The sequence below is a fragment of the Brachyhypopomus gauderio genome, chromosome 1 (assembly GCF_052324685.1).
Source record: "Brachyhypopomus gauderio isolate BG-103 chromosome 1, BGAUD_0.2, whole genome shotgun sequence".
NCBI classification, from domain to species: domain Eukaryota; kingdom Metazoa; phylum Chordata; class Actinopteri; order Gymnotiformes; family Hypopomidae; genus Brachyhypopomus; species Brachyhypopomus gauderio.
Window position 1 is genome coordinate 47450281 of NC_135211.1, and position 220000 is coordinate 47670280.

At 42.4% G+C, this 220000-nt stretch overlaps 6 protein-coding genes and 2 long non-coding RNA genes across 29 annotated transcripts; 6 read left to right on the forward strand and 2 right to left on the reverse strand.

Moving 5' to 3' along the window:
• The first annotated feature begins 572 nt into the window (after nucleotides 1-572).
• LOC143522866 (uncharacterized) lies at nucleotides 573-61848 on the forward strand. Its single transcript, XM_077016776.1, has 13 exons — nucleotides 573-907; nucleotides 1077-2745; nucleotides 2898-3167; nucleotides 48221-48649; nucleotides 49626-50075; nucleotides 50550-50957; nucleotides 54194-54634; nucleotides 55839-56276; nucleotides 56729-57154; nucleotides 57739-58176; nucleotides 58597-59046; nucleotides 61048-61503; nucleotides 61720-61848. Exons 1-12 carry the CDS (start codon nucleotides 577-579, stop codon nucleotides 61418-61420), a joined length of 6123 nt encoding a protein of 2040 aa, XP_076872891.1. The 5' UTR covers nucleotides 573-576; the 3' UTR covers nucleotides 61421-61503; nucleotides 61720-61848.
• On the forward strand, nucleotides 41631-44169 carry LOC143522855 (uncharacterized). The gene is made up of 2 exons (XR_013133153.1): nucleotides 41631-42056; nucleotides 42649-44169. It is a non-coding gene; the product is annotated as an uncharacterized LOC143522855 (long non-coding RNA).
• On the forward strand, nucleotides 61600-66207 carry LOC143508472 (uncharacterized). Its single transcript, XM_076997036.1, has 9 exons — nucleotides 61600-61619; nucleotides 61720-61977; nucleotides 62118-62372; nucleotides 62455-62694; nucleotides 62871-63128; nucleotides 63738-64040; nucleotides 64270-64539; nucleotides 65097-65180; nucleotides 65867-66207. The coding sequence occupies exons 1-9, from the start codon at nucleotides 61600-61602 to the stop codon at nucleotides 65928-65930; spliced, it is 1752 nt and encodes a 583-aa protein (XP_076853151.1). The 3' UTR covers nucleotides 65931-66207.
• A 7471-nt stretch (nucleotides 66208-73678) lies between these two features.
• LOC143522860 (uncharacterized) lies at nucleotides 73679-142725 on the forward strand. The gene is made up of 19 exons (XM_077016762.1): nucleotides 73679-73783; nucleotides 81580-81931; nucleotides 84063-85725; nucleotides 85878-86147; nucleotides 89639-90067; nucleotides 98068-98517; nucleotides 98843-99250; nucleotides 117884-118336; nucleotides 118797-119222; nucleotides 132978-133445; nucleotides 135546-136016; nucleotides 136209-136466; nucleotides 136607-136861; nucleotides 136943-137182; nucleotides 137358-137615; nucleotides 140289-140591; nucleotides 141248-141517; nucleotides 142046-142129; nucleotides 142366-142725. The coding sequence occupies exons 2-19, from the start codon at nucleotides 81601-81603 to the stop codon at nucleotides 142430-142432; spliced, it is 7104 nt and encodes a 2367-aa protein (XP_076872877.1). The 5' UTR covers nucleotides 73679-73783; nucleotides 81580-81600; the 3' UTR covers nucleotides 142433-142725.
• LOC143526007 (E3 SUMO-protein ligase ZBED1-like) lies at nucleotides 114376-116299 on the forward strand. Its single transcript, XM_077020562.1, has 2 exons — nucleotides 114376-114999; nucleotides 115424-116299. The coding sequence occupies exons 1-2, from the start codon at nucleotides 114376-114378 to the stop codon at nucleotides 116297-116299; spliced, it is 1500 nt and encodes a 499-aa protein (XP_076876677.1).
• Nucleotides 142726-145344: 2619 nt separating the features above from the next.
• On the reverse strand, nucleotides 145345-160751 carry LOC143522943 (uncharacterized). 3 transcript variants are annotated; one of them, XM_077016960.1, is made up of 10 exons: nucleotides 160619-160751; nucleotides 149436-149901; nucleotides 149076-149214; nucleotides 148855-148974; nucleotides 148711-148762; nucleotides 148400-148525; nucleotides 148193-148299; nucleotides 147937-148076; nucleotides 146558-146774; nucleotides 145345-146441 (listed from the first exon to the last, which is right to left on the reverse strand). In XM_077016960.1, the coding sequence occupies exons 2-9, from the start codon at nucleotides 149507-149509 to the stop codon at nucleotides 146645-146647; spliced, it is 888 nt and encodes a 295-aa protein (XP_076873075.1). In that variant the 5' UTR covers nucleotides 149510-149901; nucleotides 160619-160751; the 3' UTR covers nucleotides 145345-146441; nucleotides 146558-146644. The 3 variants fall into 3 exon arrangements, with proteins under 3 accessions (XP_076873075.1, XP_076873082.1, XP_076873092.1); XM_077016967.1 differs by having other exon boundaries at nucleotides 149389-149901; XM_077016977.1 differs by lacking the exons at nucleotides 145345-146441; nucleotides 146558-146774 and adding an exon at nucleotides 146782-147019.
• On the forward strand, nucleotides 154578-189208 carry LOC143522869 (uncharacterized). 19 transcript variants are annotated; one of them, XM_077016791.1, is made up of 24 exons: nucleotides 154578-155132; nucleotides 161031-161155; nucleotides 163089-163295; nucleotides 163375-163483; nucleotides 163637-163744; nucleotides 164487-164594; nucleotides 165291-165398; nucleotides 165647-165751; nucleotides 165896-166000; nucleotides 166128-166716; nucleotides 166853-166972; nucleotides 167086-167152; nucleotides 167236-167316; nucleotides 167792-169750; nucleotides 169949-170105; nucleotides 176796-177245; nucleotides 177438-177695; nucleotides 177836-178090; nucleotides 184390-184629; nucleotides 184866-185123; nucleotides 185687-185989; nucleotides 186400-186669; nucleotides 187229-187312; nucleotides 187939-189208. In XM_077016791.1, exons 4-24 carry the CDS (start codon nucleotides 163410-163412, stop codon nucleotides 188003-188005), a joined length of 5766 nt encoding a protein of 1921 aa, XP_076872906.1. In that variant the 5' UTR covers nucleotides 154578-155132; nucleotides 161031-161155; nucleotides 163089-163295; nucleotides 163375-163409; the 3' UTR covers nucleotides 188006-189208. The 19 variants fall into 19 exon arrangements, with proteins under 19 accessions (XP_076872906.1, XP_076872915.1, XP_076872940.1 ...); XM_077016800.1 differs by having other exon boundaries at nucleotides 161094-161155; XM_077016825.1 differs by having other exon boundaries at nucleotides 161094-161155; nucleotides 163149-163295.
• Nucleotides 189209-195146: 5938 nt separating this feature from the next.
• Nucleotides 195147-196972, reverse strand: LOC143527701 (uncharacterized). Of its 2 annotated transcripts, XR_013134246.1 has the most exons (4): nucleotides 196358-196972; nucleotides 195993-196111; nucleotides 195294-195416; nucleotides 195147-195215 (listed from the first exon to the last, which is right to left on the reverse strand). It is a non-coding gene; the product is annotated as an uncharacterized LOC143527701 (long non-coding RNA). The 2 variants fall into 2 exon arrangements; XR_013134240.1 differs by lacking the exon at nucleotides 196358-196972 and having other exon boundaries at nucleotides 195993-196123.
• Between the last annotated feature and the right edge of the window lie 23028 nt (nucleotides 196973-220000).

Sequence of the window (220000 nt, forward strand, 5' to 3'; positions counted from 1 at the left end):
TACCCTTAGACACAACCTGTTGTGTAGGGTCAGTCATGGCCTGGTGGTAGGGAACTGGTCTTGTGACCGGAGGGTCGTGGGTTCGATTCCCAGACCTGAGGCCATGACTGAGGTGCCCTTGAGCAAGGCACCTAACCCCAACTGCTCCCCAGGCTAGGGCTGCCCACCGCTCTGGGCACGTGTGATCCACAGCCCCCTAGTAATCACTGGTGTGTGTGTGTGTGTTAACTGCACAGATGGGTTAAAAGCGGAGGACAATTTTCGATTGTGGTGAAAAATATCACAACTGACAAAATATTACACATTTACAACCTGATTTCTGGAATACCCCACAGAACTGTCTAATATTTTAGCTGTCAAGACAAAAATAAATAAATAGCACATGTGGGAAGAAGCAAGATGACAAAGTGAGAGCATGATCCGTTTTTACATTTTTTTGCCTTTATTGGCGTTCATAGATCAACAACATGCACATGCAACATGCAACACAAATGGGACTATGGTCATGTGGGAAAAATTAACTGAATTAATTTAGCTGTTTTGTGTCTTTTGTGATGGCTGATGCAGAACTGCGGTATGGCTTGTACACAACAATCTGCTACTGAGTACCTTAAACACAAGCGGACAGATCTGGTAACACATCTCCAGAACTTTACCCTTATTGTTGAAAAGCTTTACAAGTGCAAAGTTTTCAACAATCATGAAGTTGATGCTCTTAAAGCAGAGAAAAGAGACTTTAACAAAGCGAGATTTATACTGGACTGTGTTACTAAAAAAGGGGAACGTGCCTGCTATGAGTTACTCAGGATCCTCGACATGACCAGAAAAAGGACATTAAATCCTAAATCACACATATGGATCACCTGTTTCCCTTTCAGGGAAGACATTGAGACTGATTATAATGTGGGTGAGTAATGTTCTTATGGAGACTGAAGCACAAATGATGGACAGAGTCACTGTATTAACGCTCTGCAATAAATTAGTTAATGATTATATCTGTGAATTAATCTTTAACATTGTTTTCCATAAAAACTGAAGTAATATTAGATTGTTTTTGCCTTTGTAATGATATTCAGGAACGAAGCCCTGTCACGACTACCAGAAAAAGCTTAAAGAAAAAGCTGCAAACATCTCGAGTAGAAAGTGGGAACAGTGCTGTAAACACCTGAAGGACAAAACAAGAGCAAACTTCACTTTTATACCTCTAGTCCTAGACTTGGATGCAGATTTCAATTCTGCAACAAATAAAATTAAAATAAAAAACAAAAAGTGCAAGAAACTGCGTCCAAATAAGCTAAAGAATTACATCCCTATGCAGAGACAGAAACCCTCACCTGAAGACCTTTTGTGTAGTCAAGAGAAGTCGATGCTGCTTATAGGAAAACCTGGGATAGGAAAAACAGCAGTAGTTCAGGAAATGCTCTCTCTCTGGAGCAAAAAAGACAACAGATCACTGGACTACATGTTTTACTTTGATGAAAGTACATTTACTAACATATCCAGCCCCACGAGTTTGGAATGTCTTCTGTTTGATATGTACCTAAAACCCCTGGAGAAAGAGAGAAAGGAAGTGTTACAGGATATTGAGGAGATCTCTGAGAACGTCACCATTGTGTTCGATGGTATCAGTACTTTTCAGCACAACCCCATTATAAAGAAGATTATCGAACGAGACCTTCTGCCTGAGGCGAAGATTGTGATCACATGCAGATCAGAGGAGGAGGATGATCTACTGTTTGCAGTTCATGCTTCAACATGCAAAGTATATGTGCATGGGTTCAGTAAGGAGTCTATCCAGATGTACTTTAGAGAGATATTGCATCCTGAATCAGACCGTTTGTGTATTTTTCTGAACAGTCAAGAACTGTTCAGTCTGTGCCATGTCCCCATGTATGCCTTCGTCGTGGCAGCCTGTGTTTCATTCAGTAGTTGTACAGCTCCTGTATCTTCAAACACTGTCACAGAAATCTACGTTCATATCTTCCGTCAAAACTTGATGAAAGCTGGAAACAAATCCTGTGGCCAAGTAGATAATTATATAAAACACAAGAGAGACCAACTTTATCACCTAATGGAATGTGCCTTTAATGCGACAAAGCAGAAAACTGTAAACCTTTCAAATGCTGAGTGTGAGGAGAATAAAATCAGTGACGTTTTTCTGAAAAAAATCACAATAAAGGAAAGTGTCACTTCTGTAGAAACATTCTGTGCATTTCTACATAACACAATACAGGAATTCTTCTCTGCACTGTGGCTACTTGGGAATCCAGGAGAAATTGATGAGGTTCTTCAGAACTGTCTGTCGAAGAAGCAAAAACACATGAAACATGTGATTCCTTTCCTCTGTGGACTCCTCTCAGAACAGAACCTCAAACTGCTGAAGAATCTTTTTACAGAGGATCAAATCAAAAGAGCCTCTAATGGGATCTTCACAAAAGTCCTGAACACATTTCTACAGCCTCAGCCAAATGGGCAGCTTGGGGGTGATGATGATGAAGTCAGTGTTCTTCTCTTTGTGTGTCAGTGCTTGTATGAGTCTCAGTCCCCTGAAGCTTGCTTGCTCTTCCTGGAGAAAATGAACTATGATCTAGACTTGAGTGGAGAAGACCTTGATCCACATCAGTGCTGTGCAGTGTCTTATGTGATCAGCCAGTCCAGAGAAAAGCAGGTTCATCTGAGCTTGGAAGACTGCAGTGTATCTGACACTGGGATTCAGATGATTCTCAGATTCAAATCTCATTTTAGGTATTATTTTTGATTGTGCTCTTCATTTTTACTTGTAACCAAGTATAGATTTACAACAACATCAACAATAATAAGAAATAGTAGTAGTAACTATGATTACTATAGTAAAGTATAGTATAGTATAGTAGTATAACTATGTTTTCCTTTTATAGAGATAAGCCTTCTACTCTCTGCCATGTCTGGAGGTCAGTGCTGTGCTGTGAGAAACCCAGAGATTTCACAGCTTTACTGGATATTTGTGGGAAAGAGATGCACCTTCCTGTCCCTGGTGAAGCATTCATGTTCAGGAAGGCTATAGAGGTCATGAGTCAAGGGTCAGAGAAGATCAGCCTCCATCTCCACTATACAGAAAATACACAGAGGTTCAGTGATGATCTCTGTAACGTGGTGCTCAAGGCTCTTCCATATGTGAAGTCCCTTAGGTGAGTAGTCAAGTCACCCCTAAATATCACTTACATTATATAATAGCAATGATCCAAGAATGAATGAACTGATGACATTAGGTGAGTAGTACAGTCCTCCCTAAATATCACTTACATTATATAATAGCAATGATCCAAGAATGAATGAACTGGTGTCATTAGGTGAGTAGTGCAGCCCTCCCTAAATATCACTTACATTATATAATAACAATGACCTGAGAATGAATGAACTGGTCTCATTAGGTGAGTAGTACAGTCCTCCCTAAATATCACTTACATTATATAATAACAATGACCTGAAAATGAATGAACTGGTGTCATTAGGTGAGTAGTGCAGCCCTCCCTACATGGCACTTATGTTTGTTTTCATGCAGTATGGTTGTCTCTGAGAATCCCAGCTTTGCCAGCTACAGGGTTGTTGTCTAGTGGCTGACCAGAGGCGGACGAAGTACTCAATTTCATTACTTGAGTCAAAGTACAGATACCACTGGTCAAATGCTACTCCGCTACAAGTGAAAGTTGCATGTTCAAAATCTTACTTAAGTGAAAGTACTGAAGTACTTGCTTTTAAAAATACTTAAGTATTAAAGTACACCTTCCGTCACATTTGTAAAAAAGTTATAGTTTAAAAGTATTATACATCCTACCAAATCCTCTTTGGGCATAATATTCATACAGTCTTTGATAATAATACATAAGGCATATTCCAATGATGTACATCATTCAGGTAGTGGTAGCAGAAAAGTTTAACCTACACTTTAGTTTAAGGAACAAAAACATTTTCTAAAACCACAATTCACTGATTAGCCTAGCCTAACCTGTTTAAGCAAATTATGTTACCATATTAAAAGTCAATAATAAAATAACGGTTTTCTCTCTTTGCTAGTTAGGTATTCAGTCATCCAATACAACATTATGCTACAGTCAATATAAACAAAGACAAAGTCAAAATATAGCCGCAAGCGGCGATTGGCGGGTTCACACACAAATAGGCATATTTTGGCCTCAATAGGCAAAAGGAAGCCCAAAAGGTCCTTTAGACCTAAAAGTGAAAAGAAGCTGTTTGGGTTTGGCCAGTGTGTGCTCTACAGATAGTGTGTGATGACATCTGCGTGTGTCAGAAAGGGAGACACAGAAATAGCACATCTGGCTAGGGCTGCATCTATGTGAACAATATAGGAAGGCCTGCATGTGTCTATACATGATTGGGCCTGTATATTACAGACAGAGAGAGATTGAGGGTGCCAGAGACTATGCTTTGTTAATTCACTCCTTGCACACCTTGCACGCCTAACATGACTGCCCGTGTATTCAAAGTATGAATGTAGTCTGCAAAGCCTGGCATTACATGACTGACATGACTGGCATGACTGACATAACTGATATGACTGGCATGACTGAAATGACATCACTGGCATGATGAACAAAAGTAATATGACTGATATGACTGACATAACTGGAATGAGTGACATGACTGGCATGACTGTAATGACATGACTGATATGACTGACATGACTTATGTCTGACATGACTGGACTGACATGACTGATATGACTGGACTGAAATGACTGACATGACTGGACTGACATGACTGTTATGACTGGACAGATATGCATACAAACTATACATACATTTAGGTAGAAGTGTGTGTGTGTGTGTGTGTGTGGTAGTGTATGTACTGAAACTATGACAACATATACTAATACATACATACATAAGTATACATAGGAACTATACATACATATAGGTATAAAGGTGTGTGTGTCTGTGTGTTTGTGTGAGAGAGAGACAAAAAAGAAGCCAAATATCAGTTTGTATAAGCATGTGTTAGTCACTGAGATATGGGTGGGTATGGCTAGGGAAGTGTCATTGTGAATGCTATAGGAAGGCCTGCTTGCGCCTGTATGTGTGTGTGCCTGGTTAATAGACACAGAGAGATCTAGGTAGCCAGAGCAATGTTTACTTAGGGCACAGAGATGGGAGGGGGAATGTGGGTGAGAGTGTGAGAGAGACTGTGAGTGTGAGTTTCAGCTTGCGTGCGTGTGAGAAGGAGAAGGTGACAGAGGGACTTTACATGCATTTTTATGCATTGTATATAATACTGCACTGTAGAGCCATACGATAACCGATTTAGATGAAACTTGACAAATTTGTTCAGGATGGGATTCTGAATGGGCTTGTGCATTTTTGTCAGAATTGGGTAAAATATGAAAGAGCTTTAAGAATATGAATATTATATGTATCGATGCTGTCCATTAAAAAAATATTTAGCAGGTATAAGTGTCCTCAAATCCAAAATCTTTGGATTGTTTTTTGATTTTACACTCTGTAGAGTATTATAAGACTTTGCTTGACATGATAGTATGAAAATCCTAGGAGGAGTATGAAAAGTGATGATTTCAAACTATTATTAACTGTAAATAAACTGTGCATTTTTTAATAGGACATGTAATGGGAAAGTTGCTCGCACTACTGCAAGGAATCAAAAGAGTCCAATTGCATGTTCCCAAGTGGAATTACGTAGCGGATACACTTGCTTTTTTTGCAATAGCGCCCCCCAGTGGCCAATCGACACCCGGCTGGATTATGTCATAGGGGGCGTGCACTTGTCCACACCCAAGAAGTTTCGTGCAGATCGACCAATTGTAAGCCTGTCAAACGCGTGCCGATCACTGATTGGCCGATTACGTCAGCCATTTTGGAAGTATGGCATGTCTGCTTTAGGACCTGGTTTCCAGAGGCCCATAGATGATGTCTGCCAAGTTTCATGTGGATCGGCCAATCTGAGTGCATGGGGCAAATTTTTGCATGTTATAGCGCCCCCTAGCAGGTGAGGTATGGCAACCTCTGCGAGCTGCCCCAGACCCTCACAGGGAAGCTGTCTGTGAAGTGCCATCTCATTACATGCAAGTTTTCTTAAGTTAGAGCTCCATATGCGCAAAATTTACTATTGAATTTACGCCCCCTCATTTGATTGGCTTATACTGACTAGGTAGTGAAGAAATTAGCATTTTTGTTGGATACGTTTTAAAGTTCAGACTCTTCTGAACGTTTTGATACCACATATGTGCATGTATGTGAAAAATCCAGGGACTAGTTCGCACTCAAAGATGTGTGTGATTTTGCACATTATGCAAATTAACTCGAAATCTAAGTGGGCGGAGCTTAATGGTTGTATATTATTTGTCCTATTGAATTTAGTCAAGGAATGTATAGGAACTGGAATTTTGGTTCTAGGACCTACGGTGTAGGAGATATGGACAAAAAGTCAATATGGTCCGCTATAGCGCCACCATCAGGCCAATTTGGCTCCCTGTATGGGAATCTGGTCCTTGGAGGTAACTGAACCTTTTTGCCAAGTTTGGGGTTTCTAGGCATTACGGTCTAGGCTGCACAATACGTTTTAGGTCAAAAAATGGGACAAAGAATAATAATAAGAAAGAAATATAGCCGCAAGCGGCGATTGGCGGGTTCACACACAAATAGGCATATTTTGGCCTCAATAGGCAAAAGGAAGCCCAAAAGGTCCTTTAGACCTAAAAGTGAAAAGAAGCTGTTTGGGTTTGGCCAGTGTGTGCTCTACAGATAGTGTTTGATGACATCTGCGTGTGTCAGAAAGGGAGACACAGAAATAGCACATCTGGCTAGGGCTGCATCTATGTGAACAATATAGGAAGGCCTGCATGTGTCTATACATGATTGGGCCTGTATATTACAGACAGAGAGAGATTGAGGGTGCCAGAGACTATGCTTTGTTAATTCACTCCTTGCACACCTTGCACGCCTAACATGACTGCCCGTGTATTCAAAGTATGAATGTAGTCTGCAAAGCCTGGCATTACATGACTGACATGACTGGCATGACTGACATAACTGATATGACTGGCATGACTGAAATGACATCACTGGCATGATGAACAAAAGTAATATGACTGATATGACTGACATAACTGGAATGAGTGACATGACTGGCATGACTGTAATGACATGACTGATATGACTGACATGACTTATGTCTGACATGACTGGACTGACATGACTGATATGACTGACATGACTGGACTGACATGACTGTTATGACTGGACAGATATGCATACAAACTATACATACATTTAGGTAGAAGTGTGTGTGTGTGTGTGTGTGGTAGTGTATGTACTCAAACTATGACAACATATACTAATACATACATACATAAGTATACATAGAAACTATACATACATATAGGTATAAAGGTGTGTGTGTCTGTGTGTTTGTGTGAGAGAGAGACAAAAAAGAAGCCAAATATCAGTTTGTATGAGCATGTGTTAGTCACTGGGATATGGGTGTGTATGGCTAGGGAAGTGTCATTGTGAATGCTATAGGAAGGCCTGCTTGCGCCTTTATGTGTGTGTGCCTGGTTAATAGACACAGAGAGATCTAGGTAGCCAGAGCAATGTTTACTTAGGGCACAGAGATGGGAGGGGGAATGTGGGTGAGAGTGTGAGAGAGACTGAGAGTGTGAGTTTCAGCTTGCGTGCGTGTGAGAAGGAGAAGGTGACAGAGGGACTTTACATGCATTCTTATGCATTGTATATAATACTGCACTGTAGAGCCATACGATAACCGATTTAGATGAAACTTGACAAATTTGTTCAGGATGGGATTCTGAATGGGCTTGTGCATTTTGGTCAGAATTGGGTAAAATATGAAAGAGCTTTAAGAATATGAATATTATATGTATCGATGCTGTCCATTAAAAAAATATTTAGCAGGTATAAGTGTCCTCAAATCCAAAATCTTTGGATTGTTTTTTGATTTCACACTCTGTAGAGTATTATAAGACTTTGCTTGACATGATAGTATGAAAATCCTAGGAGGAGTATGAAAAGTGATGATTTCAAACTATTATTAACTGTAAATAAACTGTGCATTTATTAATAGGACATGTAATGGGAAAGTTGTTCGCACTACTGCAAGGAATCAAAAGAGTCCAATTGCATGTTCCCAAGTGGAATTATGTAGGGGATACACTTGCTTTTTTTGCAATAGCGCCCCCCAGTGGCCAATCGACACCCGGCTGGATTATGTCATAGGGGGCGTGCACTTGTCCACACCCAAGAGGCTTCGTGCAGATCGACCAATGGTAAGCCTGTCAAACGCGTGCCGATCACTGATTGGCCGATTACGTCAGCCATTTTGGAAGTATGGCATGTCTGCTTTAGGACCTGGTTTCCAGAGGCCCATAGATGATGTCTGTCAAGTTTCATGTGGATCTGCCAATCTGAGTGCATGGGGCAAATTTTTGCATGTTATAGCGCCCCCTAGCAGGTGAGGTATGGCAACCTCTGCGAGCTGCCCCAGACCCTCACACGGAAGCTGTCTGTGAAGTGCCATCTCATTACATGCAAGTTTTCTTAAGTTAGAGCTCCATATGTGCAAAATTTACTATTGAATTTACGCCCCCTCATTTGATTGGCTTATATTGACTAGGTAGTGAAGAAATTAGCATTTTGGTTGGATACATTTTAAAGTTCAGACTCTTCTGAACGTTTTGATACCACATATGTGCATGTCTGTGAAAAATCCAGGGACTAGTTCGCGCTCAAAGATGTGTGTGATTTTGCACATTATGCAAATTAACTCGAAATCTAAGTGGGCGGAGCTTAATGGTTGTATATTAATTGTCCTATTGAATTTAGTCAAGGAATGTATAGGAACTGGAATTTTGGTTCTAGGACCTACGGTGTAGGAGATATGGACAAAAAGTCAATATGGTCTGCTATAGCGCCACCATCAGGCCAATTTGGGTCCCTGTATGGGAATCTGGTCCTTGGAGGTAACTGAACCTTTTTGCCAAGTTTGGGGTTTCTAGGCATTACGGTCTAGGCTGCACAATACGTTTTAGGTCAAAAAATGGGACAAAGAATAATAAAGAAATATAGCCGCAAGCGGCGATTGGCGGGTTCACACACCAATAGGCATTTTGGCCTCAATAGGCAAAAGGAAGCCCAAAAGGTCCTTTAGACCTAAAAGTGAAAAAAAAGCTGTTTGGGTTTGGCCAGTGTGTGCTCTACAGATGTAGAGTGTGATGACATCTGTGTGTGTCAGAAAGGGAGACACAAAAATAGCACATCTGGCTATGGCTGCATCTATGTGAACAGTATAGGAAGGCCTGCACTTGTCTATACATGATTGGGCCTGTATATTACTGACAGAGAGAGATTGAGGGAGCCAGAGACTATGCTTAGTTAATTCACTCCTTGTACACGTAGCACGCCTAACATGACTGCCTGTGTATTCAAAGTATGAATGTAGTCTGCAAAGCCTGGCATGACTGACATGACTGGCATTACTGACATAACTGATATGACTGGCATGACTGGAATGACATCACTGGCATGACGAACAAAATTAACATGACTGATATGACTGACATAACTGGCATGACTGTAATGATTTGAAGATTTGACTGACATGACTGGACTGACATGACTGATATGACTGACATGACTTACATGACTGGCAGAACATGACTGGCATCACTGACATGACTGATATAACTGACATGACTGGACTGGCATGTCTGATATGACTGACATCACTGGTATGACTGACATATACTATACATATACTATAGATATGCATACAAACTATACATACATTTAGGTAGAAGTGTGTGTGTGTGTGTGTGTGTGTGTGTGTGTGTGTGTGTGTGTGTGTGTGTGTGGTAGTATATGTATTCAAACTATGACAACATATACTAATACATACATACATAAGTATACATAGAAACTATACATACATATAGGTATAAAGGTGTGTGTGTCTGTGTTTGTGTGAGAGAGAGACAAAAAAGAAGCCAAATATCAGTTTGTATAAGCATGTGTTAGTCACTGAGATATGGGTGGGTATGGCTAGGGAAGTGTCAATTGTGAATGCTATAGGAAGGCCTGCTTGTGCCTGTATGTGTGTGTGCCTGGTTAATAGACACAGAGAGATCTAGGTAGCCAGAGCAATGTTTACTTAGGGCACAGAGATGGGAGGGGGAATGTGGGTGAGAGTGTGAGAGAGACTGAGAGTGTGAGTTTCAGCTTGCGTGCGTGTGAGAAGGAGAAGGTGACAGAGGGACTTTACATGCATTCTTATGCATTGTATATAATACTGCACTGTAGAGCCATACGATAACCGATTTAGATGAAACTTGACAAATTTGTTCAGGATGGGATTCTGAATGGGCTTGTGCATTTTGGTCAGAATTGGGTAAAATATGAAAGAGCTTTAAGAATATGAATATTATATGTATCGATGCTGTCCATTAAAAAAATATTTAGCAGGTATAAGTGTCCTCAAATCCAAAATCTTTGGATTGTTTTTTGATTTCACACTCTGTAGAGTATTATAAGACTTTGCTTGACATGATAGTATGAAAATCCTAGGAGGAGTATGAAAAGTGATGATTTCAAACTATTATTAACTGTAAATAAACTGTGCATTTTTTAATAGGACATGTAATGGGAAAGTTGTTCGCACTACTGCAAGGAATCAAAAGAGTCCAATTGCATGTTCCCAAGTGGAATTATGTAGGGGATACACTTGCTTTTTTTGCAATAGCGCCCCCCAGTGGCCAATCGACACCCGGCTGGATTATGTCATAGGGGGCGTGCACTTGTCCACACCCAAGAGGTTTCGTGCAGATCGACCAATGGTAAGCCTGTCAAACGCGTGCCGATCACTGATTGGCCGATTACGTCAGCCATTTTGGAAGTATGGCATGTCTGCTTTAGGACCTGGTTTCCAGAGGCCCATAGATGATGTCTGTCAAGTTTCATGTGGATCGGCCAATCTGAGTGCATGGGGCAAATTTTTGCATGTTATAGCGCCCCCTAGCAGGTGAGGTATGGCAACCACTGCGAGCTGCCCCAGACCCTCACACGGAAGCTGTCTGTGAAGTGCCATCTCATTACATGCAAGTTTTCTTAAGTTAGAGTTCCATTTGTGCAAAATTTACTATTGAATTTACGCCCCCTGATTTGATTGGCTTATACTGACTAGGTAGTGAAGAAATTAGCATTTTTGTTGGATACATTTTAAAGTTCAGACTCTTCTGAACGTTTTGATACCACATATGTGCACGTATGTGAAAAATCCAGGGACTAGTTCGCGCTCAAAGATGTGTGTGATTTTGCACATTATGCAAATTAACTCGAAATCTAAGTGGGCGGAGCTTAATGGTTGTATATTAATTGTCCTATTGAATTTAGTCAAGGAATGCATAGGAACTGGAATTTTGGTTCTAGGACCTACGGTGTAGGAGATATGGACAAAAAGTCAATATGGTCTGCTATAGCGCCACCATCAGGCCAATTTGGGGTCCCTGTATGGGAATCTGGTCCTTGGAGGTAACTGAACCTTTTTGCCAAGATTGGGTTTTCTAGGCATTACGGTCTAGGCTGCACGATGCATTTTATGTCAAAAAATGGGCAAAAGAATAAGAAAAATAAGAAAAATACCAGCAATTACAATAGGGTTCCCACACTATGTGTGTGTGAACCCTAAATATAGCCGCAAGCGGCGATTGGCGGGTTCACACACAAATAGGCATATTTTGGCCTCAATAGGCAAAAGGAAGGCCAAAAGGTCCTTTAGACCTAAAAGTGAAAAGAAGCTGTTTGGGTTTGGCCAGTGTGTGCTCTACAGATAGTGTGTGATGACATCTGCGTGTCTCAGAAAGGGAGACACAGAAATAGCACATCTGGCTAGGGCTGCATCTATGTGAACAATATAGGAAGGCCTGCATGTGTCCATACATGATTGGGCCTGTATATCACCAACAGAGAGAGATTGAGGGAGCCAGAGACTATGCTTTGTTAATTCACTCCTTGCACACCTTGCACGCCTAACATGACTGCCCGTGTATTCAAAGTATGAATGTAGTCTGCAAAGCCTGCCATAACATGACTGACATGACTGGCATGACTGACATAACTGATATGACTGAAATGACATGACTGGCATGATGAACAAAAGTAACATGACTGATATGACTGACATAACTGGAATGAGTGACATGACATGACTGATATGACTGACTTGACTTATGTCTGACATGACTGGACTGACATGACTGATATGACTGGACTGACATGACTGACATGACTGGACTGACATGACTGTTATGACTGGACAGATATGCATACAAACTATACATACATTTAGGTAGAAGTGTGTGTGTGTGTGTGTGTGTGTGGTAGTGTATGTACTCAAACTATGACAACATATACTAATACATACATACATAAGTATACATAGAAACTATACATACATATAGGTATAAAGGTGTGTGTGTCTGTGTGTTTGTGTGAGAGAGAGACAAAAAAGAAGCCAAATATCAGTTTGTATGAGCATGTGTTAGTCACTAAGATATGGGTGGGTATGGCTAGGGAAGTGTCATTGTGAATGCTATAGGAAGGCCTGCTTGCGCCTGTATGTGTGTGTGCCTGGTTAATAGACACAGAGAGATCTAGGTAGCCAGAGCAATGTTTACTTAGGGCACAGAGATGGGAGGGGGAATGTGGGTGAGAGTGTGAGAGAGACTGAGAGTGTGAGTTTCAGGCTGCGTGCGTGTGAGAAGGAGAAGGTGACAGAGGGACTTTACATGCATTTTTATGCATTGTATATAATACTGCACTGTAGAGCCATACGATAACCGATTTAGATGAAACTTGACAAATTTGTTCAGGATGGGATTCTTAATGGGCTTGTGCATTTTGGTCAGAATTGGATAAAATATGAAAGAGCTTTAAGAATATGAATATTATATGTATCGATGCTGTCCATTAAAAAAATATTTAGCAGGTATAAGTGTCCTCAAATCCAAAATCTTTGGATTGTTTTTTGATTTCACACTCTGTAGAGTATTATAAGACTTTGCTTGACATGATAGTATGAAAATCCTAGGAGCAGTATGAAAAGTGATGATTTCAAACTGTTATTAACTGTAAATAAACTGTGCATTTTTTAATAGGACTTGTAATGGGAAAGTTGTTCGCACTACTGCAAGGAATCAAAAGAGTCCAATTGCATGTTCCCAAGTGGAATTATGTAGGGGATACACTTGCTTTTTTTGCAATAGCGCCCCCCAGTGGCCAATCGACACCCGGCTGGATTATGTCATAGGGGGCGTGCACTTGTCCACACCCAAGAGGTTTCGTGCAGATCGACCAATGGAAAGCCTGTCAAACGCGTGCCGATCACTGATTGGCCGATTACGTCAGCCATTTTGGAAGTATGGCATGTCTGCTTTAGGACCTGGTTCCCAGAGGCCCATAGATGATGTCTGTCAAGTTTCATGTGGATCGGCCAATCTGAGTGCATGGGGCAAATTTTTGCATGTTATAGCGCCCCCTAGCAGGTGAGGTATGGCAACCTCTGCGAGCTGCCCCAGACCCTCACACGGAAGCTGTCTGTGAAGTGCCATCTCATTACATGCAAGTTTTCTTAAGTTAGAGCTCCATATGCGCAAAATTTACTATTGAATTTACGCCCCCTCATTTGATTGGCTTATACTGACTAGGTAGTGAAGAAATTAGCATTTTTGTTGGATACATTTTAAAGTTCAGACTCTTCTGAACGTTTTGATACCACATATGTGCATGTCTGTGAAAAATCCAGGGACTAGTTCGCGCTCAAAGATGTGTGTGATTTTGCACATTATGCAAATTAACTCGAAATCTAAGTGGGCGGAGCTTAATGGTTGTATATTAATTGTCCTATTGAATTTAGTCAAGGAATGCATAGGAACTGGAATTTTGGTTCTAGGACCTACGGTGTAGGAGATATGGACAAAAAGTCAATATGGTCTGCTATAGCGCCACCATCAGGCCAATTTGGGTCCCTGTATGGGAATCTGGTCCTTGGAGTTAACTGAACCTTTTTGCCAAGATTGGGTTTTCTAGGCATTACGGTCTAGGCTGCACGATGCATTTTATGTCAAAAAATGGGCAAAAGAATAAGAAGAAAAATAAGAAAAATACCAGCAATTACAATAGGGTTCCCACACTGTGTGTGTGAACCCTAAATATAGCCGCAAGCGGCGATTGGCGGGTTCACACACAAATAGGCATATTTTGGCCTCAATAGGCAAAAGGAAGCCCAAAAGGTCCTTTAGACCTAAAAGTGAAAAGAAGCTGTTTGGGTTTGGCCAGTGTGTGCTCTACAGATAGTGTGTGATGACATCTGCGTGTGTCAGAAAGGGAGACACAGAAATAGCACATCTGGCTAGGGCTGCATCTATGTGAACAATATAGGAAGGCCTGCATGTGTCTATACATGATTGGGCCTGTATATTACAGACAGAAAGACATTGAGGGTGCCAGAGACTATGCTTTGTTAATTCACTCCTTGCACACCTTGCACGCCTAACATGACTGCCCGTGTATTCAAAGGATGAATGTAGTCTGCAAAGCCTGGCATTACATGACTGACATGACTGGCATGACTGACATAACTGATATGACTGGCATGACTGAAATGACATCACTGGCATGATGAACAAAAGTAATAAGACTGATATGATTGACATAACTGGAATGAGTGACATGACTGGCATGACTGTAATGACATGACTGATATGACTGACATGACTTATGTCTGGCATGACTGTAATGACATGACTGATATGACTGACATGACTTATGTCTGACATGACTGGACTGACATGACTGATATGACTGGACTGAAATGACTGACATGACTGGACTGACATGACTGTTATGACTGGACAGATATGCATACAAACTATACATACATTTAGGTAGAAGTGTGTGTGTGTGTGTGGTAGTGTATGTACTCAAACTATGACAACATATACTAATACATACAAACATAAGTATACATAGAAACTATACATACATATAGGTATAAAGGTGTGTGTGTGTCTGTGTGTTTGTGTGAGAGAGAGACAAAAAAGAAGCCAAATATCAGTTTGTATGAGCATGTGTTAGTCACTGAGATATGGGTGGGTATGGCTAGGGAAGTGTCATTGTGAATGCTATAGGAAGGCCTGCTTGCGCCTGTATGTGTGTGTGCCTGGTTAATAGACACAGAGAGATCTAGGTAGCCAGAGCAATGTTTACTTAGGGCACAGAGATGGGAGGGGGAATTGTGGGTGAGAGTGTGAGAGAGACTGAGAGTGTGAGTTTCAGCTTGCGTGCGTGTGAGAAGGAGAAGGTGACAGAGGGACTTTACATGCATTTTTATGCATTGTATATAATACTGCACTGTAGAGCCATACGATAACCGATTTAGATGAAACTTGACAAATTTGTTCAGGATGGGATTCTGAATGGGCTTGTGCATTTTGGTCAGAATTGGGTAAAATATGAAAGAGCTTTAAGAATATGAATATTATATGTATCGATGCTGTCCATTAAAAAAATATTTAGCAGGTATAAGTGTCCTCAAATCCAAAATCTTTGGATTGTTTTTTGATTTCACACTCTGTAGAGTATTATAAGACTTTGCTTGACATGATAGTATGAAAATCCTAGGAGGAGTATGAAAAGTGATGATTTCAAACTATTATTAACTGTAAATAAACTGTGCATTTTTTAATAGGACATGTAATGGGAAAGTTGTTCGCACTACTGCAAGGAATCAAAAGAGTCCAATTGCATGTTCCCAAGTGGAATTATGTAGGGGATACACTTGCTTTTTTTGCAATAGCGCCCCCCAGTGGCCAATCGACACCCGGCTGGATTATGTCATAGGGGGCGTGCACTTGTCCACACCCAAGAGGTTTCGTGCAGATCGACCAATTGTAAGCCTGTCAAACGCGTGCCGATCACTGATTGGCCAATTACGTCAGCCATTTTGGAAGTATGGCATGTCTGCTTTAGGACCTGGTTTCCAGAGGCCCATAGATGATGTCTGTCAAGTTTCATGTGGATCGGCCAATCTGAGTGCATGGGGCAAATTTTTGCATGTTATAGCGCCCCCTAGCAGGTGAGGTATGGCAACCTCTGCGAGCTGCCCCAGACCCTCACAGGGAAGCTGTCTGTGAAGTGCCATCTCATTACATGCAAGTTTTCTTAAGTTAGAGCTCCATATGCGCAAAATTTACTATTGAATTTACGCCCCCTCATTTGATTGGCTTATACTGACTAGGTAGTGAAGAAATTAGCATTTTTGTTGGATACGTTTTAAAGTTCAGACTCTTCTGAACGTTTTGATACCACATATGTGCATGTATGTGAAAAATCCAGGGACTAGTTCGCGCTCAAAGATGTGTGTGATTTTGCACATTATGCAAATTAACTCGAAATCTAAGTGGGCGGAGCTTAATGGTTGTATATTAATTGTCCTATTGAATTTAGTCAAGGAATGTATAGGAACTGGAATTTTGGTTCTAGGACCTACGGTGTAGGAGATATGGACAAAAAGTCAATATGGTCTGCTATAGCGCCACCATCAGGCCAATTTGGGTCCCTGTATGGGAATCTGGTCCTTGGAGGTAACTGAACCTTTTTGCCAAGATTGGGTTTTCTAGGCATTACGGTCTAGGCTGCACGATGCATTTTATGTCAAAAAATGGGCAAAAGAATAAGAAAAATAAGAAAAATACCAGCAATTACAATAGGGTTCCCACACTATGTGTGTGTGAACCCTAAAAATATAGCCGCAAGCGGCGATTGGCGGGTTCACACACAAATAGGCATATTTTGGCCTCAATAGGCAAAAGGAAGCCCAAACGGTCCTTTAGACCTAAAAGTGAAAAGAAGCTGTTTGGGTTTGGCCAGTGTGTGCTCTACAGATAGTGTGTGATGACATCTGCGTGTGTCAGAAAGGGAGACACAGAAATAGCACATCTGGCTAGGGCTGCATCTATGTGAACAATATAGGAAGGCCTATATTGTGTCTATACATGATTGGGCCTGTATATTACAGACAGAGAGAGATTGAGGGTGCCAGAGACTATGCTTTGTTAATTCACTCCTTGCACACCTTGCACGCCTAACATGACTGCCCGTGTATTCAAAGTATGAATGTAGTCTGCAAAGCCTGGCATTACATGACTGACATGACTGGCATGACTGACATAACTGATATGACTGAAATGACATCACTGGCATGATGAACAAAAGTAATATTACTGATATGACTGACATAACTGGAATGAGTGACATGACTGGCATGACTGTAATGACATGACTGATATGACTGACATGACTTATGTCTGACATGACTGGACTGACATGACTGATATGACTGGACTGAAATGACTGACATGACTGGACTGACATGACTGTTATGACTGGACAGATATGCATACAAACTATACATACATTTAGGTAGAAGTGTGTGTGTGTGTGTGTGTGTGTGTGTGTGTGTGTGTGGTAGTGTATGTACTGAAACTATGACAACATATACTAATACATACATACATAAGTATACATAGAAACTATACATACATATAGGTATAAAGGTGTGTGTGTCTGTGTGTTTGTGTGAGAGAGAGAGACAAAAAAGAAGCCAAATATCAGTTTGTATGAGCATGTGTTAGTCACTGAGATATGGGTGGGTATGGCTAGGGAAGTGTCATTGTGAATGCTATAGGAAGGCCTGCTTGTGCCTGTATGTGTGTGTGCCTGGTTAATAGACACAGAGAGATCTAGGTAGCCAGAGCAATGTTTACTTAGGGCACAGAGATGGGAGGGGGAATGTGGGTGAGAGTGTGAGAGAGACTGAGAGTGTGAGTTTCAGCTTGCGTGCGTGTGAGAAGGAGAAGGTGACAGAGGGACTTTACATGCATTCTTATGCATTGTATATAATACTGCACTGTAGAGCCATACGATAACCGATTTAGATGAAACTTGACAAATTTGTTCAGGATGGGATTCTGAATGGGCTTGTGCATTTTGGTCAGAATTGGGTAAAATATGAAAGAGCTTTAAGAATATGAATATTATATGTATCGATGCTGTCCATAAAAAAAATATTTAGTAGGTATAAGTGTCCTCAAATTCAAAATCTTTGGATTGTTTTTTGATTTCACACTCTGTAGAGTATTATAAGACTTTGCTTGACATGATAGTATGAAAATCCTAGGAGGAGTATGAAAAATGATGATTTCAAACTATTATTAACTGTAAATAAACTGTGCATTTTTTAATAGGACATGTAATGGGAAAGTTGTTCGCACTACTGCAAGGAATCAAAAGAGTCCAATTGCATGTTCCCAAGTGGAATTATGTAGGGGATACACTTGCTTTTTTTGCAATAGCGCCCCCCAGTGGCCAATCGACACCCGGCTGGATTATGTCATAGGGGGCGTGCACTTGTCCACACCCAAGAGGTTTCGTGCAGATCGACCAATGGTAAGCCTGTCAAACGCGTGCCGATCACTGATTGGCCGATTACGTCAGCCATTTTGGAAGTATGGCATGTCTGCTTTAGGACCTGGTTTCCAGAGGCCCATAGATGATGTCTGTCAAGTTTCATGTGGATCGGCCAATCTGAGTGCATGGGGCAAATTTTTGCATGTTATAGCGCCCCCTAGCAGGTGAGGTATGGCAACCACTGCGAGCTGCCCCAGACCCTCACACGGAAGCTGTCTGTGAAGTGCCATCTCATTACATGCAAGTTTTCTTAAGTTAGAGTTCCATATGTGCAAAATTTACTATTGAATTTACGCCCCCTCATTTGATTGGCTTATACTGACTAGGTAGTGAAGAAATTAGCATTTTTGTTGGATACATTTTAAAGTTCAGACTCTTCTGAACGTTTTGATACCACATATGTGCACGTATGTGAAAAATCCAGGGACTAGTTCGCGCTCAAAGATGTGTGTGATTTTGCACATTATGCAAATTAACTCGAAATCTAAGTGGGCGGAGCTTAATGGTTGTATATTAATTGTCCTATTGAATTTAGTCAAGGAATGCATAGGAACTGGAATTTTGGTTCTAGGACCTACGGTGTAGGAGATATGGACAAAAAGTCAATATGGTCTGCTATAGCGCCACCATCAGGCCAATTTGGGGTCCCTGTATGGGAATCTGGTCCTTGGAGGTAACTGAACCTTTTTGCCAAGATTGGGTTTTCTAGGCATTACGGTCCAGGCTGCACAATGCATTTTATGTCAAAAAATGGGCAAAAGAATAAGAAAAATAAGAACAAGCGGCGATAGGCGGGTTCACACACACAATAAGCAAAAGGAAGCCCAAAAGGTCCTTTAGACCTAAAAGTGAAAAGAAGCTGTTTGGGGTTGGCCAGTGTGTGCTCTACAGATAGTGTGTAATGACATCTGCATGTGTCAGAAAGGGAGACACAGAAACAGCACATCTGGCTAGGGCTGCATCTATGTGAACAATATAGGAAGGCCTGCATGTGTCTATACATGATTGGGCCTGTATATCACCGACAGAGATAGATTGAGGGAGCCAGAGACTATGCTTTGTTAATTCACTCTTTACACACCTAGCATGCCTAACATGACTGCCCATGTATTCAAAGTATGAATGTAGTCTGCAAAGCCTGGCATTACATGACTGACATGACTGGCATGACTGGAATGACATCACTGCCATGACGAACAAAATTAACATGACTGATATGACTGACATAACTGGCATGACTGTAATGATTTGATGATTTGACTGACATGACTGATATGACTGGACTGAAATGATTGGCATGACATGACTTACATGACTGGCAGAACATGACTGGCATGTCTGATATGACTGACATCACTGGCATGACTTACATATACTATACATATACTATAGATATGCATACAAACTACATACATTTAGGTAGAAGTGTGTGTGTGTGTGTGTGGTAGTGTATGTACTCAAACTATGACAACATATACTAATACATACATACATAAGTATACATAGAAACTATACATACATATAGGTATAAAGGTGTGTGTGTCTGTGTTTGTGTGAGAGAGAGACAAAAAAGAAGCCAAATATCAGTTTGTATGAGCATGTGTTAGTCACTGAGATATGGGTGGGTATGGCTAGGGAAGTGTCATTGTGAATGCTATAGGAAGGCCTGCTTGCGCCTGTATGTGTGTGTGCCTGGTTAATAGACACAGAGAGATCTAGGTAGCCAGAGCAATGTTTACTTAGGGCACAGAGATGGGAGGGGGAATGTGGGTGAGAGTGTGAGAGAGACTGAGAGTGTGAGTTTCAGCTTGCGTGCGTGTGAGAAGGAGAAGGTGACAGAGGGACTTTACATGCATTCTTATGCATTGTATATAATACTGCACTGTAGAGCCATACGATAACCGATTTAGATGAAACTTGACAAATTTGTTCAGGATGGGATTCTGAATGGGCTTGTGCATTTTGGTCAGAATTGGGTAAAATATGAAAGAGCTTTAAGAATATGAATATTATATGTATCGATGCTGTCCATTAAAAAAATATTTAGCAGGTATAAGTGTCCTCAAATCCAAAATCTTTAGATTGTTTTTTGATTTCACACTCTGTAGAGTATTATAAGACTTTGCTTGACATGATAGTATGAAAATCCTAGGAGGAGTATGAAAAGTGATGATTTCAAACTATTATTAACTGTAAATAAACTGCATTTTTTAATAGGACATGTAATGGGAAAGTTGTTCGCACTACTGCAAGGAATCAAAAGAGTCCAATTGCATGTTCCCAAGTGGAATTATGTAGGGGATACACTTGCTTTTTTTGCAATAGCGCCCCCCAGTGGCCAATCGACACCTGGCTGGATTATGTCATAGGGGGCGTGCACTTGTCCACACCCAAGAGGTTTCGTGCAGATCGACCAATGGTAAGCCTGTCAAACGCGTGCCGATCACTGATTGGCCGATTACGTCAGCCATTTTGGAAGTATGGAGTGTCTGCTTTAGGACCTGGTTCCCAGAGGCCCATAGATGATGTCTGCCAAGTTTCATGTGGATCGGCCAATCTGAGTGCATGGGGCAAATTTTTGCATGTTATAGCGCCCCCTAGCAGGTGAGGTATGGCAACCTCTGCGAGCTGCCCCAGACCCTCACAGGGAAGCTGTCTGTGAAGTGCCATCTCATTACATGCAAGTTTTCTTAAGTTAGAGCTCCATATGCGCAAAATTTACTATTGAATTTACGCCTCCTCATTTGATTGGCTTATACTGACTAGGTAGTGAAGAAATTAGCATTTTTGTTGGATAGATTTTAAAGTTCAGACTCTTCTGAACGTTTTGATACCACATATGTGCATGTATGTGAAAAATCCAGGGACTAGTTTGCGCTCAAATATGTGTGTGATTTTGCACATTATGCAAATTAACTCGAAATCTAAGTGGGCGGAGCTTAATGGTTGTATATTAATTGTCCTATTGAATTTAGTCAAGGAATGTATAGGAACTGGAATTTTGGTTCTAGGACTTACGGTGTAGGAGATATGGACAAAAAGTCAATATGGTCTGCTATAGCGCCACCATCAGGCCAATTTGGGTCCCTGTATGGGAATCTGGTCCTTGGAGTTAACTGAACCTTTTTGCCAAGTTTGGGGTTTCTAGGCATTACGGTCTAGGCTGCACAATACGTTTTAGGTCAAAAAATGGGACAAAGAATAATAATAAGAAAGAAAAAAATATAGCCGCAAGCGGCGATAGGCGGGTTCACACACACAATAAGCAAAAGGAAGCCCAAAAGGTCCTTTAGACCTAAAAGTGAAAAGAAGCTGTTTGGGGTTGGCCAGTGTGTGCTCTACAGATAGTGTGTAATGACATCTGCATGTGTCAGAAAGGGAGACACAGAAACAGCACATCTGGCTAGGGCTGCATCTATGTGAACAATATAGGAAGGCCTGCATGTGTCTATACATGATTGGGCCTGTATATCACCGACAGAGATAGATTGAGGGAGCCAGAGACTATGCTTTGTTAATTCACTCTTTACACACCTAGCATGCCTAACATGACTGCCCATGTATTCAAAGTATGAATGTAGTCTGCAAAGCCTGGCATTACATGACTGACATGACTGGCATGACTGGAATGACATCACTGCCATGACGAACAAAATTAACATGACTGATATGACTGACATAACTGGCATGACTGTAATGATTTGATGATTTGACTGACATGACTGATATGACTGGACTGAAATGATTGGCATGACATGACTTACATGACTGGCAGAACATGACTGGCATGTCTGATATGACTGACATCACTGGCATGACTTACATATACTATACATATACTATAGATATGCATACAAACTACATACATTTAGGTAGAAGTGTGTGTGTGTGTGTGTGGTAGTGTATGTACTCAAACTATGACAACATATACTAATACATACATACATAAGTATACATAGAAACTATACATACATATAGGTATAAAGGTGTGTGTGTCTGTGTTTGTGTGAGAGAGAGACAAAAAAGAAGCCAAATATCAGTTTGTATGAGCATGTGTTAGTCACTGAGATATGGGTGGGTATGGCTAGGGAAGTGTCATTGTGAATGCTATAGGAAGGCCTGCTTGCGCCTGTATGTGTGTGTGCCTGGTTAATAGACACAGAGAGATCTAGGTAGCCAGAGCAATGTTTACTTAGGGCACAGAGATGGGAGGGGGAATGTGGGTGAGAGTGTGAGAGAGACTGAGTGTGTGTGAGTTTCAGCTTGCGTGCGTGTGAGAAGGAGAAGGTGACAGAGGGACTTTACATGCATTCTTATGCATTGTATATAATACTGCACTGTAGAGCCATACGATAACCGATTTAGATGAAACTTGACAAATTTGTTCAGGATGGGATTCTGAATGGGCTTGTGCATTTTGGTCAGAATTGGGTAAAATATGAAAGAGCTTTAAGAATATGAATATTATATGTATCGATGCTGTCCATTAAAAAAATATTTAGCAGGTATAAGTGTCCTCAAATCCAAAATCTTTAGATTGTTTTTTGATTTCACACTCTGTAGAGTATTATAAGACTTTGCTTGACATGATAGTATGAAAATCCTAGGAGGAGTATGAAAAGTGATGATTTCAAACTATTATTAACTGTAAATAAACTGCATTTTTTAATAGGACATGTAATGGGAAAGTTGTTCGCACTACTGCAAGGAATCAAAAGAGTCCAATTGCATGTTCCCAAGTGGAATTATGTAGGGGATACACTTGCTTTTTTTGCAATAGCGCCCCCCAGTGGCCAATCGACACCTGGCTGGATTATGTCATAGGGGGCGTGCACTTGTCCACACCCAAGAGGTTTCGTGCAGATCGACCAATGGTAAGCCTGTCAAACGCGTGCCGATCACTGATTGGCCGATTACGTCAGCCATTTTGGAAGTATGGAGTGTCTGCTTTAGGACCTGGTTCCCAGAGGCCCATAGATGATGTCTGCCAAGTTTCATGTGGATCGGCCAATCTGAGTGCATGGGGCAAATTTTTGCATGTTATAGCGCCCCCTAGCAGGTGAGGTATGGCAACCTCTGCGAGCTGCCCCAGACCCTCACAGGGAAGCTGTCTGTGAAGTGCCATCTCATTACATGCAAGTTTTCTTAAGTTAGAGCTCCATATGCGCAAAATTTACTATTGAATTTACGCCTCCTCATTTGATTGGCTTATACTGACTAGGTAGTGAAGAAATTAGCATTTTTGTTGGATAGATTTTAAAGTTCAGACTCTTCTGAACGTTTTGATACCACATATGTGCATGTATGTGAAAAATCCAGGGACTAGTTTGCGCTCAAATATGTGTGTGATTTTGCACATTATGCAAATTAACTCGAAATCTAAGTGGGCGGAGCTTAATGGTTGTATATTAATTGTCCTATTGAATTTAGTCAAGGAATGTATAGGAACTGGAATTTTGGTTCTAGGACTTACGGTGTAGGAGATATGGACAAAAAGTCAATATGGTCTGCTATAGCGCCACCATCAGGCCAATTTGGGTCCCTGTATGGGAATCTGGTCCTTGGAGTTAACTGAACCTTTTTGCCAAGTTTGGGGTTTCTAGGCATTACGGTCTAGGCTGCACAATACGTTTTAGGTCAAAAAATGGGACAAAGAATAATAATAAGAAAGAATATAGCCGCAAGCGGCGATTGGCGGGTTCACACACCAATAGGCATTTTGGCCTTAATAGGCAAAAGGAAGCCCAAAAGGTCCTTTAGACCTAAAAGTGAAAAGAAGCTGTTTGGGTTTGGCCAGTGTGTGCTCTACAGATAGAGTGTGATGACATCTGCGTGTGTCAGAAAGGGAGACACAAAAATAGCACATCTGGCTAGAGCTGCATCTATGTGAACAGTAAAGGAAGGCCTGCACTTGTCTATACATGATTGTGCCTGTATATTACTGACAGAGAGAGATTGAGGGAGCCAGAGACTATGCTTTGTTATTTCACTCCTTGTACACCTAGCACGCCTAACATGACTGTCCGTGTATTCAAAGTATGAATGTGGACTGCAAAGCCTGGCATTACATGACTGGCATGACTGACATAACTGATATGACTGGCATGACTGGAATGACATCACTGCCATGACGAACAAAAGTAACATGACTGATATGACTGACATAACTGGAATGAGTGACATGACTGGCATGACTGTAATGACATGACTGATATGACTGACATGACTTATGTCTGACATGACTGGACTGACATGACTGATATGACTGGACTGACATGACTGACATGACTGGACTGACATGACTGGACTGACATGACTGTTATGACTGGACAGATATGCATACAAACTATACATACATTTAGGTAGAAGTGTGTGTGTGTGTGTGTGTGTGTGTGGTAGTGTATGTACTCAAACTATGACAACATATACTAATACATACATACATAAGTATACATAGAAACTATACATACATATAGGTATAAAGGTGTGTGTGTCTGTGTGTTTGTGTGAGAGAGAGACAAAAAAGAAGCCAAATATCAGTTTGTATGAGCATGTGTTAGTCACTGAGATATGGGTGGGTATGGCTAGGGAAGTGTCATTGTGAATGCTATAGGAAGGCCTGCTTGCGCCTGTATATGTGTGTGGCTGGTTAATAGACACAGAGAGATCTAGGTAGCCAGAGCAATGTTTACTTAGGGCACAGAGATGGGAGGGGGAATGTGGGTGAGAGTGTGAGAGAGACTGAGAGTGTGAGTTTCAGCTTGCGTGCGTGTGAGAAGGAGAAGGTGACAGAGGGACTTTACATGCATTTTTATGCATTGTATATAATACTGCACTGTAGAGCCATACGATAACAGATTTAGATGAAACTTAACAAATTTGTTCAGGATGGGATTCTGAATGGGCTTGTGCATTTTGGTCAGAATTGGGTAAAATATGAAAGAGCTTTAAGAATATGAATATTATATGTATCGATGCTGTCCATTAAAAAAAATATTTAGCAGGTATAAGTGTCCTCAAATCCAAAATCTTTGGATTGTTTTTTGATTTCACACTCTGTAGAGTATTATAAGACTTTGCTTGACATGATAGTATGAAAATCCTAGGAGGAGTATGAAAAGTGATGATTTCAAACTATTATTAACTGTAAATAAACTGTGCATTTTTTAATAGGACATGTAATGGGAAAGTTGTTCGCACTACTGCAAGGAATCAAAAGAGTCCAACTGCATGTTCCCAAGTGGAATTATGTAGGGGATACACTTGCTTTTTTTGCAATAGCGCCCCCCAGTGGCCAATCGACACCCGGCTGGATTATGTCATAGGGGGCGTGCACTTGTCCACACCCAAGAGGTTTCGTGCAGATCGACCAATGGTAAGCCTGTCAAACGCGTGCCGATCACTGATTGGCCGATTACGTCAGCCATTTTGGAAGTATGGCATGTCTGCTTTAGGACCTGGTTTCCAGAGGCCCGTAGATGATGTCTGTCAAGTTTCATGTGGATCGGCCAATCTGAGTGCATGGGGCAAATTTTTGCATGTTATAGCGCCCCCTAGCAGGTGAGGTATGGCAAGCTCTGCGAGCTGCCCCAGACCCTCACACGGAAGCTGTCTGTGAAGTGCCATCTCATTACATGCAAGTTTTCTTAAGTTAGAGCTCCATATGTGCAAAATTTACTATTGAATTTACGCCCCCTCATTTGATTGGCTTATACTGACTAGGTAGTGAAGAAATTAGCATTTTTGTTGGATACATTTTAAAGTTCAGACTCTTCTGAACGTTTTGATACCACATATGTGCATGTCTGTGAAAAATCCAGGGACTAGTTCGCGCTCAAAGATGTGTGTGATTTTGCACATTATGCAAATTAACTCGAAATCTAAGTGGGCGGAGCTTAATGGTTGTATATTAATTGTCCTATTGAATTTAGTCAGGGAATGCATAGGAACTGGAATTTTGGTTCTAGGACCTACGGTGTAGGAGATATGGACAAAAAGTCAATATGCTCTGCTATAGCGCCACCATCAGGCCAATTTGGGTCCCTGTATGGGAATCTGGTCCTTGGAGTTAACTGAACCTTTTTGCCAAGATTGGGTTTTCTAGGCATTACGGTCTAGGCTGCACGATGCATTTTATGTCAAAAAATGGGCAAAAGAATAAGAAGAAAAATAAGAAAAATACCAGCAATTACAATAGGGTTCCCACACTGTGTGTGTGAACCCTAAATATAGCCGCAAGCGGCGATTGGCGGGTTCACACACAAATAGGCATATTTTGGCCTCAATAGGCAAAAGGAAGCCCAAAAGGTCCTTTAGACCGAAAAGTGAAAAGAAGCTGTTTGGGTTTGGCCAGTGTGTGCTCTACAGATAGTGTGTGATGACATCTGCGTGTGTCAGAAAGGGAGACACAGAAATAGCACATCTGGCTAGGGCTGCATCTATGTGAACAATATAGGAAGGCCTGCATGTGTCCATACATGATTGGGCCTTTATATCACCGACAGAGAGAGATTGAGGGAGCCAGAGACTATGCTTTGTTAATTTACTCCTTGTATACCTTGCACGCCTAACATGACTGCCCGTGTATTCAAAGTATGAATGTAGTCTGCAAAGCCTGGCATTACATGACTGACATGACTGGCATGACTGACATAACTGATATGACTGGCATGACTGAAATGACATCACTGGCATGATGAACAAAAGTAATATGACTGATATGACTGACATAACTGGAATGAGTGACATGACTGGCATCACTGTAATGACATGACTGATATGACTGACATGACTTATGTCTGACATGACTGGACTGACATGACTGATATGACTGGACTGAAATGACTGACATGACTGTTATGACTGGACAGATATGCATACAAACTATACATACATTTAGGTAGAAGTGTGTGTGTGTGTGTGTGTGTGTGTGTGGTAGTGTATGTACTCAAACTATGACAACATATACTAATACATACATACATAAGTATACATAGAAACTATACATACATATAGGTATAAAGGTGTGTGTGTCTGTGTGTTTGTGTAAGAGAGAGACAAAAAAGAAGCCGAATATCAGTTTGTATGAGCATGTGTTAGTCACTGAGATGTGGGTGGGTATGGCTAGGGAAGTGTCATTGTGAATGCTATAGGAAGGCCTGCTTGCGCCTGTATGTGTGTGTGCCTGGTTAATAGACACAGAGAGATCTAGGTAGCCAGAGCAATGTTTACTTAGGGCACAGAGATGGGAGGGGGAATGTGGGTGAGAGTGTGAGAGAGACTGATAGTGTGAGTTTCAGCTTGCGTGCGTGTGAGAAGGAGAAGGTGACAGAGGGACTTTACATGCATTTTTATGCATTGTATATAATACTGCACTGTAGAGCCATACGATAACCGATTTAGATTAAACTTGACAAATTTGTTGAGGATGGGATTCTGAATGGGCTTGTGCATTTTGGTCAGAATTGGATAAAATATGAAAGAGCTTTAAGAATATGAATATTATATGTATCGATGCTGTCCATTAAAAAAATATTTAGCAGGTATAAGTGTCCTCAAATCCAAAATCTTTGGATTGTTTTTTGATTTCACACTCTGTAGAGTATTATAAGACTTTGCTTGACATGATAGTATGAAAATCCTAGGAGGAGTATGAAAAGTGATGATTTCAAACTATTATTAACTGTAAATAAACTGTGCATTTTTTAATAGGACATGTAATGGGAAAGTTGTTCGCACTACTGCAAGGAATCAAAAGAGTCCAATTGCATGTTCCCAAGTGGAATTATGTAGGGGATACACTTGCTTTTTTTGCAATAGCGCCCCCCAGTGGCCAATTGACACCCGGCTGGATTATGTCATAGGGGGCGTGCACTTGTCCACACCCAAGAGGTTTCGTGCAGATCGACCAATGGTAAGCCTGTCAAACGCGTGCCGATCACTGATTGGCCGATTACGTCAGCCATTTTGGAAGTATGGCATGTCTGCTTTAGGACCTGGTTCCCAGAGGCCCATAGATGATGTCTGCCAAGTTTCATGTGGATCGGCCAATCTGAGTGCATGGGGCAAATTTTTGCATGTTATAGCGCCCCCTAGCAGGTGAGGTATGGCAACCTCTGCAAGCTGCCCCAGACCCTCACAGGGAAGCTGTCTGTGAAGTGCCATCTCATTACATGCAAGTTTTCTTAAGTTAGAGCTCCATATGCGCAAAATTTACTATTGAATTTACGCCCCCTCATTTGATTGGCTTATACTGACTAGGTAGTGAAGAAATTAGCATTTTTGTTGGATACATTTTAAAGTTCAGACTCTTCTGAACGTTTTGATACCACATATGTGCATGTATGTGAAAAATCCAGGGACTAGTTCGCGCTCAAAGATGTGTGCGATTTTGCACATTATGCAAATTAACTCGAAATCTAAGTGGGCGGAGCTAAAGGGTCCTAGAGGCTTTTTTGTTTGGTTTGAGCCAAGGAATCCATCAGAAGTGGAATTTCGTTTCTATGACCTACAATGTAGGAGATATGGACCAAAACGCAAAATGCTGCGCTATAGCGCCACCATCAGGCCAATGTGGGTCATTGTCTGGGTTTCCCTCATTGCACCTCTGGTGCACCTGTCTGACAAGTTTGGTGTTTCTGGGCCTTACGGTCTAGGCTGCAGTATGCGTTTTACAGCCTGAAAAATAATAATAATAAGAAGAAATATAGCCGCAAGCGGCAATGAGCGGGCTCCTCGCAAGTGGCATAGGTACCGACTTGCATGCCTGGGGCGAAGGCATAGTAGATATGGCTAGGCCAGTGTGTATGTGAAACCTATTGGTAGGCCAGTGCATGTGTGTGCATGTGTAATAGAGAGAGAGAGGTTTGGTGTGATAATGTATGTGTTCATGAGTTAGAGCTGTGTATGTGTGTGAGTGATTGCGTATAATGGGCAGTCTTAGTTGTCACAGTGAACTCACATGTCTGACATGACAGTGTATGTGCTCAATTTGTGATGCATACACATAAGTAGGTGTATGTGTGTGTGTGTGTGTGTGAATTAGGTGTTTGTATGTGTTACTCTCTAATGTATGGGTAGGCATGGCTAAGGCAGTGTGTATGTGAAGCTTATAGGGAGGCCTGCTTTTTTTGTGAGTGCATGTGAAATAGAGAGAGGGAGGGGGAGACAGAGACCATGGGTTGTTAAGTGTTAGAAGGTTGGGGGAGTGTGGGGGAGTGGAAGAGAGGGGCACTCTGCGTGTGTGAGAAGTGAGTGCATGTGAAATAGAGAGAGGGAGGGGGAGACAGAGACATGGGTTGTTAAGTGTTAGAAGGTTGGGGGAGTGGGGGGTGGGGAGTGGATGAGAGGGGCACTCTGCGTCTGCGAGAATGAGAGCGTGCGTGGCTTCAAAGGCTCTCTACCGCTCCTTGCACTGCTGAGTATGGAAAATGAAAATATTCACTGTAGAGTCATTTGTGCACGGATTTAGCTCAAACTTGGCACATATCACCACAATGGTCATGTGAATGTGCATGTCAATTTTCATAAATATCGGACATACTATGGCGGAGTTATTAAAATATGAATTTGATGTGTTATGATGGTACCATTGTGATGCATATGAAAAATATAAATTTGTGGAAATCTTAGGATTTTTTGCACAACATTTGCATTGCATAGTCTGCTGAGTATATCAAGGTGTGATTTGAGGTGATGGAGTGAAAATCCTAGGAGTAGTGTGGAAAATGGAAATTATACATATTTGATAATATGTCAAAATCCGTACATTTTTGTAAAGCACTTGCAATTACAAAGTTGTTAAGGATTCTACGTAGAATCATATGAGTCCAAGTTTGTTGTTTTATGTCATACTATGTGGGCGTAATTCAGGAGTTTCTAGTATAGCGCCACCTAGTGGTGCAATTGCCATCATACCCCAGTATGTCTTAGAGGGTGTGCACCTGAACATGCCATGTGAGTTTCAGGTCAATTGACATATGTAAAGCTTGTAAAGCTTGTGAAATTGTATACTGACAGCTAATTGGTCGATGGTGGCGGCCATATTGGACATATGATGGTGCAGATCTAGGACCTGTCTCAGAGGTGCATGTAGATGATGCATACCAAGTTTCGTGTTATTTGGCCAATCGGTGTGTGCAGGAGAGTTTTTTGGCAGTTATAGCGCCCCCTAGGTGTGAATGTGTGCCAAAATGTATGGGCAGGTGTAGACGCCCAACAGGTACATGTATATGAAATTTGGTGTGAATATGTAAAAGTATGCATGAGATACAGCAGAAAATGTGCATTTTTGGCTGTGAAATTTTTGCCCCTTGACTTGTGTGGCATGTGGCCACGCCCATGTGCAGAAATGTGCACTTTTTGTTAAAGATTATTAAAGTTCAGACTCTTCTGAACGTTTTGATACCACATATGTGCATGTATGTGAAAAATCCAGGGACTAGTTAGCTCTCAAAAATGTGTGCGATTTTGCATATTATGCAAATTAGCTCGAAAACGAAGTAGGCGGAGCTTATGGGTTCTTGAGGCTTTTTGGTAGGTTTGGAGACAAGGAACATGTATATGAAAGAATTTTAAATTTAGGACATACGTGGTACTGGCAATTTACTTGAATGCGTTTGCGTGCGCTGTAGCGCCACCTATGGGCGGATTTGGCTGGCGTCTTGCGCCTGAGTAGCGGGAGGGACTACTACCTATTGACCAAGTTTCAAGTCTGTAGGCCTTACGGTTTAGGCTGTGTGAATCGTTTTAAGGCAGAAAAAGAATAATAATAATAATAATAATAATAAGGAGAAAAATCCTAACAATTACAATAGGCCTCCAGCACCTTTGGTGCTCGGAGCCCTAAATATAGCCGCAAGCGGCGATTGGCGGGTTCACACACCAATAGGCATTTTGGCCTCAATAGGCAAAAGGAAGCCCAAAAGGTCCTTTAGACCTAAAAGTGAAAAGAAGCTGTTTGGGTTTGGCCAGTGTGTGCTCTACAGAGTGTGATGACATCTGCGTGTGTCAGAAAGGGAGACACAGAAATAGCACATCTGGCTAGGGCTGCATCTATGTGAACAGTATGGGAAGGCCTGCACTTGTCTATACATGATTGGGCCTGTATATTACTGACAGAGAGAGATTGAGGGAGCCAGAGACTATGTTTTGTTATTTCACTCCTCGTACACCTAGCACGCCTAACATGACTGCCCGTGTATTCAAAGTATGAATGTAGTCTGCAAAGCCTGGCATTACATGACTGACATGACTGGCATGACTGACATAACTGGCATGACTGTAATGATTTGATGATTTGACTGACATGACTGATATGACTGGACTGAAATGATTGGCATGACATGACTTACATGACTGGCATGACTGACATGACTAATGTAACTGACATCACTGGCATGACTGACATATACTATACATATACTATAGATATGCATACAAACTTTACATACATTTAGGTAGAAGTGTGTGTGTGTGTGCGGTAGTGTATGTACTCAAACTATGACAACATATACTAATACATACATACATAAGTATACATAGAAACTATACATACATATAGGTATAAAGGTGTGTGTGTCTGTGTGTTTGTGTGAGAGAGAGACAAAAAAGAAGCCAAATATCAGTTTGTATGAGCATGTGTTAGTCACTGGGATATGGGTGGGTATGGCTAGGGAAGTGTTATTGTGAATGCTATAGGAAGGCCTGCTTGCGCTTGTATGTGTGTGTGCCTGGTTAATAGACACAGAGAGATCTAGGTAGCCAGAGCAATGTTTACTTAGGGCACAGAGATGGGAGGGGGAATGTGGGTGAGAGTGTGAGAGAGACTGAGTGTGTGAGTTTCAGCTTGCGTGCGTGTGAGAAGGAGAAGGTGACAGAGGGACTTTACATGCATTTTTATGCATTGTATATAATACTGCACTGTAGAGCCATACGATAACCGATTTAGATGAAACTTGACAAATTTGTTCAGGATGGGATTCTGAATGGGCTTGTGCATTTTGGTCAGAATTGGATAAGATATGAAAGAGCTTTAAGAATATGAATATTGTATGTATCGATGCTGTCCATTAAAAAAATATTTAGCAGGTATAAGTGTCCTCAAATCCAAAATCTTTGGATTGTTTTTTGATTTCACACTCTGTAGAGTATTATAAGACTTTGCTTGACATGATAGTATGAAAATCCTAGGAGCAGTATGAAAAGTGATGATTTCAAACTATTATTAACTGTAAATAAACTGTGCATTTTTTAATAGGACATGTAATGGGAAAGTTGTTCGCATTACTGCAAGGAATCAAAAGAGTCCAATTGCATGTTCCCAAGTGGAATTATGTAGGGGATATACTTGCTTTTTTTGCAATAGCGCCCCCCAGTGGCCAATCGACACCCGGCTGGATTATGTCATAGGGGGTGTGCACTTGTCCACACCCAAGATGTTTCGTGCAAATCGACCAATGGTAAGCCTGTCAAACGCGTGCCGATCACTGATTGGCCGATTACGTCAGCCATTTTGGAAGTATGGCATGTCTGCTTTAGGACCTGGTTCCCAGAGGCCCATAGATGATGTCTGCCAAGTTTCATGTGGATCAGCCAATCTGAGTGCATGGGGCAAATTTTTGCATGTTATAGCGCCCCCTAGCAGGTGAGGTATGGCAACCTCTGCGAGCTGCCCCAGACCCTCACAGGGAAGCTGTCTGTGAAGTGCCATCTCATTACATGCAAGTTTTCTTAAGTTAGAGCTTCATATGTGCAAAATTTACTATTGAATTTACGCCCCCTCATTTGATTGGCTTATACTGACTAGGTAGTGAAGAAATTAGCATTTTTGTTGGATACATTTTAAAGTTCAGACTCTTCTGAACGTTTTGATACCACATATGTGCATGTATGTGAAAAATCCAGGGACTAGTTTGCTCTCAAAGATGTGTGTGATTTTGCACATTATGCAAATTAACTCGAAATCTAAGTGGGCGGAGCTAAAGGGTCCTAGAGGCTTTTTTGTTTGGTTTGAGCCAAGGAATCCATCAGAAGTGGAATTTCGTTTCTATGACCTACGGTGTAGGAGATATGGACCAAAACGCAAAATGCTGCGCTATAGCGCCACCATCAGGCCAATGTGGGTCATTGTCTGGGTTTCCCTCATTGCACCTCTGGTGCACCTGTCTGACAAGTTTGGTGTTTCTGGGCCTTACGGTCTAGGCTGCAGTATGCGTTTTACAGCCTGAAAAATAATAATAATAAGAAGAAAAACTCGAGCAATTACAATAGGGTTCCCACACTATGTGTGTGAACCCTAAATATAGCCGCAAGCGGCAATTACGGGGTCCAAGCTGAGGTTTGGCAAGATTTTGCACCCACTGGCACAACATTATGTAAAGCTTTATGAAATGTACATGATAGTATATGAAGCACGTTCGTGAATGAAGTACCTGCTCAAAAAACAGAATCTAAATGGCAGCTTTTTAAACTTATGGTGGAATACTGCCCAACATGGGATTCGAACCCCCGTTGTCCACGTGCATTGTGGCAGGGAGCACATTGCTCTACCCATTGAGCTAATGGGTCTGACTGGAATAGGCTCAACTCTAACTCTTTTGAGGAAAAGAATGACCTTTGATCTGCATGCATGTTCTGCATAGAAAATGAAAATATTCACAGTACAACCATTTGTGGATGGATTTGGCACAAACTTGGCAGATATCACCTCAGTGGTCTTCTGAATGTGTCTGTCCATTTTCATAACAATCAGACATTATATAGGGGAGTTTTTGAAATATGCAGTTCATATGTCATGACGGTACCATTGTGATGCATATGAAAAATATTAAATTGCAAGAATCTTAGAATTTGTTCCACCAGTTTTGTATTTCACATGCTGCTGGATATTATAATATGTGATTTGAGGTGATGGAGTGAAAATCCTAGGACTAGTATGAAAAGTGTAAATTATATGTATTGGATTATACACAAAAATCTGTACTTTTTTGCAAAGCACTTGCAATTACAAAGTTGTTAGTGATTTTGCATAGAATCATATGAGATCATGATTGTCCTTCTACATGAAAGCATGGAGGGCAGGAGAGTTTTTTGGCCGTTATAGCGCCACCTAGGTGTGCATGTCTGCCAAAATGTATGTGCAGGTCTAGACACCCAATAGGTACATGTATGTGAAATTTGGTATGAATACGTGAAAGAATGCCTGAGATATAGCAGAATATGTGGATTTTTGGCGAAGGAATTTTCTACGCTTGACTTGTGATGCATGTGGCCACGCCCATGTGCAGAAATGTGCACTTTGGCTCCATAACAATTAAAGTTCAGACTCTTCTGAGCGCCTGGATATCACATATGTGCATGTATGTGAAAAATCCAGGGACTAGTACGCGCTCAAAAATGTGTGTGTATTTGCATATTATGCAAATTAGCTCGAAATCTAAGGGGCGGAGCATATGGCCACAATTTTATTTTTTGTAGAATGGAACATGGCCGATCAGATGCAATTGGAATTTTTTGTTTACGACATACGGTGTAGGCGTGAAAATTTTTTGCGCGTTTGTGTGCGCTATAGCGCCACCTATAGGCGTATATGGCTGGCGTTGGGTGCCTGAGTAGCGGAGGTGTCCTTGACCAGTTGGCCAAAGGAGAAGTCTGTACGACTTACGGTTTAGGCTGCACGATGCGTTTTAGGGCAGAAAAAGAAGAATAATAATAATCGGAACAAATACAATAGGGTTCCAGCACCGCTGGTGCTTGGACCCCTAAATATAGCCGCAAGCGGCGATTGGCGGGTTCACACACAAATAGGCATATTTTGGCCTCAATAGGCAAAAGGAAGCCCAAAAGGTCCTTTAGACCTAAAAGTGAAAAGAAGCTGTTTGGGTTTGGCCAGTGTGTGCTCTACAGATAGTGTGTGATGACATCTGCGTGTGTCAGAAAGGGAGACACAGAAATAGCACATCTGGCTAGGGCTGCATCTATGTGAACAATATAGGAAGGCCTATATTGTGTCTATACATGATTGGGCCTGTATATTACAGACAGAGAGAGATTGAGGGTGCCAGAGACTATGCTTTGTTAATTCACTCCTTGCACACCTTGCACGCCTAACATGACTGCCCGTGTATTCAAAGTATGAATGTAGTCTGCAAAGCCTGGCATTACATGACTGACATGACTGGCATGACTGACATAACTGATATGACTGAAATGACATCACTGGCATGATGAACAAAAGTAATATGACTGATATGACTGACATAACTGGAATGAGTGACATGACTGGCATGACTGTAATGACATGACTGATATGACTGACATGACTTATGTCTGACATGACTGGACTGACATGACTGATATGACTGGACTGAAATGACTGACATGACTGGACTGACATGACTGTTATGACTGGACAGATATGCATACAAACTATACATACATTTAGGTAGAAGTGTGTGTGTGTGTGTGTGTGTGTGTGTGTGTGTGGTAGTGTATGTACTGAAACTATGACAACATATACTAATACATACATACATAAGTATACATAGAAACTATACATACATATAGGTATAAAGGTGTGTGTGTCTGTGTGTTTGTGTGAGAGAGAGAGACAAAAAAGAAGCCAAATATCAGTTTGTATGAGCATGTGTTAGTCACTGAGATATGGGTGGGTATGGCTAGGGAAGTGTCATTGTGAATGCTATAGGAAGGCCTGCTTGTGCCTGTATGTGTGTGTGCCTGGTTAATAGACACAGAGAGATCTAGGTAGCCAGAGCAATGTTTACTTAGGGCACAGAGATGGGAGGGGGAATGTGGGTGAGAGTGTGAGAGAGACTGAGAGTGTGAGTTTCAGCTTGCGTGCGTGTGAGAAGGAGAAGGTGACAGAGGGACTTTACATGCATTCTTATGCATTGTATATAATACTGCACTGTAGAGCCATACGATAACCGATTTAGATGAAACTTGACAAATTTGTTCAGGATGGGATTCTGAATGGGCTTGTGCATTTTGGTCAGAATTGGGTAAAATATGAAAGAGCTTTAAGAATATGAATATTATATGTATCGATGCTGTCCATTAAAAAAATATTTAGCAGGTATAAGTGTCCTCAAATTCAAAATCTTTGGATTGTTTTTTGATTTCACACTCTGTAGAGTATTATAAGACTTTGCTTGACATGATAGTATGAAAATCCTAGGAGGAGTATGAAAAATGATGATTTCAAACTATTATTAACTTTAAATAAACTGTGCATTTTTTAATAGGACATGTAATGGGAAAGTTGTTCGCACTACTGCAAGGAATCAAAAGAGTCCAATTGCATGTTCCCAAGTGGAATTATGTAGGGGATACACTTGCTTTTTTTGCAATAGCGCCCCCCAGTGGCCAATCGACACCCGGCTGGATTATGTCATAGGGGGCGTGCACTTGTCCACACCCAAGAGGTTTCGTGCAGATCGACCAATGGTAAGCCTGTCAAACGCGTGCCGATCACTGATTGGCCGATTACGTCAGCCATTTTGGAAGTATGGCATGTCTGCTTTAGGACCTGGTTTCCAGAGGCCCATAGATGATGTCTGTCAAGTTTCATGTGGATCGGCCAATCTGAGTGCATGGGGCAAATTTTTGCATGTTATAGTGCCCCCTAGCAGGTGAGGTATGGCAACCTCTGCAAGCTGCCCCAGACCCTCACACGGAAGCTGTCTGTGAAGTGCCATCTCATTACATGCAAGTTTTCTTAAGTTAGAGTTCCATATGTGCAAAATTTACTATTGAATTTACGCCCCCTCATTTGATTGGCTTATACTGACTAGGTAGTGAAGAAATTAGCATTTTTGTTGGATACATTTTAAAGTTCATACTCTTCTGAACGTTTTGATACCACATATGTGCACGTATGTGAAAAATCCAGGGACTAGTTCGCGCTCAAAGATGTGTGTGATTTTGCACATTATGCAAATTAACTCGAAATCTAAGTGGGCGGAGCTTAATGGTTGTATATTAATTGTCCTATTGAATTTAGTCAAGGAATGCATAGGAACTGGAATTTTGGTTCTAGGACCTACGGTGTAGGAGATATGGACAAAAAGTCAATATGGTCTGCTATAGCGCCACCATCAGGCCAATTTGGGGTCCCTGTATGGGAATCTGGTCCTTGGAGGTAACTGAACCTTTTTGCCAAGATTGGGTTTTCTAGGCATTACGGTCTAGGCTGCACGATGCATTTTATGTCAAAAAATGGGCAAAAGAATAAGAAAAATAAGAATATAGCCGCAAGCGGCGATTGGCGGGTTCACACACCAATAGGCATTTTGGCCTCAATAGGCAAAAGGAAGCCCAAAAGGTCCTTTAGACCTAAAAGTGAAAAGAAGCTGTTTGAGTTTGGCCAGTGTGTGCTCTACAGATAGAGTGTGATGACATCTGCGTGTGTCAGAAAGGGAGACACAAAAATAGCACATCTGGCTAGAGCTGCATCTATGTGAACAGTATAGGAAGGCCTGCACTTGTCTATACATGATTGGGCCTCTATATTACTGACAGAGAGAGATTGAGGGAGCCAGAGACTATGCTTTGTTATTTCACTCCTTGTACACCTAGCACGCCTAACATGACTGCCCGTGTATTCAAAGTATGAATGTAGTCTGTAAAAGCCTGGCATTACATGACTGACATGACTGGCATGACTGACATAACTGATATGACTGGCATGACTGAAATGACATCACTGGCATGATGAACAAAAGTAATATGACTGATATGACTGACATAACTGGAATGAGTGGCATGACTGGCATGACTGTAATGACATGACTGATATGACTGACATGATTTATGTCTGACATGACTGGACTGACATGACTGATATGACTGGAATGAAATGATAGACATGACTGGACTGACATGACTTTTATGACTGGACAGATATGCATACAAAAACTATACATACATTTAGGTAGAAGTGTGTGTGTGTGGTAGTGTATGTACTCAAACTATGACAACATACTAATACATACATACATAAGCATACATAGAAACTATACATACATGTAGGTATAAAGGTGTGTGTGTGTGTGTGTTTGTGTGAGAGAGAGACAAAAAACAAGCCAAATATCAGTTTGTATGAGCATGTGTTAGTCACTGAGATATGGGTGGGTATGGCTAGGGAAGTGTCATTGTGAATGCTATAGGAAGGCCTGCTTGCGCCTGTATGTGTGTGTGCCTGGTTAATAGACACAGAGAGATCTAGGTAGCCAGAGCAATGTTTACTTAGGGCACAGAGATGGGAGGGGGAATGTGGGTGAGAGTGTGAGAGAGACTGAGTGTGTGAGTTTCAGCTTGCGTGCGTGTGAGAAGGAGAAGGTGACAGAGGGACTTTACATGCATTCTTATGCATTGTATATAATACTGCACTGTAGAGCCATACGATAACCGATTTAGATGAAACTTGACAAATTTGTTCAGGATGGGATTCTGAATGGGCTTGTGCATTTTGGTCAGAATTGGGTAAAATATGAAAGAGCTTTAAGAATATGAATATTATATGTATCGATGCTGTCCATTAAAAAAATATTTAGCAGGTATAAGTGTCCTCAAATCCAAAATCTTTGGATTGTTTTTTGATTTCACACTCTGTAGAGTATTATAAGACTTTGCTTGACATAATAGTATGAAAATCCTAGGAGGAGTATGAAAAGTGATGATTTCAAACTATTATTAACTTTAAATAAACTGTGCATTTTTTAATAGGACATGTAATGGGAAAGTTGTTCGCACTACTGCAAGGAATCAAAAGAGTCCAATTGCATGTTCCCAAGTGGAATTATGTAGGGGATACACTTGCTTTTTTTGCAATAGCGCCCCCCAGTGGCCAATCGACACCCGGCTGGATTATGTCATAGGGGGCGTGCACTTGTCCACACCCAAGAGGTTTCGTGCAGATCGACCAATGGTAAGCCTGTCAAACGCGTGCCGATCACTGATTGGCCGATTACGTCAGCCATTTTGGAAGTATGGCATGTCTGCTTTAGGACCTGGTTTCCAGAGGCCCATAGATGATGTCTGTCAAGTTTCATGTGGATCGGCCAATCTGAGTGCCTGGGGCAAATTTTTGCATGTTATAGCGCCCCCTAGCAGGTGAGGTATGGCAACCACTGCGAGCTGCCCCAGACCCTCACACGGAAGCTGTCTGTGAAGTGCCATCTCATTACATGCAAGTTTTCTTAAGTTAGAGTTCCATATGTGCAAAATTTACTATTGAATTTACGCCCCCTCATTTGATTGGCTTATACTGACTAGGTAGTGAAGAAATTAGCATTTTTGTTGGATACATTTTAAAGTTCAGTCTCTTCTGAACGTTTTGATACCACATATGTGCACGTATGTGAAAAATCCAGGGACTAGTTCGCGCTCAAAGATGTGTGTGATTTTGCACATTATGCAAATTAACTCGAAATCTAAGTGGGCGGAGCTTAATGGTTGTATATTAATTGTCCTATTGAATTTAGTCAAGGAATGCATAGGAACTGGAATTTTGGTTCTAGGACCTACGGTGTAGGAGATATGGACAAAAAGTCAATATGGTCTGCTATAGCGCCACCATCAGGCCAATTTGGGGTCCCTGTATGGGAATCTGGTCCTTGGAGGTAACTGAACCTTTTTGCCAAGATTGGGTTTTCTAGGCATTACGGTCTAGGCTGCACGATGCATTTTATGTCAAAAAATGGGCAAAAGAATAAGAAAAATAAGAAAAATACCAGCAATTACAATAGGGTTCCCACACTATGTGTGTGTGAACCCTAAATATAGCCGCAAGCGGCGATTGGCGGGTTCACACACAAATAGGCATATTTTGGCCTCAATAGGCAAAAGGAAGCCCAAAAGGTCCTTTAGACCTAAAAGTGAAAAGAAGCTGTTTGGGTTTGGCCAGTGTGTGCTCTACAGATAGTGTGTGATGACATCTGCGTGTGTCAGAAAGGGAGACACAGAAATACCACATCTGGCTAGGGCTGCATCTATGTGAACAATATAGGAAGGCCTATATTGTGTCTATACATGATTGGGCCTGTATATTACAGACAGAGAGAGATTGAGGGTGCCAGAGACTATGCTTTGTTAATTCACTCCTTGCACGCCTTGCACGCCTAACATGACTGCCCGTGTATTCAAAGTATGAATGTAGTCTGCAAAGCCTGGCATTACATGACTGACATGACTGGCATGACTGACATAACTGATATGACTGAAATGACATCACTGGCATGATGAACAAAAGTAATATGACTGATATGACTGACATAACTGGAATGAGTGACATGACTGGCATGACTGTAATGACATGACTGATATGACTGACATGACTTATGTCTGACATGACTGGACTGACATGACTGATATGACTGGACTGACATGACTGACATGACTGGACTGACATGACTGTTATGACTGGACAGATATGCATACAAACTATACATACATTTAGGTAGAAGTGTGTGTGTGTGTGTGTGTGTGTGTGTGTGTGTGTGTGTGTGTGTGTGGTAGTGTATGTACTGAAACTATGACAACATATACTAATACATACATACATAAGTATACATAGAAACTATACATACATATAGGTATAAAGGTGTGTGTGTCTGTGTGTTTGTGTGAGAGAGAGAGACAAAAAAAGAAGCCAAATATCAGTTTGTATGAGCATGTGTTAGTCACTGAGATATGGGTGGGTATGGCTAGGGAAGTGTCATTGTGAATGCTATAGGAAGGCCTGCTTGTGCCTGTATGTGTGTGTGCCTGGTTAATAGACACAGAGAGATCTAGGTAGCCAGAGCAATGTTTACTTAGGGCACAGAGATGGGAGGGGGAATGTGGGTGAGAGTGTGAGAGAGACTGAGAGTGTGAGTTTCAGCTTGCGTGCGTGTGAGAAGGAGAAGGTGACAGAGGGACTTTACATGCATTCTTATGCATTGTATATAATACTGCACTGTAGAGCCATACGATAACCGATTTAGATGAAACTTGACAAATTTGTTCAGGATGGGATTCTGAATGGGCTTGTGCATTTTGGTCAGAATTGGGTAAAATATGAAAGAGCTTTAGGAATATGAATATTATATGTATCGATGCTGTCCATTAAAAAAATATTTAGCAGGTATAAGTGTCCTCAAATTCAAAATCTTTGGATTGTTTTTTGATTTCACACTCTGTAGAGTATTATAAGACTTTGCTTGACATGATAGTATGAAAATCCTAGGAGGAGTATGAAAAATGATGATTTCAAACTATTATTAACTGTAAATAAACTGTGCATTTTTTAATAGGACATGTAATGGGAAAGTTGTTCGCACTACTGCAAGGAATCAAAAGAGTCCAATTGCATGTTCCCAAGTGGAATTATGTAGGGGATACACTTGCTTTTTTTGCAATAGCGCCCCCCAGTGGCCAATCGACACCCGGCTGGATTATGTCATAGGGGGCGTGCACTTGTCCACACCCAAGAGGTTTCGTGCAGATCGACCAATGGTAAGCCTGTCAAACGCGTGCCGATCACTGATTGGCCGATTACGTCAGCCATTTTGGAAGTATGGCATGTCTGCTTTAGGACCTGGTTTCCAGAGGCCCATAGATGATGTCTGTCAAGTTTCATGTGGATCGGTCAATCTGAGTGCATGGGGCAAATTTTTGCATGTTATAGCGCCCCCTAGCAGGTGAGGTATGGCAACCACTGCGAGCTGCCCCAGACCCTCACACGGAAGCTGTCTGTGAAGTGCCATCTCATTACATGCAAGTTTTCTTAAGTTAGAGTTCCATTTGTGCAAAATTTACTATTGAATTTACGCCCCCTCATTTGATTGGCTTATACTGACTAGGTAGTGAAGAAATTAGCATTTTTGTTGGATACATTTTAAAGTTCAGACTCTTCTGAACATTTTGATACCACATATGTGCACGTATGTGAAAAATCCAGGGACTAGTTCGCGCTCAAAGATGTGTGTGATTTTGCACATTATGCAAATTAACTCGAAATCTAAGTGGGCGGAGCTTAATGGTTGTATATTAATTGTCCTATTGAATTTAGTCAAGGAATGCATAGGAACTGGAATTTTGGTTCTAGGACCTACGGTGTAGGAGATATGGACAAAAAGTCAATATGGTCTGCTATAGCGCCACCATCAGGCCAATTTGGGGTCCCTGTATGGGAATCTGGTCCTTGGAGGTAACTGAACCTTTTTGCCAAGATTGGGTTTTCTAGGCATTACGGTCTAGGCTGCACGATGCATTTTATGTCAAAAAATGGGCAAAAGAATAAGAAAAATAAGAATATAGCCGCAAGCGGCGATTGGCGGGTTCACACACAAATAGGCATATTTTGGCCTCAATAGGCAAAAGGAAGCCCAAAAGGTCCTTTAGACCTAAAAGTGAAAAGAAGCTGTTTGGGTTTGGCCAGTGTGTGCTCTACAGATAGTGTGTGATGACATCTGCGTGTGTCAGAAAGGGAGACACAGAAATAGCACATCTGGCTAGGGCTGCATCTATGTGAACAATATAGGAAGGCCTATATTGTGTCTATACATGATTGGGCCTGTATATTACAGACAGAGAGAGATTGAGGGTGCCAGAGACTATGCTTTGTTAATTCACTCCTTGCACACCTTGCACGCCTAACATGACTGCCCGTGTATTCAAAGTATGAATGTAGTCTGCAAAGCCTGGCATTACATGACTGACATGACTGGCATGACTGACATAACTGATATGACTGAAATGACATCACTGGCATGATGAACAAAAGTAATATGACTGATATGACTGACATAACTGGAATGAGTGACATGACTGGCATGACTGTAATGACATGACTGATATGACTGACATGACTTATGTCTGACATGACTGGACTGACATGACTGATATGACTGGACTGAAATGACTGACATGACTGGACTGACATGACTGTTATGACTGGACAGATATGCATACAAACTATACATACATTTAGGTAGAAGTGTGTGTGTGTGTGTGTGTGGTAGTGTATGTACTGAAACTATGACAACATATACTAATACATACATACATAAGTATACATAGAAACTATACATACATATAGGTATAAAGGTGTGTGTGTCTGTGTGTTTGTGTGAGAGAGAGAGACAAAAAAGAAGCCAAATATCAGTTTGTATGAGCATGTGTTAGTCACTGAGATATGGGTGGGTATGGCTAGGGAAGTGTCATTGTGAATGCTATAGGAAGGCCTGCTTGTGCCTGTATGTGTGTGTGCCTGGTTAATAGACACAGAGAGATCTAGGTAGCCAGAGCAATGTTTACTTAGGGCACAGAGATGGGAGGGGGAATGTGGGTGAGAGTGTGAGAGAGACTGAGTGTGTGTGTTTCAGCTTGCGTGCGTGTGAGAAGGAGAAGGTGACAGAGGGACTTTACATGCATTCTTATGCATTGTATATAATACTGCACTGTAGAGCCATACGATAACCGATTTAGATGAAACTTGACAAATTTGTTCAGGATGGGATTCTGAATGGGCTTGTGCATTTTGGTCAGAATTGGGTAAAATATGAAAGAGCTTTAAGAATATGAATATTATATGTATCGATGCTGTCCATTAAAAAAATATTTAGCAGGTATAAGTGTCCTCAAATTCAAAATCTTTGGATTGTTTTTTGATTTCACACTCTGTAGAGTATTATAAGACTTTGCTTGACATGATAGTATGAAAATCCTAGGAGGAGTATGAAAAATGATGATTTCAAACTATTATTAACTGTAAATAAACTGTGCATTTTTTAATAGGACATGTAATGGGAAAGTTGTTCGCACTACTGCAAGGAATCAAAAGAGTCCAATTGCATGTTCCCAAGTGGAATTATGTAGGGGATACACTTGCTTTTTTTGCAATAGCGCCCCCCAGTGTCCAATTGACACCCGGCTGGATTATGTCATAGGGGGCGTGCACTTGTCCACACCCAAGAGGTTTCGTGCAGATCGACCAATGGTAAGCCTGTCAAACGCGTGCCGATCACTGATTGGCCGATTACGTCAGCCATTTTGGAAGTATGGCATGTCTGCTTTAGGACCTGGTTTCCAGAGGCCCATAGATGATGTCTGTCAAGTTTCATGTGGATCGGCCAATCTGAGTGCATGGGGCAAATTTTTGCATGTTATAGCGCCCCCTAGCAGGTGAGGTATGGCAACCACTGCGAGCTGCCCCAGACCCTCACACGGAAGCTGTCTGTGAAGTGCCATCTCATTACATGCAAGTTTTCTTAAGTTAGAGTTCCATATGTGCAAAATTTACTATTGAATTTACGCCCCCTCATTTGATTGGCTTATACTGACTAGGTAGTGAAGAAATTAGCATTTTTATTGGATACATTTTAAAGTTCAGACTCTTCTGAACGTTTTGATACCACATATGTGCACGTATGTGAAAAATCCAGGGACTAGTTCGCGCTCAAAGATGTGTGTGATTTTGCACATTATGCAAATTAACTCGAAATCTAAGTGGGCGGAGCTTAATGGTTGTATATTAATTGTCCTATTGAATTTAGTCAAGGAATGCATAGGAACTGGAATTTTGGTTCTAGGACCTACGGTGTAGGAGATATGGACAAAAAGTCAATATGGTCTGCTATAGCGCCACCATCAGGCCAATTTGGGGTCCCTGTATGGGAATCTGGTCCTTGGAGGTAACTGAACCTTTTTGCCAAGATTGGGTTTTCTAGGCATTACGGTCTAGGCTGCACGATGCATTTTATGTCAAAAAATGGGCAAAAGAATAAGAAAAATAAGAAAAATACCAGCAATTACAATAGGGTTCCCACACTATGTGTGTGTGAACCCTAAAAAATACCAGCAATTACAATAGGGTTCCCACACTATGTGTGTGTGAACCCTAAAAAAACCCTAACAATTACAATAGGGTTCCCACACTATGTGTGTGTGAACCCTAAAAAACCCTAACAATTACAATAGGGTTCCCACACTATGTGTGTGTGAACCCTAATTAGCAGTGTGGCATCTTGGTAGTCTAACCTTGCTACCTTTTGCAGTATGGCTAAAGCCCACCAACTCCATGCCACCCAACATGCTTACAAACTCTTTTCAAACTAGAAATCACAGCCACATTAGAATTATTGACATTAATTCTACACTGACAATTAGAATGGAAACATTATTTGACAAGATTCGATTAACCCACACGGTTTCCCTTATTGATGTTTCCGTAGTTTGAATTACTTGCCAATATAATGTTAACATTATTTATAGTGATCCTAGCAGTGGAGTGAGCAGGCAAAGTCATTTCACTAGCCTTACTGCAAAGCTCCTCTAACTACATAGTCACTTAACAAAACATTTAGGCTGCATACCGTAATATACTTCCTCAGGTGGGACGGTGATTTTTGGTATGCAGTGATATAGTTTGTTTTTGGCAAACAAAGCATGCATTTAAAACGATGGGAATGATTCATCCGTTCAGAAAACTGGAACATTTTGTCGCGATACGGCCATGGGTGCAAAAGAGCATGCCAGGGTTGCCAGCTCTCACGCATTGAGCGTGAGACACACGCATTTGACCGTTTTCACACGCTCTCACGCCACAGTTCCGATATCTCACGCCGAAAAAAAATCTAGTTTATTTACCTCTGATCTATATCTATCAACCACCGGCGATCGCGATATAATACTTAATTTGTGTTCATTTTTCACCGCCCCGGTAACGTTCGCCACCCCCCGATCAACAATTTACAATCGCCACCAAGTCCAGGTTCAAATCTCCCTCCAAGCGATCTTGAAAAGTTGGCAACCCTGGCATGCTCCATCACCGCCGTCTCCGCTCATGTTGCTGTTATTTAGGAAAAGAACGACTAGCGACACCGAACTTGATTTTACACCTCACAGACACATCCTTGATTGCTGATAGGCTGTCACCTGTGAAAATACTATCGGGGGAGGGGAGGAGAGTTGTGTGTGGAAGTAACGAGTAACGAGAGCTGGACAGAAATGTAGTGGAGTGATAAGTACTGTATTTGTTATTCAACTGTAGTGAAGTGAAAGTCATAAGTATTTTAAAAAAATCAACTTAAGTAAAGTACAAATACTCAAGAACTGTACTTAAGTACAGTACTTAAGTAAATGTACTTCGTTACTGCCCACCTCTGTGGCTGACCCTGCGCTCTGATCATAGCTTCTAAAAAATATGTGATATGAGAACACTGCATTATGTTGCTTGTACTGACATTGAGCAATGAAAATAAAAATTTTATATTGAATCTTAAAAATAATTAATAGATTGTCTAGAATAATTGTAATTATTTCCATAACCCTAGTTTCATAACTTCCATAACCCTGTTCAATAGACACACTTTCCCTTGAGTGTAATGTCAGGACAAACCGGCAGCGTTATTCCACAGTAACCTGAAGGTCAAAGAGGTGGGCAGTCATGATCGTCATGGTACAGCCCCTGACCCCTCCCTTTGGGCGTGTGTATGTGTAGTTTGCATCTATTTTTGTCTATATATGTATATATTTGTGAGTGTTCTTTTCTATAAGCACTACCTCACTATTTAAATCAACTTGTGCGTGTTAAAGAAACTGATACATCTCTGTGAGGACATTCTTCCCTGAACCCCTCATTACAGCCTCATCTGTTTCCTCTGCTATCATGCTGTTGGGTGATTGTAATATTCATGTTGACTCTGGCTGCGAACTTTCTGCTGAACTCATGAATATTCATTCATTCATATAGACTATTCATATATGCTGTGGATTCACTCAACATGTTAATTTCCCTTCTCATACTCATGGTCACATTCTTGACCTGTTTTGGTCTTTTTGGTTTTTTGGTTCAGACTCTTCTTCCTCTTACATTAAGCAGTTTTCACACAAAGATTTCATCACACATTACAAAAGTACTGTCTCTGTAAAGTACTGTCTCTTGATAATTGATAATTATGCTCCTCTCAAAACTACATTAATCCCTGGTACTCATACTAACCTTGATTCACCTCAGAGCTTAAATGCAGACCCTTACAGCTTCTGTACAAGGAAATTGGTTTCACTGTTAATTTCTCACTCTTTGCTGAGTATGTTTCTAATTATAGGGACACACTGCCTGCTGTCTCTTCTCTTATAAATACTGACAGACATAGGACTAAATTTCTCTTCATTACCATAAATACATATTCAATGGCTCTCATCACCCACCTGTTACAGCCATGCCCAGTGGTATTATTATTAGTATTATTTTCAGGAGAAAAATAAATAAATAAAAATAATACAATTGTAATATTCATAAGCAGTTCCCCATGTTAACTCAATCCTGTCTTTCACAGGTCCCTGAGTCTTTAACACCTGCGTCTTTATATCTGTCAGTTCTTACACTGTCTGAGATTCTTTCTAAATCTTCATGTTCATCTCAGCTTGACCAACTCCAGCTTCTATTCTCAGATCTTCTGCTCCTGTTATTTGTGCTTCTGTTACAGATCCGATTAACCTGTGTTTCTTATTAGGTACTGTCCCACCTTCTCTTAAAATAGCAGCCGTCACTCCCACACTAAAGTAGCCTGGGTTAGATCCAGCCTCATTGGATAATTACAGACCAGTCTCCAGCCTACACTTCCTTGAAGTTCCTAATTGAAATCATCTCTGACCATGTTTGTGTTTATCTGCAGTTTCTCAGCACCATCAAATATGGAAGTAAGTTCATCCAGGCTTAAGATGAAGTCATTACTGAACATTTGTGTGCATGCAGCTCTCTACAAGAAGGAAAACATACAGGTTGTTGTTCCAGAAGTAGCTGTCCTGTCTGAACATGACTCAAAGGACTTTCTAATGGATCTGTACTCATATGTGAAGGACTATGAGGCTCAAACAGGCAGCAGTGTCTTTCCTGTACTGCAACCGCTTTACAGGTCTCTTCCTGTCTGGTACACCATGTCTAATGTGTGGTCCATCAATATCACGGAGAGAAAGGCCTCACATTTTCTAGAAGCTCTAAAAGTTCAAACAGCAAAGAAACCAGTAAACTTGTGGGGCTGGTCAGATGAAGAGAGTGAAGTGAGGAGTTTCCTTCAGTGTCTGCCCTACATCTCCCAGCTCAGGTGAGTCTTTAGAAGATGAAATACTGTTGTACATTTTTTTGATAAACCGGCAAAATATGGAGAAGTGGAATCATCTAGTAATGGCAGAGGAGAGGGAGTAGAGTGAAAAAATCAACAGCAAAAGCATGCCTACAGAGGATCAGATACGATAAAATTCCCAGCACTGAACCTGCCTCAAAAACACACTTTACCTGCAGTACAAGTCATTAACAACCTTTACCAGAGCTTTTTCCTGCTATGTGTAACTCAGAAGCCAGATTGTTAGTACGGAACTTGTTAGAGTTGATCTACCGTTTCATTCTAGGACACTGGCCATCAATAGACTGGAAATGGATATATAATGGTGTAAATCCAAATGATGAAGGTGGGAGGAAGATGATGATTCAGGGCACAGCTATAAGTTTCAGTTGTTTAAAATGTTTTTTCTTAGTTTAGTATGGAAGAGATATTTTTAAGCAAAATGTGTCATGCTAATTTCTGAAAATAAGTTCATATCATAATAATACAGTTATATATCGTAGCAATATATAACAGTAATTGTAGTTGGACAAGAGTGAATCGTAAACTTAGAAATAGTTAATACCTAGAAGTTTGTTAAATAAGTGTAAAATTAAATAAGTTTGTTAATTGTGATTTTTTTTGGTGCAAGGAGAACTGAACCCTTGTATATCTTAGAATATAAATATTCTATCACCTCTGTATCTTCAAATGCAAACATAAGTTCCTATATTAAATGTAAATGTGCATGTTTGTACATGTTGTATATTCATAGTTTGCCCTTTTGGATATGGGTGTGTTAATGTGTATTTATGCTGTGTTTATTGTATATATGTTGTGTATTTACTGTGAGGGACTATACACAAGTTTTTTTCTCACCCGTACACCTATGTTAAAGTGATGGTAACATTAAAAGTAATTTCATGTGATATTTATTTGATTCAATCTAATTCAGTTCATTTCCATCCTCTTGCAACAGAGTTTTGTGGACTGGATTTTATGAAGAAGCAAATAAAATGTCTGCCATCCAGTTTCTGCTGAAGCTGATTGTTACAGCAGCAGAGTGTGATGCAGCTACAGGAGAGAGTTTCACTAAGCTGCTGACATCTGTGTGCAGCTACACAAACTTCCCTTTTGGAGATGACGTGTCCATTAAATCTTCTCAGTGTGATTTCCTGCTGGATCTGTACTCACGTGTGAAGGACTATGAGACTCAAACAGGCAGGAATGTCCTTCCAGCATTACAGCCAGTTTACCAGTCAGCTCCTGCAGTCTGGAACATAGACCTCTCAGAGAGAAAGACCTCCCTCTTCCTAGAAGTGCTGAAACTCCAAACAGTGAAGAAACCAGTAGAGCTGAGAGGCTGGTCAGATGAAGAGAGTGAAGTGAGGAGTTTCCTTCAGTGTCTGCCCTACATCTCCCAGCTCAGGTGAGTGAGATGTTTTTGTAACTACCACATATGTTCTCATATTATCTGAACTTCTGTTGGTTTGCACATTTTCACTCTTACACTATTTACATTTCTGTTAACTGTATATCTTTGTAATTAAAGTGAGTCTGTTATAACCTCACAGTCTATTATATCTGTTTTTAGTTATTTAATGATTTATTTTAAATTGTGATTTATTCTAATCCTTTTTAGTTTATTTAAACTCTTGTTGCCTATTCCCTTGTAAAGTGTCCTTGTGTGTCTTGAAAGGCGCTTATAAATAAAATTCTATTATTATTATTATTATATCATGTGTTCTGATGAATGCCATTTTCACAACATCTATGCTGTTTGTCAGTCTTCAAACTTTAATGCCTTTTAATGCTTGAAGAACATTATAGAGGATACTCAAGTCTATAAGCCATCTTGAAATGTACTGAACAGAAATAAATGGATTAATTGTTGTTTTTGTAGGTTTCTTTCACTACATAATCAAACAGAATCCTATAAGAATAAAAAAAGATTATTTCTACTGAACCTGAGTCTGCAAGCAGCTGTTCATCAGAGAGACACTGTTAAGAGAACTATAGAGGAACTGATGTCACATACAGAAGATGAAGAAGATTTCCTGCTGGATCTGTACTCACATGTGAAGGACTATGAGACTCAAACAGGCAGGAGTGTCCTTCCAGTATTACAGCCAGTTTACCAGTCAGCTCCTGCAGTCTGGAACATAGACCTCTCAAAGAGAAAGACCTCCCTCTTCCTAGAAGTGCTGAAACTCCAAACAGTGAAGAAACCAGTAGAGCTGAGAGGCTGGTCAGATGAAGAGAGTGAAGTGAGGAGTTTCCTTCAGTGTCTGCCCTACATCTCCCAGCTCAGGTGAGTGAGAAGCTTTTATACGTACTACATGTATAATGTTTAAAATGAGGTTTTTTCCTTCAAGGTTTGGCCGTTGTATTTGTTTTTGTGAGCTCATGTCTCACTGAGTATGCTCACAGCTCAGGTGAGTGAGAAGTCTTTTCACTACAGGGTTGTGTTTGATGTTCTCTGGTGGTTTTTGTGAGTTGTTCTCTCACTATAAATTAGTGAATGTTGTGGACCAGACGTGTGAATGAAATGTTGCCTTCTAATTTGTTATGAATGTGAGCTCTGCTTGTGATGAGCAGGGAGTGCGAAATAAAATGGAAGCGATCACGCCAAGTCTAAAGGGAGGTTTTAATGAATAAAGTGCGTAAACCAAAAACTTGTGACAAGATCCAAATAAAGGATACAATGACCAGCAGTCCACTGGTACAAAGACAAGACATATATAGACAGACAAACAACCGTCAGGTGAGGCGGATCATAGGCCCCGCCCACCTGAGGGATGAACACAACGCAACAACACAACTGCCGCTGTATACGGGGGCGACCAGTAAGGGGCCCTCCGTATCGTGACACTGCTCATGTCTGTAAAGTGTGTGTAACTGATGACTGGACGCTGAGATTAATCAGTGTGAAAGACTCACATGCTTTTATTCTACCGTAATAATATCGCTAGAGCACTAATGAACAACAACGTGCACACAGATAAGTCAGGACAACGACTGACAAACACAATGATGAAAAGCATAAACACTTAAATACACAAACAGTAACATGTAACAAGTGTTAGGAGACAAGAGACAGATGAGACCACTAACTAGACTAGCAGAGTTGTGTTTACTAGCAGGTTTTGTTCAATCTGCACTACTCTAAACTCACACAAAGAAAAACATACAAACCAATAAGATAATTTACTGAATATCTGCAATATCTAAAAATGCATTAACTAGATAACTTTAAACATTGGGATTTAATAGTTATGGTTAACATGACTTAACATGGATATTAACTCAGTTTTGTCATGTGATGATCTGATATATAAATGCAACATCCTTACCATTCTATTTTTAGGTGCCTAGAATTTGAGTGAGTTTGTCTTTTATGTACCTCTAGTTTTAACTGTAGAGCCCTAATGCCGTACGTGTAGGTCCCTAATGCAGTAAGTGTAGGTCATTTATGCCGTAAGTGTCGGTCCCTAATGCTTTAACTTGATTTGCGGTTGGTATGGGTTTGAGCAATGATCACGTTTACACATTCTTATGTAATATAAATAAAGTAATAAAGTAATATAAATGTAAAGCCAATGAAGTGGCTGGAAATAAGCAGGAAAATAATGAGGTCCTTCAACATCTGAAGGATCCCAAAACCTCAAAGTCTTCTGATGACCGTGTGTGAGATCTCTTGAGACTTCATGAACACAGACAGGGATCATGCAACACTGGCAAATGTGATTGGGCTGCAATAAAAATTAATGTGGAAGTAACACGTTACTGGATTGGTTAAAATAATGAGTAGCACACAATATTCACTTTTTAATTTGACTTCAAAACGTATGTGACACTGTGGAGTGTCGAGGGTGAGAGACAGAACTTGTGTGTGTATTATTAGTTATAATAATAAAGTGTCATTAGTTTATCTGCTGTGTCTGGTGGTGTGGACTCATGGTGTCTCACCACCAGTGTGTTGTAGATTGGGTGGTAGATATTCTCCATAATGTCCTGCAGGTTAGACAGCACTGTTAGTGAGTCCAGCTTCACACCCACAATGTCACCGGCCTTGTTGATCAGTTTGTTGAATCTGTTGACATCTGTCACCCTCAGCCTGCTGCCCCAGCATGCAACTGGATAGAGGATAGAACTCACCACCTCAGACTCATAGAAGATCCTGAACATAGAGGATAGAACTCACTACCACAGACTCATAGAAGATCCTGAACATAGAGGATAGAACTCACCACCTCAGACTCATAGAAGATCCTGAACATAGAAGATAGAGTGAGTGGAGTGGTCTATCAGTAGTGGGGGGTGAGTAGTCTATCAGTAGTGGGGGGGTGAGTGGTCTATCAGTAGTGAGGGGGCGAGTGGTCTATCAGTAGTGGGGGGTGAGTGGAGTGGGCTATCAGTAGTGGGGGGTGAGTGGAGTGTGTTATCAGTAGTGAAGGGGGGTGAGTGGAGTGATCTATCAGTAGTGAGGGGGGTGAGTGGAGTGGGCTATCAGTAGTGGGGGGTGAGTGGAGTGGGCTATCAGTAGTGAAGGGGGGTGAGTGGAGTGGGCTAGCAGGAGGTAGATGAGTCTGGGGAGGACACAGCTTCACTAAACAGATCAGGACTGTGGACTAGCCTGTCTGGAGAGGACACAGCTTAACTAAACAGATCAGGACTGTGGACTAGCCTGTCTGGAGAGGACACAGCTTCACTAAACAGATCAGGACTGTGGACTAGCCTGTCTGGAGAGGACACAGCTTCACTAAACAGATCAGGACTGTGGACTAGCCTGTCTGGAGAGGACACAGCTTCACTAAACAGATCAGGACTGTGGACTAGCCTGTCTGGAGAGGACACAGCTTCACTAAACAGATCAGGACTGTGGACTAGCCTGTCTGGAGAGGACACAGCTTCACTAAACAGATCAGGACTGTGGACTAGCCTGTCTGGAGAGGACACAGCTTAACTAAACAGATCAGGACTGTGGACTAGCCTGTCTGGAGAGGACACAGCTTCACTAAACAGATCAGGACTGTGGACTAGCCTGTCTGGAGAGAACACAGCTTCACTAAGTTCATTGTCAGAATTTCTATAATGAAATGTTAAAAGATAAATAAAGTGAAACAAGAAAAGTGAAGACACTAACGTGATTAAGTGTACCAGGCTGCACACACAGGACCACACACACACACACACACTGAGGCATCCTTACTAGTGTGTGTGTGAAAGAGGAGATAGTGAAACATGTTATATGATAGGGGTCATAATCATGTGAAATTCTATATGGTTGTGGTGAATTTCTTGTGTTACACTCAAGGTTTCTTTGGTCTGTTTTGCTGTGTCTCTCATTACCCACAAACACATGCAGGCAGGTCTGTGTGTTTAGAGGAGACATGAACCAGCGTTCAGACTAGTGGTGGTGTTACTGTACTGGAAATGGTCTGTTTACAGCAAACTGTACAAATTAATTTGTTATGTATGATGATTTATACTAACTGTATCTACTCATTCTGTGTTTCTGTGAACTCTCTATTACAATTACAACAGGTTTGAGTATGATGTTCTTGATGATGAAGAACAGAGAAGATCTGCAGTGGAGTTTCTGCTGAAGCTGATTGTTACAGCAGCAGAGTGTGATGCAGCTACAGGAGAGAGTTTCACTAAGCTGCTGACATCTGTGTGCAGCTACACAACCTTCCCTGTAGATTGGACACACTATCATCAGTGTGATTTCCTGCTGGATCTGTGCTCACGTGTGAAGGACTATGAGACTCAAACAGGCAGGAGTGTCCTTCCAGCATTACAGCCAGTTTACCAGTCAGCTCCTGCAGTCTGGTACATAGACCTCTCAGAGAGAAAGACCTCCGTCTTCCTAGAAGTGCTGAAACTCCAAACAGTGAAGAAACCAGTAAAGCTGAGAGGCTGGTCAGATGAAGAGAGTGAAGTGAGGAGTTTCCTTCAGTGTCTGCCCTACATCTCCCACCTCAGGTGAGTGAGAAGCAGGTTTAATGTTTATATTGAGTTTTTCATTAAAGGTTGTGAGTTGGGTCGTCTTTATTTAGTGTAGAGTTTAGCGTAGTGGTTGATTCCCCCTTGACACCTCACACTACACTCACTGTAAATTGTTATTGTAAGTTATTCAGACACGGAATGAAAACCTGGCGCTCATCACAAGACATTTACATTGACAATATTGTAGCGACTACTACTCCTCGCACCAAAATCCCTAACAGACAGGCACTTGGCCACTCAGGGAGTTTTAGCCCTTTAAGTGACACTGGGGGAGCGGCGCCTGCGCACGCCAGGGGAGGGGGAGAAAACAGTGCTGTTGTTTGAGTTGCGTGGAAAATAAAGTTTCCCTCTTCAGGATTTTCTGGAATAAGCAGTTTCTGCCTCGTTTCCCGAACCCGCTTCAATATCAACACCCAGAACTTTCATTCTAGTTACCTTATACTTAGCCTGATTATGTGCTTTGTTTGTGATTTGTGTGTTCGTCTGTATAATTTTTGTTTTTGTGTAATTTGTGTGTTAACGGGCCGCCCAATGGAGGATGGGTTCCCTTTTGAGTCTTGGTCCTCCCAAGGTTTCTTCCTATTCCCCACCATCATAGGGAGTTTTTCCTTGCCACTGTCGCCTTTGGCTTGCTCATTAGGGATCTGGACCCATAGTATTGTTAAAACTTGTAAATCCTGTAAAGCGCTTTGTGACAACATGTGTTGTGAAAGGCGCTATAGAAATAAATTTGATTTGATTTGATATTCGGATGAGAGAGTTTGCTGACTGTAAATTAATGAAATGCTGCTTTGACATCTGTTCTGAATGTGATCAGTGCTCAGACCTGTATAACATGATGACAATGTGGTGTGTTCACTTTGTAGGAGTTTTTGTTCTGTCTGTCCTAGTCCACAAACACATAGAGAAAAACAACACAGAAGAAAAGAAAAGTAATAGAGGGTGTGGACACTGTAATAGACATCAACTATCTGATCAAATTATGTCATTTCAGTGTCTCTGTTATTACTTTGTATTTCTGCTGATTTCATTTTGTGTGACTCTATTCCAACAGGTTTCAATATGATAAATAACAGATGGTCTGTTTACAGCAAATTGTACAAATTAATCTGTTATATCTGTTGATTTTTACTAATTGTATCTACTAATTCTGTGTTTTTTGAACTCTCTATTCCAACAGGTTTGAAGATGATGTTCTTCATAATAAAGAACAGAGAAGATCTGCAGTGGAGTTTCTGCTGAAGCTGATTGTTACAGCAGCAGAGTGTGATGCAGCTACAGGAGAGAGTTTCACTAAGCTGCTGACATCTGTGTGCAGCTACACAACCTTCCCTGTAGATGGGATTAATTATCAGTGTGATTTCCTGCTGGATCTGTACTCACGTGTGAAGGACTATGAGACTCAAACAGGCAGGAGTGTCCTTCCAGCATTACAGCCAGTTTACCAGTCAGCTCCTGCAGTCTGGTACATAGACCTCTCAGAGAGAAAGACCTCCCTCTTCCTCGAAGTGCTGAAACTCCACACAGTGAAGAAACCAGTAAAGCTGTTGGACTGGTCAGTTGAAGAGAGTGAAGTGAGGAGTTTCCTTCAGTGTCTGCCCTACATCTCACAGCTCAGGTGAGTGAGAAGCAGGTGTAATGTTTATTTTGAGTTTTTCATTAAAGGTTGTGAGTTGGGTCGTCTTTATTTAGTGTAGAGTTTAGCGTAGTGGTTGACCCCCTTGACTCCTCACACTACACTCACTGTAAATTGTTATTATAAGTTATTCAGATGAGAGAGTTTGCTGACTGTAAATTAATGAAATGTTGCTTTGTCATCTGTTCTGAATGTGATCAGTGCTCAGACCTGTATAACATGATGACAATGTGGTGTGTTTACTTTGTAGGAGTTTTTGTTCTGTCTGTCCTAGTCCACAAACACATAGAGAAAAACAACACGGAAGAAAAGTAATAGAGCGTGTGAACACTGTAATAGACATCACCTATCTGACCAATTTATGTCATTTCAGTGTCCTGTTATTACTTTGTATTTCTGCTTATTTTATTTTGTGTGACTATGTATTCCAACAGGTTTCATTATAATAAAGAACAGAGAAGATCTGCAGTGGAGTTTCTGCTGAAGCTGATTGTTACAGCAGCAGAGTGTGATGCAGCTACAGGAGAGAGTTTCACTAAGCTGCTGACATCTGTGTGCAGCTACACATCCTTCCCTGTGTATTGGAATGATTATCAGTGTGATTTCCTGCTTGATCTGTACTCACATGTGAAGGACTATGAGACTCAAACAGGCAGGAGTGTCCTTCCAGCATTACAGCCAGTTTACCAGTCAGCTCCTGCAGTCTGGAACATAGACCTCTCAGAGAGAAAGACCTCCCTCTTCCTAGAAGTGCTGAAACTCCACACAGTGAAGAAACCAGTAGAGCTGTGGGGCTGGTCAGATGAAGAGAGTGAAGTGAGGAGTTTCCTTCAGTGTCTGCCCTACATCTCCCAGCTCAGGTGAGTGAGAAGCAGGTATAATGTTTATACTGAGTTTTTCATTAAAGGTTATGAGTTGGGTCGTCTTTATTTAGTGTAGAGTTTAGCGTAGTGGTTGACCCCCTTGACTCCTCACACTACACTCACTGTAAATTGTTATTGTAAGTTATTCAGATGAGAGTTTGCTGACTGTAAATTAATGAAATGTTGCTTTGTCATCTGTTCTGAATGTGATCAGTGCTCAGACCTGTAAATCATGATGACATTGTGGTGTGTTTACTTTGTAGGAGTTTTTGTTCTGTCTGTCCTAGTCCACAAACACATAGAGAAAAACAACACAGAAGCAAAGAAAAGTAATAGAGGGTGTGGACACTGTAATAGACATCAACTATCTGACCAAATTATGTCATTTCAGTGTCCCTGTTATTACTTTTTATTTCTGCTCATTTTATTTTGTGTGACTATGTATTCCAACAGGCTTCATTATAATAAAGAACAGATGGTCTGTTTACAGCAAACTAAACAAATTAATCTGTTATGTCTGTTGATTTATACTAATTGTATCTACTAATTCTGTGTTTTCTGTGAACTCTCTTTTCCAACAGGTTTGAGGGTGATGTTCTTAAGAATAAAGAACAGAGAAGATCTGCAGTGGAGTTTCTGCTGAAGCTGATTGTTACAGCAGCAGAGTGTGATGCAGCTACAGGAGAGAGTTTCACTAAGCTGCTGACATCTGTGTGCAGCTACATAGACTTCCCTGTAGATGGGATTAATCATCAGAGTGATTTCCTGCTGGATCTGTACTCACATTTGAAGGACTATAAGACTCAAACAGGCAGGAGTGTTCTTCCAGAATTACAGCCAGTTTACCAGTCAGTTCCTGCAGTCTGGAACATAGACCTTTCAGAGAGAAAGACCTCCCTCTTCCTAGAAGTGCTGAAACTCCAAACAGTGAAGAAACCAGTAGAGCTGAGAGGCTGGTCAGATGAAGAGAGTGAAGTGAGGAGTTTCCTTCAGTGTCTGCCCTACATCTCCCACCTCAGGTGAGTGAGATGTTTTTATAAGAAACACAGGAGTCACATGTAACTTTAGAACAGTGCTCAGACCTGTATAACATGATGACAATGTGGTGTGTTCACTTCGTTGGAGTTTTTGTTCTGTCTGTCCTAGTCCACAAACACATAGAGAAAAACAACACAGAAGAAAAGAAAAGTAATAGAGGGTGTGGACACTGTAATAGACATCAACTATCTGACCAAATTATGTAATTTCAGTGTCCCTGTTATTACTTTGTATTTCTGCTGATTGTATTTTGTGTGACTCTGTATTCCACAGGTTTCATTATGATAAAGAACAGATGGTCTGTTTACAGTAAACTGTACAAATTAATCTGTTATGTCTACTGATTGCTACTAATTGTATCTACCAATTCTGTGTTATCTGTGAACTCTCTATTCCAACAGGTTTGAGTATCATGTTCTTTATAATAAAGAACAGAGAAGATCTGCAGTGGAGTTTCTGCTGAAGCTGATTGTTACAGCAGCAGAGTGTGATGCAGCTACAGGAGAGAGTTTCACTAAGCTGCTGACATCTGTGTACGACTACACAACCTTCCCTTTTGGAGATGACGTGTCCATTAAATCTTCTCAGTGTGATTTCCTGCTGGATCTGTACTCACATGTGAAGGACTATGAGACTCAAACAGGCAGGAGTGTCCTTCCAGCATTACAGCCAGTTTACCAGTCAGCTCCTGCAGTCTGGAACATAGACCTCTCAGAGAGAAAGACCTCCCTCTTCCTAGAAGTGCTGAAACTCCAAACAGTGAAGAAACCAGTAGAGCTGAGAGGCTGGTCAGATGAAGAGAGTGAAGTGAGGAGTTTCCTTCAGTGTCTGCCCTACATCTCACAGCTCAGGTGAGTGAGAAGATTTTATGCATACTACAGACATAATGTTTAAAATGAGGGTTTTTCCTTCAAGGTTTGGCCATTGTCTTTGTTTTTGTAAGTTCATGTCTCACTGCGTGTGCTCAGTATATTCTACAGTTGCGTGAATGAAATCTTGATTTGTAGTTGATATAAGTTTGCACAGTGATCAGGCTTATACATTCTTAAAGGATTTAACAAAGACAGCTTGTGATGGTTATTGGTGACCTTTTGTAGGTCTGTACCATTTAAACTCACCTTAAAAAATAATTACAGTATTCAACTGTGCAGAATTACAAAACTTTTCTACATACTTCATATGCTTAACTGTTTGGTAGCCCTCAGTGAAGTTTATGGTTTGACTTTGAGATCAGCTGTGATACACTATTTTTCTTCATATTGTAGTGAGAGGATGCAAAAGCTTCTGGTGATTGTATTAGCCAATCAGAATTATTCTTCATATGGAAATATGAGCTTTATGATGCAATTGACAAACTATTATGTTATAGACTCAGAGTGAGGATCCATTAGCAGGTATAAAGGGTTTAATAAAGTACAAAAGGCAAACAACTACAAACCAGTCCAGGGTCTAAACCAGAAGAGCTACAGAAATAACAGACAGAGATACAGATGAGACAGAAGGCAAAAACAGGAGGTAACAGGTCAAAACACAGAACAATAATGAGAGAAGTAGATAAACACCTTGGTACACTTTCACAAAAGAGTCAGCAACATTTCACAAGGAGCTGCTGTGGCCATCTGGCTTATGTAGGCAAAGTAATCAGTGGAATTCACAACAGCTGAAACAGGAGTCTTCAGTATTCTGGAGATGGAGCCCTCTGGTGGTGAGAGGAGTAGTGGGGGGTGAGTGGAGTGATCTATCAGTAGTGGGGGGTGAGTGGTCTATCAGTAGTGGGGGGGTGAGTGGAGTGATCTATCAGTAGTGGGGGGTGAGTAGAGTGTTCTATCAGTAGTGGGGGGTGAGTGGTCTATCAGTAGTGAGGGGGTGAGTGGAGTGATCTATCAGTAGTGGGGGGTGAGTGGTCTATCAGTAGTGGGGGGGGGGGGGGTGAGTGGAGTGATCTATCAGTAGTGGGGGGTGAGTGGTCTATCAGTAGTGAGGGGGGTGAGTGGAGTGATCTATCAGTAGTGGGGGGTGAGTGGTCTATCAGTAGTGGGGGGTGAGTGGTCTATCAGTAGTGGGGGTTGAGTGGAGTGATCTATCAGTAGTGGGGGGTGAGTGGTCTATCAGTAGTGGGGGGTGAGTGGAGTGTGTTATCAGTAGTGAAGGGGGGTGAGTGGAGTGGGCTAGCAGGAGGTAAATTAGTCTGGGGAGGACACAGCTTCACTAAACAGATCAGGACTGTGGACTAGCCTGTCTGGAGAGGACACAGCTTCACTAAACAGATCAGGACTCTGGACTAGCCTGTCTGGAGAGGACACAGCTTCACTAAGTTCATTGTCAGAATTTCTATAATGAAATGTTAAAAGATAAATAAAGTGAAACAAGAAAAGTGAAGACACTAACAGGATTAAGTGTACCAGGCTGCACACGCAGGTCCACACACACACACACACACACACACACACACACACACACACACACACACACACACACACACACACACACACACACACACACAGAGAGAGACACCATTACTAGTGTGTGTGTGAAAGAGGAGATACAGTGAAACATGTTATATGATATGGGTCATAATCATGTGAAATTCTATATGGTTGTGGTGAATTTCTTGTGTTACACTCAAAGTTTCTTTGGGCTGTTTTGCTGTATTTCTCATTACCCACAAACACATGCAGGCAGGTCTGTGTGTTTTAGAGGAGACCTGAACCAGCGTTCAGTCTAGTGGTGGTGTTACTATACTGGAAATGGTCTGTTTACAGCAAACTGTACAAATTAATCTGTTATGTCTGTTGATTTCTACTAATTGTATCTACTAATTCTGTGTTTCTGTGAACTCTCTATTCCAACAGGTTTGAGGATGATGATCTTAATGATGAAGAACAGAGAAGATCTGCAGTGGAGTTTCTGCTGAAGCTGATTGTTACAGCAGCAGAGTGTGATGCAGCTACAGGAGAGAGTTTCACTAAGCTGCTGACATCTGTGTGCAGCTACACAAACTTCCCTGTAGAAGAAAGTGGTTATCATGGTTTGAAGGCTAACATTTGTGATTTCCTGCTGGATCTGTACTCACGTGTGAAGGACTATGAGACTCAAACAGGCAGGAGTTTCCTTCCAGCATTACAGCCAGTTTACCAGTCAGCTCCTGCAGTCTGGAACATAGACCTCTCAAAGAGAAAGACCTCCCTCTTCCTAGAAGTGATGAAACTCCACACAGTGAAGTAACCAGTAGAGCTGAGAGGCAGGTCAGATGAAGAGAGTGAAGTGAGGAGTTTCCTTCAGTGTCTGCCCTACATCTCCCAGCTCAGGTTTGTAGCTGAAATTGTAGGCCATATTTCACAGTTGTGTAATGTTTTCAATGTTTTATCTTATTTATTTGTAAATATAGCCTGTGATGCTAAAGAATGAAACAAGGATTAAAATGGTTTGTCCTGTTCCTTTGCTTTTTAACACTGACTGATATGAATACAGAATATAAATGTTACATGTGTTTCCTTATTTAACTGTGTTGTTTTCTGTTGCAGTGGTGCTGATCCGTACATCCCGTCTCTGTGTAAAGAGCTCCAGTCCAGAGATCAGGCAGGACAGGTGTCTCCTCTGCTCCAGGCCCTGGACTTCACCCTCTCTCTGGGAGGACAGTTGTCCACTCCCAGCTGCAGGGCTGTGGGGAGAGTGCTGGGTCTCTCAGCCTCCACACTCAACCTCACTCTAAACCCACGAGCCATCTCTCTCAGAGGAGTCAGGCTTCTGTTCACACACATCACACACCTGCGCACACTCAGGCATGTGGCATTATATTATATTATTGTATTATTATATTCTAAGTAATTTAGTTTACTCTGAGGCAGATTAAATTTATTATTGCAGGACTTTGTTAAATGACTATGAGTAAACGGTGTAAATGGTGTTTGTTGTTGTGCAGTGTGAGTGGTGCTGTGGTGGTGAAGATGGTACGAACACTGAGGACAGTGAGATCTCCTGCTCCAGTCACTGTTGAGGAACTTTCACTCATCCACACCAGCACACAGCAGCCAGAGGGGGCGCTGTCCAGGGTCCTGAGCAGCTTGGCTTCTCTCCTGAGACTCTGGAGGGTCCAGTGTCTGAACCTGACTGACTACAAGATGGAGGCCCAGTCTCTCACTGTCCTGCTGTGTCACCAGGGCCCTCTGACCATCAGGTCTATTGTGGTTGGTTTGTCAGTTATTTTTAATAGATAAAAGTACCAGTTTATGATGCCATTTTGTGATGTGTATGTGCAGGTTGTGTGAGGAGACTCTCCAGCAGCTGACTGTAGTGGTGTATGAAGCTCAGGAGGAGGAGCTTACTCACTGCTTCCTGCAGAAAGTGGGCGGAGATCTGACTTCCTGCACTCTGACCTGGGAAGTGATTCACTATTTCCTGCAGTATCAAAGCGTTACTGTGAACTTTAGGAAGAGTGACATTGGACAGCAAAACCCCAGAGAACTTCTGTCTGTACTGGACAGACTTCAGATCAGACGGTGAGAGACAACAGTGATGTGTGGCTCAGATTTAAAGATCTTCACACAGTCGACACGTACAATGAAAAATGAAAATGAAAATGTTAATGTGCTTTAGTTATACTGCACAGCATTAGACTTTGTGTGTGTGTGTGTGTGTGTGTGTGTGTGTGTGTGTGTGTGTATCTTCTCCCCAGTCTGAGTCCCAGATGTGTACTGTCCATCATCACAGAGATCTATCAGACTGGCTCTGCTCACTGTGTGTCCAGTCTGTTGAGTTCAACAGAGAACTGCATCACCCTGAACAGCAGAGAGCTGGACTCTGTCCACTGTGCTGCCCTGTGCTTCATCCTCCAGCACTGCACAGCAGTCTCTCTCAGCCTGCTGTTCACCTCCATACCAGAGGGGGAGCTGGAGAGCATCGTGCCTCTGCTCAAACACGTCTCCCACCTCAGGTTTATTAAATCAAACATTTAATAATACAGAACTGTGTGTATGTGTGTGTTTTTCTGTGTTCTCAGTGTGGACATGAATGTCTTGAATGTCTTACTGTAATAGTCTCTCTTCTCTCAGTGTGGACATGAATGTCTTGAATGTCTTACTGTAATAGTCTCTCTTCTCTCAGTGTGGACATGAATGTCTTGAATGTCTTACTGTAATAGTCTCTCTTCTCTCAGTGTGGACATGAATGTTTTACTGTAATAGTCTCTCTTCTCTCAGTGTGGACATGAATGTCTTGAATGTCTTACTGTAATAGTCTCTCTTCTCTCAGTGTGGACATGAATGTCTTGAATGTCTTACTGTAAGTCTCTCTCCTCTCAGTGTGGACATGAATGTCTTGATTGTCTTACTGTAATAGTCTCTCTTCTCTCAGTGTGGACATGAATGTCTTACTGTAATAGTCTCTCTTCTCTCAGTGTGGACATGAATGTCTTGAATGTCTTACTGTAATAGTCTCTCTTCTCTCAGTGTGGACATGAATGTCTTGAATGTCTTACTGTAATAGTCTCTCTTCTCTCAGTGTGGACATGAATGTCTTACTGTAATAGTCTCTCTTCTCTCAGTGTGGACAGGCTGCTGTTGCTGAGGCTGCTCCACTGCTGCAGTGTCTCTGAGCTCCAGCAGGGGGCAGCAGCAGTTCTGCTCTCTGCTCTGCAGCACAGGCTGGACTTCTCCTGCAGCTCTGCTCTGGACCTGACAGAAGACTCACACACACACACACTGACTCTGAGCACTGAGGACTGCAGAGTCGTCTCCGTGGCCGTCCAGAGAGCTCACACACACACACAGCTCACTCTACACGACTGTGAGATAGAGGAGGCAGGAGTGGAGCAACTCTTCCCCATTATACACACAGTCACCCTGCAGTAAGACTCCCACTCACAACACACACACTAACCTTCCTGCAGAGGAGGAGGAGTTATATCATATTAATGTGTGAAAATAGCATTAATGTTAGTAGTTATGTGAGTGTATTAATATTAATAGAACTGTCCATGTTAGTGAATGTGTGTGTGTGTGTGTGTGTGTGTGTGTGTGTGTGTGTGTGTGTGTGTGTGTGTGTGTGTGTGTGTGTGTGTGTGTGTGTGTGTGCAGGTGCAGTAAAGCCTTGCTGCTCCAGTTTCTGTCTCTGGTCCGTGTCGGGTCTGAGTCGGAGTGTGTGAGACGTGCTGTGTCTCTCTCCCGGGCCCTGGGTGGGGAGGTGGACCTCAGTCACACCCGGCTGGACCAGCAGGCCTGTGGGTCCCTGGCGCTGGTTCTGGAACATTCTGAAGGGCTGTCAGAACTGGACCTCAGCCACTGCCAGCTCACTGACCACTGCCTGCAGCTGCTGTGTCCACAGCTCCACAAAGCCCACGTCCTGGAGTGAGTGGAGACGGAGGGTGGAGAGAGTCTGGTGTTGAGGACACACTCAACACCCACATGGGTGTAACTAGTGGTTTTACAACACTATGCTGTTTCAAGGACACTGTTTGTAAACCTAATGTTCTGGGTGTTCCATATGCTAATGATCACCTCTCTTATTGGCTGCTTGAAGGGGGGCGGGATCATCATTGTATAGTGGTCTGTGAATTGAAACAATGATCACAGAGTGGGGAGTGATGTCACATTAAGCAGCAAATCAGTAATCTTGTAGAATCACACGTTCTCTGTAAAAACAGAAATATGACCAGAAACTTCATGTTTCAGCTTCTTACCTGATGCATAAAACATGTTGAACTTGAGAAATAACATCATGTACTTGAGAAATTAAGGAAAATGCAGCATTGAAATGTCTGACAATTAGTGTCTTGGGTCCACTGTCACAAATATATTTATTCATTCACTCTAAATCACAATGTAGTATTACAAGAATGTGTTGATTTACATTGTTGTGTTGGGATTCCTGTACAATGTGGTAATTATAATCCATCTAATTTCAGCCTCAGTCACAATAACATCACTGATGTGTCAGCAAAGAGGATCTATGATACTGTCTCCACCAACACCAATATTCACACTGTGAGGTAAGAGTGTGTGTGTGTGTGTGTGTGTGTGTGTGTGGGACACAACCTTCCACTGCAGGTCTGTCACTAGTGAACAGGACAGTTTCTCCCTAATATCTGTTCATCTCCTAAACCCCCCTCACTTCACCAACTCCTGAGCAGAGACTCAGATTCCGACACAGAAGGAATTACAAACACAAGAACACCGTTAACTTCTCCAACCACAAGTTACAATCCACCTGATACTGGTTCACAACAGGCTAAGGAAGCTCAAAAGAAATACCACTGTACTCATGAGACTGACAGCAGCAGTTTCAGGCCATTGAGTTAGAGAGAAAAATAAACATATATAAACATACATCTGGCAGCCAAGTAACTGAGAATCACCAGTCGTATGTAGTCACTGTGTGCAAATGAACGTACACCAGACATAGCCATAGTCACTAGCACTAGCTTACCATAAAGGAGCATCTGCTAGTCGCACCCAAGACGTCTTGTCTGTGCCTGTCTTACTTGGCGTTGCCACCAGGACTCACACTCAGGACCCCAAGGTGTCTGTATAAATGTCCTGCACTGCTCTCAGGACCCCAGCTGGCTCTATTAATGCCTGCTCCCGTTAATTTGAATTAATTAATGTGTAACTCCTATGAAGGAGAACAAAGGAAGACATTTATTTGAGTCTAAAAATTGTGTGTTTGTTTCTACAGGCTCTTCAACAACAGAATTACAGACAGACTCTTCCTCTCAGACAAGCGCTTTGAGATCTGGTGATGTTAATGTGTCATGGGCTCAGCAGTGATGAGATGTACTAGACTAGATTTGCCTAGATTATAACTGTCCAAATTCAACAAATATGACTGTATGAGATCTGAATATGATGACTGTATGATGTATAATGGGTTTGCATTTAGTCTTCCAGCCTTTTCTTACCATGTTGATGACAAATCCAGGAACTCGATGTGATCTGTAATTGTTTTACAATATTTTGGTAACCAATGTTCTAAAGGCATGATTTGAATTAAAATGATTTTTTTAATCAACTTTAAAATTGTCTCATCTTTTTTCCATAAATATCACATTCAACCAAAAGCTGTGTGAAACAGACAACAAAAAGGATCGTGAAACATTTATGTTCTTTGTTTATGTCCTAATTTCTATAACTTCATGGTCTTCATGTTGGTATGTAGCGTCCCTGCCCGAGGATGGTTTAGTTGCCATGCCAACAATGGCCACCAGAGGCAAACAGCTGGTCTCTAGTAGTCGAGGCATACTGTAACTACTTGCTAGTCTGAAGTCCCGTTCACAAGGTAGAGTGGTTTCTGTAAAAATCCGCATAAACCGCAAGAAATCTGGCTGTGATACCTTTTAGCAGAGCAAAGTCCTGAGCATGAAGTTAGTATTTATTAACTCACAGTTCATGAATTACTACTATCGCAATTGTAGTGAGAAAATGCGAATTGTATAAGTCTGAAGCGGGTTCGGGAACCGAGGCAGAAAGTGCTTAATCCATAAATCCCGAGGAGGGAAACTTTATTTTCCACGCAACTCAAACAATAGCACTGTTTTCTCCCCCTCCCCTCGCGCGCGCAGGCGCCACTCCCCCAGTGTCACTTAAAGGGCTAAAACTCCCTGAGTGGCCAAGTGCCTGTCTGTTAGGGAATTCGCTATGAGGAGTAGTAGTTGCTACACACGCCCGCCCAGAATTCACAAAAACAGACATGTCCATCTGGCGAGGGGGACGAATCAACCGCCCAGACCGGCTCACACCGCCCGCCGGCGGGGCAGTTGAACCGGCCGGTTGACCAGCAGGACGAGCAGGACCAACGACCGGGGGCCGCCCACGGCTCGCTGGACGTGCCGTCACCACAGCACCATCCAAGTCCAAGTGGGCCGGCTTCAGACGGTCCACCGAAACGCTCTCGGGGACGCCCCCGATGTCCACCTTGAAAAACTTGTCCCCCGGCTCCAGCACTCGGAAAGGGCCATCATAGACCGGGCGGAGGGGACTGCGGTGCGCATCATGCCGTATGAAAACAAACTTAGCAGCACGCAAAGAAGGTGGAAAACGGGACCGCTGTAGGCCATGCTGAGAGGTGGGCACGGGGACAAAAGCACCCGAGAACTCACGAAGGGCCTGCCGCTGGTGGCCGGTGGATCACGGAGCAGTAGGACAAGGGAGAAAATCTCCGGGGACTCGCAAGGGCTGGCCATAGAGTTCGGCCGAAGAAGCCTGGAGATCCTCTTTGGGGGTCGACCTGAGGCCCAGCATGACCCAGGGGAGCCTATCCACCCAGTCGCCGTCCCGGAGGCTGGCCCGGAGCGCAGCTTTCATAGAGCGATGGAAACGCTCACAAAGCCCATTGGCCTGGGGGTAGTAGGCCATCGTGCGGTGCAAGTGTACTCCGAGGCCCGCAGCCACGCCGTTCTAGAGGGCAGAAGTGAACTGAGGCCCGCGGTCCGAGGACATATCCGACAGGACGCCAAACCGTGCAACCCACACGCCAATAAACGCCCGGGCCACTTCCGAGGCCGTAGTGGAGGACAACGGTATGGCTTCCGGCCACCTCGTGGTCCTGTCGACGACGGTGAGGAGGTGAGAGAAACCACGGGATGGTGGCAGGGGCCCCACTAAATCCACATGTACGTGGTCGATACGCCGCTCCGGCACAGGAAATGAATCCAGCGGGGCCTTAACGTGTATGTGCACCTTGGCCTCCGGGTCCGACGCCTGGTCTGCTGCCATACGGGAGTAGTCGATGCCGAGGTGCACGGCGCCGATGACCACACGAGAGAGGCAGTCGGCCACGTCTTTCCCCGCAACGTGCTGGATGTTCGTGGTGAACTCTGAGATGAAGACCAGCTGACGCTGCTGACGAGCAGACCACGGTTCAGAAACCTTAGCCATCGCGAATGCCAATGGCTTGTGGTCCACGAACGCAGTAAACGGGCGGCCTTCCAGAAGAAAGCGAAAATGCCGCACAGCCAGGTACAGGGCGAGTAGCTCGCGGTCAAACGTGCTGTACTTGCACTCAGCGGGGCAGAGCTGGCGACTAAAGAATGCCAAGGGGTGCCAAGCCCCATCGAACCACTGCTCATGCACCGCCCACCGAAGCACAGTGGCACTGACCGCGTACGTGGGAATAGAACTCCCGTTGGCGGCCTCAAGGGCGGGGCCAACATGGCCTGACTTCATGTCCATCTCGGAGGCGGGCAGAATGCTCAACTGAGCGCCTGTGTCGCAGTGGAAACGACGCCCCGAGACCACGTCTGTCAGGAAAAGCAGGCTACTGGAACGGCCGACGCCTGTAGCCGCTAGCAGGCATCGGCCCTCACTTTTCCCGGCTTCCTGAAACCGCATGGCGGGCGGCAGCTTCTGGCCTTGGCTCTGAAACGAGCGTGGTAAAAACATAGAGCCGGGGAGGGCGGAGGCATGGACGCACAGACGGCAGCGCCAGAGGTGAGCGGAGGTGTACAGACATGTGTGGCTGCAAAACACTGCTTGGCCAAGAAAATCTTGTCGGCCTCCCTAGCTAACACGCGATAATCCCTGAGAGTAGAACCCGCTAAGGTTGCGCGAATGTCGCTGGGTAACTGCTGAAGGAATATCTCCCTGAACAGAAAACACAGCGGGTGGTCGCCCAGTAGGGACCAGTGTTGTATAAAGTATTATAGACCCATACTTGAGTAAAAGTACACATACTCTATCAAAAAATTGACTTGAGTAGAAGTTGAAGTGTTCTTTAAAAATTTTACTAAAGTAGAAGTACAGAAGTATTCGGCATTTTTTGTACTTCAGTATTGCAAGTAGTTTATTCTAAAATTTATTACTCAAGTACTGAAAGTAAAAAGTACAAGTATTGTGTTTTGAATTAATTAAAGAAAGCCATCAAAGTTTGATTATCAATTGTTTTATATATTATTTACAAATCAAAGATGTCAAAGACGTCTGTATGTATAAACAAGTAGCAACTTTAAAAACTGGGCTTAACACTTCGTACACAAAAAACATGACCTATGTCCCGCTACGTCATATGTTTGACGTTAATTTAGCTAAGAAAACGAGGTGTATTTTGGACGTAAAATTTGTCCATCGGATTCTAAGGGTGAGCCTACTGCCCTGCGTTTACCCTCAATAAATGCCCTTACCCTATAAAAACACTACACTATAAAAATGGGCACATGATTAGTCAGCATGAATAGAGACACGGCTTAAGGCCCATTCACACCCTACGGTAATTACGGATACGGACCCTTTCGTCCGGTTCCGGAGGTCGTTTCATCCGTCAGTGGGTCCGTTGCCAGAGCGCTTACGAATCCGTAGCAACGGAGCAATATAAACAGGAAATCAGGGGGCAGTAGAGAGTCAGAAGCATCGGACGTATACCAATTCGGGAAAATCAATGAAGAAGAGTACTGGACTTTAAAAAATGACGCTCGAGTTAGAAGAGAAACTTTGCGAGTTGGTTAGAGGCTACATTCTGCTACGGTGCCAGGTCATCGCGATAAACAGCGATGCAAAAACAGCTGGGAGGAGATTGCTGGTGCGCCGGTGCCGGAAATTTGACTATACTGCCCTCTAGAGGATGTATTTAAAAAAATCATAACAACGTTGGAACCGGAAAGAGGTATAGTGGCCCCCTACGGAGGCTACGTTTGGTACGGACGGACGAAATTCGTCCGTGTCCGGAGGTATAAAGCAGGCTTTACTGTTGCTAAAAACACATCGGCTTTATGATTGCCAGCTAATGTTAAGTGAACACTGCAGCACGTCATGAACATAATTAGGTTAGTTAGCTAATTATGTTAGCTCAAGCTGGCGTGTCACCTGTACATTATATTTATAACTTACATTATTGTGTTTCTTCAAGTTCGAAGGTGAATTTTTGAAGGCCAATATTTCACCCTCTTTAGGGAGGCAGAGATGGCACTTCATCCTATAGGAATTTTCTTTCATTCCAGCAAACGCAAACACTGTCTCTAGGTAGGGCCAGGGTGGTATCCTTCCTCACCCTCACCACCACGATCACTCGATGTTGAAGGTGTGGAAGGTGCCAATATATGGACATTAAAACGCCAACAAGCTTATTATGCAGCACTTATGCAGCTATTCTGCTGTTACCAAACACAATACCATCTCTTTTAATGAGATGAAAAGCGAATTATTTGGAATAATTTCGAGTATATGTGCATTTGTATAAATATGTAAATTAAGCTGAAGGTGCTGGAAAATACTGAAAATGGACCCTCAAAGTTCCGTACAAGTGCATGAATTCCACCTTGTAACTTCGCACGGACAAAAATCGAGAGGTGCACGACCTCGCGATGCGACCGTATGGAACGCCGTTTGGCTCAATACGTCTAGAATGACGTCCGTGTTAACACGTCAAATTTGGACGTCTTAAGGGAGGACCAAACCCGGCTTTTGAAAAAGTCCCCCACAAATTACGTCCGTGAGGTTAAATGTACTAAATGTTGGCTTACATTTCAAATATTATGTTTAGCTGACTAAATATGTTATCAACCCCTTTTAATGTACAGTAGGCTATAGGCTTACAAATTCATGTTTAATTGAATAAACCGTTGAACACGAGTAGCCTACATTTTATTGAGCATGTTTTTTTTTCTTCAAGTATCAAAGTAGAACAGCTTTCTCAAGCAGTCATTGATGCATTTTGGAAACAGGAGATGAGCCCCTGGTCTAATGCACCCTCTGTATTAAGAAACCCTATCTCAAAAACTGAATTTTAGTCATTACTTGGGTAGCACGCATATGAGCCATTTTAATCTAGATTAATCTAGATTAATTTCAAGATTTCATTGAGATCCATTATAGATATATATCTATATATACCCAAATATATAACTGTATAACCAACATATGAAATTCCAAAGCAAATCATTTTACTTGGGCTCATTGGTTTTTCTATTTCAAATCTGAAGATGATTAGTTTTTTCCATTTTCTATTATTTTTATTAATTCACACTACTTTCTCTTATACTATAGCTTTTCCTGGTTTCATTTACATTTATGGCATTTGGCAGACGCCCTTATCCAGAGCGACTTACATTTTTATCTAACTTTTTTATACAAGTGAGCAATTGAGGGTTAAGGGCCTTGCTCAGGGGCACCTCAGTCATGGCCTCAGGTCTGGGAATCAAACCCACGACCCTCCAGTCACAAGACCAGTTCCCTAACCGCCAGGCCACAACTGCCCGGTTTCACTGTACCACGAAGTGCAGGGCACGTGGGGAGATCAGTGTGTCAAGTAACACAACAACAGTTGATGTTATCATTTAACTTTTCTGGTAAACAGATTGCAAATATATTAGGTGTATCAAGAAGCACAGTGAAGCGCCAGTTAAGGTATGTGTTGATAGGTCTTTTTTTTATATATAAAGCACTTATATGAAACATTTGTGAATTGTTCTGTCTACAAATTTAATAATTTTGGAACTGCAAATCTAATTGCACACCAGGGGGATGTAGAATAACACATGCTATATGTGAAGACAGTCACTGTCTTGAACTAGCACTGATGCAGCATCACAAGGAAGCTAACATGTTCGCAGTAGAACACTGCTTAGCTCTGATCCATTAGCTAACAGACACCTGTGCTAATTAGTTCTTATCTGGAGTAGAGTTCCTGATGGAGCATAATGAAGCATGAACTGTGATTCAAAGTGGTGGCCCCCTCCATCCAAATTTTTGTGTATTTTGGACATTTAAATAGGAAATTCTAAGTGGAAACACATAAAATGTATATATCAAGTAAGGGGTGGAGTAACTACTTCAAGATACGGTATAGTGCAGCTTGGATTGGTTTTAATTATTTGCATAAAATCACAGTTTTGAAAAAAACCTACATACATTATTTGTGTGCCGATCTCCCGCGAGACCTCTCTTTGTTCTATTTACCTATTGTGTTAATCTTGATTGCATCTATCATGGTGCGCTCCTTTGATGTAACAACCACCGGCTGGGGTTATCTTACAGCCTGCCATATGGGATTCTCCCTTGACAATGTATGTCTGTATGTAAATTCTTTAAAACCTCAAAAGGTGTGGTTTTTCTGTATATAACCTATATGTTGGTAGACTGTCAGATTACTTTGGAATAAGAAGCACACACAAATAAACTCCTTTCTTGGAAATCTCCACTCCTGTGTTTCTTGAAGAAACGAACGATTCTCGCTAAACAGAAGACAATACCCATGGTTGTGATTAAACTACTACTAGCTCACATCTTGATGAAGTATAACTTTTACCAAATATTTTCTAAACTGTTAATGGTGTAAGTTATTTCAAGGTGCCAGGGTAGTGAGACAGATTTAATATCAATTTGTTCTATGATTGTCATGTTAATTCTTTGTATATGGCTATAGGAAGTTCATGTAAAAATATCGGTTGTGACAGTGAGGTAATACATACATACAACTTTGAATTAAGGTAATTACACTAAGTTTTAGAATAAGCAAGCAGTCTCAGCCACTCTTGACATTTATGACAAATGGTCACAAAACAGATGTAGATGTAGTATGCAGGTGTATCAAATGGTATTGTGCAGTAGCAAAAATCCCAATCCGCTGGGAATTCTAGTCAAGACCAAAATTGCTTTACTTCCAGGTAATAATTGCCTCTAGAAGTAAATGCAGGTCCTTCACAACCATTTTCTAAAATAACATTCTGCAGAGAAATGCATAACATGTAGCAAGGCTTATAACTGTCCAATGGTCCCTGCCAGTCAGTTTCATGTTTCGGCTGTAGTTCTGACAGGGATTTCCAGTAGACTGGAATTTTTGCCACTGCTGGGAGACACATATGATTGATTCAAACAAGACATTCACTGCACTGTACCACCCCTTCTCAATGTACAAATCCTGATATACACTCCGCAGCATTTATAGCCTGATCATTCTAGTACAATGCCTTCTGCAACGGCCTGAAATTACGATCACCTTAAATAAGCAAAATCATTTTTAAAAATGTGTTGCAGGGTTGACGTGCAGGAATGGTGTGTATTAAAAATTAAATGAAGCTGACAACAGCATGAAGGTTGGTTAGGTTGGTTCTGTCTGCACTTAAACAAAAATCAAAGTAAGCATAGTATTGTAGACTGCATGTTTTATTCAATTATAAAATGTAGAACAGTATAGTCTAATTATAAAACACTTGAAATGCCCTGGAATTTGACTCAAGTGACAGTAGCATACCATTACTCTGATGTAAATGGCTGATCTTCTTAGCACAGAACAGGCTTTTATAGCTGATAATTTTTTTTATTTTTCATAGCCACATCTTACAAGTAAACAAGCAACCAGAGATCATCTCTGTAATCTTTATTAAAGAGAAGGTGTTTTGTGTCCTCTTTGCTCTTTTTGCTGCTTTCACAAAAGAGGTTGATGAAGTGGTAGCACCCAATTTTAATCGTCGTGTCCAAATTTGACGTGTTAACACGGACGTCATTCTAGGCGTTTTGACCCAAATGGCGTTCCATACATAAACGACTTCCTGGATTTCTCGACACAAGCTCCGAAGCTTCGGTATCACTTTGCCCATCACTATTTTTTTTTGGGATTATTGATCGTACAGAGGGCAAAATTGTCGTACACCTTGGCAACACTGGTGTAAGTAGACACTTTACAGACTTTTATATACGGTTCGTTTCACTTTCTGTTTGTTTCCGGAGTACATTTGAACTCACGTAGCCTACTGCAGTTGTTTTCACGTTCGCATATACGGATTTGTTTCTTCAATAATTTTAAGACAGTTACAGGAATATTGTAACGGACAATACCCACCCCGGCAACCACCTTTTCAACCTGCTGCCTTCTGGCAGACGTTACAGGTCCATACCGGCCAAAACGAACAGACTCAGGGATAGTTTCTTTCCAAAATGGGAATCTGCACAAACTGTGATTGTCTGTGGGCCGTGTGCCTTATCTGTTGTCTGAGTGTTTGTATGTTTGAAAACCCTTTTGCACAACAGCGCTTGTATGTTTGGAAACCCTTTTGCACAATAGCTCCTTTTCTTCTTTGCACACTAATTTTATTTAGGTTTTTGTCAATCATATGTTTACATATTGCACCTTGTTCTTGTCATTATATGTTTTACATACTGCACTGTGTGCACTTTTAGGAGCAACTTTCCAATCTCGTTATACTATGTATACTGTGTAAGCTGTGTATAATGACAATAAAGGCTTTCTATTCTATTCTATTCTATATCATAAATTCAGCAGATGTGTTTCCTGGATTACCACAGCAGTAGAAACATCAAGGGGGTTTTAGAGCAGGATCAGCACAACTCAAAATCAAAGTCAAATTTATTCATATAGTGCTTTTTACAACATGTTTACAACACAAAGCAGCTTTACAATCGTATAGGTACAGATCCCTAATGAGCTAGCCAAAGGCGATAGTGGCAAGGAAAAACTCCTTATGATGTTGGGGATTAGGAAGAAACCTCGGGAGGACCAAGACTCAAAAGGGAACCCATCCTCCATTGGGCGGCCCATTAGCACAAGTCCGTATTTGTGGACAAAAGGTGGTTCTACCTTTATAGAGAATCACCTGGCGAGAGTTATGGGCATTGGTTGCAAGCCGTATAACATTTCTTGTGGGAGCTACTTATGATGTGCTTCCAACTCCACAAAACCTTGGGCAGTGGTTAGGTGAGGATCCAACTTGTAAGCTATGTGCAGGAAGTGGTACATTGAAGCACATCCTGTCGGCATGCAAGGTGATTTTGTCACAGGGACGTTACACTTGGAGGCATAATCAGGTAGTCAAATCATTGGCAGGTGCACTTGATAAGAAGCGTTTTGAAGTTAATGGCATGCCAGTTGCTAGTTCCAATAGAGTAATTAGGTTTGTGTGTGTGGGGCAGCATAGCAAGGAGCCAGCACAGTTTTCAAATGTTTGTGGTAAGTGGGCTGATGCAAGAGATTGGAAGCTGTTGGTTGATGTAGGCTGTAAATTGCAGGTCCCAGAGTGTATTGTAGTCACAAACTTGAGGCCAGATGTGTTGTATTCTGAATAGCGGATAGTGTATTTCATAGAGCTAACTGTTCCATTTGAACACGAAGTTGATGGAGCATATGAAAAGAAAAGGTTGAAGTATGCAGATTTGGTGGCTGAGGTAAGAGAGCGGGGCTGGCAAGCACATATTAGACCTATAGAGGTAGAGGCTAGGGGTTTCGTGGCGAAGTCTGCCACAAGACTGCTGGCTGAGTTTGGATTTAGAGGCTGTGTGATGAGAGCAGTGGTAAAGGAGTTGTCGGCGGTAGCTGAGAGATCTAGACAGTGGGTGTGGCTAAGAAGGGATGAGGTTAGGTGAGGTAAGGACAGTACTTGAGATAAATTGTTTGGTGTGTGTAATGTTGGGATATGGGTAGGATTGTCACTTGGCTTTTCCGATAGTCATCGGGTAGCAGGGTTGTCGGTAACATTTTGTGATGGGCTACAATGTGAGCTTGGAGGGGGGTGGGTCTGGGACGCCAGACTGATGAGCCTTCTGGAGGTGTTGGGGGCTCAATTCATCGAAACACCAACAAAGGAAGGTACCTTCCTGATGACCCCAAGGAAAAGCTTGCAAGGTATTGTGTGTCCTTGTCACTTTGTTTTGAAGGTCAGTCCAGGTTTGTTTGGTTGTCTGAGTACTTGGCAGTTGAGGCAATGGACCATGAACATAGTGCACTGTGCTTCTGGATCCTTGTCGAGCCAGTATCAGATTGTAGCTGCTGCTGTGTTCTGTTCAAGCAACTAGTGTGTGCATAGGGTGTGTGAATCTATCTTGTCTTCTTAGTAGTACTGGGTAGTTGAGACGATGGGTCATGGGTATAGTAGTAGGTATTATTAGATCATAGTCGTTGGTTAGTTAATACATCCTAGCCAAGCCTGTTGCATGACTCCAGATGTTAGGTGCAGGATTTTATCATCTTCCTGTATTATGTTACCATGGTTCTAGGTAGGAGCTATCATAAGCATGTCCTCTTGCGGCAATGGCACATCCAACCCCGGCATCAGTACATCCACCGGCAAGACAGACCATCTCCCAGGTGCTTGTAGGTGCTTGCATGCATTTGTCTTAGGTAGAAGCATGCAAAAAGATAGACAATACAGGTTGAGTGTGTGGACATCAATTTAAACAGCCATTGATTTAAACGTATATAGCTCACGTGATTAGCATGTGGCTCCAGCAGGCTAATCTATAGCAGCATAACTAATGGGAGGGGTTGGGAGGTGACCACATTCATGAGGGCTCACTGAGACATTGCTTTCCAGCCAAGTCATTGTCACAACTCACACAACAGATGTTTTGTAACTCCTTGTCTTAGTGAATCTTACGCTATGTGTGACTCCAGTGAAGTTTGATTAACACCAGGTATCCCCTGGGAACCTCTATTCTCTCATGTCTGTGTGACATTAGAAATGAACCTGTGTGGTCTTATGGTGAACCTTTCAAAAGCCTCGTGTCAGTTTTAAGGTAATTTGTAGACAGTGGTACATGTAAAACAACATGTTGTGTACAATTAAAAATGCATGTATTCCTGACATAAACAAAGTTGTAGGTGTTTGTTTTGGTTGCCAGCAATAAGAATTATTTATTCTTAAGTGCATATTTTGGCACTTTTGCTGATACCGTCTTAAAATTATTGAAGAAAGAATTCTGAATATGCAAATACACACATAATAGTACTTTACCGCAGTACTAAGAATTTGTGCTTAATGTTAATGACTAGGTGTGACGCCGGGGGCGTCGGGACAGAGGCAACCGGAGACGTGGGTTGAACAGAAGGATGTTTATTCTCCATGGCAACCAAACCAGTAAAGCTCGTAACGCACACACTGCAAGTGATGCAAAGGAAAGCTCGTAGCGCACACAAGTAAAGCTCTTAGCGCGCACACAGGTAGGGAACGCAGTGACGGACTCGCTGGATCCAGAGACGCTCATGTAGCGGCAATGTGCAGCACTGGACCAGACGACCTGCGGGCTTAAGAAAGAGCAACGTAACAAGAAACAGGTGTTCAGTATACTGGTGATTGTGACTGTGGGAGTGGTTGCGTGCGTGGGGGTGTGTGCTGGGATCGGCTGCTGGACGGGATGCGCGCCCTCTGGTGGCGACCCGGCCCCCTCACCGTGACAGAGCCCTCCCCCAAGGACCCCTCCCGTCGACTCCCACGTGGTCTTCCCCGTCGCCGCGGAGCTGGCCAGTCTGGATGTTCCCTGTGGAAGTCGGCGATAAGGGAGGGGCATACCACTTGAGAGGCCGGTATCCAGGAACGCTCCTCTGGTCCGTATCCGACCCAGTCCACCAGGTACTGCAAACCACCTCTTCTGCGCCGTGAGTCCAATAACCTCTCCACGAGGTACGCGGGTCCGTCCGATAACTGCAGTGGCGAGGGTGGCCGTGACGTCGAGGCCTCCTCCAATGCACCCTCTCTGTATGGCTTGAGAGCGGACACATGAAACGCACGTGACACACGTCTGTCTTCGGGCAGACTGATGCGATAGGTGACTGGGTTTAAGCACCTCAAGATGACGTACAGGCCAGCATATCTCTCCCCCAGTTTACCTCTCCTGCCCAGGCGTCCGTCTTCGGTGGAGACTCACACCTTATTTCCTACCTGATAAAATGGGGCCTCTCCCCTCCGACGGTCGGCTTTCCTCTTGAATCGCCGGATCGCCTCCTTCAGCCACTGATAGGTGTCCTCCCACACCTGCTCGCTCCTCTTACACCACTCCTCGACGATGGGCTGGTCTGAGGACGCGGCGTTCCAAGGATAGAGCGGCGGCTGGCGACCGAGCACGCACTCGAACGGATGCCATCCCCGTGCTGGAATGTGTGAGGGAGTTCTGTGCGTACTCGGCCCAGGGCAGAAAGGCGCACCATGTGTCCGCTTGCTCGCTGCAGTAAGCGTGCAGGAACTTTCCCACCTCCTGGTTCGCGCGCTCCACCTGTCTGTTAGCCTGCGGATGGTAACCAGAGGTTAGGCTAACCGTGATGTTGTGCTTGGACAGGAACACCCGCCACACACGCGAGGTGATCGATCTTCCACTCCAAAGCTCCCACGACGCACTCGGGTGTAAGCACCGGCTCCTCGCTCGTAGACTCCGTGCTGCCAGGAAAGGACCTAGATAGCGCATCCGCACGCTGGTTCTTCTCTCCTGGCCGGTATGACACCTGGAACTTGACACAAGAGAAATACAGAGACCACCTGGCTTGACGGGCGTTCATCCGTTTTGTGGTCCTGATATATTCCAGGTTCTTGTGGTCTGTAAGCACAGTGAATGGATGCTTAGCCCCCTCAGGCCAATGCCGCCACTCACCGAATGCCTTGCGCATCGCCAACAACTCACGGTCTCCCACCCCATAGTTGCGTTCGGCAGCGGTGAGCTTCTTAGAGTAGAAGGCTATGGGACGGAGGGAGCTATGCTTCTTCGGCCGCTGGGAAAGCACTGCGCCTACTCCCACGTTCGACGCGTCCACCTCCACTATAAAGGGACGGTTGGGATCCGGTTGGTGCAGAACCGGCGCGTCGACAAACGCTTGCTTCAGCTGGTTGAACGCTCTCGTAGACCTCTCTGTCCAGCGAAGCTTAATACCTCCTCGTCTCAGCATGTCAGTAAGGGGCTCTGCGATCTGGCTATATGCGCGTATGAACCGCCTATAGAAATTTGCGAAGCCCAGAAATCTCTGAAGCTCGCGCCGTGTGTGAGGCTGCGTCCATTTCACGACCGCCTCCACCTTCCTGTGCTGCATGTGCACGAAGCCTGGCCTAATGGTGTAACCTAGGAAGTTCACCTCACTGAGATGGAACTCACACTTCTCGAGCTTGCAATACAAACGATTGCGCAAGAGCGTGCCCAGAACTGCCCGTACATCACGCACATGTTGGTCGAAGGAGGGTGAATAGATCAGGATGTCGTCGATGTAAGCGACAACGCATCTATTCAGATACTCCCTTAAGACCTCGTTAATGAACGCCTGGAAGAACTCATAGTGACTCGTAGAGGTACTAAACGCCGTCTTCCATTCATCACCCTTGCGTACGCGAATAAGGTTGTAGGCGCTGCGTAGATCCAGTTTAGTGAATACTTTAGCCTTCCTTAACTGCTCCAGTGCCGACGGCACTAGAGGCAGCGGGTAGGCAAAGTTCACTAAGAGGGAATTGAGCCCTCGATAATCTACACATGACCTCAGACCACCGTCTTTCTTCTTTACGAAGAAGACGCTGGCTGAGGCGGGAGAGGTGGAGGGAGTTATATAGCCCTGAGCGAGAGCCTCCTTAACATACTGAGCCATAACCCGCTCCTCTTCCTGAGAAAGTGGATAGACTCGACCGCGCGGTGGCGTAGTACCTGCCTTGAGGGTGATGTGACAGTCCCAAGGTCGGTGGGGTGGTAACTGGGTGGCCTTGGCAGCGCTGAATACATCCACTAGATCACGGTACAGAGCGGGAATGACCGGGGTGGAGCTGACACCCGGGAGGGAGACAGAGTGCCCTGGAGGGGCGCTACCCACTTCAGCAGCCTACCCGTGGACCAGTCGATAACGGGGTTGTGAAGCTTGAACCATGGGAGACCTAACGTGATGGAATAGTGTGTGGAAGGGAGTACATAAAAACTAATAAGTTCCCTTCGGCCCTGAACGTGTATGGTGACTGGTGCAGTGCGGTGAGAAATAAATCCCCCGCCCACAGGCCGCCCGTCCAGTGCTTGCATGTGTCTCGGCTCCTCCAGTTGAATCAGGGGCACCCTCAGCTGCTCCGCGACGCTCCTCCGTATCAGGTTCCCCGAGGCTCCAGAATCCACTAGGGCAAACACAGATAGAGACATCGCCCCGTAAGACACCGATGCCTCCCACGTTAAAAGGTTACCCATCAGAGAGTTACTTACCCTTACCCTGGGGGAGGGGGGCGACAGCACCCATCTCCATGGGCTCGGCTGTCATGGTCTCACGGGGCGGTGTGTGTGTGGGAGCCTGCAGGGCCGCAGGAGACGCCGTTCCTCGTCTTCGCTCCTGCAGCAACCTGTCTGTAGAGATCGCCAGGTGAACCACCTGGTTGAACTCTTGCCCCTCTGGCCGACAGGTCAGTTCCGCCCTCAGGTCAGGCTTGAGTCCCGCCAGGAAGACGTCGGTGAGAGCTGCGTCACCCCATCCAGTCCTGGTGGCCAGGGTCCGGAATTCCAGGGCGTAATCAGCGGCGCTACGAGCTCCCTGTCTCGACTGTAACAGGCTCTGCCCGCAGAATCTCCCGCGACTAGGGTGACTGAAGACCACCCGCAGTTCGCGAACGAACAGGTCATATCCTCGGGTGCACGGGGTCCCCCGCTGACCTGGGCTGCTCCCCAGTCCAGTGCCCTGCCTTGCAGAAGGATATCTTCTCCTTTTCCTCGATATGCGGCAGGCTGTTAAAATACAACTGGCACTGGACCAGGAAGCCCTCGCAGCGCTCCGGGTCTCCTCCGTAGGGTTCAGGGGGAGAAATCGGCGTCTGCGGTAGCAGAGGGCGTGTTGACGCCTGCACTGTTAAAGCCTGTATGCAGGTCGTCAGAGTGGACACCAGCGAGCGGAGTTCCTGGAGCTCCTGCTGTTGCTTACCCAGGACGATGCCTTGGTGGGCCAGCACCTCTAGAGGTGAGGTGCCCTCATCTCCGGCTGCTCCAGGCTGCACATTCTGTGACGCCGGGGGCATCGGGACAGAGGCAACCGGAGACGTGGGTTGAACAGAAGGATGTTTATTCTCCATGGCAACCAAACCAGTAAAGCTCGTAACACACACACTGCAAGTGATGCAAAGGAAAGCTTGTAGCGCACACAAGTAAAGCTCTTAGCGCGCACACAGGTAGGGAACGCAGTGACGGACTCGCGGTGACACTAAGGACCTTGCAGACCTCGCGGTGACACTAAGGTGTACCAGTGTTGGTACAACCAGTGTTGTTTTTAATTTCATATTTCTTTTTCAGAGGTTTATCACAAGCTGAAATATCTGTGGAATGATGATACAAACTCGTGTGGCTTTGTCAAGTCAATAAGTTGTTATTCAGGAGGAATTATTCTTAATTCCAGTCCTGGGGACCCCACAGTCTGGCAGTTTCAGGATCTCTCTGCCTCAACACACCTGATCCAACACACAAGGGGTTTGATCTTCAGCTCACTGATGAGCTACATCAGGTGTGCTGGGACGAGGAAGAACCTGAAGGACCTCAAGCAGATGAGCAAATGTATGGGTACCGAATGTGTGTTCAGAGGTAGTACTTTTGAATCTTGGTGGTGCATGAAGTGTAGGATATTTTTAAATCCTGTAAACACACTGAATGTGAGTGGAATGACATATATAATATGTTACGAGCATAATATGTTAATAATTCACAAGAAATTAATTTATTAATCTTGATTTCTGTTTTATATCTCAGGTGCTGGTACAGAACAGTGTCATGGCTTGTACGCAACAGTGTGCTACTGATTACCTCAGAAATGCACGGCAGGTTCTGATACGAAATCTGCAGAACTTTCCACTTATTACTGAGAATCTTTACCAGCGCAAGGTTTTCAATGAGCATGAAGTTGATGCACTTCAGGCAGAGAAAACAGACTTTAACAGAGCGAGATTTATACTGGACTATGTTACTAACAAAGGGGAACTTGCCTGCTATGAGTTACTGAAAATCCTCGACATAACCAGAGAAAGGACATTACATCCTGATTCACACCATTGGATCAGCTGTTTCCCCTTCAGAGAAGATGCTGACATTGACTACACTGTAGGTGAGTAATGTTCTCATGAAGACTGAAACAAAAATTATGGATAGCAAGTTGTCATTAATGTCTTTCATTTCGCATAACAACAACCAACATGGCATACCATTTAAAACGCGTAAGGTGTAAAAAAAACGTTCAGCCATTTGTCGTTTCGGTCGCGTCGTCGCGGTACGTCTCGGCAAGTAGGCCTATAAACATTTTTTGTTGTTTGTGTGACGCCGGGGGCGTCAGGACAGAGGCAGCTGGAGGCGCAGGTTGAATTGAAGGGAGTTTATTCTCCATGATAACGAAAACCAAAACGGACAACGAAAACTGGCATTAAGCGAAACAATGCACGTAGCTTGTAGTGATGAGCTAGAGAGGTCCAGTGTGGCTTCTAGAGGCAATAGGGGTGGGAATTGTTTACTATCTCACGATTCGATTCGATTCCGATTTTGGGGGCCACAATTCAATTCAAAATCGATTTTCGATTCAAAACGATTTTCGGTTCAAAAAACGATTTGATTTATAAAAATTTCTGCTTAAGTCTATAAAATCTGCATGATCTACTACAGTCTGCTTTGCAAGACAGAATGACAAATACAGAAAATAAAGTGTCTTTCACATTTAATTAACAAAAATAATGTGCTTTGGTAAAACAAAATGCTTTTTGTTGTTACCAAAATTCTTGAGCTTCATTTTACAAGCTGTCAGGGCTGGCTCGGATGCTGTTCCCCCAGCTGTGGCTAGGGGCACCAGAGTCAGTCCCAGACTATACTGGCGTAACCGTACGTTCTCAGCCAGTCTCTGCTTTCTCTGTGATTGCTTTTCGTTTGAAGGTGTCTCGCCACCTCTCTTTCTCTTTACTTATTCGAGTATCTATCTCCTGCGTCGCTTCCTGACTCATCTCAAGTTTTCCCAATCCTGCATTTCTTCCTATCCGTTTTGCCTTTATTTTTGGGAAGGGTTTTATTTTACTGCGGCGTTTTTTGCCAATTACTTCTTCTTGAGTCCTTGGTTTCGTTTTCGCGTTGCATTTATCCGCGTTTTTTTTTAGTTACTGTTGTTGTTTTGTTTCTTTCTCCCGTCTCACTACGGTTAACTGTTATTTTTCCCGCGGTGTATTTTGCGCGTTGTTTTTTGTTTCTATTTGCTCCATGCCCTCACGGTTTTGGTTTCTATTCTCTTGCGCATCGAGTCTCCCGTGTTGTTTTGTTTGTTAGTTCTGGGTCGCTGTGCGCGTTTTCTTCTCACTAATACATGTGACAAGTGTCAAATATATTGCTTTTGCGAGCCGGCACTCGTGTCCACCCTTCTCTATATTATTTCACGCTGTGTATACGTTCCCGTGCTCACCGCGTTACACACGCCTTGCACAAGAGCTACATTGTGTCAAGTTCGGTCTTCCCTGGCATTTGTAAATACCAAAATAAACCCATATTTTTGCCTTAAATGAAGACCAGACAGGTTGAATATCTCTTTCCTCCATCTGTTTTGAAATCTTTCCGCACATGAGTGTGTCCCAGAACCTGCTGCGTAAAGTCTGCGTAATTTTGTAATTACGTAACGCGACTTAGAATCGATTTTGGGACATTTAAAATCGATTCTGAATCGTAGTAAATGAGAATCGATTTTTGATATATGAATCGATTTTTTGGCACACCTCTACTCGAAGTGGTCCCGTCCTCCACCGAATTTGCGGTTTTCCTACTTGTGGTAGCAACTCCCCTTTCCATCTTAACATATATTCACTGGTATTAGCACAAAAGTAAATTTAGGGGGGTATTTTAAAACACCGTCGGGAGCGCGCTAATTAGGCTGTCATCCTCTCGCTAGCGGAACCGGAAACCCCCATTCATACATTTTATTCTGTAGAACAAACTCGGATCAAAAACATGATGCAATAATAAGGTCATTCCAAAGTACAACTTGTTAGCTTTCAGAAATACTAAAAGAAATTTAAAAAACATTGTGGAAAAAAAGTAAATGTTACTTTTATTGAGCAAGGGGTTGTAGAATATCTCGGATGACGTATGCATTTTGTATGCATCATTAAATATTTATGCCACTTTATATGTATTAAGTGGCCATAGAATATTAGAAACAATGTTGTCTATCAAAAGTGTAGTAATTGTTTTACCTTTGTAATGATATTCAGGTACGAAGCCTTGTCTCAGCTACCAAAAACAACTTGAAGCCAAAGCTAAAAGCATCTCAGGGAGACGGTGGGATCAGTGCTGTAAACACCTACAGGATAAAACAAGAGCTCACGTCACTTTTATACCTCTGGTCCTAGACACTGATGCAGACCTAAACTCTGCACAAAATAAAATTAAAATAAAAAACAGAAAATGCAAGAAATGTCGGCCCAAGAAGCTAAAGAGTTTCATTCCTGTGCAGACACACAAACTCTCACCTGAAGACCTTTTGCATAGTTATGAGAAAGAAATACTTGTTATAGGAAAACCTGGAATAGGAAAAACAGCAGTTGTTCTTCAAATGCTCTCCCTCTGGTCCAGTAAAGACAGCAGGAAGTTAGACTACATGTTCTACTTTGATGAGAGTGCATTTACCACTATCTCTAATCTCATCAGCTTGGAATCTCTTCTGTTTGATCTGTACCTAAAACCCCCAGAGAAAGACAGAAAGGAAGTGTTACAGGATATTGAAGAAAACTCTGAGAACGTCATCATTGTGTTCGATGGCATCAGTACTTTGGAGCACAACCCCATTATAAAGAAGATTATCGAACGAGACCTTCTGCCTGAGGCGAAGATTGTGATCACATGCAGATCAGAAGAGGAAGATGAATTTCTTTTTGCAGACAGACACCCTTGCAGAGTTTATGTAAAAGGGTTCAGTGAGGAATCTATCAGGACTTACCTTACACAGATAATTGGTTCTACTCCTGAACTTCTGAATATTGTTTTGAACAATCAGGATCTTATCAGTCTTTGCCACGTCCCAATGTATGCCTTCATGGTGGTGTATTGCATTTCTTTCAATGTTGCAGCTCACAAGCATCCGATAACTGTGACAGAAATGTATGTCCATATCCTCCGTCAAGACTTGAAAAAGGCTGGGAAAAAAAATGCAGAACAAGTGGACAAATACATAATTGATGTCAAAGGTCAGCTTCATCTCTTGATGAAAACTGCCTTTACTGCAACTGTGCAGAAAATTGTAAACATCAAAGATGCAGTCAGCAATGAGATTGAAATTACTCAATGTTTTCTACGAAAAATCACAATCCAGAACACTCCCACTTCTGTGAACAGTTTCTATGCATTTCTGCACAGTACAGTGCAGGAATTCTTCTCTGCATTGTGGCTGCTAGGAAATCCAGGTAAAATTGATGAGGTTCTTCAGAACTGTTTGACAAAGGAGCAAAAACACATGAAACATGTGATTCCTTTCCTCTGTGGACTCCTCTCAGAACAGAACCTCAAACTGCTGAAGAATCTTTTCACAGAGGATCAAATCAAAAGAGCCTCTAATGGGATGTTCACAAAAGTCCTGAACACATTTCTACAGCCTCAGCCAAATGGGCAGCTTGGGGGCGATGATGATGAAGTCAGTGTTCTTCTCTTTGTGTGTCAGTGCTTGTATGAGTCTCAGTCCCCTGAAGCTTGCTTGCTCTTCCTGGAGAAAATGAACTATGATCTAGACTTGAGTGCAGAAGACCTTGATCCACATCAGTGCTGTGCAGTGTCTTATGTGATCAGCCAGTCCAGAGAAAAGCAGGTTCATCTGAGCTTGGAAGACTGCAGTGTATCTGACAATGGGATTCAGATGATTCTCAGATTCAAATCTCATTTTAGGTATTATTTTTGATTGTGCTCTTCATTTTTACTTGTAACCAAGTATAGATTTACAACAACATCAACAATAATAAGAAATAGTAGTAGTAACTATGATTACTATAGTAAAGTATAGTATAGTATAGTAGTATAACTATGTTTTCCTTTTATAGAGATAAGCCTTCTACTCTCTGCCATGTCTGGAGGTCAGTGCTGTGCTGTGAGAAACCCAGAGATTTCACAGCTTTACTGGATATTTGTGGGAAAGAGATGCACCTTCCTGTCCCTGGTGAAGCATCTATGTTCAGGAAGGCTATAGAGGTCATGAGTCAAGGGTCAGAGAAGATCAGCCTCCATCTCCACTGTACAGAAGATACACAGAGGTTCAGTGATGATCTCTGTAACGTGGTGCTCAAGACTCTTCCATATGTGAAGTCCCTTAGGTGAGTAGTGAAGTCCTCCCTAAATATCCCTTACATTATATATTAACAATGACCTGAGAATGAATGAACTGGTGTCATTAGGTGAGTAGTACAGTCCTCCCTAAATATCACTTACATTATATAATAACAATGACCTGAGAATGAATGAACTGGTGTCATTAGGTGAGTAGTACAGTCCTCCCTAAATATCACTTACATTATATAATAACAGTGACCCTAGAATGAATGAACTGGTGTCATTAGGTGAGTAGTGAAGTCCTCCTTAAATATCACTTACATTATACAATAACAATGATCCAAGAATGAATGAACTGGTGTCATTAGGTGAGTAGTGAAGTCCTTCCTAAATATCACTTACATTATATAATAACAATGACCCTAGAATGAATGAACTGCTGTCATTAGGTGAGTAGTGAAGTCCTCCCTAAATATCACTTACATTATATAATAGCAATGATCCAAGAATGAATGAACTGCTGTCATTAGGTGAGTAGTGAATTCCTCCCTAAATATCACTTACATTATATAATAGCAATGATCCAAGAATGAATGAACTGGTGTCATTAGGTGAGTAGTGCAGCCCTCCCTAAATATCACGTATGTTTGTTTTCATGCAGTATGGTTGCCTTTTAGAATCCCAGCTCTGCCAGCTACAGGGTTGTTGTCTAGTGTCTGACCCTGCGCTCTGATCCTAGCTTCTAAAAAAGATGTGATATGAGAACACTGTATTATGTTGCTTGTACTGACATTGAGCAATGAAAATAAAAATTTTATATTGAATCTTAAAAATAATGAATAGATTGTCTAGAATAGTAATTGTAATTACTTCCATAACCCTAGTTTCATAACTTCCATAACCCTGTTCAATAGCAGGAGAAAGGCATCTTGGTATCTGACTACAGAAGCTCCAGTAGCACAATGTATATTAGTTGAGAAACGTATACCTGCTGTGACACACTTTCCCTTGAGTGTAATGTCAGGACAAACTGGCAGTGGTATTCCACAGTAACCTGAAGGTCAAAGAGGAGGGCAGTCATGATAGTCATGGTACAGCCCTTGACCCCTCCCTTTGGGCGTGTCTATGTGTAGACTGCATCTATTTTTGTCTATATATGTACTTCCTGTGGGTGTGGTTACATGTGCGTTTGTGTTCATTCGTTGCACCCGTCTTGTTATTGTGATGTGTTGTACTTGGTTCTGGTTTACGTCTAGGTATTTAATGTAGAGGTGAAACGATTCTTCGAGTAACTCGAGTAATTCGATTACAAAAAATATTCGAGGCAAATTCTTTGCCTCGAGGCTTCGTTTAATTTGTCACCATCTATTTTAAATGTTTAAAATCCCGCTTTGTACTACTGCGCAGCTCCGGTATCATTGTTTTACACTGACTGTTATAACTGACGCACAGGTTTAAGGCAGCGTGATTTGTTTTGATGGAAATGGCGGAAAATGAAGATAGCGGTGTCCATAAAAGGGCAAAAATGTCAAAAGTGTGGGACCATTTTTCGCTGCGCAAGGTGGACAACGTAGTGCAGTGTATTTACTGTAAAACGGATCTGGCCTACCCAGGGCATAATTTGAGCCGGATCCTGGCGGAACAAATAGTTATTGAACAAATAATTCTATAAAAGACATTTTTTAAACACAAGATCCATATTCAGGCTTCCTAAATCACATAAGAGCTCTCCCTTTTAGCGATGCCTTTCTGCGTCTCCATAAAGCTAAAAGCTAGTTATACTTTCACGAGTGACCGTAGCAACTCCGCGAACGGCGGAAGCGTTCATACTTGACGTGTCACAATTCTGTGCAGTGTTGTCCGTAACGATATGTGGTAGTATAAAGAAACACCCCTCAAAAACAGGGGAAGGAACATTTACCTGACCAATTTTAATGTTGCCTTGTGTTTCAGGTTTGAAAAGTGCTGGAATTTAGGCATAAAATGCACTTCTGCACTTAAAACACTTATAAAACACACGTAAATCATTTAAAAGTAATTTATATAAACAGATTGGCTTGTTATTTTGACATTTGTGCACCTAAGCGTTGGGTTTTGTGTGCGAACCGGTGACATTGTTGGCCTCAGTGACCCCTTGTCTCGTGCCGGCATCGTTTGATTTACAAATTAAGCACTGGGCCTACCATAACAGTACTTCCTCAATGCTTCAGCACCTAAACTTATTAAAGCCAATTGCTTCGATTAATCGATGAAAAAATCGACAGAATACTCAATTTAAAAAATATTCGATAGTTGCAGCCCTAATTTAATGTGTTGATGTTGTGCTTGTCGCTTGTCTTTGTTTGAGTCAAAGTCCCTGTTGCGTTTGTCTGTGAGTGTTCTTGTCTATAAGCACTACCTCGCTATTTAAATCAACTTGTGTGTGTTAAAGAAACGGTTACGTCTCTGTGTCAACATTCTTCCCTGGACCCCTCATTACAGCCTCATCTATTTCCTTTGCTATCATGCTGTTGGGTGACTGTAATATTCATAATGACTCTGGCTGCGAACTTTCTCCTGAACTCATGAATATTCATTAATTCATATAGACTATTCATATATGCTGTGGATTCACTCAGCATGTTGATTTCCCTTCTCATACTCATGGTCACATTCTTGACCTGTTTTGGTCTTTTTGGTTTTTTGGTTCAGACTCTTCTTCCTCTTAAATTAAGCAGTTTTCACACAAAGATTTAGTCACACATTATAAAAGTATTGTCTCTGTAAAGTACTGCCTCTTGATAATTGATAATTATGCTCCTCTCAAAACTAAATTAATCCCTGGTACTCATACTAACCTTGATTCACCTCAGAGCTTAAATGCAGACACTTACAGCTTCTGTACAAGGAAATTGGTTTCACTGTTAATTTCTCACTCTTTGCTGAGTATGTTTCTGATTATAGGGACACACTGCCTGCTGTCTCTTCTTCTAAATACTGGCAGACATAGGACAAAAGTTCTCTTCATTACCATAAATACATATTCAATGGCTCTCATCACCCACCTGTTACAGCCATGCCCAGTGGCAAATCGTTTAGTATTATTTTCAGGAGAAAAATAAAAAAATAAAAATAATACAATTATAAGCAGTTCCCCATGTTAACTCAATCCTGTATTTCACAGGTCCCTGAGTCTTTAACGCCTGATAACTGTCCCTGAGTCTTTAACACCTGCGTCTTTATATCTGTCAGTTCTTACACTGTCTGAGATTCTTTCTAAATCTTCATGTTCATCTCAGCTTGACCAACTCCAGCTTCTATTCTCAGATCTTCTGCTCCTGTTATTTGTGCTTCTGTTGCAGATCTGATTAACCTGTATTTCTTATTAGGTACTGTCCCACCTTCTCTTAAAATAGCAGCCGTCACTCCCACACTAAAGAAGCCTGGGTTAGATCCATCCTCATTGGATAATTACAGACCAGTCTCCAGCCTACACTTCCTGAATTTGAAGTTCCTAGTTGAAATAATTTCTGACCTTGTTTGTGTTTATCTGCAGTTTCTCAGCACCATCACATATGGAAGTAAGTTCATCCAGGCTTAAGATGAAGTCATTACTGAAGATGTGTGTGCATGAAGCTCTCTACAAGAAGGAAAACATACAGGTTGTTGTTCCAGAAGTAGCCGTCCTGTCTGAACATGACTCAAAGGACTTTCTAATGGATCTGTACTCATATGTGAAGGACTATGAGGCTCAAACAGGCAGCAGTGTCTTTCCTGTACTGCAACCGCTTTACAGGTCTTTTCCTGTCTGGTACACCATGTCTAATGTGTGGTCCATCAATCTCACGGAGAGAAAGGCCTCACAGTTTCTAGAAGCTCTGAAAGTTCAAACAGCAAAGAAACCAGTAAACGTGTGGGGCTGGTCAGATGAAGAGAGTGAAGTGAGGAGTTTCCTTCAGTGTCTGCCCTACATCTCCCAGCTCAGGTGAGTCTTTAGAAGATGAAATACTGTTGTACATTTTTTTGATAAACCGGAAAAATATGGAGAAGTGGAATCATCTAGTAATGGCAGAGGAGTGGGAGTAGAGTGAAAAAATCAACAGCAAAAGCATGCCTACAGAGGATCAGATAAGATAAAATTCCCAGCACTGAACCTGCCTCAAAAACACACTACCTGCAGTACATTAACAACCTTTACCAGAGCTTATCTAGTAATGGCACACTGTAAAAAAATGGTAACATGTCCGGCAGCAAAAGTTGCCAGTTACCATAAAATTACAGTAAAATACCACACATAATTAAACAATGAATTACTGTTAAATTACAGATTTTCCCTGTATTTATTCTTTGTAATTTCACAGCCAAATTTGAGTAAAATTAGAAATTTTCGTTGTAAGAAAACACAGCTAGAATGTTAAAATAACAGCATAATTAGGTTACTTCATGGTATTATTTAAACAATCTACAAATGAACTTGTCAAAGTACAGAGGTAATCTGTAAATATATGTTCATATCCTTTAAACTTACAGTGGATAACTGTTAAATGTTGGTTGATCAACGCACAAACTCTTACAATGTACTGTTTATCAATGAGATTTCAACATTAAAATAATTGGATTCTGCTTTTTAAATACACAAAAATAATGTAAAATTATATATTTTTAACCCTATATAAAAGTAGTTTCAAAAGTTGTGTGTTTAATTTAACATCCAATGGTCCAATAAATGTTACTCTTTCCTATTAATTTACGGTGCTTGGGATGTATTAACATCTTAAGTTTCTGTTAAAACTACCAATATTACAATACATTTCTGTAAACAAAAATATTTTTGTGGTTATTTTGGTCTTTAAATTCCAGCTTACATGAACATTTTACAGTTACCTTTTATTTCAGCAGATAAAAGAATGGTGTACTTACATAAATTAACAAACAGCATTTAAAACAATGTAAAAACATTAACCAAAACAATAAAAGCAATAATAAAAGCTCAGCCATAATACATACTTTCAATCTCTTTATTTTGACAGTTGAACTTCAACAATCATGACAACTGAACTGACTCTAAAAAAAATATCAAAAACACAAAAAGATGGTTACTATGGATTTTTACAATGTTCTCGAAGTTGAAAAGATTTATATTAAATGGGATTCTAAAATATAAACAATAATGTGAATTAACAGCACTAGTTATCTTATATCATTCTCAGTTTATTGTGTAGTATGGACTGTAGCAGCACGTGCCAATTAAAAGATTCAGATTAGGATTGCTTGGGAAAAATGTTTCTTTGTTTCATTTACACACCCGGGTAGAAAATCAACAACTTGAAAAATTTAGCTACACTGAATATGCTTCTACAACGAGAACTTTTAATTGGCTAATACAAAGCACAAGGGCCAATCACAGAATCTAATACTTCAATAATCGTTACAGATCATAAAAGGGCTTACACACAGTTGTTTAAGGCATTTTCAACAGTAACAGTAAGATGGTAAAGGTGCTGAAATTATTTATGAAACGATCACATCAAATATCTCATAGAACAACATCACTTCATTATCACTGTGCACTTGTGTTCAGTCCCAGTTCACTCACTGTTAGCTCTCACTGCATAACAGTTTATCATTAACTTTATCAAAAAAGATATCGTATTAGGACACATCCAGAAGGAAGAAAATTCCATAACTCCAGGTTTTGAACATTATGGCAGTTTCTCTCAATGATCTTGTTAGGCATCTGTCACATAGGGCTACGCCCCCTCTCCTAGCTGTCACTCCAGTTTCCCTGTTCCTCGTGTCTGTGTAGTTCCTTGCCCGTTAGTCCCGCCCAGCTTGTCTGTTTCTATGGTTTCCCATTGTCTTCCACACCCTTGTCATCAGTGTTGTCACCTGGTCCTAGTCTAGTCCTGTGTATTTATAGTCCTTGTATTTCCCATGTCTGGTTATCGGTTGTTTTGTGCATTCATGTTCCTTGTGATCTCTAACGTTCGTAGTTTTCCGTTTCATGTCTCGTTGTTTTCCCCATGATCTCCGTGTGTTCCTGCCTGGTCCGTGAGTCCTCCTAGTTGTGTTTGTAATTCATGTCCGGATTGCCTGCCCGTTTTGACCCGCACCTGTTACCTTGACCACGTCTTTGGAATTCCTTAGAATAAATCTCGCTCTCCTCAGCGTTTGTGTCCGCCTCCCTGTTCTGCCTTGCGCAGATCGTTACAGCATCATTAAACCAGGGCCCACTGCCGCATCTGTGAAAAGAGAAAATCAAATGTTTCTGTTTTAACCTGCAACCTGTAGGCTATATAGTAATTCTGGGACATCGTGTGCACTTTTTAATCAATTTAGAATGCATAACATTGTAACGTAAAATGCAAAACAATTATGAAATCACAATAACCCCAAATATCAGACAGTTTTGTTTGACATCCAGGAAGATATGAGGCATGTTGGTCAGAATTGGGCCTGATTTTGGCAGCTGTGTATGGTTTTGACTTTTTGACATTTTTACAGGGCTTGCAGCTGTAGAGTTCTTGCCCCATTATTCAGTTTCTAAAGTAAACCCATCCATTTCTGACCAGGCTTTTATTGGAGTTTGTGATTGCTTAAAGTGGAACAACTTTCAAAAGTGACTGCACATAAGCTCATCATGGGACCATTTAAAAGTCATACAAATGTTTGTATACATAACCAGAAAACATAGCTGTTTATCAAGTTAAGTAGTGAAATAGTATTACTCATACTGGTGCCTTGATTTGTGTGCACATACTAGTCTTGAAAGAGGAGTTAGCAAAGAACATAGTAGAGGTGAAACAAGTGTAGATAGGGTGATGTGTCTGAAGATAGAAGTAGAAGGTCTGATGTTGAATGTTGCCAGTGGTTATGCTCCACAGGTTGGATGTGAGGAAGAGGAAAAAGAGAAGTTTTGGAAGGATCTAGATGAAGTGAAAGTATTCCCAGTGAGGAGAGAGTGGTGATTGTAACAGACCTATATGGACATGGTGAAGGAAACAGATGATGAGGAAGCAATGGGTAGGTTTGGTGTCAAGGAAAGGAACCAGGAAGGACAGATAGTGGTGGATTCTGCCAAGAGGATGGAAATGGCTGTAGTCAACACTTATTTCCAAAAAGGAACATAGGGTGACCTATGAGAGTGGAGGGAGGAGTACACAAGTAGACTACATTCTGTGTAGAAGACAAAACACGACAGAGATTGGAGACTAAGATTGTGACAGGAGAGAGTGTGGCCAAACAGCATCGTATGGTGGTGTGTAGAATGATGTCAAAAAAAAAACGTCAAACCAGAGAAGACCAAATGGTGGAAACTGAAGAAGGAAGGAATGTGGTAAAGAGTTAATAGAGGAGCTGTTAAAGGCACTGGGTTAGACTTGTTAAGGATAGGAATGGTAATGTTTTAACAAGCGAGGAGAGTGTGATGAGAAGATGGAAGGAGTACTTTGAGGAGCTAATGAATGAAGAGAATGAAATGGAACAAAGAGTAGAGTTTGGAAAGTTTTGGAGGGGATGAAGAAGGGAAGGCAGATGGACCTGATGGCATACCAGTGGAGGTATGGAAATCTCTAGGAAAGATAGCAGTGAGGTCTTTGACTCAACTATTCAATGGTATGGTTGACAGTGAGAAAATGCCAGAGGAATGGAGGAGAGGTGTGCTGGTACCCATTTTTAAGAACAAGGGTGATGTACAGAGTTGTAACAACTACAATGGAATTAAGTTGATGAGCCACACATTGAAGATCTGGGAGAAAGTTGTAGAAGCTAGACTTAGACAAGAGGGAACTATTTGTGAGCAGCAGGGTGTCATGCCAAGAAAGAGCACCACAGATGCCAACTTTGCTTTGAGGATGGACAAGTACCGGTAGGGTCAGAAAGAACTCTGAATGCTGTCTGCTTTTAGAGCTTGTCAAAGCAAGCTATGAACAAAAGGGAAAGATCTGACTTATTTTTATATTCCCTCATTCCGTACATGGAAAAAACACTAAAACACTGGCAAAGGATACTGGTTTGCGTTATTTTTAAGGAGGCTGCCGGTCTAATTAATTTACATTTCAACACTTTAACATTGTTGGATATCGATGTGAAACACAATAAATTAAGATTCAAATACAGAAATGTAATGTCTCTCTGAACAGCATGTTAATTTGTTTTGTTTTTTACTGTGTAATGAATCCAGAATAATTCCAAATATTTTGCAGGTTTATTCAACAATAGATGAAATCTAAAATTAGATAACACGTGTACAAGTAATAATAGTGCAAACATTTTGTGCAAGGCTGTGTTCTCTCAACATTTAGTAATAATAAATAATAATAAAACATAAGTAAATAATAGAAAAATAAGGTTAAAAATAAAATAAAAAAGACGTCGCAAAAACTTTCATTCTGGCTTTTCAGTGGACGTCTTTTGAACGTCTGACGAAGTGCCTTTGCTCGTGCTGGGAAATATTGAAATGGACCTTGAAAGTGACATACAAGTGTTTGAATTCCACAAGGTGTATGAACCCTGCAAACATGACTTTGTTCATCGCGCTGAAGCGCGGCGCACGCGAGGTCGTGCACCTCTCGAATTTTGTAACTTCGCGCGCGCTGCGCCTCAGCGCAATGAACAAAGTCATGTTTGCAGGGTTCATACACCTTTATAAGGTGGATGTGACATGCAAGAACTAGGAGAAGGACACAGATGCTGCTGAGAGTCAGATTTATTGGTAGGAGTTTCCTCCCGTCTCCTAACCTGATCGGCTCGAATCGCTCTTGAATGGCGAGGCATTTCATTTACATTAACACTCGGAGCTTCAGACAACGAAATACTGCGAATGCAATGGTAAAACTCCTTGAGTGAACAATAGTACACAGACTAGTTACCCAACACCTCTCAGACACGACAAGGAATACAAAAATATGAACGAGTTATTACACAAACAGTAAACAAACAAACGCATTCAAAAAGGACAATACAATAAACCGGACTAATGCAAAACAGACCTGGCGAAATCAACTAACTTCACTAACGAACCATCAGGAAACAATAACGCGTTGACTCAATAAAGAGTACAAAACCAAACATAGGATGATCTGCGAAACAACTCGAAACAAATCTAATCGAAAGGACCAAACGCTGAACATACAATGATCAAAGTTAAACACCAAGGGCAGATCCGATAACAAACACGGGGAACAGAACATACAACTCTCGCAACAATGAATACCAGAAATTGACTTACAAGGAAAGACTGGGCACACGGGAATATAAACCAAACACATCAAGGAGTTAAACATAAACAGCTGATCAAGACTAACAATGGGCGGCGAGATCAAGGGGCGTGACAGGAGAACGCTACGGAGATTCAACTAAAAAACATAACAGGGAAACACGAAGATCTCACATAGGTTGGGGCGGAGTAGACGTTACAGTGGAATTCAAGCGCTTGTACCAATATTTCCGAGCACGTTAAACTTAATTAAGTTAAATATTTATACATATACTCGAAATGATTCGAAATATTGCGCTTTTACCACATTATTTAATGGTTGTTTATTTTCAAAACGCCCAATCTTAACGTCTTCACGTTCTCTCATGTTTCATCCTGGAATTACAAGAGGCTCGTATTTGTTAACGTAATGCAAGTGAACTGTTCAGTCAGATAGATATTTGTTGTGAAACGAAGTAGTTACAATTTCAAGCATTTTAAAGTACTTTAGCCTACATTCCAGCACCTTCAAACCTGAAACACAAAACAGCATTAAAATTCGTCAGGTAAGTGTTCATTCCCCTTTTGTTGAGGGGTGTCTCTTTTATACTACCACATATAGTTTCGGACAACACTGCAAAGCGGAAAGTATAAACGCCTCCACCGCTCGCAGAGGTTCGCGCGAGGTGGCCGGAGTCGAGCGCTATGGTCACTCAACCAGGCTTTAGCGCCCTTCGTTGAAATGTTCCAAAAGCACCGCTTGCAAACTGGCTTGTTCGTGTCCTTCGGTTTTCCATCTGTATCTGCTTCGAATCCAACAGCACTGTGTTTGCTTTAGCTGCCATTTTAGCATTACAAACTGTCCTGTGCATTACGGCAGCTTGGGTGGCTCAAACGAAAGCGCATTTTATGTAAAAAGAATCGATACTTAAGAGAAACGAGTATTGTACCGTTTCAGAATGTTCAGTATCGATACATATCGATATATCGATTTTTTTGACAACAATAATCACCACACAGAACTGTTTGCTGATCTGTTTCCTGATGGATGAATGTATGGATGGGTCGATCTCTTCTCTCTCTCTCTCTCTCTCTCTCTCTCTCTCTCTCTCTCTCTCTCTCTCTCTCTCTCTCTCTCTATTTCTCTGACCCCCCTCCACAAATTTATTGCTATATATTGCAAAGTTTTAACAGGTTATCTTATGGGCCTTTCTGAAAAAAATCTCCTAATGCCTTATATCTTTGCGCCTTCTCACGAAAAGCCCTTGATTGCCCGGGATTGAGGATTGAGGGACCAAATATTTTATATTATTCACTTGCTTGAGCAGAGTGGAGCAGTATTGTGTTCTAAACTTGTTGCTTTAAATGTCATTTCAAATAAAAGGCTGTTGTTCAGTACTTAGTGTATGTGATTCAATTTACAGCTGGTTTGGTAGCAGAGTTATTAATGTATATTTAGAGAATTGGAAATGGGAAATTTAACATAATATTTTACTTCAAATCTTAATTCACTATAATTCCAGCAAATGTAGATATATAAATTAAATAATTTAATTAAATTTAATGTAAATATAATTTCTTTGATAACATGCAATTTTAATATGCCATGAATTTACTGTTTGAAAATGGAAAATTACTGTGAAGTTACAAAAGGCATTGTTCTGTGTTTTTACACTGAAAACTGCATTTTTACACTGATAACTACTAAATTAAAACTCAAGACCCTTAAAAAATATATACAATCCTGTTATAAAACAAGAAATTCTTGTAATTTAAATTTACAGACTTTGACTGTATATTTAAAGTTTTCTTTAAAAAAGTCATTTTCCTGTATTTTACAGGTATATTCTCTTATTATGAAAAGACAGAAAAATACTGTATTTATTTACAGTAAATATCTGTTAAAAAATGTTTTTTTTACAGTGCAGAGGAGTGGGATTAGAGTGAAAAAATCAACAGCAAAAGCATGCCTACAGAAGATCAGATAAGATAAAATTCCCAGCATTGAACCTGCCTCAAAAACACACTTTACCTGCAGTACAAGTCATTAACAATCTTTACCAGAGCTTTTTCCTGCTATGTGTAACTCAGAAGCCAGATTGTTAGTACAGAACTTGTTAGAGTTGATCTACCGTTTCATTCTAGGACACTGGCCATCAATAGACTGGAAATGGATATATAATGGTGTAAATCCAAATGATGAAGGTGTGAGGAAGATGATGATTCAGGGCACAGCTATAAGTTTTAGTTGTTTAAGATGTTTTTTCTTAGTTTAGTATGGAAGAGATATTTATAAGCAAAATGTGTGAAATGCTAATTTCTGAAAATAAGTTCATATCATAATACAGCTATATATCGTAGCAATATATAACAGTAATTGTAGTTGGACAAGAGTGAATCGTAAACTTAGAAATAGTTAATACCTGGAAGTTTGTTAATTGTGATTTTTTTTGGTGCAAGGAGAACTGAACCCTTGTATATCTTAGAATATAAATATTCTATCACCTCTGTATCTTCAAATGCAAACATAAGTTCCTATATTAAATGTAAATGTGCATGTTTGTACATGTTGTATATTCATAGCTTGCCCTTTTGGATATGGGTGTGTGTTAATGTGTATTTATGCTGTGTTTATTGTGTATATGTTGTGTTTGCTGTGAGGGACTATACACCAACGTTTTTCCCTCACCTGTACACCTATGTTAAAGTGGTGTTAATATTAAAAGTAATTCCATGTGATATTTATTTGATTCAATTTAATTCAGTTCATTTCCATCCTCTTGCAACAGAGTTTTGTGGACTGGATTTTATGAAGAAGAAAATAAAATGTCCGCCCTCCAGTTTCTGCTGAAGCTGATTGTTACAGCAGCAGAGTGTGATGCAGCTACAGGAGAGAGTTTCACTAAGCTGCTGACATCTGTGTGCAGCTACACAAACTTCCCCTTTGGAGATGACGTGTCCATTAAATCTTCTCAGTGTGGTTTCCTGCTGGATCTGTACTCACATGTGAAGGACTATGAGATTCAAACAGGCAGGAGTGTCCTTCCAGTATTACAGCCAGTTTACCAGTCAGCTCCTGCAGTCTGGAACATAGACCTCTCAGAGAAAAAAACCTCCCTCTTCCTAGAAGTGCTGAAACTCCAAACAGTGAAGAAACCAGTAAAGCTGAGAGGCTGGTCAGATGAAGAGAGTGAAGTGAGGAGTTTCCTTCAGTGTCTGCCCTACATCTCCCACCTCAGGTGAGTGAGAAGGTTTCATACTAAATATGTTGTGTAGTTCTTATATTAACTGAACTTCTGTTGGTTTGCACATTTTTCACTCTTACACTAGTTACATTTCTGTGAACTGCATATCTTTGTAATTAAAGTGATTCTGTTGTAACATCACAGTTTATTATATCCTGTGTTCTGATGAATGACATTTTCATGATATCTTTGCTGTGTGTCAGTCTTTAAACTTTAATGCCTTTTAATGCTTGAAGAATATTATACAGGACACTCAATCTTTGAAGCTATCTTGAAATATATTGAACATAAATAAATGGGTTAATTGTTGTGTTTGTAGGTTTCTTTCACTACATAATCAAACAGAATCCTATAAGAATAAAAAAAGATTATTTCTACTGAACCTGAGTCTGCAAGCAGCTGTTCATCAGAGAGACACTGTTAAGAGAACTATAGAGGAACTGATGTCACATACAGAAGATGAAGAAGATTTCCTGCTGGATCTGTGCTCACATGTGAAGGACTATGAGACTCAAACAGGCAGGAGTGTCCTTCCATCATTACAGACAGTTTACCAGTCAGCTCCTGCAGTCTGGAACATAGACCTCTCAGAGAGAAAGACCTCCCTCTTCCTAGAAGTGCTGAAACTCCAAACAGTGAAGAAACCAGTAGAGCTGAGAGGCTGGTCAGATGAAGAGAGTGAAGTGAGGAGTTTCCTTCAGTGTCTGCCCTACATCTCCCAGCTCAGGTGAGTGAGAGGTCTTTACGCTACAGGGGTGTGTTTGATGTTCTCTGATGGTGTTTGTGAGTTGTTCTCTCAATATAAAGAATTAGTGAATGTTGTGGAACAGATGTGTGAAAGAAATGATATATAAATGCAACATCCTAATCATTATGTTATGTGCCTTGAATTTTTTGCGAATTTGTCTTTTTTGTACCTCTAGTTTTAACTGTAGGTCCCTAATACTGTAACTTGATTTGGTCAGGTTTACACATTCTTGCAGTATTTGATAGATAGCTTGTGTTGGTTATAAGTGTCCTTTTGTAGCTCTGTACTATTTAAACCCACCTTAAAAACGATAATTACACAATTCAGTTGTCCAGAACAATGTATTTTTTTGACATATGTAAATTGAATCAGAACACAATTGTGTACATACTTTGCATGATTAACTATTTGGTAGCGTAACCTTCAGTGAAGCTTATGGTTTGAACTTGAGATCAGCTCTGTGTTACATCATAAAACTCATCTTTCCATATGAAGAAAAATGTTATCAATTGACAGTGTCGTGGACTCCGAGTGAGGATCCATTATCAGGTATAAAGGGTTTAATAAAGGACAAAAGGCAAATAACTACAACCCAGTCCAGGGTCTAAACCAGAAGAGCTACAGAAATAACAGACAGAGGTACAAACGGATGAGACAGGAGGCAAAATTAGGAGGTAACAGGTCAAAACACAGAACAATAATGAGAGAAGTAGATTAACAATAGGGGTGGGAATCGTTTACTATCTCACGATTCGATTCGATTCCGATTTTGGGGGCCACAATTCAATTCAAAAATCGATTTATAAAAATGTCTGCTTCAGTCTATAAAATCTGCATGATCTACTACAGTCTGCAAGACAGAACGACAAATACAGAAAATTAAGTGTCTTTCACATTTAATTAACAAAAATTAAGTGCTTTGGTAAAATAAAATGGTTTTTGTTGTTACCAAAATTCTTGAGGTTCATTTTGCGAGCTGTCAGGGCTGGCTCGGGTGCAGTTCCCCCAGCCGTCGCTAGGGGCACCAGAGTCAGTCCCAGACTAAACCGACGTAACCGTACGTTCTTAGCCAGTCTCTGCTTTCTCTGTGATTGCTTATCGTCTAATGGTGTCTCGCCACCTCTCTCTGTTATGCTTTCTCTATACTTATTCGAGTATCTCATGCGTCACTTCCTGACCCATCTCAAGTTTTCCCAATCCTGTATGTCTTCCTATCCATTTTGCCTTTATTTTTGGGAAGGGTTTATTTTGCTGCAGCGTTTTTTGCCAGTTACTTCTGCTGGTGTCCTTGGTTTCGTTTTCGAGTTGCATTTATCCGCGCTGTTTTTTAGTTACTGTTGTTGTTTTGTTTCTTCCTCCCGTCTCACTACGGTTGAGTGTTATTTTTCACGCATTGTATTTTCCCCATTGGTTTTTTGTTTGTATTTACTCCATGCCCTCACGGTTTTGCTTTCTATTCTCTTGCGTGTTGAGTCTTCCGTGTTGTTTTGTTTGTTAGTTCTGGGTCGCTGTGCGCGTTTCCCTCTCGCTAATACATTTGACGAGTGTCAAACGTCTTGCTCTTGCGAGCCGGCACTTGGGTCCATCCTTCTCTATATTATTTCTCACCCTTCTCTATATTAACGCTCCCGTGCTCACCGCGTTACACAAGCCTTGCACACGAGCTACATTGTGTCCAGTTCGGTCTTCCCCGGCATTCGGTAAAAACCAAAATGAACCCATATTTTTGCCTTAAATGAAGACCGGACAGGTTGAATATCTCTTTCCTCCATGTGTTTTGAACCTTTTCCGTGTCCCAGAACATGCTGCGTAAAGTCTCGCGTAATTTTGTAATTACGTAACGTGAGACTTCACCACGACTTAGAATCGATTTTGGGACATTTAAAATCGATTCTGAATCGTAGTAAATGAGAATCGATTTTTGATATATGAATCGATTTTTTGGCACACCTCTAATAAACAACTTGGTACACTTTCACAAAAGAGTCAGCAACACTTCACAAGTAGCTGCTGTGTCCGTCTGGCTTATGTAGGCAAAGTAATCAGTGGAATTCCAGCTGAAACAGGAGTCTTCAGTATTCTTATGCTGTAAGTGTAGGTCCCTAATGCTGTAAGTGTAGGTCCCTAATGCTGTAAGTGTAGGTCCCTAATGCTGTAAGTGTAGGTCCCCAATGGTATAAGTGTAGGTCCCCAATGGTATAAGTGTAGGTCCCCAATGGTATAAGTGTAGGCCCCTAATGGTATAAGCGTAGGCCACTAATGCTGTAATGGCGCATTTCCACTAGGGCCTGCTTGGCGCGGTACGGTTCGATATGGGTCGATTCGCAACGGAACGGTACAGTCGCGTTGTGTTTCCATTACAATGGTGGACCAACACAATGTGGGTGGAGTCGCTGTTGGCGCACGGGTTGTAGTGTCGTGACATCATTTGTATACGACCACAACACCGGTCGATGCCCCATAACACATAGCATTATTGTATCTTATTTATCTTTATCTTCATTATTGTATGTGGTTGCTCTAATTATTGATAATATTTTGGTATTACTCAAACAGGCTGAACACACCCTGCATAAAAAGCATCAGTCATACAATCAAATGAAATCAAACTTTATTATGAAATAGATATTTAAAGTACAACATATGTAAATAATATAGTTATAGTAAAAAAAAAGTGCAAAAAGCAAATATATACGTATAGCTTCATATGAAATAAATATTTATAGTACTACAAGCAACATTTTGTGTGCTTTTACTGGCGTCTGTCTCGCATTGTGTTCACAAGTTCGCCAAGCACCCCGAGGAAAGCCCGGTTGAAGGAAACATTTTCCGCCAACTCCGCTCGCCTCGTCAGTGGAAGGGGAATCTTGAACGTAAAAAATAACAAATATTAAACACAAGTATTCCCGTGAAAGCAACAACGATATAGCGTAACTGCACAAAATGTGTAGCACGTCATCGCTGCTGATGCTTTGTTTATGGCTACAGCTAACTAGCAACTAGCAAGGCTAAGAGCTAGCTATTGTACAGTAGTGACTGTGGTGGTAACATTAACTACAAACACAGCTCTAAATTCCTGCGTTTACAATAGATGCGTTCATATTACGTTCATATTACATCTTTTACGAGCCTAGTAGTAAAACTGAAATCACAATACACTCACCATTCTCCGTGGCCTCTAGCACCGACATTGCCGTGTCTGTCCAGCTCTTTCTCTTCCGTTACTGGCTGGCCGGTGACCGTATATGACATCCATTTGCTGGAACCATATCCAGTCTTTGCGGTTTGCTCCGCTGCGTCCGTTATGGTCCTTCACCGCCCGGTAATCGCGTTAAGCTTTTTTTGCTTGGACCGACCGGCACTGCTGAACGGACCGCTGGTAGCCATGAGTGGCCATTAGCACGTAAACCTCGCTAAAAACCTTTACATTTCTAGTGGCCCCGTCCAGTTCGCCCTGGATTTTTTAATCGCTGTCAAAACACAGAACAATACCGAGAGAAGTAGATAAACACCTTGGTACACTTTCACAAAAGAGTCAGCAACAATTCACAAGGAGCTGCTGTGTCCGTCTGGCTTATGTAGGCAAAGTAATCAGTGGAATTCCAGCTGAAACAGGAGTCTTCAGTATTCTTGAGATGGAGCCCTCTGGTGGTGAGAGGGAGAAGAATGTTTCATGTGCCCCCCCCCCCCGGCTTACGTCATTTTTTAAATAAAATAAGACAGTAAGACAATTAATTGTAGGGTGAATGCCTTATTCAACAAGACAAAAAAACTAGAACAAGACAAAGGAAACCATGTGCAACAACATACAACAATAGCTATAAGTGCAAACAACAACCTAAATGCAATTAACAACAAATTAAAGGCACTAAAATGCCATGCACCTAACTTTTTTAATGGCAAAGTTGTTAATGAGTGCACTGAAGTCTAGTCCTTGGGCCAGCTCATGTTCAATGGAAAGCATGGCCAAACCATTCAGCCTGTCCTGAGACATTGTGGAGCGCAGGTAGTTTTTTATTAGCTTCATTTTGCTAAATGCACGTTCTCCTCCAGCTACAGTTACAGGTAAGCACAAAAAAATGCGTAGCCAAACACACAAGTTAACATACATGCTTCGCAGCCCCATTCTATAAATTGCATTAAGCAGGTCAAGAGGTCCAAGGTCATTTTTAAATGTTGTATTTTCTTTAAATGACAAACTTGGTCTGCAAGAGAATCTGAGAAGTCTTTTTTGTATTTTTGTGAGTTTTGCACATAATGCATTGATGCAATCGTTGGTCATTTCTTGAAAATTCCACAGAACAGAAAACTCATCACAAATGTACATAGTAGTTTTCTGGGTACTCCTTCCTTTTCTCTTCCTCCATGTCATCACAAAACGTTTCTTCTTTCTCTGTTTTGTTTTAAGCTTTGGCTCAATGCCTATAGCAGTTGCAACAACAGTGGCCTCTCTCAACAAACTGTCCCAGGATGCACGTATACAAGCCATCTCTTTTTCAAGTTCTTTTATATTGGCAACTTGTGTATCGAGGGTAATGGAAGAAGACTGACTGGCAAGATTTCTGTCCTCCAAGTACCCTAAAACCTTTATTCAAAATGTTAGGAGCACCACTGCGTTAAAAGACTCAAAGTAGGTCTTTACACCCTGTGCCTGAGCTTTTGTTTCACTAGTTAGGTTGTCTTGTGTGATAAGTGCTTCCAATGCTTTAAGGACATCAGGTAAATGCTTTGCCACAGGGCGTACTGCCTCTATGCGTGCACTACAGCGTGTATCTGATAAACTGTGCAAAGAACAATGTAAAACTTTCATCAAAATTGCCCATCACTGAGGGCTGCCACTAAAAAGTTTATACAGTTCATTCACAAATGCAAAGAACATATTTATTTCTGGACATGCCTGGGCTGCATGGACTCCTACCAGATTTAGTGTGTGAGATGCACAGGGTAAGAATGTGGCCAGAGGGTTTTTCTTTTTTATGTGGGCTTGTACACCCTTCACTTTTCTTGCCATATTGACCCCATTGTCATAACACTGACCTCTACAGTCAGCTAAATCTATTCTGTATTCCCTGAGTGTGTCTTCAATCATTTTTGCAACTTCGTCCCCTTTCTTATTTGAAAAGTCTCTAAATTTTAGAAAACGTTCATTTATTTCCCATCCTTCTCCTGAAGCAGTTGAACTAACATACCTAAGAAGTAGCACATTTTGCTTCAAATTGGAGACATCAGGTGTGGCATCACATATTAAAGAAAAGTAAGCTGCATTCTGTCTTTCTGTTAGAATAGTGTTTAGAACACACTGAGCACAGACCTCAATAAATTCATGTTGTCTTTCAGGTAAAAGGTAGTGAGTCTGAACCCTTTTTCCCTGTTCCCTGTACTCTCTGATATTCTGTAAATGATTGTTCAGAATGGTGTCATATCGTGACAACAGCTCAATCAAGCCTAAAAAATGCCCATTATCGGGTTTGTCAAGTACAGTTGTACTCCCTCTAAATGGTAAATGTCTAGAGGCTAAATAAAGAGTTACATCTAACAGATGTTTTAGTAAGGCTTTGTTATTTTCTATTTCAGTCTCCACAAGTTGTTGTTGTTTATTGTCAATGCCCGAGGCCTTCAGGACAGAGTGTTGTAGGTTCTTCCATTTCCAATAACAAAATTTGTGGCCACTGTTTTTTTTTGTGTTCTGGGAATCTTTCATACAGCTTCCTATATTAAGTGCACATTTTCATCCCATCAGTGGAATTTAGTGCACTTGTTGACTTGCCTATAACTTGTTCAAAAGAAAATAATAAACATGGCAGACAAAACTGAGCTTTTTTGAGTTGCTGTATATGACCCAGTCCCTTTCAATTTTTTCCCCTGCCATTAGGGGACATTGCATAACACTAGGGATGCAAATTATCGATTAATTCATTAATCATTAGTTGATTGATCTTATCGATCGACTTTCGATTAATTGATAAGCGGCGTTTTTCACCTGAATTTCAGTGTTTCAATAGGGCCTTTTAAAATATCAGCTAAATAGTTAAAACACTTTATACAAAAAGTATATATATAGTGAACACATGCTGTAACGCGACCGGAGAGTGCCCAAGTCTCCACAACATCATTGAGCTTGTCAGTTAAATTGTCAGCGGTGTGTCTATCCGACATGTTCCTCGTAATCAGCACTGCAGATTTTAGCTGCCAGTTCTCGTCAGTGTAGTGGCGCGTCACGGTAATGTAACTTTCTGTTGTTAGAGCCGTCCAACAATCTGCAGTAGCTAGCTTTGTTTTTAGCTCACTCTTCTTTTTTCGTAGCGAGCTTCGAAAACGCTCGACTTCCCAGTGTAGCTGTGATTGTAGGTTGACCAGGTGCACTGGTGATATGCAGGACAGCTGCATGGTGTTCAAATGATAATTGAGTGAGCTAGTGGAACTGTTGTACTTCAATACCGCATTACACAGAGAACATCTGACTTCTTAGCCTAAATTAACAATGTTGAAATGGTCCCACACCGCACGTCTTTTCGCCCGCTTCATTTTGTTTTCCACTCTGGTCTTTCGCGACACGTGTTCACCTCTCGTTCTTACGCTCTGTTCATCTGAAGTTACTACAGGAGCGCTCTCTAACGATTAATCGCGATTGATACATTTTGTTCGAGTAACAACTTGATCGACAATTAATCTAAAGTCGATTAATCATTTGCATCCCTACATAACACAAATAGTTAGGGAAACTCTTACACTCCACATTTATCTTTTGCCACCTGTGATAGATACTCGTGTTGCTAGAACACGCACTGCAGTTACCCTGTCAGAGTCAGACATTACAGCTGGCCATAAGCCAGGATCTTTAAAGTCTATGACAACTTGTGATGCACTCTCCCTTCCTCCTGTTGTTGCTCCATCATCATCATCGCTCCCACTTTTTTCCTTAGTCTCTCTCACTCTCGTCTGCTCTACGTGTTCAGTGGCTGTAATCTCACTCTCCCTGGTCTCTTCTTTGCCTTTTCTCCCTACATTGCTCGCTATGAATTTCCTCTGTAGCAGACAATCCTTGTGTTAGGTCATATAGTATATAATATAGCCACACATCAAAGCTGTTTCTGACAGCTGACTGAAGCTGTTACGGTAACCTACCGCGCTGCCCTGAGTCAGGACTGGGAGCCTCCCCCTCCTCCGACATCGCTCTGGGCTGGCTACACTCTCTCTCCCTGTCATCTTTCCCTGCCTCTTCTGTAGCTTTCTCGGCTGTGCTGCTGGTCTGGGCTATTTCAGACAGTCAGGGATTATTCATGAGTATCTTCACAACAAACTTATTCATCTTAAACTTTACCGCGCTACAACATCAGCGCTTATTATTTACTTACCGTCATCTTGAACACACTGTCAAACCCTGCTGTCCCTTCATGCCCTCTGTTTAAAAATCTCTTCATGTGATCTCTTTCACCTCTGTAATCCTCATCCCTTTTCCTTTTTTCCTTTCTTTTCTGTGCTCCAGGTTTCTGTTTACTCGCCATTTTTAACTATACACCACTGTATTTCCTGCTGTGGGCGGGTACCAGCCGGCTACAGTCAGTGCTGGATCAATCCATTTTTCAGTGGGAGGCGGGGATGAATGCACTTAATGGAAAATATTCAGATAGGTAAAAAACATATATATTTTAGCCATTGAGCTTAATTTGAGTACAGAATTTTATATTAATTAAAGATTTCAAGATTATATTTAAAATTATAGACTTTAAATAAAAAATAAATTGTTAGGCTCTTGATGGGCCCCCCCCGGCCCCGGGGCCCGGGACAACAGACCCGGTGGTCCCCCCTTGTCGACGGGGCTGCCCACAATGTTACCAGCCTTGCAGATCAGTTTGTTGAATCTGTTGTATGTCACCTTCAGCCTGCTGCCCCAGGATGCAACAGGATAGAGAATAGAACTCACCACCACAGACTCACAGAAGATCCTGAACATAGAGGATAGAACTCACCACCACAGACTCACAGAAGATCCTGAACATAGAGGATAGAACTCACCACCACAGACTCACAGAAGATCCTGAACATAGTGGATAGAACTCACCACCACAGACTCACAGAAGATCCTGAACATAGAGGATAGAACTCACCACCACAGACTCACAGAAGATCCTGAACATAGAGGATAGAACTCACCCAGAGGTGAGGGGGGGGGCTGAGAGGAGTGGTCCATCAGTAGTAAGGGGGTGAGGGGTTTATCAGTAGTGCGGGCGGTGAGTGGTCTATCAGGAGTGGGGGGGGTGAGTGGTCTCTCAGTAGTGAGGGGGTGAGTGGAGTGATCTATCAATAGTGGGGGGTGAGTGCAGTGTGTTATCAGTAGTGAAGGGGGGTGAGTGGAGTGGGCTAGCAGGAGGTAGATGAGTCTGGGGAGGACACAGCTTCACTAAACAGATCAGGACTGTGGACTAGTCTGTCTGAAGAGGACACAGCTTCACTAAACAGATCAGGACTGTGGACTAGCCTGTCTGGAGAGGACACAGCTTCACTAAACAGATCAGGACTGTGGACTAGCCTGTCTGGAGAGGACACAGCTTCACCAAACAGATCAGGACTGTGGACTAGCCTGTCTGGAGAGGACAGCTTCACTAAATTCATTGTCAGAATTTCTATAATGAAATTGTTACGACCCTCGGCTAGGTCTAGGAAGGTGAGAGTCATAACATAGGTGTTTAAGGAGCTGGTGCAGTGTGACCAGGAGAGAAAACAACCAAAACACCAGAGCTCCGATGCTGATATATGTATTTTAATGGCAACAATACAGCAGTCTGTATTTCAACAATAGGGAAAACCCACTGGACGGCACCAAAGAAAAGAAAACCATCAAAAGAAAACAATACCACAACAAAGTAAAAGATAACCCCTAAACTTAACCAATAAAAATACATACAGGGTGCCCGCCCTCTTACCTGGGGTGTATAATCAACAGGCTCCTACGTGATGCATACATGTATAGTCATGCCTCTAGCCTGCAGGTTTTCCCATATGTTAAGCTAAAACAGCACATACACAAGTAGAACAACCACCTGTAAGACACACAGCACAATAGCACACTAGCACAATAGCACACTAGCACAATAGCACAATAGCACACTAGCACAATAGCATACTAGCACACTAGCTGCAGCTTCCATACCAGCAGCAGTAACCACAATTCAAATCAACGCACCATCACACATGGCCTCCTTGCCTCTCCTTTCTTCAGCCATCTTGGATTTCACAGTTTTTTTCACAGTTTTTATACCGGAGGCTCCTCCCCTTCAGCAACTAGAAGTCCCCCGGATTGGTCCAGGGATGGGAAAGAGTTCACCAATAACTGAACACCTCATTTCTCATTGGAGACACAAACAGACTTTATGCCCCAATAGAGAAAATACCTGTGGAACAGCATCTAAAAAGAAAAACATCAGAGGCACAACAAAGGACAAGTGCCACGGCACCTAACAGAAATGTTAAAAGATAAATAAAGTGAAACAAGAAAAGTGAAGACACTAACGTGATTAAGTGTACCAGGCTGCACAAGCAGGTCCACACACACACACACTCACACAGGTGAGTGAGAAGATTTTATAAATACTACATGTGTAATGTTTAAAATGAGGGTTTTTCCTTCAAGGTTTGGCCTTTGTTTTTGTAAGTTCATATCTTCCTGAGTGTGTTCAGCATATTCTGCAGGTTAGTTGTGTGAATTAAATCTTGATTTGTAGTTGATATAAGTTTGCACAGTGATCAGGCTTATACATTTTTACAGGATTTAACAAAGACAGCTTGTGATGGTTATTGGTGACCTTTTGTAGGTCTGTACCATTTAAACTCACCTTAAAAAATAATTACAGTATTCAACTGTGCAGAATTACAAAACTTTTCTACATACTTCATATGCTTAACTGTTTGGTAGCCCTCAGTGAAGTTTATGGTTTGACTTTGAGATCAGCTGTGATACACTATTTTTCTTCATATTGTAGCGAGAGGATGCAAAAGCTTCTGGTGATTGTGTTAGCCAATCAGAATTATTTTTCATATGGAAATATGAGCTTTATGATGCAATTCACAAACTATTATGTTATAGACTCAGAGTATGGATCCATTAGCAGGTATAAAGGGTTTAATAAAGGACAAAAGACAAACAACTACAAACCAGTCCAGGGTCTAAACCAGAAGAGCTACAGAAATAACAGACAAAGGTACAAACGGATGAGACAGGAGACAAAAACAGGAGGTAACAGGTCAAAACACAGAACAATAACGAGAGAAGTAGATAAACAGCGTGGTACACTTTCACAAAAAAGTCAGCTACACTTCACAAGGAGCTGCTGTGGCTGTCTGGCTTATGTAGGCAAAGTAATCAGTGGAATTCAAAACAGCTGGAACAGCTGGTGGTGGCTCCAGCGTACCACACAGTGATGGAGGAGGTGAAAACGGACTCGATGATGGCAGTAAAGAACTGCATCAAGGTCTTTTCTGGCAAGCTGAATTTTTTTGCTGGGCCTTTTTAGTGACAGAGGTGATGGTGGGCTCCCACTTGAGGTCCTGGGTGATGATAGTCCCCAGGAAGCAAAAAGACTCCACTGTGGTGATGGGGTTGTCGGACACCATGATGGAGTAGAGAGGAGCTGTGTGCTTCCTAAAGTCCACAATAATCTCTACTGTCTTCTGGGCATTCAGCACCAGGTTATTGTGGCTGCACCAGGCCACCAGACATTCAACCTCCCTCCTGTAGGCAGACTCGGCCCCGTCTGAGATGAGTCCGATGAGAGTGGTGTCATCCGCAAACTTAATAAGCTTGACAGACTGGTGGTCAGATGTGCAGCAGTTTGTGTACAGGGAGAAGAGGAGAAAGAACACAGCCCTGGGGAGTGCCGGTGCTGATGGTTTGGAAGTACAAGACATTCTTCCCCAGTCGTACGTGCTGCCTCCTGTCCGTCAGGAAGTCAGTAATCCACTTGCATAGGGGATCAGGCACGTTCATCTGAGACAGCTGGTCTTGGAGAAGATCTGGGAGGATGGTGTTAAAGGCGGAACTGAAGTCCACAAACAGGATCCTGGCGTAGGTTCCCGGGGAGTCCAGATGCTGCAGGATGAAGTGCAGCGCCAGGTTGATAGCATCCTCCACAGACCTGTTGGCTCTATAGGCAAACTGCAGGGGATCCAAGAGGGGATCTGTGAGGGTCTTGAGGTGGGACAGAACCAGACGTTCAAAAGACTTCATGACCACAGAAGTCAGTGCCACAGGTCTGTAGTCATTAAGTCCATTGATCCTTGGCTTCTTGAGGACAGGAATGATTGTTGAGGATTTAAAACAGTCAGGCACATGGCATGTCTCCAGTGAGCAGTTAGATGTCTGTGAACACTGGGGCTAACTCATTAGCACAGTGTTTCAGTGTGGCAGGTGAGACACCGTCCGGCCCTGGAGCCTTGCGAGCTTTGACACTCCTGAACTGCTTTAACACCTGGTCTTCTTGAATACAAAAGACTGTTGGGGTGGAGGAGGATGGAGGCTCTGGGGTAGGAGACCTTGATGTGTACTCCTGTGTGGTGTGATAGGTGGGGGAGCGAGTATCCATGCTGGCTGTATTGTAGTCAGGACAACTGGGGCAGGTGGAGGTGTGAATGGCTGCTGAACTGACCATCAAAACGACAATAGAACTTGTTCAGTCTATTTGCAGTTTGTAGGTCATCTGTGGAGTGGGGGGTTTTAGGCTTGTAGCTGGTAATCTGCCTAAAACTTTTCCACACAGAGGCTGCGTCGTTCTCTGAGATGTTGTTACGACTACTCTAGGCTATAGCCCTAACAGAGAATGAGTATGATATGGAAAAGAGGGAGTGAGATAGATGTGAATGAAATGACGAATTTATTCAAAGTATGGCCAAGGGATGTAACTCCAGGACACGACACAATGCTCAAAATAACAAACAAAAACGTCTCTAACCAAAATAATATCAACTACCTAACCTGATGCGATTTAAAGAAACGAAAGTAAATAACAATAACCTACCCTAACTACCTATGACAAAACAAAGAGAACAGTATAACCAAAAGAGCGTCGTGTCCATTCTTCCCGTCTGGGCCGAACCAACAAGCAGGATTTTTTTATACTTACACACTATTTACATATATATACACATAAATTATATACATAAACACATACAATATATACACCAGCTACCAAGACCAAAAGGGGCAAATCCAGACTCAAGTTCAGGGACGAAATAATACAAAGTCAAATACCAGAAAACCAACTTAACAATCGAACGCTACCAAATCACACCAAACACCAATATGGAGAAAGATCTCCTCGTCCTGCTAATTCTTCGGACTTTTAAAGGTGGGACTTCGGGTCTTGGGCGGTGAACAGCCAATCCACAACAACCAGGAAGAGGAAGAGTGACATGGTTGGAGGAGACACGCGTCTGGACCTGTAGCGTCAGATACCAGCAACGCCGCGACCAGCAGTGGTCGTAACAGATGTGCTGCTGCATATTCTCAGAGTGGTGTAATCTAGCAGAGGCCACTTCCCTGGTAAACCTGTACTTGGCCTCTTTATAGCAGTCTTTGTCCCCACTTTTAAAAGCCTTCCTCTTCTCTAACCACAGCTGCTTCAGGTTGGGAGTAAACCAGGGTTTGTCACTGTTATAACTCACCCTGGTGCGTGATGGTCAGAGGCGGACGAAGTACTCAATTTCATTACTTGAGTCAAAGTACAGATACCACTGGTCAAATGCTACTCCGATACAAGTGAAAGTTGCATGTTCAAAATCTTACTTAAGTGAAAGTACTGAAGTACTTGCTTTTAAAAATACTTAAGTATTAAAGTACACCTTCCGTCACATTTGTAAAAAAGTTATAGTTTAAAAGTATTATACATCCTACCAAATCCTCTTTGGGCATAATATTCATACAGTCTTTGATAATAATCCATAAGGCATATTCCAATGATGTACATCATTCAGGTAGTGGTAGCAGAAAAGTTTAACCTACACTTTAGTTTAAGGAACAAAAACATTTTCTAAAACCACAATTCACTGATTAGCCTAGCCTAACCTGTTTAAGCAAATTATGTTACCATATTAAAAGTCAATAATAAAATGACGGTTTTCTCTCTTTGCTAGTTAGGTATTCAGTCATCCAATACAACATTATGCTACAGTCAATATAAACAAAGACAAAGTAAAATTAGCAGTGTGGCATCTTGGTAGTCTAACCTTGCTACAACCTTTTGCAGTATGGCTAAAGCCCACCAACTCCATGCCACCCAACATGCTAACAAACTCTTTTCAAACTAGAAATCATAGCCACATTAGAATTATTGACATTAATTCTACACTGACATTAGAATGGAAACATTATTTGACAAGATTCGATTAACCCACACGGTTTCCCTTATTGATGTTTCCGTAGTTTGAATTACTTGCCAATATAATGTTAACATTATTTATAGTGATCCTAGCAGTGGAGTGAGCAAGCAAAGTCATTTCACTAGCCTTACTGCAAAGCTCCTCTAACTACATAGTCACTTAACAAAACATTTAGGCTGCATACCGTAATATACTTCCTCAGGTGGGACGGTGAATTTTGGTATGCAGTGATATAGTTTGTTTTTGGCAAACAAAGCATGCATTTAAAACGATGGGAATGATTCATCCGTTCAGAAAACTGGAACATTTTGTCGCGATACGGCCATGGGTGCAAAAGAGCATGCCAGGGTTGCCAGCTAGGGCTGTGACGATAATTTTATTACCGCAATACCGCGGTTATGGGACGTCTACCGCGGTGATGAGCTCATTACTGTCATTACCGCATTTTTTAATTGTTGTAAAATCTGATTGAGTTTTGAGCCATAGTGAAATGCTCAATAAAAGCACAGCCATAACGAATTCAGTATTAATATGCCACTTTTAAGTCCTATACTATCCATTTCACTCCACAAACAAATAACTATGATGTGTAAAATTTGTTCACCGCGCAATGATTTTTGAACGATCTCACGCAGCACCCTGGATCCGAGTCTCTCCAGCACAGCAGAGAGAGTAGTTTATCCAGTGCTTAGTTTTGCGTACGATTTCATACGAATGAGACCGGGTTGGTGATTCTATTTAGGAATTCTATTTAGGTCTTGTTATATCAGTGGAAATGTTCCGATTAATTTAAACTGTCTTACTTTTAGCTGAATAATGTTATAGCCGTTATTTTGCCAAGCAGCTAAAGATTAAACTGAGCACTTAGCAACAAACGAACTGCACTGCACGTGCCACGGAGAAATTTACAATAAATAAAAAATAAATAAATACATTTTTAATTGAACGTTGGTGTATTTGGTTGTTGTCGCCATTTTAATAAAAACATATTGAGTGTTGATAGTCTCCCGCTTGATTTAACGCATTGCCTTTTCTATTACAAGTTACATGGCTGCACATTAACTGTGATCTGTAATATAAACTCTGTAAATATTTAGTTATCATCCATCACGTGTTCAAGAACGCGCTCGACAGAAAGGAAAAGTCCATAAACAAATGGACCGAGGGGGGGTTCTTTTGGATTTTTCTGATTATTAATAATTATTTTACGGTTTGAATACTTGATGCTTGCTACAAATAACAGTCACACTCAAATATTTTCCACACTCACACACACCAGAAATAAAACGAATTTTATTTTAATTGCACATGTCGAAAATGCTCCTCTTATGGTAATGTCCATACGGATGACAATTAAGCCGACATTATTCAATTCAGCAATGGCCACGAATCTTGTTTCAAAGGCAAATACTTCGTCACCAATTTGGGCCCATTTTGGATTTGAGTCAGATGACAATGGACAGCCAGCAAATGTAGAGGAGGCAATATGCCGCATTTGCAGAAAAAAAATCGCAGTCTCAAGAGGAAATACCAGTAATTTAAGAGCACATCTTAAAATTAATCACCCTTTGGTGTTTGCCCAACTTGGGAGCAGCACATCTGCGTCAGGAGCAGGTCCAGGTCAGCAGCAACTGGCCATCTCTGAAGCTTTTGCAAGAGGAGCGAAATACCAACGTGACAGTAAACAGTGGCGAACGCTAACTGACAGTGTGACCCGCTATTTAGTTGAGGAAATGGTTCCCTTTCGTACCGTTGAGAAGTCAGCTTTCAAGGCAATGCTACAGGCCTTTGATAAGCAATATGTACTTCCCAATCGAAAGTACTTCTCGCAGAAAGCAGTTCCTGCATTATACCAGACAGTGAAGGAGGGTATAATACGGGACCTGAAAGAAGTTTATCATTTCTCGATGACAACGGATATATGGTCAAGTGTGAACATGATGCCATACATGAGCCTGACCATACACTACCTCAATGCAAACTGGGAACTACAATCAAAATGCCTGGAGACCTTATTCATTCCAGAAAGTCACACGGGTGACAACCTGGCAGAAGCGCTCAGATCTTCCCTCCAAGAGTGGTCTCTGGATGAAGGGAAATTGGCATGCATTACAACAGACAATGGGGCCAACATTGTGGCTGCCGTACGTAAACTTGGCTGGCAATGGCTAAATTGTTTTGGCCATAATCTGCATTTAGCTGTAACCAACGCACTGAAGTCAGAGAAAGACCGCACAGCCCGCGCTATTGGTTTGTGCAGAACTTTGGTGACAACGTTCTCACAAAGCTGGCAAAAGAAGAGAAAGCTTATCAAAGAACAAGCAGAGCTCAACTTGCCCCAGCATTGCCTAGTCGTGGTAAGTTGTCCGCATATATTACACAATAAACAGTTACGAAAGCCTTCAGGGTAGCGGGACACACAAAGAAAAAGTAAAATAATTCACGGATGTCCAACAATTATCCCAAGGAAACGAAAAATAAAAGCACTTAACGATTTTTTTTATTAACTCCCGTAAAAGCTTGTTGAAGTTGAATTTGTGCGTGCCGAGCAGTACTTTAATCCAGCCAAATTAAGTGAAACTAGATCATTATATTTTTAGAATACACACACACATTATATATATATATATATATATATATATATATATATATATATATATATATATATATATATATATATAGTGTTTGTCGCTTAAGTTAATAACTGGGTAATAAGTTTAGAACTGGCTGATCACTGATCGTAATTTATTTTAAGTGAATCCTGTTTTAATGTATTCACAGGATTGTTCGACTAGGTGGGGTTCTACGCAGAAGATGGTTGAACGTGTTCTTGAGCAGTGCCCAGCTATTAAAAGGGTGCTGGATGATCGGCGTAGTCAGCATTTGATTCCGACGTGGCAGGATGTCGAAGTCCTAGAATCCGTTAATGCGGCGCTGAAAAAAGTTGCAGATTTTACTGATGCGCTGTCTTCAGAGACGATGGTTACAGCGTCCTCCTTGAAACCGGTACTACAGTTACTTCGAGAGGATCTTTTGCTTCCAACTGAAGAAGACACAGAGTTGGCGCGCAACCTGAAAAAAAAAATGACCGGAGTCTTGGAAGAAAAATACAGTGCACCTGCAACACAGGTACTGTTGGCAAAGGCCTCATTTGTTGACCCAAGACACAAGGACAGCAACTCCGATGACATAAAAGACAAGCTGCTGGAGGAGATGCTGGCAGTTCCCGAAGAGGGCCGCGATGACAGAGTTGTCATGCAAATCTCGATGACTGAGGATGGAGAAGGGGCAAGCAGACTAGCTCCTCCTTCTAAAAAAAAGAAAAGTCTTGCAGATCTGCTTGGAAAAAGACAGGAACAGACACGCCCATTGATTCCCAAGAGAATTCGTGCAGACACGGAACTTGCGAGGTATTTACAGGAGGAAACCCTTGATGCGCACTCGGACCCACTTGCTTGGTGGAGGGACAATCAAGCTCGATTCCCTCTTCTGTCGAATGTCGCCAGAAAATATATGACAGTATGCGCTACGAGCACACCCTCCGAGCGTGTATTTAGTGCGGCTGGCAACATAGTCACTCCATTTAGATCCTCCCTTAAACCCGACAAAGTAAACATGTTGGTTTGCCTGGCAAAAAACATTAAGATGGATAAATAAGCCAGAACGTGCGGATTTACGTTAGTTGCGCAGTAGCTGTACAAGGAAGAATTATACAGACAGCATATGTTCCCTTTTTATGCTGTATTTATGTTTTTTTTTTTACGTTTATGTAGGCTATGATGCATTGTTTGATACATCAGGGCTAATACAGTTTCTGGTTTGAAGAATAAAACTTTGTACATTAATTAATCATAGTACCATTACTTTTTGGGGGTGAGTGTGGGGGGCGGGGCAGGGGGCGGGGCTGGGTCTCACGGTTAACCGCAATACCGCGGTGATGCGTTAGTTTCTTACCGCGGTAATAAAAAATCCATACCGTCACAGCCCTATTGCCAGCTCTCACGCATTGAGCGTGAGACACACGCATTTGACCGTTTTCACACGCTCTCACGCCACAGTTCCGATATCTCACGCCGAAAAAAAATCTAGTTTATTTACCTCTGATCTATATCTATCAACCACCGGCGATCGCGATATAATACTTAATTTGTGTTCATTTTTCACCGCCCCGGTAACGTTCGCCACCCCCCGATCAACAATTTACACTCGCCACCAAGTCCAGGTTCAAATCTCCCTCCAAGCGATCTTGAAAAGTTGGCAACCCTGGCATGCTCCATCACCGCCGTCTCCGTTCATGTTGCTGTTATTTAGGAAAAGAACGACTAGCGACACCGAACTTGATTTTACACCTCACAGACACATCCTTGATTGCTGATAGGCTGTCACCTGTGAAAATACTATCTGGGGAGGGGAGGAGAGTTGTGTGTGGAAGTAACGAGTAACGAGAGCTGGACAGAAATGTAGTGGAGTGATAAGTACTGTATTTGTTATTCAACTGTAGTGAAGTGAAAGTCATAAGTATTTTAAAAAAAATCAACTTAAGTAAAGTACAAATACTCAAGAACTGTACTTAAGTACAGTACTTAAGTAAATGTACTTCGTTACTGCCCACCTCTGGTGATGGTACAATGCTGTCCTCGCATAAGTGAATATACGAGGTTACAGTGTCCGTATAATCATCCAAGCTGTCACAGGCAGTTTTCATTGAGTCCAAAGATAAGTTGCTTTGTCAGATTTTCTATAATGAAATGTTAAAAGATAAATTAAGTGAAACAAGAAAAGTGAAGACACTAACGTGATTAAGTGTACCAAGCTGCACACACAGGTCCACACACACACACACACACACACACACACACACACACACACACACACACACACACACACTGAGACATCCTTACTAGTGTGTGTGTGTGAAAGAGGAGATACAGTTAAACATGTTAAATTATAGGGGTGTGAAATGTGAAATTCATGTGAAATTCTATATGGTTGTGGTGAATTTCTTGTGTTACACTCAATGTTTCTTTGGTCTGTTATGCTGCGTCTCTCATTACCCACAAACACATGCAGGCAGGTCTGTGTGTTTTAGAGGAGACATGAACCAGCGTTCAGACTAGTGGTGGTGTTACTGTACTGGAAATGGTCTGTTTACAGCAAAATATACAAATTAATCTGTTTTGTTTGCTGATTTCTACTAAATGTACTAATTCTGTGTTTTCTGTGAACTCTCTATTCCAACAGGTTTGATTATGATGTTCTTGATGGTGAAGAACAGAGAAGATCTGCAGTGGAGTTTCTGCTGAAGCTGATTGTTACAGCAGCAGAGTGTGATGCAGCTACAGAAGAGAGTTTCACTAAGCTGCTGACATCTGTGTGCAGCTACACAAACTTCCCTGTAGATGATGATGATGATGATGTCAAGTTTGATATTTGCAATTTCCTGCTGGATCTGTGCTCACGTGTGAAGGACTATGAGACTCAAACAGGCAGGAGTGTCCTTCCAGCATTACAGCCAGTTTACCAGTCAGCTCCTGCAGTCTGGATCATAGACCTCTCAGAGAGAAAGACCTCCCTCTTCCTAGAAGTGCTGAAACTCCACACAGTGAAGAAACCAGTAAAGCTGAGAGGCTGGTCAGATGAAGAGAGTGAAGTGAGGAGTTTCCTTCAGTGTCTGCCCTACATCTCCCAGCTCAGGTGAGTGAGAAGCAGGTTTAATGTTTATGCTGAGTTTTTCATTAAAGGTTGTGAGTTGGGTCGTCTTTATTTAGTGTAGAGTTTAGCGTAGTGGTTGATTCCCCCTTGACTCCTCACACTACACTCACTGTAAATTGTTATTGTAAGTTATTCGGATGAGAGAGTTTGCTGACAGTAAATGAATGAAATGCTGCTTTGTCATCTGTTCTGAATGTGATCAGTGCTCAGACCTGTAAATCATGATGACAATGTGGTGTGTTTACTTTGTAGGAGTTTTTGTTTTGTCTGTCCTAGTCCACAAACACATAGAGAAAAACAACACAGAAGCAAAGAAAAGTAATAGAGGGTGTGGACACTGTAATAGACATCGACTATCTGACCAAATTATGTAATTTCAGTGCCCCTATTATTACTTTGTATTTCTGCTCATTTTATTTTGTGTGACTCTGTATTCCAACAGGTTTGATTATGATGAAGAACAGAGAAGATCTGCAGTGGAGTTTCTGCTGAAGATGATTGTTACAGCAGCAGAGTGTGATGCAGCTACAGGAGAGAGTTTCACTAAGCTGCTGACATCTGTGTGCAGCTACACAACCTTCCCTGTAGATAGGATTAATCATCAGTGTGATTTCCTGCTGGATCTGTACTCACGTGTGAAGGACTATGAGACTCAAACAGGCAGGAGTGTCCTTCCAGCATTACAGCCAGTTTACCAGTCAGCTCCTGCAGTCTGGAACATAGACCTCTCAGAGAGAAAGACCTCCCTCTTCCTAGAAGTGCTGAAACTCCACACAGTGAAGAAACCAGTAAAGCTGAGAGGCTGGTCAGATGAAGAGAGTGAAGTGAGGAGTTTCCTTCAGTGTCTGCCCTACATCTCACAGCTCAGGTGAGTGAGAAGTCTTTACACTACAGAGTTGTGTTTGATGTTCTCTGCTGGTGTTTGCGAGTTGTTCTTTCACTATAATGAATTAGTGAATGTTGTGGAACAGATGTGTGAATGAAATGTTGTTTTCTAATTTGTTATGAATGTGAGCTCTGCTCATGTCTGTAAAGTGTGTGTAACTGTCAGACAGGATGCTGAGACTAAATCAGTGTGAAAGACTCACATGCTTTTATTTTATTGTAATAATATCGCTAAAGCACTAATGAACAACAACGTGCACACAGATAATTCAGGACAACGACTGACAAACACAATGATGAAAAGCATAAAAACACTTAAATACACAAACAGTAACATGTAACAGGTGTTACAAGACAAGAGACAGATGAGACGACTAACTAGACTTGCAGAGTTGTGTTTACTAGGAGGTTTTGTTCAATCTGCACTACTCCAAACTCACACAAAGAAAAACATACAAACCAAAAAATAATTTACTGAATATCTGCAATATCTAAAAATGCATTAACTAGATAATTTTAAACATTGGGATTTAATAGTTATTGTTAAATTAAGAAACTAGGAGAGGTAAAATGACTTAACATGGATATTATTCACTCAATTTTGTCATGTGATGATCTGATATATAAATGCAACATCCTAACCATTCTGCTTTTAGGTACCTAGGATTTGAGTGAGTTTGTCTTTTATGTACCGTTAGCTTTAACTGTAGAGCCCTAATGCTGTAAGTGTAGGTACCTAATGCTGTAAATGTAGGTCACTAATGCTGTAAGTGTAGGTCACTAATGATGTAAGTGTAGGTCCCTAATGCTGTAAGTGTAGGTCCCTAATGCTGTAAGTGTAGGTCCCTAATGGTATAAGTGTAGGTCCCTAATGGTATAAGTGTAGGTCCCTAATGGTATAAGTGTAGGTCCCCAATGGTATAAGTGTAGGTCCCCAATGGTATAAGTGTAGGTCCCCAATGGTATAAGTGTAGGTCCCCAATGGTATAAGTGTAGGTCCCCAATGGTATAAGTGTAGGCCCCTAATGGTATAAGCGTAGGCCACTAATGCTGTAAGCGTAGGTCCCTAATGCTGTAATGGCGCATTTCCACTAGGGCCTGCTTGGCGCGGTACGGTTCGATATGGGTCGATTCGCAACGGAACGGTACGGTCGCACCCCGAGGAAAGCTCGGTTGAAGGAAACATTTTCCGCCAACTCCGCTCGCCTCGTCAGTGGAAGGGGAATCTTGAACGTAAAAAATAACTTAAATAACTAAAAATTAAACACAAGTATTCCCGTGAAAGCAACAACGATATAGCGTAACTGCACAAAATGTGTAGCACGTCATCGCTGCTGATGCTTTGTTTATGGCTACAGCTAACTAGCAACTAGCAAGGCTAAGAGCTAGCTATTGTACAGTAGTGACTGTGGTGGTAACATTAACTACAAACACAGCTCTAAATTCCTGCGTTTACAATAGATGCGTTCATATTACGTTCATATTACATCTTTTACGAGCCTAGTAGTAAAACTGAAATCACAATACACTCACCATTCTCCGTGGCCTCCAGCACCGACATTGCCGTGTCTGTCCAGCTCTTTCTCTTCCGTTACTGGCTGGCCGGTGACCGTATATGACATCCATTTGCTGGAACCATATCCAGTCTTTGCGGTTTGCTCCGCTGCGTCCGTTATGGTCTTTCACCGCCCGGTAATCGCGTTAAGCTTTTTTTGCTTGGACCGACCGGCACTGCTGAACGGACCGCTGGTAGCCATGAGTGGCCATTAGCACGTAAACCTCGCTAAAAACCTTTACATTTCTAGTGGCCCCGTCCAGTTCGCCCTGGATTTTTTGATCGCTGATTCTTAACAGAAAGGTTTGTACCTCGGCGTTTGACCAGGGAACAGACTTCGCTCCTTGGGTTTTAAAAATGGCTGAGGAGTCCATAGCATAGCGGAGGAGTCGCTCTCCTGACGCAAACTGTGACGACACTCCCTGGCCAATCGGTGTCATGCTGTTCCTCCACGTCACAGAACTGTACCGCTTCGGAACGGTTAGAACCTCGAGCAAGTCGGTACGAAAAAAGTACCCGAAGGGGCCGGCTCACAGGGAACTGGTACTAATGGAAACACTCACAAACCGTCGCGAATCGAACCGTACCGCGCCAAGCAGGCCCTAGTGGAAATGCGCCATAAGTGTAGGTCACTAATGCTGTGTGTGTCATTAATGCTTTAACTTGATTTGTGGTTGGTATGAATTTGACCAATGGTCAGGTTTACACATTCTTACAGGATTTGACAGATAGCTTGTGTTGGTTATTGGAGGCCTTTTGTAGCTCTGTACTATTTAAATCCACATTAAAAAGATAATTACACAATTCAGCTGTCCAGAACAATATATTTCTTGACTTGTGTAAATTGAATTTTAAAAATTGTGTACATACTTTGCATGTTTAACTGTTTGGTAGTGTAACCCTCAGTGAAGTTTATGGTTTGACCTTGAGATCAGCTCTGTGTTACATCATAAAACTCATCTTTCCATATGAAGAAAAATGTTATAAATTGACCAACTGTAATGTCCTAGACTCAGAGTGTGGCTCCATTATCAGGTATAAAGGGTTTAATAAAGGACAAAAGACAAACAAATACAAACCAGTCCAGGGTCTAAAGAGCTACAGAAATAACAGACAGAGATACAAACAGATGAGGCAGGAGGCAAAAACAGGAAGTAACAGGTCAAAACACAGAACAATACCGAGAGAAGTAGATAAACACCTTGGTACACTTTCACAAAAGAGTCAGCAACAATTCACAAGGAGCTGCTGTGTCCGTCTGGCTTATGTAGGCAAAGTAATCAGTGGAATTCCAGCTGAAACAGGAGTCTTCAGTATTCTTGAGATGGAGCCCTCTGGTAGTGAGAGGGAGAAGAATGTTTCATGTGCCCCCCCCCGGCTTACGTCATTTTTTAAATAAAATAAGACAGTAAGACAATTAATTGTAGGGTGAATGCCTTATTCAACAAGACAAAAAAAATAGAACAAGACAAAGGAAACCATGTGCAACAACATACAACAATAGCTATAAGTGCAAACAACAACCTAAATGCAATTAACAACAAATTAAAGGCACTAAAATGCCATGCACCTAACTTTTTTAATGGCAAAGTTGTTAATGAGTGCACTGAAGTCTAGTCCTTGGGCCAGCTCATGTTCAATGGAAAGCATGGCCAAACCATTCAGCCTGTCCTGAGACATTGTGGAGTGCAGGTAGTTTTTTATTAGCTTCATTTTGCTAAATGCACGTTCTCCTCCAGCTACAGTTACAGGTAAGCACAAAAAAATGCGTAGCCAAACACACAAGTTAACATACATGCTTCGCAGCCCCATTCTATAAATTGCATTAAGCAGGTCAAGAGGTCCAAGGTCATTTTTAAATGTTGTATTTTCTTTAAATGACAAACTTGGTCTGCAAGAGAATCTGAGAAGTCTTTTTTGTATTTTTGTGAGTTTTGCACATAATGCATTGATGCAATCGTTGGTCATTTCTTGAAAATTCCACAGAACAGAAAACTCATCACAAATGTACATAGTAGTTTTCTGGGTACTCCTTCCTTTTCTCTTCCTCCATGTCATCACAAAACGTTTCTTCTTTCTCTGTTTTGTTTTAAGCTTTGGCTCAATGCCTATAGCAGTTGCAACAACAGTGGCCTCTCTCAACAAACTGTCCCAGGATGCACGTATACAAGCCATCTCTTTTTCAAGTTCTTTTATATTGGCAACTTGTGTATCGAGGGTAATGGAAGAAGACTGACTGGCAAGATTTCTCTCCTCCAAGTACCCTAAAACCTTTATTCAAAATGTTAGGAGCACCACTGCGTTAAAAGACTCAAAGTAGGTCTTTACACCCTGTGCCTGAGCTTTTGTTTCACTAGTTAGGTTGTCTTGTGTGATAAGTGCTTCCAATGCTTTAAGGACATCAGGTAAATGCTTTGCCACAGGGCGTACTGCCTCTATGCGTGCACTACAGCGTGTATCTGATAAACTGTGCAAAGAACAATGTAAAACTTTCATCAAAATTGCCCATCACTGAGGGCTGCCACTAAAAAGTTTATACAGTTCATTCACAAATGCAAAGAACATATTTATTTCTGGACATGCCTGGGCTGCATGGACTCCTACCAGATTTAGTGTGTGAGATGCACAGGGTAAGAATGTGGCCAGAGGGTTTTTCTTTTTTATGTGGGCTTGTACACCCTTCACTTTTCTTGCCATATTGACCCCATTGTCATAACACTGACCTCTACAGTCAGCTAAATCTATTCTGTATTCTCTGAGTGTGTCTTCAATCATTTTTGCAACTTCGTCCCCTTTCTTATTTGAAAAGTCTCTAAATTTTAGAAAACGTTCATTTATTTCCCATCCTCCTCCTGAAGCAGTTGAACTAACATACCTAAGAAGTAGCACATTTTGCTTCAAATTGGAGACATCAGGTGTGGCATCACATATTAAAGAAAAGTAAGCTGCATTCTGTCTTTCTGTTAGAATAGTGTTTAGAACACACTGAGCACAGACCTCAATAAATTCATGTTGTCTTTCAGGTGAAAGGTAGTGAGTCTGAACCCTTTTTCCCTGTTCCCTGTACTCTCTGATATTCTGTAAATGATTGTTCAGAATGGTGTCATATCGTGACAACAGCTCAATCAAGCCTAAAAAATGCCCATTATCGGGTTTGTCAAGTACAGTTGTACTCCCTCTAAATGGTAAATGTCTAGAGGCTAAATAAAGAGTTACATCTAACAGATGTTTTAGTAAGGCTTTGTTATTTTCTATTTCAGTCTCCACAAGTTGTTGTTGTTTATTGTCAATGCCCGAGGCCTTCAGGACAGAGTGTTGTAGGTTCTTCCATTTCCAATAACAAAATTTGTGGCCACTGTTTTTTTTTGTGTTCTGGGAATCTTTCATACAGCTTCCTATATTAAGTGCACATTTTCATCCCATCAGTGGAATTTAGTGCACTTGTTGACTTGCCTATAACTTGTTCAAAAGAAAATAATAAACATGGCAGGCAAAACTGAGCTTTTTTTGAGTTGCTGTATATGACCCAGTCCCTTTCAATTTTTTCCCCTGCCATTAGGGGACATTGCATAACACTAGGGATGCAAATTATCGATTAATTCATTAATCATTAGTTGATTGATCTTATCGATCGACTTTCGATTAATTGATAAGCGGCGTTTTTCACCTGAATTTCAGTGTTTCAATAGGGCCTTTTAAAATATCAGCTAAATAGTTAAAACACTTTATTCAAAAAGTATATATTATATTATGATAATTATATTGTATTATATGATATGTTGCTCAAGTATTTATGCATTAGGAAATTTTTATGGTATAACAAAATACATTCTTTCATTTTAAAAAAGGATTCCGAATTCCGGGAGAATTATATGTGACTCGCGGACATCAGGGATCCTCTACCGAAATGCTTTCAGGAGACTTGGAATTTCTGGACATAAAAAAAAAATTTTAAGAAGAAATTAAATAGAGAGCCAAACAGAATATTATTGAGCCTATGCTTGGACAATGTTTCTAGCTTTGTAGTGAACACATGCTGTAACGTGACCGGAGAGTGCCCAAGTCTCCACAACATCATTGAGCTTGTCAGTTAAATTGTCAGCGGTGTGTCTATCCGACATGTTCCTCGTAATCAGCACTGCAGATTTTAGCTGCCAGTTCTCGTCAGTGTAGTGGCGCGTCACGGTAATGTAACTTTCTGTTGTTAGAGCCGTCCAACAATCTGCAGTAGCTAGCTTTGTTTTTAGCTCACTCTTCTTTTTTCGTAGCGAGCTTCGAAAACGCTCGACTTCCCAGTGTAGCTGTGATTGTAGGTTGACCAGGTGCACTGGTGATATGCAGGACAGCTGCATGGTGTTCAAATGATAATTGAGTGAGCTAGTGGAACTGTTGTACTTCAATACCGCATTACACAGAGAACATCTGACTTCTTAGCCTAAATTAACAATGTTGAAATGGTCCCACACCGCACGTCTTTTCGCCCGCTTCATTTTGTTTTCCACTCTGGTCTTTCGCGACACGTGTTCACCTCTCGTTCTTACGCTCTGTTCATCTGAAGTTACTACAGGAGCGCTCTCTAACGATTAATCGCGATTGATACATTTTGTTCGAGTAACAACTTGATCGACAATTAATCTAAAGTCGATTAATCATTTGCATCCCTACATAACACAAATAGTTAGGGAAACTCTTACACTCCACATTTATCTTTTGCCACCTGTGATAGATACTCGTGTTGCTAGAACACGCACTGCAGTTACCCTGTCAGAGTCAGACATTACAGCTGGCCATAAGCCAGGATCTTTAAAGTCTATGACAACTTGTGATGCACTCTCCCTTCCTCCTGTTGTTGCTCCATCATCATCATCGCTCCCACTTTTTTCCTTAGTCTCTCTCACTCTCGTCTGCTCTACGTGTTCAGTGGCTGTAATCTCACTCTCCCTGGTCTCTTCTTTGCCTTTTCTCCCTACATTGCTCGCTATGAATTTCCTCTGTAGCAGACAATCCTTGTGTTAGGTCATATAGTATATAATATAGCCACACATCAAAGCTGTTTCTGACAGCTGACTGAAGCTGTTACGGTAACCTACCGCGCTGCCCTGAGTCAGGACTGGGAGCCTCCCCCTCCTCCGACATCGCTCTGGGCTGGCTACACTCTCTCTCCCTGTCATCTTTCCCTGCCTCTTCTGTAGCTTTCTCGGCTGTGCTGCTGGTCTGGGCTATTTCAGACAGTCAGGGATTATTCATGAGTATCTTCACAACAAACTTATTCATCTTAAACTTTACCGCGCTACAACATCAGCGCTTATTATTTACTTACCGTCATCTTGAACACACTGTCAAACCCTGCTGTCCCTTCATGCCCTCTGTTTAAAAATCTCTTCATGTGATCTCTTTCACCTCTGTAATCCTCATCCCTTTTCCTTTTTTCCTTTCTTTTCTGTGCTCCAGGTTTCTGTTTACTCGCCATTTTTAACTATACACCACTGTATTTCCTGCTGTGGGCGGGTACCAGCCGGCTACAGTCAGTGCTGGATCAATCCATTTTTCAGTGGGAGGCGGGGATGAATGCACTTAATGGAAAATATTCAGATAGGTAAAAAACATATATATATATATATTTTAGCCATTGAGCTTAATTTGAGTACAGAATTTTATATTAATTAAAGATTTCAAGATTATATTTAAAATTATAGACTTTAAATAAAAAATAAATTGTTAGGCTCTTGATGGGCCCCCCCCGGCCCCGGGGCCCGGGACAACAGACCCGGTGGTCCCCCCTTGTCGACGGGGCTGCCCACAATGTTACCAGCCTTGCAGATCAGTTTGTTGAATCTGTTGTATGTCACCCTCAGCCTGCTGCCCCAGGATGCAACAGGATAGAGAATAGAACTCACCACCACAGACTCACAGAAGATCCTGAACATAGAGGATAGAACTCACCACCACAGACTCACAGAAGATCCTGAACATAGTGGATAGAACTCACCACCACAGACTCACAGAAGATCCTGAACATGGAGGACAGAACTCACCACCACAGAATAGAAGATCCTGAACATAGAGGATAGAACTCACCACCACAGACTCACAGAAGATCCTGAACATAGTGGATAGAACTCACCACCACAGACTCACAGAAGATCCTGAACATAGTGGATAGAACTCACCACCACAGACTCACAGAAGATCCTGAACATAGTGGATAGAACTCACCACCACAGACTCACAGAAGATCCTGAACATGGAGGACAGAACTCACCACCACAGAATAGAAGATCCTGAACATAGAGGATAGAACTCACCACCACAGACTCACAGAAGATCCTGAACATAGAGGATAGAACTCACCACCACAGACTCACAGAAGATCCTGAACATAGAGGATAGAACTCACCACTACAGACTCAAAGAAGATCCTGAACATAGAGGATAGAACTCACCACCACAGACTCACAGAAGATCCTGAACATAGAGGATAGAACTCACCCAGAGGTGAGGGGGGGGGGCTGAGAGGAGTGGTCTATCAGTAGTACGGGGGTGAGGGGTTTATCAGTAGTGCGGGCGGTGAGTGGTCTTTAAGTAGTGGGGTGGTGAGTGGTCTATCAGGAGTGGGGGGGGGGTGAGTGGTCTATCAGGAGTGGGGGGGTGAGTGGAGTGATCTATCAATAGTGGGGGGTGAGTGCAGTGTGTTATCAGTAGTGAAGGGGGGTGAGTGGAGTGGGCTAGCAGGAGGTAGATGAGTCTGGGGAGGACACAGCTTCACTAAACAGATCAGGACTGTGGACTAGTCTGTCTGGAGAGGACACAGCTTCACTAAACAGATCAGGACTGTGGACTAGCCTGTCTGGAGAGGACACAGCTTCACTAAACAGATCAGGACTGTGGACTAGTCTGTCTGGAGAGGACACAGCTTCACTAAACAGATCAGGACTGTGGACTAGCCTGTCTGGAGAGGACACAGCTTCACTAAACAGATCAGGACTGTGGACTAGTCTGTCTGGAGAGGACACAGCTTCACTAAACAGATCAGGACTGTGGACTAGTCTGTCTGAAGAGGACAGCTTCACTAAATTCATTGTCAGAATTTCTATAATGAAATTGTTACGATCCTCGGCTAGGTCTAGGAAGGTGAGTCATAACATAGGTGTTTAAGGAGCTGGTGCAGTGTGACCAGGAGAGAAAACAACCAAAACGCCAGTGCTCCGATGCAGATAAATGTATTTAATGACAACAATACAGCAGTCTGTATTTCAACAATAGGGAAAACCCACTGGACGGCACCAAAGAAAAGAAAACCATCAAAAGAAAACAATACCACAACAAAGTAAAAGATAACCCCTAAACTTAACCAATAAAAAAATACATACAGGGTGCTCGCCCTCTTACCTGGGGTGTATAATCAACAGGCTCCTACGTGGTGCATACATGTATAGTCATGCCTCTAGCCTGCAGGTTTTCCCATATGTTAAGCTAAAACAGCACATACACAAGTAGAACAACCACCTGTAAGACACACAGCACAATAGTACAATAGTACACTAGCTGCAGCTTCCATACCAGCAGCAGTAACCACAATTCAAATCAACGCACCATCACACATGGCCTCCTTGCCTCTCCTTTCTTCAGCCATCTTGGATTTCAGTTTTTTTCACAGTTTTTATACCGGAGGCTCCTCCCCTTCAGCAACTAGAAGTCCTCCGGATTGGTCCAGAGATGGGAAAGAGTTCACCAATAACTGAACACCTCATTTCTCATTGGAGACACAAACAGACTTTATGCCCCAATAGAGAAAATACCTGTGGAACAGCATCTAAAAAGAAAAACATCAGAGGCACAACAAAGGACAAGTGCCACGGCACCTAACAGAAATGTTAAAAGATAAATAAAGTGAAACAAGAAAAGTGAAGACACTAACGTGATTAAGTGTACCAGGCTGCACAAGCAGGTCCACACACACACACACTCACACAGGTGAGTGAGAAGATTTTATAAATACTACATGTGTAATGTTTAAAATGAGGGTTTTTCCTTCAAGGTTTGGCCATTGTCTTTGTTTTAGTCAGTTCATATCTTCCTGAGTGTGTTCAGCATATTCTGCAGGTTAGTTGCGTGAATTAAATCTTGATTTGTAGTTTATATAAGTTTGCACAGTGATCAGGCTTATACATTTTTACAGGATTTAACAAAGACAGCTTGTGATGGTTATTGGTGACCTTTTGTAGGTCTGTACCATTTAAACTCACCTTAAAAAATAATTACAGTATTCAACTGTGCAGAATTACAAAACTTTTCTACATACTTCAACAGGAACTGTTTGGTAGCCCTCAGTGAAGTTTATGGTTTGACTTTGAGATCAGCTGTGATACACTATTTTTCTTCATATTGTAGCGAGAGGATGCAAAAGCTTCTGGTGATTGTATTAGCCAATCAGAATGATTCTTCATATGGAAATATGAGCTTTATGATGCAATTCACAAACTATTATGTTATAGACTCAGAGTATGGATCCATTAGCAGGTATAAAGGGTTTAATAAAGGACAAAAGGCAAACAACTACAAACCAGTCCATGGTCTAAACCAGAAGAGCTACAGAAATAACAGACAGAGGTACAAACAGATGAGGCAGGAGGCAAAAACAGGAGGTAACAGGTCAAAACACAGAACAATAACGAGAGAAGTAGATAAACGGCTTTGTCTACTTTCACAAAAGAGTCAGCAACACTTCACAAGGAGCTGCTGTGGCCGTCTGGCTTATGTAGGCAAAGTAATCAGTGGAATTCACAACAACTGAAACAGGAGTCTTCAGTATTCTGTAGATGGAGCCCTCTGGTGGTGAGAGGAGTAGTGGGGGGTGAGTGGAGTGATCTATCAGTAGTGGGGGGTGAGTGGTCTATCAGTAGTGAGGGGGGTGAGTGGTCTATCAGTAGTGAGGGGGTTGAGTGGAGTGATCTATCAGTAGTGGGGGGTGAGTGGTCTATCAGTAGTGAGGGGGTTGAGTGGAGTGATCTATCAGTAGTGGGGGGTGAGTGGTCTATCAGTAGTGAGGGGGGTGAGTGGTCTATCAGTAGTGAGGGGGTTGAGTGGAGTGATCTATCAGTAGTGGGGGGTGAGTGGTCTATCAGTAGTGAGGGGGTTGAGTGGAGTGATCTACCAGTAGTGGGGGGTGAGTAGAGTGTTCTATCAATAGTGGGGGGTGAGTGGTCTATCAGTAGTGAGGGGGGTGAGTGGAGTGATCTATCAGTAGTGGGGGGTGAGTGGTCTATCAGTAGTGGGGGGGTGAGTGGAGTGATCTATCAGTAGTGGGGGGTGAGTGGTCTATCAGTAAGCGAGGGGGGTGAGTGGAGTGATCTATCAGTAGTGGGGGGTGAGTGGTCTATCAGTAGTGGGGGGTGAGTGGAGTGATCTATCAGTAGTGGGGGGTGAGTGGTCTATCAGTAGTGGGTGGGTGAGTAGAGTGTTCTATCAGTAGTGGGGGGTGAGTGGAGTGTGTTATCAGTAGTGAAGGGGGGAGAGTGGAGTGGGCTAGCAGGAGGTAGATGAGTCTGGGGAGGACACAGCTTCACTAAACAGATCAGGACTGTGGACTAGTCTGTCTGGAGAGGACACAGCTTCACTAAACAGATCAGGACTGTGGACTAGTCTGTCTGGAGAGGACACAGCTTCACTAAACAGATCAGGACTCTGGACTAGTCTGTCTGGAGAGGACACAGCTTCACTAAACAGATCAGGACTGTGGACTAGTCTGTCTGGAGAGGACACAGCTTCACTAAACAGATCAGGACTGTGGACTAGCCTGTCTGGAGAGGACACAGCTTCACTAAACAGATCAGGACTGTGGACTAGCCTGTCTGGAGAGGACACAGCTTCACTAAACAGATCAGGACTGTGGACTAGCCTGTCTGGAGAGGACACAGCTTCACTAAACAGATCAGGACTGTGGACTAGCCTGTCTGGAGAGGACACAGCTTCACTAAACAGATCAGGACTGTGGACTAGCCTGTCTGGAGAGGACTATGGAGTGATTTTTGTTTCAATAGTTCCACAAAAGCAAAAGTAAATCCAAGAGCAGAAAGTATATGTTATGAATGCAAAACAGAAAAATATATATCAAAAGTTCACTAAAATTTTAAAAAGCTCGTGCTGGTGAGCATGCTTAATGTAGTTATTATACAGTGTACATTTGCAATATCTACAGACCATTTAGCAATTAATTATAACCTTTGTATAAACATTTATGGTAAAACTTAGTTTACATGCTACTGTGAAACAGAACCACCGCGTTCCGCCATGTTTGAAAACGCTAGGAAGCTGGTGGGGTGGGCGTGGCTTGGTCCCAGAGGCGGTCTCAGAGCTCTGTGTCAGTCCGGAATCAGTGACCAATGGAGATTGCAGAGGAACGCCTTCATCTAAGACCCTCCCACACGTGTAATGTGTTCCAAAAGTCAGAAGCAAAAAACGAACCAGAAGCAAAGAGAGATTCCAGAAGCAAAAGACCTTACTGGGAAAATCCAAAAAAACAAAAACAATGGAACCAAAAACTTGTCAAAATGCAAACGAAAATAAGTTTCAAATAACCAATTATATAAAAAAATACTTTTGATATATTTTTTTCTGTTTTGCATTCATAACATATACTTTCTGCTCTTGGATTTACTTTTGCTTTTGTGGAACTATTGAAACAGAAATCACACCATAGAGGACACAACTTCACTAAACAGATCAGGACTGTGGACTAGCCTGTCTGGAGAGGACACAGCTTCACTAAACAGATCATATATCTGGACTAGCCTGTCTGGAGAGGACACAGCTTCACTAAACAGATCATATCTCTGGACTAGCCTGTCTGGAGAGGACACAGCTTCACTAAACAGATCATATCTCTGGACTAGCCTGTCTGGAGAGGACACAGCTTCACTAAACAGATCAGGACTGTGGACTAGTCTGTCTGGAGAGGACACAGCTTCACTAAACAGATCAGGACTGTGGACTAGCCTGTCTGGAGAGGACACAGCTTCACTAAACAGATCAGGACTGTGGACTAGCCTGTCTGGAGAGGACACAGCTTCACTAAACAGATCAGGACTGTGGACTAGTCTGTCTGGAGAGGACACAGCTTCACTAAACAGATCAGGACTGTGGACTAGCCTGTCTGGAGAGGACACAGCTTCACTAAACAGATCAGGACTGTGGACTAGCCTGTCTGGAGAGGACACAGCTTCACTAAACAGATCAGGACTGTGGACTAGCCTGTCTGGAGAGGACACAACTTCACTAAACAGATCAGGACTGTGGACTAGCCTGTCTGGAGAGGACACAGCTTCACTAAACAGATCATATATCTGGACTAGCCTGTCTGGAGAGGACACAGCTTCACTAAACAGATCATATCTCTGGACTAGCCTGTCTGGAGAGGACACAGCTTCACTAAACAGATCAGGACTGTGGACTAGCCTGTCTGGAGAGGACACAGCTTCACTAAACAGATCAGATCTCTGGACTAGCCTGTCTGGAGAGGACACAGCTTCACTAAACAGATCAGATCTCTGGACCAGCCTGTCTGGAGAGGACACAGCTTCACTAAACAGATCAGGACTGTGGACTAGTCTGTCTGGATGGGACACAGCTTCACTAAGTTCATTGTCAGAATTTCTATAATGAAATGTTAAAAGATAAATAAAGTGAAACAAGAAAAGTGAAGACACTAACGTGATTAAGTGTACCAGTCTGCACAAGCAGGTCCACACACACACTGAGACATCATTATCAATCAATCAATCAAATTTTATTTATATAGCGCTTTTTACAACAGTTGTTGTCACAAAGCAGCTTTACAAGTGCCGAGTCCTAGCCCCCAGTGATCATTACTTGTGTGTGTGAGAAAGAGGAGATAGTGAAACATGTTATATGATAGGGGTCATAATCATGTGAAATTCTATATGGTTGTGGTGAATTTCTTGTGTTACACTCAAAGTTTCTTTGGTCTGTTTTGCGTCTCTCATTATCCACAAACACATGCAGGCAGGTCTGTGTGTTTTAGAGGAGACATGAACCAGCGTTCAGACTAGTGGTGGTGTTACTGTACTGGAAATGGTCTGTTTACAGCAAACTGTACAAATTAATCTGTTATGTCTTCTGATTTCTACTAATTCTGTGTTTTCTGTGAACTCTTTATTCCAACAGGTTTGAGGATGATATTCTTCATATTAAAGAAAAGAAAATGTCCACCCTCCAGTTTCTGCTGAATCTGATTGTTACAGCAGCAGAGTGTGATGCAGCTACAGGAGAGAGTTTCACTAAGCTGCTGACATCTGTGTGCAGCTACACAACCTTCCCTTTCTATTATGGTGATGGTGTTGATAATATTTATTATGTGAAGGTTCATATTTGTGATATCCTGCTGGATCTGTCCAAACATGTGAAGGACTATGAGACTCAGACAGGCAGGAGTGTCCTTCCAGCATTACAGCCAATTTACCAGTCAGCTCCTGCAGTCTGGAACATAGACCTCTCAAAGAGAAAGACCTCCCTCTTCCTAGAAGTGCTGAAACTCCACACAGTGAAGAAACCAGTAGTGCTGAGAGGCTGGTCAGATGAAGAGAGTGAAGTGAGGAGTTTCCTTCAGTGTCTGCCCTACATCTCCCAGCTCAGGTGAGTGTGAAGATTTTATAAATACTACATGTGTAATGTTTAAAATGAGGGTTTTTCCTTCAAGGTTTGGCCATTGTCTTTGTTTTAGTCAGTTCCTATCTTCCTGAGTGTGTTCAGCATATTCTGCAGGTTAGTTGCGTGAATGAAATCTTGATTTGTAGTTGATATAAGTTTGCACAGTGATCAGGCTTATACATTCTTACAGGATTTAACAAAGACAGCTTGTGATGGTTATTGGTGACCTTTTGTAGGTCTGTACCATTTAAACTCACCTTAAAAAATAATTACAGTATTCAACTGTGCAGAATTACAAAACTTTTCTACATACTTCATATGCTTAACTGTTTGGTAGCCCTCAGTGAAGTTTATGGTTTGACTTTGAGATCAGCTGTGTGAGATACACTATTTTTCTTCATATTGTAGCGAGAGGATGCAAAAGCTTCTGGTGATTGTATTAGCCAATCAGAATTATTCTTCATATGGAAATGAGCTTTATGATGCAATTCACAAACTATTATGTTATAGACTCAGAGTGAGGATCCATTAGCAGGTATAAAGGGTTTAATAAAGGACAAAAGGCAAACAACTACAAACCAGTCCAGGGTCTAAACCAGAAGAGCTACAGAAATAACAGACAGAGGTACAAACGGATGAGACAGGAGGCAAAAACCGGAGGTAACAGGTCAAAACACAGAAAAATAAAGAGAGAAGTAGATAAACAGCTTGGTACACTTTCACAAAAGAGTCAGCAACACTTCACTTCAGCTGCTGTGGCCGTCTGGCTTATGTAGGCAAAGTAATCAGTGGAATTCACAACAGCTGAAACAGGAGTCTTCAGTATTCTGGAGATGGAGCCCTCTGGTGGTGAGAGGAGTAGTGGGGGGTGAGTGGTCTAACAATAGTGAGGGGGGTGAGTGGAGTGATCTATCAGTAGTGGGGGGTGAGTGGTCTATCAGTAGTGAGGGGGTTGAGTGGAGTGATCTATCAGTAGTGGGGTGTGAGTAGAGTGTTCTATCAGTAGTGGGGGGGTGAGTGGTCTATCAGTAGTGAGGAGGTGAGTGGTCTATCAGTAGCGAGGGGGGTGAGTGGAGTGGTCTATCAATAGTGGGGGGTGAGTGGAGTGTGTTATCAGTAGTGAAGGGGGGAGAGTGGAGTGATCTATCAGTAGTGGGGGGTGAGTAGAGTGTTCTATCAGTAGTGGGGGGGTGAGTGGAATGTGTTATCAGTAGTGAAGGGGGGAGAGTGGAGTGGGCTAGCAGGAGGTAGATGAGTCTGGGGAGGACACAGCTTCACTAAACAGATCAGGACTGTGGACTAGCCTGTCTGGAGAGGACACAGCTTCACTAAACAGATCAGGACTGTGGACTAGCCTGTCTGGAGAGGACACAGCTTCACTAAACAGATCAGGACTGTGGACTAGCCTGTCTGGAGAGGACACAACTTCACTAAACAGATCAGGACTCTGGACTAGCCTGTCTGGAGAGGACACAACTTAACTAAACAGATCAGGACTGTGGACTAGCCTGTCTGGAGAGGACACAGCTTCACTAAACAGATCAGGACTGTGGACTAGCCTGTCTGGAGAGGACACAGCTTCACTAAACAGATCAGGACTGTGGACTAGCCTGTCTGGAGAGGACACAGCTTCACTAAGTTCATTATCAGAATTTCTATAATGAAATGTTAAAAGATAAATAAAGTGAAACAAGAAACGTGAAGACACTAACGTGATTAAGTGTACCAGGCTGCACAAGCAGGTCCACACACACACTGAGACATCATTACTAGTGTGTGTGAGAAAGAGGAGATAGTGAAACATGTTATATGATAGGGGTCATAATCATGTGAAATTCTATATGGTTGTGGTGAATTTCTTGTGTTACACTCAAAGTTTCTTTGGTCTGTTTTGCGTCTCTCATTATCCACAAACACATGCAGGCAGGTCTGTGTGTTTTAGAGGAGACATGAACCAGCGTTCAGACTAATGGTGGTGTTACTGTACTGGAAATGGTCTGTTTACAGCAAACTGTACAAATTATTCTGTTATGTCTTCTGATTTCTACTAATTCTGTGTTTTCTGTGAACTCTTTATTCCAACAGGTTTGAGGATGATATTCTTCATATTAAAGAAAAGAAAATGTCCACCCTCCAGTTTCTGCTGAAGCTGATTGTTACAGCAGCAGAGTGTGATGCAGCTACAGGAGAGAGTTTCACTAAGCTGCTGACATCTGTGTGCAGCTACACAAACTTCCCTTTCTATTATGGTGGTGATGTTAATGATGATTATTATAATTTGAAGGTTCATATTTGTGATTTCCTGCTGGATCTGTGCTCACGTGTGAAGGACTATGAGACTCAAACAGGCAGGAGTGTCCTTCCAGCATTACAGACAGTTTACCAGTCAGCTCCTGCAGTCTGGTACATAGACCTCTCAGAGAGAAAGACCTCCCTCTTCCTAGAAGTGCTGAAACTCCACACAGTGAAGAAACCAGTAGAGCTGAGAGGCTGGTCAGATGAAGAGAGTGAAGTGAGGAGTTTCCTTCAGTGTCTGCCCTACATCTCACAGCTCAGGTTTGCACTTGACATTTTAGAATAGCATCAGAATATTTAAAGTGAATATTTTATGTCTTATTTACATAAATATTAAATATTAATGAATGACTCTTAGGTTCAACATTCCATCTTTTAACACTCACTGATCCATGTATAGAATGTAAATGTGTTTCCTTACTTAACTGTAAGTGGTTTTGTTTGCTGTTGCAGTGGTGCTGATCCATACATCCCGTCTCTGTGTAAAGAACTCCAGTCCAGAGATCAGGCAGGACAGGTGTCTCCTCTGCTCCAGGCCCTGGACTTCACCCTCTCTCTGGGAGGACAGTTGTCCACTCCCAGCTGCAGGGCTGTGGGGAGAGTGCTGGGTCTCTCAGCCTCCACACTCAACCTCACTCTAAACCCACGAGCCATCTCTCTCAGAGGAGTCAGGCTTCTGTTCACACACATCACACACCTGCGCACACTCAGGCATGTGGCATTATATTATATTATTGTATTATTATATTCTAAGTAATTTAGGTTACTCTGAGGCAGATTACATTTATTATTGCAGGACTTTGTTAAATTACTAAGAGTAAACGGTGTAAATGGTGTTTGTTGTTGTCTAGTGTGAGTGGTGCTGTGGTGGTGAAGATGGTACGAACACTGAGGACAGTGAGATCTCCTGCTCCAGTCACTATTGAGGAACTTTCACTCATCCACACCAGCACACAGCAGCCAGAGGGGGCGCTGTCCAGGGTCCTGAGCAGCTTGGCTTCTCTCCTGAGACTCTGGAGGGTCCAGTGTCTGAACCTGACTGACTACAAGATGGAGGCCCAGTCTCTCACTGTCCTGCTGTGTCACCAGGGCCCTCTGACCATCAGGTATGTGTGGTTGGTTTGTCAGTTATTTTTAATAGATAAAAGTACCAGTTTGTGATGCCATTTTCTGATGTGTATGTGCAGGTTGTGTGAGGAGACTCTCCAGCAGCTGACTGTAGTGGTGTATGAAGCTCAGGAGGAGGAGCTTACTCACTGCTTCCTGCAGAAAGTGGGCGGAGACCTGACTTCCTGCACTCTGACCTGGGAAGTGATTCACTATTTCCTGCAGTATCAAAGTGTTACTGTGAACTTTAGGAAGAGTGACATTGGACAGCAAAACCCCAGAGAACTTCTGTCTGTACTGGACAGACTTCATATCAGAAGGTGAGAGACAACAGTCATGTGTGGCTCAGATTTAAAGATCTTCACACAGTCTTTAGTTACAGCATTAGATGTGGGATTTAAAGTGTGTGTGTGTGTGTGTGTGTGTGTGTGTGTGTGTGTGTGTGTGTGTGTGTGTGTGTGTGTGTGTGTGTGTGTGTGTGTGTCTTCTCCCCAGTCTGAGTCCCAGCTGTGTACTGTCCATCATCACAGAGATCTATCAGACTGGCTCTGCTCACTGTGTGTCCAGTCTGTTGAGTTCAACAGAGAACTGCATCACCCTGAACAGCAGAGAGCTGGACTCTGTCCACTGTGCTGCCCTGTGCTTCACCCTCCAGCACTGCACAGCAGTCTCTCTCAGCCTGCTGTTCACCTCCATACCAGAGGGGGAGCTGGAGAGCATCGTGCCTCTGCTCCAATACGTCTCCCACCTCAGGTTTGGACTTTTATCATTCATGTAATGAGACAGAACAGATCTGTAGGGGGTGTTACACATTTGGTGTTATATATACATTTGTTTAAAATGCACCCAAATGTCATTTTGGGACAAAAACATTTGTTTTATTGAGACTGCTGTGTCAGATAATCAACATCTTACAGCACACGGTTATTTACCTCAGGTGTGTTACAAATGAATAAAAAGACTTCTGGAATTAATATGTCTCTTTATGACAAATATTTGTCTTAAATTTCCTATCACTGTGTGTGTGTTTGTGTTTCTGTCAATGTGAACATGAATGTCTTGAATGTCTTAAGCCTGGTTCACACTACACGACTTTTCAGTCGTCAGGTTTTTGTGCCGTCCGCACTACATGACTGGTCGTGCTGTAATCGCGAGTCTTTCAGTTGTTGTGGCTTTCACACTACATGACTGATCGGCGACGCGGGCTCACGAATTACACGACTGGGGAATCGCCGACTCATCTGGCTGCCGTCCAAAAACACGAGAACACGAAAACGAAACTCTCCCAGAACCAGCAACACCACGTAGAAGAAAAAAACAATGTACATGTACTCCACATTTTCGTTATTATTATTTTTTTACCGTTTAAACACTCCATAGTCCCAAGTTGCCATCATTATTTAATCTCTCCGTTGCAGTGAACATAGATATAATCAATCGCACTATTTCTCAAGTGCTGTCACAATAACTTAAACACAGTGTTGTAGTAAAGTTGTAAGAAAGGTGAGGATTTTGTGTGTTTGCTGGGTTACTGTTTTGAAAGCATTCTTGAAAGTTTTTTACATTCTTCAGAGATATCTTCAGCGGTGCCGCGGTTCTCTCTCCGCGTTCCCATTGGCTGTAGCTAGACGCTGCTGCCGACTCTCAGTCACCGACTGGGCTAGATATTAAACATGCTAGATATCTGCCAGTCGTCTGCGACCAGTCGGCGACCAGTCGACGACGGCTCGGCGAGCGTCTTTCAGCAGTTCACACTACACGACTGAGCGAGCGACGAGTGATCGCCGATTTGCCTCCGACCACAGTTTCTGTCGCCAATCAGTCGGCGACTGAAAAACCAGCCTAAAATCGTGTAGTGTGAACCGGGCTTTACTGAAATAATCTCTCTTCTCTCAGTGTGGACATGAATGTCTTGAATGTCTTACTGTAATAATCTCTCTTCTCTCAGTGTGGACATGAATGTCTTAAGCCCGGTTCACACTACACGATTTTAGGCTGGTCTTTCAGTCACCGACTGATCGCCGACTAAAACTGTGGTCGGAGGCTAATCGGCGATCACTCGTCGCTCGCTCAGTCGTGTAGTGTGAACTGCTGAAAGACGGGCCGTCGCCGACTGGTCGCAGACGACTGGCAGATATCTAGCATGTTTAATATCTAGCAGTCAGCGACTGAAAGTCGGCTGCAGCGTCTAGCTACAGCCAATGGGAACGCGGAGAGAGAACCGCGGCACCGCTGAAGATATCTCTGAAGAATGTAAAAAACTTTCAAGAATGCTTTCAAAACAGTAACCCAGCAAACACACAAAATCCTCACCTTTCTTACAACTTTACTACAACACTGTGTTTAAGTTATTGTGACAGCACTGGAGAAATAGTGCGATTGATTATATGTTCACTGCAAAGGAGAGATGAAATAATTCTGGCAACTTGGGACTATGGAGTGTATAAACAGTAAAAAAAAAAAAAACAATAACGAAAATGTGGAGTACATGTACATTGTTTTATTCTTTATGTGGTGTTGCTGGTTTTCACGAGAGTTTCGTTTTCGTGTTCTCGTGTTTTTGGACGGCAGCCAGATGAGTCGGCGATTCCCCAGTCGTGTAATTCGTGAGCCCGCGTCGCCGATTAGTCATGTAGTGTGAACGCCACAACAACTGAAAGACTCGCAAATACAGCACGACCAGTCGTGTAGTGCGGACGGCACAAAAAACCTACCTGACGACTGAAAAGTCGTGTAGTGTGAACCAGGCATTACTGAAATAGTCTCTCTTCTCTCAGTGTGGACATGAATGTCTTGAATGTCTTACTGTAATAGTCTCTCTTCTCTCAGTGTGGACATGAATGTCTTACTGTAATAGTCTCTCTTCTCTCAGTGTGGACATGAATGTCTTGAATGTCTTACTGTAATAGTCTCTCTTCTCTCAGTGTGGACATGAATGTCTTGAATGTCTTACTGTAATAGTCTCTCTTCTCTCAGTGTGGACATGAATGTCTTGAATGTCTTACTGTAATAGTCTCTCTTCTCTCAGTGTAGACATGAATGTCTTGAATGTCTTACTGTAATAGTCTCTCTTCTCTCAGTGTGGACATGAATGTCTTGAATGTCTTACTGTAATAGTCTCTCTTCTCTCAGTGTGGACATGAATGTCTTACTGTAATAGTCTCTCTTCTCTCAGTGTGGACATGAATGTCTTGAATGTCTTACTGTAATAGTCTCTCTTCTCTCAGTGTAGACATGAATGTCTTGAATGTCTTACTGTAATAGTCTCTCTTCTCTCAGTGTAGACATGAATGTCTTACTGAAATAGTCTCTCTTCTCTCAGTGTGGACATGAATGTCTTGAATGTCTTACTGTAATAGTCTCTCTTCTCTCAGTGTGGACATGAATGTCTTGAATGTCTTACTGTAATAGTCTCTCTTCTCTCAGTGTGGACAGGCTGCTGTTGCTGAGGCTGCTCCACTGCTGCAGTGTCTCTGAGCTCCAGCAGGGGGCAGCAGTATTTCTGCTCTCTGCTCTGCAGCACAGGCTGGACTTCTCCTGCAGCTCTGCTCTGGACCTGACAGAAGACTCACACACACACACACTGACTCTGAGCACTGAGGACTGCAGAGTCGTCTCCGTGGCCATCCAGAGAGCTCACACACACACACAGCTCACTCTACACGACTGTGAGATAGAGGAGGCAGGAGTGGAGCAACTCTTCCCCATTATACACACAGTCACCCTGCAGTAAGACTCCCACTCACAACACACACACTAACCTTCCTGCAGAGGAGGAGGAGTTATATCATATTAATGTGTGAAAATAGCATTAATGTTAGTAGTTATGTGAGTGTATTAATATTAATAGAACTGTCTGTGTTGGTGAATATGTGTGTGTGTGTCCATGTTGGTGAATGTGTGTGTGTGTGTGTGTGTGTGTGTGTGTGTGTGTGTGTGTGTGTCCATGTTGGTGAATGTGTGTGTGTCCATGTTGGTGAATGTGTGTGTGTGTTTGTGTGTGTGTGTGTGTGTGTCCATGTTGGTGAATGTGTGTGTTGGTGAATGTGTGTGTGTGTGTCCATGTTGGTGAATGTGTGTGTGTGTGTGTGTGTGTGTGTGTGTGTCCATGTTGGTGAATGTGTGTGTGTGTGTGTGTGTGTGTGTGTGTGTGTGTGTGTGTGTGTGTCCATGTTGGTGAATGTGGTGGGTGTGTGTGTGTGTGTGTGTGTGTGTGTGTGTGTGTGTGTGTGTGCGTGTGTGTGCGTGTGTGTGTGTGTGTGTGTGTGTGTGTGTCCATGTTGGTGAATGTGTGTGTGTGTGTGTGTCCATGTTGGTGAATGTGTGTGTGTGTGTGTGTGTGTGTGTGTGTGTGTGTGTGTGTGTGTGTGTGTGTGTGTGTCCAGGTGCAGTAAAGCCGTGCTGCTCCAGTTTCTGTCTCTGGTCCGTGTCGGGTCTGAGTTGGAGTGTGTGAGACGTGCTGTGTCTCTCTCCCGGGCCCTGGGTGGGGAGGTGGACCTCAGTCACACCCGGCTGGACCAGCAGGCCTGTGGGTCCCTGGCGCTGGTTCTGGAACATTCTGAAGGGCTGTCAGAACTGGACCTCAGCCACTGCCAGCTCACTGACCACTGCCTGCAGCTGCTGTGTTCACAGCTCCACAAAGTCCACGTCCTGGAGTGAGTGGAGAAGGAGGGTGGAGAGAGTCTGGTGTTGAGGACACACTCAACACCCACATGGGTGTAACTAGTGGTTTTACAACACTATGCTGTTTCAAGGACACTGTAAACATAATGTTCTGGGTGCTCCATATGCTAATGACCACCTCTCTTATTGGCTGCTTGAATGGGGGGCGGGATCATCATTGTGCAGTGATGGAGAGGTCTGGGAATTGAAACAATGATCAGAGTGGGGAGTGATGTCACATTAAGCAGCAAATATGTAATCTTGTAAAATCACACGTTCTCTGTAAAAACAGAAATATCATGTTTCAGCTTCTTATCTGATGCATAAACACATCATGAACATGAGAAATGAAGGAAAATGCAGCATTGAAATATCTGATAATTAGTGTCTCAGGTCCACTGTCACAAATATATTTATTCATTCACTCTAAATCACAATGTAGTATTACAAGAATGTGTTGATTTACATTGTTGTGTTGGGATTCCTGTACAATGTGGTAATTATAATCCATCTAATTTCAGCCTCAGTCACAATGACATCACTGATGTGTCAGCAAAGAGGATCTATGATACTGTCTCCACCAACACTAATATTCACACTGTGAGGTAAGAGTGTGTGTGTGTGTGTGTGTGTGTGTGTGTGTGTGTGTGTGTGTGTTTAGGCATATAAAGTTTGGCCTTATTTATTTTAATGTACAAGCAGTTGTGTGTGTGTGTGTGTTTAGCTTTATAATGCTTTGTCTTATGTATTTAAATGTACAAGCAGTCATGTATATGTATATATATATATATATATATGTGTGTGTGTGTGTGTGTGTGTGTGTGTGTGTGTGTTTCTACAGGCTCTTCAACAACAGAATTACAGACAGACGTCTCTTCCTCTCAGACACACGCTTTGAGATCTGGTGATGTTAATGTGGTTTTTATAAGATGATTGGGCAAATTATATATCAAGATAAAGTTTATCAAAACAGTTTTAGGTATATGTTGCCACAGTAATAATTAGTAAATGTGTGTGGTCTGTTATTATTTCAGTAAATTCCTCATGATTTATTAACAACATTCACTTCTCAGTAACACCACACCCAATGTCATGATGGAATATTCATTTATCTGTATGTTTCATGACTGAATATTCATTTATCTGTATGTTTCATGTTGAAATGTCCTACTGATTAAACATTAAACTCTGTGGATAATTATGGTGCTGGTCTCCCTCATTCATTTATATTAATTTATTTCATATATTTATATTAGAACAAACATAATGTCATAAAGCAAAGAGCCATGAAGGGTCAAAAGGTCAAAGTCTGTGTGCCTGCTGTCATTAACTGGGTTATACTGGAGGTCAGATTTTCTCCACCTAGTCCTCCTTATTTTCGCTCTTTCCTGTAATGTATGACCCCTCCCCTCCTGACAATTATGTTCGTGCCTGTGCCATACTTCCGTGTTTTTTGTCTTTCCATGTGTGTTTGTGTTTTCTGCAGAAGCCTTCAGAGGCTGCCCCGCATACTCCAGAGACCTGCCAGAAGTCTTCTGAGGCCTTCTGAGGCCTTGTTCCACAGGTCCACTAGAGGTCTGCTCCAGGGTCACTACCCATTTTGTTTTCACGTGATCTCTGGCCCCCAGTCCAGTTTCCCCTAGTTCAGTTCCTGTGTTCACCCCCGGCCCCAGTCTAGTTTCTCCTAGTTCAGTTCCTGTGTTCACACCCGTTCCCAGTCCAGTTTCCCCCAGTGGCGCTCCACTGTCTCCTCCTATTTCTAGACCAGTTCCCTCCATTACGGTTCTGAATTCTGTGCAGCCTCCTGTTGTCAGGACTGGCTCGGATGTCGTTCCTCCAGCCGCCACTGGGAGCAGCCGATTCGGTCCTAGACTCAATCGGCGTAATTAGCAGTGATTTGTCTCAGCTGTTTTCTTGGGTTCTTAGGGAAGCTTGTGGAGACAAATCACTACTGAATCGTTTTGGCTCGCCGTTACGCTTTCAGCTAGTGATGGGACATCTGAAGCGAGGCTTCGAGATGTGTACCGAGTAAAAAGGGGGCGTGTCCGATGAAGCCCCGCTTCGGAGCTTGTGTCATATTGAGCAAAATCACGTGATCAGCAACAAACGAGGCCTCGGATAACATCGGCCACGTCATTGCTTCATTTTGCGTATCGTTTTTCTAAATAAAAGCGCTATGAACCCTGTTGCTTCGTGTTGTAGAAGGTGGTTAAATTTAAAATCTGGAACATTCTAAATTCTTTTTGCTTGATCAGGATGTACATCAGATTCACACATCAAAAACAGACTAAAAACCATTGGAAGAGGCAAACCTTATTTGTAATGTTAAAAACATTTTACATTTGGCAGACGCCCTTATCCAGAGCGACTTACATTTTATCATAAGTGAGCAATTGAGGGTTAAGGGGCGCCTCAGTCATGGCCTCAGGCCTGGGGATCAAACCCACGACCCTCCAGTTACAAGACCAGTTCCCTAACCACTTCCCTTCCCTAACCACCAGGCCATGACTGCCAAACCAGATCTAGAACCCCCAAGAAGCAATTATTTTAAACACATTCTGTTTTTTTTTTATCAGTTTCTAACTCAAAATATTCAGTCTGCCTCAACAACCACTCAATTCCCAATATAGTAAAGTACAACACCTCTTCATTGTCAAACACGTTCATGACATACAAGAAAACCAAACACAACCACTAATGGTCAAGGATTAGATTGGCTACAAATCATTTTAATAATTAAAACATGACAATTAAGTATGATTTAATTGATTCTCCTGTTACTAAACATGAGTTTGATAGAAACTTTGTGACAATATTGCATTTACAAATTTTTGAAAGTATGATCCAACTAAATGACAAGGCTGTTACAGTTTCACCAGCAGATGTCACTAGTGAGTGATGAATGAAGCCTCGAGTAATGAACCTTTTTGCAAAGCAAAAGGTTGGAAAGCTTCATTGCTTCATGAGGCTTCATTTGCCCATCACTACTTTCAGCCTTTCTCAGTCACGATGTTGTGTTCCTGTGTTAAGGTGTGTCACCACCTTGCGCTCTTTCATTCTCTCCCGCTTTTCTGCCTTGTACTGTCTCGGATGCCACGCCTTCTACCTCCACAAGAGGCACATGAGTCAGTCCTAGACTGAATCAGCAATGATCCGTTTCACCTGTTGCCATGGCTTCTTAAGGAAGTTTGTGGAGACGGATCATTGCTGATTTGTTTTGGTCATGCCGGTACGCTGTCAGCCCTTCTCTGGGTTCTCAGCCATTGCGCTGTGTGATAAGGTGTCTCGTCACCTTTCTCTTTACGTTTCTCTTGTAAATCCTATCACTTATTCGAGTTTCTATCTCCTGCGCCGCTACCTGGCCTATCTCAAAATTTTCTCCATCTGTTTCATTTCCTATCTGTTATTTATTTATTTTGGGAAGGTGTTGTTTTTGTTGCGACGTTTTTGCCTGCAGCCAGATACTTCCCCTGGCGTTCTTGCTTTTGTTTTTACGCTACGAGTTTTTTCCACGCCTTTTGAGTTGCCTTTGTTATTTTTCTCCCCTCTCTCCACGGTTGAGTTTCCGCATCATTTTTGTTTCTATATTCTCCAGAGTGTTCTCGGTTAACACGGTGAACCGCATGAGCCATGTTTGAATTTATTAAAAGAGTAAACACATAATTGTATTTATTTGCTTACATTGTGCACACTTCCTCTGTGCGGGGCGCCGGTCTAATAAAATTGCATGTAGATGCATAAACTTAATTAAAAAATTTGAAATCACAAGCTGAAATCAATTTTTTAAATAAAATGAAATACTTTCATCCACAGAATCAGCTTTATTATGCTCTAGCAAAAATGTACCAAAAATAAAACATTTTCAAATGAGTCATGTGATGACATCACTGTGACACGGCAGCTGAAGGTAGAGAAGTGAGTTACAGGTGAGTGGCGTGTGGAACAGAGTGAAACGGGAACTGATACTGGGATTGGGATTGTGATGGGCGTTCGTACACACAGAGGGACACACAGGGACAGAGAGGAGCTCCAACAAAAATAAAGAGGTCAGCTGCTCAGGTAACTGGAAGAGCGGCTGACACACCTGAGAAACAGGTCGCCATAGCGCCCAGCAAATTACAGGTGAGTACTGTGGCATCATAAAACTGAGTCTTCATCCTGTGTTGAACCGCAGGTTTTTAAGATGAGCCCAGGGGTAAAAAAAATGAACATTGGACCTTGGTGGGGGAGTGAGAGAAGCAATGGAAGAGAGGTGAGTTTTGGTTGCAGTGTCACTCCAGATGACCTCAGATGTGCACGGGGTGGGTGACGCACCGGTGGACAGAGATCAGCAGGTGTCGCCTGAAATCTACGACCTGCTCTTCACAGATGATAACCAACTCCATCCACCGACAGCAGTAACAAACGACCATGTGACCATGAGCCAGCACACTCAGCCCTTACACACACACACACACACACACACACACACACACACACACACACACACACACACACACACACACACACACACACACTTTCAGGACACTCCCTGGGTGATCCTCTGTACCTTGCATGATCACATGATGCTTCCAGATGCTGCCTTTGTTCAACATTCACAAAAATGTCCAAAATGTGGAATGAAATGATAACTGTAGTGGTACATCAAATGAACTCAGATAAGGGGGTGTGAGTTTGGACTTGAGTTTCTACCGGACTTGAGCTTCCTGCCTACTGAAACAATCTTTTTAAAATAATTTATATACACCATCTATCAAAAATCAAATGACAATTTACACAAAATTCTGCTTTTGACTTTACTCTTATTAACAGTATGGCACCATAAATTGTTTGGCTATAGCTAGAGCTGCTGTCTTTTAGCAGGTCTTCTAAACTTCCTCTTGACAAGGAGATGATCAATTGCCATATTGATGTACTCTGCAAAGGAAACCAGGAAATAGCTTGAAAAACAACAATTCCCAAAATCACTTCAGTCAGCCTAATAACAATAGGTTCACTATGACCATAAAGAAGTTATGGGCAGCCCTACTGACCGGATGAGAAGGTGTAACCAATGGTGATGAGCTTTGGGGCTGGAACAGTGCACTTCCTTCTCTGAGGTGTGTTAAGGACTTTGACCGTCATGGACCTGTCATCTCCGGGCCTGTGGACGTCGACGTGGTTGGACTTGGGGGGGCTGAAGCTGATCTCCACCTCCCGTTTGGGGAAGCGGTTATCCTTCTGGCTCTCAGTGGAGGAGACCGAGGAGTCCTGCCGAGTGCAATCAGAGAGAGGGCTGGAGAGGACAAGACGACACGGGCTTGCAGGTGCTGGAAGGCCCTGAGCCTGTAGTGCTGATCTGGGATCAGGTCTGTATGTTTATTAGGAGATGATTGACTGACACTGACTGCTGTCTGAATTTATCTTAACTGTTATGTCTGCATCTCTCTTACATGTTTTACATGTATAGCTTTACTGTGGCTTTGTGACCATATGCAGTGAGACTCAAAAAAACACTGCTAGATTTTAATAGACAACACAAGCGTGTGTGTGTGTGTGTGTGTGTGTGTGTGTGTGTGTGTGTGTGTGTGTGTGAGAGAGAGAGACAGAGAACATTAAGTAGGTATGATGACAAGATTTTCAAACAGCCCCAAGCTTAAAAAGAATCACATATCTAGACAGAGCCGAAATATACCTTTAAAATGATACCTGGATTTTGACAATTGGTTGAGAATTGATAAAGTTATGATATTTATAACATCATGTATCACATTAAAATATAATACATTAATTACAATAGAAGTCGTGTGACTGAAATTCACATAATCTAATTCTAATTAATCATAATTAATAATTAATCATAATCTAATTCGAAGTGATGTTAACTATATTACCATTTAACAACAAGTTATATCAGAAAACAATGAGATATTAAACTACACAACACTGGTATCAGTACCGATTTCAAGAAAACACTGTGGGAACGAGTTAAACCGAGACGCTTTTAGCCTAAAGTTGCTAGCTACCGTGACGTTCGATACACAAATGTCAATCATGACTACCTATTTTTTGCGGTCTAGTAAAATACTTTTGCCTGCACGGATTTCGATTAAATTTGGTCAGTATTGAGATAAAAGCTGTATTTTTAGGTCTACATATATTTCGATGGTGTCCGGAGCGTTGATGAAGCCCACAGACCACTTGAATACAACAACAATCTTCTCGCTGGTCTCCCGACCTGAAATCGCCTCAGAGTTGACTATTAGCAGTGCCTGATGATTGGCTGGGTTGTGCTTGACGAAGTCACAGTAGTATTCAGGTAAAAACATGCACCTGCTAGGCGGTGAGGAGTGATGTTATATGACACCCTTACAAAAGTACAACGTAGTTTGGAACACATTACTGAGTCAGAATTTTTCGTCAGCATACCTACATTAGAATCACATTGAGCTGCACTCTGCCACAGGTCTCTTGCTGTGGTTGCTTAGTCATCTGGTCTTTCTCCTTTGGTCTCTCTGGTTTGTTCGAAGACAGAAATCTTCCTCCTGACTTTCCCTCCAACTTTGTGTCTCTCTGGAACATCAGAAGGACTCACTTCCACCCACTCTGAAAACATTCCTCTGTTTCCTCTGAGAAAAGCAGCAGGATGAGAAATATGTTGCCATCAAAGAGTACGAAGCAACGTTTACTGTCCAGCGTCCTGTAGCGTCCTGCTTGTTATGGCCCCTGGGTTGTGCGGGATCAGGACCACACGCAGTCCCACTCTCTCTGGTCCCCCTGTCCAACTTCCCCAGCTCTGTGAGAAATGGTTGCATAGCGTTACCGACGTCAGTGACTATAAAAGACGAGTTCCTTAACAATCCGTGTGTTCAAGAAATGGAATGGCCTCCCGTTACTTTCACGTAGGGATCTGATCTCCTTTAGCCGAGCGTCCAGACGTCGCTCCTGCTCCACACGTGCCCTCTCTTTCTTTTCTAGGGTGAGCAGCAATTCCTGAATCAGCTTGTCTTTGTCCAGAAGCACTACAGGCAAAAGATCAAACGCCAGGTGAGGTTTTCTCCCCTTATTTCACATACTAGAGCACACCGCATGAGAGCACCGGTTCAAGAGGTCTAAAGCAGAAGGTGTCTCCGCAAATGTCGGCTCCTTCTCAAGGTGTCAGCACCAGTACAGCTGTACTGTGGGGCGTTTGTCTGAAAGTGCTCACGCTGACACGTCTCCTGGTATTTATGGAGAGTTTTTTGCGACCCGACCTGCTCCTGTGGACGACATGGAAAAAGCAATGAGAAAACACGCAGGAAGCCCGTGTGAAAGATCACCAGCTCAGTGAGACTGAACGAATGGCACTCACAGACCTCAGCTTCACGGTCTGCTCTTGACTCCACAGGGCACTGAGAGGTCTGTTCCTCTCCCCCTCCGCATCATGTAGCTTCCCCCTCAGCTCCCAGATGACTCCAGTCAGGGCCGTGACCTTAAAGGGGGACGACGCGGTGATCCGACACGTTAGGTTTAACGCCACCTACTCTGCCTGCCAGGTTGATTTTTGTTTAACCCCATGGTTTGGTTAGTAACCTCTGTCTGCTGCCCATCAGCGTGAATGCTGCCCTGAAACATCTCTGTGTGGAGATATGAGATGTGGTTCTTCTTCTGCAGCAGATCAGCACATAAGCTCTTCAATTGATCCTGGTCTTCACACATCTGCGTCTCGAGCCTGTAACCATACAATACAAACTGCTGTGTTGATACTGTGTACAGCCAACTTACCATGTTTTCAGGTTGGATCAGACCTATGTATTATCTGATATATAAGGCCAACTGCATGTTATTAAAAGACAAGGGAACAGTTTGAGCATTGCTGAGTAAGATCGAATAATAAGGGTCTTACTTTAAAACCTCCTGAGCTTTAGTGTTGAGTTCAAGATCTTTACTTGCCAGCTTCTCCTCCATGTCTCTCTGTCTCCTCCGTGCCTCCTACACGCTCCTCCTCTCCACCTTTTTTGCAGCATCACACTCCTCCTTTACAGCCTTCTCCACCTGGGCCTGTTCACTCTGGCATTGCTGGAGCTTCTCCCTCAGGGCAGTGCACGTGGCCTCTACCTCAGCCAGCTCCCGCTCCCTGGACCTCTCAGCTTCAGAATGGTCCACGCCGACTCAGTGCTCACAAAGTTTGAAGTTCACCAGAGTGAAGAAACGCACCTTCAGTTTTGGTACCCAGGAGCTTCTGGCGTTCTATAAGGTTCTCCACTATTTTTACAAGGGGTGCCCTCTGGCTTTCGACCACCCCAGGGGACCTGGTCGTGTTCCCCAGACACGCGTGCATCACCTCGGCATCTCTCTTTATCTCAGCCAGGTTGTCCTGTAACACTTCCGTTATCCCGTCCAGACACTCCATCCTGGACTAAACAACAGAGACAGAAACTACCTCGCTATCATATAAATAGAAGAGGTCTGATAGATGCATAAGCTAGAGCTTTTTACCTATGTGACTATTGTGTTTAACATATACTAATAAAGCATAGCATTAAGGAAAAAACCAAGGCTCAGTATGCCTTAGAATTGTATTGTCTTTCCCCTGGATGTCCTTGGCCCATTCCTGGAATCTTCTGATGTTCCTAAACTGACCTCGCTGGAGATGCCAGCTTATCTCCTAGTCTCAACATGGAAGTGGCCATGTCAGCTCTCAGACCATCATGAGATCACCAAGCGTGGATGGGGCGTGCGAGGGGAGGGGCCAATATACATTTGTCCAATCATGTGTGATTTATGTCAAGTTTATCCAATCATATGATTTAATCATCTCATGTTCACCTCGTGAACATCTTGTGTGCTTAGGAATTAAAATATAAGAGATGGGAGTTTGGAGGGGGGGTTAGCTCTCTTTTGCAGATGCTCTTGTGTGTCTGTTAACTGAGAACTCTGGATTAATCCATACTTGCTGAATAAATTCATTTTACTTTATTATCTTACCCAACTGCTTCTGACTATTACTGTGCTCACCATTTAAGGGTTACAGAATTTCAACCACAATTTGGCACCCCAGATGGGACTCCGCGACTGAGAATGGCACACCTGAGAGATCTAAGCGCTTAGCTCCTAAAGGCCTTACTTCATCCAGCCAACGACAACTTACGTTGAGTGGGACTCGCAGGTGACTGCCTCCTCAGCGACTGAGTTTTCCCAGAAACGAACTACAGATAAATTAATTAAACCCTGGTCAGTACAACTAAAGATAAACTTATTGCAGAGTTTGTGACTTCTCTCTTGGTGCGTGCATACACAGGCGACGCCAGACGCAGTTCGTAGGAAACTGTCAGGATCAGGGGATCTAACTCGATGAGAGTCGAGAGGTTTGGCGGTCGAACTCCATGGGGGGGGGGGGGGTTTGGGGGGCTATACAGGTGGCACCATTGGTGGTTACCAGGCAGGGTAACTGAGTGATTGGGAGTTTCACCCTCGGCTGGGAGTCGAGCACCAGGTGGCTGCGCATAACTGTGGGCCGACGAGCACACAGTTAGCAGAAAACCAGTGAGAGTGAAAGTCCCGTTCTGCGTGAGTGTTGTATGAGAGAGTGTAGGTGAGTAACTGTTTCTCTCCTCAGAAGCAGTATAATGGGCAGGTGCCACAGTAAAAGTGAAGAGTAAGGGGCCGGTAATTGTGCAGCGCAGCCAACCTGGTAAAACACATGAGAGAACGTTATGGACCAGAGAGTTTGAGTCAATTTCAAGTATGGGTTTCAAAGGGTGATTTTCCAGGGGAACTCAACTCAACTTTATTTATAGAGTACTTTAAGAACAGCAGCCGAAACAAAGTGCTGTACATAAGAATAGAACATTTAGACATTGTGATGTATTGGTGTTCATCCTCCACATCACCTGTAGGGGGTGCTATAACACGGATGAATGATGTGTTGGCACTCGGCGAATAAAACAACTCACATGTTGAAGTAGCTGAACCTAACAAATGTGTCCGGTTGTGTTTATCTCATAGTGCAGCATATTGATGCTATCCATAAGTAATTTATATCACAGTTAGACTGTGAAAACATTACAGACATAAAACAACTAATAGCAAAAAATGGGTAAAACTATATTAACTAAAACTGTAAAAGGAATCAATAGAACAAATCAAAGAATAAAACTAAAACAGTAAAAACTAAAAAACTAAAAAACATACAAAGTATCATGCTGTGTTAAAAGCCAATGAATAAAAGTGGGTTTTAAGACTTGTTTTAAAAATGGACAGTGAAGGGGCGTCCACCAGAAGGGAGTTTTAACATGGCAGCATTAAAACGAAATTTGGCAGCATTAAAATGAAATTTGATAAGAACAATTTAATGGGTTTAAAGTCAACTGGGAAGCATTAGACATGTGGGAGAGGGAGGCAAAAAGATGGGAATAAAAGTGGCAATCGAAAACTAAAAATGAAGTTCAGCAGGGACTTCAAACTCCAGTTTTCTGAGTGTCTTACAGGTCCTGACCTGGATGGACACCCCAGACGGCCCCGACCCGTCAACGATACACCGGCACCGACAGAACCAACGACTACCCTAGACAGCAGCGACGGCAGCGACCCAGGCTCCTCCCCACCCCCACCACCTGCACTTCCCGAGACTTTGACACCGCCGTGTCTGGTGGAAGTCAGACCAATGACATCACGCATCATGGAGACCCCAACACCACTTCCTTAAACTTCAACACAGTGGGCCAGCCCAGAGGCAGCACACAGTGGAGCACAGACTGCACAGGCTACAGCGCAGGCTACAAGCCAAGACTGGACACTCCCATCCCATGCACAGCCTCCACCGCCCTGCCACCCAGACTGGATGACTGTCCCATCAACACCTGGACGTGTGACATGTCCAGAGACAGAGGCAGCAGGACAAAGCAGACCAACACGAGACATTACCGGTGTTACAAAAGTTAAGTCAGGCACCTGGCAGTGGCTCAGATAATGACAAGTCATGAAGCAGCGAGACGAGACAATCGCACAGACTAGAAATGCCGTGGGAAAGGGAAAAGCCAGAAGCCAGAAGAAATGCTTTCGCTAACACATGCTGATACTGTTGATAATGATAAAATGCTTTGCAATAAAGAACTACTTTTGCCTATACACGCTGATGACTGAAGAAAATGATAAAGTGATTAAATCTGCTGTTGAGTTTTTGCAAAATAAATATGGTTGACAGTATGAAGACAGTTATGCTGCTGATATTGATCATTGAGGCTTACTGTAATAGTAAGGGGAACTGAAATAGCTTTTTGTGTGTACACTCTGGTGCAAGCCATTCTGTTATTAAAGTGAGTCACCACATGTGAGTGGCAGGTATCTCCTGTCGGTTGGTGCTTTAGGAACACAGTCACGGAGTCGTTCTCTGTTCCCCTTACCTATTCATTATAGGAGATGGGGACTAAATTTAGCGTTTTGTTGCTGGTATTAAATGCATGCCTAATACGTTTGCGAGTCTTCAGATTTAAGTCGGACCGGACGGTCTGAAAGTTCAATTATCTGATTCGGTACAAGCTATGCAGCTGTCATGAGACCCGCTCTTTCATGCATATGGGTGGCAACTGAGCACCTGTCCCACAGGAGATATTAAGACAGAACTGATTCTTGCGCATTTTCTTACTAACCCCACGGGTACAGATGACTTCATGGACCTGTGCATGCTACACCACACCGCACACATACATGAGGGAGGGCCAGATATGGCATACAAGCTAAATGATTTAGAGAACTTGAACAGACCAAAATGCTTGGACTCAACGTGTGGGGGTTCAGGCTGGCTAGAGCAGAGCAGAGTGTGTTTCAAATGGTGAACAGTACTGCAGTAATGTATTGATGGCCACGCCCACAGGTTGGGAGGGGCAGAGTTTGGGGGCGTGGCTAATGTGAATGCTGGATGTGGATGACTGGAAGAATGGGCGGGATGGTGTTGAGTACAGCCAATTACAGGACATCTACCCTAAAACTCTGAACTGGGTAGTCAGAGTGAGAAGAGGGGGTAGAACTCCTGATGGGTGAGCCGCCAACATTCCAGTATTCAAAATAGTGTGTGTGTGTGTGTGTGTGTGTGTGTGTGTGTGTGTGTGTGTGTGTGTGTGTGTGTAGTGCTAGAGGTGCTGTGGTCAAAAGACTCAATCTGAGAGTAAATGATTTTTGATTGTTAATGTGATTAATAATTTTTTTTTTGTACCGGTACATCCAAATTCTTAGTTTTGGTTTATGTTTGATGTTTGTTTCAGTGGTCGACCTCATACTCATTTTTATATTTGTTAATGTCAAACCATATACAACGAGACACTGCAGTGCAGCCTGCAGTCGTTGGAATTAAACCTGAGCTCAGTCATGTTTAATTTGTTTGCTATATGAGGCCAGTGTCAACGCAACATGACTAAGTTGTTAAAGCATTTAGCAGCTGAAAATCAAATTCCTGGGTCATCTGGCTACCCCAGACAGTGATCCCTGCATGAAATATTGACACGTCAATAAGGAAGGAGGATGAGTTTGAATATGCACAAATTATTCACCCTTCCCCTCTTTACGAACTTCCAACAGGCATGAAGAGAGAATGACCTGCCACAAGCGAGCACAACGGAAATGTTGAATTATTATGCGAACCTGTCGTCTGCTTTATCACAAGTTCACAGATCTGTGAAGGAGGCCCTGCCAAGGACGTTGGAGGGAGTGCAGCACGACCTGAAATCAGGAGCCTGGGTGGTGGTAAAGGACTTCAGAAGAAAGAGCTGGAAGACACAGAGGGGAAGGGGCCCATTCCAGATCCTCTTGACAACCTCAACGGTGATAAAAGTGGCTGAAAAAGCAACTTGGATACATGCCAGCCACTGGAGGAGGCTTCCAGAACCTGAGCAAACAGAGGCAGAGTGCACGGAGTAGGTTGCATCCCAGCTTCAATAGGATGAAAGGAGGGAGTCCGGGGTACGTCATGTGAGTGGGAGGAGTGCAGATTGGGCGTGCCTGCACTCAAAGTACAACGACTGTCAAGACAGGTCAACGATCACCCACCATAAACCCTGTGCTCTTGCTCATCCTGTGGGGGTGTTGACACTTCCCCACGAGGGGAGAGCAGGGAAACAGGACACTGTCTGTGTGGAGCAGAAAGGGAGAGATCACTGTTCAGAGATTCAGATAAAAGTGCTTCCTCCCCCAGTTAAACAAGAAGCTGCAGAAAACACGTTGAAGGCTACAGATGATAAGGAAGAAGACGGTATTCTGAAAGAACAAAAGATAGACTTCTCCATGGTAACGGGGGCCCTCGCAGACGTGCACAAAGCCAACACACACTGTAAGGTAATGTGGCCTGTGCGCTCGCCATACTCCAAAAACAGATCTTGGTGATTGAGGGTCCATGTTGGATTTATCAAGCTCTTTCTCTGAGATGGAGCACCATGCTGTTAACGTTTCACATGAAAGAAAATGTTACAGGCACATACCCACTGTGGAAAACTCCCTGCTGGAGTCAGCGTTGTGACGTCAGCTGTGACGCACCACGCATTTGCGTACTTTCATGACTAACTTTCAGTGTGCTTTGCTAGCGGACACTTGCTGTGTTGCTCCAGCGCGTTGTTGAAATTGAATGTTCTTTGTGTGCACGTGTGCGTTGATGATAATGTAAGTACGTCATTTCTACTTGAAATTATGTCGTATTTCATCCGCTCGTGTTGGTTACCGGACTAAACAGCATAACAGTGTAACTTTGGTTTTACCGCGAGCTACATTTCAACGGGAAATTCTCGTTTCTAAATGCTTTGCTAAATGCTCATCCCTTGGTTTAACTAGAGCTCCTAGAGAAGCGAAAAATTTCACAGGGCTTGGTAGGGTCCATGTAGCCCACTCCCCTGCTGTGAAGGGATTAGCGCCCATTGTCTTGGTAATGCGGTGGAAGCGGCTCTCCCCCAGCTCATACGCCTGCCAAAGCACAAGCTGGCTCACCTCCAAGCTCATATGACCAAAACACCAAACGTGATACTTCACGAAAAAGTTGAAGTTACAAGCAGACTGTGTATGTTACCGATACTACAACAAACGGCAGAAAATTTGTAGACTCGTGTTTCAAAAGTTACAATTCAATCGCACGTAGAGACGACAGTTTCTCTAATGAGTCCCGTCAAACAATAAAAATAAATACAAATGTTTGAATCTTGCTCTTTGTATATTTCATATACTATACTATATAATATTTATTGTAATCAAACACTTTCTGTTTCCGCGTTTGAATTCGCGTTTGAAAAGCTAAGAAATTATATGGCGCAATTAGCTTGATGCTAATGTTATATAGGAAATCCCATATCATTGCTAGCGAAAATTAGCATGGTCGCGTTGCATCACTGCATCACTGATAAATGTTGTGATCTAAACAGCAGGCTGGAAAAGACAGGAAAACAAATTCATGTTCTATCTATCTATCTATCTATCTATCTATCTATCTATCTATCTAATATATATATATATATATATATATATATATATATTTGTGTTAGAAGCATTTGATAGAAGCATTTGTGTTTCTGCTTGTTTGTGATCTAAACAGCAGGCTTGAATCTTGCTCTTTGTACATTTCTTATACTATCTATCTATCTATCTATCTATCTATCTATCTATCTATATTTGTGTTAGAAGCATTTGTTTCTGCTTGTTTGTGATCTAAACAGCAGGCTTGAATCTTGCTCTTTGTACATTTCTTATACTATCTATCTATCTATCTATCTATCTATATTTGTGTTAGAAGCATTTGATAGAAGCATTTGTGTTTCTGCTTGTTTGTGATCTAAACAGCAGGCTTGAATCTTGCTCTTTGTACATTTCTTATACTATCTATCTATCCTATCTATCTATCTATCTATCTATCTATCTATCTATCTATCTATCTATCTATCTATCTATATTTGTGTTAGAAGCATTTGATAGAAGCATTTGTGTTTCTGCTTGTTTGTGATCTAAACAGCAGGCTTGAATCTTGCTCTTTGTACATTTCTTATACTATCTATCTATCTATCTATCTATCTATCTATCTATCTATCTATCTATCTATCTATATTTGTGTTAGAAGCATTTGATAGAAGCATTTGTGTTTCTGCTTGTTTGTGATCTAAACAGCAGGCTTGAATCTTGCTCTTTGTACATTTCTTATACTATCTATCTATCTATCTATCTGTCTATCTATATTTGTGTTAGAAGCATTTGATAGAAGCATTTGTGTTTCTGCTTGTTTGTGATCTAAACAGCAGGCTTGAATCTTGCTCTTTGTACATTTCTTATACTATCTATCTATCTATCTATCTATCTATCTATATTTGTGTTAGAAGCATTTGATAGAAGCATTTGTGTTTCTGCTTGTTTGTGATCTAAACAGCAGGCTTGAATCTTGCTCTTTGTACATTTCTTATACTATCTATCTCTATATTTGTGTTAGAAGCATTTGTGTTTCTGCTTGTTTGTGATCTAAACAGCAGGCTTGAATCTTGCTCTTTGTACATTTCTTATACTATCTATCTATCTATCTATATTTGTGTTAGAAGCATTTGATAGAAGCATTTGTGTTTCTGCTTGTTTGTGATCTAAACAGCAGGCTTGAATCTTGCTCTTTGTACATTTCTTATACTATCTATCTATCTATCTATCTATCTATCTATCTATCTATATTTGTGTTATGTATGTCAATGTTTATTTCAAATATGGAAAACTAAAAACAAAACAAATGATAAAACAGATAACAAAACAATTTTACATATTTGAAAAGGAATGGGAAGAAGTATAAAACTTATTTAATCCCACCCTTCTCCAAAGCTTATTACAAAAAAATATATATATATATTATTCCCCCCCCTCAATTAATTACATTTCATAAATACTGAAACTACCATTTCATTTAACTCTATGAATATATTTTGTATCATATAACTTCAAACATAAATATACAGTGTATATGCATACACTCATAAGTACAAGCGCATACAGACATATACACAACCCCCCTAAATTCCCATTTATTACAATGTATATACATAAATAATAATCAGGCACACTCAGCCTCCCTATATCTTTTAAAAATAATATTTTTGTACTTTTCTTTAAATTTTTTCATGTTTGGACATTCCTTTAGTTCCATACTCAGAATGTTCCATAATTTTACTCCAACCACAGAAATACAGAACCCTTTACGTGTTGTATGAACATTTCTTCTTTTAAAAATTAACTGTCCCCTTAATTGATAACCCTCTTCCCTTTCAATAAATAGTTTCTGAATATTTGCTGGTAATAATTTGTTTTTTGCTTTAAATGCTATTTCTACTGTTTGCAAATCTACAAGATCTGTAAATTTGAGTAATTTTGACGACAGGAATAGTGAATTGGTATGATCCCTATAGCCAGCCCCAGGTATTATCCTTATTGCTTTCTTTTGTAAAATAATTAATGGTTGTATAACAGTTTTATAATTATTGCCCCATATACTTGCACAATTATTTAAGTATGGGAGAACTAAGGAACAGTATAAAATATGAAGTGATTTGTAATTCAAAACTTGTTTTGCTTTATATAATATTGCAATTCCCCTTGATACTTTAGCTTGTACATGTCTAATATGAGATTTCCAGCTTATTTTATCATCAATTATTACACCAAGAAAATTTATTTCAGTTACCCTTTCAATTTGACATCCATCTAAATGAACTTGTAGTTCTAGTTTATCTCCACTGTGCCCAAAAACAATGAACTTTGTTTTACTGACATTTAGTGATAGTTTGTTATTGTCAAACCAATTTTTTATTTTCTTTAACTCTGTATTTATTCTATGCTCCAACAATTTCAAATTATTCCCTGAAAAAACAGGTTTGTATCATCAGCAAATAAGACACATTTCAAGGACTCTGATACTTTACATAAATCATTAATATACAAAATAAATAACTTGGGTCCCAAAACTGACCCCTGCGGTACACCACAAGTAATGTCCAAACCTGAAGAGCAGTGCACACCCATTTTTACAAACTGCTTCCTGTCACTGAGATAACTTTTCACCCATCTCAACACAATTCCCCTGATCCCATAACGCTCAAGCTTTTTATTTAAAATGTTGTGATTTATGGTATCAAATGCTTTCTTTAGGTCTAGGAATACCCCAACTGTATACTGTTTTTGTTCTATTGAGTTAGTAATTTCTTCAATTGAGTCCATTAATGCCAGTGTTGTTGATCGGTTAACTCTAAATCCATACTGACTCTCTGTGATTAATTTGTGTTTATCAATGAATTGGTCTAAACGGTTATTAAAGAGTTTTTCTAAAATTTTGGAGAACTGAGGTAGTAATGAGACTGGTCTGTAGTTTGTGAAAAGGTGTTTGTTGCCAGTTTTAAACAAAGGTACCACTTTTGCTATTTTCATTTTATTTGGAAATTTACCGGTTTGAAATGATAAATTAGAAATGTATGTTAAGGGTTTAGAAATTCCCTCGATAACCTTTTTTAGTACGAACATATCAATGTCATCACAATCTGTAGATGTTCTATTTGTGCATTTAAAAACTGTATCTATTACCTCATTCTCAGAAACTGCTGTGAGGAACATTGAGTTCAGATTTCTGTCAATGTAGGGTTCTGTTTGTTCTATAGCAGTTATTGAATCAGAAATTTGTCCTGCAAACTCAGGTCCAATGTTTACAAAAAAACTGTTTAAACTATCAACTACTTCATTCATATCATAATTATCTTTATTATTAATTGAAAAATACTTTGGGTAATTTACTTGTTTGTGCCCATGTTTTATTACAGTGTTTAATATATTCCATATTCCTTTAACATTATTTTTATTATTTTGTAATATTTTATTATAATATTCTTTTTTAGCTATTCTTAAGATACGAGTTAATTTATTTTTATATTTTTTATATTTATTTTCTGACTCTTTAGTTCTCATTCTTAAAAAACCTCTATATAATGTATTTTTCTTTTTGCATGCATTTTGTAAACCTCTAGTAATCCAGGGATGACCAATGTAATTGGATTTTTTGGTAAATTTCTTTATAGGACAGTTTTTATCATATAACTTTTTAAATATTCTTAAAAATTCCTCATGCCACGTTTACATTATTTGATTTATACATATTATCCCAATTTTGTGCTAGTAGATCACTTTTAAATGTATTTAGCATATTTTCTGTTCTCACCCTTCTATATTCTGTTCTGTTAAGTTGATTAATTTTATATACTTGTTCGTATATTATAAATACAGGCAAATGGTCACTGATGTCACTGATTATCAATCCACTTGTTATGTTGCTTGTGATGTCATTTGTAAATATATTATCGATAAGAGTGGCAGAGTGTGAAGTTATTCTAGTTGGTCTGGTGATTTTTGGATACAGATTTATACTACATATAGTGTTAATGAAATCTTCTGTCATTTTGTGGTTACTAGGATTGAGCAGGTCGATGTTGAAATCTCCACAAATAAAATATGTTCTATTACTCTTTTGAATAAATATTTCCTCCATCCATTCCTTAAACAGTTCAATACTAGATCCAGGTGTTCGATATATACAGCTAATTATTAGGTTTTTCTTGTTTTCTGTATACATTTCAATTGATATACATTCCAGTAAATCATCAACAACAGTTGACATTGTGTCCAACATTCTAAAGCTTAAATTTTTATCCACATATATTACAACCCCCCCCACCTCCTTTGTTGTGTCGATCCCTATGTACAAAATCATATCCTTCAAGCTCAAAATCCACTCCTCTTTCAGTATTAATCCATGATTCTGATATTGCAATGATATTGAATGGTTGTGTGAATTGATTAAGGTAATCCCTAATACTTGAGAAATTTGCATACAGACTCCTACTGTTAATATGTATAATAGATAATTTCCCGTTTTTGTTCATTTGATTATACTGTTCGTCAGTATAATAGCAACATTTGTTATTGATGGAATTAAAAAAGTAATTATCTGGATCAATATCATGTTCATTGTTCAGTGAATTGTGATCAGTGTATTGAAAAGTTTGCAGATCCAAGTTATCCAGTTCAGTGATCCTCTGAGTTATATTTTCTCCAGCACCTGTCATGTTATTGTATTATGTTGCAGATTCAGTTACCTTACAATCCAGTTCCATTAATATTTATCCAGTTCCTCAATTCTCTTCACCATCAACACTTTAGCCTCTTCTGGTGTTCCATTCAGCTTGATAAAGATTTTACAGTTTGAAGTCCAAGTATGTTGAATTCTTTTCTGCTTCTTGAGATAACGTGCTTTCTTAGCCATGTCAGCATTGTACTTTGTCAGGTGCTCATTGATGAAGATGTTTGTCCCCTTTAATTTTCTCCCTTGTTTTAGTAGTGTAATCTTATCCTTTCTGTTAACAAATCTCATGATGACTGCAGGTTTGTCACTGGTATTTTTTCTGGGCAAAGTATGGCAAGCTTCAATCTTGTCACAGTCCAGATCTATTCCTTTTGATTGCAAGAATTTAGCCACTTGGTGTTCTGTGGAATTACCATCCATTATAGGATCACCGTCACTGTCAGCAGTCACTGCCCTAGCGTATGACCAGGGTTTAATATTAATTCCAGAGATGATGACGTCATTCATCCGAGTGTATTGCTCCAGGTCAGCGACCCTGTTCTCCAAGAAGGTAATTTTCTTGTCTTTCTCCATACTCTGATGACGAAGCACTTTCACCTCCTCTACCAACTCAAGGATGGCTTTCTGCTGCAGTTTCACAGTAGAAATTTCCTCAGATAGGAAGTCGAGTGACTTTTTTATGTCATCAATCTCCTCAGGCGATGGTACGCCTACCTTTTTTGGACCCATATTCAAACTCAAAGCAGCCACACAGAAGCTTTGAGCCAGGCGGGTAGCCGAGCAAAGTTAGCAGTGGTTGTAGCAGCCCCCGGGCCGGCAGCCGAGCAGAGTTAGCAGCGGTTGTAGCAGCCCCCAGGCGGGTAGCCGAGCAGAGTTAGCGGCGGTTGTAGCAGCCCCCAGGCCGGTAGCCGAGCAGAGTTAGCGGCGGTTGTAGCAGCCCCCAGGCGGGTAGCCGAGCAGAGTTAGCAGCGGTTGTAGCAGCCCCCAGGCGGGTAGCCGAGCAGAGTTAGCGGCGGTTGTAGCAGCCCCCAGGCGGGTAGCCGAGCAGAGTTAGCAGCGGTTGTAGCAGCCCCCAGGCCGGTAGCCGAGCAGAGTTAGCGGCGGTTGTAGCAGCCCCTCGGGCCGGTAGCCGAGCAGAGTTAGCAGCGGTTGTAGCAGCCCCCAGGCGGGTAGCCGAGCAGAGTTAGCGGCGGTTGTAGCAGCCCCCAGGCGGGTAGCCGAGCAGAGTTAGCGGCGGTTGTAGCAGCCCCCAGGCGGGTAGCCGAGCAGAGTTAGCGGCGGTTGTAGCAGCCCCCAGGCGGGTAGCCGAGCAGAGTTAGCGGCGGTTGTAGCAGCCCCCAGGCCGGTAGCCGAGCAGAGTTAGCGGCGGTTGTAGCAGCCCCCAGGCGGGTAGCCGAGCAGAGTTAGCAGCGGTTGTAGCAGCCCCCAGGCGGGTAGCCGAGCAGAGTTAGCGGCGGTTGTAGCAGCCCCCCGGGCCCCGAGTTATCAATACTAACCATGGGCTTATCATTTTGATCTATCTAAACTGTCCTTAGTTTGCGGAGTGCATATTAAAGGAAATGGCTGTCAACACCCAAACCACTCAAGAGGCAGTCAATGAGCTGAGGCTGGGCATTGCCAGCCATTGCCTCTTTGTACATTTCTTATACTATCTATCTATCTATATTTGTGTTAGAAGCATTTGATAGAAGCATTTGTGTTTCTGCTTGTTTGTGATCTAAACAGCAGGCTTGAATCTTGCTCTTTGTACATTTCTTATAATATCTATCTATCTATCTATCTATCTATCTATCTATCTATCTATCTATCTATCTATCTATATTTGTGTTAGAAGCATTTGATAGAAGCATTTGTTTTTCTGCTTGTTTGTGATCTAAACAGCAGGCTTGAATCTTGCTCTTTGTACATTTCTTATACTATCTATCTATCTATATTTGTGTTAGAAGCATTTGATAGAAGCATTTGTGTTTCTGCTTGTTTGTGATCTAAACAGCAGGCTTGAATCTTGCTCTTTATACATTTCTTATAATATCTATCTATCTATCTATCTATCTATCTATCTATATTTGTGTTAGAAGCATTTGATAGAAGCATTTGTTTTTCTGCTTGTTTGTGATCTAAACAGCAGGCTTGAATCTTGCTCTTTGTACATTTCTTATACTATCTATCTATCTATCTATCTGTCTATCTATATTTGTGTTAGAAGCATTTGATAGATGCATTTGTGTTTCTGCTTGTTTGTGATCTAAACAGCAGGCTTGAATCTTGCTCTTTGTACATTTCTTATACTATCTATCTATCTATCTCTATATTTGTGTTAGAAGCATTTGATAGAAGCATTTGTGTTTCTGCTTGTTTGTGATCTAAACAGCAGGCTTGAATCTTGCTCTTTGTACATTTCTTATACTATCTATCTATCTATATTTGTGTTAGAAGCATTTGATAGAAGCATTTGTGTTTCTGCTTGTTTATGATCTAAACAGCAGGCTTTAATGAAAACTAAAAAGAAAAGAAAACTAGTGAGATGCATCTGACGACCCTAGAAAGAAAACCTGTGAGAGACGTGTCTGACGACCCTAGAAAGAAAACCTGTGAGAGACGTGTCTGAAGACCCTAGAAAGAAAACTTGTGAGAGACGTGTCTGAAGACACCAGAACAACTGCCAAGACACTAGTGAACAAATTAGCCAAGTCAGTGATACAAGTTTTGTCATTGTATTTGTTTCATTATAAAGGTGTATATGAAAACGTTTTGTTTCTGCACACACAGAATGAAGATAGAAACAACGTCATCATCCAACATGCATGTCTGTAAGATCTGATCAATCAATGGACCTACCTGATCAATCAGTGGACCTACCCATTATGTTCAAGAATAGGTGTGTTTATTTTATCAGTGACAATATATGTTAATTAAATATTGGAAAATAATGTCTTAGTTTTATCACTGTATTTTTATTCAATGGGAGTTAACTGGCAGTGATGATTTACTGAGTGGAGTGAAAAACCTGAAACTGTTCTGTGAATCTGAGGGTCACCAGTGACAGACTGACCTCACCAGCTCCATCATGCACCTCTATGAAAAGTGATCAGTCAATGGATCCACCACTTACATTCAATAGAGAGACAGCTGTGATGAGGTAAGGATTTATGTCTGATCACTAATTTTACATTAACTAGAAATATATATCATGTATTAGTCATGGTGTCATATATTATCCATGGTTATCTGAGCCCTTGTCTGGGTACTGTGGTTTTGTCTGTTTTTGAAAAGTGTTCAGGATGTAAACAGAACCATCACATTCAGACAATCTTACCTTCCATGATTTAGGTTACTGTGTGATCATTGTTTTGTAGACTTGCATTTTTGGGGTCTTTTTTATTGTGTCTTTGTTCAGATGGTAAACACAGTTGACTTTAATGTTAAGATGTTTCTGCAGACCTTAATCTGTGTGATTGTGATCTAGTTCAGACTTAGAACCAAACTAGGGGCAGAGTTCCTGTAGCATTAGGCAGGGATGAGACAGTTTTGTCGCTACGCAGATTTCTAGTTTTCTACGGTGTTGAGCTGAATTGGTACTGTTTGTGAAAATCATGCAGCTCCCCTTGAGTGCATGTATGTTACATAGTCTGACAAGACTCCTCTCTCCTCTTACATCTAGACCCAAATTAGGTCTTAGTCCCAGCAGTTCTTCTATGAGCCAGATTTTGTGCTCTTAAGGGCTGATAAGCTCCGCCTACTTTTTAAAATTATATTGGTAATGGTGTGACCCATTAAGGTTTGTTGCCTTCATAACAGTTTTGTTGGTGATTTTGCACATGGGAAACTGTTGATTATCCCTGAATTGAGAGTAAAACCTAAACATGTTCTGTGAATGTCAGTGTAACCCAAGACAGGCTGAGTTCACCGGCTCCATCATGCACCTCTATGGAAACTGATCATTCAATGGATCCACCACTTACATTCAATAAAGAGACAGCTGTGATGAGGTAAGGATTTATGTCCAATATCTGATTTTACATTAAGTTGAAGTATAGATCATGTATTGTTCATGTTGTCATATGTTATCCATGGTCTACTGTGCCCTTTCCTGGGTACTGGGGCTTTGTCTGTTTTTGAAAAGAACCAAACTAGGAGTAGAGTTCCTGTAGCATTAAGCAGGGATGAGACAGTTTTGTCGCTATGCAGATTTGTGTTTGTGAAAATCCAGCTCCCATTGAGTGCATGTGTGTTACATAGTCTGAGTCTGGCAAGGCTCATTTCTCCTCTTACATCTAGACCCAAATTATAGGGACTTGGATATTTCCGCATGATAATGAATGAGCCGCGGCCATTTGTCTCCTGTCGCGCTGTCTAAGCGAAATCAGTCATCGCAAGCGCGCAGTAAAAAAAATCGCTGTTTTCATCGGTTTGTAGGAGGTTCTTCCCAGAGTTTTGGTAATATGATATAATTTGAAATTAGGTCTTAATCCCAGCAGTTCTTCTAGGTTCTTCTATGAGCCAGATTTTGTGCTCCCTCAGATGCTGATAAGCTCTGCCTACTTTTAAAAAATTATATTGGTAATGGTCTGAACCGTTTAGGTTTGTTGCCTTCATAACAGTTTTGTTTAGTGATTTTGCACATGGGAAACTGTTGATTATCCCTGAATGGAGAGTAAAACCTAAACATGTTCTGTGAATGTCAGTGTAACCCAAGACAGGCTGAGTTCACCGGCTCCATCATACACCTCTATGAAAACTGATCATTCAATGGATCCACCACTTACATTCAATAAAGAGACAGCTGTGATGAGGTAAGGATTTTTGTCCAATATCTGATTTTACATTAACTTGAAATATATACATGTCATGTTCAGAGCTCATGTGCCATTCCAGATTAGGTATTATCTTGAGTTTGGTACCTGGTTGCTGATACCAACTATTATAAGATGATGTGTTACTCATTTGTACTGGAGGTACAAATGAGAGAAACATTTGATGTAATTTTGGTCATTCTAAAGTCATGAATTGTTTCTAACAAGATAATGTGTTAATCACACAGTTTGAAGCAGGATGGACCAACTCCAGCTCCTTCCTGCCTTTCTGGGAACAGTGACCGGTCCATAGACCGACCAGTTACATTCAGTAGAGAGAGAGAGGGCTCATGGTATGTCAACAAGTTGAGTTGTTGTTACAGGGAATAAAATGTACAATTGCCATAATAATCCCTTCAGGGCTCCTAATATTTCCATTACTATATGTATTCTTAATTCTACGTGTTATTGCAGTACAGTGTTACATTTACTTCTAGGATCAAACGTGAAACGTCACCATCTCCCTGTCAGTCCTTGAAAACTGAAGCGTTTATGGCTGCACCCAATACACACAGAGATGAAACGTTCTCTCCTGACATCAAGTACCAACATGGATTTTACTCCGTTTACTCCAGTTTCAAAAATTCTAATTTGTGCAGAGTAATTATTATAGTCATATTAAACACAGTGAGTTGTGGTGACTGATTATTATGTTTTCATTAACCACAGTGAGTTGTCAGCCAGTCTGCTGACGGAGGATCACTTCAGGTGTTCGGTGTGTACAGATGTGCTGAAGGAGCCAGTCTCCATCCCCTGTGGACACAGTTACTGCAAGACCTGCATCCAGACCTACTGGAAGAAACCAACCCAGGCAGGAAGCTACTCCTGCCCTCAGTGTAGGAAGAGATTTAACACTCGTCCTGCACTAAACACAAACTTAGCACTGGCTAAAGTGGTGGAGAAGCTACAGCAGGCTGGGTTCAGTCCTGCTCTTCCTGCTCAATGCTACGCTGGACCTGGAGATGTGGTCTGTGACTTCTGCACTGGGAGGAAGCTCAGAGCGGTGAAGTCCTGTCTGACCTGCACTGCGTCTTACTGTGAAACCCACGTGAGGCAGCACTACACAGTAGCAGCCCTGCAGAGACACAGACTGGTGGAGGTGACTGGAGACCTGGAGAAGACACTCTGCAAGCTGCACCATAGAGTCCTGGAGGTCTTCTGCAGAACTGACCAGACCTTCATATGTTTTATGTGTATGATGGAGGAACACAAGGAGCACGATACAGTGGTGAGCAAAAATGAACCTCCTACTGTAGAGGTGAGTTATACAATATGGACACTCACAAGCAGTCTAAACCTACATTACACAGACATTAGAAACAAAACATTTTAAAATGATTTTGCACATAAAATAATCTAGAATAATCTCAAATAAATCACTTTTTATGTGGCAGATCAACACATCAGTAAAAGAACATCAGATGATCCCATTTAATCTATTAGAAGAGAACAAGATGGAGACGGAGATGAAACATCTCCTAAAGGAAATCGAAGAGATGAGAACAACAGTTGAGGTAAGTTCACTCTGCCTAATCAGAGCTGATAACTGTGTTTAACTGGAGACCTTATCCATACCAGTACAGTCCCAGTGTTTTAAATGCATGAATGTTCTGATTTGTCCTCTAAGAACCTGCAGAGAGCTGATACAGAACTGACTTACCTGTCAAAGTTACTCTACAGAGGAATTGAACAAGGTGTGTTATAATACTAACATTTCAGTGATTTTCTGCACAGTAATTATGTACTGTAGCACAATTAACCTGTTAAAAATCTTCAGGTCTTGTAGAAGTATCTGCACTTGGACGTCGTTTGGATCTTGGGATGTTATATGACTGTCACACTGATTCTATCAGTTCAGGTACAAAACGTTTATTTTTGTGGTTAAGTTTCCATTTATTGTCCAATGTCATTGTGTTTATATAAAATCTTAATATAGGCTTTGTAATTTATTGTATATTAAATGCAGTGTATTTTGGAATAAAATGCTTCACATTTCTAATGTGCTGTATTGTTTATATTATTACAAAGGTTGAATCTTGATGCATCAAGAAGAAATGTATCACAAATGTTCACAACATACTCAATACTGTTTACCATCAATACAATACAAATCAGTTTCAGATGGGCTAAGTTAGCACCATCGAAGTATACTTGCAATTTAAAAAGTACACTGATTAGTTAATTGTGTATCTTTATGTCCTGCACAGTTAGATAATTCTACAGTGTTGTGATGTCCATCATCATGTTTGCTCTTTATTCAGATTACATTAATGTTTTTTTATTTTGGTAAAATAAAATAAAATTTTATTTTATTAAATTATTTTATATTTTAGATGTCTTTCTGTGGGATGAAGACACTCTGTCCTCTATGAGAGTGTCTGTATCTCGACCCCACACAGATGTGAGGATGTTAGAGGGAGACTCCCTACAGGAGAGACTCAGAGCTCTGGACCTGACCCCTCCTCTGAGAGCCAGTGTTGTAGCAGGACTGGTGGAGGTGTCTGGAGCTGCTGCCTTTCTGAATCACCCCACTCAGTCCCAGCTGCAGGACAGAGTCACTCTGCACTACAGAACCTCCACCAGACTGGACATGCTCAGTCACACACTGCTGCAGAGTGCAGCTCCTCTCTCACCGACCAATCAGAACACAGCTACACATGTGGTCGTGGCTGTGCTCTATGGAGCCCAGGCGTTTTTTGTCTTTGACGACAAAAGTAAAAGCAGGAAGAGAAGTCCTGCACTAAATGATGTAGTCAAGAGAAACTTCATTTCCCATAGTGCAGCTGAACTACTTTCTGATCATGATGGTATTCAGCAAGAAAAATGCTATTTTGATTGTGCTGTTTATACTGATCCAGGCGATATTAAAATTCATGTGAGTTTTGATACAGCAATAAAACAGTACAGCTCTTTACAAAACCTCTTAGGGTCACAAGGTGAGAACATAGTTCCTCTGAAAGTCTGGCTCTACCCTCTGAAGAATCTGGACCAAACATCTGCTTGTGTAGCTGGAGAATTAAGTGAAGACATACTGGTCAAAGCAGAGAAAGTTCTGGAAACTCTGAAGTGCCATCTTGGCATTTGTCAGGATATGATATCCATTTATTCCAGTCTTGGTGTCATTACGAGGTTTCCAGCTGTGAAGGAATCTCTTTCTGAGATTTCTTCTCTTCTGCAGAAGTACCAATCAGCATTTCAGAGAGCAATGGCTTCCTGCATTAAGACCACACGAGAGAGAAGAGAAGAAGAGGGGAGGGGTTTGAGAGATCTTCTGAAGTGGAACAGCCAATCACCATTCAGTACAGAGAACATCCAACAATGGCTCCTAAACAAACGTGCTGAAATGACAGCGTTAAAAGAATGCATAGATAAAAAGATCAGTGTGAAATCACAGAAGGAGTTGATGTCCATCTTACAGGACTCCCAGGACACAGTGTTGTGTTTCACTTTCACCTCACTACAGGGTGAAGATCCATTTCTCTTAGCTCTGAAACGGCACATTGGTTTAGTGAACACAGTGAACACACAACAGACACATTTACCCTTCAGGCTTCCTGATACCAGTCAGAAAATCCTCTCTGATCTTCATTCTTTTATGTGCACTAAAGAGACACATGAAGATCCAGACCACACAAAGTTCATCTCTGTAGTTGTTCCTGAGCCACAGTTTCCAGGATCTTCTCTGTATCTTTACCAGTGTGGTAATATTGTGAGTTACAATGTGAATCTGGAGATGAGACCAGAGCTCCCAGAAATACTCCATATAAAACAGACTAATGTTACCGTGAGGCTGCAGAGATCAGAGTCCCAGGTGCCTAATCAGTACAGAGTGGAGTTCAGAGCAGTGAGCTGCAGAAACGTTGTTGATATGAAATGGAAAATCATGTGTTATACTGGAGAAAACTGTGTAATTATGGATCTCACACCAGATACACGGTATCAGCTCAGATATGCTGTAATGGACTATAACAGCATGAGTAACTACAGCAGAATCACAGAGTACCAGACGCTTCCTAGATCCAGACCTGGACAGCCTACAGTTATGAGACAGACTCAGAAGTCTCTGACTGTTTCCTGGAGGAAGGCTGGTGGAGACTCCCCTGTGCTCCACCACATGGTGGAGTATATGGAAGCTGGTCTGGAGGACTGGCAGTCCATTCTAACAGAGGGACCTGAGTGTGAATGCACCATAACTTCACCCTACAGCACCTGCTACAGAGTCAGAGTCTCTGCTGTCTATGTGGAGGAAGACACCAGCAGACCCAGTGAGGAAGCAGAGATCCCTGTACACAGTGAGTTTAATTGGTACCTCTTGATGATGATTCAATTTTAGAGAAATATTAGAATTCCATTCACTGAAATTTAAATAATACTTGGCAAAAGTGACTAGTGAGCTTTCCTAATTTAACATCTGATAGTAGTATGGTGAAAGATGATAAATTCACCACTTTAGTCTTTAAAACGGTGAATGTTTCTATACCACATTCCAGATTGGTGCATAAACCTCTCAGAGAGAAAGACCTCCCTCTTCCTAGAAGTGCTGAAACTCCACACAGTGAAGAAACCAGTAGAGCTGAGAGGCTGGTCAGATGAAGAGAGTGAAGTGAGGAGTTTCCTTCAGTGTCTGCCCTACATCTCCCAGCTCAGGTGAGTGAGATGTTTTTATATGTACTACAGGTATAATGTTTAAAATTAGTTTTTTTTTCCTTCAAGGTTGAGAGTTTGGTCATGGTCTTTGATTTTGTGAGTTCATGTCTCACTGAGTGTGCTCAGTATATACTACAGGTTAGATGGGTGAATGAAATCTTGATGTGTAGTTAGTGTGTATATATTTGAGCAATGATCAGACAGCTTGTGTTGGTTATGCTTTTGTTACTCTGTACCATTTAACCAGCCTTAAAAATATTCTGCTGTCTACAAGTGCATTTGTTGACTTAAATTGAATGAGAAACAAAATTGTGTACAGTATATACTTTGCATGTTTTAACTGTTTGTGTAACTCTTACAGTATAAGCTTTGAGCTAATACTGTAAGTGTAGGTCCCTAATGCCGTAAGTGTAGGTCCCTGACGCCGTAAGTGTAGGTCCCTGACGCCGTAAGTGTAGGTCCCTGACGCCGTAAGTGTAGGTCACTAATGTTGTAAGTAGGGGTGGGCGATATGGGAAAAAAATAGTATCACGATTTTTTTCATAATATCACGATTTCGATTTTTTTATCACGATCTTCCATCCAAAAAAAATGTAAAAAAAATTTGGGGCTACAAAGCTTTCTTTTTAAGCACAGGCCTGATAGTTTTCAGGCGCCACGCCGGAATTCCGGCGTACCGACATGTCCGCGAGAAAAAAAAAATTTGAGGGGGGGAAAAATCCGTCAAATCATAATGATAAACCACACACGCGCGCATGCTATCTGTTTTGAGGCCGAAATATGATCCTTATGATCCTTACGAGGTTCCCAAGTTACGATTTTTCATGGTTACTACACATCTCCCATTTACTGTATAAAGCCTCGTTTGAGCCTAAGTGGTTCTGCGTTGTAAACGGAACTTGATGTTTGGTGTGTGCGGCGTCAGGATTAGTTAAACGCAGCTATGGATAAAGGTATTTGCCAAAAGGCTAGCTTTAGGATAGGATAACTGCGTATAGTATGTTATTTACGTACAGTATGTACGTATGTTCCGATTTACACCGAAAATCGATTTACGACGGATCAACGTCGTAACCCGGGGACCGCCTGTATTTCAGACATCGGAAGAGCTTCAGAGGTAGATACAAGATAAATTCAGTATTTTATATTTATTCTGATTAAGTTAAATTTTTATCGGAAATATAAGAGTGTTTTTTTTTTTTTTTTTTGAGCCGGTACAGGTGGTCAGACGATCTGGTTCATCCTGGCCGCCTTACGGCGTAAGGTGTAATACATGAACAAAAGCACAAAATGTATGTCCTAATAAACCAACACAAAATATTTATTAAATTTATTACATTTTATATATAAAAACTAACTATAATCATAATACTTGTAATTCTTTTAAACTTTATTTGCATAATTTCTTTGAGTTGTCTGGTATCCTATAATTTGCTAACAGTAATGAATAAATAATTAATCATGCCTGTTTTTAACATATTGTGTCTAATCTAAATCTTTAGGTTACAGCATTTTCTCAGAATATTAATAGAAATTAGTTTTTTATTTCACTATAATGATTACCTGACTTATTTATTATTATTTAATTTAAAGATTAATTATTAAATATTCTAAATATGGTACACTTACACTCCACACCCCCACCCCCACTCAGAAAAAGTTCAGGCTCAGGAATTTTTCCCACTATCACCCCTGTAAGCAGATTTAAATGAATGATATTACAATTTCCATGTGCAAACATTGTAAACAAAAACTGTAAACCACACACTTGACACTGTTTGTCACGTAGGGCTTTCTATGGTTTCCCCACGTTTGCCACGCCCATGTCGTTATTGTCTTCACCTGTTTCCATTAGGGCTGGGTATTGATTCAAATTCCAAGAATCGATCCGATTCTGAAGATTAAGAATCGATTTTTTTCGATTTAATCCGATTTAATCGATTCGATCCAATTCGATCCAATTCGGGGTTTAGTGTTATTAAAAATGTATTTGAGCTGTTTCCTGACTGTGTACAGAAGCAACATGTTAAAACTAGTATTATATCGATATTAATCAGCAAATAGTTACTGGTAGTTGGTAGTTACTGATGGCTGGAAGACTGGTGAAAAGGGTCATCATAAATTTACCTTCAAGAAAGGTAATCCAGGACAATAAACAGAGGACATCTTTGAGGTGTCTATATCTGCAACAGTGGGCTCCTACTGGGACACTAACCAGTGCATTATTATTGTGATTGAAATAATTAAGAATTCACCCAAAAGCTGTTGCTACCAAATGCATTTTTATTTTAAAAGTGCTCACACTTAATAAACTGAAAGTATAAAATGTAAACGTGTATTTTTCTTTAAAGTGAGAATATAAGAACAGAACTCTCACGTTACGGTCCCCGACCTCTCCGTTTTGGGCGTGTTAAAGTCGTCTGCGTCTAATCGTCTACGTCGGTGTATCTCAGTGGGTGCGGGTGCGTCTTGTGATAGTCCTCACCTGTGGCTCGTCTCGTAATCACGTGGGGTTGATGTGGTTTGTCTATTTAATTTGCGCTCGCGCAGCGTCCTGTGTTCGTCGTTGTTTGAGTCACACATGTTCTATGTAAACGTGTTTTATGTGCGCTGTCTGCGCTTCGGTAAATGTAATAAACGTAACGATTTGGAAAGTGCAAAGGATTCTGTCTCGTCCATCGCCTTGCGCCCAACGTTACAAGAACATTTTAAACTTTTTTTAAACTGTAAAAACACTGGGTAAACTGTCAGTGACATGGACTAACTGTGAATAGTCACTGACACTGGATAAACTGTCCTTCTGTTTTTAGATTGCCGATTTGACTATCGTCGTTACCGGCACTGTCCGACGCCAAGTCGTTTTACAGTTAGTTAGACCGAGCACGCCTGCGTGAATTGAGGCGGGGGTAAAAGTTCACAAAAAAATCGATCTTTGGACGTACGAATCGATAATCAGATCATCATATGCGAATCGATTCTGAATCTGAAAATCGATTTTTTTTTTCAACACAGGCGTAGTTTCCATAGTTGCCAGGTTCACGGTTTTCACGCCAAATTGGGCTTGTTTGAAAATCCAGCCGCGGGTAAAAATTCTGGGTTCGCAGGGTGCGGTTCTTTGGGCTGCATTTGAGTTGGGCCACCACGGGGGTTACAAGTCAACACAAAGAATCGATCGCGATATAATACTTAATTTGTCTCCTTTTTAAACACTCCCCACCCCCCGCCCCTGTTGACAACTTACACTCGCCGCCCTGCCCCCCCCCCCCCCCCCCCAAACTACTTTGGGCTTTGGGCTAGTTTAGGCTGCTGAAAGGCGGGTTTTACACTGACTTTGTGCGGGATATTTTTGTAGGACCTGGCAACCCTGCCTGTTTCTAGTCTAGTTCAATGTATTTATAGTCCCCGTGTCTCCCATGTCGGTATCGGTTAATTTGTGCTACTTACCTGTTTGTTCTCTTGCTTCGTTCGTGCTCTAGTGGATTTAACTGTTTCTGTTTAGTCAGCCTAGTCTTTGTTTCCCCTGCCTTGTTTTGTTCTTTGTGCCACCATGCCCGTTTATATTGTTCAGACTGCCTACCTGTTATGACCCCTGCCCGGTATTACGACTCTGCCTTTGGAATTCCATTCAATAAATCTCGCTCTCCTCAGCGTTTGTGTCCGCCTCCCTGCTCTGCGTCACGCAGTTCCTTACACTGTTAAAGTGCACTATTGCACTAAATATTTCCCAGCACGTTAATCTTAAAGTTAAATATTTATACATATAGTCGAAATGACTCGATATAATTTGCTTTTTATCACATAATTTAATGGTTGTTTATTTTCAAAACTCCCAATCTTAACGTCTTCACGTTCTCTCATGTTTCGTCCTGGAATTACAAGAGGCTCGTATTTGTTAACGTAATACGAGAGAACTGTTCAGTCAGACAGATATTTGTTGTGAAACGAAGTAGTTTCAATTTCAAGCATTTTCAAGTAGGCTACTTAGCCTATATTCCAGCACTTTTCAAACCTGAAACACAAAGCAACATTGAAATTCGTCAAGTAAATGTTCCTTCCCGTTTTTGAGGGGTATTTCTTTATACTACCACACATCGTTCGCGCGATGTGTGGCGGAGTTGCGCGCTATGGTCACGTGTGAGGCGGCTGCCCCTGCTGCCCGCATAGTTTCACTTTCGGCACTTTACTTGGGATGCCTACATGTCAAGTGATTGAATGAATATGTTGTACTGGCATCGGACGTATTCACGTGTTCTTTGTACACTTTACATATCGCTGTAGTTTGGTCTTGGTCAGTGAAAGAAAATCCGAATCAATTTCAGATTACAGAGGTGGATTTCCTCTTCTTTACCAGCTCCTTGGTTTGGCTTTCAGCCATCGTTGTCCACGCAGTTTTTAGTTTTTACAAACACAACATGGAGGCGTGGAAGACGCACAGTTCGCTGTGATTGGTCAGTTCTACGCCCCACGTCTGACGCATCGGTGGGAACCAGCATAAAAAAGTCATTGCGCTGATTGGCAAAGGCGATCTATACGGTTTCTCTAATTTGGTAGATCGCCTGCAATTCTCCACTCGTTATCGCCATTCACGATTTTATATCGTCATATCGTGCACCCCTAGTTGTAAGTGTAGGTCCCTAATGCTGTAAGTGTAGGTCCCTAATGCTGTAAGTGTAGGTCCCTAATGCTGTATGTGTAGGCCCCTAATGTAGCTACTTTGATTAAATTTGAAACAACTTAAAGGAAGAAAATTAGCACTTACTACGCTACTATTGATACTAAAAGTAGTAAGCAAGCTAAAGTAGCATTTTCCCATCATTATTAACCAATAAGAACCCAGTGTTATCGTAATGTTTGTCATGAAGGATGAATCTGGCTAGCGTTAGTGTGTCTTGGTTCGTTAGTTCTGGCTACCTTTATGGCTACTTTGTACTTTGACTTTAGTGTAGGTCTCTAATGCTGTATGTGTAGGTCTCTAATGCTGTATGTGTAGGTCACTAATGCTGTAAGTGTAGGTCACTAATGCTTTAACTTGATTTGCCGTTGGTATGAGTTTGACCAATGGCCATATTTACACATTCTTACAGGATTTGACAGATAGCTTGTGTTGGTTATAGGTGGCCTTTTATAGTTCTGTACTATTTAAACCCAATCTAAAAACAGAATTATGCAATTCAGCTTTCCAGAACAATGTATTTGTTGACTTGTGTAAATTGAATAAGAAAAAAATTGTGTACATACTTTGCATGCTTAACTGTTTGGTAGAGTAACCCTCAGTGAAGCTTATGGTTTGAACTTGAGATCAGCTCTGTGTTACATCATAAAACTCATCTTTCCAAATGAAGGAAAATGTTATAAATTGACACACTGTAATGTCGTGGACTCAGAGTGTTGATCCATTAGCAGGTATAAAGGGTTTAATAAAGGACAAAAGACAAACAACTACAGACCAGTCCAGGGTCTAAACCAGAAGAGCTACAGAAATAACAGACAGGTAGAAACGGATGAGATAGGAGGCAAAAACAGGAGGTAACAGGTCAAAACACAGAACAATAATGAGAGAAGTAGATAAACGGCTTGGTACACTTTCACAAAAGAGTCAACAACACTTCACAAGGATCTGCTTTGTCCCTCTGGCTTATGTAGGCAAAGTAATCAGTGGAATTCACAACAGCTTCAGTATTCTGGAGATGGAGAGGGGGAATTGGCACTAGTCCCATTTCTTAATATTGTGATATAAAAGAATCATATTTTACATAATATAAATGTAAAGCCAAAGAAGTGGCTGGAAATAAGCAGGAAAATAATGATTTATGAAGGATCCCAAAACCTCAAAGTCTTCAAATGATCATGAGTGAGATCTCATGAACACAGACAGGGATCATGCAACACTGGCAAATGTGATTGGGCTGCAATAAAAACTAATGTGGATGTAAAACAATACTGGATTGGTTAAAATAATGAGTAGCACAAAATATTCACTTTTTTAACTTCAAATATGTGACACTGTGTAGTGTCGAAAGTGAGAGACAGAACACCGACACAAACCAGTGTTCACAAAGACGTTTAATAAGAAAGAAAATGACAATGACAAACTTTATTGATCCCATGAGTGGGAAATTCAGTAAAAGTCAAACACAAACAGTGAATAACACAGTAACGATGCAGGTTGACGAGGAACAGGTGAGACGTAACCAGCCTATGATGAGGGGGCGTGGCCACACAGCAGTCATCTTAGAGCAGTGGGCCGTTACAGTGGGGGTAAAGGGCACATGGACTTATAGGGTTCAGTTACCTACATGATAGAAAAGGATCTGTATGATCAGAAGACAAAATTACTAGTGTGTGCAAGAGGAGACAAAGTGAAACATATATAATAGGAGTCATATAGTCATGTGAAATTCTATATGGTTCTTGTGAATTCTTTGTGTTATTTCTACATTATAACATGAGAATATCAAACACTCAAGGTTTCTTTGGTCTGTTATGCTGTGTCTCTCATTACCCACAAACACATGCAAGCAGGTCTGTGTGTTTAGAGGAGACATGAACCAGCGTTCAGACTAGTGGTGGTGTTACTGTACTGGAAATGGTCCGTTTACAGCAAACTATACAAATTAATCTGTTATGTCTACTGATTTTTACTGATTGTATCTAATAATTCTGTGTTTTCTGTTAACTCTATTCCAACAGATTTAATTATGATGTTCTTGATGATGAAGAACAGAGAAGATCTGCAGTGGAGTTTCTGCTGAAGCTGATTGTTACAGCAGCAGAGTGTGATACAGCTACAAGAGAGAGTTTCACTAAGCTGCTGACATCTGTGTGCAGCTACACAAACTTTCCTGTAGTTGAAGATTATGATGGTATTATTGATCAGTCTGATTTCCTGCTGGATCTGTACTCACATGTGAAGAACTATGAGACTCAAACAGGCAGGAGTGTCCTTACAGCATTACAGCCAGTTTACCAGTCAGCTCCTGCAGTCTGGAAAATAAACCTCTCAAAGAGAAAGACCTCCCTCTTCCTAGAAGTGCTGAAACTCCACACAGTGAAGAAACCAGTAAAGCTGAGAGGCTGGTCAGATGAAGAGAGTGAAGTGAGGAGTTTCCTTCAGTGTCTGCCCTACATCTCCCAGCTCAGGTCTGCACTTGACATTTCAGAATAGCATCAGAATATTTAAAGTGAATATTTTATGTCTAATTTACATAAATATTAAATATTAATGAATGACTCTTAGGTTCAACATTCCATCTTTTAACACTCACTGATCTGTGTACAGAATGTAAATGTGTTTCCTTACTTAACTGTAAGTGTTTTTGTTTGCTGTTGCAGTGGTGCTGATCCGTACATCCCGTCTCTGTGTAAAGAGCTCCAGTCCAGAGATCAGGCAGGACAGGTGTCTCCTCTGCTCCAGGCCCTGGACTTCACCCTCTCTCTGGGAGGACAGTTGTCCACTCCCAGCTGCAGGGCTGTGGGGAGAGTGCTGGGTCTCTCAGTCTCCACACTCAACCTCACTCTAAACCCACGAGCCATCTCTCTCAGAGGAGTCAGGCTTCTGTTCACACACCTCACACACCTGCGCACACTCAGGCATGTGGCATTATATTATATTATTGAATTATTATATTCTAAGTAATTTAGTTTACTCTGAGGCAGATTACATTTATTATTGCAGGACTTTGTTAAATTACTAAGAGTAAACGGTGTAAATGGTGTTTGTTGTTGTCCAGTGTGAGTGGTGCTGTGGTGGTGAAGATGGTACGAACACTGAGGACAGTGAGATCTCCTGCTCCAGTCACTGTTGAGGAACTTTCACTCATCCACACCAGCACACAGCAGCCAGAGGGGGCGTTGTCCAGGGTCCTGAGCAGCTTGGCTTCTCTCCTGAGACTCTGGAGGGTCCAGTGTCTGAACCTGACTGACTACAAGTTGGAGGCCCAGTCTCTCACTGTCCTGCTGTGTCACCAGGGCCCTCTGACCATCAGGTCTGTGTGGTTGGTTTGTCAGTTATTTTAATAGTGTGGTGGAATTGATGGCACAGAATTCGAGGTCTTATAATATATTAAGCAGTATTTATTTGATAGCAAGAGAGTTACAAAATATAAAAGTATAAAAGTATGATGTGAAGCTTACGCTTCATGCAGTAACTCTGAACTGTCTCTCTCAGTCCAGATTCTTATAGTCAAAGTGTGTGTGTAGAAAAAACTAAGGATGCCTGCTTCCCAGGAGCAGTTATCAGTTTCCCTAGGATTCAACCTTGGGTGCTTAGAAACAGATAAGCAATATTATCACTAACTCTGCTGCTGCACAGAAAACTTCAGTCTTACAGAAAAACATCTTCAATATGATTACAGTTAACTACTAAGCAGTACTTTCAACACAGACCATGCTATAGTGTCTGCATGGACATGATTAACATGAATCACACATGAATATAATCAATATTTCCTTCACATTCTCCCCCTTTGATTCTCTTAATCATTCAACATAATCTTCATGCAACAGTAGTCATTCTTTCAGAAAGCTTTAGGAATCATCTGGTTCTGCAACCCAGTCGCCAGGAATGAAGGTGTGGAGCAGATGGTCTGCTGGTTCTAGCAACACTGCTTTCACCTGCTTAGACACAGTACATAGACTTGTACAAAGACAAACTTTTGAATTAGTTCTTCATTCAACAGGTGCATCTCCAGCTCTGGGGGTCTGAGACCTGTGTTGGGAGGCCTGCCAAAGACAATTTCAAATGCTGATAGCTCTGTCTTAGCTTGTGGTCTGGTCCTACACTGCCACTAATGGCAAACATTTTGTCCAGGACATCCCTGTTTCCTGGCTGGTCTTGACAAGACCTGCTTTTATTGTGCTGTTTGCTCTTTGCACTGCGCCTGCAGGGTGGTAGCTGTAATGCTTGCGCATGTCTATACCTACATATTTAGTCTGATTTTGAAGTCCTGCGTGGACAAAGGGTGCCCCGTTATCACTGGAAATTCTCTGTGGCAGACCCCACCGGGGAATGATCTCTCTCAGGAACACCTTAGAAACCGCATTACTGTCCTGTTTCCCTGTTGGAAAAGCTTCCACCCACTTCTGAACATGCATACACATACTAGAAGGAACTTCTTTCCTTCAGATGGTGTTAATTCCACAAAGTCTATTTGCCAATTTTGAAACGGTTCTGTTGCTGGCAGGTGTCCTGATGGGGCTGGTATTGTGTTGGTGTCTCTTCTAGTGGAGTTCTATGCACAGATCAAATATTTTGAACAAAAATTTTGAGTATAAGTAGTGATACCTGGTCTATTCCCCCTTTGCTCATGTGACTCCTCCCATGAGCAATCTTAACTAGGCCTCGCATGTAAGCCTTTGGTAGGCAAGGTCTAGTAGTATCAGGGTGTATCCATACGCCTTCTGTTTTAACACAGCCCGCCCGTTTCCACTGGGCCTTCTCCTCTGAGGAGGCCATTTGTTGGATATCAATTGTAGTTATTGGGGTGGATGCATGTTCTTGTTGGGTGGCTTGTAAGTTAGGCATCGCATGCGCTGTGGCTTTTGCAGTGGCATCTGTAAAAGCATCACCTCTCGCTGCCTCATCTTGGGATGAGGTGTGCGCTGCACATTTAATGATTGCTACTTGCGCTGGTAGCTGGACAGCATCTAGTAGTTGCGCTACTAGTTTGTGGTTCTTAATTTTGCTGCCAGAACTAGTTAGGAAATCTCGGTCTTTCTATATGGCGCCAAAATCGTGCACTACTCCCCAATCATATCTGGAGTCTGTCCAGATATTCACTGTTTTCCCTTTGGCCAATTTGGCCTTGGTGAGGGCTACTAGCTCAGCTGCCTGAGCTGAATAGCTGCCTCCCCCTCGGGAGTCAACTCAAATGTTGAAGTGCTGGATCCTTTGGTGGGAATCAGTTATCTGAGGGGCCCCTGGCTCTCTGCATAGGAGAGAATAAAGGTGCAACAATATGAACACATGCCAAGAAATGATAACAGTTGTTTCTTAGTTCGCAGTTTGGGAAGCTTCAGTATGGTTTGTTGTGAGATAACGTGTCCTAAGAAGTTTACTTTCTCTCTGCAGTATTGGAACTTTGATTTGGATGCCTTGTGGCCTTCCTCTGCTAAATAATTTAGCAGTGCCACTTTGGCCTGTCTGCAAAGGTCTCTGCTTGGAGCACAAACTAAGAGATCATTCGTATTTTGAACTAAAGCTGTTCCCTCTCGAAGTTTAAATGTTTCTAATCTCACACGTAGTGCAGCATTGTAACTGGTGGGTGATTCACAGTAACCTTGACATAATCTAGTGAATGTGTATTTTTATTATTATTTTTGAAAAGGCAAACCAGATTGGCTATCTGGATGAACTGGAATGCTAAAAAAAGAAAAATGCATTGGCCAGATCCACTACACTGAACCACTAGCTGTCTGGGGGAACCTGAGAGAGAATGGTGTAAGGATTTGGGACTTCTGGGGATCTAGGGTGTGCTGCCACTTGACAGCTTGCAAATCCTGAACAAACCTCCATTCCTCTCACCCTGGCTTCTTAACTGGGAAAACTGGGAGTTCTTACTGGTGAGGTTTTGCATGGCACTATCACGCCAGCCTCTCGTAGTAATTGGAAAACGGACCTGATGCCTTTCATGGCTTCAGGTTTCAATGTGTATTGGTGTTGTTTGGGTCTGTAATCAGATTTGGGAACGATGCACACATCTTTTAATGAGGCCCACATCATTCTTTCCCTTAACCAACAGAGCTTGCGGAACTTTTGCCAATTCTAATTCTTCCGCTGGGAGGAGGGTCATACGTATGGCCTTTGTTTGTGTGTTGTCATTTTGGTCAAATAATTCCAGTGTGTTAGGTAGTGATATGTGGGGCGTGGCCCATGGAACACAATAGAGATTCATTTGTCCTTCACTCAATCTCACTAGGCCTGCTGCCCATGTGTCGTTCAAGTCAGTCGTGGTCATTAAGTCATGCAGCTCTGCATAGAACCTGGTCTCATACTCTGTATCTGGTCCGTCAGATATGTATGTGCAATGAAATGTGTCACTTGGTTTAATGTAAAAAATCTGCTGGTAACACATAAGTCACCTCTGCCATGAAATGCTTTCTGATTCCCCCTTCGGTGCCCCTGTACTGCCATTTATAGGCATAACCTGGTTGTCCTGATGCCAAATGAATTAATTGGGGCTCTCCCCAAAACAAAAATAGCCCATTCTGGCCACTTTGGAGTGTGTATTGCAATTTACACATCAAATCTCAAAACATTACATTAGCTGGGCACGTAGCGGAGATCAGGAAGCTATGTTCAAATCATTATTATCTACATTACACTGTATAAACACAGACACTCTCTCTAAGATAGTTAGCCCTCCCACACCCATTACTCTGACAGTTTTATCATGCTTCATTTCACAATTTATCTGGTCAGCCATTATAACGGAGTGTGTTGCTCCACTGTCTACCAAAAATTTAAGTTTTGTTTTTCAACCATTATTTCTACCTGTGGGAGTGCTGCTGGGTTTTTACTAATTAGCTGGACAAAAGAATAATCTAAATTTGGTACCTTCCTTTTGCTGTCTTCTTCCCTCAGTGGCCCGTCGCTGTCCTGCCTCCCCGCCGCCCGTCAGTCCTGGCCTCTTTCCTCAGTGGTCAGATGGCCATCTTTGGACTCTGGACAGTCTCTAGCAAAATGTCCTTGTTTGCCGCAATTGTAGCATGTGTCTTTGTCTTTGTTTCTCTGTCCACCACGTCCTCCATCTTCTCCGCCTCTGCCTCGGCCTCTTCCTCTGCTACTGATTTTGGCTGGTCTGGACCATAGTCAGCATAGCTTGCTGCTGTATGTCGCTCTGTTTCTGAGTTTTCTTCTTCTCCTTATTTATGAGCTGTGCCTCGTGGTGTTTAGAGTGATCTTCTATCACCGACAGAGGAGCTCTGTTGTCCAATGCAGTTGGCTCTGATGAGGTCGCTGATGTCTTTTCTCATGTTCTCCAGGAAAGTGTTTCTCAGATGGGCTTCCCACGAGCCGACGTCTGCCGGGCCGTTGGCACGTTGTGCTGGTGCTTCGATTCCGCAGTGGTCTGTATGGACTCTGGTCAGTCGAACGAGGAAGTCACTGATAGACTCTCCATCTTCTTGTTTGCAAACTGCTATCTTGTCTGTGTTGACGGAGACTGGATAGGCAGCTTCCACTCTTTCCACCAAATGTCTTATCATGTCTCTGTACGGTCCGTTCAGATCAGCTCCCTCTCCATCAGGGGCATCCCACTCAGGTAGGTGGAGACGGACATCACCTGGATTCCAGTCACGTTCGATCTTGTTGAACTGAGGTCCGAGTTTGACCACCAGTAAACGTTTCAGTTCTGATTGGGTCGGTCTACAGGACCGAACAAAAGCCACAAGTTATTCTCCAAAGCACCGTCCTCCTATGTCAGATGGTTTGCCCATACCCTCGCCTGCTTTCATGATGTCATCAGAAGTCCAGTGTCTGTGCACCATGATAACTCCGTCCGGGCCAGAGACTTCTACCATCGGGAACTGTGTGATCACTGGTTCGGGCGTGGTTATCATCATCTGGTGGGCTGCCTGATTGGCAACGGGCACCATCTCATACCATGATCCAGTGTGAGGGCCTGGTGCTGTCGTAAGGCCTCCTCCCTTCACCGCGGTTTGAAGCCTGGTGTGCTTACTGACAGGGGAGAGTACGGGGGCCGAGTCTTCTGACAGTTCACGTTGTTGTGCATTTTCTAAGGCAGCTCTGGCGTCAGCATATGGCGGTGGGTGTCTGTTGTGAGGCGGTTGTGGGAGTGGTGCAGCTGCAGCGGCTCCCTCTCCCCCAGGTGCTCCAGGTGGTGGGCGACGTCTCGTTGGGGCGGCATCGAGGTCAGGATCAGCTAAGGAGACACACTGGGACACCTTATTAGTATTTTCTCCAAGCCCTACCTGCCTAACCTTCTTTTGCATATTAGCTCTCTTTTGAGCCTCCTCTAACCAACACTTGCAACATATCTTCCTTATTGTCATCAAAATACGCATGACAGCATGCTTTCTTATTATCCTTTTTAGGTCTCTCTTGAACCCTCTGTATCAACTTTCCCAAATACACCACACTCAGTGAACCACTTGGCGCAAACCCACAATTTTCTATCCAGTATGGAACATGTTTGCAGCAGTCAGTACCATAAAGTCTATTAATCTGTTCAAAAATGCTATTGGGATGTTGGCTGACATCAAAGGCATATTTTTTACTGTTACTTAAACCCATCCTTTAAATGATCAAAATACAAATTGCTATTAAAAATACAAATTGCTATCAAAAACACTTATTTACTGCTTAACATATATTAGATCTCAATTTAGTTCCAACAATGGCCGTGAATAGGTCCCTCCTATAGCCTCGCACTGAATCGACCCGGGTCCTTATACGTTAATGTACGTCTACAATAACGGCCTTTTCTCTAGTTAGGCGTCTAAATAGGCCTATTCTCTTAATAGGCTCTTTATTACTCCCAGAGTAATATTCCTTTCCTATTTCAATGCAGGCAGGGACGCCTATTCCGTGGAAAACTACAAACAAGTTTTTTTTTATTCACTTACGATTGTGTGCCACCACCACGTTCTTTTTGTTCGTTGGATGAGGCGGGAGTCGTCAGCGAGGTCAGAACTTTCAGCTACACCCTGGCGGTACTTTCCCTTTAGCTTGTGGGGTTCCCGTCGTCCAGCTCAGTCCCAGACTGAGGAGCGTCCTCGGTGAGCTTCAGTTCATTCCTCCGCTACGATCCTCGCTCATCCTGCCGACAACGCCAAATTCTGTGGTGGAATTGATGGCACAGAATTCGAGGTCTTATAGTATATTAAGCAGTATTTATTTGATAGCAAGAGAGTTACAAAATATAAAAGTATAAAAGTATGATGTGAAGCTTACGCTTCATGCAGTAACTCTGAACTGTCTCTCTCAGTCCAGATTCTTATAGTCAAAGTGTGTGTGTAGAAAAAACTAAGGATGCCTGCTTCCCAGGAGCAGTTATCAGTTTCCCTAGGATTCAACCTTGGGTGCTTAGAAACAGATAAGCAATATTATCACTAACTCTGCTGCTGCACAGAAAACTTCAGTCTTACAGAAAAACATCTTCAATATGATTACAGTTAACTACTAAGCAGTACTTTCAACACAGATCATGCTATAGTGTCTGCATGGACATGATTAACATGAATCACACATGAATATAATCAATATTTCCTTCACAATAGATAAAAGTACCAGTTTGTGATGCCATTTTCTGATGTGTATGTGCAGGTTGTGTGAGGAGACTCTCCAGCAGCTGACTGTAGTGGTGTATGAAGCTCAGGAGGAGGAGCTTACTCACTGCTTCCTGCAGAAAGTGGGCGGAGACCTGACTTCCTGCACTCTGACCTGGGAAGTGATTCACTATTTCCTGCAGTATCAGAGCATTACTGTGAACTTTAGGAAGAGTGACATTAGACAGCAAAACCCCAGAGAACTTCTGCCTGTACTGGACAGACTTCAGATCAGACGGTGAGAGACAACAGTGATGTGTGGCTCAGATTTAAAGATCTTCACACAGTCGACACGTCCAATGAACAGTTAATGTGCTTTAGTTATACTGCACAACGTTAGATATGGGAATTGAAGTGTTTGTGTGGTGTGTACGTGTGTGTACGTGTGTGTACGTGTGTGTACGTGTGTGTACGTGTGTGTACGTGTGTGTGTGTGTGTGTGTGTGTGTGTGTGTGTGTGTATCATCCCCCCAGGCTGAGTCCCAGCTGTGTACTGTCCATCATCACAGAGATCTATCAGACTGGCTCTGCTCACTGTGTGTCCAGTCTGTTGAGTTCAACAGAGAACTGCATTACCCTGAACTGCAGAGAGCTGGACTCTGTTCACTGTGCTGCCCTGTGCTTCACCCTCCAGCACTGCACAGCAGTCTCTCTCAGCCTGCTGTTCACCTCCATACCAGAGGGGGAGCTGGAGAGCATCGTACCTCTGCTCAAACACGTCTCCCACCTCAGGTTTGGACTTTTATCATCAGACATTTAATAAAACAGAACTGTGTGTACGTGTGTTTTTCTAAGTTCTCAGTGTGGACATGAATGTCTTGAATGTCTTACTGTAATAGTCTCTCTTCTCTCAGTGTGGACATGAATGTCTTACTATAATAGTCTCTCTTCTCTCAGTGTGGACATGAATGTCTTGAATGTCTTACTGTAATAGTCTCTCTTCTCTCAGTGTGGACATGAATGTCTTACTGTAATAGTCTCTCTTCTCTCAGTGTGGACATGAATGTCTTGAATGTCATACTGTAATAGTCTCTCTTCTCTCAGTGTGGACATGAATGTCTTGAATGTCTTACTGTAATAGTCTCTCTTCTCTCAGTGTGGACATGAATGTCTTACTGTAATAGTCTCTCTTCTCTCAGTGTGGACATGAATGTCTTGAATGTCTTACTGTAATAGTTTCTCTTCTCTCAGTGTGGACATGAATGTCTTGAATGTCTTACTGTAATAGTCTCTCTTCTCTCAGTGTGGACATGAATGTCTTGAATGTCTTACTGTAATAGTCTCTCTTCTCTCAGTGTGGACAGGCTGCTGTTGCTGAGGCTGCTCCACTGCTGCAGTGTCTCTGAGCTCCAGCAGGGGGCAGCAGTAGTTTTGCTCTCTGCTCTGCAGCACAGGCTGGACTTCTCCTGCAGCTCTGCTCTGGACCTGAGAGAAGACTCACACACACACACACTGACTCTGAGCACTGAGGACTGCAGAGTCGTCTCCGTGGCCGTCCAGAGAGCTCACACACACACACAGCTCACTCTACACGACTGTGAGATAGAGGAGGCAGGAGTGGAGCAACTCTTCCCCATTATACACACAGTCACCCTGCAGTAAGACTCCCACTCACAACACACACACTAACCTTCCTGCAGAGGAGGAGGAGTTATATCATATTAATGTGTGAAAATAGCATTGATGATAGTAGTTATGTGAGTGTATTAATATTAATATAACTGTCCATGTTGGTAAATGTGGTGGTGTGTGTCCATGTTGGTGAATGTGGTGTGTGTGTGTGTGTGTGTGTGTGTGTGTGTGTGTGTGTGTGTGTGTGTGTGTCCATATTGGTGAATGTGGTGTGTGTGTGTGTGTGTCCATATTGGTGAATGTGGTGTGTGTGTGTGTGTGTGTGTGTGTGACCATATTGGTGAATGTGGTGTGTGTGTGTCCATGTTGGTGAATGTGGTGTGTGTGTGTGTGTGTGTGTGTGTGCGCGTGCGTGCGTGCGTGCGTGCGTGTCCAGGTGCAGTAAAGCCGTGCTGCTCCGGTTTCTGTCTCTGGTCCGTGTCGGGTCTGAGTTGGAGTGTGTGAGACGTGCTGTGTCTCTCTCCCGGGCCCTGGGTGGGGAGGTGGACCTCAGTCACACCCGGCTGGACCAGCAGGCCTGTGGGTCCCTGGCGCTGGTTCTGGAACATTCTGAAGGGCTGTCAAGACTGGACCTCAGCCACTGCCAGCTCACTGACCACTGCCTGCAGCTGCTGTGTCCACAGCTCCACAAAGCCCACGTCCTGGAGTGAGTGGAGAAGGGGGAGGGTGGAGAGAGTCTGGTGTTGAGGACACACTCTACACCCACATGGGTGTAACTAGTGGTTTTACAACACTACGCTGTTTCAAGGACACTGTTTGTAAACATAATGTTCTGGGTGTTCCATATGCTAATGACCACCTCTCTTTTTGGCTGCTTGAATGGGGGGCGGGATTATCATTGTATAGTGGTCTGTGAATTGAAACAATGATCACAGAGTGGGGAGTGATGTCACATTAAGCAGCAAATCTGTAATCTTGTAGAATCACACGTTCTCTGTAAAAACAAATATGACCAGAAACTTCATGTTTCAGCTTCTTACCTGATGCATAAAACATGTTGAACTTGAGAAATAACATCATGTACTTGAGAAATGAAGGAAAATGCAGCATTGAAATGTCTGACAATTAGTGTCTTGGGTCCACTGTCACAAATATATTTATTCATTCACTCTAAATCACAATGTAGTATTACAAGAATGTGTTGATTTACATTGTTGTGTTGGGATTCCTGTACAATGTGGTAATCATAATTCATCTAATTTCAGCCTCAGTCACAATGACATCACTGATGTGTCAGCAAAGAGGATCTATGATACTGTCTCCACCAACACCAATATTCACACTGTGAGGTAAGAGTGTGTGTGAGCGTGTGAGAGTGTGTGTGTGTGTGTGTGTGTGTGTGTGTGTGTGTGGGACACAACCTTCCACTACAGGTCTGTCACTAGTGAACAGGACAGTTTCTCCCCAATACCTGTTCATCCCCTAAACTCCCCTCATTTCACCAACTCCTGAGCAGAGACTCAGATTACAAGGAATTACAAACAGAAAACACAGCTAACCTCTCCAGCCGCGAGTTACAATTCACCCGATACTAGTTCACAACAGGCTAGAAAATAGCTAGCTAGCTCAAAGTAAATACCACTGTACTCCTGAGACTGACAGCAGCAACTCTAAAAGTTTCAGGCCGTTGAGTTAGAGAGAAAAAAAAACAAACATACAACAACCAAGCAGCCAAGTCAGTGAACATACACCAGACGTGGCTGTCATCACTAGCACTATAGCTTAACTCGACTTAAAGGAGCAACTGCTAGTCACACCCAAGATGTCTCGTCTGTGTCTGTCTGCCTACAGTTGGCTTTGTGGAGCAGAGACTCTCAGAGCTCCCGTCCTAATTAATGTCTAACTCGTATGAAGGACAACAAAGCAAGACATTTATTTGAGTTTTAAAATAATGTGTGTGTGTGTGTATCTACAGGCTCTTCAACAACAGAATTACAGACATACGTCTCTTCCTCTCAGACAAGCGCTTTGAGATCTGGTGATATTAATGTGTCGTGGGCTCTGCAGTGATGAGATGTACTAGACTAGATTTGCCTAGATTATAACTGTCCAAATTCAACAAATATGACTGTATGAGACCTGAATATGATGACTGTATGATACATGAATATGACTGTATGAGACCTGAATTCCTCATGGGGATCCTGTGAATTTCTGCTCAGGGCACCAAGGACTCAATAATCACTGCTGTATGTGTGTAATGAGTTGACCTGTTTCTGTTCATAACCCACAGAATGGTGGTCTGTCTTGTTGCTGTCTTCATTTAAGCAAACACTAGATTGTAGAAAGACTGCTGCTCTAGACCAATAAGAGTCAAGACTCCTAATGCCACTTTCTGTTTGTTCTGTAACATGCTTGAAGTTGTTGTATTGTAATGTGATCAGTGCCTTGTGATGTGTGAACTCTGCACTGTTACAGCAGAGTCTCCACATGTACTCTGCATTTAGTCTTCCAGACTTTTCTTAATACGTTAATGACAAATCCAGGAACCCAATGTGATCTGTGATCGGCCTTCAAACCCTTTTGTGAGTGACTTAAGAACTTTTAGAAATGTTTATTGTTATTTTATTAGTATTTGAATGTGTTCAAAATTTCAAAACACATAGTATTGCATTATTTCTCAAAGCACTTATTGTATTTCATGTGAGGGTTTTAAAGCAGGATAATGTGCAACAGGTGTTCAACACTAATGAGGGGCGTGTCAGTATGTGGGTGATTGAGAGCATGGGAGTGGTGGGGCAGTGAGGTGTCGTGGTGTGGGCGTCTCCCCTGTGCTCGGAGCCCAGCCTACCATGACAATTTGTCAACACATAATGCATTATTTCTCAAAACACTTGTATAATATTACATTATTGCCCTAAATAATATTGCATTATTTTTCAAAACACATATAGTATTGCATTATTTCTCAGAACACATATATTGCAGTAAGATATTTTTAGATGACTTTTTATTAAAACACGCTGCTTTTTTTCCTCTTTATTTTATTTCCCTGGGCAATGCTTCTGTTCTCTATGTGTTTTATTTTCTTGTATATGTTGTTGGTCTTGTGTAGAGAGGAGTGAGGTGATCTGTACAGAGTCTCGGCTAGTCTCTGGTCTCAGTAGTTAAATACATCAACATTATAAAATGCATTTAAAATATTTTGGTAACTGGTTTTGAATAAAGTTTTTTATCAACTTTAATCAGTGTCCCATCTTTTCTGTATAAATCACACTCAACCAAAAGCTGTATGAAACAGCGTGTATTTTTTAGGGGTGGGACGCGATTAAAAAAATTAATCGAATTAATCGGAAGCTTTGTAATTAATTAATCGAAATTAATCGCATTTTAATCGCATTTCAGTATTTAACATGAGAAATATTAATTTAAGTTTGAATGATGAATGAATCAATGAACATAATCATAAACTTCAACATCTTGTTTATTTTTCCACCAGTCTACTACACAGACCAATATATGTGTAGTGTGCAGAAAACAGTTCAGAACATTGGAAATTCTGATCAAAAATGTTGTTTAATTTTTGGGAGTTTTGCTCAGGATATTGGAAGAATTGAAGTAAATCAGAAGATGTTTTTTAATAGCATTTTAGCAATTTCTTTAATTTCCCAGGCTTCTGCCACAGGCATCTCCATAGTGCCTAGAAGTGGTCTTCTGCATGCTCAAAGCAAATGACTGGATCTTCATCATCTATAGATTCATCATCTATAATATGAGCTGTGACACCAAGATAATTCTTGTTGCTAACAGAGGTCCAGTGATCCCCAGTCAGAGCCACATTTGTGGCGCTCTTCACAATAACCTGTTTTACTTCCTATTCCTCATCATACAGCTGCTGGATTTTCTTCGACATTGTCTTTCTGGGGTGAGTTTCCCAAAACGTTCTTAGCGCCAAGTACTTCGTTACCTCATTCTTACGTACGAGGTTAAGAAGTACTTGGCGCTAAGAACGTTTTGGGAAACTCACCCCTGGACGGTAGTTCGTAACTTGCATCAGTTGACGCAATGTGCAGCGCTTCTTGTAAGCCTTTATCTTCGACCACAGAGAGCGAACAACACAAATAATGTGACGCGTCATGTATAAACGCGTGCGGAGTCGCGCGCTACGGCCACTTGCGAAAATTTAATCCAGTCTTAATGGTCCAATGAAGGTAATTTAAAAACCAGGACATTTCCTCACAGGATGTGAATTACGGACGTTTGGTCACCCTATCGTACTAGGAATACATTTAGCAGCTAAGTTATCATTACTGACCTGCGCGTTAAGCTGGGCGTACACTGTGCGATTTTTGGCCCATTTTCAGCCGATTTTTCACTCGTTTCGGCTCAATCGTGTGTCGTGCATCGTATAGTTTACACAGGTAAACGAGGAGCGATTCACACCTCAGACCAACTCCCGATCAGAAATCGCAGCGTCGCAAGAACATCAAACATGTTTGAAATTCAAATCGCTTCTCGTGAGAGTATCGCACTGTTGAAGCAGCTCCACGAGCCGACTCTCCCTGCGATTTAGTCGTACAGTTTGAGCTGGAGCTGAGTACACGATTTAAAATATCGTACAGTGTACGCCCAGCTTTAGCCGCAACATGTTTTGCGTTGAGGTGGTAACGAAGGGTGGAAGTGCTCCTGTGATAAGCGAACTCCTTCCTACATAAAGTGTAAATAACACTATTTTTGTTTGTAGCCTACTTCCATCTGGAAGTTTATATTTGAATTTCCCATCCACCAGCGTAGCCTCTTCAGTCATCTCCATCATGATCTTATTGTGCGTCCATATAATCTGTATGTCTGGAACTCGTGCACTGAGAAACATTCCACGGTGCAAAAGTGTCTCGTCCGTTAAATGCGTTAAAATGCGTTAATTTTTTTAGTGCGTTAATTTTCCTGTAATTAATTAATCGAAATTAACGCGTTAAAGTCCCACCACTAGTATTTTTCTAACTAAATAAGTATTCCTGTTATATTACAAATAAAGATCTTGAATGAAAATAAAATTGTGTGATTTTACATTAAAACATAAAATAGTAATAAATGTTTCTATATTGTTACAATGTTACTGTTTGTTGATTGTTTACTGTGTGCATGTTCTGTTGATGCAGCACCAGTGGCGGATCTAGCCAATTTGGGGCCCTAGGCAAAATATAAGCAAGGGGCCCTCATGCTTGAAAGGCTTGTCACGATACTAAGAATTACAACTTCGATACAATACTTAAAAAAATATTGAAATTCGATACCATTTTCGATACCAAAGTCAGATACTGTGCTAATTTCCGTTTTAAAGCCTTTTTAATTTTTTTATAAACAAACAAATGAATGTTGCTTTGTGTTTAAAAATGCTTGAAAGTGTAACTTCATTTCACAACAAATATCTGTCTGACTGATCAGTTCACTTATATGATATTAACAAATACGAGCCTCTTGTAATTCCAGGACGAAACATGAGAGAACGTGAAGACGTTAAGATTGGGCGTTTTGAAAATAAACAACCATTAAATAATGTGATTAAAAAAAGCGAATAATTTCGAGTATATGTATAAATATTTAACTTATCCCAACAAACATGAGATATCAGAAAGACGTTAAAATCATGTCTGTATCACGTCGGTCAGTCCAGACCCATTTTGCATGTCTGGTGGACGTTCAAAACTGGTTCAAAATCTGACAGTGTGACTAGGACCTTAACTTAACATGGACGTCTATGACGAGTTTTCTATCTGAACGTCTGACTAGGACCTTTATTGGATGTCAGTGGACGTGCAAAAACTGCAACTGAACGGCAGCAATAGACGTTCAAAAGACGTCACAAAAACTTTCATTCTGGCTTTTCAGTGGACGTCTTTTGAACGTCTGACGAAGTGTCTTTGCTCGTGCTGGGAAATATTGAAATGGACCTTGAAAGTGACATACAAGTGTTTGAATTCCACAAGGTGTATGAACCCTGCAAACATGACTTTGTTCATCGCGCTGAAGCGCGGCGCACGCGAGGTCGTGCACCTCTCGAATTTTGTAACTTTGTTCATTGCGCTGAGGCGCGGCACGCGCAAAGTCATGTTTGCAGGGTTCATACACCTTTATAAGGTGGATGTAACATGCAAGAACTAGGAGAAGGACACAGATGCTGCTGAGAGTCAGATTTATTGGTAGGAGTTTCCTCCCGTCTCCTAACCTGATCGGCTCGAATCGCTCTTGAATGGCGAGGCATTTCATTTACATTAACACTCGGAGCTTCAGACAACGAAATACTGCGAATGCAATGGTAAAACTCCTTGAGTGAACAATAGTACACAGACTAGTTACCCAACACCTCTCAGACACGACAAGGAATACAAAAATATGAACGAGTTATTACACAAACAGTAAACAAACAAACGCATTCAAAAAGGACAATACAATAAACCGGACTAATGCAAAACAGACCTGGCGAAATCAACTAACTTCACTAACGAACCATCAGGAAACAATAACGCGTTGACTCAATACAGAGTACAAAACCAAACATAGGATGATCTGCGAAACAACTCGAAACAAATCTAATCGAAAGGACCAAACGCTGAACATACAATGATCAAAGTTAAACACCAAGGGCAGATCCGATAACAAACACGGGGAACAGAACATACAACTCTCGCAACAATGAATACCAGAAATTGACTTACAAGGAAAGACTGGGCACACGGGAATATAAACCAAACACATCAAGGAGTTAAACATAAACAGCTGATCAAGACTAACAATGGGCGGCGAGATCAAGGGGCGTGACAGGAGAACGCTACGGAGATTCAACTAAAAAACATAACAGGGAAACACGAAGATCTCACATAGGTTGGGGCGGAGTAGACGTTACAGTGGAATTCAAGCGCTTGTACCAATATTTCCGAGCACGTTAAACTTAAGTTAAATATTTATACATATACTCGAAATGATCCGAAATATTGCGCTTTTTACCACATTATTTAATGGTTGTTTATTTTCAAAACGCCCAATCTTAACGTCTTCACGTTCTCTCATGTTTCGGAATTACAAGAGGCTCGTATTTGTTAACGTAATGCAAGTGAACTGTTCAGTCAGACAGATATTTGTTGTGAAACGAAGTAGTTACAATTTCAAGCATTTTAACTTTAGCCTACATTCCAGCACCTTCAAACCTGAAACACAAAACAGCATTAAAATTCGTCAGGTAAGTGTTCATTCCCCTTTTGTTGAGGGGTGTCTCTTTTATACTACCACATATAGTTTCGGACAACACTGCAAAGCGGAAAGTATAAACGCCTCCACCGCTCGCAGAGGTTCACGCGAGGTGGCCGGTGTAGTGCCGAATTCAGCACCCCCGCCGTGAAATGCATCCCCTTCTCGTGAACGCGCACAATACGGTCTGCTTTCGAAAACGGATACAATCCGCTTCGATATCGCTAAAATAGCGAGAGAAAAGTATCTTACTTTTCAGTTAACGTTGATGGAAATCACTCATTTACAGAAAAGAGCTCAATGTAGTTTTATACTATGATTACACGATAAATCATGCATAATGTACAAAAACGATGGTTTCAGCGATGTGATTACCAAAAGGTAGTGACTTTAAAATGATTTTACAAAACGTTGGCATATTAAAGAGTTTACGAAGTAATGTTTTCATTGATTGATAGCATCAACAACAGCTGCAATGAAGGCATGGATGGGGCAGTCATGGCCTGGCGGTTAGGGAACTGGACTTGTGACCGGAGGGTCGTGGGTTCGATTCCCAGACAGGCCATGACTGAGGTGCCCTTGAGCAAGGCACCTAACCCCAACTGCTCCCCGGGCGCCGGGCTAGGGCTGCCCACCGCTCTGGGCACGTGTGATCCACAGCCCCCTAGTAATCACTAGTGTGTGTGTGTGTTCTGACTGCACAGATGGGTTAAAAGCGGAGGACAAATTTCGATTGGGGTGTAAAAATCACAATTGACAAAAATATGGCACATTTCATTTCATTTCATTTCATTTCAGTTATGTCCTGTGTTCGACACATACTGTGTTGTATGTGAGTGCTGTGCTTGTTTCAGTCTGTTAGAAAAACCATGTACTGACGACGAGGCCTGACAGCAGTGCATCCTGTTATATTTAATACTGAGATATAATTATAAAATTAGTATTCTGTATTTTCTAACTGACTTGCATATACATTTTATATTAAAGTTATGGTGTTGCATCTGTAAAGCTGGTTGGTTGTGTCTATATGGCTACAATGATTTTGAGCTAGAATCAACAACATTCAAACAAAAAGTGAGAGCTATAAGGGGGTGCTTTTTACAACAGGCCACCTGCCGTAAAATGCACCCCTCCCCTAATATTGGCTACACTGGTGCTACATGCATGAAACTCATAGAATCAACATGATTTGGTCTCAACTGTGTAACTCTAAAGTGAATTTGACCTACCATCAACAGAGGCTGAATTATAAGGGGGTGCATTTTACGGCAGGCTACCTGCCGAGAAACGCACCCCCTCCTAATATAGGCTACACTGGTCCTACATTAATGAAACTCATAGAATCAACATGAAATGGTCTCAACTGTGTGACTCTAAAGTGAATTTGACCTACCATCAACAGAGACCGAGTTACAAGGGGGTGCATTTTACGGCAGGCCACCTGCCGGAAAATGCACCCCCTCTAATTTAGGCTACATTGGTCCTACATTAATGAGACTCATACAATCAACATGATTTGGTCTCAACTATATCATTATAAAGTGATTTTGACCTACCATCATCAGAGACTGAGTTATAAGGGGGTGCATTTTACGGCAGGCCACCTGCCGGAAAATGCACCCCCCTCTAATTTAGGCTACAATGGTCCTACATTAATGAGACTCATAGAATCAACATGAAATGGTCTCATCCATGTAATTTTAAAGTGAATTTGACCTACCATCAACAGAGACCGAGTTATAAGGGGGTGCATTTTCCAGCAGGCAGTATTTGAAGCATACCTTTACTGAATAGCCAGTTTGTATAAGGAGAATGATTGCTGCTGCCAAATCTTTTTCCTTTTAATTTGACTTGCAGAACTTAAGTACATAACTATTATCAGCTTAACTGAAAAGACTCGATGAGCACTTATATTTGAGTTTAAAATATGGTAACTCTTACCGTCAGCATCCAGTGCTGGTGCTCATTGACAACACCCACAATAATTTTGTAATCCTTGGGGTCTATCTGTAAATGAGACCAAAGGTAGTGAATGCTGTATTTGGATATGAGATATTTACATTTGTTAACCAATGCAAAACACACCTTAATTCTGGAAAACTTCTTCATCCAGACTGCAGTCATTGCATATGTGTCGATCATTGCTGCACGACTGGTATTGTGGCTGTTATAATTCTTCACCAGCACCGCTAGGTAAGCGTTTATAACCTATGAAATATCATATTTTTACAGAATAATAAGTAAAAATGCATTTTAACAGTATATACGTGCAGGTGTGACTGCCATATCCATTCACATTTGCAAGGGTTAGTCCTGCTGATGCTGGACAACCCCACTCCACCCTTTCTACTATTGAAGAGAGCACCATAGGACCATCTCAGGACTAATAATAACCACACATGTTGGAGTAAGGTCATTAAGTGCACATTTACACATTATATCTTAAATTCTCTATCTAAAAGCTACTTTACAGCAGGGCCGGTGCCACGGGGGGCGAAAGGGGTCGTCGCCCCCTCAGGCGAGGTGTCCTGCCCCCTCAACGTAAATAATAAGACCCATTTATTTTACAACAATCGCTGCACAGCGCCCCCTCGCCCGCTCAACAATCGTCACACGCCGCCACCCCCCCCGCTCAACAACTTAAATTCGCCACCCCGAAATTTTCTGACGCCCCCCACTGTATATGTCCTGGCGCTGGCACTGCTTTACAGAGTACACCAGGGAAGTGATTAATCCACATAGATTTGTCTATATCTGTTCACATATAAAAATTTGAAGAATTACCTCACTCTCGATTTCCTGGTCTGGACGGAGTCTTGCAATGTCCCAGTAAAACATTTTATATGGGCCAATCTTTGATAGTATTACATGGGCATTTTTTCCTGCCCATGCCTCATACACATCTGCAACAATTTTATATTTGTACATTACATTATTGTAATTTTTGTTTAGTTATAACTAACATAAACTCTGCAAAATAGTACCATTAAAAATATCATAGCTTATTAAGACATCATTAATACCTAATTCACTTAGAGAAATAAATGCATCATTTAAATTATGTTAGTTGTTCTCAGCTTTAAACTGCAGACTAATGACAGTTGTTGCGATGATGTTAATCTCTAACAGGAGAAACTTCAAAAACTTACTTATTCAATTTGCGATTCTGGCACTGTGACACCAGTGGGCAAAGGTGGTGAGGTCACGGTAGCTGATGTATCTGGTGAGGTCACAGCAGCTGATGGAACTGGTGAGGTCACGGCGGCTGATGTATCTGGTGAGGTCACGGTGGCTGATGGAACTGGTGAGGTCACGGTGGCTGAGGGAACTGGTGAGGTCACGGCGGCTGATGTATCTGGTGAGGTCACATCAGCTGATGGAACTGGTGAGGTCACGGTGGCTGATGGAACTGGTGAGGTCACATCAGCTGATGGATCCGGAAGCCTGTGTGGAATTCGTGGCATCTCCTCTTTGGCAGGTTTTAGGTGGTCTATATTTACTTTGAGGAAGACAGCACCATTTTTCCCCAAAAGATCAGCAGATTTTCCTTGGATTCCCGTAATTTCAAAAGGTCCAAGGAAGTTTGGGTCTAGCTTTCCTCCTTTCCTCTGCTGTTTCCTAATATTCTGCCTCCATACCTTGTCACCAACACTAAAATTAGTCTTGGGGCCACTTGACTTTAGTTTTTTTTTAGTCATGTCCTGGACTTTCTCCATATTCGCGACTGCCAGGCTTCGGAGCTCATCCATCCGTTTGATGTCCTCTGAGACATCAGGTGGCCTGCCGTAAAATGCACCCCCTTGTAACTCAGTCTCTGTTGTTGGTAGGTCAAATTCACTTTAAAATGATATAGTTGAGACCAAATCATGTTGATTGTATGAGTCTCATTAATGTAGGACCAATGTAGCCTAAATTAGAGGGGGTGCATTTTCCGGCAGGTAGCCTGCCGGAAAATGCACCCCCTTATAACTCGGTCTCTGTTGATGGTAGGTCAAATTCACTTTAAAATTACATGGATGAGACCATTTCATGTTGATTCTATGAGTCTCATTAATGTAGGACCATTGTAGCCTAAATTAGAGGGGGGTGCATTTTCCGGCAGGTGGCCTGCCGTAAAATGCACCCCCTTATAACTCAGTCTCTGATGATGGTAGGTCAAAATCACTTTATAATGATATAGTTGAGAGCAAATCATGTTGATTGTATGAGTCTCATTAATGTAGGACCAATGTAGCCTTAATTAGAGGGGTGTCACGTATGGCTACGCCCCCTCTCCTAGCTGTCACTCCGGGTTCCCTTGTGTCTGTGTCCCGTGCCTGTTTATCCCGCCCTGCTCGTTTTCTCCGTGATTCCTCGGTTGCTACCACGCCCCGTGTCATTGTTATCACCTGTTCCTTGTTTCAGTTCTATGTATTTAAGTCCCGTCATTCCCCCAGTCGAGTCATCCGTGGTTTTGTTCTATCAGTCGGTTTGTGCTTTCACGTTCGTTGTTTTTCAAGCCCTGTATTTCCCGTCATCTGTTTGTTCCTGCCTGGTCCGTGAGTCTTCCCTGTTCTCGTCTCGTCATGCCTGTTTCTTGTTCTTGTTCGGACTGCTTGCACGTTATGACCCCTGCCTGTTCTATCGACTCTGGTTTTGGTATTCCCTGTATTAAATCTCGCTCATCTCTGCATTTGTGTCCGTCTCCTCGCTCCGTGGCGCGAGCCACGTTACATAACCACGGATCATACCAGGACACAGCGAGAGAGCGAGACTCCGGTGAGTTTAGTCACTGTAACGAGTTGTTGGCTGCTTCCGTGCAGTTTAACTCTCATGTGTTACAGCGCGAACGAGCCGGAGACAGGAATACCCCTGGCGCTGTGGGAACACGGAAGTCTCGTCGCTCTCAGAAGAAAGCGCAGTCAGTTTCGGTTTTGGCTGGCTTTCGCGACGAGACTCCTATTGAGCGCTGGGAGTCTGCCCCGCTTGGCGAACACCACAGGCGTGAGCAACCTGTAGTGCAAGCAGCGGGCAGACGGAATGAGCGCACAGATGAGCGTTGGCTTAACCCTCGGTTTGCTCTCGGTGACCACTGCGAGCTCCCGACGCCTCGGAGGAGGCGGAGCCGTCACAGAGAGAGCAACCGAGAGGCTTCTGTGTCTGTGTGTTCTTCCAGGCTCAACCCGGACCCCGTGGAAGAAGACCTCCCTCCGCTGATCCCGGAAGCCGCTCCCCAAAGGCCCCCAAGAATTTTTTGGGGGGGAGTACTAGCCACTCACCCCAGGAGTGGCCGGCTCGGAACCCGGAGGACGTCAGCGCGGCGGACACGCCCCCCGATGACGTCAGTATGGCGGACACGCCCCCCGATGACGTCAGTATGGCGGACACGCCCCCCGAGGACGTCAGTATGGCGGACACGCCCCCCGAGGACGTCGGTGCGGCGACTCCGCCCCCCGAGGACGTCGGTGCGGCGACTCCGCCCCCCGAGGACGTCGGTGCGGCGACTCCGCCCCCCGAGGACGTCGGTGCGGCGACTCCGCCCCCCGAGGACGTCGGCTTGGCGTACACGCCCCCCGAGGACGTCGGCTTGGCGTACACGCCCCCCGAGGACGTCGGCTTGGCGGCTCCGCCCCCCGAGGACGTCGGCTTGGCGTACACGCCCCCCGAGGACGTCGGCTTGGCGTACACGCCCCCCGAGGACGTCGGCTTGGCGTACACGCCCCCCGAGGACGTCGGCTTGGTGGCTCCGCCCCCCGAGGACGTCGGCTTGGCGTACACGCCCCCCAAGGACGTCGGCTTGGCGTACACGCCCCCCGAGGACGTCGGCTTGGTGGCTCCGCCCCCCGAGTGCATCTCCTCACCTCCGGTTCCTGTCCCCGCGACCCTGGAGAGGTCGTCCACGCCGGTTCCTGTCCCCGCTGCCCGTCGGCAGTCCACGCCGGTTCCTGTCCCTGCGACCCAGGAGAGGTCGTCCACGCCGGTTCCTGTCCCCGCAACCCTGGAGAGGTCGTCCACGCCGGTTCCTGTCCCCGCGACCCTGGAGAGGTCGTCCACGCCGGTTCCTGTCCCCGCGACCCTGGAGGGGTCGTCCACGCCGGTTCCTGTCCCCGCTGCCCGTCGGCAGTCCACGCCGGTTCCTGTCCCTGCGACCCAGGAGAGGTCGTCCACGCCGGTTCCTGTCCCTGCGACCCAGGAGAGGTCGTCCACGCCGGTTCCTGTCCCCGCTGCCCGTCGGCAGTCCACGCCGGTTCCTGTCCCTGCGACCCAGGAGAGGTCGTCCACGCCGGTTCCTGTCCCTGCGACCCAGGAGAGGTCGTCCACGCCGGCTCCTGTTCCCGCTGCCCGCCAGCGGACCCTGCCTGTTCCCGCTGCCCGCCAGCGGACCCTGCCTGTTCCCGCTGCCCGCCAGCGGACCCTGCCTGTTCTCGCTGCCCGCCAGCGGACCCTGCCTGTTCCCGCTGCCCGCCAGCGGACCCTGCCTGTTCCCGCTGCCCGCCGCCCGGCCGCGCCTGTGCCCGCTGCCCGCCGCCCGGCCGCGCCTGTGCCCGCTGCCCGCCGCCCGGCCGCGCCTGTGCCCGCTGCCCGCCGCCCGGCCGCTCCTGTCCCCCAAGAGACTGTGCTGCCCCCTGTTGGGCATGGACTCCATGTACTGTCTGCTCCGCCCTGTGTTCCTGCTCCTGTGCCCGGGTTCCCCATGTTCCCCAGTCCTGTCCCTGGTTTTGTTTTGGTTCCTGTCCCTGTGGTTGTGTCTGTCAAGGTCTGTGTTCCTGTTCCCGTGTCTGTTTCTGGTGGTGTCGTCTCTGTCCCTGTCCCTGTGTCGGTTCCCCAAGTCATCACCCACCTTGTTCCTGTCCCAGTCTCAGTTGTCCACACTGTGTTTGCCTCCGTGTGTGCCTCTGCCCTGTCCCCTGGCCCCACTCCCGTGTCTGTTCCCGGTCCTGTCCTGTCTGGCCCTGCTCCTGTACCTCGCCCTGGCCCTGTCCAGTCTCCCTGTATCCCATGTCATGCCGTGTCCCTGTCCGACTCTAGGCCAGTCTCCGCGTCTCCTGTCTTTGTCCCTGCCATGCCCCAGGTCCCGTGTCCTGTCCCTCTGGTCCGTCCCGTGTCTGCTGTCCCTGTCCCTTGCCATGGACCGTGGTTCCCTGTCCGGTCCTAGTCTGTTTCCCTGTCCTGTCTGCCCTTGCGTGCCCCGGTGTGGCACGCTTTGAGGGGGGGTACTGTCACGTATGGCTACGCCCCCTCTCCTAGCTGTCACTCCGGGTTCCCTTGTGTCTGTGTCCCGTGCCTGTTTATCCCGCCCTGCTCGTTGTCTCCGTGATTCCTCGGTTGCTACCACGCCCCGTGTCATTGTTATCACCTGTTCCTTGTTTCAGTTCTATGTATTTAAGTCCCGTCATTCCCCCAGTCGAGTCATCCGTGGTTTTGTTCTATCAGTCGGTTTGTGCTTTCACGTTCGTTGTTTTTCAAGCCCTGTATTTCCCGTCATCTGTTTGTTCCTGCCTGGTCCGTGAGTCTTCCCTGTTCTCGTCTCGTCATGCCTGTTTCTTGTTCTTGTTCGGACTGCTTGCACGTTATGACCCCTGCCTGTTCTATCGACTCTGGTTTTGGTATTCCCTGTATTAAATCTCGCTCATCTCTGCATTTGTGTCCGTCTCCTCGCTCCGTGGCGCGAGCCACGTTACAAGGGGGTGCATTTTCCGGCAGGTAGCCTGCCGGAAAATGCACCCCCTTATAACTCGGTCTCTGTTGATGGTAGGTCAAATTCACTTTAAAATTACATGGATGAGACCATTTCATGTTGATTCTATGAGTCTCATTAATGTAGGACCATTGTAGCCTAAATTAGAGGGGGGTGCATTTTACGGCAGGTGGCCTGCCATAAAATGCACCCCCTTGTAACTCAGTCTCTGTTGTTGGTAGGTCAAATTCACTTTAAAATGATATAGTTGAGACCAAATCATGTTGATTGTATGAGTCTCATTAATGTAGGACCAATGTAGCCTAAATTAGAGGGGGTGCATTTTCCGGGAGGTAGCCTGCCGGAAAATGCACCCCCTTATAACTCGGTCTCTGTTGATGGTAGGTCAAATTCACTTTAAAATTACATGGATGAGACCATTTCATGTTGATTCTATGAGTCTCATTAATGTAGGACCATTGTAGCCTAAATTAGAGGGGGGTGCATTTTCCGGCAGGTGGCCTGCCGTAAAACGCACCCCCTTATAACTCAGTCTCTGATGATGGTAGGTCAAAATCACTTTATAATGATATAGTTGAGACCAAATCATGTTGATTGTATGAGTCTCATTAATGTAGGACCAATGTAGCCTAAATTAGAGGGGGTGCATTTTCCGGCAGGTAGCCTGCCGGAAAATGCACCCCCTTATAACTCGGTCTCTGTTGATGGTAGGTCAAATTCACTTTAAAATTACATGGATGAGACCATTTCATGTTGATTCTATGAGTCTCATTAATGTAGGACCATTGTAGCCTAAATTAGAGGGGGGTGCATTTTACGGCAGGTGGCCTGCCGTAAAATGCACCCCCTTGTAACTCAGTCTCTGTTGTTGGTAGGTCAAATTCACTTTAAAATGATATAGTTGAGACCAAATCATGTTGATTGTATGAGTCTCATTAATGTAGGACCAATGTAGCCTAAATTAGAGGGGGTGCATTTTCCGGCAGGTGGCCTGCCGTAAAATGCACCCCCTTGTAACTCGGTCTCTGTTGATGGTAGGTCAAATTCACTTTAAAATGATATAGTTGAGACCAAATCATGTTGATTGTATGAGTCTCATTAATGTAGGACCACTGTAGCCTAAATTACAGGGGGGGTGCATTTTCCGGCAGGTGGCCTGCCGTAAAATGCACCCCCTTGTAACTCGGTCTCTGTTGATGGTAGGTCAAATTCACTTTAGAGTCACACAGTTGAGACCATTTCATGTTGATTCTATGAGTTTCATTAATGTAGGACCAGTGTAGCCTATATTAGGAGGGGGTGCGTTTCTCGGCAGGTAGCCTGCCGTAAAATGCACCCCCTTATAACTCAGCCTCTGTTGATGGTAGGTCAAATTCACTTTAGAGTTACACAGTTGAGACCAAATCATGTTGATTCTATGAGTTTCATGCATGTAGCACCAGTGTAGCCAATATTAGGGGAGGGGTGCATTTTACGGCAGGTAGCCTGCCGTAAAAAGCACCCCCTTATAGCTCTCACTTTTTGTTTGAATGTTGTTGATTCTAGCTCAAAATCATTGTAGCCATATAGACACAACCAACCAGCTTTACAGATGCAACACCATAACTTTAATATAAAATGTATATGCAAGTCAGTTAGAAAATACAGAATACTAATTTTATAATTATATCTCAGTATTAAATATAACAGGATGCACTGCTGTCAGGCCTCTTCGTCAGTACATGGTTTTTCTAACAGACTGAAACAAGCACAGCACTCACATACAACACAGTATGTGTCGAACACAGGACATAACTATCCATGCCTTCATTGCAGCTGTTGTTGATGCTATCAATCAATGAAAACATTACTTCGTAAACTCTTTAATATGCCAACGTTTTGTAAAATCATTTTAAAGTCACTACCTTTTGGTAATCACATCGCTGAAACCATCGTTTTTGTACATTATGCATGATTTATCGTGTAATCATAGTATAAAACTACATTGAGCTCTTTTCTGTAAATGAGTGATTTCCATCCAATAACCATCCCAATACCCTTGCTTTAAACTGAGATTAAAGAATGGCAATAAACCAATAGTGCACTGCAACTAACAATGGTCTCAAGTCTTCAGCATTTGCAAAAATGATATGTTTATTATTCAGAGCCATGTTTTAATGAAACAAGTACATGTGAAATCAAATAATATATCCACTGCCAGGGATACAAAATGTTACGCTTAACAGAACTAGAATACAAAATGGATACAAGTCTATGAAATCTACCATTTACATTTAAACAGGACTGATAAAAAGATTTTGTGTGTGGCCAGGAATAACACTTTGTGTGTGAGTGAGAGACAGGCATCGCAGAGCTCTTATCTCACTACAATATATGTGTGTGTGTGTGTGTGTGTGTGTGTGTGTGTGTGTGTGTGTGTGTGTGTGTGTGTGTGTGTGAGTGAGAGACAGGCATCGCAGTGGTTGAGTGAGTGAGTGGCAAAGCTGAATATGTATATGTGTGTGTGTGTGTGTGTGAGCGAGACAGAAAGCATTTGTAAACACAAAGTCCTACTGTTGTCTTCTTCTCAAAAGCCTCAATACACTGTGTTTCATCATTTGTCTTGTCTTCTCACTACGACAAAAATCAACACCAGGTGAATCATGGAGCATTATAAATAAATATCCAAGTCAATGTTTTTTTACAATTACCTTCTCTTTGTCCCTCTCTTTATTTTCACTGTCTGTATCCCTGTTATTCTCATCTGTGACCCTGTTTTTCCTTCCCCATTATAAGGTTTCATTCTCTCCTTTTGCCTGTCTTACTAGTCTGTTCTTCTTGTTATTGTCTTTGCCAAGTTTCTATTGTTTTTGAACTTTCAGAATTTTGAACTTTTAAAACTTTCTTTTCAAGTCTCATTCTCTCTCATTTGAAGTTGAATCATCTGACATCAGCTATGTATAGCTGAGAGGCCTTGTATACATTCTACAGTCTGACCCTGCGAGCTTTGGCTTCTGCAAATCTTGTGATCACTGAGTCCATGTCCAGTGTTTTTGTGTACAATTGAACAATGCTCAGAGTCTGTCAACTTTCCTGGCCAATGTGCAAGGTCAGGCTATTATTAAATTGTCTCCACTGCTCCTGGTACACCGAAAAAACATTACATTATTGATGCTAAACCGATATAATGTGCAGCCCAAAGAATTTATGTTTATTTGATTTGTTGTATGTATTTGTTTTTGCTTAGTGCATACAGTAATGTTTGTGCATGTTTTAAAAAGGCCTTACAATAAACATGGTCTTTTAAGTTTATAGTTTTCACTAAAGCAAATGTAGCTTTTGTGTATGGGGAAAAATAAGAAATGTTATTGTCCTTGGTTTAGTAAGTTTTCTGCTTGTGACTAATCAGTGTAGGACTCACCACCAAATAATCTTCATCTTCCTCTGCTTCAGCTTCCATAGACACCTCTTCATTTTGCTCAACAGCGGAGCCTGAACATGTCGCAGGTTCAGGAGGTGTAAAAAAGGAGGTCAATTTTGGCAGTGCATCTGCGATTCTTTTGCTCTCTGCCCGTTTCTTTCATTTAGCAGAACCACTTTCATAACTCCGCTTCATGTTCACTGTGACAGCTTTCACTCTAGTCGCGTACAGTTCGCACTGTTTTGGTTTGAAGTCACGTCGTGTCGCACATTGCTACGTCATCATATTATGGACTAGTTCAATGCAAGCAACGGAGGGGGGTATGTGTGTATGGACAATTAGTATTTAGACATTAATTCGGTATTCTACTGATATTTCTGTTTTTTTTATAGAAATATGTTTTTCTTTACTTTACATAAGTAACAAATTAACATTGTTTTTTGTGTATTTACTGTAGCTGGGATGGTCAGATTTGGGGGCCCCTATGGAGGACAGATTTGGTCGGGACCCTAGGCAAATGCCTAGGTTTGCCTAATTAAAGAACCGCCTCTGTGCAGCGCTTATGTTTGATGTGATCTCTCTCTTGATTTCAAGTGTTGAACAAAGATGGGAAGTTTTGAATTCAGGGTTGGGACCATTTATATTTAGTGTCCTGAATGATGGAAAATTAGGTGATTATATAAATATCTGACATATCAGTTCATGTCTTATCAGAGAGTGTGTGAGGCATGGGTGGATTAAAACTATTTGATCAGGATATGACTGTCACGGTACAGCCCCCGACCCCTCCCCTTTGGGCGTGTGTTTGTCATCTATGTCTAGACGTCTGCGTCTGTGGATCTTCGTGGGTGTGGAAGTGTCTGAATGTGTTCATCAGTCTCACCTGTGGCTCGTCTCGTTATCACTTGGGGCTCATATGGTTTTGTCTACTTAATGTGCGTTCGCACAGTGTCCCGTGCTCGTCTTTGTTGGAATCATACTTCACATTAGATGTGCGCTGTCTGCGCTATTTTGTATGTTTAATGACATTTGCGCCGAAGACAGGACTCCATGCCTCATTCTTATCCCGCACCCCAGCGTCACAATGACCCCAAACCCTTAAAGGTCATGACACATACCTGCTATTGAAATCAGGATTATAAACACACATGCTTGCTATGTAGTTTCATCACACTAGTTATACAGCTGAGGAGTCTAGTAAAAAGTGAAATGTATGCATACAAATGAAATATTTCTAAAATGTGCATAGAAACACACTCATGAGATTACAGTGTCATGACTAGATCATGTTTAATCACTGACTACGCTTGTATGTTTGATTACTGTATCTCCGAGTTGCTTAAACACATTTCCTGAATTTCCTCTCCCTTTCTCAACAGTAAACACAAAACCCAAAATATAAGATACATTTACAAAACCTCTGACCTGTCCTGAAAAATCAGTCAGTTAGCTCAAACCCAATTTATTTTGCTCAAATCACAGGCTTCATATGTCACACAAAATCAGCTAATGCATAAATGCTACACAGCAGTTATTACACACTACATAAACACTGCAAAACTCTGTTTAGCATAGCATAGCATTTTTCATGTATTTTGCATTATGCTTAATGATGTATCAATATGTATATTAGAAAACCAACAAAGAAGTACAGCATATGAACTTCAAAATTTTTATTCATTTATTAACATTTGCATATTCAGTACACAATGTCATTAATTTTGCAGTCAGCACTGTGCCTCTGAGCTGCGTCAGGACACACACACACACACAGAACTTCATTACACCACAGGCAATATTCTCCCTCGCTAGGCAACAGAAGTAGAATCCTGTTTAATGGTGAATCCAGCATTGACAAGAATCCACTTGTATGACATCACATGCTGCATTCCACTGAGATTGTCCTGGTTATTGGGCATACGTTCACAAACCTTTGGTCACAAACCATCCTGAGAAGAGTTCTTTTGGGTTTAGGAAGGGGGAGTAGGGTTAGAGGCACATACCTATGAAATGGTGGTTACTGTATTGATAAACCATTCATGTTGACTTTTGACAACAGTGAAAGACGGCCTTGTCCCAAACGATGGTGTACACAGGGTCTTCTCTGAGCTCAGGATCTCCATACTCAAGTCCAAACAAAACATCCCATAGTTCATCCAAAGATGTTATATGTCCAGAAATGTTAGAAGATGTTCAGGGATGTTAGAAGTTGGTCACAGATCAGTGGTGTGCACAGACATTTTGGGGGGCAAGTGCTCAGGGGGGAAAAGGGCACCTTTTAGCGCACGTGGAACACTTCATTATAAAAAAATTACACGCACATGTTGAATGAAATTTGACTTTTATTTGTAACATTCTCTAAACGTGAGTTTTCAATGGAAAAAAAGTTACACCACCAACTGATGAAATCCATATCCAATACTGTATTAACTATTTAGTCATTGTTAAAGCTCCTTTACTTTTTCTCTTTTCAGCTCCTTTTCCAGCTCTCCTTGTTGGCATTGTGCTGCAATTAGTAAATCAATATAGGTGTAACGGTGGCGTACCCGCAGGTAATGAGGGATCCATACGCAGGTGGAAAATACGTAGCTTTAATGAGAAACAAAGAATAAGCAGACCCCGTAGGGAAAGCAGGCAGCAGCACAACAAGGCAAGGCAAAAGGGAGAGTCAAAAAACCAGGCAGAGAGTCAAAAACCAGAACAGTCCAATCGTGGCAGGCAGAGGTACAGGAGGGCTAGGCAAACGGGAGAAGATCAAGAGGTCAGAGCAAGGATCAATAAACCAGGAATATCAGACAGAGTATGCAGAGTATACGGCTTGGTATGCAACACGGGGAAGCAATACTTCGCAATGGAGTGTGTAAACAGAGTCCTTAAGTAGGGTGTGGTGAGTGTTTCATTGGATTCAGGTGTGCTGGTTAGTATTCCGGCGATGGCTCCCTCTGGCTGTCACGGGCGTGATTGCTGTTCCTGACAATAGGCCTACAATTAAAACAGTAAAAAGACCAAAAAGTTGGAGAGGGAGTTATAGGCTACTGAGTGTTGTCATTACATGAATGCAGATGGGCATTTTTCCACAGGTAATGGGGAACTTCCCGTTTCTTCTTTCACAAATGAATGTGTTAATTTATGTTGCCTAACAACCTATACAACAGAAAACGTTCAACTTAACACATAGATTTCCAAACTCTACCTTAATTATTTGTATGTGGTCATCCTCACGTTATCTATCATTGATTTGGGCTAGAGCGACTAGTTAGGTGACCAGTTGGCGAACGTAAGTTGTTACCGGGCGGCCTGTAAAATGGACACAAATTAAGTATTGTAAGTATTCGAGATCGATCGCCAGTGGTTGGCGCCAGAACGAACTAGTAACTCATAGATATGGATCAGAGATAAATAAACTTTATTTATTTATCAGAGATAAATAAACTTTATCTCTGACTTTAAACTTTATCTCAGTTTAAAGTTTAAACGTATAAACTTTATCTCAGACCCTCGCCGTTTGCGTGTGCTGCAGTGACTTTGCGGGCTACCGTTGCATTGTGGGGAATGTAGTGCGTGCAAAACACCATCGGGGCGGCTGTGGCCTGCGGGCCAGTTCTAATAGTAATTAAATATCATCCAGGGGGCCATATAATCAATTCGCGGGTCGGATCTGGCCCGCCGGCCTTAACTTTGACATATGTGCTCTATGTGGTATGAAATAGTTTGGGCAGGAATGATCCCTCTCAAGATTTTGTATGCCCCGCCCCCTGAAACACAGGTGTTGGGACAGAAAATGCACAATGATCCCTCTCACTTTCTTGAAATGATCCCCCGAAGTGCAACAGCTCGGTGGCAGAAATGGACTTTCCGTCTCTTAAAAGACTATGAAAAATCACTTGGAGTGGATGGGCTGGTGCTAGAAATGTTAAACTTGTTGGAAATACATGTATGAACCCATCGTTGTGAAACCATAAAACACTGAAAACAAAAAAAAACCCGCTTTCATGTAGTGTACCGGGATACTGCTTTTCCTGATCTTTTGCCGTTATTTTCGTCGCTCATGCTGCTTTCAGTCTGGTCCTCTTGAACGTATACACGGAAGTAAGGCGGGGGTTTGTCGACGTCACATCAAGACGACATCAGTGATTGGTCAAATTTGCGGGAAAGTTGCGGTGATTGGCTGAAGTTGCAACACCGCCCTGAATTCGCGGGGTTTGCTTGAAGTTGCGTTGAAGTTGCAAATCGCAACATCGCGACTTTCTGGAGGGTCTGATTGATTTTAATCGCTCAGGTTTTCAAAATATCATTTCAAACCGACCTCAGTAAAATAATAATAATAAAAAAACACGAAGTTTCAGAAGGGCACTTTCGTTGATAAAGGGCAGAGTTGGTGGCGCTTTAGCACCACCTGATGTCTATTTCTGCACGCCTCTGTCAGAGATGTTAGATGTTAGAGATGTTATAAGGCCTTAATGTAAACTGGTGATGTAGAACTCTTATTATTGTTGATGACCTCACACAGGGTCACAGAAATTAAGCAGCAGTGTCCAACTGGCCAGAAATGAAGTACTAGCTCTGTTTTTATGTTGCATCCATCACCTTTAATCTATCACCTGTCCACCATTCATACAAAGGCAAGGGAGCTGGTGGGCTATTTTAGGAGCAGCACAACTGCCAAAGTCAGTAACTTTTATTTTCATATTGTTTACACATTTTGTATTGCTACATATGTAACACATTTTATCACTTAACACTTTCTTTTCATCTTTAAAGGAGAAGCTGGACCTTGTTCAAGAGCACATGAGAAAACCAAAAAAGAAATTCATTCAGGAGGTTGAAACAAGATGGAACAGCACATTTCAAATGCTGGAGCGAGTAGCAGAACTCGGGGAGCCTGTGGGGGCAGCTTTGGCTGGGTTACAAACTGACATTCCTGCGCTGACCTCTGATGATTACAATAATATCTGTGCATGCCTGTCTATACTGTCTCCTTTTCACGAGGCTACTATAGAGCTGTCGGAGGAGAAAAGGGTATCTGGCTCCAGAGTGGTGCCATTATTGAAAATGGTTGAAAAGATGCTCCAGGAAAAGGCAGCAAAGGCAACACTTTAGCTAGAGAGCTGGGGGAGCACCTCATCAGACTCCTTAGGGAAAGACTTGACAAAATCCAAAGCATGAGCATTGTCACTTGGCAACACTACTAGACCCAAGATACAAATCACTTGGTTTCTTTAGCCCAACAAAGGCAGATGAAGCAATAAAACGACTCCCCTCTGAATGTGCCAGTGTAATCTCCAGAGAATCACATCCATCTTCAGCTGCAGCTTCAACATCACAGGATGCTGCAGCTGAAAGACCTGGTCAGTGTTTTTGCTTTGGTTTAAAGTCAGTTTTGAATTATGACCTCATTTATATTAATCTGTTGCTTCTTAGGAAGCAAACTCTGGTTTCATTTAGATGCCATGGTCACCGAGTCCAGAGGAATTCACAGTGTCACTGCTGATGCCACAGTGGAAGTGCAGAGATACCTGGCAGAGCGAAACATTGAGCGAACAGAGGATCCTCTTCAGTACTGGGAGAGACAGAGGTGCATATATCCAAGCCTATACAGGCTTGCTGTGGGATACTTGTGCACCCCTGTCTCCTCAGTACCATGTGAAAGGGTTTTCTCCAAAGCTGGAGAGGTCATTTCCAAGAAAACAAACCGACTGAGTCCAAGCACAGTAGAAAAAATATTGTTTCTTAATAAAAATGTATAGAATCAATTATTATACAATCACTGTCTCATCTCTTGAAAGCACTGCAACAGTTTTAACACAAATATCTCATGTCCTATTGCAGTGGTCCCCAACCTTTTTGCACCACGGACCAGTTATATGTCAGACAATATTTTCCCGGACCGGCCTTTAAAGTGTGGGGGGGTAAATACAACGAAATAAAGATACGACTGGCATGAAAACAAATATACGACATATAACCGACGCACCAATGGGTGTAATTGAGAGAGAATCTCAATTTTTTATATTTTTCAAAATAAAACATCTCGAATTCTGATCGTCAATAGAATATACACTGCTCAAAAAATAAAGTGAACACTCAAATAGCACATCCTAGATCTGAATGAATGAAATATTCTCATTGAATACTTTGTTCTGTACAAAGTTGAATGTGCTGACAACAAAATCACACAAAACTCATCAATGGAAATCAAATTTATTAACCAATGGAGGCCTGTCAAACTCATGTTGATTTGGAGCCACACACAAATTAAAGTGGAAAAACACACTACAGGCTGATCCAACTTTGATGTAATGTCCTTAAAACAAGTCAAAATGAGGAACAAGTCAAAATCCGTATTGTGTGTGGCCTCCACGTGCCTGTATGACCTCCCCAGGCCCGTTGACAGTCTTGCTGGGGCCCGGAACAAGAAAGTTTCTGTTGACCAGCAGGGGGTTTGTGTGCACATGAAGCTTCGAGAAATGAACCTTTTTTTTAATCCAGCTCGATAGAAAGCTTCAAGGCTTCAAAGGTTCATCTGGCCATCACTAGTGAAAATCTCATACGCGGCATCAACCTATAGGTCCGCAGGCGAACAGCAGCAGCAAACCCAATGCTGATGGACAGCCAGAACGTGCGTGTCGGCGCCCTGAATTTAAAGCCCATCGCCAACGTGGGACGAGAAAACAGCGTGATGACGTAACCAACGACGCAGCGCGACTGCAGCACGCGTAGATGTACCGAAGTACCACTACAGATTGATGGAAATATTTAATTCAAGGGTAGTGTGGTTTCTTTTAGGACTGTAGCAACTTACAGATCAAACTGTTATGGCCTGATGGATATGGAGTCCAGGAAAACGCAGCAGTGCGTGGAGTTTTCATTTAGAGAATAACCGCAGGCAGTGCCGCCGTTTGGCATACGCAGACCACGCAGCCTGCGTAGGGCCCCAACCATACTGCGGGGCCTCCAATTTACTGAAAAATGTGTTGAAATTATGACACGGTTTTTGTCTTTAAACATTGTATGTGCCCCTACCCCATTACTTATTCGGGGTAAATAAATTAATAGTTTTTTGCCTAATATAAAGCCCCCATGATCCACCCCCGCCCCGATTCCCTGAAATGGCACGGTCCTGTCTTTCTCTGTTCGCTGTGTCACCTAACACCAAGATTGCCAGATGTGACGATTTACAGTCCAATAAATGCTCGATTAATGCGTCCAATAAATGCAGAGGTGCTAAATCCAACACAATTTTAACTGATTTTTAAATATGTGTGGCAATTCTATACAAAAAACTCGCCCAGTGCCATATTTTCACCCTAAACAAACTAATTGGATGTAAAAAACGTCCCCTGTTATGTCCTATGAAAGTGTTTGTGTATTGTGTTTGCTGTCTGTTCCGCTCCAGACTCCGCTCCAGACTCCATTCCACCCTGCACTATATAAGGCCCTTCTCGGTACCTCCCAGTGAGACATTTTTGCTCCTTGGTGGTTGGTGTTGGTTGTTAGTAATTAGTATTCTGCATTTGTACCTCATCTTAGAACTCTGGTTTTTGACTGCTTTGAACTTGTTTATGCTTTTTGCCTTTGCCCCTGTTGGATTGTCTGCCGGTTGTACATTTTGTAAATATTCTACGTGTTGTTGGTGTTCTGGTAAGTAGGGAGTGGCTGCCATTTTGTTTTGGGATTTGGGTTTGTTTGTATGGTTTTTTTGTTAGGGAGTTAGTTAGTGTAGTACTGTATGTTTGTTTTCTGTTAGAGTAATTAGTGTTTGGTTTATTTTATAGTTCAGTTCTGTTTATGTTGGCCTGGGCCACTCCTGAAGCTGAGACCAGTTACGTGTATGTATATATCTTGTAAATACAATTTCTGTATAATACACCTTTTAACCACCCACTCCCGTTGTCCCATCATCACTAACATTCGCACTGCTGTTCACATACACCACTGTTACGGTCCTCACGCCTAGACAGGCCGTAACAGAATTGGGGGCTCGTCCTCCTTTCTTTTGGCTCTTTGTTTGCTGCTTCTTTCGGTTTTGGCTGGTGGGTTTTTTTCTTTGTGGGTGGGGGTGTGTTTGTGTGTGTGTAAAATGCCAGACTTTGACCTTGCCCAGTTCACTGTTTATCCGACTCTTGAACAGTTTGATGATTGTCGCAAGGTTGACTTATTGTTGGTGGCTGATTTCTTTAGTGTGGATGTGCCTCGTTTGGCTCCCAAGAGAGAGATTAAGAGGATTTTGGAGGCACAGTTGGTTAAGGACGGGATCTTGCCAGACCGAGACAAATCGCCTGGTGTTGCACCGAGCTTGGCCCAGGGGCTGGAAGCAGCGGAGACTGTAACCGACTTCATGGCTAGGCCCAGCATGGAACCTGGTGTTTACCGTTCTCATGAGGTGGATCCTGTGCTAGCAGTGAAACTGAAGGAGCTAGAGCTGGAAATCAAGATACAGGAACGTGAGGCAGAGCTACTCAGAGTCAGGGGGTTGCAAGTGGAGGCTGACAAAGAGATTACCCTGAAGAGGTTGAGTATGGGCTTGGAGAAACCTATACCTCATCCTCGGAAGGTATCCTCACCAGCACCAGTTCCCCTTTCTCACGTGAGCTCACCAGTCCCTATGCCTCGTTCCTCACGTACATCTACAAGTCCAGCAAGCCCAACCGTGAGTACTGCTTTTGATGTCAGTAGACATATTGGCCTAGTTCCTGTGTTCAGGGAAAATGAGGTAGATGCCTATTTCCCCATTTTTGAGCGCATAGCCACCACACTTAGTTGGCCACAGAGTCTTTGGTCACTGCTGCTACAGTGTAAACTTGTAGGAAAAGCGCAGGAAGTGTGTTCCTCTCTGTCTCTTGAACAGAGCTTAGATTATGACATTGTAAAATCCACTATATTGAAAGCATACGAGTTAGTACCTGAAGCCTATCGACAGAACTTCAGGCGTCTGGCTAAAACCCAGAGCCAGACCTTTGTTGAGTTTGCTAGAGAGAAATCTCTCCTATTTGATAAGTGGTGTGCAGCCAGCAGTGTAACAACTCTTGATCAACTCAGAGCTTGTGTTGCTAGAAGAGTTTAAGAATTGCCTTCCTGAGAAAATGGTGGTCTACCTTAATGAACAGAAGGTAGTTAATTTGTCTTCTGCTGCTACATTGGCAGACGAATTTGTGCTGACACACAAAACTGTATTTCATTTGACTCCCCGAAGTGTAAACCCTAGTCGACCTGTTATGTCCAGACCTGTTGCTTCTTCAGAGTCTCGGGAAAACACTTCAGCCACAGACAAACGGGAATGTTTTTATTGTCATATGCAAGGCCATCTTATCGCTGCATGTCCTACTTTGAAGCGTAAAAATGATCGTCAAAACCCTACTGTGAAGAAAGTCAATGCTTTTAGTTCCAGCACTACAGAGGAGACACTAGGATGTCGAGCCACTGTTTCAGCTACAGCCACAGTAGACCCTGTGTTTAAACCATTTGTGTTTTCTGGGACTACCTCACTAACTGAGGATTGTTCACATAAGCAGCCCATATCTATCCTACGGGACACTGGGGCTGCTCAGTCATTTATTTTGGAGAGTGTGTTGCCATTCTCTGTAGAGTCTTATTGTGGTAGTGATGTGCTTGTCCAAGGAATAGAACTTGGAGTACTTAGGGTTCCTCTGCATCGTGTATATCTATGTACTGAGGCACTTACTGGCTATGTTAAAGTTGCGGTCAGTTCTAAACTGCCTGTCACAGGTGTGTCGTTTATTCTGGGCAATGATCTTGCTGGTGGTACACTGTTCAATCTACCAGAAGTGGTAGATGAACCTGTGGATGTTTCACTCGATAAAGACTTTGATGCAGTGTTTCCTACATGTGTTTTGACTCGTGCACAGGCACGTAAATTCGGTGACATAGATTTGGCAGAGACATTTATGAATCCTGATCCCGTTGTGCCCCCTAGTCCTGTTCCTGAAGTGAATAGGGATATTAGCAAATGTGAGTTGGGATCACAAGTAGAGGAGTCCAGTGTTCCTCCTCCTGTTACCAGAACGGCATTAATCAGAGCACAAAGGGCTGATCCAAGCCTGGTCCCTTTCTTTAATGCGGTCACAGAAAACCCTCTCTCACTAGACACTCGTGTGACATATTTTTGTACAGATGGAGTCCTGATGAGAAAATGGTCTCCAGCCAACACCAGTGGTGTGTGGGATGATGTGCACCAAATAGTAGTTCCCCGACCTTTTAGAACGCATGTTTTGTCCTTAGCCCATGATCACTCCTTGTTGGTTCATTTAGGCATTCGAAAAACGGTTCAGCGCCTATTGCAGCATTTCTTTTGGCCAGCAATGAAATCTGATGTTAGTCATTGTCGGTCTTGCCATACCTGTCAACTTGTTGGGAAGCCAAATCAGGCCATTCCTTCTGCTCCTCTCTGTCCCATACCTGTGGTAGGAGATCCATTTGAACGGTTGTTGATAGACTGTGTTGGACCTTTACCGAAGTCTCGTTCAGGAAATACTTACCTTCTGACCATAATGTGTGCTGCTACAAGGTTTCCTGAGGCCATTCCCTTACGCTCGTTGAAGTCAAGATCTGCAATAAAAGCCCTTGTAAAATTTTGTACTACCTTCGGTTTGCCAAAATGTGTACAATCGGATCAAGGGTCCAATTTCATGTCAAAACTCTTTGCTCAAGTCATGTCAGATCTGCATATACAGCACCAAGTGTCGAGTGCTTATCATCCTGAGTCCCAGGGAGCTCTCGAACGCTTCCATCAGACGTTTAAGACTATGTTGCGATCATATTGCTTGGAAGTAGGAAACGATTGGGATGAAGGTGTCCCATTACTGTTTGCCATCCGTGATACAGTGCAAGAGTCCACTGGTTTCAGTCCCAATGCCTTGGTATTCGGACGCTCAGTCCGTGGCCCACTCAAACTGCTTTATGAGCAGTGGTTAGCTTCCCCTACAACTCGCTCCTTTGAAACTGTAGACCTCTATGTCAGTAAGTTACGTGAACACCTTAAGGTAGCTCATGAAACAGCCAAGCAGAATTTGTGTGTAGCTCAGCAAGCTATGAAGAAGAAATTTGACAGAAACGCTGTTGCTCATTTATTTAATGTTGGTGACAAGGTCCTGGTTCTGTTACCCATGTCAGGTTCTACCCTACAGACTCGCTTTTCGGGACCCTATGTGGTCCAGCAGAAACTGTCCTCAACAAACTATGTGTTGACAACCCCTGATCGTCGGCGTAAGTCACGTTTTTGTCATATTAACATGCTCAAGCCACATGCTGATCGCCTCACAACCGTAAGTGCTACAGCTGTTGCTCAGTTGTCAGTCCCTGTGCCAGTAGCATCTGCATCACTTGAGTATGCCCCTGAACAGGATGACCTTCACTTGGGTAGGAGCTGTGTTCAAAGTGCTAGACTTGCTAACTCTGAGGCATTAAAGTACCTGTCTGAGAAGCTGACTTATTTACCTTTGGCTGCTCAGTCTGATCTTAGATCTTTGATTGCTAGGTTTCCTTCTCTTTTTGTTGATGTCCCTACGTGTACCTCCGTACTAGAACACGACATTGATGTCCAAGGTCACCCGCCTATTAAACAACATCCTTTTCGTGTAAACCCTCACAAACGCTCCCTTCTGATGAGAGACAGATTACATGCTTAATAACAATCTTGCAATCCCTAGCAGTAGTTCATGGTGCTCACCCTGTCTTTTAGTACCAAAGCCTGATGGTACTTATCGCTTCTGCACTGACTACAGAAAAGTGAATGCAGTCACCATACCAGACTCATTTCCTCTTCCCCGAATGGAAGATTGTGTAGACCGTGTGGGGTCTGCAAAGTTCGTTAGCAAACTAGACCTTCTAAAAGGTTATTGGCAAGTTCCCCTGACTGCTCGTGCTGCTGAGATTTCTGCCTTCGCTACGCCAGACAACTTCCTACAATATACAGTGATGGCTTTTGGGTTGCGAAATGCTCCTGCTACATTCCAACGGCTCATGAACATTGTGCTAAAAGGTGTGTTGAACTGTGAGGCCTATCTGGATGATTTGGTTGTGTACTCTGACACTTGGGAGGAACACATGAAGTCCTTAGAAACTGTTTTCTAGACTGCATGGTGCGTCATTGGTGCTTAATCTGGAAAAGTGCGACTTTGGGAAAAGCACAATTTCTTACCTTGGCAAGTTAGTAGGACGTGGTCAGGTGCATCCCCTTGATGCCAAAGTCCAAGCGATAAACGCCTTCCCTCCTCCCCGGTCTAAACGTGAGCTTAGGCGTTTCCTCGGACTGGCTGGTTATTACCGTTGTTTTTGTAGAAACTTTTCAGATGTTGTTCTGCCGCTTACCTCTCTCTTGCGTAACAATGTTCCGTTTATATGGTCTTCTGCTTGTCAGTCTGCTTTTGTGTCTGTAAAGAGTCTACTGTGTAGTTCACCTGTGCTGGCTGCACCAGATTTTGCTAAGCCATTTAAGCTAGAGGTTGATGCCAGCTGTACCGGGGCCGGCGCAGTGCTCCTACAGGAGGACTCATGTGGAATAGACCACCCAGTGTGTTACTTCTCAAAGAAGTTTGCTAGACACCAATTGGCCTATAGCACCATAGAGAAGGAAGCATTAGCTCTCCTTTTGGCCTTACAACATTTTGAGGTTTACCTAGGTAGTAGTCCTGAACCTATTTTTGTGTTTACGGATCACAATCCTTTGACTTTCTGACTTTCTTGCATCGAATGTCCAATCTGAACCAACGCCTTATGCGCTGGTCCCTTATTATCCAAGGATTTAACATTTGTATTAAACACAAACGGGGCTCTGAGAATGTGGTGGCAGATACCCTCTCTAGGTGTTAATTGGAATGTGTTGGGTTACCTGTGATTTGGTGGGAGGTCTCACACTTATGGGGGGGGTGTTATGTCCTATGAAAGTGTTTGTGTATTGTGTTTGCTGTCTGTTCCGCTCCAGACTCCGCTCCAGACTCCGCTCCAGACTCCGCTCCAGACTCCATTCCACCCTGCACTATATAAGGCCCTTCTCGGTACCTCCCAGTGAGACATTTTTGCTCCTTGGTGGTTGGTGTTGGTTGTTAGTAATTAGTATTCTGCATTTGTACCTCATCTTAGAACTCTGGTTTTTGACTGCTTTGAACTTGTTTATGCTTTTTGCCTTTGCCCCTGTTGGATTGTCTGCCGGTTGTACATTTTGTAAATATTCTACGTGTTGTTGGTGTTCTGGTAAGTAGGGAGTGGCTGCCATTTTGTTTTGGGATTTGGGTTTGTTTGTATGGTTTTTTTGTTAGGGAGTTAGTTAGTGTAGTACTGTATGTTTGTTTTCTGTTAGAGTAATTAGTGTTTGGTTTATTTTATAGTTCAGTTCTGTTTATGTTGGCCTGGGCCACTCCTATAGCTGAGACCAGTTACGTGTATGTATATATCTTGTAAATACAATTTCTGTATAATACACCTTTTAACCACCCACTCCCGTTGTCCCATCATCACTAACATTCGCACTGCTGTTCACATACACCACTGTTACGGTCCTCACGCCTAGACAGGCCGTAACACCCCAGTCTGGCAACCCTGGTCCCTGGCAACCCAATGCGAGCTCACTTTCGAATTAAATGCCTAAATGATAATGAAGTAAAGGACAGTGAAGCGACAGCACGACTCCGGTGCTGAAAAGCGGAGGAAAAAAAACAAAGATGATGCCCGTGCCGGTCACAGTTGCATCTGCTGAGCGTAGTTTCTCCAAACTGAAACTTATTAAACATATCTACGGTCAACAATGGGACAGGAGCTTTTAAGTGGCCTTGCTGTCATCAGCATCAATGCAGAAGTAGCACATAGTGTGTCTATTGATGGCCTCATGAATCTCATGAATTGATGGTTATGCATGACCTGTTATGCTTAGGGCCTCCAAAACCTTAGCAGCGGCCCTGACCGCAGGGCGTCCGTACATAATTCAACACTTATCACGATGCTGTATCATATTAAATCGTGGTGCTGTCAGCTGGGTACCCAGCGGTATAGTTGTGTCACCCGCGGTGGAGGCGGATGCTGATTGTAGTCAAGCGGTGCCACTCGCTCGTAGTGCTTTAAATTACGCTGATGGGGTGGATAACATGAGTATACACTGAAACATATGTAATAAATGCTTTTTTACTTTCGGTGTTTCCGCTACCTGTCTACAGTTGTAGCCTAAACCTGTTATAATCTAACTTCGACATGTTATCGTCAAACAATTTTAAAACTCTTAATTTAGGAACTTTTTAAAAACGTTGTTAACAGGACTCGTTACACGTTTAAATGTAGCACAGTTACTCTATTGGGCAATATAAATAAAATGTTTTATTATTATTATTAGTGTGATATAAAGGAACAACTCCGCTTCTTCATCAGTCCATATATACAAACCGCGCTTGTGTAGACGTTAAAAACACCCGTTATAAACCCGTTAAGGCTAAAACATACTTGCTGTTAACTACACGTACGCGTACGCATCATGGCTGCTTCGCGTATCCTGCGTCGGTTTGGCGCGTAGGTCTTGCACGTCCTCCAAAAGTTAAGGCTGGAAACATACTTGCTGTTTGCCCTTGCGTTCGCGTAGACGACGTACGCGTCGCGTTAACTATTGGAGGACGTGCAAAACCTACGCGCCAAACCGACGCAGGATACGCGAAGCAGCCATGATGCGTACGCGAACGCGTAGTTAACAGCAAGTATATCTTAGCCTTTTAGACGCGTACGCGAGGTGCAATACACACAAAACCGCTAGGGGCAGTGTAGCCGCTAACCAGCATCAAAATGGACACAACGATATCCAACGACACAAACTCGCCATTCTCACCACGTCTTTGATTTAACGGCCTTACATACCACCTACGAAGGGATCGCTGTCGTCGTTTTTTCTGCCGTGACCGTAAAATTACCCAAAGGCTAATGTCCTCGAGTGTTGCCATGTTTGCATCGTTAAAATACCGAAGCCCTTTCTACGTTCTGCCCTCTAGTGGACGCCTCCAGTTTCACGCGTTGCACATAGGCTTGTGTACGCGAACGCATGAGAAGGGTATATGGCCAGAGTTAGCCAGAGTTAGCTGTCAATCATTTTTTACTGCAGCCAATCATCTTAACAGATTTGCCAAAGGAAGGCGGAAACTGCACGGAGAAGCTCTTTAAACAGAAGTATATGCCGCTCTTACACAAAAGTAGCTGAATAAAACCATTAGAAGAGCCATGACTTTAGACATTTTTAAATCAAAGTTTAAAATACTTCTCACTTATTTTTCTGGAACGGCACTTTAATGTTTTTTTTTCCTTTATTGCACGTATTGCATCATTTGTACATCATATATATATATATATATATATATATATATATATATATATATATGTTGCGAGTGTAAATTGTTAGCGGAGGGGAGGTGTAAATGGACACAAATTAAGTATTATATCGCGATCGATCGCCATGTATAAGCGCCTCCGCCGAGCCGAGCGTTGAGGAGCGATTTCGATTGGAGGATCGTGCTCTATTTTTTTATTATTAATTTTTTGCTGATGCTGGTCCAGCGTGTCGCGTGCCACTGATTATGCCTCGGCGTGCCAACGGTGGCCCGCGTGCCATAGGTTGCCGACCCCTGCTGTAGAGCCTTTGAATATTAAAACCATTGTAGAAATTAAGCTCAGCAAGTAAAAGAAGGACGCGATCACACAGTTTCATTGAAAATGTAGGAATTAATGAAT

What these genes read in the sequence shown, in the direction of transcription:
- LOC143522866 (XM_077016776.1), top strand. Translation starts at nt 577, where the DNA reads ATGGCTTGTACACAACAATCTGCTACTGAGTACCTTAAACACAAGCGG. An exon ending in CCCTACATCTCCCAGCTCAG is followed by an intron (nt 48,650 to 49,625) that starts GTGAGTCTTTAG and finishes CTCTTGCAACAG; the next exon opens with AGTTTTGTGGACTGGATTTT. An exon ending in CCCTACATCTCCCAGCTCAG is followed by an intron (nt 50,958 to 54,193) that starts GTGAGTGAGAAG and finishes CAATTACAACAG; the next exon opens with GTTTGAGTATGATGTTCTTG.
- LOC143522869 (XM_077016791.1), top strand. Translation starts at nt 163,410, where the DNA reads ATGTCTGTAAGATCTGATCAATCAATGGACCTACCTGATCAATCAGTG. An exon ending in AAAGAGACAGCTGTGATGAG is followed by an intron (nt 164,595 to 165,290) that starts GTAAGGATTTAT and finishes TGTGAATGTCAG; the next exon opens with TGTAACCCAAGACAGGCTGA. An exon ending in ATGAACCTCCTACTGTAGAG is followed by an intron (nt 166,717 to 166,852) that starts GTGAGTTATACA and finishes TTTATGTGGCAG; the next exon opens with ATCAACACATCAGTAAAAGA.
- LOC143522943 (XM_077016960.1), bottom strand. Translation starts at nt 149,509, where the DNA reads ATGCTGCAAAAAAGGTGGAGAGGAGGAGCGTGTAGGAGGCACGGAGGA. An exon ending in GAGACATGGAGGAGAAGCTG is followed by an intron (nt 149,215 to 149,435) that starts GCAAGTAAAGAT and finishes GTATGGTTACAG; the next exon opens with GCTCGAGACGCAGATGTGTG. An exon ending in ATACCAGGAGACGTGTCAGC is followed by an intron (nt 148,526 to 148,710) that starts GTGAGCACTTTC and finishes TTTTGCCTGTAG; the next exon opens with TGCTTCTGGACAAAGACAAG.
- LOC143526007 (XM_077020562.1), top strand. Translation starts at nt 114,376, where the DNA reads ATGGTTCCCTTTCGTACCGTTGAGAAGTCAGCTTTCAAGGCAATGCTA. An exon ending in CCCAGCATTGCCTAGTCGTG is followed by an intron (nt 115,000 to 115,423) that starts GTAAGTTGTCCG and finishes ATGTATTCACAG; the next exon opens with GATTGTTCGACTAGGTGGGG.
- LOC143508472 (XM_076997036.1), top strand. Translation starts at nt 61,600, where the DNA reads ATGAAACAAGGATTAAAATG. An exon ending in ACACACCTGCGCACACTCAG is followed by an intron (nt 61,978 to 62,117) that starts GCATGTGGCATT and finishes GTTGTTGTGCAG; the next exon opens with TGTGAGTGGTGCTGTGGTGG. An exon ending in ATACACACAGTCACCCTGCA is followed by an intron (nt 64,041 to 64,269) that starts GTAAGACTCCCA and finishes GTGTGTGTGCAG; the next exon opens with GTGCAGTAAAGCCTTGCTGC.
- LOC143522860 (XM_077016762.1), top strand. Translation starts at nt 81,601, where the DNA reads ATGGCTTGTACGCAACAGTGTGCTACTGATTACCTCAGAAATGCACGG. An exon ending in ACACACCTGCGCACACTCAG is followed by an intron (nt 136,467 to 136,606) that starts GCATGTGGCATT and finishes GTTGTTGTCTAG; the next exon opens with TGTGAGTGGTGCTGTGGTGG. An exon ending in GACAGACTTCATATCAGAAG is followed by an intron (nt 137,183 to 137,357) that starts GTGAGAGACAAC and finishes TCTTCTCCCCAG; the next exon opens with TCTGAGTCCCAGCTGTGTAC.